The sequence below is a fragment of the Symphalangus syndactylus genome, chromosome 13 (assembly GCF_028878055.3).
Source record: "Symphalangus syndactylus isolate Jambi chromosome 13, NHGRI_mSymSyn1-v2.1_pri, whole genome shotgun sequence".
NCBI classification, from domain to species: domain Eukaryota; kingdom Metazoa; phylum Chordata; class Mammalia; order Primates; family Hylobatidae; genus Symphalangus; species Symphalangus syndactylus.
In genome coordinates this window covers 28,176,251-28,411,800 of record NC_072435.2, presented here as the reverse complement: position 1 = coordinate 28,411,800, position 235,550 = coordinate 28,176,251, and the positions used below count along the sequence as shown (strand labels likewise).

General features: G+C 53.0%; 12 protein-coding genes, 1 long non-coding RNA gene and 1 other non-coding gene across 62 annotated transcripts; 6 read left to right on the top strand and 8 right to left on the bottom strand.

Moving 5' to 3' along the window:
- Positions 1-1,948: 1,948 nt before the first annotated feature.
- On the top strand, positions 1,949-23,183 carry MED25 (mediator complex subunit 25). Of its 4 annotated transcripts, none has more exons than XM_063614946.1 (19): positions 2,132-2,232; positions 2,614-2,971; positions 3,067-3,112; positions 3,591-3,715; positions 10,882-10,980; positions 11,432-11,552; positions 12,231-12,393; positions 12,533-12,663; positions 12,958-13,045; positions 13,141-13,334; positions 13,780-13,908; positions 14,385-14,470; positions 14,550-14,607; positions 14,758-14,865; positions 17,764-17,955; positions 18,334-18,405; positions 18,528-18,746; positions 19,027-19,207; positions 19,644-19,776. In XM_063614946.1, exons 2-19 carry the CDS (start codon positions 2,715-2,717, stop codon positions 19,739-19,741), a joined length of 2,367 nt encoding a protein of 788 aa, XP_063471016.1. In that variant the 5' UTR covers positions 2,132-2,232; positions 2,614-2,714; the 3' UTR covers positions 19,742-19,776. The 4 variants fall into 4 exon arrangements, with proteins under 4 accessions (XP_055092730.1, XP_063471016.1, XP_063471015.1 ...); XM_063614945.1 differs by lacking the exon at positions 19,644-19,776 and adding an exon at positions 21,381-23,183 and having other exon boundaries at positions 2,151-2,232; XM_055236755.2 differs by lacking the exon at positions 19,644-19,776 and adding an exon at positions 21,381-23,183 and having other exon boundaries at positions 1,949-2,971.
- Positions 23,184-34,150: 10,967 nt separating this feature from the next.
- On the top strand, positions 34,151-44,957 carry PTOV1 (PTOV1 extended AT-hook containing adaptor protein). 7 transcript variants are annotated; one of them, XM_055236584.2, is made up of 13 exons: positions 34,151-34,555; positions 37,907-38,044; positions 38,153-38,235; positions 38,338-38,395; positions 38,478-38,585; positions 40,479-40,634; positions 41,196-41,285; positions 41,407-41,480; positions 41,560-41,617; positions 42,047-42,151; positions 43,455-43,652; positions 43,736-43,804; positions 44,081-44,207. In XM_055236584.2, the coding sequence occupies exons 1-12, from the start codon at positions 34,340-34,342 to the stop codon at positions 43,745-43,747; spliced, it is 1,296 nt and encodes a 431-aa protein (XP_055092559.1). In that variant the 5' UTR covers positions 34,151-34,339; the 3' UTR covers positions 43,748-43,804; positions 44,081-44,207. The 7 variants fall into 7 exon arrangements, with proteins under 7 accessions (XP_055092559.1, XP_055092562.1, XP_063471039.1 ...); XM_063614969.1 differs by lacking the exon at positions 44,081-44,207 and adding an exon at positions 44,662-44,957 and having other exon boundaries at positions 34,197-34,555; XM_055236586.2 differs by lacking the exon at positions 34,151-34,555 and adding an exon at positions 34,566-34,958.
- PNKP (polynucleotide kinase 3'-phosphatase) lies at positions 44,679-51,396 on the bottom strand. Of its 15 annotated transcripts, none has more exons than XM_063614951.1 (17): positions 50,771-51,396; positions 50,399-50,678; positions 49,860-49,906; positions 48,600-48,899; positions 47,806-47,885; positions 47,661-47,718; positions 47,376-47,552; positions 47,150-47,221; positions 46,173-46,221; positions 46,021-46,091; positions 45,854-45,946; positions 45,663-45,759; positions 45,522-45,583; positions 45,258-45,367; positions 45,094-45,181; positions 44,924-44,985; positions 44,679-44,840 (listed from the first exon to the last, which is right to left on the bottom strand). In XM_063614951.1, exons 1-17 carry the CDS (start codon positions 50,771-50,773, stop codon positions 44,723-44,725), a joined length of 1,767 nt encoding a protein of 588 aa, XP_063471021.1. In that variant the 5' UTR covers positions 50,774-51,396; the 3' UTR covers positions 44,679-44,722. The 15 variants fall into 15 exon arrangements, with proteins under 15 accessions (XP_063471021.1, XP_055092553.1, XP_055092552.1 ...); XM_055236578.2 differs by having other exon boundaries at positions 47,445-47,552; positions 49,860-49,989; positions 50,515-50,678; XM_055236577.2 differs by having other exon boundaries at positions 47,445-47,552; positions 49,860-49,989; positions 50,515-50,678; positions 51,136-51,361.
- A 1,102-nt stretch (positions 51,397-52,498) lies between these two features.
- Positions 52,499-61,124, bottom strand: AKT1S1 (AKT1 substrate 1). Of its 6 annotated transcripts, none has more exons than XM_055238434.2 (5): positions 60,329-61,124; positions 56,370-56,755; positions 55,269-55,346; positions 55,004-55,173; positions 52,499-53,518 (listed from the first exon to the last, which is right to left on the bottom strand). In XM_055238434.2, the coding sequence occupies exons 1-5, from the start codon at positions 60,379-60,381 to the stop codon at positions 53,375-53,377; spliced, it is 831 nt and encodes a 276-aa protein (XP_055094409.1). In that variant the 5' UTR covers positions 60,382-61,124; the 3' UTR covers positions 52,499-53,374. The 6 variants fall into 6 exon arrangements, with proteins under 6 accessions (XP_055094409.1, XP_055094413.1, XP_063471043.1 ...); XM_055238438.2 differs by having other exon boundaries at positions 60,979-61,082; XM_063614973.1 differs by having other exon boundaries at positions 60,767-60,881.
- Positions 61,125-61,334: 210 nt separating this feature from the next.
- TBC1D17 (TBC1 domain family member 17) lies at positions 61,335-71,948 on the top strand. Of its 3 annotated transcripts, XM_055238414.2 has the most exons (17): positions 61,335-61,477; positions 61,883-61,981; positions 62,234-62,308; positions 63,992-64,115; positions 64,979-65,186; positions 65,750-65,861; positions 65,951-66,109; positions 66,473-66,601; positions 66,682-66,785; positions 67,367-67,461; positions 67,969-68,085; positions 68,175-68,275; positions 68,376-68,475; positions 70,670-70,767; positions 70,924-71,040; positions 71,435-71,521; positions 71,628-71,948. In XM_055238414.2, the coding sequence occupies exons 1-17, from the start codon at positions 61,457-61,459 to the stop codon at positions 71,826-71,828; spliced, it is 1,947 nt and encodes a 648-aa protein (XP_055094389.1). In that variant the 5' UTR covers positions 61,335-61,456; the 3' UTR covers positions 71,829-71,948. The 3 variants fall into 3 exon arrangements, with proteins under 3 accessions (XP_055094389.1, XP_055094391.1, XP_055094390.1); XM_055238416.2 differs by lacking the exon at positions 71,628-71,948 and having other exon boundaries at positions 71,361-71,498; XM_055238415.2 differs by lacking the exon at positions 61,883-61,981 and having other exon boundaries at positions 61,436-61,477.
- Positions 71,949-72,848: 900 nt separating this feature from the next.
- IL4I1 (interleukin 4 induced 1) lies at positions 72,849-113,829 on the bottom strand. Of its 7 annotated transcripts, XM_055238419.2 has the most exons (9): positions 88,172-88,307; positions 84,963-85,145; positions 79,590-79,624; positions 79,257-79,495; positions 78,509-78,621; positions 77,708-77,909; positions 74,602-74,670; positions 74,168-74,304; positions 72,849-73,795 (listed from the first exon to the last, which is right to left on the bottom strand). In XM_055238419.2, exons 2-9 carry the CDS (start codon positions 84,965-84,967, stop codon positions 72,865-72,867), a joined length of 1,731 nt encoding a protein of 576 aa, XP_055094394.1. In that variant the 5' UTR covers positions 84,968-85,145; positions 88,172-88,307; the 3' UTR covers positions 72,849-72,864. The 7 variants fall into 7 exon arrangements, with proteins under 7 accessions (XP_055094394.1, XP_063471034.1, XP_063471030.1 ...); XM_063614964.1 differs by lacking the exons at positions 79,590-79,624; positions 88,172-88,307 and adding an exon at positions 113,729-113,829; XM_063614960.1 differs by lacking the exon at positions 79,590-79,624 and having other exon boundaries at positions 88,172-88,294.
- On the bottom strand, positions 91,094-114,131 carry NUP62 (nucleoporin 62). Of its 3 annotated transcripts, XM_055238423.2 has the most exons (3): positions 113,729-113,859; positions 112,102-112,213; positions 91,094-94,131 (listed from the first exon to the last, which is right to left on the bottom strand). In XM_055238423.2, the coding sequence occupies exon 3, from the start codon at positions 94,052-94,054 to the stop codon at positions 92,489-92,491; it is 1,566 nt and encodes a 521-aa protein (XP_055094398.1). In that variant the 5' UTR covers positions 94,055-94,131; positions 112,102-112,213; positions 113,729-113,859; the 3' UTR covers positions 91,094-92,488. The 3 variants fall into 3 exon arrangements, with proteins under 3 accessions (XP_055094398.1, XP_055094400.1, XP_055094399.1); XM_055238425.2 differs by lacking the exon at positions 112,102-112,213 and having other exon boundaries at positions 113,820-114,131; XM_055238424.2 differs by lacking the exons at positions 112,102-112,213; positions 113,729-113,859 and adding an exon at positions 99,262-99,348.
- Positions 113,660-118,346, top strand: ATF5 (activating transcription factor 5). The gene is made up of 3 exons (XM_055238433.2): positions 113,660-113,803; positions 115,126-115,422; positions 116,856-118,346. The coding sequence occupies exons 2-3, from the start codon at positions 115,245-115,247 to the stop codon at positions 117,518-117,520; spliced, it is 843 nt and encodes a 280-aa protein (XP_055094408.1). The 5' UTR covers positions 113,660-113,803; positions 115,126-115,244; the 3' UTR covers positions 117,521-118,346.
- A 15,964-nt stretch (positions 118,347-134,310) lies between these two features.
- SIGLEC11 (sialic acid binding Ig like lectin 11) lies at positions 134,311-148,284 on the bottom strand. Of its 2 annotated transcripts, XM_055238418.2 has the most exons (10): positions 148,203-148,284; positions 147,748-148,131; positions 147,332-147,616; positions 146,968-147,015; positions 146,560-146,823; positions 146,230-146,277; positions 145,843-146,100; positions 137,610-137,706; positions 137,197-137,278; positions 134,311-135,580 (listed from the first exon to the last, which is right to left on the bottom strand). In XM_055238418.2, exons 1-10 carry the CDS (start codon positions 148,282-148,284, stop codon positions 135,314-135,316), a joined length of 1,815 nt encoding a protein of 604 aa, XP_055094393.1. In that variant the 3' UTR covers positions 134,311-135,313. The 2 variants fall into 2 exon arrangements, 1 of the variants encoding a protein (XP_055094393.1); XR_010115050.1 differs by lacking the exons at positions 134,311-135,580; positions 137,197-137,278 and adding an exon at positions 145,482-145,671 and having other exon boundaries at positions 137,645-137,706; positions 148,203-148,282.
- LOC129461397 (small nucleolar RNA U3) lies at positions 134,661-134,871 on the bottom strand. The gene has a single exon (XR_008650532.1). It is a non-coding gene; the product is annotated as a small nucleolar RNA U3 (small nucleolar RNA).
- A 9,122-nt stretch (positions 148,285-157,406) lies between the features above and the next one.
- On the top strand, positions 157,407-160,879 carry SIGLEC16 (sialic acid binding Ig like lectin 16). The gene is made up of 8 exons (XM_055238428.1): positions 157,407-157,487; positions 157,558-157,941; positions 158,073-158,357; positions 158,872-159,135; positions 159,418-159,465; positions 159,595-159,852; positions 160,353-160,446; positions 160,795-160,879. Exons 1-8 carry the CDS (start codon positions 157,448-157,450, stop codon positions 160,865-160,867), a joined length of 1,446 nt encoding a protein of 481 aa, XP_055094403.1. The 5' UTR covers positions 157,407-157,447; the 3' UTR covers positions 160,868-160,879.
- Positions 160,880-164,226: 3,347 nt separating this feature from the next.
- On the bottom strand, positions 164,227-212,459 carry VRK3 (VRK serine/threonine kinase 3). Of its 8 annotated transcripts, XM_055238430.2 has the most exons (16): positions 212,174-212,310; positions 207,472-207,528; positions 203,154-203,293; positions 196,546-196,695; positions 195,027-195,138; positions 194,839-194,984; positions 188,219-188,283; positions 184,926-184,992; positions 182,603-182,687; positions 182,226-182,331; positions 180,271-180,363; positions 176,703-176,835; positions 175,432-175,552; positions 168,390-168,448; positions 166,830-167,002; positions 164,227-164,542 (listed from the first exon to the last, which is right to left on the bottom strand). In XM_055238430.2, the coding sequence occupies exons 3-15, from the start codon at positions 203,290-203,292 to the stop codon at positions 166,854-166,856; spliced, it is 1,425 nt and encodes a 474-aa protein (XP_055094405.1). In that variant the 5' UTR covers position 203,293; positions 207,472-207,528; positions 212,174-212,310; the 3' UTR covers positions 164,227-164,542; positions 166,830-166,853. The 8 variants fall into 8 exon arrangements, with proteins under 8 accessions (XP_055094405.1, XP_063471037.1, XP_063471036.1 ...); XM_063614967.1 differs by having other exon boundaries at positions 194,839-195,138; positions 212,253-212,459; XM_063614966.1 differs by having other exon boundaries at positions 166,843-167,002; positions 194,839-195,138; positions 212,253-212,459.
- Positions 212,460-212,603: 144 nt separating this feature from the next.
- ZNF473 (zinc finger protein 473) lies at positions 212,604-233,935 on the top strand. 3 transcript variants are annotated; one of them, XM_055238411.2, is made up of 5 exons: positions 212,604-212,995; positions 216,099-216,176; positions 224,332-224,458; positions 226,900-226,989; positions 229,818-233,935. In XM_055238411.2, exons 2-5 carry the CDS (start codon positions 216,168-216,170, stop codon positions 232,205-232,207), a joined length of 2,616 nt encoding a protein of 871 aa, XP_055094386.1. In that variant the 5' UTR covers positions 212,604-212,995; positions 216,099-216,167; the 3' UTR covers positions 232,208-233,935. The 3 variants fall into 3 exon arrangements, with proteins under 3 accessions (XP_055094386.1, XP_055094387.1, XP_055094385.1); XM_055238410.2 differs by having other exon boundaries at positions 212,605-212,995; positions 215,977-216,176; XM_055238412.2 differs by lacking the exon at positions 216,099-216,176.
- LOC134732176 (uncharacterized) lies at positions 221,795-229,786 on the bottom strand. Its single transcript, XR_010115052.1, has 3 exons — positions 227,021-229,786; positions 225,069-225,200; positions 221,795-222,151 (listed from the first exon to the last, which is right to left on the bottom strand). It is a non-coding gene; the product is annotated as an uncharacterized lncRNA (long non-coding RNA).
- Positions 233,936-235,550: the final 1,615 nt, after the last annotated feature.

Genomic DNA, 235,550 nt, shown 5'->3' with positions numbered 1-235,550 from the left:
TACTTTTCAATTGGTGAAGATGATGATGATGATGATGATGGTTATTATTATTTTTTGAGACAGCGTCTCGCTCTGTCGCCCAGGCTGGAGTGCAGTGGCGCGATCTCAGCTCACTGCAAGCTCCGCCTCCCGGGTTCACGCCATTCTCCTGCCTCAGCCTCCGGAGTAGCTGGGACTACAGGCGCCTGCCACCACGCCCCGCTACTTTTTTTTTTTTTTTTTTTTTTTGGATTTTCAGTAGAAACGGGGTTTCACCGCGTTAGCCAGGATGGTCTCTATCTCCTGACCTCGTGATCTGCCCGCCTTGGCCTCCCAAAGTGTTGGGATTGCAGGCGTGAGCCACCGGGCCCGGCCTGTGTTTTTTTTTTTTTTTTTTTTGAGACAGTCTGGCTCTGTCGCCCAGGCTGGAGTGCAGTGGCGTGATCTCGGCTCACTGCAACCTTTGCCCCCCGGGTTCAAGCGATTCTCCTTGCCTCAGCCTCTAGAGTTGCTGGGATTACAGGTGCGCACCACGACGCCCAGTGATACTGACCTCGTGATGCGCCCGCCTCTACTTTCCAAAGTTCTGGAATTACGGGCATGAGCCACCTCGCCCGGCTGAAGACTATGTTTTAAAATATTGGCCCGGCCGGGCGCGGTGGCTCACGCTTGTAATCCCAGCACTTTGGGAGGCCGAGGCGGGCGGATCACAAGGTCAGGAGATCGAGACCACGGTGAAACCCCGTCTCTACTAAAAATACAAAAAAAAACTAGCCGGGCGTGGTGGCGGGCGCCTGTAGTCCCAGCTACTCGGAGAGGCTGAGGCAGGAGAATGGCGTGAACCCGGGAGGCGGAGCTTGCAGTGAGCCGAGATCGCGCCACTGCACTCCAGCCTGGGTGACAGAGCGAGAATCCGTCTCAAAAAAAAAAAAAAAAAAAAAAAAAAAAATATATATATATATATATATATATATATATAGGCCATTCAAAATTTTGTGTGTGTGTTTGTGTGAAACTAGTCAGGTTTATTTATTTATTTATTTATTTATTTATTTATTGAAACGGAGTCTAACTCTGCCGCCCAGGCTGGAATGCAGTGGCACAATCTCAGTTGACTGCAACCTCCGCCTCCCGGGTTCAAGCGAATCTCCTGCCTCAGCCTCCCAAGTAGCTGGGATTACAGATGCCCACCACGACGGCTAATTTTTGTGTTTTTAATAGTTAGGAGTTTCACCATGTTGGCCAGGCTGGTCTTGAACCCCTTACCTCAGGTGATCTGCCTGCCTCGGCCTCCCAAAGTGCTGGGATTACACGCGGGAGCCACGGCGTCCGGCCCCGGTCAGGTTTCTTTCTATTAAAATAAATATAAAGTGGCAGGGCACGATGGCTAACACCTGGGATCGCTTTAGCCCAGGAGTTTGAGACACGCCAGAGCAACATGGTGAGACTCCATCTCTACAAAAAATTTAAAAATTAGTTGGAAGTGGTGGTGCGCGGCTGTGGTCCCAGCTGCTCCACAGACCGAAGAGTGGCTCCAGTGCGAGTAGAGGCTGCCGTGAGCCAAGATTGGGCCACTGCACTTCAACCTGCACAACAGAGAGACCCTGTCTCAAAAAATAAAAATCAAAATTAAAAAGATAATAGTAATGAAGTGTTTCTATTTTTCTATATTGTTATTCATCAGTAAGATTTATTTGCGTAGCACATTTCTGTCAACACTCTAGAAAGATTTTCCCAGTTGGTCGTATATTTTTCAACTTGGTTTATACAATCTTTTGGGAAAAATTAATAAAGACTACGTTTTCTGACTTTGCTGTAGTGCTAAGAAACTCCATGGCAGTCATTAATATTTTTTTCCTTCAGATAGTTTTCGGGTTTCATTTGTTGCACTTACATTTTTAATCCACCTGGAATGTATTTATGTTCTAAGCCAGTTTCTGGCTCCTCTCCCAGAAAACAACGCTCAGGTGTTGCTTAGCAACCCGCAGTTGGTTTGGTGTTCGGCTTCTTTTCAGAGGGAAAACAACTGCCCTCCTTTCCAAGTTGAGGACGACCTTAAAGCGTTGCCTAGTAACCTCGTTTCCGCCGATGTGATTGGATCCTTCTCGCGTCCATCCTCTAGTCCCCACGCCCGAAAGAACAGAACCAGAAACTTAATCTAACGGTTAGAAAACAAGGGCAGCGGGCCCGGCGCGGTGGCTCACGCCTGTAATCTCAGCACTTTGGGAAGCCAAGGCGGGCGAATCACTTGAGGTCAGGAGTTCGAGAACAGCCTGGTCCACATGGTGAAACCATTTTAGCGGGGCGTGGTGGCGGGCACCTGTAATCCCAGCTACTCGGGAGGCTGAGGCAGGAGAATCGCTTGAACCCGGGAAGCGGAGGCTGTAGTGAGCCGAGATCGCGCCACTGCACTCCAGCCTGGGCGACACGGCGAGACTCCCGTTTCGAAAAAACAAACAAACAGGAAAACGAAAACAAGGGCAGCGTACGCGTTGCATAGCAACCAGGTCTCCTGTACTTCCCTTTGAGACAAGAGGCGGACCCGGACGCCCCGCTCAAAGATGGCGGCTGACAGCCGCTTTCAATTTATTTAGCTCTTGACAATCCTGACAATAATTCCGTCTAACCCATCAGGCCCCTAGAAGGGCTAACTATGCCCTTTCTGAGTCTTCCACGCGGTGGAGGCGAAGGAGGATGGAGCTAGAACGAAGCCTCAGCGCGTGCCCCGCACAAACATGGCCGCATTCCCAGCGGCCCTAAATCGCCCGGCGCGGGAGCGCGCGCGGCGCAGGCGCATTTCAGCTCATTCCGCGGTGTCGGCTGCGGCGGCAGTGGCGGTGGCGGGTACCGCACGGGGTATGGTCCCCGGGTCCGAGGGCCCGGCCCGCCCCGGGGGCCCGGTGGCCGACGTGGTGTTTGTGATTGAGGGTACAGCCAACCTGGGACCCTACTTCGAGGGGCTCCGCAAGCACTACCTGCTCCCGGCCATCGAGTGAGTGCTGTTTCCGCGACTCTAAGCCCGCCCTCCCACTTCAGTTTCGCACAGTTTCTTGCCTGACTCCGACCTTTCACTTCCTACCCTCACAGGTATTTTAATGGTGGTCCTCCTGCTGAGACGGACTTCGGGGGAGACGTGAGTCTTGGGACTCCTGGGTCTAAGGGAGGAGGGACTGGGGACCTGGACTCCTGGGTCTGAGCGTGGAGGCGCTGGGGCCTGGACTCCTGGGTCTAAGGGAGGAGGGACTGGGGACCTGGACTCCTGGGTCTGAGCGTGGAGGCGCTGGGGCCTGGACTCCTGTGTCTAAGGGAGGAGGGACTGGGGACCTGGACTCCAGGGTCTGAGCGTGGAGGCGCTGGGGCCTGGACTCCTGGGTCTAAGGGAGGAGGGACTGGGCGTCTGGACTGCTGGGTCCGAGCGTGGAGGTGCTGAGGCCTGGACTCCTGGGTCTGAGGGAGGAGGGGCTGGGGCCGAGATTCCTGGGTCTGAGGAAGGAGGAAGCTGAAGAGTTCCTGGTTCTGGAGGAACAGGAAGCTGGGAGCCCTGATTCCTTCTCTGAGGGAAAAGGGAATTGAGGTCCCAGATTAAAAGTTTTTTTGTCCTCCCCTCCCAGTATGGGGGGACCCAGTACAGCCTCGTGGTGTTCAACACAGTGGACTGCGCTCCCGAGTCCTACGTACAATGTCACGCTCCCACCAGCAGCGCCTATGAGTTTGTCACCTGGCTCGATGGCATTAAGTGAGCTTTCCCCCACTTGGGGTGGGTTGGGGGGCCCTGTGAGGGGCCGTGAATGAGTGATGGCTTGGGTGGTTGGGGTCCCTGTAAGGGGCCTTGCATGAGGGATGGCTTGGGGTGGTTGGGGTCCCTGTGAGGGGCCGTGAATGAGTGATGGCTTGGGTGGTTGGGGTCCCTGTAAGGGGCCGTGCATGAGGGATGGCTTGGGGTGGTTGGGGTTCCCGTGAGGGGCTGTGAATAAGTGATGGCTTGGGGTGGTTGGGGTCCCTGCGAGGGGCTGTGAATGAGTGATGGCTTGGGTTTGAGCTGCAGGAAACATCCCATACATTAAACGATTGAAAGGACTTTGAGAGTGATTGTGTTTTTGTCAGAAGTCACTTTTGTGGTGGCTTCTGTGTGCTCAGCAATGTTGCCATCCAGTTTAGAAGTAGGAAAAACTTCCCATTCAGGGAGGCCTGGCTGAGCTTCAGCAGCCACCTTGTACTCCCTGTGTGATTATCCCCTTTCTGTCCTCTCTTTTTCCATCTACCCCTGTCCTCCTTTTCCAGATGAGTACATTGTAGCCTCAGTGCAGGGGGATGGGTCAGAGCCAGGATAGATCCCTCTGTGGCTTGGGTCAGATTTTTTTTTTTTTTTTTTTTCTGAAACAGAGTCTTGCTGTGTCTCCCAGGCTGGAGTGCAGTGGCACAGTCTTGGCTCACTGCAACCTGTACCTCCCGGGTTCAAGCGATTCTCCTGCCTCAGCCTCCCAAGTAGCTGGGATTACAGGCACATGCCACTATGCCCAGCTAATTTTTTTTTTTTTTTTTGTATTTTTAGTAGAGACAGTTTCACTATGTTGGCCAGGCTGGTCTCAAACTCCTGACCTCATGTGATCTGCCTGCCTCAGCCTCCCAAAGTGCTGGGATTATAGGGATGAACCACTGTTGCGGGATTCAGGATGACAGGAGAGAGCCCTCGGGTTAAAGCAGGAGAATCTTTCATTGAGTGCACTCAGGCCCAAGCCGACTCACGTCCAAAGAGGGCCCAGAACAAAGACAGCACTTGACTTTAATACACAATTCACAAAAGCGGGTGGGCTAGCTTGAAGCAAGCTTACAGTGGCGTGACAGCAGGGATACAGGACAAAAACAGTTAATCAAATTGTTGTAACAGGTTTATAACTCAGGATTGCACATAACCATTGGTATGCAACCCAGATGTCCGTTATCTAGGTTAGCCTAGGCACGGGCTTATCCCATAACCGTCATTATGGTGCCCAGGCAGCTCAGGCTTCTCATGACCTTCGCTGTACTTCTTAGATAAAACAGAATACTTGAAGTCTTGAGTTACAGAGAACAGGAATCTATAAACTCATTCCATAAAACAAAGGAAAATTTGTTTTTTCTTCTCCCTATGCTGAGGGAGTGCTGGGAGAGTCTCCAAGAGCACTTTAGATAATATTATCAAGACTTTTCCTGGGTCTGGGCTGTGCCCGTTGCTGCCTCTCGGACAAGTCAGCCTAATACAGTAAAACTTATTTCTCTTTCTTTTTAATTTTATTTTTCTTTAATTTCCTGCCTCACCACCACGCCTGGCGCTAGATCGGATTTTGATAGTTGATATTGTAGACTCGAGTCAGGCAGACTAGGGTTAAATCCTGGCTGTTCCAGCACAGAACTAACTCTCAGACTGGGAGTCCGTGTCCCGTCTGTGCCTAGTATCTCAACTCTGAAGTGGGGATGTGGATAGTACTTGTATTAGTATTTCATTGTATTACTTATTCTTAGCTGCATAACAGATTACCACCAAACAGTGGCTTCATACCGCAAACATTTATTATCTAACGCAGTTTCTGTGAATCAAGGACACAAGAGTGGCTTGGCTGGATGGTTGGGCTGAGGGTCTCACAAGGCAATAGTCAGGAGGTCGGCAGGATTGCAGCCATCCAGGAGTTGGACTGGTGGTGGGGAATCCGCTCCCAAGGTGGCGAATCTGTGGCTATTGGCCACAAGACCTCTCCACAGGGCTGCTTGACTGTCTAACATGGCAACTGGCATTCCTCAGATTGAGGGTCCCAATAGAGAGAGCAAAGAGGAAGCCCCAGGCTTCTTTTCTTTTTGAGGAAGGGTCTCACTCTGTCACCCAGGCTGGAGTGCAGTGGCTTAGTCACGGCTCACTGCAGCCTCGACCTCCTGGGCTCAAGCTCAAGTGATCCTCCCACCTCAGCTTCCCGAGTAGCTGGAGTAGCAGGGACGGTAGCCAAATGCCAGCACACCTGGCTGATTTCTTAAACACATTCTTGTAGGTCGGGCGTGGTGACTCATGCTTGTAATCCCAGCACTTTGGGAGGCCGGGGCGGGTGGATCACCTGAGGTCAGGAGTTCGAGACCAGCCTGTCCAACGTGGTGAAACCCCGTCTCTACTAAAAATACAAGCAATCGTCCTGCCTTGACCTCCCTAAGTGCTGGAGTGCTGAGATTACAGGCCTTAGCCGGGCATGGTGGCGCATGCCTGTAATCCCAGCTACTTGAGAGGCTGAGGCAGGAGAATTCCTTGAACCTGGGAGGTGGAGGTTGCAGTGAGCCGAGATCACGCCATTGCACTCCAGCCTGGTCAAAAAGAGTGAAACTCTGTCTCAAAAAAAAAAAAAAAAAAAAAAAAAAAATTTTGTAGTGGCCGGGCACGGTGGCTCATGCCTGTAATCCCAGCACTTTGGGAGGCCAAGGCGGGCGGATCACCTGAGGTCAGGAGTTCGAGACCAGCCTGGCCAACATGGTGAAACCCCATCTCTACTGAAAATACAAAAATTGGGCAGGTGTGGTGGCTCACGCCTGTAATCCCACCACTTTGGGAGGCCGAGGCGGGTGGATCATGAGGTCAGGAGATCGAGACCATCCTGGCTAACACGGTGAAACCCCGTCTCTGCTAAAAATACAAAAAATTAACCGGGCGCGGTGGCAGGCACCTGTAGTCCCAGCTACTCGGGAGGCTGAGGCAGGAGAATGGCGTGAACCCAGGCGGAGCTTGCAGTGAGCCAAGATCGCACCACTGCACTCCAGCCTGGGCGACAGAGCAAGACTCCATCTCAAAAAACAAAAAAAACCATACAAAAATTAGCCAGGTGTGGTGGCACGTGCCTGTAATCCTAGCTACTCAGGAGGCTGAGGCAGGAGAATCACTTCAACCCAGGAGTGGAGAGATCGCACCACTGCGTGCCAGCTTGGGTGACTGAGTGAGACCCTGTCTCAAAAAAAAATTGTGTTTTTGGAGAGACAAGGTCCTGCAATGTTGCCCAGGCTGGTTTTGAACTCCTGGTCTCAAGTGATCCTCCACTTCAACGTCCCTAAGTGCTGGGATTAGACGCATGAGCTGCTGCACCCAGAGGCCCCACTAGGCTCTTTGTAATCAAGTCTTGGAAGTTACACGTCATTATTTCTGTTACATTCTTTTTTTTTTTTTTTTTTTTTTTTTGAGACGGAGTCTCGCTCTGTCACCCAGGCTGAAGTGCTGAAGTGCAGTGGCGCGATCTCGGCTCACTGCAAGCTCCGCCTCCCGGGTTAACGCCATTTTCCTGCCTCAGCCTCCTGAGTAGCTGGGACTACGGGTGCCCACCACCATGCCCAGCTAATTTTTTGTATTTTTAGTAGAGACGGGGTTTCACCGTGTTAGCCAGGATGTTCTCGATCTCCCGACTTCGTGATCCACCCGCTTCGGCCTCCCAGAGTGCTGGGATTACAGGCGTGAGCCACCGTGCCCGGCCTACATTCTTTTTTTTAACCTGAGACAGGGTCTTGCTCTGTTGCCCAGGCTGGAGTGCAGTGGTGGGATCATAGCTTGCTGCAGCCTCAACCTCTCGGGCTCAAGTGATCCTCCCACCTCAGCCTCCTGGATACCTAGGACTGCAGGTGGGCACCACCATGCATGGCTGATTTCTTTATTTTAATTCTTGTAGAGATGAGGTCTTGCTGTGTTGCTCAGACTGGTCTTGAACTCCTGGCCTCAGGCGACCCTCCTGCCTTGACCTCCCTAAGTGCTGGAGTGCTGGAATTACAGGCCTGAGCTGTGGTGCCAAGTCTACTGCCATATTGCATTTGGTGTGGAGTATAAGCCTATCCCGTTCAGTGTAGGAGGAGACTACACGGGGTGTAAATAGCAAGAGGCTGGATTGCTGGGTGCTGTATTTGGGGCTGGGTACCACAACCTCATGGGGATGTTTGGAGAATTAAGTTAGTTGATGATTATTTAATACAGTGCCTGGCATGTATTAAGTGCTATGTAAGTGTTTCCTAGGACTTTGTGCCTCACTTTCCTGGTTTGCAAATGGATAATGGTAGTGTGTATCTCCATGTTGTTAGAAGGTCACAGGAGCTAAGTTGTGTGCTGTGTTTCGCTTAGGGCCTAGTCTGCAGTCAAGGTTCATTAAGCAACACCTGTTCGTAGCTGCCGTTACCTCTGTACGCTTCTGCAGCAGGTGTTTGTTGAGTATCTGCTTTGTTCCAGGATGTGTGCGCAAGTGCTGGGTGCACGACATATAGTGAAAAGGTGACACAGAAGCTTCCCCTTTGTGGTAGCTGGAATTCGTAGGTAACACAGAGCAGGGTTTCTCATCCTTGGCCCTAGTGACACTGTGGACACAGTCATTCCTTGTAGTGGGGGCTGTCCTGGGTATTGTAGGATGTTTAACAGCATCCTTGGCCTCTACTCACTAGATGCCGGTAGCCCCCTCCCAAAGGTGTGACAACCAAAAATGTCTCCAGGCGTTATAAAATATCCTCTGGGAAGGGGGCGCAAAATGTATTCCAGTTAAGACCACTGGGAGAGACTGGTAAGACAGTCTTGAGTGATGTTAAATGGAGACTTCTTGAGGCCCAGGTCCAAGTCTGATGCTCCTCAAGTCCCTGGCAGCCAGCACAGGGCCTGGTACACAGGAGGCCTCGGGTAAATTCTGTAGAATGAATGTCCAGAATGCACTTTATACTAACTACCCTGGAAGACACTGCATAGCCTTCCAGACCCAGCTCAGGTGTCTTATACACTGGGAAACCTTTCCGATTCTTGCAGCCAGATGCTTCCTCCTCTGCCTTCATGACCTGTCACAGCCCCACACCTCCGGACTGGGAATGTCCAGGTCCCTGGGTGCTTCTGCCATTTGCTTCCAGCTGGGGCTTGGCTCCCACGGGGTTTCAGGAGACTGGCTGAATAAATGAATTAGTATAGAATACAAAAACAACAAATAAATAGAAAAAATTAGCCAGGCATGGTGGTGCACACCTATAGTCCCAGCTACTCAGGAGGCTGAGGTAGGAGGATCAACTGAGACTGGGAGGCGGAGGTTGCAGTACGCCGAGATCGCGCCACCGCACTCCAGCCTGGGTGAAAGAGCCAGACCCTGTCTCGGGAAAAAAAAAAAAAAAGAGGTGGAAGGAAAATAGACCCAGTTTCTTTCCCATAACATTATGACAACTCAGTTGTTCGTTCATATATTCACTCATTAATTCAGCAAATGTTTGTGGAACAAACTGTCCTGGGCACCAAGGAGTTAGTGTGCATGACACAGGCAAGGTCCTGGCCCTCATGGAGCTAGTTTGCCTGGGTGACAGGCTGTGGGCAGGGAGCCCTCAGTCATGGCTGGATGCTGTTAACATTCACTCGTTTTGACCTCCTGGGGCTCCAGGCACCTGTTAGCCCATGAAAGCGGGCAGCAGAGAGCCTGGGGGAATGATACTGGGTAGAACAAATGGGAGTAAGAGGACTTGGGAACACCAAGTCAGAGCCCACTTGTGTCACCTAGGGGACTTTTTTTTTTTATTTTGTGTCTGCTGTATCAAGGGGTTTATTTGGAATTTAGGTTTATCATAAACTTGATATTTTAGCCATATTTTGCAGCCAGCCATAATGCTTCTTCTGTTCAAGTTTTTCACATTTCTTTGACAAAATGTTTATTACATGTTGCCGTTTGAGCTTGTAGCAGATGACTTGTACTTAGTGTTCAATAAGAGAAACGCAAGTTTTAGCATCTCAAACTGGCTAGTTTATGACACTTTTCCTCATAAGGGTTTTTTCTTTGTTTGTTTTGTTTTGTTTTGTTTTGAGACGGAGTCTCTCTCTCTCTCTCCCAGGCTGGAGTGCAGTGGCGTGATCTCGGCTCACTACAACCTCTGCACCTGAGGTTCAAGTGATTTTCCTGCCTCAGCCTCCCGAGTAGCTGGGATTACACGTACCCACCACCATGTCTGGCTGATTTTTGTATTTTTAGGAGAGATAGGGTTTCACTTTGGACAGGTTGGTCTTGAACTCCTGACCTCAAGTGATCCGCCCACCTCGGCCTCCCAAAGTGCTGGGATTACAGGCATAAGCTATTGCACTCAGTCACTTCCAAAATGTTTTACAGGGTCATGCCTGTAATTCCAGCACTTTGGGAGGCTGAGGCAGGTGGATCACCTGAGGTCGGGAGTTAGAGACCAGCCTGACCAACATGGAGAAACCCTGTCTCTACTAAAAATACAAAATTAGCTGGGCGTGGTGCCGCATGCCTGTAATCCCAGCTACTGGGGAGGCTGAGGCAAGAGAATCACTTGAACCCAGAAGTCGAAGGTAGTGGTGAGCTGAGATTGTGCCATTGCACTCCAGCCTGGGCAACAAGAGCGAAACTCCATCTCAAAAAAAAAAAAAAAATTTTTGGCCGGGCGCGGTGGCTCATGCCTATAATCCCAGCACTTTGGGAGGCCGAGGGAGGAGGATCACGAGGTCAGGAGATCGAGACCATCCTGGCTAACACAGTGAAATCCCGTCTCTACTAAAAATACAAAAAATTTGGCCGGGCGTGGTGGTAGGTACCTGTAGTCCCAGCTCCTTGGGAGGCTGAGGCAGGAGAATGGTGTAAACCTGGGAGGGGGAGCTTGCAGTGAGCTGAGATCGTGCCACTGCACTCCAGCCTGGGCGACAGAGCGAGACTCCGTCTCAAAAAAAGAAAAAAAAAAAACACAGACAACAAATGTCCCCTGTCCTGTCTGGGACTGGCGCTGTGCTAGCACCAGGGATTGGGTAGGGAACTCAGCGGTGTCCCCGTCATCCCAAGGTGCATAGCCCAGGATAGAGTGGGGGACACCATGGGAGCAGGCTCTTCAAGCATAGCCTGGGGATAGGGATGATGGCAACCCTGGGGACTGACCGCTCTGCCCCTGCAGGTTCATGGGCGGGGGTGGTGAGAGCTGCAGCCTCATCGCGGAAGGACTCAGCACAGCCTTGCAGCTGTTTGATGACTTCAAGAAGATGCGTGAGCAGATGTGAGTGCCCCCTCCACCCAGGCCGGGTCAGTCTCTCTGCCTGGCCCGGAACCACTTTGCCTGTCGAGTGGCTCTACCTCCAGCCTCACACTGTAGGGCATGGGCTCTGTGTCCCCAAGCACGCTGAGCCGGGCTCTGTGTCGCCAAGCACGCTGAGCCAGGAGGCTGCAGGTTTGTCCGTGGGGGAGACCTGGGCAGTGGCCGGTCTCAGCATCCCCATCAGGAAGCAGTGCCGACTCTGGGTGTCACTCCTGCCTGCCCTGCCTGCTGGGTGACGTAGAGCACATCCCAGAACCTCTTGGAGCCTCAGTGTTCTCAGCTGTAAAGTAGGGGCGTTGCTTCTGATTCCATATAAGGCGGAATATGTGCGCCTCCGCTTGTGCTGGGTCTGGGTTCCTTCTCAGGGCCCCCCCGTTGCTGCTGACTCCATGTCTTCTCTCATTCCTGGTAGTGGCCAGACGCACCGGGTCTGCCTTCTCATCTGCAACTCACCCCCATACCTGTTGCCTGCTGTTGAGAGCACCACGTACTCTGGATGCACAACTGAGAATCTCGTGCAGCAGATTGGGGAGGTGAGGACTCCTGGGTCTGAGGGAGGAGGGTCTGGGGGCCCGGAGTCTTGGGTCTGAGGCAGGAGGCACTGAGGGCCTGGACTCCTGGGTCTGAGCGGGGAGGCACTGGGGGCCTGGACTCAGTCACAGAATAGTCACAGAATAGTCACAGACTGGTAACCAGCTTTGCTTATTCTCTTTTTTTGAAACAGAGTCTGGCTCTGTTGCCCAGGCTGGAGTGCAGTGGTGTGATCTTGGCCCACTGCAGCCTCTGCCTCCTGGGTTCAAGCAATTCTCGTGTTTCAGCCTCCCGAGTAGCTGGGATTATAGACGCCCGCCACCGCGCCCAGCTAATTTTTGTATCTTTAGTAGAGATGAGGTTTCACCATGTTGGCCAGGCTACTCTCAAACTCCTGGCCTCACGTGATCTGCCTGACTCGGTCTCACAAATCCCACGTCTGGGATTACAGACGTGAGCCTCCACACCTGGCCTGCTTAGCCTTACTGACAAAACTAGAACCCAGAGTCTCCCGGGGCAGGTGATACCCGGTTTCAGGGTCTCCTGCCTCAAAGCCCAATGGGAATTGTGGTTGTAGGGCTGGTGCCACCTAGCCACACAGCAGCTGTGGTAGGTTGGGGGCTGGCCCCTACACCCCTATGGAGGGGGCCCGTCATGACTGCTCGGCCCCTCTCCTACAGCGGGGGATCCACTTCTCCATCGTGTCTCCCCGGAAGCTGCCTGCGCTTCGGCTTCTGTTTGAGAAGGCAGCCCCCTCGGCCTTGCTGGAGCCTCTGCAGGCTCCGACAGATGTGAGCCAGGACCCAAGGCACATGGTGCTGGTTCGGGGGCTCGTGCTGCCTGGTGAGGCCTGGGCACCGTGCACGGGGATGGGGGCTCGGCATGTTTCCCCAGCTCCCTCTGACTTGGATTTTGGATTTCTCTCCTCTCTCTCCATCTTGAATCCCTTCTCTCTGGGGTTGGCCATCCCTCCTGCTCTCAGTTGGGGGTGGCTCAGCCCCAGGCCCCCTCCAGTCAAAGCAGCCAGTCCCCCTGCCTCCCGCCGCACCCTCAGGTGCCACTCTCTCAGCAGCCCCCCAGCAGTCTCTGCCCCCCGTCCCCCCGCAGTACCAGGTATGGATATTTCCAGGAAGGGACATGCTTCTGGGGACTTGCTGGAGCCCTGGCCCCTGGGGAGAAATCTAGTTGCATGTTGGAGCCTGTGGGATGATGGGCGTCCCATGGGACATCGGGAAGGTGGGGCTCCTGGGGCCGTGGGAGCTCATCTGCTGTATGATGGGTGTGTGAGCTCCTAAGCTATCCCAGCTGGTGCCTTGTGGGACCATGGATGGTGTGACCTCGTAGGATACCAGGACTGGGGGGCCATGGTCCTCACCAGTCCCTTACCTTCTTCCCTTCTACTCACAGGTTCCCGGGAACCTGAGTGCAGCTCAGGTGGCCGCACAGAATGCAGTGGAGGCCGCCAAGAACCAGAAGGCTGGGCTGGGCCCTCGCTGTGAGTCCTGGGGCGAGGATGAAGGGCGGGCGGGGGCCAGGCAGGCCTCTCTCCACACACTTGTTCCCCACTTCTTCCCTTGGTCTCTCCCACAGTCTCGCCCATCACCCCTCTCCAACAAACTGCTCCTGGAGTGGGTCCCCCCTTCAGCCAGGCCCCAGCTCCCCAACTACCCCCAGGACCCCCTGGCGCCCCCAAGCCACCACCTGCTTCCCAGCCCAGTCTGGTCTCCACCGTGGCCCCTGGCTCCGGCCTGGCTCCCCCAGCACAGCCCGGGGCACCGTCCATGGTAGGTGCCTGCACGCCTCCTGCCCCTGCTCCTTCCTCCTGCTGTCCACAGCTAGGACAGTTAGAGGATGAGTCATTTGCCTTCCAGGGGGATGTGGGTCTGGTGGTTCTGGGGCCTTGGGGGCTCGTGGTGTGTGTGCTGCAGATGCCTGAGATGAGAGTCTGGGGAAAGAATGGGGAGGCTCATGGCTCCGGGTGGGTCAGGGCTGTTCTGAGAAACCCAAGGAATCCCTGGGTCTGGGAGTCCAAGGCATCGCACAGCTTACGAGTCCTAGAATCCTGCAAGGTCCAAGCATTTGGGGTCCTGGGGCTGGCCAAGTGCTGTTCTGGGGATGGAGGAGCAGAAGAAGGGGCCTTTCCTCCTTCCTGGTTTGCCCTCACAGGATGGCCCCCAGAGGCCCCCGTCCTTCCCCATTCTCATGGCCCTCCTTCCTCCCCTCTGGCAGGCAGGCACTGTGGCCCCAGGAGGGGTGAGCGGCCCCTCCCCAGCCCAGCTGGGAGCCCCAGCCCTCGGTGGGCAGCAGTCAGTCTCCAATAAGCTTCTGGCCTGGAGCGGGGTCCTCGAGTGGCAGGAGGTGAGGGGCCTGAGGGTCCACTGGGCACTTGGGACTCCTGGGGCCGTGGGGCTGGGCATGTAGGACTAATGGGGCCAGATGCATGGGGTTTGCAGTGCTGGGTTTGGGGGCATTCGTTGCGCTGGACCCGTGGGATGCGGGGCCAGGCCAGGAGCCCCATGCAGCAGTGGGACTTGCGGTACAGAGGAGAGTCCCCATGCAAAGAACCCAGAAAAGCCTAGGATTTGGGGCCCAGAGAAGGGCCCAGGCGATGTAGCATCTGGGGCACAGTGGATGGTGGGATTTAGGAGCCGGGCGCGTAGCCGTAACATTTGAGGAATTGAAGGCTTGCTGGTCTGGAGGAGGGGCCTGGGGCTCATGGAACTTAAACTGGGGAACATCCTGAGCTTTGGGGCTATCAGGGTAGGACATGAGGGCTCAAGGGGACCGAGGCTTATGGCCCTTTTTACTGTGACATGCTCTTTTTTCCCCCTCAGAAACCCAAACCTGCCTCAGTAGATGCCAACACCAAGCTGACGCGGTCACTGCCCTGCCAGGTCTACGTGAATCATGGCGAGAACCTGTAGGTGACAGTCGGGGGCGGGGTGCGGGGAGGCTGGGGCCGGCCCCCTCCTCACAACTCTCCTGGCATCGCCCCCCAGGAAGACGGAGCAGTGGCCCCAGAAGCTGATCATGCAGCTCATCCCCCAGCAGCTGCTGGTGAGTGGCGGTGGAGGGCCAGCCCTGCTGCCGGGCAGCCCTCACCCTGCTGTCTCTTCCCTGTTCCCTGCCTCACCCCCACCCCCTGCCTCGTGTCCCCGCCTCACTTGCCCACACCAACATGCCAGCCAACTTCTGTGTCTCCTGCAGACCACCCTGGGCCCTTTGTTCCGGAACTCAAGGATGGTCCAGTTCCATTTCACCAACAAGGACCTGGAGTCTCTCAAAGGCCTCTATCGCATCATGGGCAACGGCTTCGTGAGTCCAGGGCACGGGGGGCCGAGGGGTGTTGACTCTTGTCCTGCTTTCTGCTGACCTTTGACAGGAATCCCAGAGTGCCTGGGCCCACGGAAGCCGTTTTTGATGGTTGGGTGCACTTCATGCCCTTAGGTTCCTCACCTTTCTTCTAGAGCCGTGACTTTTATTGTAATCATCGTATGCACCAGATTGAAGGATATTCCACATTAAAAATGTGAGCTGGAGCCGGGTGCGGTGGCTCACGCTTGTAATCCCAGCACTTTGGAAGGCCGAAGTGGGCAGATCACGAGGTCAGGAGATCGAGACCACGGTGAAACCCCGTCTCTACTAAAAATACAAAAAATTAGCCGGGCGTGGTGGCGGGCACCTGTAGTCCCAGCTACTCAGAGAGGCTGATGCAAGAGAACGGCGTGAACCCGGGAGGCGGAGCTTGCAGTGAGCTGAGATTGCACCGCTGCACTCCAGCCTGGGCGACAGCGTGAGACCCCGTCTCAAAAAAAAAAAAAACCAACAACAACAACAACAACAACAAAATGTGAGCTGGATTTGACAGGATCAGTTAGGAGGAAGCTGTTGATTCTGGCATGGCTTTATGGGATGTGTTTGTTTCCTGTGGCTGTGGTAACACATTACCACAAGCAGAGGGGCTTAAAACAACAGAAACGTGTTCTATCCCAGTTCTGGAGGCCAGAAGCCCAAGGTCAGGGTGTCGGCAGGGCCACGCTGTCTCTAGAGGCTCGAGGGAAGGCCTCTTTGTTGCCTCTTCCGGCCGGTAACCCCAGGCTTCAGGTGGCATCGCTCCAGGGACTTCCTCTATCCCATGGCTGTCTTCCCTCTGTGTGTGTCTCCACATGGCATTCTCTCTGTATCTCTGTGTCCCTGTGCTTATAAGGACATCAGTAATTTTGGATTAGGCCCCATTTTCCTGACCTCATCTTACTACAACTGCAAAGACCCTCTTTCCAGATAGAGTCACCTTCACAGGTGCTGGGGACTGGAATTTCAGCTTAGCTTTCTGGTTTTGTTTTTTGAGACAGAGTTTCACTCTTGTCAGCCAGGCTGGAGTGCAGTGGTGCAGTCTCGGCTCACAGCAACTTCCGTCTCCTGGGTTCAAGCGATTCTCCTGCCTCAGCCTCCCAAGTAGCTGGGATTACAGGCATGTGCCACTATGCCCAGCTAATTTCTGTATTTTTTAGTAGAGACAGGGTTTCACCATGTTGGCCAGGCTGGTCTCGAACTTCTGACCTCAAGTGATCTGCCCGCCTCGGCCTCCCAAAGTGCTAGGATTACCGGTGTGAGCCACCGCACTCAGCCTCAGCATAGCTTTCTGGGAGACACAGTTCACACCTTGTAACTCGGGGAAGGAGCAGATCAGTTACTTCTGTGCACCAGGCACTCCTGCAGGAAAGAGGACCTTTGGGGGGATCACCTCACGGGATCCTCACAGAACCTTGTGAAGAAGGCACTCCTGAGAGTTAGGAGTACTTCTGGCTGCAAATCATGTAGTTTTCCAAACAAATAGATAATTGGGGGCACTCAGAAAAAAATCTCTCTTATGATTCTGTGGGTCACCTAGGCTTAGTGGGCCATCTCGCTTGGGGACTCTCATGGGGTTGCCATCAGATGGCAGCTGAGACTCTGGTCATCTGAAAGCTTGACTGGGCTGGATGTTCAAAACAGCTCCTCACACAGCCCTGGCTGTTGGCTGGGGCTTGGCTAGGACCGGCCATCCCAGTGTCTGCACATGTGCACATGGCCTGTCCATGTGGCCACACTGTGGCAGCTGGGTTCTGAGAGGGCAGGCGTTGTAGGAGCAGGCATTTATATTTTGCACAGGACAGGACATCTAGAGGGGGCCAGCTATTGGGGTTGGTTTCACAGGTCTGTGACATCAGGGACAGGGCCCTGTGGTTCTCTTGGCCTCTCTTTTATAGTCACAAGGTAGCTCTCATGGCTCCAGGCATCCCGTGTGCTTTCATGAAGGAGGGGAAGGGGGCTGTGTGTTTCCCTTTCTTCAAGACAGCAGAAACTTTCTCAGATTCCAGAGCAGGCATTCCTTTCACCTCCTAGTCCGGACCTAGGCCACTGGGCAGCCCCTAGTTGATGGGAGGCTGCCGGGAGCAGGTATCCGTGACTGTCTGGGGCTGGGACATGTTACAGCCCCAGACAGCATTGGGAATGTGGGGGAGGAGGACACTTGGATATGGAATAGGCAGCTAGCAGGGTCTGTCTCAGGCAGGAAACTGAGGCTCAGAGAAGTCAACTCACTTGGCCAGGGTCAGCCTCGCCTCCCTCAGGAGCCCCTGCCCTGAATGCTCCATGTGTTACCCCTCTGATGACCAGTGATGTTTCCTGGGTGCTTCCGTGGGCTGAGCCTCAGGCAGGGCTCTTGCTGTGGATCAGACATCCCATAGTCACAGCGACCCTGTGATGTGGGAGCACTCCCCATGGTGTACACTCAGCATCGGACTGGAGGAGCTCTTGGATACCCGGGGTCCGACACCACCGTTGATCACAGGCCTGTGGGTACCACGCTGTGCATCTAAGCCCCTCTCTCACGGCTGTGACCCTCAGCAGCCCTTTGAGGAGGCAGCCGTGGCATTTTATGCCCAAGGAAACTGGGCCCATGAGGAGCAGGTGGTGGCCGAAGGTTGAAGAGCTGGGCTCCAGCGCCTTCTCTCTGCCTTCCGTCTCAGTGGGCAGCCGGAACCCTAGCTTGCCCTGAGCGCCTCAGTTTCTGTCTCCGGAGCAACCCACAGCACACCTGTTCTCAACCTTCTATAGCAGAAACCTCACCTCCCCTTGCCTGTGGGGCCTCTAGAACCTTCTGGAATGGGGAGGGGTCAGGGCTGCCTCTTTCAGGGCATGAATGGTTCTGAAGAGCTGTTGTCCACCCAGGCGGGCTGCGTGCACTTCCCCCACACGGCACCCTGTGAGGTGCGCGTGCTCATGCTCCTGTACTCGTCCAAGAAGAAGATCTTCATGGGCCTCATCCCCTACGACCAGAGCGGCTTCGTCAACGGCATCCGGCAGGTCATCACCAACCACAAGCAGGTCCAGCAGCAGAAGCTGGAGCAGCAGCAGCGAGGAGTGAGTGTTGGCAGTCCCCAAACCTGCACTCCAACCCCCTCCTGCCTGGGCCCCACAGCTCAGTTGCCCAAGCCCTACATGGCCCCCTGGGGTCTCCAGGACCAAGATGCCCACCCTTCTCCCAATATGTGGCGCCCCCAAGCTAAGTCCCACTCCGATTTTCTTGCAGTCTCTCTCCTTTTTCAGCATCCACATCAAAGCCCTGACACAGCTTCCTCCTGGAGACCTTGGAGTGTACTGCATCCCTCCCAGACCACTCACCCCCAAAGAGAATGTCCCCATCCCCTTACTAGTTTCCCTCAGGGCACAGGTCCTCCCGCTTCAGATTCAGGATGCCACCACCCTCAGTTACTGACCTGCCCCTCTCTCCCCGTGCAGATGGGGGGACAGCAGGCACCTCCAGGGCTGGGGCCCATTCTGGAGGACCAAGCAAGGCCCTCACAGAATCTGGTGAGGACAGGGCTGGCGGGGTCGGGGCTGGGTTGGGGAGGCCCCAGAGGCTTCGCTTTGTGCCTGCAGGAGGGGCGTGAGGCCCTGCCCATCTCCCTCACCCCTGTGTCTCTTCCCACCAGCTCCAGCTCCGCCCACCGCAGCCCCAGCCTCAGGGTACTGTAGGGGCCTCTGGGGCCACGGGGCAGCCCCAGCCCCAAGGTACTGCCCAGCCCCCGCCAGGTGCCCCCCAAGGCCCTCCTGGAGCAGCTTCTGGCCCACCCCCTCCTGGACCCATCCTTCGGCCCCAGAACCCTGGGGCCAACCCCCAGCTGCGAAGCCTCCTCCTCAACCCACCACCGGTGAGATGTGGGGGTGGGGTGGCGAGAGTTCCAGATCCTGGCCCTGGCAGTTCTGGTCCTGTTGTCTGGGAGGAGGGAGGTTGACTGTGGTCAGTGGGTGTGAATGGAGACCCACCCAGGGCTTTAGGCAGAAGGCAGACCGCCTCCTCTCCGTCCATCCCCCACCTTGGAAGAGAAACTTCCCCTCACCACTAGCTGATTCGATCTCTGAGCAGTGTCTGTGTTGGGAGGTGGGGAGTCTCTACCAGGAGCCTCTGAGCCACTCTCTGTGTTCTCCCAGCCGCAGACTGGGGTGCCCCCACCCCAGGCCTCCCTCCACCACCTCCAGCCACCAGGGGCTCCTGCGCTGCTGCCCCCACCGCACCAGGGCCTGGGGCAGCCCCAGCTGGGGCCCCCACTCCTGCATCCACCACCTGCCCAGTCCTGGCCCGCACAACTTCCCCCGCGGGCTCCACTGCCAGGTAAGGGGACCCGGGGAGGGCAGAGGTCTGGACTGAGTGTCCCAGCAGCCCCTGGGCTAGAGCACCGAGACCAAGTGCTCCTGGGAAGTAAAGACATAGGATCCAAGAATGAGGGTTCCCCCATGGCCTTTGCGGAGCTCTGAGGGTTCCGGGAAAGTACAGCCCATGGGTCCAAGGACCTAGTGGGTTAAGAGCGTTTCCCATGATTCTCCTGTGTGTGCTCCTGGGATTGCTGGGAAATGTGGTCTTCAGGCCAGAGAAGTAGTTTTGGAGAAGGGCTCCCAAAGGCTCATGGACAGCATATTTGTAACTAGATGGGGCCAGAAGGTGCTTCTGTTGGGTCCCCCAAGGGCTGCCTAGAAAACTTAGTGCCTCTGGGCCCTCCTGGGCCCAAGGGCCTACTGGGAGATGCAGTCCCTTCCCCACTGCCCCTCAGGTCAGATGCTGCTGAGCGGGGGTCCCCGGGGCCCGGTCCCCCAGCCGGGCCTGCAGCCCAGCGTCATGGAGGACGACATCCTCATGGATCTCATCTGAATCCCCAACACCCAATAAAGTTCCTTTTTAACACACGCCCCGGCTCCCGTCACTGACATCCCTCAGGACTGGGCAGGAGGAAACCCCAGGGGGCATCTCTGTCCTTGTTCTCACTTCAGCAGACATCCCCGGGGCCATGGGTGAATGACGCTGGGGCCTCCGTGGTGAGTCACAGGCAGTCTGATGCAACCTGATTCTTGGGAGATGCAGGGACAGGCAGGCAGCGCTCAGGACTCAAGCTCTCATGGAGGCGGCAGGGGCACCATGGGAGCCTGGAAGAGGCATCTGACCCAGCCCCAGCTCCTCAGAGTCTTGAAAGAGAATCAGCCGTCAGGCTGGGAGGGAAGGAGGTGAGGGGTGATCTGGGTGCAGAGGACAACAGAAACATTGAATACTCAAAGGCAGGAGGAAGCCTGGGACATTGAGAGGAGCAAGTTAATGGATGCTTCTGGAGCATGAGCATGTAGGGAGCTAGAGAGATGGGCAGGTGCAGAGTTTGAGGAGCTCGGATTCCAAACTGAGCAGCCCATGGTTTGTCCTGGGGACATAGGAGAACCAGGAGGCTTTGAGCAGTGGGGCGGGCCTAGGCTGGCTCTGGATGTCAGAAAGACCCCTCTCAGCTGTAGATCGTGATGAGGCCAGACAGGAGGCCAGGAAGGGTTAGGCTGGGTGGTGGGGGTGTTGGGGGCTGGGGTAGAGGTTGGCTCCCAGGGCCAGGCCTACATGATGGTAGGTGGTGGGGCTCCTGGGAGAAGGAGCTGGTAGTAAGTGCAAGTGGTCCAAGGGACGTCCAGGTGACAGGTGCCATGTTGGGAGCTCAGGACGTGTCCTTAGGGGACAGTGTATGTTTGGCAGTTCAAGCCACAGAAGCAGACAAGATCGCACATGGAGAGAGGGCAGTCCCTGGGTCCACGTCAGAGACTGACCTTCCAGGGCTGTGGACGGGGAAGACGGTGGGTCTGTCCCCAGGACAGAATACGCAGCAAGGAACAGGTTTGGGACGTGGCAAGGTGAGGGACCTGAAGGATGTCCTCAGAGACATCCCGAGGGCAGGGGGATCCAGACAGGCTTGGAGCGCAGGGTGGTCTCTCCTGGAGGTGGAGAGGGAGTTGTCTGTTGTCGGACTCTGGACAGTGTTGCTGAGAGCGCGGTCCATGCCTGGACTACCAGCATCCACATCGTTTTGGATGCTGCTTAACATACAGATTCATGGGCCCCACCCCAGGAGAGAGATTGCAATCTGGTGGCCTTTGGGCCATGGTGCAGATGAGTTTTGTTTGGCCTTCCCTGTGTTAGCATATGTGGCATTTTTTTCTTACGAGTTAGTTGTAAAAATCAGGTTAATTCACACACACACACACGCACACACACAAAATCTGCAGTCTTGGCTTCTTTTGACAAGTCAGAAGAATTGGCACCCCTGGGCCCGCCCTTCTGCCTGGCAACAACGGGCTGGAGCTGCCCCTCTCCATGGGGCGTGTGCTCTCCGGTTCGCCACAGTCCCCACCACTCCCTCTTGGCTCCCCCGTGAGGCAGAGAAGAGTCACTGCCTTTTGTCACGGGGTTTGCACTGTGGTTGTTCTGTGGTAGCATTCAGAGGAAAGTGAAATCTTTCTTGTACCCATGTCTCTATCACAAGCGGCAAAACGAAAGAGAGAAGGAGAGGGCCGCGTGTTTCGAGAAAAATGGGAGCGAGCCTATTTCTTTGTGGAAGTGAAGAGCATGCCTATGTGCTTAATATGCAAACAAATCGTGTCTGTGTTGAAAGAATACAACCTGAAACGCCACTATGAATCAAAGCATAGTAAGAGCTACGACCAGTACACAGAACAGACTCGAGACGCCATCCTCAACGAACTGAAAAAGGGACTCAAATGTCAATAGGGTTTGTTTTGAAAAGCGAATTAACAGAAGTGGTGCGGCAGTGGTACGCCGTTCCGGAATCACGTGAGAAGAATGACCTGGGCATTCAGAGCTACAGCAGATGGCGAGTTTATAAAGGAGCAGAGTGATGTGTCCTGCACAGAAACACATGACTGTCGAGACCATTATTTAAGTCTAACGGGCATTCGCGTTGCACAGTGAGTTGGAGATAACTCGGGGGATTTACAAGTCCAGTTGCTTGAAAGAGTCAAATTGATTGTGGCCTTTTCTTTCGCTGCTCATAAACTATTACCACCCAGTTAGCTTTATTTATTTGTGGTGTTAAGAATCTTGATGTGACCGAAGAAGTCTGTGGCATGGTGCCAAGGCAGGCCCAACACTGGGAAAGGACTAATTTTTTTTGTATATTGAGAGAAAAGTTTCACATAGACTGGCCAGAGTTCCGAAGCACAACTACAGACAGCGTCATGACAGGGGACTTGGCAGGACACCTTGATCCAAGGCAACAGCATTTGGCAAGGACACGGAAGTCGGATCGTTGCATCCATCATCAGGAGTTGACTTGTTCTGAGCAACTGAACAGAACACACCACGATGCTCTCAACACTTCTGCTCCTGGACTTCAGTCACGAGTGAGTTGATGGTGACTTTACCTGAGAGATTTCACAGAAGCTGTATGACTTGGTTGTGGAAGAAATCTGAACTGTTCAAGTTAATCAACTTGGTTCATTTTAAATCAGGCAAAAGCCACAGTGGGTTCCCCTGAGAAGGTTAGTCAAAGACTTCTGGTCAAGGTTATGACCGTTCTGAACACTGAATATTTCTCCGCAAGGATGTCCACAAACAGCTACTTGAATGTATGATGGTGTATGCTTGGTCCTGGGGAATCCACCGGCAAGGGAAAAAACCTTTACTCTTTCCTATGCTACAGTCAGCTTTCAGACATGAAAGAGGCGGCCCAGACTGTATTCACCTACATCCTGGGGTTGAAGACCAAATTCCCCCAAAGGCTCTCGGAATCCAGACTCATGAGAAGGAACAGACACTGTCCAGTTTGCCTTTGTTGGTAAATGTTTCTTGTGTGAATGCAGACCATAAATAGTAATTGAACTACGGTGCAATACGGCGCTGGTTCCTAAATACAAGTCTGTGTGAAGATGGTGAGATTCTACAACTATCTCCAGTAGTTGTCCTGAATATCCGTGTTTGAGAGTACCCATGCTTGTGAACAGCTGTTTTCCGTTACGAACCTGAATCAAATTAAACATCGTTTCCAGTTGAAGGATTCAAGGCTGAATTCTAAACTGCCCGTCCCCACCGTGCCACCCGAGGCCTGACACTGACATCTCGGTGTGGAAGGGAAGACGCCAGCCTTTTGGCTTCAACTCAAAGGCGCAAAAAGAATTATGAAAGAGAAAATTTTAATAATTAAATATTTCTATTTTTCAATTTGTATTTTTTCAATTTTGAATTTAAAAATATAAACTCCAGTATCATCCATGTTTGTATTATGTTCCATGCATTCACCATAGTTCAGTAAAGATCCGATTTGATGATATTTCTGGCCGTCGACTTTTCTTATACCTGGCTAGTTCACTCATTTATGTGACCCGCCTGGCCCCTGTAGGCATGTGAGTTTCCGATCCCTGCCCTGGAACTGTTGGATCCAGCGGTAGGAGGGCGGGGGTCTGGGAGTCGTGTGAGCAAGCTCTCTAGGCGATCCTTAGGAATGTGAGTGTGGAGCAGGAGGCACTGGTGACAGCAAAGAAGTGCAAGTGGGTGATTTCCCAGGCAGCCTGTGTAGCAGGGGTTTTTGAAAACTCAGATGGCTTCAGGGACCAGGCAGGTGATGAAAATGTGTGAAGCGGACGGGTGTAAGACAACAGGGAATGATGGGGACTGTGGCGAACTTGGAGAGTGCTTGCCCCGCCTAATGGCATTCAAATTGAAAACAAAAACACTGTGAGGACCAAACAAAATCTGCCTGTGGGTCTAATGAGGCCGCCAGGCCACCATTTTGCGACCTCTGGAAGAAGGAGAAGACTCGAGAACAAGGACAGAACCCTGAGAAAGAGCCACGCGTAAGGGTTGGGCAGGGAGCCAGAAGACAGGAGGAGAACCAGGCAAGTGTGGCGTTCTGGAAGCTGAGTGTTTTTGAGGAGGGAGCAATCGACTCTGTCAGAAGCTACTGAGAGGAGCAGGAAGCAGCCTTCGGTGTTTCCACCAGGGTGGCCACGTGCCCCGGCAAGGGAAACGCAGGTTTGGATCAGAAACAAATCGGTTAAAAGGAAAGGTTTCCAGTCGCTAGTTTGGCCATCTCATGCCAGTGGCGCCCTCTTGACCTTAACACTCAATTAGAGGAACCAGAGGGACTGTCGCCTAATCACACGTGTTTACAGGAGTGAAGCGGGGCTTGCTTATTAATAGTAGCAGACCTGTTAGGGGTGAAAGAAAATGCTCACCCACCAGGTCCAAAGAAGAGTTAGGAGAAAAAGGACACCTTCTCAAAAGGGGTGTTAAGAATATGTTTGTTTCAAGGTACACAAAACACTAACATATTTTCTCACCATCTTGGCGTTTAAAAAAAATTAACTTTTAAAATGTATTGAGTTACACACACTAGAACAGTTTCCTAAAATGAAAGGCCACTGAAATGTGTGGAATGAAAAGGAGGCCCAGGCTGGGCGCGGTGGCTCACGCCTGTAATCCCAGCACTTTGGGAGGCCGAGGCAGGCGGATCACCTGAGGTTGGGAGTTGGAGACTAGCCTGACCAATATGGTGAAACTCCGTCTTTACTAAAAATACAAAATTAGCTGGCCATGGTGGCACATGCCTGTAATCCCAGCTACTCAGGAGGCTGAGGCAGGAGAATCACTTGAACTTGGGAGACAGGTTGCAGTGAGCTGAGATCGCGCCATTATACCCCGGCCTGGGCAATAAGAGCAAAACTCCATCTCAAAAAAAAATAAAATAAATAAAATAAGGAGGCCCAAGGAGTAAAGCCAGATCTAGACACGTGGGACTTACCTCCCCATTTCATAGGTCAGGTGACAATAAGGCCTAAGAACTTCACACGCCCCTTAGAACCAGCCAACACCAACAGAGCAAATCTTTTGGGAAAGTTTTTCTCTGAATACAAGGTTCTCCTAAGGCAAGAAATAGTGAAAACCCTAGAACAGCAGGGTTTAGTCCCAAGATTCTGCGCTGATTACCTCTGTGACCTCGGGCAGGTCCCTGCACATCTCTGAGCCTCACTTTCCCCATATGTCAAATAGTGACTACCCCAGAGGATTCTCATAAGGAATACAAGATCTGGCCCAGCTCAGTCCTGGACACAGGAGAGCTGCTAGTAGCCACTGTTGTCATCTTTTGGCTGAAATGCACTCTAAGAAGGTAAAATGTGGGCAAAACTGCTTCTAGAAATACATGCCAAGCTGGACCTCACGCCTGTGATCCCAGCACTTTGGGAAGCCGAGGTAGGAGAATCGCTTGAGGCTGGGGTTTCAGGACCAGCCTGGCCAACATGGTGAGACCCCATCTCTATTTAAAAAATGCATCCTGGCTGGGCATGGTGGCTCACGCCTGTAATCCCAGCACTTTGCGAGGCTGAGGCGGGCAGATCACTTGAGGGCAGGAGTTTGAGATTAGCCTGGCCAACACGGTGAAAGCCTGTCTCTAGTAAAAATACAAAAATTGTGGTTACGCACACCTGTAATCCCAGCTACTTGGGAGGCTGAGGCATAAGAATCGCTTGAACCCCAGAGGTGGAAGTTGCAGTGAGCCAAGATTGTGCCACCGCACTCTTGTCTGGGTGACAGAGCAAGACTCTGTCTCAAAAAAAAAAAAAAAAAAAAAAATCCTAACTTACAAAAATCACTCGTGTCCAGAAAGGTTATAATTGAGTGAGTGACTTGTTGGAAACATTTTCTTTTTGACCAGTTTGCTTTTGAATCACGCATCATGGCTGGAGGCAAGACTGGGGATTCATGAAAATTCGTGCAAAGGAGCAGGTGGTAGGACGTAATTGGAAAAAAGTGATTGTTGAGGCAAAAATGCTAAAACACCAACATATTAATAGTTGCAAACCTGTTCGGGGTGAAAGAAAATGCGTACCCACCTCCAAAGGATTATGAGAAAAAGGACACTTTCTCAAAAGGGCTGTTAAGAATATATTTGATTCAAGGTACACAAAACACTAACATGTATTTTCTCACCATCTTGGCGTTTAAAAAAAAAATTTAACTTTTAAAATATATTGAGTTACACACACTAGAACAGTTACCTAAAATGAAAGGGCGCTGAAATGTGTGGAATAAAAAGTGGAAGTACCACCAGCCGTGGTGGCTCATGCCTGTAATCCCAGCACTTTGGAAGGCCAAGGCGGGCAGATCACCTGAGGTCAGGAGTTTGAGACCAGCCTAGCCAACATGGTGAAACCCCATCTCTACTAAAAATACAAAAGTTAGCTAGCATGGTGGCATGCGCCTGTGATCCCAGCTACCCAGAAGGCTGAGGCAGGAGAATCACTAGAACCCAGGAGGCAGAGGCTGCAGTGAGCCGAGATCGTGCCACTGCACTCCAGCATGGGAGACAGACCAAGACTGTGTCTCAACAACAACAAAAAAAAGTGGAACTACCCTATCACACCTCATTCTCGCCTCTCCCGCCCAAACACACACCCTGAGCAAACCACTTAACCTCCCTAGAGGCTGATGTACCAGTTCTGCATTTGGGTTTACATGCATGCGGTTGTGGATACATTTATAGTTTAATTTTTTTGTATAAGTGAGTCAATTTCTTTGTTCTTTAGCTTGCCTTTGTTTTTCTTCCCACCAAAGTAATGGCCATCTGCCTGCACGGTATTTATTTATTTATTTATTTATAGACAGAGTCTCACTCCGTTGCCCAGGCTGGAGTGCAGTGGCTTCATTTCAGCTCGCTGCAACCTCTGCCTCCCAGGTTCAAGCGATTCTCCTGCCTCAGCCTCCCAAGTAGCTGGGATTACAGGCAGGAGCCACCATGCCTGGCTAATTTTTTGGGTTTTTTTTTTTTTTTTTTTTTTGAGACGGAGTCTTACTCTGTTGCCCAGGCTGGAGTGCAGTGGTGCAGTCTCGACTCACTGCAACCTCCACTTCCCAGGTTCAAGCGATTCTCCTGCTTCACCCTTCTGAGTAGCTGGGATTACAGGCGCCCACCACCATGCCCAGCTGATTTTTGTACTTTTAGTAGAGACGGGGTTTCCCCATGTTGGCCAGGCTGGTTTCAAACTCCTGACCTCAGGTGATCCGCCCACCTCCGCCTCCTAAAATGCTGGGATTACAGGTGTGAGCCACTGCACCTGGCCTGCCTGCACTGTTAATTACCTGTTCCTCTATGTCCCCACTTCTCATGGTGGCCTCAGGTAGTGCACTAAATGGACGCATCTCAGTTCCACGAGCCGTCCTGCCTGTAAGTTATCTGTTGTGTAATAAACCCCACCATTGAGTGGCTTAAAACAAGAAGCATTTATTGCCTCACCATTGCTGGGGGTCAGGAATCCAGGCTTGGCTGAGCTGCTGGCTCCCGGGCTCTCGGGGTTGCAGTCGAGCTGGTGGCTGGGGCTGTGCCGTCATCGGAAGGGTCCGTGAGGAGGGCCCACTTCCAGCCCACTCACATGCCTGTTGGCAGGATTCAGTTCCTCACAGGTGATGGGGCCGAGAGCCTCAGTTCCTAGCTGTTGGCTGGAGGTCTCCCTTGCTTTCTCGCCATTGCAGGCCTCTTCACAGGGCACCTTGCAGTTGTAATGTGGCATCCAGCTTCTCTAGAAATATGAGAGGGGGTGGGCGCGGTGGCTCATGCCTGTAATCCCAGCACTTTGGGAGGTCAAGGCGGGTGGATCACTCGAGGTCAGGAGTTTGAGACCAGCCTGGCCAACATGGTGAAACCCTGTCTTTACTAAAAATACAAAATATTAGCTGGGCATGGTGGCAGGCATCTATAATCCCAGCTACTCGGAAGGCTGAGGCAGGAGAATTGCTTGAACCCAGGAGGTGGAGGTTGCAGTGAGCCAAGAACACACCATTGCACACCAGTCTGGGCTGCAAGAGTGAAACTCTCAAGAAAAAGAAATGAGAGAGGACGCCCAAGGTGGAAGCTGCAGTCTTTTGTACCCGAATCTTGGAAGTGATATCTTGTCACTCTTTTTTTTTTTTTTGAGACGGGGTCTCGCTCTGTCGCCCAGGCTGGAGTGCAGTGGCGCAATCTCGGCTCACTGCAAGCTCCGCCTCCTGAGTTCACGCCATTCTCCTGCCTCAGCCTCTCCGAGTAGCTGGGACTACAGGCGCCCGCCACCACGCCCGGCTAATTTTTTTGTATTTTTAGTAGAGACGGGGTTTCACCGTGGTCTCGATCTCCTGACCTCGTGATCCGCCCGCCTCGGCCTCCCAAAGTGCTGGGATTACAAGCGTAAGCCACCGCGCCCGGCCTCGTCACTCTTTCTATATTCTGTACAACAAGTTGCTAGGTTCTGCCCACACTCAAGCTGAGAGGACACTGCAGACAGGAGGTGAGGGTCATGGGGGCTATCTTTCAGGGTGCCCACCACACTGTGCCCTGCCAGTTGGGGGCCTGTCCAGTTTTTCTTTTTCTTTTTTTTTTTTTGAGATGGAGTCTCGCTCTATTGCCCAGGCTGGAGTGCACTGGCGCGATCTCAGCTCACTGCAGCTTCCACCTCCCGAGTAGCTGGGATTACAGGCACACACCACCACACCCAGCTAATTTTTGTATTTTTAGTAGAGATGTGATTTTGCCATGTTGGCCAGGTTGGTCTCGAACTCCTGACCTCAAGTGATCCACCCAACTTGGGCTCTTGAAGTGCTAGGATTACAGGCGTGAGCCACCACGCCCGGTCAGTTTTTCACTATTATCAGACATGCTGGAGAGGATGAATGTGTATTTTTTTAACCCACTTGTGCAGGCATTCCTATGGGATGCATTCCCAGCAGCAGAATTTCAAAACTAACTATGCCAACTTTATTTACATGACCCAAAAAATGTTGTATTCATGTTTCGCATATACGAGAAGCCTTCCTATGGTTCACACTTGGAGGGGCTCCAGAAACCAACCAATGCAGTCTCTCTCAGCTCCCTCTAGAGATCAGTTACCAATTGCTTAAGTGTCTTTTCAGAGATATGTACAAGCAGGTACAAGCAAATAGAGAAACTGATTCATTTTCTGGCTTTTCTATCCAGTGGCAGCCTCCTTTATTCTATAATTTTTTTGTTTGTTTTTCAATCTAACAACGTATCTTGAAGTTTGTACCAGGACAAAAAGCCTTCCATTCATTTTATTTTTAAAAATAACCCAGGGCTGGGCACAGTGGCTTCTGCCTGTAATCTCAAACCCAGGACCCTGGGTTTGGGGATAGGGCAAATCTGTGTCTTTTACAATCTGGGAACACTCAGCATGGTCTGTGCTGGAGGGCAGATGGTGGCAGAGAGGCTGAGAAGCACGGCAGTGACAAGGGTAAGACGGTCCCAAGCCCGAGGGGCTCTCCCCTTGTTTATTCCACAAAGTGGAGGCCAACACCTACTGAGATTAAGAACCTGGGCCCTGTCCCTGTCCCCTGTGTCTCCGCAGCCTGTGACCTCAGGCTTTTGCTTCTGGATCCTTGGTTTCTCCATCTGTGGAGTGGGGATTAAAAGATTGTTGAACTCATGGCTTGCTGTGTGAGAATTCAGTGAGTTCAGACATGAAGTTCTTGAGAAATATTAACTATTATTGCCAGGGGTCTCACTCTGTCAACTCTGGAGTGCAGTGGCATGATCTTGGTTCACTGCAGCCTCTGCCTAGAGGGGTCAAGCAGTCTTCCCACCTCAGCTTGTCGAGTAGCTAGGACTACAGACACGCACCACCATGCCCAGCTAATTTTTGTATTTTTTGTAGAGACAGTTTTATTCTGTTGCTCAGGCTGGTCTCAAACTCCTGGCCTCAAGTAATTCTCCTACCTCAGCCTCCAGAGTAGCTGGGACTAGAGACATGTAACACCACGCCTGGCTAGTTTTATAGTTGTAGAGATGGGGTCTTGCTATGTTGCCCAGGCTGGTCTCAAACTCCTGGGCTCAAGCAATGCTCCAACCGCAGCCTCCCAAAGTGTTGAAACTACAGGTGTGAGCCACTGCCTCTGGACACACATAATGACGAGAAAGTTGAAATACCTAGAGTTTGCAGAGCATATATCAGGCAGACTTTAAAAAAAAAATCAGCCATAAACTGTTTTGTAATTGCAAAGAAAGAAAAGAAAAATCCAAGCCAGAGATGATCTTACTCCCATTTCTTAGGATAAAGCATTTTATTATCTTTTTTGTTTGTTTGTTTGTTTGTTTTGAGATGGAGTCTCGCACTGTCACCCAGGCTGGAGTGAAGTGGCACAATCTCAGCTCACTGCAATCTCCGCCTCCTGGTTTCAAGTGATTCTCCTGCCTCAGCTTCCCAAGTAGCTGGGATTACAGGCACCCGCTACCATGCCCAGCTAAATTTTTGTATTTTTAGTACAGACGTGGTTTCACCATGTTGGCCAGGCTGGTCTCGAACTCCTGACCTCGTGATTCACCCGCCTCAGCCTTCCAAAGTGCTGGGATTACAGGCGTGAGCCACCACACCCAGCCTATTAGCATTTTTTGAGACAGAATGTCGTTCTGTCGCCCAGATTGGAGTGCAGCTCACTGCAACCTCCGCTTCCCGGGTTCAAGCGATTCTCCTGCTTGAATTGAAGGATCAACCAGGAGGCTGCATTTGTACTCCTGAGTAGCTGGGATTACAGGCGACCGCCACCACGTCTGGCTAATTTTTGTATTTTTAGTAGAGATGGGGTTTCACCAGGTTGGCCAGGCTGGTCTGACAACAGGTGATCCACCTGCCTCAGCCTGCCAAAGTGCTAGGATTACAGGCATGAGCCACCATGCCCAGCCAGTATAAAACACTTTGTCCATGTTGTCATTGTGTCCTAGCCTATGTCATCCAACCTATGGGTACTGCCAGTTTGTTCTTCTAGGAAACTCAGACTTGGTAGTTGATTGGTTTAACAAATATTGGTTAAACTGGGATTATTTGAAAAAAAAAAAAATTGTGTATATCAGGAAAGGCCGGATTACCCCCAAATTGCAGTGGCTTGAAACAGCAAAGGTGGATTTTCTCACTCGTGCTGTATTGAGTGTCAGCTTGGAGCCCGTGCGGACACATCATGAAGGTTGCCAATCGACATAGTAAAGGCAGAGGGGTCTGGTCTCTCGCTAGCAATTAAGTGATCTGGCTGAATTCACATGTGTCACTTCTGCTCATATCTCATTGGCCAGATGTAATCACATGGCCTCACACCTTATTGGCCAAAATTTTTTTTTTTTTTTTTTTTTTTTTCTTGAGACGGAGTCTTGCTCTGTCGCCCAGGCTGGAGTGCAGTGGCACAATCTCTGCTCACTGCAAGCGCCGCCTTCCGGGTTCACGCCATTCTCCTGCCTCAGCCTCTCCGAGTAGCTGGGACTACAGGCGCCCGCCACCACGCCTGGCTAATTTTTTGTATTTTTAGTAGAGACGGGGTTTCACCGTGGTCTCGATCTCCTGACCTCGTGATCCGCCCGCCTCGGCCTCCCAAAGTGCTGGGATTACAAGCGTGAGCCACCGCGCCCGGCCTACCTTATTGGCCAAAATTAATCACATGGCCCCACTCAAGCTAAATGGGGTCAAATGCTGGCCAAGTGTGGAGCTAGAAATATATGGCAAATAGCACTAATGGCCATCTTAACACTTTAAACATCTTATTGTAACCAAGAACATTGAAACAGACATCTCTTGTACGTAGGACCAAGACGCTTGCTTTCAGTATTGGTCTCCTAGTTAGCACACGACATCACATTCTTGTTTTTGAGACAGGGTCTCACTTCGTCACTTGGACTGAAGTGCAGTGGTGTGAACACGGCTCACTGCAGCCTCAATCTCCTGGGCTCAAGAGATCCTCCCACCTCAGCCTCCTGAGTAGCTGGGACCACAGGTGCATGCCACCGTGCCTAGCAAATTATTGTTGTTTTTGTAGAGGTGGGAGTCTGTGTTGCCCAGGCTGGTCTCGAGCTCCTGGGCTCAAGCAGTCTTTCCACCTCGGCCTCCCAATGTGTTGGGATTACAGGCATGAGCCACTGCGCCCAGTGGAACATCACATTCTTGTATAAGCTCCACCCACAAACCACAGTGAGTCATCTCTTTTTTTTTTTTTTTAAGTGGCATGAGAACCTAAAGACATTTATGAAACAAACTGGGGGCTGAGTCTTCCTAGGTTTTTATAAGCTTTTTCACTAAATAATTTACAGTTGCTTTACTTGTACCTAACTTGGCAGCGTTTTTTGTTTTTTTTTTTTTTAGAGATGGAGTCTTGCTTTGTCGCTCAGGCTGGAGTTGCAGTGGTGAGATCTCAGCTCACTGCAACCTCCGCCCCCTGGGTTTAATCGATTCTCTTGCCTTAGCCTCCGGAGTAGCTGGGACTACAGGCATACACCACCATGCCTGGTTAATTTTTGTATTTTTAGTGGAGACGGTGTTTCACCATTTGGCCAGACTGGTCTTGAACTCCTGACCTGAAATGATCTGCCCACCTTGGCTTCCCAAAGTGCAGAATTACAGGTGTGAGCCACCACGCCTGGCATGTTTTTCTTTTAACAACTCCCTTTTAGTCTTTCCAAAGCAAGCAATCTGGTTTGTATATAACAACTCTCTTGCATTAATTTCATTAGTTTGATAGTAAATTAAACAAGGACTTCTGGCATAAACAGGTTTGGATCAAACAGCTACCTTTCAGGAAGTAAGCAGCTTGAGAGATGGAAGTGGAATTACTTAGTCTAATAGTAGCCTGCTAGCCCTGGCAGCGGGCTTCACGGATTAAAAGGAAAGTGTCTTTCAAGTTGGTGGACCAAGTAAGTGAGATGGTTTCAGAGAGTTTTGTTGCAGTATTACTGATAGAATTTCAGCCTACATTTTCATTTCACCTTCTGACATGAGTTCCCATTTTGCTCACCCTGGAGTACACCCTGGTATACCTCTCTCCATGCTTATACAATTCAGGGCATTCAAACTCATGTGTGTCCTGATGGGTTCTGAGGGATGGGAAGGCATTAACTAGGTAGAGAACAGGAAGGATGAGAGATTTTTGGCGGGGGGCGGCAGCAGGGGCCACAGTACCAAGTTTGGATTTAACCCTAAAGGCACTGGGAAGCCATTGGATGGTTTTGACTAGTGTAGTGACAGAGAAGGCAGCAAGAGTTACCCAGGCAAGAGATCTTGAGTTACCCAGGCAAGAGATCTTGATGGTTTGGACTAACAAGAATGGGGAGAAGTGAGGATTCGGGGAGATTAAAGCAGCTCCTGTTTTTTCTCCTTCCTGCTGCCAGGTTGTCCTCACATGGGTGATTTGACAGGGCATTGGAGGTACCTGTTGATAACTAACTTGCTGTTTGTGTCCAGGGAGCACTGACTCCGTTTGGCCACAATGCAGGCTGGATTTGGGGTTTAAGGCTGGGCTCCAGTCAGCCCTCGGAAGCCCCTGGGCAGGAGGCTTAGTGGGGCAGGGAAACATGGACAGGCCTACAGGTTCTTCTGCCATTTCACTGGCCACTCCTCTGTGTCCTTTGCTGGTTGCTTCTCATTGTCGTGACTGCTAAAGGGATGAGTGTCCCAGTCTCTTTGTGAGCTCATCCAGTCTCCATTCAAACACTGATGACTCCCGAATTTCTCTCTCCAGGCTATGACATCAATATCTATCTACATTGTTTAGTCAACATCCCAAACAGAAGTAGGAACTCCCTCTCTAACCTCCTACAGCTGTGTCTATTTCTTCTCTCTACCTTCACTCGGCTCCGCCCACACTAGCTCCCTTTTATTCCTTCTACTTTCAGGATTTGTCTTTGCTGTTCTGTCCTCTTGGCACACTTTTCCAGCCATCTGGAATGGCAGGTTGCTCACAGGTCGTTTTCTTGACTTCCCTTGCTTGCTAACTTTACCTCCCTATGGTCATATCCCATCGCCCTGTGATGTGCGCTAGTTAGCACAGCCTGTGATTATGTCTCTCCCCAGTGGACCGTGGGGTCTGTGAGGGACGTGGTCTGATTCGGTCGTCGCCGAGCACAGAACTGGACAGGGTACTCATAACAGATTTTTTGCTGTTGTTTTTAAAGAAAAGGTAACATTTGAGTAGTGACTGCGCCAAGCAGTCAAGCACAGCCCCTCGGGCTTGATCTCCATAACCACTCTAGGGTTAGGTATTACCCACGTTTAAGGAACAAAAATCGAGGAAAAAAATCTTATACAACTACTAGTAAGTAGTCATTTCATTTTAGCAGAGCGAATGAGCGAATCCACGGAAGGCCGGGGAGCGACGTGAGTGGCGAGAAGCTTGGAGTCGCCAGGGACGGCGGGCGGAGCCTGGGCGCGGGGACTAATGGGCGGAGCCTCCAGGGACCGCTGGCCCCGCCCAAGCCGCGCGGGGGCCGCTGGGAGTTGGAGTCCCCTGCCCACCTCGCCACGTCACCGCCTGCAAACCTTCAGCTCTCCCCCTCAGGCTCGGGTGTAATCCGTACCCTCAATGGGTTTCCTTTTAGTGGCTTCCCTTGTCCCCAGGCCCATTATTCTGTCCTTCACTCTTCCCTGATGTATTTTGGCGCGGTCTCCCGGCTCTGCGGGCCCAGGGCTCCGGATGAGGTCTCTCGCCGTCCCGACCCCCGCAAGGGGCCAGTTTGGTGTCGCCTTCGTTCTTCTGCCACCCCGTTTGGTAGGGGCTCCCGTTCCCGCCACGCCCCGTGAAGTTGTGGCTCGCCCGTCTTCCCAGGACTCCCCCGCGCCGGAGAGGCCCGCAGGACCGCCGAGCCCACACTTCGCTCGCGCCCAGGCCCCGCTCCCCCGCGCCGCCTTGGTATGCTCCGGCCACGCCCCCTCGGACGTGCTTGGTACGCGCCGGGCTCCCCCGCTCGCCTCAGTGGTTCGGTCGCGGCGACCCCACTCCGGCGGCGCGTCCCCCGAGCTTGGTACGGCTCAGCCCGTCTTCCCCGAAGCCGCGCGCCCGCGCCCGCGCCCCTCAGTCGGTGGAGCCCGCAGCCCCCCTTGTGGCCCGCGGCAGCTCCCCGCCTGCTCGGCCCGCGCCCGCCATGGTCCGTCCGCGCCGTGCCCCGTACCGCTCCGGCGCCGGGGGCCCCCTCGGGGGTCGCGGCCGCCCTCCGCGGCCCCTCGTGGTGCGCGCCGTCCGCTCGCGCTCCTGGCCTGCCAGCCCCCGTGGCCCGCAGCCTCCGCGGATCCGGGCCCGCTCGGCCCCTCCCATGGTGAGCCCCCCGCCCTTTTTCCAGAGCCTTCCACGGCCCCGCCCCCCCAGCCCCTATCCCGGGCTCACGCCTTTGTCCGCGGCCCCCGCCGCTCCGGGGTGTCCCCTGTGGCCCGAAGGGTGGTCCCGCCTGGGGCCGGGTTCCCCCGTGGAGCCCCCGGTGGTTCGCGCCGCGCTCTCCCCTTTGTTGCGCGTTCGGGCCGGGGTGGGGGGGTGAGGGACGGGGGCGGGGCGGGCTCAAATTACTGCTGACTCCGCGGCCCGATTTAAACGCGGGTGGGGGGCGGCGGACAGGCAGCCGGCAGGGCACGCGCGCTTGTTTTTGCCATTGGAAAGTTGCTTGCTCTCCGGGCAGGAAACCTGGAAATGGGGGCGGGGTTGGGGGACAGAGGCGAGGGAGGGGCCCGCGCTTTGTACCAGCGCCCCCAGATGTCGCACCCGTGGGCGTTCTCCCTGGGGCCCGCTCCGTGCCCGTGGAGTGCGCACCTAGAATACGCGCCCGCGCCCAGGTGTGGGATGCTTTGATGGACTGCCGTGAGCCCAGACCTTAAAGGTAAACATTCAGCTTCGCAGGTACTTTGGGCTGCATACCCTTCTCCGGACCCAAAAGACGCACATGGTTTTCAGAAACCGTAAGGTTTACCTGGGGCTGTAAAACCGCACATCGCGACTTTGCACCGTGCACACGCTTGCCCCGATGTGAGATTTCCCCTGGGTTCGCGCTCCGGTCCGCTTCTTAAATACACTGCCTCAGCGGTGTGGATGGCACAGAGCTGTGGCAGCCCTACTGAAACCTTAAACAGGCTTCCTGGGGTCATAAACATGGATACCGAGACTCAGATCACCTCCCACAACTTAAACGTACCCCCATTCACTCCACTGCCTTCGCCCCTTCTTGCAGCATTCGCATCTAGTCGTTCAAAAGTGCTTTCCGGGTCCTCAGACATGCACCCCAAGGCTTTAAACCTCAGTGCAAGTACTAGATGGGCTTCCTTGTGCAATAGAGATGTGAGGCGCGCACAGTTTGGCACACGATTGCCAAGATGTGAGATTTTCTTTAGGTTGCACCTTAACCGTCGTTTTTAAATGAGATCGTCCCATCTTGATGTGCTGTTCTTGCTGTGGAAGGTATCCCTGGGTTTTAGGCAAGCATACCTATGGCTCCAGATCCCGAGTCAACCTGCCCTCCTAGACAAGCAGACATTAAGTATGTCGCTTGGGCTCTTAAGTGCGTTCGCCTGATTTTTACCCATCTTTGTGGCAGTAAATGCATACGCGTCACTGTATATGCGGCCTAGGTACCCCAGTTCCCAGCGACGTAAACAACTTTATGTTGTAAGTGTACCCTCATCTCTAAAGTCGCCTCCAGCTGTGCGTTTTTTTTTTTTTTTTTTTTTTTTTTATTATACTTTAGGGTTTTAGGGTACATGTGCACAATGTGCAGGTTTGTTACATATGTATCCATGTGCCATCCAGCTGTGCGTTTTAACTCATGTCAGATGCTGGTTGTCCGTTATGGTGTCTGAAGCCCCCGGGGCAACATCCACTCTCTATCCAACTCATTCTAACGCCAAGATACTCAGGTTTTCTATCTGATCTTTTGACGACTGCCCAAAAGCCAGAATCACCTGCGTGGGTGGAGAATCACCTGCGTGGGTGGAGAGCAAGTTTGTTCAGGTTTTTCTCTTTTTAAGCACTCACAAAGTAAATTTTTTTGTGTTTGCTAGTATTCTGGAAGGAAAGATCTCTTTGTGCTTCATAGAAAATTTGGAAAATACCTGTTTGTAATAAGACGAAAAGAAATCACCCTTATAATTGAGGCGCCTACTGCGGGGAAACTCTCGTGGGTTTCCTGCTGCCAGGCTGTTTGCGAAGCTTTCGCTTGTTTGCTTTGAGATGTTTTTGGTTTTAAAAAACAGTAAGTGAGGTCAGGCGTGGTGGCCCTCGTCTGTAATCCCAGCACTTTGGGAGGCCAACGCGGGCGGATCACTTGAGGTCAGGAGTTCGAGACCAGCCTGGCCAACATGGTGAAACCCCGTCTCTACTAAAAACAAAAAATAAGCCGGGCATGATGGCGCGGCTTGCAGTGAGCGAGGTTGCAGTGAGCCGAGATCGCGCCACCGCATTCTAGCCTGGGAAACGAGTGAAACTCCGCCTCAAAAAAATAATAGTAATAAAAAAAATAGTGGGGAGAGTGCCTGTAAGTAGCATTTGTGGCGTTGCTTGGCTTTATTGCTAGAACCTTCTCCTGGTGTTCTACATGTTTTGGTCTGTGAGACCCCTCTGGGGGTGGTGTCCCAGCTGTCTTCCAAATGTTTCCCCCTTTTCCTCCCTGTCTTTCTCCTGGATGGTTCAGTCCCCTCTGTGTTTCTTGTCACCTCCTTCCTGCCTCCCTGGGGTCGGACTTATAAGGCCAGAGAGGTGGGCAATGGCCTGAGCCAGAGGGAGGAGTTGAACTTTGGGGTGACAGGGAGCCTTAGGAGAGTTTCAGCCTGGGAAAGACAGGGCAAGCTAGTGTGCGGGACAGACACAGCGCAGGCCGGTTTGTGCCTGCGGAGGCTGCAAGGGAGCCCTGGGCCCAGCCTGGGGCACGGGGAAAGCCCCCTACAGCTGGCTTCTAACTTGGGTCTCAAGAATCGATCAGGCACACAGCTGGGGCGAAGGCTGGAGGTGGGGCTGGCTGAAGGCTTCAGGACTCTGCTGGGCCAGTGTCAAGGTGACAGCAGGCTCTGGGAAGGAAGGGTCCTGAGGGGCGGCAGTGGGAAGGGACATGAGGACCAGCGTGTTGGGGTCCTGAGGGGTGAGCAGAGGGTTCGGACATGGACCCGTGGGCTTCCAGCAGGGGATTTGGGGCTAAATATTGGGATGTCCCTTCTGAGGTGTGTGGGGACTGCCTGTCCTTGCAGGCCCCGGCCTCAGTTTTCCCACCTACCCCCCACTCCACTGCAGGAAGGTGCTCGGGTCTTCGGGGCACTGGGTCCCATCGGTCCCTCCTCACCTGGGCTCACCCTTGGGGGTCTGGCCGTGAGCGAGCACCGGCTCAGCAACAAGCTGCTGGCCTGGAGCGGCGTCCTCGAGTGGCAGGAGGTGAGTCTCTGTGGGGCTGTGGCTGGCCTCCAGGGTCTTGTCTTGTCCCCGTGGGGACAGGCCAGGGCATCTAGGCTGTGCACAGTGACGCCCCTCCTGCCCCCACAGAAGCGCAGACCCTACTCTGACTCCACTGCAAAGCTGAAGCGGACCCTGCCCTGCCAAGCCTACGTGAACCAAGGCGAGAACCTGTGAGTGCCAGGGCGCAGCAGCCAGGGCGGTGGCAGGGGCGGTGGCAGGGGCAGTGGCTGTAGGGATCAGGGCAGCCCTTTCTGACTGGCTCCTTCCCGTAGGGAGACCGACCAGTGGCCACAGAAGCTGATCATGCAGCTGATCCCGCAGCAGCTGCTGGTGAGACCCGCCCCACCCGCCGCACCCACTCTGAGCACCCCCATGCCTGGCTGACCCAGCTCTCTGTCCCCTGTGCCCCCAGACCACCCTGGGCCCCCTGTTCCGGAACTCCCAGTTGGCACAGTTCCACTTCACCAACAGAGACTGCGACTCGCTCAAGGGGCTCTGCCGCATCATGGGCAACGGCTTCGTGAGTGGGGCGGGCTCGGGTGCGCGAGGGGCGGCTCCCTTGTAGCACTGTGGTGACAAGTACAGCTGGAGGCAGCGCTCTGCTCACACGGCCCAGGCGGGGGCCGGGGGTCTCCCCTGGGGTGGAGGACAGCCCTCGTGGCCTTTCGGTCCCCATCTGGAAATGACTGACCCCAGGCACCCTCCATAGAGCACAGGCTGAAGAAACTCAGCCTGAGAGGCCTCCAGTTTCTGCATCTGTGCCCAGCTTCGAGGTGGCCCTGGGGGCGTGAGTGCACAGAGGGACCGGGGCCAGCCCTGTTGGGGCCCAGGAGCCTGTCAGGGACACAGCGTGTGGCAGGGACCTGGTAAATGGGTGTGCTAGGCAGGAAAGCCAGCCAGGAGGGAGTGGCACATTGGGGCTTGGTATTCTGGTCTGTAAAATGGACTAACCTCCCCGAGTGGCCTGAGCTGGCCGTGAGGGAGCGGAGCTGAGGGTGCTGAAGCAGACGCGGTGAGTAGGTCCTCAGGCCTGGCTCCAAGGGGACCCAGGTATCCAGCTGGTGGCTGTGCAGGGACTGAGTGGGGCAGGTGCGGCCACGACCTGGACCTGAGGGGCTGCCAAGGGATCTGAGAGTGGCTTCTGCAGTATTCCTGGGTTGGGCTGGTTGAGGGGTAGAGAGAGGTAGGGAGGACAGGGTTGCTGTGCTTCCTAGGGCCACCGGGAAGCTGGAGGGAGGGAATTTGTGTAAAGCGCTTGAGATGGTGACTTTAGTACCTAGTGAGTGCCCAGTGAACCCAGCTGGCGAGGCTGTTCGGGTGACTGGGATTCTGGCGCAGGGCAGGTCAGAAAGGGGGCTTGGGCTGTGAAAGATGGCAGGTGCTAGAGAGGAGGCAGGGATGGGGTGGGAGCGAGTCGTCTGCCCAGAGGACCTGGCTCTGGGACATTCCCAGTCCCTGTTCCCCTTTGGGACAGTCTGCCTCTACCCCATCCCAGCTGCTGTTCTCAGCGCCCTGGGTTCCGCTAGGGCCTCCCTTCTCCCTCAGGAGACCAGGGGCAGACCAGGGCTTGTGCCTGGCATGAGGTCTCTTAGCTGACCCGTTCCCCCTTCACCCAGCACTGTTTGTTGAGGTGTCCGGGCCCTGAGTACCCAGTCTGTAGGGAAGATGGACATCCATACTCACCCCCCAGCATGGCCCTGGGAGGGTGACTGTGCATGGCTCCAGGGAGGCCAGGGACGGCCCTGAGTGGGTGATCCCTGGGTTGGACACCAAGGTCGAGAAGTTAGGCCGGCAGCATGGAGGGGACAGCACTGTGGGGGGTGGCCTGGTGTGGGGAGGGGACGTGGGGTTCTGGGATGGTCACACCACTTCAGACACCACAGCCAGGCACATCTGTCAGGCTTAGTTCTCCCATGCCCCATCCAAGAGGCACCAGCACTTTATCTGTTGAGCCTTTATGTGGCACCAACTGTGTGCACTATTACCCAGTTTTACAGATAATGGAGGCCCAGAAACAGGAGGTGGCTGGTGTTAGGTCACACAGCTAGGAGGCAGCAGAACGGTGGGGTGCTGCCTGTGCTCTTAACCCCCAGGTCAGGTCACCCCATCAGGCAGTCAGGAGGGCTGGCGGCAGGGAGCAATGTGGGCGGGAGGTGGTGCCTTCTCGGCGTTCTCACCGCAGCCTGGGTGCCAGGCGCCACTCTGACCTCAGCCATGGCAGGGTCGGGGGATGCCGGTTGGCGCTGCACGGGCTCTCAGAGGCCCCTCACCTATGGCCATGACGGCCTTGACTGTGGGGGCCTCTGTCTGCCGATGATCTCCCTTCATCCCCTATAGGTGGGGCGGTCCAGGGTGGTGGGGGCACAGCGGCCCCAGGTAGTGCCCACAGGGTCCTGACCCGCGGCCCCCGCAGGCGGGCTGCATGCTGTTCCCCCACATCTCGCCCTGTGAGGTGCGCGTGCTCATGCTCCTGTACTCGTCCAAGAAGAAGATCTTCATGGGCCTCATCCCCTACGACCAGAGCGGCTTCGTCAGTGCCATCCGGCAGGTCATCACCACCCGCAAGCAGGTGTGCCAGCCAAGCACAGCCCCTCTGGGGACAGAGGGGAATTAGGCCCCTCTGCCCTGGTCGGGCAGCCAGACTTGGTGTGGGCGGAGTGTGATGCGATGGCTGGAGCAAGGAGCTTCAGGGGAGCCCCGAGGAGGCTGGGCGGGTTCCCACCAGGGCTCCATGGAAAAGCGGCCACTGGGTGGCTCTGAAGGGCTGGAGGGTGGGTCTTGGCGCAGCAGCAGGGAAGCCAGTGGAGCGGGGAGCTGGGCAGGGGTTGGGATCATCGTGAGGCTGGAAGGCCCTGCTCAGTGACCACGTGTCCTGGTCATGCCTTGCCAGTTGAGGCAGACTCCGCAGGTCCTGTGCACCAGGTGAGGGCCGGGACCTGTCTCAGGCCAGTTGGGGAGCCATGGGGGGCTGTGAGCAGGTGAGGGGCAGGGCCTGTTCCCCTGGGGCTAGAGAATGGACCCAGCTGGGGCTAATAGGCCAAGGCTCAGAGGGAGGGATGGCAGGCCCCAGGATAGACAGAGGTTTCCCAGGAGCCTGGGCCCCTCTTCCCACCCCCTTCCCTTCCAACAGGCAGTGGGACCTGGTGGTGTCAACTCAGGCCCAGTCCAGATTGTGAACAACAAGTTCCTGGCATGGAGTGGCGTCATGGAGTGGCAGGAGGTGAGCCCTCGGCAGCCCAGGGACCTGGGACCCCCAGATCCTCACGGACTGTGGCTGGGAGGGGATACTGGGGTTGGGGGTCTCTAGCCCTGAGGGCTCGTTTTTGCCTCTCCCCCAAAAGCCCAGGCCTGAGCCCAACAGTCGGTCCAAGAGGTGGCTGCCGTCCCACGTCTATGTGAACCAGGGGGAGATCCTGTGAGTGCTGGGCTGGGGGGTGGAGGCAGTGTCCAGGGGAGCCGGGGCTTCCTGACCCTCATCCCCTCGTGCCCCACAGGAGGACCGAGCAGTGGCCAAGGAAGCTGTACATGCAGCTCATCCCGCAGCAACTGCTGGTGAGGGGCTGCGGCCGGGTGCTCGAGCCTGCACGTAGGAGCTATTCCAGAGGGCGGGGCTGGGGGCAAGAGCACCTCCCCGGGTGGCCTGAGCTGGCTTTGAGGGAGCGGAGCTGAGGGTGCTGAAGCAGGCGCGGTGGGTAGGTCCTCAGGCCTGACTCCAAGGGGTCCCAGGTATCCAGCTGGTGACTGCAGGGACTGGGCGGGGCAGAGGCAGCCATGACCTGCACCTGGGGGGCTGCCAAGGGATCTGAGAGCGGCTTCCGCAGCACTCCAGGGTTGGGCTGGTTGAGCGGTAGAGATGACTTTTCCTGAGGTAGGGAGGACAAGGGAGTCTGTTTGGTCCTGGGCCCAGGGGACTCAGCGGGCTGGGAGCGGGAGGCCATGGTGGGAGAAGCCAGAGCTGGGGGTCCCCTCGCTTCCCCGCAGACCACCCTGGTGCCGCTGTTCCGGAACTCGCGCCTGGTCCAGTTCCACTTCACCAAGGATCTGGAGACACTGAAGAGCCTGTGCCGGATCATGGACAACGGCTTCGTGAGTGGTGCCAGCAGATGCTGAGAAGGGGCCGGCCACGGCAGAGTGAGCCAGGACGGCTCACAGGGGCGGACATGGGAGAGGAACAGAGCACCATGTCCCGGACCAACTGGGGAGAGAGGGCAGCTAGTATGGGCGTGGCTTCTGCTCTGTGCTGTCCCTACGGCACTGGACGGGGCACTGACCCTCCTCTGCCACGTCAGGGCTGACTCAGCACCAACTCCGCGCTCTCCGCTCCCCAGGGACAGGCACCCTTGTCACTCCAGGTTTCCCGGGAGCTTGTGCCACATCCCAAAGGCCCATTGCCAGGCAGGGAGGGCTGTCTGTCCCCAGCAAGGTCCCAGAATATCTGGTGATCATCTTATCTGGGGGACTCCTCTTCTCTCTCTGGGGCTCAGTTTCTCCATCTGTGAGGTGGGGAAGGTTGGACTTCGGTGCTTATGAGCCCTCCTCCTTGATGTCTACCTTCCAGCTGGGCCATACTTGGGTAATATCCCGAAACTACCTTAAAATTACCTTCGACTCAGTCCGAGTAAACTGTCCATGAAGCTGTTCGTGGGTGGGGGGGCCTGGGTGTAGGTGCTTTTACATTAAAGCAATTTCAAGGGTTCCCTCGGGCCGGGCGCGGTGACTCACGCCTGCAATCCCAGCACTTTGGGAGGCCGAGGCGGGCGGATCACCTGAGGTCAGGAGTTTGAGACCAGCCTGGCCAACGTGGTGAAACCCCGTCTCTAAAAATATAAAAATTAGCCAGGCATGATGGCCACCCAGGAGGCTGAGTCACAAGAATGGCTTGGACCTGGGAAGCAGAGGTTGCAGTGAGCTGAGATCATGCCATTGCACTCCAGCCTGGGCGACAAGAGCAAAACTGTCTCAAAAAAAAAAAAAAAAGTTTCCTCAGGAAACCCAGAAAAGCTCCATGTACCTCAGCCCTTGCTTGTGCTGGGCCTGCTGCTGCAGATCCCTCGGGCTCCTGAGTTGAAGCCGTGGCCGGTTGGTTCAGGTGGCTGTGGTGAGGTGGCCCCGGACACAGCCTGGCCTGCCCCGGAGCTCTGAAATGCAGGTTCTTGGGCCCTTCCCGACAGAGCCTGTTGGCCTTTGGCCCACCCATTGCTCTTGGCCACTGTGTCATCCTAATTAGGGGGCCCACCTCTGGGGTGGGTGGGGGGCTGTGAGGACAGAGCAGTTAGGCTGTGCCAGCTCATGGAGCCCACAGCATGGTGCCATGGTTGGAGGGACGCTGGTCCCTGTGGTCTGAGTCCCTGTGGTGCTGTCTGGTGACACCACGCCCTGTGCCTGCCAGGCCGGCTGCGTGCACTTTTCCTACAAAGCATCGTGTGAGATCCGCGTGCTTATGCTCCTGTACTCTTCGGAGAAGAAAATCTTCATCGGCCTCATCCCCCACGACCAGGGCAACTTTGTCAACGGCATCCGGCGTGTCATTGCCAACCAGCAGCAGGTCCTGCAGCGGAACCTGGAGCAGGAGCAGCAGCAACGAGGGGTGAGGTGGCCGGCCCCGAGGGCTGCTCAGCCTCCCTCCGCCCCCCTGCCTGCTCACCACTGGCCTCTGATTCCTCCCCACAGATGGGGGGGTAGTGGCTACCCCGGGCTGGGCCCCTCCAGGAGTGACAGATGAGGCCCCCGCAGAGACTGGTGAGTGGTGACCCTGTCATGTACAGGAGGGACCCCGGGGCATGTGGGGGGTGGGGTTGGGAAAGAAGCAGGGCGACCTTGGCCTTGGGGAGAGCAGAGCAGAGGGAGAGGCAGCAGTCCCGGAGGTCCTAGGCTGTGGGGAAACTGCAGCCTGGCCGCAGGGCTGTGGGAAGGTGGTGTCCAGGCCTGGGTGGGGCCAGGCCTCTGCTCACAGGGATGTGGGGTCAGTGCTTGGGAGCCTGTGGCCAGCAGCCCCCACTGCATCCCTGCCCCCAGGTGACACACTTCTGAGCAGGGGCCCCTGGGGACTTCAACTGCCCAGCAACATGGAGGATGGTGTCCTGAGGCCTCCAAGGACGGTCCCCACCCCTCTACGTTTCCCCAATAAAGCCTTTTAAAAACCTGCCTGCCCCCTCTGCTCACTGCCCCATGCCTGGCAGCCCCCTAGCTGTAAGGTGGCCCAGCAGGCTGGACAGCCCGGGAACTCACTGGGTCTGGCTCTCGGCTGCCCACACTCTCTCTCCCCCACCCAATCTCCAGACCCACAGGCCTTGGGTTCAAGTTCAGTGTCACAGAACTTGAGCTGGATTTTGTCCTCAGGTGTCACACCTGGCCTTGAGCCAGCCCCTCGGTTGGGGCTCCTGGGCTTACCAGCTGGCTCTCGAGGGGCCACAGTGCCTTCCCTGTGTGTTCCCAGGCTAATGTCTAAAGTACCCATGCCAGGTCCCAGCAAAGCTGGAATCCTCTCTGTAGGGCCCCACCTTTTGTTACCTGAAAATGTCCTTAAAGCCTCCAGCCATGTGAGAAACTGTGGCAGGCCTGGAGCCCCTCCCCCATGGGGACCACCCTCCTTCCAGCAAAATGCCGGCCAAGCTCATGGAGAAACAGCATTTATTGTGGAGGGGAGCTGGGCGGGGCTCAGCCCTCGGAGAACTGGCAGTACAGCCGCTCCAGCCTCGGCTCCACGCACAGCCGGAACGGGATCTCCAGGATGGCAGAGAAGCCTTCGGCCAGCGTTGGGGCCTGGAACTGCTTCCTGGCAGTGGTGGGAACAGTGAGGGACAGCCTGGCTCATGTGGCCCAGCCAGTGCCCCTGCCCGTTGCTATCCCCAACAGTACCTGTAGCCATACATGACCATGTCTGACACGGGGACGTGAGAGGAGTCCGTCATCTCTCGAAACTGTGGGGACATCAGAGGGGGCGGCAGGCCCAGGGGTCAGGGGAGGGAGGGGCACCTGGGGGCGAGGAGGGGGGTCGGGGGTGCAGCCTGGGGGCTGAGCGGGCTCACCCGGTTGTTGTGGCGCGCCTGCTCCAGAGTGGCCGTGAAGAGGAAGCAGCGGCAGGGGACGCCCGCGGCTCGGGCGCACTGGACGTACCTGCGGGCGAAGGAGCTGGATGTGCAGGCCCCGCCCACCCCGCCGCAGGCCCCCTATGGTCCCGCGGTCCGGCTACCTGGCGCGGCTCACGGCATCCGGGTTTGTGTTGTCGATGGCGACCCGTTTCCCTTGCTTCAGGGCTGTCTCACACGCGGTCACACAGCGCTGCCAGGAGCCTAGCGTGTCCTGAGGACACGAGAGGTCACAAACGGATCCGGAGACCCGGGGGGAGAGAAAACAGTGGGGACGGGAGTGGGCAGTGATGGAGGGAAGCCGACCCAAACTGGTTGAGAAGTGGAGATGGGAACTATGATTTGGGGCGGCCACAGCCTGGTCATACCCTGTTCACGCGGACGTATCCGGCCGACACGAGGTGCTTCTTGAGAAAGGTGGACTTCCCGGCTGTGAGGGGGGCAGTGTCGGTGGGTGGCCTAGGACCCAGGCGGGGCTCAGGGCGCGGGCACAGGGGCAGGGCACTCACCCCCAGGGAATCCCACTGCAACAACCACCTCCGGGCTAGCGCTCAGGAGGGCCCTGGACTCCGGGAGGCAGACAGGCCCTGAGCAGGAGACAGTCCTCTGCGAGGGGCGGGACACGCGAGTGAGACCCGTCCCCGGCCCCATCTCCGGGAGCCCTCCCATTGCCACCCCCACCCCCACCCCCGGGCCTCACGGGATCAAAGGTAGGGAGCTCGAAGCCGGCTGCTGGCCACTTCAGAAAGAACTCCTCAGGTGAGGCGAAGGGCAGGCCAAGGTTGAGGGCAAACTAGGGGTTGAGGACGGACATCAGACACAGGCCTGGGTCGGGCTCGGGCGCGGGGCAGGGGCCAGGGGCCTCACCAGGCGATCTGCGCAGGAGAAGTCTTTCTTCTTCCGCCCGGGGGCCCAGTTGGCCGGGCGTCCGGCTGCGTCTGGAACACACGGGACACCCCGTTCCTACCAGTTCGGAGGGAGGGGTCCCAGCCCACCCTCAGCAGCCTCCAGGCCCTTACCTCCCACAAAGATGCTGTCTCCGATGGAGATGGGCACGCCCTCGTTCGCCTACGGGAGATGGCAGTGAGAAGGCCTTTCCAAGTGTTCCCCCGCAGCGGTAGCGGGTCCCTGGGGCTGCTTCGCCTGGTCTGTGCCCCGCATCAGGCCTCATCCTCCGACCTTTCATGTCCCCACCATCCAGCCACTTTGCACCATGCTCCTGGACCCCTGGGGGTCTCCCCACGCAGCCCCCTCCCTCCAGGTCTCCCGGCTTAGCCGCCTCCGGTTCCCCACGCGGCCACCGGAGGGCACCCACCCTGCTGTAGCTCCAGCCTCCGGGGTGCCGGCACCTCCCAGATTCCCCCTCTCTCAGGGCAAAAGCGGGGCCCTCCCTCTCCCCTCCCTCACTTAGGGCCAGCCGCATGGGCCTTGCTGTCCCTAATTAGCCCAGACTAGGGACTGCCTCAGGGCCTTTGCACTTGTTGTCACTCCCACAAGGGGGGACTTTGCACTTTCCCCAGGTGTCCACCTGGCTCCCTACTTCCCCTGCCTTAGGCCTTTTCCTCGGATGTCACCTCCTCAGAGGCCATCCCTGCCCATCACGGGTGAAACGATGCCTGCTTTCTCCACCTCCCTCCCTCCTGCTGTTTTACACGCCAGTCTGCCCATCCGCCTAGAGTTACCGCCCTCTCCGTGCGGGCCCTGCGGGAGCAGGCTGTCCTGCTCACTGATACCTTCAGCTCAAGAACGCGCTAAACTTCAGAACAAATGCACACACAAACGAATCAACGAAGGAATGAACAGCTTCCCTACTATGATTTAGAAAGTTTAAAAGCATTGGTTTCGTAAACCAACATCTAAGATGTGACAGCAAAAAACAGAAGGCAGGAGTGAGGGAGGACAGGAGTAAGGAGGCCACGACCGGAGGCCTGGGAGCCCAGGAGTGAGGGGCTGCAGCGAGGAAAAGGCGGGGGGCTGGGCAGGCTGTGAGACCCACCTGTTCCTGCAGATGGTCCCACATGCCCGTCACTGGCTTCCGGTACAAGCCTGCATGCGTGGCCACCAGCACCTGTGGATGGGAGGGGGCCACCAGCTTCAGCTCCCCCTCAAGCACCTACTGGATGCCACCCCAGCCCTCACCCAGCTGAGCAGAGCTGCAGAATTTGTAGCTGATGATGGGTTCCTATCAGCATCACACTGCCAGAGGCCTCCGCCTCACTTACCCGGGAGTCAAGCCCTCGCTCTGGATCTCTGTGTCCCCACATAGCTCCCAGTCTCCCTTCCAGCCATACCTGGAAGGGGACCCCCAGCTTCTCCACCACAGCCTCCACCTTGGCCTTGAACTCCTCAGCTGGCAGCTTCCCACGCCCGATGCTCATCTGGTTGGTGAAGATCACCAGCTGGGGAGCAGAGGGTGTCACCAGGCGCCCTGCTCACCAGGGCCTTGGTCTGACCTGCAGTCGGACCGCCACATGCACGTGCCCATGCAGACAGGCAGCTGCACATACCTTGTAGCCCTCGGCTTCCAGCTCTCTGAGCTTACGTGGAATCTCTGGGTACAAGATCCTAGGGCAGGTAGGAAGCAGCAGGGGTGACCCGGGGCCAGAGGTGGACTCCAGGCCTCACTCACTCCCTTGTTTTGCCTCTTATCACCTCCAGTCACTGGGGCCAGTGGGAAAGACCTTCCCAGAGCGTGTGGTGATGAGGGTCCCGTCCAGATCAAAGCCAGCCACCTGGTGTCACCAAGGAAAGACAAACAGCAGCACTGTGATACCTCTGACCCTCCTCACTCACAGGCTGACTCACACCAACCCTGCCAGGCAGGGTGTTATCACTGCCATCTCACAAATGGGGAAACCGAGTCACAGAGCACCTCCATGTCAAGCATCCGTGATGCCTCTGAGTGCGGCCTGACATCTTAACCTTACTGTCTCCTGTTACTCCTCATGATCCTGGCCCCAGGATTACAGTCTTTAAAATGGGGGTTAATGTCTTACTCAGCCTCCTTCCTCCCCTGGCCTTCACCACCTCGGTGGGCTAATAACCGTGAAAATAAAAGCAGGAGCAAAGCTTTGGGTGCTAACTGCATGTCAGGAACTATGCCACGTGCTTTTTATGGATTCAGCATCGTAAAGATGAGAGACACGAGACTCAGAATGTGGTGGTAACAGCATTTGAACTCAAGTCTCTCTGGACATAAAAAATCCTCATCATAGTAGCTCCTACTGAGACAGCCATGGTCATTGCTCATTACTGGGTGGTCACCGTGGGTAACGCAGGAGCTGACATACATCATTCTCCCCACTACTTACAACGACCCCTGCGTTTATCATTCGGCCCATTTCTCAGAAAAGTAAGTAGAGGCTAAAAAGAAGTAGAGCACGCAACAAACCTGGGATTGGGTCCCAGTCTGTGGCGGCTCCCTCAGCCCTCGGCGTGGCCCTTACCTTGCCCTGGGGTTTCACCCCAGCTGCGGTGAACACTAGCAACTTCTCCAAGTTCTCCCAGCCGGGGTTTGACTTCCGCATACGCTTCTTCCGCGGCTCAGCATCTCTCTTCTCGTCTTGGGACACCGGAGGGGTGCCAGGTGGAGTACCTGGCTGGGATTCTGGTGTGCGGGTCTCCTCCCAGCGCAGGGTCAGTGGGTGGAGGCCATTGACCAAATACAGTGTGTCCCCCACCCCCAGAGAGCCCTCCAACCCCGGCTTCAACTCCTGGGTTCCGGCAGTTGAGGGGTTAACTCCCAGCTGCAGAAAGAGAGGGAAGAGCTGGGACTGGCTCCGCCCCCACCGGGAGCTTCCTCCAATCAAATACCCAGCGGAAAAATCAGCCCTTCTCCATCACTAATCAGACCCTTAGGCCCCACCTCTTCACTTTGGAAGGGTAACAGGTTTTCAGCCTTGTCCGAATCTTTTTTTTTTTTTTTTTTCCTTTTCCTGGAGATAGAGGCTTGTTTTGTCGCCCAGGCTGGAGTGCAGTGGTGCAATCTCGGCTCACTGAAACCTGTGCCTCCCGGGTTCAAACGATTCTCCTGCCTCAGCCACCCGAGTAGCTGGGATTACAGGCACCCGCCACCATGCCCGGCTAATTTTTGTATTTTTAGTAGAGATGGGGTTTCGCCATGTTGGCCAGGCTGGTCACAAACTCCTGATCTCAGGTGATCCGCCCGCCTATCCTCCCAAACTGCTGGGATTATAGGCGTGAGCCACCGCGCCTGGCCGCCTTGTCCAATTTCTAAGGTCTTGGACAGGTACCCACCTCATTGAAACAGGCAACACTTCTTTCTTTACTGGACACACCCCCTTCTCTCCCAGCCACATCTTTCCTTTTCTTTTTTTGAGATAGGTTCTCGCTGTCACCCAGGCTAAAGTACAGTGTGGTGATCACTGCTCATTGCACCCTTGACCTACTGGGCTCAAGGGATCCTCCCGCTTCAGCCTCCCGATTAGCTGGAACTACAAGGACGCGCCACCATCCCCGCTTATTTTTTATAGAGACAGGTTTCACTATGTCGCTCAGGCTGGTCTCGAACTCCTGGGTTCAAGCGATCCGCCCGCTTCGGCCTCTCAAAGTGCTGGGATTACAGGCTTGAGCCACCACGCCCGGCCCCAATCAGATTTTCCTAATGTACCCCTTCACTGATGGCTTGCAATTCCTCCCCAAATCCCATCCCCAGGCCTTGCTGCCCCTTGCAGAGGCACTGATACCTGTTTCACTGCCACTGTCCGGGTCTCGGGATCTGCGACCAGCTCCACTGAGGATTGGAGGGGTGGAGTCAGGATTCGCATCCTTGTGTGGTTGGTTCCCTCATTTCTGGGGAGTGTGGCCTGCTTCAGGCTATAGCATCCAGGGAGTAAGAGGCAGTTTATTTCTACACGGGATTGGCTCCTTGACATGCAGTAGCCAGATGGTGGCACTAGGATTGCCTGACACTGGTCCTTGCAAGGGACAGGGAGGTACTTTTCTCTATAGAATTGGTTTCCTCCTTGACAAAAAATGTGGCTAGATACAGGTCCGGGGCTTGGCCTGTTACCATCCATCCCAACCCTGCGACATTTACTTTTCTCCATAGGATCATTTTTCTCTTGACAAGGGTCGTCGCCTGTTTCTGGATTTCCCGATGGCCTGAGTATCATCCGCGCAGTGAACATCCTCCCGAAATCCGCTCGATCCCCTCTCCCCCAAAGGATCTAGCTAATTCTAAATCAAGCACAAATTTTCTCTTCCCGTACTCCCTAGAAAGCACCTTCCGACTTCGGGGCTGGCTGCACCACTGCAATCCCGCGTAGCAGCCAAGCGTCCCTCTGGATTGTTCCCGCTTTTGCAACAGGCCACACCCCCTCCAGCTCAGGCCCCGCCCACCTTGAGTTCTGGAGCACTTCCGGTCCGTGACCTGGGTCAGGGGTCCCCTGCCCAGGACCAGGGCTTGCCCGTCCGAGGGCAGGAAGATGGGGGGCGCTCCCCCAGGGGGGCTCTCGAGCCACAAGCGGCCCGGGGCCTCCACCTCGCCCATCCTGGGTGCCGGCCTGGGGAGCAGGTAAACGGGCTTCAGTAGCGCACAGCCCCAGTTTGCTGCAGGAAGTCCCGCCTCCGCCCACATCCAAGGAAGTTTCCCCACCATTAACTGCTCCGGAAGTCCCACCCGCTCGCCTTCCGCGGGTCGATCCGTTTCCCAGGCGACGACGCGTGCTCCATCCCTCCGCGAGTTGGAATCCCCACTTCCCAGGGCACAGGCAGAGAGCCTCGCACATGCCTCCGCCCCGCCCCGTACTCACCCGGGACCGCGCGGCTCGGGCTCACGGCCACTTCCGACCAGGGAGGTCCTGCCCGAAGTGCCCCGCCTGCAACCCGGCCGGCTGCGCTCCGTTTCTCGGCGAACGGAAATGACTCGTCCCCTCGTGGGGGGCGGGGCCTGGCCTCCTCCCACAGCAGCCACGCCCCTTCCCCGACTCCCGGCCCCCAGGGTCCCTCGGCAGCCCTGACCTTCATCTCTCTTGCTGCAACGCGAGGCTCAGGCCGGTAGCGGGGACTGGATCCTCCGTTAGCAGATTCGCCTCTTTCCACCTTGACTTCTAATTTTCATCCTAGGGAGGAAGCTTATTTTCCCATCTGATGGTCATTGTCAATCGAGGAAACCTCCGCCCCCGACAGCGCCCCTAAGTCCTTCTTTGGCTTCACCCTCAATGTTCTAGTTTCCTCATCTATAAAAAGGATAATCGTTTCCACTTCGTGGGGTTACCATGACGATTAAAGGAGCTAACACGTGACAAAAGCTTAAAAAAATGTTTGGGTGGTAGTAAGCCCTGTTTAAGTCTTTTTTTTTTTTTTTTTGAGACGGAGTCTCACTCTGTCGCCCAGGCTGGAGTGCAGTGGCGCGATCTCGGCTCACTGCAAGCTCCACCTCCCGGGTTCACGCCATTCTCCTGCCTCAGCCTCCCGAGTAGCTGGGACTACAGGCGCCCGCCACTACGCCCGGGTAATTTTTTGTATTTTTAGTAGAGATGGGGTTTCACCGTGTTAGCCAGGATGGTCTTGATCTCCTGATCTCGTTATCCGTCCACCTCGGCCTCCCAAAGCGCTGGGATCCCTGTTTAAGTCTTATTTAGTGTTAGCATTCTTCCGGTAGTGGTCTGGTGGGATTACGTTTACCTAGTCCTAATTTCGGACGAGGTTCCACCTGCTTTCTAACCTCCAGCCATTTTTTTTTTCCTTTGGAGAAAGGGTCTCACTGTGCTGCCCAGGCTGATCTCGACCTCCTGGTGTCATGTGATCCTCCCGCCTTGGCCTCCCAGCATGTTGGGCTTATAGGCGTGAGGCACCAAGCCCAGTTGCCCCAGTCTTTTTATAATAGAAGACTCCCGGCTGGAGTTCCTGGCTTTGCTGGTGAATATGTGGGCTCTGGCTCCAACACTCACCCACTCAAGATGGGGTTCCATGGTCACATAAGACTGGGATGCTCTCCTCCACCCCATGAACCTCTGTCTTCATATCTATAAAATGGGCACAGAGCCAGGAGCGGTGGCTCACGCCTGTAATCCCAGCACTTTGGGAGGCCGAGGCGGGTGGATCATTTGAGGTCAGGAGTTCGAGACCATCCTGGCCAACATGATGAAACCCTGTTTCTACTGAAAATACGAAAATTACCCGGGCGGCACTGGCGTGTAATCCCAGCTACTCAGGAGGTTGAGGCAGGAGAATCGCTTGAACCTGGGCGAGAGTGGGACCCTGTCTCAAAAAAATAAATAAAATGGGTACAGAAATTCCAACCCCCAATTGTTCACTGATAATCAGACGCTGCCATTCGGTTTCAGAAAATGTTGAATGAACACTCACAACACACTTCACATTTATCAGTCAGAGGTAAAACTCTTTAATCTCAGAGCGCCCTTCCCAACTGCCGATCCCCCAACCCCTCACTCTCTCCCCCACACCAGGGCCGGAGAGTGAGGGCCCCTGCCCCCCACCTTGGGTGGACGAGGGCCCTTTAAGGCACCTGTGGAGGTGGGGGGCGAGGGGCGGGAGCTGGTACCATCCTGGATGCAGGGACGGGCTTCGATTGGCAGGCTGTTGTGGGGACGGATGGAACCAATGAAAGGGGGTGCCAGAGGCAGGGACAGTTTAGGGCCATCCCTGAGGGGATCAGGGAACAAGTTGTCTTGGGCTTGGGCAAAGACGACCCCAGCCCCCGTAGTGTAAAGAACGTAAATTGAAGGCCCCAGGCCAATTCTGGGAAGAGGAGGGCTTGGCCACGCCCCTAGGAAGCTGGAGCCAATTGGGAGGGAGAACTCAGGAAAAGCGGACGGTGACTATGTGGAGACTGGTCAAGCCCTTTACAGGACTCGAGCCAATCAAAAAAAGAGCTGCCCAGTAACTAGGAGATGGAGCCAATGCCGTGCGAGCAAAGCCCTTGTCGCTAGGCAGAAAACAACGGAGTTGACCCATTTAGAGCTTAGAACTCAGCGAGCCAATCCCTTAATAGAAGGAATCTGTCGCTAGGCGGAGAAACAGACCCAATCGGGAAACGGGACAGATCCCGCTCCTCGGCGCGAGAGGTCGTGGGCTGGAAGGACGGCGGGGATTGGCAGAGGCGGGTTAATCCTGGGAACGGGAGACGCAAGGAGGCCGGTCCCGGATCGGCCTCAGATTAGCGGGCCCCGGGAGTGGGGCGGGGGCGTAGTGTGGGACGGGGCGGACGCGGCCCGGGACGCTCTCTCCCTGGGCCTCAATATTTCCGCTTCAGCTTCTGGAAGTCGCTGGTGTTAAGCCGCGGCCGTGGCAGGTCCCCGAAAACCTGGGTGTCCTCCGCCTCTCGCAACACCAGCGCGCGCATGCTCGCCGCGATGCGGTCCAGGTCGGGCGAAGAGGGCTGCGGAGACGGCGACAGGGCGAGGTCAGCGCCGGCAGGGCACTCCCCCTGCACCCACACGCGGTCCAGGGGTGCACCCTAGCTCCAAGCCCACTCCTAACACGTCCCCGCCCTGCCACCTGTGCCCTGCGATGCCCACTGCCAGCAGTGCCCTTCCCCGTCTTGCTCCGCGTAGGAACCCTTCTACCCAGTTCAGACACCTCCTCCACGAAGCCTTCCTGCCCCTCTCCCCCTCCCCTTCTTGGCCTAGGACATTGCTTCCTACACGGTGGAAGTGCTGTTGTCTGCTAGCCATTAAGGCTGCGTGCACCGTCTCATCTCTGAGGATCTGAGCTGGGGTTTCAGTCATGTTCCAATCAGACCTCTGCCGCTGACAAACTGTGAGCAAGAGGTTTTGCTTCCCTAGGCCTCACGTCTCCCCTTCTGAAAAATGGGGCAGATAACAGGGTCTCTGTGAGGGCTGAGATAATCAGCTGTTACTGCTTTATCATGTGGCCACTGCACTACAGAAAAGATCCCTCCCTGTGTCGGCCCCCACCAAGGAGCAGTCCTACCATTCTGCCTGCAGCTCCGGCACTACAGCCCCCGTCACCCTGAGCTGGGCCTGTCCCCTCGCAGGATGGGACCCGGAGACCCAGATCAGGAACTGGACCTGAGCCCAGTGGGAGACCAGCCCCTGGGCACAGCACTCAGGAGGCCACAGCGTTCAATTAACTGTGTTGCCATGAGTCGCAAGCAGAGACAGCAGCAGCAGGTGGACCCTGCCTGCACCGGGCCGTTCCTGGTCTTCAGCGCTCACTGCCTCATTGAGGGAGGATGCACGGAAAAGGTCACCACTGTGACTGCTGGTTTGCACATGAGGACACTGAGGCTTGAGAAGGGGGACTGTGGGGATCCAGGTCTCCTCCCTCAAAACCCACAGCTCCTTCCTGAAACACACCTGGGTTCCAGTCCCAGCTCTGCCTCTCAGGGAAGTCACATGTCCCCTCAGTGCCTCAGTTTCCCCTCTGCTTCAGGGAGGCTCAGTGAAGGGTGAGGAGGACCCACCCAGGCCAGCACAGCCGAGCCCAGGAGCTTCAAACAGGGGTTGCTACAAGGGATGAACAGGGGACCGGGGGTGGGACAAATTCTGCAAAGGGCCAGGAATGTGCAGGGTGGGGATGGGAGGTGATCTGAACCCTCCAAGCCTCAGTTTCTCCACTGGAGGGCATGCCAAAATACCTGTGCCTTGCCCAGAGCAGGTGTTCTATAAACAGAGACGCTCCTGGAAAGGAGAGGCCTTCTCTATAAGGCACTAGGACACATGGTAAGGCTGCAATTGTTAAAACTACAAGGCTGGGGTCCAAGAACTCGTCTCTTGAGGTTGAGGGGAAGATTCAGTTAGCTTATGGGTGGAAAGCAGCATCCATGCTGGAGGGCTTCCTGGAGGAGGCAGCTCAAAGCCCTTCCAGCTGCTCTCCCTACCTCCCCACATTTGCCCCTCACCGGCCCATTCTCCTCATCTGATGACCGCGCCTCTGTCCTCTTCTCCTTGAAGCCCCAGACGGGCACAGACACAGGCAGGGACTTGGCGTACTGCTGTGTGGGTAGGGCTGAGGCTGGGGGCACTGAGCAGGTGAGGGGGCCGGCGGGGGTCTCCTCGCTCAGGCTGCCATCTGAAAGAGGGGGTGGATTTCAGCTTCTGTCCCTGCCTTTGTGCCGGCCGCCTGCCCGCCCCCAGGTAGGGAGGGGAACAGCCTGGGACACTCACCGTCTGTACTCTCGGGGTCCGACTCACAGAAGGGGGGAAGGTCCTGGAGGGTGGCGTCCTCATCCATCACGAAGAGCCCTGTGGATGGTGTGAGTTAGAGGCCCGGGCCAGGCAGCACCTAGCCATGCTCCATGTGCCCTCCTCCTCAGCCACAGCCACTGCCACAGCCACCACCTCCACCTCCCTGAGGCTTCTGAGACCCATTTCCTTCCCCTCAAAAACAACTTCCTCTGGCAGCCTGCCTGGTCATCGGCAAAAACAAACCCAGTTTCTATGGATCTGCCACCTTCTCAGCTGCACACAACAGGCTGCTAACATGAAACCTCTATGATCTGTTCGGGAGAATGTGACTCAAAATACAGCCTGAGAGAAATATGGGATGACTATGACCTCTGTTTCACAAATGGAGACCTGGAGGCCCAGAGAGGTTAAGTCACTTGCCCGAGGTCCCATGGCCACTAAGGGACACCACCAGGATTTGAACTCAGGATGCCTGCCCTTCACCCTATGTGGGTTTTCTACAGCAACGGTGAGGAGGCTGGCCATTGGTAATAACAACAAACAAGGACCTCCTAGTTACTGATCAAATTCCTACTAACTCCGCAAAGCCCTAGTGTTACAGTCCAGCCTCCAGGAAGTGCCCAACCCCCAAATTCCCCCCAAAACAGCTGGTTGCTCCCTCCCTGGCTTCCTCAGACCTTGGCTGCATCCCAAACAACTCTTTACTCCTACTTGGCCTCCCAGGCATTGTGGAAATGACTCTGGTTCTACCCGTGACCTGCTCCAGAGCCTCTCGACCCCCACTGGGACTCCAATTCCTTGGCTAGACCGGGAGCCCCTTGAGAAGAAAGCCCGAGCCTGCTCTGTGTCCCTGTGCCCACCACTCCCAGCACAGAGCTGGCCCCAGGACCAGTAAGGCTCAGAGCAGGGAAGGGACTGGCTTTAGATCACACAGCAAGCCCCGGGCAAGCCTGTCTGGCTCTGGGGTCCTGAGACTGCACTTCTGTAGAAGTACTCTGGGCTAAGCAGGCCCCCCACCACAAAGCCTCCTGCGGGCACCTTGAGCGCTGGGCCGCCCCCGCCCTGCCCCCGCCCTCTCACCTCCATTATCACTGATGCCCAGCTGCTCCCCGGAGGCCTCTGTCTCTGTGGGCTCATCCTCGTCCTCCTCGTTGTCCTCTCTGGCCAGGGTGGGCCGGGGTGGGCTGGGTGTGGGACTGGGTGGCTGTGGTGCTGGTGGGGGCGCAGGAGGCCGAGCAGCAGTGGCAGCCCTGTGGGCCAGTGCGATGTCGTGCAGGCAGCGGCGCGCTGCCTCCGCCAGGGCTCCTCGACCATGGGCAGCATAGGCACAGGGGCCCGGGCGGGGTGGTGGCGGCGGGGCCGCGGTCAGCAGCACCAGCTCCGTGCCAGTCCGGGCCCGGAAGCGCTCAGCGGCCCCCACCACGGCCTCCCACAGCTCCTCGGGGCGCCCCGACGCCATCCGCGCCCTGCGGGCCAGAGCAGGACAGAGGGGGCTGAGGCTTGGCTGCCTACATCATCACCACCCACTCAGGGTGTCTGCCCGTCCCCTGGATGGCACTCACCCCCCTCCACCCACCGTGTCCCAGCGGTGCTGTGTGTCCTCCCCAAACCTGCTACTCCCCAGGATTCTCACCATCCAGCCCTCGCAGGCCCAGACCCTGGCGACGTCCTCTACCCCAGCCCATTCCTCTTGCCCCACGTCACTGTATTCCTTCCCTTTTGGCCCTGCCCTGGCCTCTGTGGGAGCCGCCAGCCACATGTGAGCAGGGAGTACTGGAAAGGCAGGGAGTCCCAGCAGAGAGGCCTCTAACAGTAAAACCTGCACTGGGTTCTGAAGACTGAGTACAATAAAGCAGAACGAGCCAGGCACAGTGGCTCAGGCCTGCAACCCCAGCACTTTGGGAGGCCGAGGCAGGCGAATCACCGAGCCCAGGAGTTCGAAGCCAGCCCGGGCAACATGTTGAGACCCCATCTCTATTTAAAAAAAAAAAAAAGAATAATCTGCTTTTTTTACTCTTTTAACATGGTGTCTAGAAAATTTAGAATTCCACGTGGGGCTTGCATTGAATCTGATGGATGATGCCACCCTGCGCCATCGCCCAGCCGTCCTGTCGAGAGTGTCCTGCACGGCCGGGCGCAGTAGCTCACGCTTGTAATCTTAGCACTTTGGGAGGCCGAGGCGGGCGGATCACGAGGTCAGGAGATTGAGACCACGGTGAAACCCTGTCTCTACTAAAAATACAAAAAAATTAGCCGGGCGTGGTGGCGGGCGCCTGTAGTCCCAGCTACTCGGAGAGGCTGAGGCAGGAGAATGGTGTGAACCCGGGAGGCGGAGCTTGCAGTGAGCCGAGATTGCGCCACTGCACTCCAGCCTGGGCGACAGAGCGAGACTCCGTCTCAAAAAAAAAAAAAAAAAAAAAAAAAAAAGAGAGAGTCCTGCACAAGGCCCAGGGGGTTCCTTCTGTACCCGGAGCTGATGCTACTCCTCGCCATAGTCCTCAGGACAGGCCCTGGAGGCTCTGCGTGTTCTGGCCATCCCCAGCTCCTGGGCCATCCTCCCTCCACGGCCTTCCAGAGCCTCTGAGGCCCGAGGCCTTCAGAAAACGTGGTCCCTGACCTGGATGACTTGTGCTCCATTCCCCACCAACCTTTCACTCATCCTAGGGTGGAAGAAACTTTCCCTCACCCCTAGATCCAGCCAGTCCCCTCCCTGGGGGGGTCCCACACTGTCTGAGTGGCCACCTTCCCAGCACACTTCCTTCCGGAGGGAACTGGCTGGTTCCATGACTGAGGCCTCAGAGAGTCGGGGCTGCACAAAGGCAAGAAATGGTGCTGGCGCTGCTCTCTGTGCCGGGAAATCCATGCGGCTTTTCCTACAAGACTGTTCTGGCAAGTCCTCTGTCGCCCCTGATCCCCCAGCATGCATCAGATGACTTCAGGAGCCCATCCGATGCCCTGGGCTTCCTCCATGAGCACTCATGTCACCTGAGCTTGTGAGAGCTGTACCCTGGCTGCCTCCTGCATCAGACTGTGAATTCTCCCAAGGTCAGGAATTTGTGTTTGCAGGACAGGTCGGCCCTAAGCAGACAATGCAGGGTGCATCTCCTTACCGGGGGAGAAGAGCGAGGACAGGGGGGCTGGGTCCTTGCCCTGACTCTGTCTCAAACCTGCTGTGTGACCTTAGACGGCTCACTGGCCCTCTCTGTGCCTCATTTTGTTCCCCAATAACCAGCGTGGTTGAGCCAGAGCTGCTGGGCTGCGGAAGAGGCTCTTCCGGGAAGCAGTGAGCACACCACCACTGCACGGATTCAGGCACAGCTGTGGTCCAGCCTACCAGGGTGAAGGGAGCAGGGAGTCTGGAGTCTCAATGAAATCTGCAGGCCTTTTAGGACTCACGATTATAGATGTCGGTGTTTGCTGAGCACCTATTCAGTGCTGGGATTCCACACCTGGCATCTCACCTCTTATCTGACTCACTCAGGGAGTTCAAAGCCCCGAGGGAAGGAAGAGGTTTATCCACCACTTCCCAGAAGCCACGCAAGGACCCAAGATGGGATCAACCTTCTCATCCCACCCTTTCACCTACGCTATGAGGCAAGAGCTTTAGTTACAGTTCACCCCATTTTACAGTTGCAAACTCAGGCCCAGGGGCAGTCAGCATCTTGAAGGGTCCCACAACTGGAAGAGGCAGGGCTGGGACCCGGACTCAGAAAGTCTAGATCCGGGGCCTGTTCTAAATCCTGACCGCCATCCTGCCTGCCTTTAGGAGAGCAGATATTCTAATCCAGATGGAAAAGTGAGGCTCAGAGAGCTTAGGACACTGGCAAAAAAGCACACAGCTACACAGGGCACAAGTGAGGCTGAAACTGCTGACTGCCCAGCCCCAAAACCCCACTGAACTGGGCGAGTACCCAGTGTCTCAAACACACCCCTCATGTCCTTCCCAGCTGATGAAGGAGGAAACTGAGGCTCTAAGCAAGAAGTGGCTGGTCCAAAGTCAACTGCCTGGCCGTGCTAGGCCTGGGGCTCTCACTTCCACGGGCCCCCAGCCCCTAATGACACGCGGAGAAGAGGGGGAGCGGAGGTCCCGGAAGAGAACGTCAGGATGAACTCTCCCTGTACTCAATCTTGGAGTAGCCACGGGATTGAAGAGAGTGAAATAGGGTGAGTGGGTTGTGAGGGTTCCCCCAACTCAGGAGACATGAGCAAAAAGGACAGGGCGACTTCCACAGGCCTCTTTGCCCAGGTCCAGGAGCACCCTGTAATGTTACCCAACAGGAGAGTAGCCAAGACCTGGGGGTCCTCCTTACCCTTCAGCTTCTAGAGGAGGTCCTGTTTCCTCCAAGGAGCTGAGAGATGGAGGAAGAACCCGTCCCGATGGACGAGTTTCATTTAAGATCAGGGAGAGATGAGAGGAAAGCGAGACGTGTTCCCCACAGGAGGGGGAGCACGATGTGGCTGTCCTCTTTGGATGCAGGGAGAAGAGAGCTAAGGAGGAGAGGGGTGGAACTACCCCTCCTATAGAAATTTTAGTACCCCACACCCCAAGATGTGAGGAACCCGAGCATGAACGCGGTAGCCATGGGTGGGGTGAGTGCCTGGGGCCACGCTCAGCTGCCCCGAGACCTCCTAACCTCGCCCGGAGTCCAGGGAGGGCCCACTGGTCTAGGAAGGAAACAGGAAATCCCGCCCAGGAGGAGGCCAGGACCGGAAGTCCCGCCTTTGGACGGGTGAGGGGCGCCCCGAGGCCCCCCGAGCCATCCCCCGACCCCGTGGACGTGGTCTATGGCCCAGGTAGAGATCCCAGGCGCTCTGGACACCGCAAGGTGAGGCTGTCTAGGATTTGCCTCAGTTCTGACAGGACGATTCCCACGGGAGACCCCCTTCCAGCGCTCAGGAAAGGGTCGCTGGCGGATCCCTGCCCTTTGATCTGTGCAGGCCATACCCCTCCCGTGAGCCGCTCGCCCTCCCAGTGCCCCGCTGCCTCAGGACGGCCAAATCCTCCCCACACCGCGGTTCACAACGCCGCCTCCACTCACGTGCCCGTAGCCAGCATGGCCGGCCCGGCGCCGTCGCCGCCCTCAAAAGACATGGCGGCGCCTTGCGTCACGTCCGCGCAGTTGCCCCGCCTCCTCTCCGCACACTCCGCCTCCCTTATCGGGGCCGCCCGAGATCAAGATGGCGGCCACAGGGGCTTCATCCGAACCAGTGGACAACGGTGACAACAGCGTGCCCATAAGAAAAATGGCGAAAGAAACGCTTCAGCTTTCCCGCCTAGAGCATTTCCATTTGCCCCCAACAATAATGGCTGTCCTCATATGCTCATGACCACAGTAAACGAAGGCAAGCGACCTGACGTCCCTGACCCACAATAAACTTCTTCGAGAAAAGTAGAGGAAATCGATGCTCGTTAACAACATGGCAGCCAACCGGGCTTAATCAGCCCATAGTGTATATTGGCTCTCCCTCCCTCCAACCTGCTCCTATTCAGCACGATGGCTGGCAAAGATCCAACACGGCAGCATTTCTTGCTTCGGTTTGCCAGGCTTCAAAATGGCGGCTCAGCCCACTTTCTCGCGACGGTGACTCAGAAATTCGTCTGGGGCCGCTTCGTTTCTGGGGGCACTGACGGCTTCATCCCGTTATCCCGAGTCCCTCAGTGCCTCTTGTGGTGTACAGCTCCTCTCACCTCCTCTTCTCTTATCCGTTCGGCTCTTCCAGCTGTCGCGCCCCGCAGAGAGATGGGACAGCCCCGTATTAACATGGCCTTGGCTGACCGGCTTAGGCCATGCCCTCGAGCAAAATGGTACCTTCTTGGCTTCAATTCCAGTGTACAATATGGAGAAGGAAGTGGGCGTTTCGAGGCGTGCTTGCCCCAGGTGGTGCAGCTCTCAGACCCTCCCACTTGTTTACTTCGTGGCGAGAGGGAGAACACTGCGCCTGCGCACTCTCCGTAGCCGGCTCCACCTTCGGCGTCTGCGCCACGTGACTCCAATCCACCCTGTGGAATAACCCCTTTCTGAAAGATGGTTTCACCCGCTCCTTCTCTAGAACGGGTCGGGCCGCTACCACTGTCCGGCCCGGAGGGGAACTATTTTTCTCCGGAAGTGACAACACGCTGACTCGGAAAGGGAGGAGGCGGGGCGGTGGGGCCTTCGGCGGCGACTATGGAAGGAGCCGGCTACAGGGTAAGCACCGAGGACACATTCCCTCGCTTCAGTGTATGCGGAACGCCCCGTCTAGTGATCAGCTCTTCTCTCAGACCTTGCGAGTGCTCTTGAGAATCCGGCATGGCCTTGGCAAACACCGATCTCTTATAAACGCGCCGTCACCCTCCCGTCCACCTCCCCAAGGAAGAACCTCTCATGGCCCCGCCCCCCCCGGGGTCAGGCGACTCTTTGGGCCCTGCCCCCTGTGGAACGCACGCCCGTATCCGAACGCGGGCTGGACCATTCTCCCCCACTTGGTCACGGGGCAATGGCCTTCCCGGCCCCGCCCCCTGAGGGTGGCTCCTCCCTGGGCCCGTCCCTATTGGCTCCCCAGGCCGGTCCCCTCGCTTGGGCCCCAGCCCTCGCTGGTTCCCCCCAACTCAGGTGGTGTTTGAGAAGGGCGGAGTGTACCTGCACACCAGCGCTAAGAAGTATCAGGACCGAGACTCTCTCATCGCTGGTGTCATCCGTGTCGTGGAAAAGGTGCGCTGGGAGAGAGCAGGCTCGGACCCGCTCCGAGCGGGATGCAGGCGTTCTGGGATGCAGGCGGCAAATGTAGGAGTTTGGTCTGGCGGTCAGCAGTGGGACCTGAAGAAGGCTGGGTGTGGGAACTGGAATGAGGGGCGGGACTTTGAAAGGCTGAGGGTAGAAACTGGGAAAGTTTGGAAATTTGCAACGGAAAGTTTTGGGAATGTGGTTTGGGGAGCGCCTCTAACCCCGCCTCCCTCCTACTAGGACAATGACGTCCTCCTGCACTGGGCTCCTGTAGAGGAGGCTGGAGATTCCACCCAAATCCTCTTCTCCAAGAAGGTAGGCTCCACCCGCTTTGCTCTTCTCCACTCGCTTTTTTTCTAGGTCCGTGCTGTTGTAAGTCATTTGAGGGACCTGCGTACAATCCCAGACCTACTCGTGGGGCACGTGTGACCCTATTTGGGCTTAGGTACTCTGCCCCTCGGTTTGCTCCTCTCTGTGAAATGGTCAGAGGATGCCCATTCGAGGAAAAAGAGCAGGGACCATGAGACGCACGGTCGTGGGGACGGCTGGCCCCTCTCTCCCTTTGCTTCTTGGGAGATCCCTGCCAGGGTGCAAGATGTGGATTCGAGTTGCTTGAAGGGAAGTGGCATTTCCTCTGGTGCCAGAGGACAGGGCCTGACAGCCTACTCACCCACTTCGTCACTGCTCCTGGCTTTCCCTTCGTTATATCTCCTGGGACTTCCCATGGCTGGACCTGTCCTGGGCAATTCTGAGACCCAGAGATAAGTCAGATCCCGACCCACCTAAGCCCTGACCCTTACTCAGTTTTTGAGAAACTGATAGATGAGGTCAAAAACGCTAGGAAGTGTTGGAACTTTTTGCACCCAGACAGTCTGATTCCAGATCCCCAACGCTTTCTGGGAGAGCAGACGTTTGAGCTGGGACTCCCAGGATATGAAAGGACAAGAAGACATTTCAGGGACAGCAGAACAACCTTCAAGGCACACGGAGAAGTTGGGTGCCTCTGTAGAGGGGTTCTTTAGTGGGGAATGAGACCTCCATTGGAGCTGTCGAGTTCCACCCAGGGGCAGGAAGTCAGTCGGCACCCACAGAGCTAGTGACCAGACACTGGAAGCCTGAGCTGGCCACCCGCGCTGCCCCAGGGCGGAAGGATGAAGATGAAGATGAGTCTCCACCTTACTCCACAGCCAAACACAGCCAAGGCACCAGGAAGTTGCTTTACGTCACTTGCGCTTTTCAGGTTGGCCTGCATCTGGTTGGTAGAATTTGTCCCGTGTCCCGGATTCCAGCTGCAAAGAAACCTGGGAAATGTAGTGTTTTTTTTTTCTTTTGTTGTTGTTGTTGTTGTTTTTTGACAGTCTCACTGTCTCAAAGAGTGCAAAGTGGTATCTTACAGTGGTTTTGGTTTGTATTTACCTAATGAGTACAACAGTGTCCACTGAGCACTCCGCAGCCTGAGTGCAGAGCCACCTGCCGTGTAGCACGGACCTCCCCATGCACCAGGAGACACGGGGTCAAGTCCTGGCTCGCTCTCTGGTTGCGTTGGGTGACCCTGCGCAAGTGCTGTACCTTCTTTTTTCTTTTTTTTAATGAGACAGAGTTCGCTCTTGTTGCCCAAGCTGGAGTGCAATGGCACCATCTCAGCTCACTGCAACCTCCGCCTCCCAGGTTCAAGCGATTTTCCTTCCTCACCATCCTGAGTAGCTGGGATTACAGGCATGCGCCACCATGCCTGGCTAAGTTTTTTGTATTTTTTTAGTAGAAACGAGGTTTCTCCATATTGGTCAGGCTGGTCTGGAACTCCCGACCTCAGGTGATCCGCCCGCCTCAGCCTCCCAAAGTGCTGGGATTACAGGCGTGAGCCACTGCACCCGGCCTGCTGTACCTTCTTTGTGCCTCAGTTTCCCACTTTATTCAATGGGGCTATCTCCCAGGGTAGCCTCAAGGCTCAGATCTGAATCCATAGCCCCTTACTGTCTGCTCCTTCCCTCTCCTAAGGACTCCAGTGGGGGTGACTCCTGCGCTTCTGAGGAGGAACCAACCTTTGACCCCGGCTATGAACCTGACTGGGCTGTCATCAGCACTGTGCGGCCACAGCCCCGCCACTCAGAGCCCACGAGAGGTAGGCTGAGGTGGCGGCCCTTGGGAAGCATGTGTGGGCCAGGTAGGACACATGTTGCCCTCAGTGGTCACGGTCCCAAGGGCTTTGCTGCCAACAATCAAGAAGGCCACTAGTCACCACCTTCTAGTCCCAGGAGCGTGGAAGTGAATGGGAGTACAGGACTGTCCCAGCCCAGGTCAACATGGCCAGTGTCTCTGAGGTTGCAGCCTTGCGCATCCTACTGGGTTCCCGGATTGGCTGTGGGTGCCCCCACACCAGGCCTGCCCCTGAGGTTCGAGGCTGGTGGGGTGACAGATGCAGCTAGTTAGGGTGATTTGCACCATCCGGGGGTCACACAGCGTGCAGGGGACATCCAGAGAAGGCACCTGACCCCTCTGGGGAATGGAGACCCCTTCTAGGAAGAAGTGATGCTGGAGCTTGGCACTGAGGGACTCTTGGGAGTTTTCTCTTCTGGCAGAGAGAGCAGCCCGTGCAAGCCAGAGGCAGGTGGCCCCGGTGTGTTTAGGGAGCCGCTGGCCTTTCATTGTAGCTCAAGTGTGGGATTTTGAGTGAAGAAAGGTTGGAGGTAAGATAGGCAGGGGTGAAGGATGGACCCGAGGGGCCTCGAGTGCCAGGTTGAGGAATAGGGCCCTTACCCTGCAGGTCGAGGGGTGCCTAGGAAGGTTCTGGAAAGGCACATGTCTGCTGGGCTCCCTTCCCGTCTTACTCATTTGTGCTTCCGAGGAATGTGAGGCCAGGAGCAGAGGGGTGGCTTGTGGCGGGGCCCTCAGGAGATGCCTGTGCCGAAGGAACATCCTGGGTTGAGGCTGATAAGGCCAACTCTGGCCTCACACACTTCCCCCAACACAGCGCCCTCTCCCTAGGTGCAGAGCCCAGCTGCCCCCAGGGCTCCTGGGCCTTCTCAGTGAGTCTGGGGGAGCTCAAGTCCATCCGCCGCTCCAAGCCGGGCCTCAGCTGGGCCTACCTGGTTCTGGTGACCCAGGCTGGAGGTTCCCTGCCCGCACTGCACTTCCACCGCGGGGGCACCCGTGCCCTGCTCCGCGTCCTCAGCCGCTACCTGCTGTTGGCCAGGTGAGCTCTCTCCCAGTGCTGGGCCTTAAACCGGGCCCAGTCCCTCCATGGCTGCAGCGTGACCACTCGGGGCTGTGAAAGAAACATAAGTCACACTGATTTAAAGGAAGGCAGAGTTGACCAGCACATATAACTGAAAAGTCAAAAAGGAGTATTGATTTCAGGCAGGACCCAGGTCCCAAAATGTTAGAAACAGTTATCCTTTTTCCCTCTGAGTTCGTCATTCTCTGGGGCCCCAGTGTCCCTGGCTTAACAACCCGGCTGGATAGAAAGCACCTCTTTCCCCACATACCAACAAGATCCCAGAGCTGCCTCTCATTGGCTCGTCCCTGAGTCAGTCACACTGGACCGGAAGATGAAAGGCCCTCATTGGCCAGCCCCGAGTCATGTGCCCACCCCTGGGATCCAGCTCTGGGCCTCCTTTAACAGCATCCCCTGAAATGAGGGATTCTCCAGGGGTGGTTGGGACGCTGCAGCTGGAAGGGATGTCGGCCAAGCACAGACAGCCTGGGACACTGGGCCCCTACCTGTGCATCACCTGTGCGTCACCTCCCGCCTCCCAGCTCCCCGCAGGACTCCCGCCTCTACCTTGTCTTCCCCCACGACTCCTCTGCCCTCTCCAACTCCTTCCACCACCTGCAGCTCTTTGACCAGGACAGCTCCAATGTGGTGTCTGTGAGTGTCCCGGGCACCAGGCCTGGCGGGTGTGGGCAGGGAGGGACGAGAAGGGGTGGGCCATGACCTCCCTTTGGCCTCGTCCCCAGCGCTTCCTCCAGGATCCCTACTCCACCACCTTCAGCAGCTTCTCCCGAGTGACCAACTTCTTCCGGGGTGCCCTGCAGCCACAGCCCGAGGGAGCCGCCTCCGACCTTCCCCCGCCACCCGACGATGAGCCCGAGCCTGGGTTCGAGGTCATTTCCTGTGTGAGTAGTGAGTGGACCCTCCCTGTTATTTCTGGCCGTGTCTCCTTGGGCGCATGATTTCATTTCCCTGGGCCTCAATTTCCTCCGTGGTAAAACGGGGATGATAATGGGATCCCCTCAGGGGGTGCATGAAGAAAGCGCTCATGGCTCTGCCAGACACTGTGAGCACCTGCTCACTCTTACTGGCGGACCCCCCCTAACTGGGGGGTGACTTGGCTGCTGAGCCCCGGAAGAGGCTGCTGCCCGCCCCTGAATGTTAGTCATCCGTCAAGCTAAGAAGCTCTCTGAACTTGTGGACTGAGGCCGAGTTGGGTCCCCCCACCACCCCGCCGAGCCCCGGGCTCATTTGCCCTTTGCCTGCAGGTGGAGCTGGGGCCTCGGCCAACCGTGGAGCGGGGCCCTCCAGTTACAGAGGAGGAGTGGGCACGCCACGTGGGCCCTGAGGGCCGCCTGCAGCACGTCCCCGAGCTGAAGAACCGGATCTTCTCAGGGGTGAGTGCCAGGACAGGTGGAAGGATGGAGCAGGGCCAGAACAAGGCCCCACTGAGCTGCCTGCCCTCCTGCACCCCCAGGGTCTGAGCCCCAGCCTGCGGCGCGAGGCCTGGAAGTTCCTCCTGGGGTACCTCAGCTGGGAAGGCACAGCTGAGGAGCACAAGGCCCACATACGCAAGAAAACGTGAGTCCTCAGGAGGCCCTGCTCTGCCAGGCATGACACCTGGCACCTCCTAGGGCACCAGTGGGCAAGTTCTGTGGATGCTGGTTGTGAGCCTGCTGTATCTGGGCACCATCTTGCGCCTGTGGAATGCAGCAATAATCAAGCCAGACCCATCCTCACCCCTGTATGGTCTGTCTCTTGACTCCATTGCAGTTTTCATTCCTGTGCCATACTGTTTTAATGATCACAGTTTTGCAGCATGTTTTATAACCTAGGAGGGCCCATCTCTCCTCATTTCTGGTGTAGGTTATGTGCCTGCCAGGCACTGAGGATGCAGCAGTGCTGGACAATTCCCTGTCCCTGGTGCCCTGTCCAGCAGGGGGTAACAAATTTTCACCAAAAGCCCACAAGGCTATGTAGTGAGAGATGCCAGGAAGGTGAAGTGTAAGGGATAGTGGCAACAATGACAAGGTGACCTGCTTGGGTCTGTGTGGTCAGGGAGGGGCTCTGCAGGGCTGACCTGGGAGGTGGCGCCAGGCTGGGAGGTCTCTGGGTGCTGCAGATAGTGGCGGCCTCACGTCTTGTTTCCCTCTGCCACTCAGAGATGAGTATTTCCGCATGAAGCTGCAGTGGAAATCTGTGAGCCCTGAGCAGGAGCGGAGAAACTCACTCCTGCACGGATACCGCAGCCTCATCGGTCGGTGTCAGGGGTGGCACTTTGGGTGGATGGGAGCAGGGAACCACAGGAGGGCCTCAGGCATGAGTGCGAGGGGGAGATAGAGGGAGCCCCCTGCCTCCCCAAGACCAGGGAGAGGGCATCTTCGGGGAAAGCGGCATGGGCTGTTGGGGAATGGCCCTGGGGGAGCAAGGCCAGGGACAGCATGAGAAAGAAAGGGAGCCCGGCTGCCTTGGGGCCCAGTCTCAGTTCTGTTGATGCCTGGAGATCTTGGCAAGTGATTTTGCCTCCCTGGGCCTCAGTTTCCCCTACTGTGGGAGGATACAGCCAGCTGGTGAGTGGGAGGCCCGGTGCCTCACAGCAGGAGCATCAGCGATAGTTTCTAGAACCAGCTCCGCTTCTCCCCCAGAGCAAACCCCGAGGCTGGGGGCTGCCGGCAGGAGGAGTAGTGGGGGCTGGCACTGGTGGCCAGCAGGGATGGGCCCCCCTACCCTTCTCACCTTTGCACCCTGTGTCCGGTCCCTGCAGAGAGGGACGTGAGCCGCACTGACAGGACCAACAAGTTCTACGAGGGTCCCGAGAACCCGGGGCTGGGCCTGCTGAACGACATCCTCCTCACCTACTGCATGTATCACTTCGACCTCGGTGGGTGCCAGGCCTGGGGATGGGCGCAGCCGGGGCTGTCCAGGGGAGCGCTGCAGGCCTGGCTGCAGCCTGACCCCATGTCCCCCCAGGCTACGTCCAGGGCATGAGTGACCTTCTCTCCCCGATCCTCTACGTCATTCAGAACGAGGTGGATGCTTTCTGGTGTTTCTGTGGCTTCATGGAGCTCGTGGTAAGGCTCAGGTCAGGGGTGGGACAACAGGCCTGTCGAGCGATCAGGGGTCCTGGCACCTCAACAGGGTCTCCTCCTCCCCCCTCCTTCCGTCCCACAGCAAGGGAACTTTGAAGAGAGCCAGGAGACCATGAAGCGGCAACTCGGGCGACTGCTGCTGCTCCTGAGGGTGCTGGACCCCCTGCTCTGCGACTTCCTGGGTATGTCTCTCGGGAGGGTGGGCAGGAGACAGTGGGGCCATAGACCTTGCCAGATTCTCTGGTAGCAGCCACAGGTGGCATCCTGGACATTGGGTCCTGATCCAAACAAGAGAAACATCCCCACACAACCTAGAATGTAGAGGCAGAATTGCTGTTTGAAGCAAAACTTCACCAAATGCAGACACGCAGGCACGCTGCCTCACCCCATCCTCATGCTCACCTAGATCCTGTTTGGGCTTTGCCTTTGGCTTAACCTGCAGGGTATTTTTCAGAAATAAGGACCTAGGCATTCATGCCCCTTCTTATCTCCACCTGGCTGTGGTTCACCTTGAACCAGGAATCAGAGACTGGTTCTCTGGGCCCTGGGCCTGGGGGTGCTGCATCCCAGCTTTAACATTTTTATTCTTCGACCAGGCACAGTGGCTCACGCCTGTAATCCCAGCACTTTAGGAGGCCAAGGCGGGCGGATCACTTGAGGCCAGGAGTTCCAGACCTGGCTGGGCAACATAGCAAAACTCTGTTTCTACTAAAAATACAAAAAAATTAGCCAGCCGTGGTGGCACACGCCTGTAATCCCAGCTGTTGGGATTGGCTGAGGCACAAGAATCATTCAAACTGGAGCGGGGGAGGTAGCAGTGAGCAGAGACTGTGCCACTGAACTCCAGCCTGGGCAACAGAGTGAGACCTCGTCTCAAAAAAAAAAAAAAAAAAAAAAGGTCGGGTGTGGTGGCCCACGCCTGTAATCCAGCACCTTGGGAGGGCAAAGTAGGCGGATCACCTGAGGTCAGGAGTTCAAGACCAGCCTGGCCAACATGGTGAAACCCTGTCTCTACTAAAAATACAAAAATTAGCCAGGGGTGGTGGCGGACACCTGTTAATCCTAGCTACTCAGGAGGCTGAGGCAGGAGAATCACTTGAGCCGAGGTTGCACCACTGCATTCCAGCCTGGGCGACAGAGCAAGACTCTGTCTCAAAAAAAAAAACAAAAAAGAAAGTTAAAGTTGCTGTTTGATATCGTTATTTTTCTTGAGTGCAGATGGTGATGATAATAAGTTAAACTTATTCATGAACATTTCCTCGATGCTTTAGGACCCCCAGGGAAGAGAGCTGAGATATTCTGCCCTCACCTTACTGATGAGGAAACTGAGCCATAGAAAAGCGTCACCTCCTAGGGCACAAGGACAGAGGCTGCCTCTGTGTCATTCGAAGTCTTCTGAAGCATCACTTTTCTTAGTGGCACGGCATCGTGTCCACCTGCGAGATGTGGTAGAATTGATTTAACTTGACCTGCTGGAGATTCGGGTCCTTTGCAGTTTTTCACCACGGTGCATAGTCTGGGTAATTTCTTTAGGTTCACTTCCAAGAAGTGGAATTTTGTTGAGGACAGTGCTTGTTTTCACAGCTTTGAAGAGTTTGTCCTTCGTTGTCACTTTCCTAAAAAGTTAGAATGCTCAGACTCTCACTCTCATTTGACTTAACTTGGGCGGGAAAAAAGGTTCAACACCAGCTCAATTTTTTTTTTCTTTTTGAGATGGAGTCTCGCTCTGTTGCCCAGGCTGGAGCGCAGTGGCGCGATCTCGGCTCACTACAACCTCCACCTCCCGGGTTCAAGCGATTCTCCTGCCTCAGTCTCCCAAGGGGCTGAATTACAGGGGTGTGGCACCATGCCCAGCTAATTTTTGTATTTTTAGTAGAGGTGGGATTTCACCACGTTGGCCAGGCTGTATTTTTAGTAAAGATGGGGTTTTACCATTTTGGCCTGGTTGGTCTCGAACTCCTGACCTCAGGTGATCCACCCGCCTCACCCTCCCAAAGTGCTGGGGTTACAGGCGTGCGCCATCGCACCCGGCCCTCAGCTTAAATTTTTGCTAACAGCATATCTAAGAGTGCCAGTTTCCTTAGCCCTCACCAGCAGCGGGCACTGAGGTCCGTTTCCTCGGGCGTGCTGGGCGTCCTGCCTCCCTTCCATGTCCATGCAGATGTGGAAGTATAATAGCACACTTCCTCTGGAGAGTGGGAGGAAGGAGGGGCAGGGCCCACGTTCAGGGCTGCTCCTGCCTCACCTCCGAGGTTCCCAAGCCAGACATAAGTCACTTGCCTAGACTGATGGAGAAGGTCTTCCAGTCAGGATGACTTCTCAAACTCTCAGTCCCAGCGCTGGGCAAGGCTGAGTGGGCTCCATGTCATCCCCCAGATTCCCAGGACTCTGGCTCTCTCTGCTTCTGTTTCCGGTGGCTGCTCATCTGGTTCAAGAGGGAATTCCCCTTCCCGGATGTCCTTCGGCTGTGGGAGGTGGGTCAGCCAGTTTGGGCGAGAGGCCTGAAGGGGTGGGCTCACCTGCCCTGGGAGAGGCTGGGAGGTTGGGCGGAGAGGGGCAGACCCTGGTGGGACCTCAGGCCCAGGCTGGGCTATGATCTCTCCCTCTCTCCCTTTGTCCCGCACCCCCAGGTGCTGTGGACAGGGCTCCCTGGCCCCAATCTGCACCTGCTGGTGGCCTGCGCCATCCTGGACATGGAGCGGGACACCCTCATGCTGTCCGGCTTCGGCTCCAATGAGATCCTCAAGGTGAGGCTCCGGCCCCGCCCCCGCCCTGTCCACCCTGAGCTGGGCGCTGCCCAGGGCCGCAGTACCTCCGGGGAGCAGGTGTTCAGTGTGGGGTTATTGAAGCCTGGTTAGCTGGGAGCGCAGTGAGGGTGGGGCCGCGTAGGTTTCCCTTCTGCCCCATCCCATACCTGCTCCCAGCAAGGTCCTCCGGGCAGGTGGGTGGGGACCTGCCCTCCCCGAGTACGTGCTCAGAATGCTCCCGGAGGCCTGAGAAGCATGACTTCCCCAGCGCACCTCTGAGCCCCCAGAGGGCCAGCCCGTGTGTCTTCATTGTTTCCCAGCACGAGGCACAGAGTGGGCGCTCGGGCGGAGGTGGCTGAGTGCCGGCTGGCGCCTGACCCACCCCCTCCCGCAGCACATCAACGAGCTGACTATGAAGCTGAGCGTGGAGGACGTGCTGACCCGTGCCGAGGCCCTGCACCGCCAGCTAACCGCCTGCCCCGTGAGTCTCCGTCCGCCCCGCAGCGCCCCGCCCGAACCCCGACTGACCCCCGCCCCCATCTCACCTTCACCTTCCGCTTTTCGCTTCTCTCATCCCGCGCCTCCAGGAGCTGCCCCACAACGTGCAGGAGATCCTGGGGCTGGCGCCGCCCGCAGAGCCCCACAGCCCCTCGCCCGCCGCCTCCCCGCTGCCTCTGTCGCCCACCCGGGCCCCGCCCAACCCGCCGCCCTCCACGGACACAGCCCCGCAGCCCGACAGCAGCCTGGAGATCCTGCCCGAGGAGGAGGACGACGGCGCCGACTCCTAACCCCACCAGGCAGCCTCGTTCTGCACAGGCACTTTAGCCCGAGCCAGGCACACCTGCGAGGGGGCGGGTGCGCTCCGCCGCCCTACTGATAAGCTGGCTTCATTAAACTGACACTTCCCATGTGCAGTTGGCTTCTTGGTGGTGGGGGGAAGGCTGCCAAGTGGGCTCTGACCTGGGTGGGGAGGGGATGGTGGCTGGGCAGACCCTGGGGTGAATGATTGGGGTTTGTGGAGGCAGGGCTCCCTGAGTTGCCTGATTTGTTTTTTTTGTTTTATGAGATGGAGTCTTGCTCTGTCGCCCAGGCTGGAGTGCAGTGGCAGATCTCGGCTAACTGCAGCCTCTGCCTCCCGCGTTCAGGCAATTATCCTGCCTCAGCCTCCTGAGTAGCTAGGACTACAGGCATGTGCCACCACACCTGGCTGATTTTTGTAATTTTGGTAGAGATGGGGTTCCATCATGTTGGCCAGGCTGGTCTTGAACTCCCGACCTCAGGTGATCTGCCTGCCTTCGCCTCCCAAAGTGCTGGTATTACAGGCGTGAGCCACCGCGCCCGGCCTGATTTGGGGTTTTTGGAAGGGGATAGGGTGCTCTGGGCTGCGGCTGCGACCTGGTAGCTGGGTGGGAACACTTCCCGGACATAACCAAGGTGAGAGGGCCTGCAGAGATGTACTCTGGGGAGCCTGCCCTCCCAGCTGCTCCTTGTGAGAAAAATCACCTCCTGTTCAGCCACTGTCAGCCGGGCTTTCTGTTACTTACATTAGGGCCCATCTGTGCTTCAGCCTCGTGACAGAGGTGGTCGCTGTGATTGCCATTTCCTGGTGGTGCAGGGCGTCCTTCCGGTTCCCTCTGTGCGCACCCCCCCCCACCCTCCTATGGAGCCCCACTGTCCAGGAAGAAGTGAGGGGCAGATTCTTGGGGGCTCCAGGATGGGCGTGGCACCTGCTAACTGCAGGGCTAGTGGTTCCGATGCAGGCAAACTGGGGAAGTAACTGAGCCACGGGGGAGGCTGGACCACACGGCTTTTTCCGAAAATACTTTAATGCGAGGTCCTCGTGTGGGTCGTGTTTTGGAGAGATAACTGGCCTTGGACTGGTGGGTAGCTGCCCTCTTCCTTTGCCAGGTCATGCGAGGGGCTGCCGGCCACCCCATGCACATGCCCCTGCCCCTCCATGTCGGACGCGTGCCCCTCGGGGCTGGCCGTGTCCGATGCAGGCCCCTTCCGGCTGTTGATCTTGATGGCGGCGCGCAGCGCCGACTTGACCGCCGTCTCCACCCAGCCGTGCGGGTAGGCGGTGTGCTCGCCGGCAAAGTAGATGCGGCCATAAGGGACCGTCCAGTAATCCTTTTCGGTTTGCCAGAGCGCCGGCGGCTGTACCACGAAGCCACCCTGGCTGTGCGGGTCCTCCGCCCAACGCTTGACGACGCCGGTGCCGTCCCAGAGCTGGCGCACGACAGGCCCGTGCAATGCTGCCACGTCGTCGAGCGCCAAGCGCAACGCCTCTTCCCGGCTCAAGCCGGCGAACGCTGCCGCGGCGTCCGACCACGTGTACGAGGCCAGCAGCAGCGCGCCCTCGCGCGGCGGCGGGTAGAAAATCATGCGCGACGGGCGATCGGTGTTCGAGTGGCCGCCTTCAATGTGCTCCTCGCGCCAGAAGGGCCTGCGGAAGCTGAGGAACACCTTGGTGGCCGGCACATAGTGCAGCCTCCGCAGCGCCTCCTGCATGTGGCGGGGCAGCGGCGGCGAGAAGGTGATGCGCTTCACCGCCGGTCCGCTCGCCGTCAGCAGCACCACGTCGGCCTTCAGCACCTTCAGATTCCGCGCCGGGGGAGAGGTCTCGATCTGCACATGCACATCGTGCGGCCCCTGGGTCATCGCCACGACGGGCGCGTTCAACAGCACAAGCCCGGACAGCGAGCTCAGCAGCGCGCGCGGCAGCAGGTCCCAGCCACCCACGATGCGGCTGTACCTGCAGGCGGGGCGGAGCGGGGTGGGGGCGTGACCTGGGCTCTGCGGCCCTGCCCTTCCGCCTGGCCCCACCCACCCCAGCAGCTGGCCCCTATGGGCACCGGCCTGCTCCTCCGTCATCCACCTCTCACGACCCCGCCCGTCCCTGACATCCCGAAGGCCGCAGGAGTAGTGGATTGTGTCACCAGGGACCCCACCACTTCTCCCCTAGGCCGTGTCCTTTATCTGGGAACGCTTAGCCCCGCCGCCATCTATTAGGCCACGCCCTTCACAACAGCTCCGTCCCCAGACCCAGAGGCTCCTCCCACTCCCTGCTACTTTCCCTGAGTGGCCCCCGCCCGCCCCTCCCCTGCCCGCCAACCCCGCCTCTTACTGGAGTCTGTCGCTGAGGCAGCTGTGGGCCCGGAGGGCCTCGGCGAAGCTGAGATAGAAGAAGCCATCCTCGGACATCACGTCTCCCAGAAGCTGCACGGCCGGCCGGCTGAGGTTCCCCTCCCCGAGGAGATATTCCTGCAGGTTGGACACAGGCCGAGGTCAGGGCCCAGGCAGGCTGCACCCCCGAGAGAGTCCCTCCGCAGCCGGGCCTCCTGGTCCCATGACATGTCCTTGGACCGTAGGATCCGGTCCCCGCTCTCTGACAGATGAGGGAAACGGAGGTCCAGAGAGGGGGCGTGTCCAGCCCCCGGGTCAGGCAGGAAGGCGGTGGCAGGACTAGGGTCCCAGGTACCCGCCTTCTGACTCTCTGGGGAAGGCCTCATGGTCACTCTCTTTGCCCTGCGTCTCAGCAGAACCAAGGGCCCCACTTACCAAGAGCGTGTGCCTTTCAAACTTCTTCATCGCCTTTCTGCAGCCCAGTGCCTTGAGGTCTTTGAGGGCCTGTTGTGGAAAAAGCGGACATGTTGCTGAGCCGCCCGGGCAGCCAGGGTGGAGGCCGGGCCTGGAGCCCACACCCCGCTTCTCCTGGTGGTTCTGCCCACGGCTGGCCATTCACCACTCTCAAGCCCCTGGGCTTTTGCCCACACCGTGCTCTCCGCCTTGCTCTCCACGGCAACTCAGATGCCACTACTCCTCCGATCTTCCCAAACTGTTAACGCCACCTCATCCCCCCTCATTCGGCTGGCCCAGCTGGTCACAGCTCATCCCGGTTGGGTGTTATTTTGCCTATTTCTCAGCCAGCCAGCCAGACTGTGAGCTCCATGGAGGCAGGAATGTGGGCAGCTGGAGAGGAGATTGGGAGAGGGTCCCAGGCCGTGCTGTGTCCTCCCTGGGGCTCAGTGATTATTTGTTGCCTGAATCACTGTGGCCACGGACAGAAGCTGGTCCCCTGTGCCATTGGTCAGCGCTGACAGGGCATGATGGCTGAGAAGTTTACCTACCATCTGTCCCCTGCCCACAGCCCTCCTGTGGCTCCCCAGTGCCTGGAGCCACAGAGTTCGTGCCCCTCAGCCTCATGTTCAAGGCCCCTGCTAGCCCCTCAATGTCTTTTTTTTTTTCTTTTTTTTTTTTTTTTGAGATGGAGTGTCACTCTGTTGCCCAGGCTGGAGTGCAGTGGCGCCATCTCAGCTCACTGAAACCTCTGCCTCCCAGGTCAAGTGATTCTCCCACCTCAGCCTCCCAAGTAGCTGGGATTACAGGCGCCCGCCACCACACCTGGCTCATTTTTGCATTTTTAGTAGAGACAGGGTTTCATCATGTTGGCCAGGCTGGTCTCGAACTCCTGACCTCAAGTGATCTGCCCGCCTCAGCCTCCCAAAGTGCTGGGATGAAAGGCGTGAGCCACTGCGTCTGGCCTCAGTCCATGTCTTTTATGGCAGCTCTGGTTCTGTGAACAGTGTACAGTGCCCAGACCACCTGCCCTCAGGGCTCTCCCACCTACACATCCGGCACCTATTTTTTCTCTGCCTGTCTTTGCGTGGCACACGAGTGTGTTCAGTACTTTGTTCAAATCTCACCCCCTCCCAGAAGCCTTGCTGCCCCCGTCTAATTTCAGGCTTCTTCTTGGTCCACCTGGCTTCCCCCTTCTGGCCAGGACCTCAGAGGGAAGGCGGTGCCCCTTCACTCACTCATGCATCTCACATCTCCCAGCCTCCTAAACCAGTCAGTGTCAAGGCATAGAAATGACCTGGACGTGGCCCCCATCCTGGTCTAGAAGGGGAGATGGGCAAGTGGGCTCTGACCAAGTGGGCTCTGACCTGGGTGGGGAGGGGATGTTGGGTGTGGCCAGTTCCTCCCTAAAGGTACCAGGAAAGGCTTCTTGGAGGAGGGGACATTGGAGCTGGTTCTTTATTATTTTTTCTTTTTTTTGAGACAGAGTCTCGCTGTCGCCCAGGCTGGAGTGCAGTGACGCGATCTCGGCTCACTGCAGGCTCCGCCCCCCGGGGTTCACACCATTCTCCTGCCTCAGCCTCCCGAGTAGCAGGGACTACAGGCGCCCACCACCTCTCCCGACTAATTTTTTTTTTGTATTTTTAGTAGAGATGGGGTTTCACTGTGTTAGCCAGGATGGTCTCGATCTCCTGACCTCGTGATCCGCCCGCCTCGGCCTCCCAAAGTGCTGGGATTACAGGCGTGAGCCACCGCGCCCGGCCTCGAGCTGGCTCTTGAGGGCTGAGCAGGAGTTCCTGTGTGGGGAAGGGAAAGGCATTCTGGGCAAGGGAGGGCAATACACAGGTATAGTGAGTGTGAGGAACACAGAGCTGGGGGCATGTGGACCACCATGAGGACAAAAATTCCTTAGAGGAGAAAAGAGCATGAGGCTGGAGGGGTGCAGAAGGGAAGGCCAGTCAGGGCTCAAAGCTGAGCCTGAAAAGATCAGACTTTGTCCTGGAGGCAGTGGGGAGCCACTAGGGGCTGTGAGCAGCATCACTCTGGGTGTGTGGGAAGACGTTTCTGGTACCAGGTTGGGGAGACTGGAGCCTGGGCAGCTCGAGAGGAGGCTGGGGGAGGGTCCAGGGCACAGGAGGAGGCCTGAGCTGGGGTGGGCAGAGGGGAGCAGGGCACAAGCGTCAGGGGGCAGGGGTGGGCACTGATGGTGGGGGAGGTGGGCGAGGAGGAGGTCAGGAGGAGCATGGCTCCTGGGGGTCTGCCCGTGACTGCGGGATGGTGGGGCCATCGTGAGATGGAGGCACGGGGAGGAGGAACAGGTTGAGCCCAGTGGAGCTAGAGGGTCCTGGGGAGGGACACAGATCAGGGTCTCGGGAGGCAGATGTCTCCATCAGCCCATGGATCTATGTTTAAGCCAGAGGTGGAGACTAGGGAGGTTATCCAGGACAGTGTATGGGTGAAAGGGGAAGAGGCCAAAAGCTGATGCAGATTTGGGGTCAGCAGTGTTTATGCGGAAGCTAAAGAAGGGAGTTGGGTCCGGGGACAGTGGCTCATGCCTGTAATCCCAGCACTTTGGGAGGCCGAGGCAGGTAGATCACAAGGTCAGGAGATCAAGATCAGCCTGGCCAAGACAGTGAAACCCCGTCTCTATTAAAAATACAAAAATTAGCTGGGCGTGGCTGTGGCTGCCTGTAATCCCAGCTACTCGGGAGGCTGAGGCAGAGAATTGCTTGAACCTGGGAGGCGGAGGTTGCAGTGAGCTGAAATGGCACCACTGCACTCCAGCCTGGGTGACAGAGTAAGACTCTGTCTCAAAAAAAAAAAAAAAAAAAAGAAGGGAGTTGGGAGATGACCCATATGCGTAGAAGCCCCTGGGCTGGCCCATTCTCATTCTCGGATTTCAGTGAGTAGATCAGTGGTTAGACCTCAGGGCACACATCCCCTTGGTAGAGTTTCCATCTCCATCAACAGGCGCCCCACCCCATGGAGGGGGCCGAAGGGATGACAGAGAGAAGAAAAGCCCGGCCGGGGCGAGCTTAGGAGGAGGACAGAGAAGTCAGGGCAGGAGGAGGATGCAGGCGGTACCCACCTGGTTGAGAGCCATCTGGTAGATGTCTTCGGGCGAGTGGCCCTTTTCCTGGGGGCGCAGGGCATAGCCCAGCTTCTCGGGCACCTTCTCCACCACGTAGTTGCGCAGCTTCACTTCATGCACCAACGTCCACGTGTTCTTGTCGTACTGGGTGAACTGGGTCAGGTTGAGCCCCAGGCCCTGGCAGAGCTTGTGAAGGATCCTGATCAAGGGAGTGGGCGAGTGAGGGCCGGGCTCCAGTGGGGGTGGCCTGGTCCCTAGTGGGACTTGGAGAAGGGGGGTGGGAGGGGAGAGTAGCTGGGGACCAGCATGAGGCTGGGGGTGGGGCTAGATTTAGGGTAATCAATGCTGGGGGATGGGAATGAAATGGGGACAAGGTTGAAGGCCTTAGGGCAGTACCAGGATTAGGATTGGGTTAAGAGTGGGAATAGAGCCCAGATTAGAATTGGGAAGGGGGACAGAGTTTGGGTTGGATGGGGGTTTGAGATGAAGAAGGGGCCTGGAGCTGGAGTGCCTGAGGGTGTGGGGATGGTGGAGCTGCAGGCCTGCAGGGGCCAGCAGAGGAGCTGGCTTTTGTGCCAGGCAGGGCCAGCTGGGGGTCTGGTTGGACCAGGTGGTCCGAGCGTTGCCAGAGGCCCAGGGCTGGCGCTGGAGGCAAGACTGAGACGAGGATTAGGCAAAGGATGGGGTTGGAGGCTGGGTTTGGGAGTCAGAGTTGAAGTTCGGGCCTACTCTGGTGTGGGCATGGAGCTGGGGGGCTGGTTGAGTCTAGGTACACAGGTGGGTGGGTTGCCAGGTCACCTGTGAGAGCTGGGCATGCGCATGGCTCCCAGCTCCCCAATCCAGCCCGTGTTCTGGTCCCGGTAGGTGAAGATGCGGCCCCCGATCCTGTTATCTGCCTCCAGGATGGTGACCTGAGGGAGTCCGTGGGGCGAGGAGGGCACTTCAGCTCCACCCACTGACCATTCCCTGCCCTCTACCACCCCGTGCCAGCCCCCTGCCTTCTTCTATCCCCACAGTGGCACAGATCTAGACTAGGAGAGGGTCCCCTTCTGTATGAGAGGTGGGGGAACAGAACTGAGTGAGCAGTTCCAGAGTGCAGCAGGAAGGCCACCGGCTAGACTGCAAAGGGACTTCCCAGCTCAGGGAGTTGGGAAATGACCCATATGCGTAGAAGCCCCTGGACTGGCCCATTCTCATTCTCAGATTTCAGTGAGTAGGTCAGTGGTTAGACCTCAGGGCACACATCCCCTTGGTAGAGTTTCCATCTCCACCAACAGGCGCCCCACCCCAGGACAGAGGAGCTTTGAGCCAGTGAGACTTCCCTCTGGGATGAAAAACGTGGGACAGGAAAGTCTAGGGCCTCTCAGTGCAGACATGTGACAGCAGGGGGCTTGGGCCTCACCCCCAGACCATGGGGAAAGATAGCCTCTCCCTCCACATCCCCACCCCCACCCCCTCAAGTAGGAATGGGGCCGGGTCCCTCTGCCCAGGGACTCCAGCCTGCAGCACAAGGGACTCCAGGTAGACTGCAAGCAGTGCTTCCCACCTTGTGTCCGGCATTGCTGAGCACCTTGGCAGCCACCAGCCCGGCCACACCAGCGCCAACCACAATCACCCTCTGGGGCTTCAGGGTCCGATTGAGCCCCCAGGTCACCACCTTGAGCAGCTGCTCATAGTCAGGATCCTGCATGCATTTCTCGAAGGGGTCCTGGCTGCGTTCAGCCTTCCAGTCCCGGGAGGCCGCCAGGCTGAGGAGGATGGGGACGAGGACGAGGAGACGCAGGGCTGGGAGGAGGAGGACAGGGTCAACGGGTGGTGGCAGGTTGGGGGAGAGGGGTTCTACTCACTTGTCCCAGAGCCCCCTCCCCTGCTTACTCACCCAACGGGGCCATGACTCTCGGTGGGAGATGGCGTCTGGGGTGGAGAAGAAGCGAGGGCTATTGTGATTGAGGCCTGTGACCACTGTAGCCTGACTCTGTCTCCCATGCGCTGCCCAGCTGCTCGAGCCAGCCCTCCCCCAATCACTGTCCTCCTCTCTGGACCTGTGTCCCCCAACCCCATTCCTTCAGAGTCCCCTGGACCGTCCCCACCTCCCTCCTCACCAGTCTCCACCTCTGCCACAGCTCTCTCGGGTTCCTGTCTCTTTCTCTTCTTTTCCCTCTTTCTTTTCTTTTCTTTTCTTTTTTTTTTAACAGTCTTTCTCTGCCATCCAGGCTGGAGTGCAGTGGTATGATCTTGGCTCACTGCAACCTCCGCCTCCCAGGTTCAAGCAATCCTCCCACTTCATCCTCCCAAGTAACTGGGATTATAGATACCCATAACCAAACCTGGCTAATTTTTGTACTTTTAGTAGAGATGGGGTTTCGCCATGTTGGCCAGGCTGGTCTTGAACTCCTGACCTCAGGTGATCCACCGGCCTCGGCCCCCCAAAGTGCTGGGATTGCAGGCGTGAGCCCTCGCACCCAGCCTCTTTTCCCTCTTTCTCATCTCCCCCGCTCCTGACTGCTTCTCAGTCCCTATTTCTGTGAGTTCTGTCTCTCTGTCCCCCCACCACTGGCCATGTCACTACCTCCAGCTCTTGGTGACAGCAAGACAGCGTGGTCCTCTCCACCGCCCTCCACTGTCTCTGCTGTGGCCCTTTCTCTCCGCTTAAACTGGCAGAGCCCCGCCCACCCCTCCTTTTGGGAAACTGGCCGAGGGAAATGAAACTGGTTTCCTGGAGCTGCTCTGATCAAATGCTCGGAGTCTAGTTGAGGTTGGAGAAAGGGGGTTGGAGGAAGTTAATCAGTCTATTCACTTCCTTTTGCCCCAGATAGTTCTGGGGTGGTTTGGAGGCCAGAAATAGATGCTCAGGTAACCGTGCCAACAACAGGGAATCCCCTTCGGCTTGCCCCCGTCCCTGATCACCGGGCCTCTTGTTTCTATCCTCCCCTGTGCTCTCTCCGCCTCCTTGATTCCCACAGCATGGAGACAGAGGGGCTACGAGTCCCTGGGCCAGGCCCATTTTCCCCTCCAGGTCCCTGTCCGTCAGGTGTCGCCGTGTCCGGCAGGGCCCCCCATGGTTCCACTTCCCTCTCCACTTGCCACCCAGAGCCTCAGTCTCCCCCTCCGTCAAATGGGTGTAGCAGTGGAGCTGGCAGCCTTGGTCCCAGGGTCAGGACGTGGGCTCTGAGCCCGCCCTCCCCTCTGTGGCTCCCGTCTACAGCTGTCAAATGGGGACGTCACAGTGTTTTAGGACCAAGTGAGTCAATCCCGGCAGAGGGAAGCACCCAGGCTTCACCCATCCCTGCTTTGAGAACCACCTCAGTGCTCAGGGCAGGGAGTAGAGCGGGACCTTGAAGCGGGTGGGGGTGGAGAGAAAATAGCAGGGACTTTCCTTGGGGTGGGGGAGAGGGAGCCAGGGGTTCGGTGAGGAGAAAAACCAGAGGGAGGCAGATTCTCTGTTTCAAGGGTCGGGTGGGGGTTGGGGGGCGTTACCAAGAAGGAAGATGGGAAACTCCAGCGGTAAATCAAAGAGCGATGCAGTTTGTGGCCAGGAGGGGCTGGGGGGTGAATGTGAGTAAGAAGGCACATGATGCAGGGGCGGGGAGGCCGTGGCAAAGGGAAATGATCAAAGAGCTGGACAGTGCAGGGACTGAAAGAGCTTGGGTCAGCAAAAATAGTGACGAGGGCCGGGGGTGGCTCACGCCTGTAATCCCAGCACTTTGGGAGGTCGAGGCAGGTGGATCACCTGATGTCAGGAGTTCAAGACCAGCCTAGCCAACATGGCAAAACCTCGTCTCTACTAAAAATATAAAAATTAGCCAGGTGTAGTGGCATACACCTGTAGTCCCAACTACTCAGGAGGCTGGGACAGGAGAATTGCTTGAACCCAGGAGGTGGAGGTTGCAGTGAGCTGAGATCGTGCCACTGCACTCTAGCCTGCGTGACAGAGTAAGACTCCATCTCAAAAAATAATTAAATAAATAAAAAATAGTAACAAGGCCTGGGTGCGGTGGCTCACTGCTGTAATCCTAGCACTTTGGGAGGCCAAGGTGGGAGGATTGCTTGAGCCCAGGGGCTCAAGACCAGCCTGGCCAAGACGGCGAAACCCTTTCTCTAAAAAAGAAAAAAAAGAAAAAAATAGTAACAAAAATGTTCCCATGGCGATCACCTGCCTTGGAGGCCGCCTGGTGCTCAGGGCTTTGCACCCATCGTAACCCTCACAATGCTTGCATTTGAGGCCAGGCACAGTGGCTTACGCCTGTAATCCCAGCACTTTGGGAGGCTGAGGCAGGCGGATCACTTGAGGTCAGGAGTTCAAGACCAGCCTGGCCAAAATGATAAAACCCTGTCTCTACCAAAAATATAAAAAATTAGCCAGGCGTGGTGGTGCACACCTGTAATCCCAGCTACACGGGACACTGAGGCAGGAGAATCGCTTGAACCCGGGAGGCGGAGGTTGCAGGGAGCCGAGATTGCACCGCTCACTCCAGCCTGGGGGACAGAGTGAGACTCCGTCTCAAAAACAAATAAACAAACAAACAAACAAAAAACCAACAACAATGCCTGCATTTGATAGTTGAGGAAACTGAGGCTTGGAGATGGTGAGAGGGTGGGACAGGAGGACCCTGGGGCACAGAGAGGGGAAAAGGCTTGGCCTAGGTCTCAAAGCTTCATTCACAGTGACATGTCAAGTATGAACGCGGCGGGATTGGGGCCTTATTTGCCAGTGCCTCGGCCTGGGTCCCACAGTGGGGAATGGCAGTGCTGGCATTCCTACCAGGTCAGGTGGGCCCCAGGTCCCCGGCCCCTGCCCAGCAGTTTGTTCAATCCTACAGCCGCATAACAGTGGAAACCACCATGGAAAGGGGTGGAGGCCCACACCCAACTGGCTCCCAAGGCACGTCCCAGGAGTTTTTGGGTCCCCAGAGTGGGTGGGGCCCTGCACCAATCCCCTTGTCCTTATCACACAGGGTTGTTGCACAAAGCTCCTCTGGCCCCGGGGCATATCATATGTGCAGCTCACTTTGGTGGACTTCTGGGTTGTTGTTGTTGTTGTTGTTTTTTTTTTTTTTGAGAGATGGGGTCTTGCTCTGTCACTCAAGCTAGAGCACAGTGGCACAATCACGGCTCACTGCAGCCTCAACCTCCTGGGCTCAAGCAATCCTCCCACCTCAGCCTCCCTAGTAGCTGGGACTACAGGAGTGCACCACCACACCTGGCTCTTTTTTTTTTTTTTTTTTTGAGACGGAGTCTCACTCTGTTGCCCAGGCTGGAGTGCAGTGGCGCGATCTCTGCTCACTGCAAGCTCCGCCTCCTGGGTTCACGCCATTCTCCCGCCTCAGCCTCCAGAGTAGCTGGGACTACAGGTGCCTGCCACCACGCCCGGCTAATTTTTGTATTTTTAGTAGAGACCGGATTTCACAGTGTTAGCCAGGATGGTCTCAATCTCCTGACTTTGTGATCCGCCCGCCTCGGCCTCCCAAAGTGCTGGGATTACAGGCGTGAGCCACCACGCCCAGCCACATCTGGCTAATTTCTGTGCTGTTTGTAGAGATGGGATTTTGTTATGCTGCCCAGGCTGGTCTTGAACTCCTGGGCTTAAGCGATCCTCCAGCCTCAGTCTCTCGAGTAGCTGGGACCACAGGTGCACACCACCATGCACAGCTAATTTTTGTACTTTTTCGTAGAGACGGGGCCTCGCTATGTTGCCCAGGTCGGTCTCAAACTCCTGGGCTCAGGTGATCTACCTGCCTTGGCCTCCCAGAGTGCTGGGATTACAAGCATGAGCCACTGTGCCCGGCCCCTTTGAGCTTTTTTGTGCATTTCACATCATCTTCATTCAGCATGTATTACTTTTGTAATTAAAGAAAAAAAACCCAATTAATGTTAGTTTCAAGCAATACATCAGACAGGCCAGGTGCCCCAAGTGAAGAGCAGAGGGCGCAAGTCAGCTTGCTCAGGACTGATGCCTTTCCAGAATGCTCTGTCGCCCAGGCTGGAGTACAGTGGTGCGATCTCAGCTCACTGCAACCTCCGCCTCCTGGGTTCAAGTGATTCTCCTGCCTCAGCCTTCCGAGTAGCTGGGATAACAGGCGCGTGCACCACCACGCCCAGCTAATTTTTGTATTTTTAGTGGAGACGGGGTTTCTCTATGTTGGACAGGCTGGTCTCAAAGTCCTGACCTCAGGTGATCCGCCCACCTGGGGGTCCCAAAGTGCTGGGATTACAAGTGTGAGCCACCATGCCCAGTCTCCAGAATCATTTCTGATAATACTAAGGAGATTGGTGTTCAGGTTAAATTAGGTTTAGGGATGAGGGTGGAATTAGGGAAAAGTGGTTTGGATAGGTGAGTGGGAGACAGGAGGGAGGGGAGGGGCAGGTGGAGGGAGCAGAGGGGAGGAAAGGCCTAGTCAAGTATCTGTTGACTTCAGCTGGTTTGGGGATATTCTGGTTTTTTGATGGAGTTTCTGGAAAACAAGGTTAATCCTCCCAGATAATGGTCTTTGGTGGGGCAAATCCTACCTTATTTTGTTGACTTCTAGAACCACAATGATGGTTTCGATGAGGTTTAGGTCATGTCTATACAGCAGCCAGACACCTGGCCCTGGCCCCACTGGGGGCCTCGTGGCCCATCAGGGCAGCTGATGCTGATGAGGGCTCCACAGATGTGCTGGGGACCGGGCCCCTGCCTTATGTATATACGCATTCTCTTCTCTGAGTCTGTCCAAAGACCCTAAGTGGTCAGTATTAAAACTGACTGGCCGGGCGCGGTGGCTCATGCCTGTAATCACAGCACTTTGGGAGGCTGAGGTGGGCGGGCAGATCATGAGATCAGGAGTTCGAGACCAGCATGGCCAACATGGTGAAACCCCGTCTGTACTAAAAATACAAAAAAATTAGCCGGGTGTGGTGGCGGGCATCCATAATCCTAGCTACTCAGGAGCCTGAGGCAGGAGAATTGCTTGAGCCCGGGAGGCGGAGGTTGCGGTGAGCTGAGACCGTGCCACTGCACTCCAGCCTGGGTGACAGAGCGAGACTCTGTCTCAAAAACAAAACAAAACAAAACAAAACACAAAACTTTCACCAAGGCTTCGGTGGGTGGGAGTCAGGGGGTCCAGTCCCAGATTGGGGAAGGGACTCAGGGATCGGAGGACAGAATTAGTGAGTCCCCCGATCTTTGGCCTGACCCCAGGACAGGGGCCCCCTTCCCATGGAACCCTCCTTCCTGTTTCCAGAACATCCCAGGGCCCCGGGTGGGGGCACTCACTGCATGGCTGCCTCTGGGGAGCTCTCTCAGCACCCATGGCCTTTCTGGTTAGCCCAGGACAGAAGTCATCGTTGGGCGTGTGCAGAATCAAGGTGAATGATGGTGGCTTTGTCCTTGTTAGTGGTGCCCTTGTTAGATCAGAGATGCCAAGTTCCTGATGTTGGGGTGAGAGCAGTTGGGAGGCTGTGAAAGGCAGGTCCCCCTTTCTCAGAAGTGTTTTATTATGGAAACTTTCAAACATCTAACACCAGAGTGAGCAGGGGATGAACCCAGGTGAATTCATGGCTTCACACAGCCCTTGTTTCACTCACATCCTCTCCCTCCCCTCACTGGATTTATTTTAGAGCAAATCCCAGATATCATATTGTCTTCTTATTTTTTTGAGACCGAGTCTCGTTCTGTCACCCAGGCTGGAGTGCAGTGGCACAATCTCAGCTCACTGCAACCTCCACCTCCTGGGTTCAAGCGGTTCTCCTGCCTCAGCCTCCCGAGGAGCTGGGATTACAGGTACAGGCCACCACGCCCAGCTAATTTTTGTATTTTTAGTAGAGACAGGGTTTCACCATGTTGGCTGGGTTGGTCTCGAACTCCTGACCTCGGGTGATCCCTCCTGTCTTGGCCTCCCAAAGTGCTGGGATTACAAGGCTGAGCCACTGCACCTGACTACGTTTTGCTTTTTAAAAACTACATCACTATCATATTTTAAGATGGTAGCCATTTCTTTTTTTTTTTGAGACGGAGTCTCGCTCTTTCACCCAGGCTGGAGTGCAGTGGCGCAATCTCGGCTCACTGCAGGCTCCGCCCCCCGGGGTTCACGCCATTCTCCTGCCTCAGCCTCCCTTGTAGCTGGGACTACAGGCCATTTCTTTTTTTTCCTTTTCTTTTTTTTTTTTGAGATGGAATCTTGCTCAGTCGCCCAGGCTGGAGTGCAGTGGTGCAATCTCGGCTCACTGCAGGCTCCGCCCCCCGGGGTTCACGCCATTCTCCTGCCTCAGCCTCCCTTGTAGCTGGGACTACAGGCCATTTCTTTTTTTTCCTTTTCTTTTTTTTTTTTGAGATGGAATCTTGCTCAGTCGCCCAGGCTGGAGTGCAGTGGTGCAATCTCGGCTCACCGCAAGCTCTGGATGGCAGCCACTTCTTAATATCATTAAATCAATGTTCACGTTTCCTGGAATAGCTCATCATAAAACAACAACAACAACAACAGTTGGTTTAGGCCGGGCATGGTGGCTGACGCCTGTAATCCCAGCCCTTTGGGAGGCTGAGGTGGGCGGATCACCTGAGGTCAGGAGCTCAAGACCAGCCTGGGCAACATGGTGAAACCCCATTTCTACTAAAAATACAAAAATTAGCCGGGTGTGGTAGCAGGCACCTCTGTAATCCCAGCTACTCAGGAGGCTGAGGCAGGAGAATCGCTTGAACCCGGGAGGCGGAGATTGCAGTGAGCTGAGATCACGCCACTGCACGCCAGCCTGGGCAACAGAGCAGGACTCTCTGAAAAAAGAAACAAACAAACAAAACAACAACAACAAAAAAAAAACGGTTGGTTTGTCAAGATGCAAATCAGAGTCCATATTGCATTTGAGTGACATTGTCTTGGTCAGTAAGTGTCACTTTCAGTTCTGTGGATTCAAGGGAACTAGGGTATCTGATGTGACCCCAGGGCACCAGGTTAGTCCCCAACAAGGCAGCGCACCCGGTCTCCTTCTTGCCTCGGGAAACCTTTGGCGTTTGTGAGGGTTCAACCTGATGGTGTCTGGAGGGTAGACGGGACAAGGGCGCCCATGTGGGTCACTGTGTTTGGAGTCACCAGGGCCCTGGTGTGCAGAAGCCAAGGGTGTGGACCTGTGGGACAGGCAGGGGAACAGCTGGGGTCACCGAAACCTGGCTGAGGGGCTGACTGCTGCACAAGAAGCAGACCTCGCTTCCGAGCGTGAGGGCTTTGCTCCCTGGGAGGTTCTGTGGAGAGCCGCTGCCCTGAGTCTGAGGGCAGATTTTTAAAGCACCCTGACATTTTTGGGGTTTACTGAAAACTTGGGAGCAGTGGTGTGCTGAAGCTGAGTCATACCAGGTCATAAGAGCTGATTTACATTTTCAGGAGTTTTGGGTTTTGCTTTTTTTTTTTTTTTTTGAGATGGAGTCTCGCTCTGTCACCCAGGCTGGAGTGCAGTGGCACAATCTTGGCTCACTGCAAGCTCCGCCTCCCAGGTTGACGCCATTCTCCTGCCTCAGCCTCCCGAGTAGCTGGGACTACAGGCGCCCGCCACCACGCCCAGCTAATTTTTTTTTTGTATTTTTAGTAGAGACGGGGTTTCACCGTGTTAGCCAGGATGGTCTCGATCTCCTGACCTCGTGATCCACCTGCCTCGGCCTCCCAAAGTGCTGGGATTACAGACGTGAGCCACCACGCCCAGCCTTCGGGTTTTGCTTTGCAAGCCATTCATTATTAAAAAATAAACTGTAGCCGGGCGCGGTCGCTCACGCCTGTAATCCCAGCACTTTGGGAGGCCGAGGCGGGAGGATCACGAGGTCAGGAGATCGAGACCATCCTGGCTAACACAGTGAAACCCCGTCTCTACTAAAAATACAGAAAAATTAGCTGGGCGTGGTGGTGGGCGCCTGTAGTCCCAGCTACTCGGGAGGCTGAGGCAGGAGAATGGCGTGAACCTGGGAGGCGGAGCTTGCAGTGAGCCGAGATTGCGCCACTGCACTCCAGCCTGGGCTACAGAGCGAGACTCCGTCTCAAAAAAAAAAAAAAAAAATTGTATTGATTAGTTTTTACTAAATAAGAATAAAAAGTCATCATTCCCTCATGGTTTGACTACATATTATACTATTATATGTGCTGGGTTTTTTTTTTTTTTTTTTTGAGACAGAGTCTCACTTTTGTTACCCAGGCTGGAGTGCAGTGGTACGATCTCAGCTCACTGCAACCTCTGCCTCCCAGGTTCATGTGATCCTCCCACCTCAGCCTCCAAGTATCTGAAACTACAGGCAGGAGCCACCACGCCAGGCTAATTTTTGTATTTTTGTAGAGACGAGGTTTCGCCATGTTGCCCAGGCTGGTCTCAAACTCCAGACCCCAAGTAATCTACTCCCCTTGGCCTCCCCGAAATGCCGGGATTACAGGTGTGAGCCACCACACCCAGCCCCAATTTGCCACTCTTATCCCTAAACAGGGAAAAGCAAAGCAGTAAGAGCTGATTCACCTTTAAAAGCCTCTGATTCCAAATTTAGTCACCAAATGTGTTGTCTTCACATTAATTAATGAGGAACTTAAGGAAAGGCCATTTGTCGGGACTGGCAAGGAAGCACATCTGTGTATTTTCTTCCTGGAGAGGGAAACTGAAATTACAACGGAGCCATCACCACGGTGGCGCCCAGTCGGTTGCTGATGCTGCTGCGGTCTTGGGATCCCTCCTAGACTCCCCCAGGAGGCCTGTTGGGACCATTTCCCACATGGCTTTGGGGCACAGAGCCTCCTGATTTAATGGAATCATTTCTGTTATTCAGAGTGGGGTGCTCAAGATCCTTGGGGTATGGGAAGAAAATGTAGAACTTAAATTTTTTTTTTTTTTGAGATGGAGTCTAACTTTGTTGCCCAGGCTGGAGTGCAGTGGCGCCATCTCGGCTCACTGCAACCTCCGCCTCCCACGTTCGTGATTCTCCTGAGTACCTGGGATCACAGGCACCCACCACCACGCCTGGCTGATTTTTGTATTATTTATTTACTTATTTGAGACAGTCGCTCTTTTGCCCAGGCTGGAGTGCAGTGGCTTGATCTCTGCTCACTGCAAGCTCCGCCTCCCGGGTTCATGCCATTCTCCTGCCTTGGTCTCTCGAGTAGCTGGGACTACAGGTGCCCGCCACCACGCCCACTTTTTTTGTATTTTTGGTAGAGACAGGGCTTCACCGTGTTAGCCAGGATGGTCTCGATCTCCTAACCTCGTGATCAGCCCACCTTGGCCTCCCAAAGGGCTGGGATTACAGGCGTGAGCCACCGTGCCCAGCCCGTAATTTTTGTATTTTTAGAAGAGACGGGGTTTCACCATGTTGGCCAGGCTGGTCTCAAACTCCTGACCTCAGGTGATCCACCCGCCTCGGCCTCCCAAAGCTGGAATTTGTTACTTTAAAAATGTAACTATAAGAAAGCAATTAGGCCGGGCGCGGTGGCTCACGCTTGTAATCCCAGCACTTTGGGAGGCCGAGACGGGCGGATCACGAGGTCAGGAGATCGAGACCACGGTGAAACTCCGTCTCTACTAAAAATACAAAAAAAAATTAGCCGGGCGTGGTGGCGGGCGCCTGTAGTCCCAGCTACTCGGAGAGGCTGAGGCAGGAGAATGGCGTGAACCCGGGAGGCGGAGCTTGCAGTGAGCCGAGATCGCGCCACTGCACACCAACCTGGGTGACAGAGCGAGACTCCGTCTCAAAAAAAAAAAAAAAAAAAAAAAAAAAAAAAAAAAAGCAATTAAGCTTTGCTAATGTTTAATATACAAAATAGAAAATAATATGCAAAATAATAGGAAAAATATACATGTACACTTTGGAAATATATGCTCGAATTTTCTCATCATGATTGTGTGGCCCCTGCCAACGACCTCCTTGTGGGCATTTTTTGGTACCTCCAGCACCAGATCAGGATCAGCTCTAAAAATGGATGCTGAACGCACAAATGCAGGTAAAATGCGAACTACTTCCTACCTCCTAAGGGGACTCAAGGCCTCCCTACCGGCAGAGGGGACGATATGAGTCAAGGCCTATGAACTGCAGAAAAAGGTCCCTGCTGTAGGTGACAGCTTTCAGAGAGAAGTAGCTGGGTTGTGGGTTCTTCCTCTGGTTTACCACTCCCACCACACACACCCATGGTTTCTACTGAGACACAACTCTTGTCCTCCAGAGCCCAAGATGGTCCAAGGAAATTTTATTTATTTGAGACAGAGTTTCGCTTTTGTTGCCTAGGCTGGAGTGCAATGGCATGATCTTGGCCCACTGCAACCTCCACCTTCCTGGGTTCAAGCGATTCTCCTGCCACAGCCTCCCGAGTAGCTGGGATTACAGGCGCCTGCCACCTAACTAGCCACCAGCTAATGTTTCTATTTTTAGTAGAAATGGGGTTTCTCCATGTTGGCCAGGCTGGTCTCGAACTCCTGACCTCAGGTGTTCCGCCAGCCTTGGCCTCCCAAAGTGCTGGGATTACAGGTGTGAACCACCGCACCCAGCTGGTCCAAGGAAATAATGACTCATGTTCATGACTTCGGGAGACTTTTGGAACCTGGGCCATGAATCTCCCAAGTGTGGCCCACAGATTGAGATGGAACAGGCTGAAGGAGGCCGAAGGGATATGCTCCCCACAGCCCAGGAGATTTGAGTGCTTAGGACCATTCCAGTCCACAGAGAGGCTGGAGGGCGGAGGAAGAGCACTGGGTCCGTGTCTTTAGCCCCAGGTGACAGGAAGGAATGCTGCCCATGACATCTGCAGCCACTGGAATAGTGCCTTAGGGATGGTGCTAGATGACTTAACATGTATATACTTTTTGAGACAGTCTCACTCTGTCACCCAGGCTGGAGTGCAGTGGCGTGATCATGGCTCACTGCAGCCTCAAAGGCCTGGGCTTAAATGATCCTTCCACCTCAGCCTCCCAGGTAGCTGGGACCACAGGCGCGTACCACCACGCACAACCAACTTTTTTGTACTTTTTGAAGAGACGGGGTTTCACCATGTTGCCCAGGCTGGTCCTGAATCCCTGACCTCAAGTGATCCGTCCATCTTGGCCTCCCAAAATGCTGGGATTACAGGTGTGAGCCACCTCACCCAGCCATATTTGTGTATATTCTATGACATAACGGTCACAAAATACCTGGAGCCCACTCCCTGTGGCGGCTTCACTCGTGTGTTCCTCTTCTACCACTAGCACCACCCCTTCCCAGAGCAAACCACGATTTGCATTTGTCTATTACTCAGTCACATCAAACAAAAGCTGCTTCATCGCATGCCCCTATGTCTACGCAAGCACTACTTCATTTGCTTGCCTGTGCGTTTCACGTGAATGGCACCCCTGCAGTCTCCTGGAACCTGCTCTTTTTACCTCAACTTTCTCCTCTTGACATTTATCCATATTAACAGCAGCTTTTTTGGTTTCACAATACATTTATTTAGAAAAGCAACATACAGTAACAGGTATTTCAGAGAATGCAGCAAAGTATAAAGATGCTTGGGATACAACCGCTGGCTTCTGCCTTCCACACACAGTGGGTTTTACCGTAACTGACCAGAGTCACTCTGGTGCCAGGAAGTTCCGAGCCAAGTCCGTGGCCACCACTGGAAGCTGTGGCTACCTCTGTGGACTGACGTTATGCTGGGCTTCATTGTTCTTTCATTTAACAAATGTGACGGGGACCGGGCTGGGGACACACAGGGGAACAACAGTTGGCCTCTGCCCATGGGAGCTCACAATCTAACAGCGAGATGGGGCACAAACGGCTAGCACAGGGCAGCATAGCAAGTGCCACCCAAGGTACAGGCTCAGGGTGCTACGGGGACATGCAAGAAGGCTGCCTGAGCTTTGGGTAGCTGGGAAGGCTTCCTGGAGGAGGTGAGGCCCAAGGTAGGGGTGAGCCTGGGCCAGGCAAAAGGCAGGCCTCTCGGCTCCCGTCTGTGGTTCCTCAACACCCTGTGTGTGCAGGCCCCTCAGCTGACCTGTCTTCTGTGAAATTCTCCATCCTGCTGTCTGTTCTATTCACACTGTGCTGCTTTGTCTTGGTGGTTAGCTTTCACAAGCACACATCTCATACTCCAAAACTAGGCTGCTATCTCCTGGGAGGTTTTTTTTTGTTTTTTTGTTTTTTGTTTTTTTGAGACGGAGTCTCTGTTGCCTAGGCTGGAGTGCAGTGGTGTGATCTTGGCTCACTGCAACACCTCCTGGGTTCAAGTGATCCTCCTGCCTCAGCCTCCCGAGTAGCTGAGATCACAGGTGCCCACCACACCTGGCTAATTTTTGTATTTTTAGTAGAGATGGGGATTCACCATGTTGGCCAGGCTGGTCTCGAACTCCTGACCTCAAGTGATCCGCCCGCCTTGGCCACCCAAAGTGCTGACATTACAGGGGTGAGCCACTGCGCCCTGCCTTGGAGGTTCTCTTACATTTGGTATTTTTTCATGACACCTATGACTATGCTTTGGAGATAGTGGCTGCCCCCACGACCCTGGCTGGGACCAAGACCATCAGCACTTCTCCATCACCAGGCTGAGCCAGGATGAGGTGGGTGGTCGCAGTAGGTGAAAAGGGGCCAAAGACACTCAAATGAAAGCCACAGAAGCCACACCTATGAGGCTGCTGCCTGGGTAGAGGGCCCAGAATACCTCCCTAAATGGAAAAAGGCAAAGCACATAGCAATCGTCTCAAGGGCAGTCATGTGAAAGACAGAAACAAACAAGTATCTTGCCACAACCCCAAACTAGACAACAGGGCGCATTCCCCTCATGGAACTCCCCGGGGACCTGCGGGCCCCAGAGCTGCTGTCGCTCAGTCGAAGGTGATCCGGAAGCTGCGCTCCTGCTCCTTGCGCCGGCCCTCGCACACCTTGGTCACCTCCTCCACCTTCCTCTGCAGCAGGGCCGAGTTCTGGTCAATCCACTGCAGTGAGTCCATGTGCGCGTTAAGGATCTTGCAGATCTGCTGCAGTGGGTCGCTGGTGTCGGCGGGGGCCCCGGACGTGTTCAGGTGCTCGATGATGTCCTTGAGATCCTGGGCCATGCGCTTGAGCTGTGCATCGATGTTCTCGGCCAGCTTGTAGGTTTTCTCACGCTCCTCGTCCGCGTGCTGCAGGTAGATGGTCCCGCTCTGCTCCTTGACCAACTCCTCCAGTGGGCTCAGCAGGTCTTCCAGCTCCTTCTGCTGGGACAGGATGAAGTCGAGCTCCTGGTCCAGCCTCTTCTGGTCCAGCTTCACCTTCTCCACCTCGCGGTGCAGGCTGGTGATCTTCTCTCCATTCTCGATCAGCGTGCGGTCCCAGGCGTTGACCTGGGTGGCCTGCTGGAGGAAGTGCCGCTCCTGGTCCTCTAGCTCCAGGCTCCATTTGTTGATCAGGCTCTCCAGCTGCGCATAGGTCATGGCGGAGCTGGCAGCCGCCCCTGCAGCTGCACCAGGGCCAGGTGGAGCAGTCACGGCGGCTGCTGTATTGCTGGGGATCCCGGCTGGCGCCAGTGGTTTTAAATTCAAGGCAAAGCCGGTGCTGCTGCTGCTGCTGCTGGTGGTGGTGGTGGTGGCGGTGGCAGTGGTGGATGTTGTTGTGGAGGTGCCGGAAGCTGCTCCAGGTGCCTTTAAGCTGAAGCCCTGTGTCCCGGCAGTGGGGGCTCCCGCTGTGGTCGCAGGGGTACAGAGGGAGAGTCCAGTGGCGGCAGACGAGGTTGGAGCAGTTGCTATTGATGCAAAGAGGGTGGGCCCAGTACTGGTGGTGGTGGCCGTGGGAGCAGCTGGCTGAGTGGCACCTGCTGTGGTGGCTGCTGGCGTGGCCGGAGTGAAGGGCAACACGGCAGGTGCTGTGGGCTGCGCTGAATTCCCTGCTGAGCCAATGTTAAAACCGGAGGGTTGGGCTGTGCTTCCACCAGTGAATGAGAAGCCTCCAGATGTGGTGGCTGGAGCCACAGAGGTGGTGGAGGGGCCAAACACAAAGCCGGTGGGTGCCGTGCCCTGGCTGGAGGTGACGGTGCTCGATATGGCATTAGTGAGGTTGCTGCTGCCCAGCCCAAAGCCGCTGGGGTTTGCCACGGCTGGGGTGGCGGCTGTGTTGCTCAAGTTGAGCTTTGAAGCACCGATCCCCAAAGAAAATCCAGTTCCCCCCGAAGCAAGAGTTGCTGTTCCAAAAGCAAAGCCTGTCGTCTGTGTGGCCGGAGTCTGGGTGGCAAGTGAGAACAGGCCGGTGGAAGGGGTACTTGTGGCTGGTTGGGAGGGAGCCCCAAAATTAAACCCTCCAGTGCCAGAGGTGGAGAAAGAAAACCCTGTAGCAGGTGTGGTTGTTGCCGTCTTTGCAGTGCCAAACGTGAACCCGCCTGTAGGGGCCCCAGTGCCTCCAAAATTAAACCCGCTCATGGCTCCGGACTCTGGTGGCGGCAGCTACTCTGGCTCCCAAAGCAAATCCGTCGATGTCTGCAACCTTGGGAAGATTTCTAAAGCAGAGGAAGTGACATTGTCAGATGGCAGTTTTGGAAAGGCAAGCTCAGTGGCATGACCGGGCACGGTCGGTTTGGAGGGTGGTGGGATGGGATAATGATACCATGCTGTGTAACCTAAACTAGGCTCTGCTGAATCGAGGATCCAGAAGCACAAATGCACGCCCCAGGGGTCAGGCACGAGGAGCCCGGGTGCTAGGGACGTGTGTGGCCATGTTCAGCACAGTGGAAAGCTCCCACTCTGTGGAGGACGAGGCGGGAGAACAGGACCTTGGACCCCCCTTAGCCTGAGGAGGAGATCAGATTTGAGGCACTGCCACAAGCAGGACTAGGACACACAAGAACAGCTGTAGGACCTGCTCCAGTGTGGGACCCAGTGAGGTTCCCTGGCCGACTCTAGCAGGGTGTGAGCGGATCAGCTCTTGCCACCCTGAGGGCCTCTCTGGACCTCAGAGAGAGAGATGGGGCCGGGAATCCAGGCTGGATGGCAGGGTCTGGGCTGCTGAAGGCCCCCCAGGCCCACACCTGCACTCTCTAAGAGCAGGAGAGGACGCTGGAACGCGCCCTCCTAACTCAGGGGAGGTCTGAAACCCATGTGCTCAGAGCACAGATGCCCCTGGCTGCAGTGATTGGCTCAAGGATAAACTAAGACCTGAGCCAGGCAATCAGAGCCTCCCCTGGGGTTTTTGCCAGGCGTGGAAGGCAGTTGCCTCCTTCACCTGCAGGTGTGGTGCAGAAGATTGCACCTGGGCCTCCCTTGGACACCTTCTCAACCATCTGCAGACACTGGGACATCACTGGAGACCATGAGCCCCACCAGAGATGGGTGGGGGTGGGGGAGGGATAAAGAGCACCCCAGAAGCCCCATGGGCCACAGCATTTCCGTTCAGTTCAAACTGACTTGATTTGGTAACATCTAACCGAAAAATCTCCCAGTGGTGCCGTCTATCAGCGGGAAGGTCAAAGGTTACCTGGTGAGGAAAGGGTGAGAGGGACTGCTGAATAGGTGTGGTTTTTTTTTCTTTTGGGAAAGGGTTTTGTTCTGTCATACCAGCTGCAATGCAGTGACATGATCACAACTCACTGCAGCCTCAACCTCCTGGACCCAAGTGATCCTCCCACCTCAGCCTCCCAGAATAGCTAGGACTACAGGTGCATGCCACCATGTGCGGATAATCTTTCTTATTTTTTGTAGAAATGGGATCTCCCTCTGTTGCCCTGGTCTTGAACTCCTGAGCTCAAGCGATTCTCCCTCTTTGTCCTCCCAAAGTGCTGGACTACAGGCGTGAGCCCTAAAGATGATCAGAAGTATCCTTAGAAGACGGCTTTGACTGACTGAAGAACAGAAGAAAGCTTGTGGTGACGAGAGCAGACTGGAGTGATGCGCTTTGGAATCGGAAGATGGCAGAGAGCCAGGAGCCAGGGAAAGCAGAAGCAGCTCTAAAAGCTAGAAATGGAAAGAGGGAGGCCCTGTCTCAAAAAAACAAAAGAATAATCAAAGTCAAGACTGAGAAGCCAAGTGCCAAACCCAGAGAAACACCCACGAGGTCTGTTTCCTCTTCCCTCTCTCCACGCCAGTTTTTAAATTGCTTGGTGTCTGTCCTCAGGAAATCCCCTTCTAGCTTGAGTAAGAGGCAATCTATCTCACTACCCCCACTCCTTCCACTGCACCCTTCTGCTTCCTCACAGGCCCCTAATTTTTGTTTCGTCTGCTCCTCCTTCTCCACACAGCCAAACAAGTCTGGGGAGATGACCCCAGGGCCAGCTGCACGCGCTCTGCCTTGTCTAAGCCAGTGGATCTCAATGGGTGTCCATCACCACTGATTGGGAGCATTCAAAACACACAAGGCTGTCAGTTCCACGAAGCCAGGCTCTCCGGGGCTGGGATGCTGTGGCCCTGGCATTTTCATAAAGCTCTCCTGGGGGATTCTGAGAAAGGTCTCTTCAAGAGGCCACGGCAAGTGCCTGAGCCCCCAGGACTGCTGGGGCCTGGCCCGGCCTACATCCATTCCTCCCGTTGTGGGACAGAACAAAAGTCCTCACTGCTGAGCCACCTCAAGCCGGTGTGTTGTTACTGGCAGCTAAAGGCATCTGAGCAGCTACACCTACACATCTCAGTTCTCAAGAACTCAGCTTAAAAAGCTTTTGCTATTAATAAGTTGTAGCTAAAATTTCCAAGAAGAGCATTTATAAAAAGCTCTTTGCAACTATGAAAAAACTACAAGAAAAACAATCTTCTGTGGGGACTTGCCTGGCTTAACAGTTCACCTTTTTTTTTTTGAGACGAGAGTCTCGCTCTGTTGCCCAGGCTGGAGTGGAATGGCACGATCTCGGCTCACTGCAACCTCTGCTTCCCGGGTTCAAGCGATTCTACTGCCTCAGCTTCCGAGTAGCTGGGATTACAGGCGCATGCCACCATGCCCGGCTAATTTTGTATTTTTACTAGAGACGGGGTTTCTCCATGTTGGCCAGGCTGGTCTTGAACTCCTGACCTCAGGTGATCTGCCTGCCTCAGCCTCCCAAAGTGCTGGGATTACAGGCGTGAGCCACCGTGCCCAGCCAATAGTTCACCATTTATTAAGTGCCGTGCTGGTTTCCAATACTTCAGGTGCCAGGGATCTATTCACAATGGTGAACCCATACCGATCTAGCCCTGATCCATGCAGTGTAGATGTAATAGGGCCAGGTGAGGTGGCTCATGCCTGTAATCCCAGCACTTTGGGAGGCTGAGGTGAGAGGATCGCTTGAGCCCAGGAACTCGAGAACAGCCTGGCCAACATAGCGAGATCCTGTCTCTACAAAAAAAAAAAACCACACACACACAAAAATGAGTTGGCCATGGTGGCAGGCGCCTGTAGTCCCAGATACTGAGATGGGAGGATTACTGGAGCCCAGGGAGGTGGAGGCTGCAGTGAGCTGTGATTGTGCCACTGCACTACAGCCTGGGCAACAGAGTGAGACCCCATCTAAAAAAAAAAAATAGACATAGCATTACTCACCTTTTCCTAAAAGCAAACTTTGCGGCAGATCCATTTTACAAATGAGGAAAGTGAAGCCCAGAGTGGTTAGCTAAGCCATGGCCCCTGCCCTTGAGGCAGCCAGAGTCAAATGTCAGCTCTACAATCAGGGCTCAGGGCAGGGGCAGGGCTGGGTCACATGCTATAGGAACAGGTTCCAGGGAGAAGCTGAGCACTGCAGATGCAGCATCAGCCAGGGAAAGGATGGCGGTGGGGAAAGGTGCCGTCCACGCAGGAGGAAAGGCCTGTGTGAAGACAGGGAGGCTGAAACAGCAGACATGCCTCTGGGTGCTAAGTGATTGGGTGCTTCTGAAGGGAGATGTTTATGTGTGAAGGACTGACTTGCCAAGCCTGGGCTGTTCAAATCTGCACATTCCAAAGAGAGAAAATGGCCCTTGACCAGCTCTGGGAGAATCTCTATGTTCTTGAAATGTCCTGCCAGGTAAGAGCGCCTTTGTTTACCTGGGGCCTCAGGCCCCTCTAGACAGTCCATGTTGATGCTGTGACCTAGAGTGGGGGCTTTGGGTCATATGGTATGAGCACGACCTCTGGAGGGGCTGGAGTCAGCAGACCTCAGTTCAGCCACACGGGCGCGCCACGTCTACAGAACTGCTCCTCCCCACAACCCGGGCCGCCAACACTCCGTGTTACCATACGCTGTTGCTGGGAGAACTGAGCGCTGTCCGCGGGACTCTCTCTCTACCTGGAGAGGACAGCTGGAAGCTCGTGCCTGGTCTCTCTCGGGGCTTTTGCATCTCTCCCCTTTGCTGTTTTCAGTTTGTATCATTTCTCCGTAATAAACCGTGACCGTGACTGTGACTAGAAAGCTTTGCTGAGCTCTGTGAGTCTTAGCTCATCACTGAGCCGGAGGGTGGTCTTGGGGACTGTGGGCCACGTGACAGGTCGGAGAATTTGGCAGAGCTATACATATCATGCTAACGGTTCGGGCGTTATATTGAGCGAGCCGCAGGTGGACTTTATGGGTGTGGGGGAGGAACCGTAGGGGTAGAGGCTGGAGGCCAGGTGGCTTAGAGAAGACTGGGAGAAGGTCCAGGCCAAGAGCCCGAGGCCTGAACTGGGACTCAGAGAGGACAGCATCACAATTTGAGCAAAGTGTTAAATTTGCACTAAAACCACAGGGTCTATTCCCAGTCACCAAAGCCTGAACCAAGACCACAGGGTCTGTCCAGGTTAATAGTGACAGGCCAGGCATGATGGCTCACGCCTGTAATCCCAGCACTTTTGGAGGCCAAGGTGGGAGGATTGCTTAAGCCCAGGAATTTGAGGCAAAAAACAAAAAAAAAAAAGCCACAAATACTAGAACTTGGGAAGTTTCTCACAAATGCAAACTATTACGAGCTCTGATTCCGGAATTACCACATTTGCCAAAGGGGAGAGTTTCCTTACCAAAGAAGCTGATGGTGCTGGTGGCAGTGGGAGGAAGCAGGGAGGAACCCAAACTGAGGGAGTGGTGCATTTCCAGGGAAAGGAGGAGGGTATGCCTGGGCCTGTGCTCAGGGCTGGGTGGCTGTGACCATCTGTAGTTTACCCAGGCAGGACACAGCTCCAGAGAAGCGCTGCCTTGAAGTCACCAAGGGAAGCACTGGCAGAGCCGCCAGTCCCTTCCCTTCCTGCCTGCCCCAACATTTACCCTTGAGTTTCAAACAACACAGGCGCCTTCACAGCCCTGGGGACCCAGAGGAACACCCACTTGGGATTCAGATGCAGAATCATCTGAATTCAGGTGGGTACATCCCACCCCCATCTGTGAGAACCAGGGTTCTTTGCTGTCACCTCAGCCTTCAGTCAGCTCTACTACCTTACCTCCATCTGTGATTCTTGTGCCACTCCAAGTCCCAGTTTCTCTTTTTTTTCTTTTGAGATGGAGTCTCGCTCTGTCGCCCAGGTTGGAGTGCAGTGGTGCGATCTTGGCTCACTACAACCTCTGCCTCCTGGGTTCAAGCAATTCTCCCACCTCAGCCTCCCGAGTAGCTGGGATTACAGGCGCCCACCACCATGCCCAGCACATTTTTGTATTTTTAGTAGAGACAGGGTTTCACCATGTTAGCCAGGCTGGTCTTGAACTCCTGACCTCAGGTGATCCGCCTACCTTGGCCTCCCAAAGTGCTGTGATTACAGGCGTGAGCCACTGTGCCTGGCCCCCAATCCCTTTCCTTAGATGCCTAGGACAGGAGTCTGTGCCTGGGAAAGAATACAGGAGACCTCAACTTTGGACCAAAAGAAAAGGAAGAATTAGGATGTGTGTTATGTGTTGCGGGGGCGGGTAGACAGAAAAACGGCCCCCAAACATGCCCACACTCTGATCCAGGACCCTGTCAACGTGACCTTACATGGCAAAGGGACTTTGCAGATGTGACGACCATGAAGAGGTTACCCTGGCTTATCCACGTGAGCCCCAGGTGACCGACCACAAGGGTCCTTCAGGGAGGCAAGAGAGGAGTCAGAGGGAGATGTGCCTATGGAGGAATGGACTGAGAGACGCTGTGCTGCTGGCTTTGAAGATGAGGGGACCACAAGCCAAGGAACACAGGCGGCTTCGGCCTCTAGAGCTGGAGAAGGACAGAGCCTCTCCCCTAGAGTCTCCCAAAGGAACCACACACCATGCACCCATTTAGACTCCGGACTCCCAGCACTGTGAAAATACATTCCTGTTGCTTTAAACCACTACATTTGTTACGACTTTTACAGCAGCCACTAGAAACTAATGGGGGTATGTTGAGGGACGACAGAGAAAGAACAGAATGAAATCTAGATAGGTGGATGGGAATACACAGAGCAGAGTTGGGGTTGAGAAAAGGGCTGGGGTCAGGGGCAGGTCTGCCCTTGTGCATGGAGACCAAGGCGGCTGGTACAGAAAGGAAAGTGAGGTGTGACTGAAAATCCAGACATCCCCTGGTGCTGGGGCAACCCTGCCAGGGCTGTGGATGTGTGTGGGTGGATTGCCACTGACACCCAGCCATGACAGGCCATCTACGACGGGAGGGAAGGACAAGGTTGCCTTGGAACACAGAGGAAGCTAATGGTGGGGATGGGGTCGCTCCACTGGGCCAGATTTCCGCTTGTTCCCTGCTGTATTCGCAGCACCCGCAGCAGTGCCTGGTACACAGTAGGGACTCAGTAACAACCACTTACTAAGGACCTACTGTGTAACCGGTGCCGTGCCAGGAGCACTGTGCTGCGGCACACAGAGCCCTTCCTGGGTGGGAAACAAGTGCAGACTCCCCAAGGCCGCCCAGCAAACAGCAGCCCCACGATGGGAAACCAGAGCTTTCTGGGGCCAAATCTTGACATTCTGCCTGGGACGGGAAGGTTTCACTGAGGAAAAGATGTTAGAATTAAGTGTTGGCCAAGTGTGGTGGCTCACATCTGTAATCTCAGCACTTTGGGAGGCTGAGGTGGGTGGATTGCCTGAGGTCAGGGGTTCGAGACTAGCCTGGTCAACATGGTGAAACCCCGTCGTCTCTACTAAAAATACAAAAATTAGGCTGGGCGCAGTGGCTCACGCTTGTAATCCCAGCACTTTGGGAGGCTGAGGAGGGCGGATCACGAGGTCAGGAGATCGAGACCATGGTGAAACCCCGTCTCTACTAAAAATACAAAAAAAAAATTAGCCGGACATGGTGGCGGGCACCTGTAGTCCCAGCTACCTGGGAGGCTGAGGCAGGAGAATGGCATGAACCCAGGAGGCGGAGCTTGCAGTGAGCCGAGATCGCGCTACTGCACTCCAGATTGGGCGACAGAGCGAGACTCCGTCTCAAAAAAAACAAAAACAAAAACAGTAACAAAAATTAGCCTGGCATGGCGGTGTGTGCCTGTGACCCCAGATAGAGGTGGGAAGATGGCTTGAGCCCAGGAGTTTGAGGCTGCAGTGAGCTGTGATCACGCCACCATACTCCAGCCTGGGCGACAGAGTGAGACCCCGTCTCAAACAAATAAAAAAGTTCTGGGAGGCACCTGAACAAAGGCCCATGGCATTTGGCTGACAGCCACCTGGTGGCACTGCTGACAACGCAGAGCCCAGAGCCCAGACGCGGGAAGGACGGGGTGCGGAGCTGTCTCCGCGGGACCTCCCCTTTCTCCATGGAATTCATTATTTCAGATTTGGGGGAAGTATGACCGGTGGAACCAGAGAGACCAGAACAGGGGAGAAAAGAGCAGAGAGTGAGGGAGTGGAGAGGAGAGAAACAACGGGAGATCAGAGATGGGCTGGGCCCAGCTCAGGGAAATTTGATTCCCGCTGAGGCTCAGATGCTGTCCTCGGACACTGCCTTCCCTCACTTGCCCTCCCGTGGGGACCTCTGGCCAGGACCATCTCCATGAGTGCTAGTGCTGGGATTCTCCATCTGCCAAGTCTAACTACTCTGCTTCTTAACTGTCTCCTGAATCAGTTCCTCTTTCCTTTGCGTCAAAGAAAATCCACCTAAACCTTGAAGAACAGATCAGCTCCAAGTCTGCCCTTCAAGAACTGAAGTCAACTGACCGACAGCTTCCTAAGCAGACCTTAGCCAAGGCAGATGCTCAAGCGGTCCAGGCCAAATGGCCAGACCAGAATGCCTTGGGAGCATGAGGCCATGGGTGGGCTCCGGTGGGTCAGGGTCAGGGTTATGTTTGGAAAGACTCACCGAGACTCTGTGTGGGAGGAGTGAGGAGACTGTTGCAGTCGCCTGGCAGGAGCTGGCGGTGGCCTGTGCTTCCCTGTCCCACTCTCTTACATAATTACCCTGCCTGGGGTATGGCCAACCCCATTAGTGGAAAACAGCGGGCTGGGCATGGTGGCTCGCGCCTGTAATCCCAGTACTCTGGGAGGCCGAGGTGGGTGGATTACCTGAGGTCAGGAGTTCGAGACCAGCCTGACCAACATGGTGAAACCCCCATCTCTACTAAAAATACAAAAATTAGCCAGGTGTGGTGGCGCATGCCTGTAATCCCAGCTACTCGAGAGGCTGAGGCGGAGGTTGCAGTGAGCTGAGATCGTACTACTGCACTCCAGCCTGGGCGACAGATCGAGACTCTCTCTAAAACAAACAGACAAACAAAACAAACAAAAACCCAAAGCCATGGAGAGGGTCTGCTTTCCTTTTTCTTTTTTTTTTTTTTGAGACAGTCTCACTCTGTCATCCAGTGCAGTGGAATAATCATGGCTCACTGCAGCCTCGACTTTCTGGGCTCAAATGATTCTCCCGCCCTAGCCTCCCGTTAGCTGGGACTACAGGCATACGCTGCCATGCCCAGCTAATTTTCGATTTTTTTGTAGAGATGGGGTCTCACTATGTTGCCCAGGCTGGTCTCCAACTCCTGGGCTGAGGCCATCCTCCCACCTCTGCCTCCCAAAGTGCCAGGATTACAGGCACGAGCCACCACGTCCAGCAAGGGTTGCTTTTCTAAGCCAAATCTGTGACATGGAATTCAGCTCCTCTCTCTCACCCCTATGTTCACCTCCACCAAAAGGCCACCTCTCCTCCACAGAACCAGGTATCCCCAACAGCAGGGAGGGAGGAAGGGACAGGGATACCTGTGGGTTTTCAACTGTCCTCTCTCTCCTCCTTAGGCCACCTGGCATTCTGGTCCCATTTTCCTCCCTGATGCCTTTCAACCTACAGGCGTAACCGACTTGCATTAAGGACCTGTGTGGGGACAAAGGAACAGGGTGTGTATAGCTGTGTGTCTGTCAGCTCCTCGGGGGAGAAGCTGTGATGGATCAAGCTGTCTTCCCCAGGCTGTCACTGGAACTTTTACTGCATGTTCAGATGTTTCAATGCCTAAATGTTCCTGTATGCTCACTACCCAGGAGGTCGCACCACCCTGCCACAACCCAATGACATTGGTGGGCATTTAAAAAAATAAAAACTAGGCTGGGAACAGTGGCTCACACCTGTAATCCCAGCACTTTGGGAGGCGGGGGGCCGATCACCTGAGGTCGGGAGTTTGAGACCAACCAGCCTGACCAACATGGAGAAACCCCATCTCTACTAAAAAAATTACAAAATTAGCCAGGTATGGTGGTGCATGCCTGTAATCCCAGCTACTCGGGAGGCTGAGGTTGCAGTGAGCCGAGATCACACCACTGCACTCCAGCCTGGGCAACAAGAGTGAAACTTGGTCTCAAAAACCAAAAAACAAACAAACTAACTCATTTGGTGAATAGGTAGTATGTTCACATTGTTCTAACTCAAAAGGTACAAAAGGGAATACTGTGGCCTGTCTTCCCTGAGTCCCACAGCCACCCAGCCCTGCTCCCTGGAGACAGGCTGCTATTGCACGTCTTTGCAGAGACTTGCTGTGCATTTAAACAAAAGCGTGGTTTGCACTATCCCCACCTGTACACAAAAGGCAGCCTGCTAGATGTACTGTTCTGTACTGTTCTTTCTTTATCTTAGAAATCGTTTTAAGCAGGCTTATTCTCCTCGCCCGGGTAGATGAGAAAACTGAGGCCCTCAGAGGGGGCCGACTTGCCCAGGGTACCAAAATCCTGCCTCTGCCACTTGCTACACAGGACGGCCTCAAGGCAGTAGCTAAATGATTTGTGGATTCACTGGTTCTCAACGACGGCTAATTAGCAATTACTTTCTCCTTTCCACTCCCCAGGCCCAGAAGCTACCAAAGGAGCTCAGGTCGTGGGACCAACAGCAATTTTCCCCACAGGAAAAACGAATCAGCTAAGACAACCATGGAAAAGTCAGGAAACAGCCAGAGAGAGATTTTAAGGAAGATTCTAGAACCACTGCTCGCTCTTAATATAAAAGAATAGGACTGGAAGAGACTTGAGGAATACTCTGGTGCCAAGGCTTCTTCCTTTTTGGCCAATAACTTTTATTTCTTTCCCTTGTATTGAAAGATTTTTTTCTCCTCTATCTACTGCATTAAAAATTTTTTTTTTCTAAGACAGGGTCTTATTCTGTCTCCCAGGCTGGAGTGCAGTGGTGCAATCACAGCTCACAGCCTCGACCTCCTGGGCTCCAGTGGGCCTCCCATCTCAGCCTCCCTAATAGCTGGGATTACACGCGTGTGCCACCACACCAGCTAATTTTTTTTGAGACGGAGTCTCACTCTGTCACCAGGCTGGAGTGCAGTGGTGTGATCTCAGCTCATCGCAACCTCCGCCTCCTGGGTTCAAGCTATTCTCCTGCCTCAGCCTCCCAAGTAGCTGGGACTACAGGCGCGTGCCACCACACCCAAACTTTTGTATTTTTAGTAGAGACAGGGTTTCACCACGTTGGCCAGGATGGTCTCAATCTCTCGACCTCGAGATCCGCCTACCTCGGTCTCGAAAAGTGCTGGGATTACGGGCATGAGCCACCACGCCCGGCCCAGGAGTTTCTTTTCAGGGTGATGAAAATGTTCTAAAATTGATTGTGGTGATGGCTGCACAACTCTGTGAATGTACTAAAGCCACTAAGTTGGACACTTTGATAAATGGATATGGATTATACAGTATCTCAATAAAGCCACTCAACCAACCAACTGACCAACCAACCAGGGGGTGCTGGGAAGGGGTTGAGAGGCCGCAGTGAGGCTGTAGGGGCGGATAGGCATCAGGCTCAGAGCTGACTTTACCCCGAGGGCAATGGCTTGGGCAGAGTTTCTAAGGGCAGGCCCATGCCTTCCTTGGAGTGGCCGGTAATGCTGGTTGACTACAGGCTGGGGAAGAGCCTAGAGCTGAAATGCTCTGGTCAGCGGTGCAGGCGCAGGACACCAAGGCCTGGAGAGGGACTGAGCCATCAGGGCTGAGGGACTCTGAGAGCAGCGGACAGGCGTGTGTGGCGGGGGAGGAACAGCACACACCTGCGCCCCCTCCGCAGCCCCTCTTCTCGTCAACATCAGCTTCCCTGGGGAGAGGCAGTGATGCTGGTGGGGGAAGGAGGGAAGGGCCCAGGCCGGGCTGTGGTGGAGACGGTTGCTATGGAGGTTTCTCTGGGAACCAGGTGAAGGCAGCCAGAGGATGGGGGCAGGGTAGCTTTCATTTTGAGAACTGGAACCAAACACAGCCCCTTCCTGCCTCGGCGGCCATCTCCACACCCACATTTCATGGTATTTCTCACGCACTGGGCTGTTTCCAGGGCTTCACCTGTTCTCACACACTTAACTTTCCCCCAGCAATGTGATGAGGGGAACTACCATGGCTCCATTTAAAATGAGCAAACTGAAAAGGGGAGAGGACGTCATCACCTGCGCAAAGCCCCACAGCCAGTAAGGGCTGGCCCCGGTGTCTGGCCCCACAGCTGAGCTCCTAACCGCACCGAGCCTCTCCAAAACATGGTCTTTTTTGCTCCCCATTGTCACCACCATCACTGTCCCCTGCCCCATCCAGCCCCTCCCATTCTCCAGAGACTTCCTGGGCCATCTCCATGACCTTCCAGACCAGCCTGGGCTTCACTCTCAAATCGAATTCAGGATGATCCGCCCGCCCCAGCTGCAGATGATGGCCTGAGACGCCTGCAGGGAAGAGAGGGGCGTCCGCTGCTCGCCAACCCCCAACCATTCCTGCTCTGTGGTAGGTCAGGAAGAGGGCAAAGGAGTCTGCATCAAACTGGGCTAAGGCCTGGCGCTCTGATGGCCGCTGACCTCAAAACTCTCCATGGGGGGTACCCCCGTGCCCACTGAGGGGGCACCTAGGGAGCCTAGGGGTCCCGTGAGGCCCTCCCACCGTGGTTCCCTGCCTCTGCCTCTCTCCCCGCAGCTCCGACCATGACCATCCATCCTATGAGTGCTGGCTGGGCTCAAGCCCAGGTACTTTCCTCCGTGCCCAAGCGACCCTGTAGGAACCACGTATCCTGGGCCAGACGAATGCAGGAACTGCCTCCTCTGGACGCAGCGGTGGCTCTCACCTCTCACCTCCCTTCCATCTTGGCAGGATGAGCGCATTTGCTGCGAGAAAGCAGCCCCGACGGCAGGGCCCTGGGGACCCAGGCCAGGCCACTATGACCACGAGGGACCAAGACGACAAGTCCACTCCTGAATCACGCCTCAACACAGACACCGCGATGTTCAAACCACAGAAACGACCAAACACCCCTCCTGGCTCAGCGCTGCTGGCTGTTTATCAACTAACGGCACTAGCTCCCTTTGCTTCTCCGGGCTCGAGGTCAAACAGATCCGAGTCATGGGCTTGCGCCCGACACAGCCCAACTCCTAAAGTTAGCCCAAACGCCCCCTTATCGAGGTGCCCCGCGGGTCCCTGTGGGGGACAGTCTTCTGCCGCAATAAGCAATGTGCTCCTGGTGGCCTCTGGCTGGGGGCATGGGGACTAGGAAGAGAGTAGTAAGACACCAGCCTCACTTCCAGCAGGCATCCTGAACCTCAGAAGGATTCTTTAGGCCTCCTCTGCTCCCCAGAAACACTGTCCTCCCCCTACTTCACATGGGACCGGGCTGTGCCGGAAAGAAGCCCTGCTCCGTCTCACTGCTTGTAAAGTCCAGCACAGAGGGGACCAGCCTCAATCCTCGGAGACTCTTGGAATGAGGGCTCGGCTCCTTTTGCTCTCTGCTATGCACAGAGGATGACAGCTGTAGGGAGGGGAAGTCACAAAGGGCCAGCAGCCTGAGTCCTGTCCACACTGGTGGTTTGCTGGGGTTTTCCAGGTTTTTCTGAATTACTTGCCTACCTTTAAAACTTGGATCTCACAGAAAAAAAAAACAAAACTGGATTTCCAGCTTCTCCTGTGAAACCAGCAGCTTTGCACCACCAGCGCTACCAGTATTGCTGCGGCCCTGGTGCCTTTCAGGGGCCCAGGTGCTTCTGGGAGCCACCCCTCCCTCTGGGCCTGACACAGGGCCCGAGGTGGTCAGCAGTTCACCGGTCCAGGCCTCTTCCCATGTCAACCCCCTGCCCCTCCACACTGCCCTGAGGTGGTTCTATGATTGTGCCCATTTTACTGATGAGGTGACCACAGGTCGGGGGGTACTGCATCTTGTCCCAGGCCACTAAGCGGTGAGTGATGGCATCCTGGGCTCTAGGACACTGGTGTCAGTTGTTATCAGTTTGCTGTGTCCTTTTTTTTGCCTAAGAGCTGTGACTGCTTCTACTGAAGGGACAAGGGCGGGCACAAGGGAGGGAAGGGGCTCTGGAGGACTGCGGGCCACGTGGCAGCCTGAGCTGTCTCCCAGCCCCTGCGTCATCCTCTCCCCAACTGAGCTGGCCTTGGCCTGCCTGCCCTTGTTTGCCAGGACTCCCACCTTCAACCCCGGCACCCCTGGCCTGCGTGACCCAGTTACCCTCCCTGGCTCCTCTCAGGGACCTCAGTATCACATTTGCTGGCCTCTGTGCTGAGCAACTCATTAGAAAATGTATTGATGCCTACGGAAATAGCAGCACAGGGCGGGGGGTTGTGGGGAATGATTCTGGGAATGAGGAGGGCCCTGACTTTGCCCTCGAAGCGTTCGGGGGAGCAGTCACGTAGGCAGACACCTGTGCGAGGTGGATCTGAAAGCAGAAGCAGGCGTGGCGGGAACAGAGGAGAATCACACGCAGACCTGGGCGCCAGCAGGCGCTGGCTTCACTGATGCCATCTCCACAGCGCTCCCACACCAGGCCCCAGAGCGGGAACTACTGCTCACTGGGCACTTCCCGTATGCCAGGCCCCACTCTAGGTACTTCGCACATTTACACATTTAATCCTCAAAACCACTGTCTGCAATGGACCATCTCATCCCCATTTTACGGAGGGGAAACTGAGTCACACAGACAGGATGCCACTTGCTGAGGGTCACAGAAGTGGTGGAGTTGGGGTGTGAACCCAGCAGGCTGGCTCTAGGGCCCATGCTCTGACCCACGCTGCAGAAAGCAGCCAAGGCTCAGGCAGATGAGGGCGCTGCCTGCACTCCAGTCTACAACTGAGTGCTGGGCCCAGGACCAGAACCCAGGTCTGTCTGATGCAAAACTCGGAGCCTTTTCCATCATGCCAGGAGGTCACCTTGATTGGGAAAGCAGTGAGGGGTTGCGACAATAGCAGGGCGATGGCACGGTGCAGGTGCAGGCGGGAATCGATAGCGTCTGGCAGCCGTGAGCAGCAGCAAGCCTGAGGTGAGGGTCGGGGCTTGGAGGCCTCCCAGAGACTACACAATGGGCCTCAGGGCCCTGGAAGCTGTGCAGCATGGTGGAGGCTGAGGTCCCATCTAACTGGCAGTGTGATTTTCACAACTCCCCTTACCTCTCGGGACCTCAGTCTTGTCTCCTGCTAACAAGCCTCTGTGATCTGAGGCCCCTTCTTGACACCGAGCCTCAGATTTCTCAGGGTCCTGCACGGATGGCTGATCTCCCTCCCTCTCCACACCCCCCTACTCTTGCTGTGCTGGGGTTCTCCCTTATCCAAAGCTCTGCTAACCAGGAGCGGTTGCCAGGTGTGCTGGGGTCCCCAGAGAATCCAACTCCCCCTCCCCGTCAAACAGCCAGGGCTGATGCAACCTGCCTGCAAACACCGCCTCACTCCCCAAGCCAGGCCCCTCCGCACCGAAAAAGAGTCCCCAGTAGCCCCACCCTTGCTTCAAGCCCCAGCTCAGGAGTCGAAGGGGAGCTCGAGGCTGGGGGAGGCCAGGACACGAGTCCTGAAGGGGCCACAGGCCTGGGTCGGGAATGTGCACACGAGGGGACTCAGGGTTCGAAGATCTGGGGAGGAGGGTCGCAGGCAACCACTGATGACCCGCTGTGAACTAGAACAGGCTGGGAGGGGCTGGAGAGCTAAGGGTGCCAACTGGCACCCACTCACCCTGAGTCCAGCTGCTAAGTCTGGCTGGGCTGAAGTGGGTGGGACCCAATAGCTAGAGAGAGAAGGCGGCAAAAGGGTGGGGAGGGGAAGCAGAGTCCCTGCCCAGACACCTCTGCAGCCAGCATAAACCGCACATAGCCAGCAATGGAATTCTCCTACTGACCAAGCTATTAAAAATTACCCAGGCCGGGCCAGGCACGGTGGTTCACGCCTGTAATCCCAGCACTTTGGGAGGCCGAGGCGGGTGGATCACCTGAGGTCGGGAGTTTGAGACCAGCCTGACCAACATGGAGAAACCCCATCTCTACTAAAAATACAAAATTAGCCATGTGTGGTGACGCATGCCTGTAATCCTAGCTACTCGGGAGGCTGAGGCAGGAGAATCTCTTGAACCCAGGAGGCAGAGGTTGTGGTGAGCCGAGATGGCGCCATTGCGCTCCAGCCTGGGCAACAAGAGCAAAACTCCATCTCAAAGAACCAAAAAAACTAAAAAACAAACAAAACAAAACAAAAAACCCAGGCCAGGCACAGTGGCTCAGGCTTGTAATCCTAACACTTTGGGAGGGCGAGGCAGGAGGATCGTTTGAGTCCAGGAATCAGGAATTCAAGACCAGCCTGGGCAACATAGTGAGACGCACCCCCATCTCTACTTTAAAAAAGCATCCTACCTGGCCATCCTCTCAATATCCTGCAATCCCAGTCCGAGACAAAACCAAATGGAAGCACATTCCATAAAATACCCAACCAGCATTTTTCCAAACTGTTAAGGTCATGAAGGACAAGGAAAGTCTAAAACCAGTCACAGGCCAGAGGAGGCTGCGGAGCTATGATGCCTAAATATAACGTGGCATCCTGAAGGCATCCGGAAGGAGCAGAAAGGGCATTAGGGAACAACTATCAAAATCAGAATCAAGTGTGGTCAGAATCAAGAATGGCATTTGGTCAACGGTAACATACTGATGTTGCCTTGGTTGTGACAAATGTGGCAAAGTAATGTAAAATGTTTTTTTTTTTTTTGAGACGGAGTCTCGCTCTGTCACCCAGGCTGGAGTGCAGTGGCGCGATCTCGGCTCACTGCAAGCTTCGCCTCCTGGGTTCACGCCATTCTCCTGCCTCAGCCTCTCCGAGTAGCTGGGACTACAGGCGCCCGCCACCACGCCCGGCTAATTTTTTGTATTTTTAGTAGAGACGGGGTTTCACCGTGGTCTCGATCTCCTGACCTCGTGATCCGCCCGCCTCGGCCTCCCAAAGTGCTGGGATTACAAGCGTGAGCCACCGCGCCCGGCCTGTAAAATGTTAATCGGAAAAACTAAGTGAAGAGCATACAGAAATTCTCCGTATTATCTTTGCAACTTTTCTGTTGAGTCAATCTACAATTATTCCAAAATAAAATATTTTGTTTAAAAAATAACCCCCTTGGGTGCGGTGGCTCACGCCTGTAATCCCAGCACTTTAGGAGGCCGAGGCAGGCAGATCACGAGGTCAGGAGTTCGAGACCAGCCTGACCAACATGGTGAAACCCTGTATCTACTAAAAATACAAAAATCAGCCAGGCGTGATGGTGCGTGCCTGTAATCCCAGCTACTCTGGAGCCTGAGGCAGGAGAATGGCTTGAACCCGGGAGGCGGTGGTTGCAGTGAGCTGTGACGGCACCACTGCACTCCAGCCTGGGCAAGAGCGAGACTCCGTCTCAAAAAAAAAAAAAAAAAAAAAAAAAAAAGCTAGATCTTGCTTAAGGCTGGGTGTGGTGGCTCATGCCTGTAAATCCCAGCATTTTGGGAGGCTGAGGTGGGTGGATCACCTGAAGTCAGGAGTTCAAGACCAGCCTGGCCAACATGGCAAAACCCCGTCTCTACTAAAAATACAAAAATTAGCCGGGCGTGGTGGTGGGCACCTGTAATCCCAGCTACTTGGGAGGCTGAGGCAGGAGAATTGCTTGAATCTGGGAAGTGGAGGTTGAGGTGAGCCAAGATCATGTCACTGCACTCCAGCCTGGGCGACAGAGCAAGACTCTGTCTCAAAAAAACCAAACCAAACCAAACCAAACCAAACCAAACCAAACCAAACCAAATCCAACCCAGTCCCCATGTACAATCTAGAAGGTCTTCTTAGGAGAAGATTCTGCCAGCGGGGGGGGCGGGTAGGGCACGTCTGTGTGTCCTTACCACTGGCAGTCTGCCCAACAGTCTACCCTTAATTCCATCTGCTTTTGTTCAAAAATCTATACAGCAATGGAATGAGAACACATCCACCTTAATTACAGCAATAACAATAACCACTTTTATGTAGCACCTACTGTGTCCCAGGCATTAGTCTAACTGCTTGACACGGATTAACTCATTTAATCCTTGTAACAGCCCTAAGAAGTAGGTACTTTTTTTTTTTTTTTTTTTTGAGAGGAGGTCTCACTCTGTCACCCAGACTGGAGTGTGGTGGCACAATCTCGGCTTACTGCAACCTCCGCCCCATCCCAGGGTTCAAGTGATCCTCCTGCCTTAGCCTCATGAGTAGCTGGGACCACAGGCGCAAACCACCACACCCGGCTATTTTTTTGTATTTTTGGTAGAGACAGGGTTTCACCATGTTGCCCAGGCTGGTCTCGAATTCCTGAGCTCAAGCAATCTGCCCACTCAGCCTCCCAGCGTGGTGGGACTACAGGCATGAGCCACCGTGCCTGGTCCAGAGGTAGGTATTCTTAATGCCACTTTGTACCACAGGGGAAACTGAGGCACAGGGAAGGGAAATGGCTAGGGTCACACAGCTAGTAAGAGGGGTGCAGTCAGGTTTTGAACTCATATAATCTGGCTCCAGAGTCTACGCCAGGGATGTATAAAATTTGGCTTCCTGGGGCCACATTGCAAGAATTGTCGTAGGCCACACATAAAATACACTATTGATAGCTGATGAATTAAAAAAAAAAAAAATCGCAAAAAATCCGCATGTTTTGGGAAGGTTTACACATTTTTGTTAGGCTGCATTCAAAGCTGTTCTAGGCCGCATGCGGGCCCACGGGTGGGACAAGCTCAGTCTATGCTCTTAGCTGCTACTCTGTATACTGCCTCAGTGATAACACAGCTCCTATAGGCCCAAGAAAATATAGGGCAAGTGATCAAATACTGGCAGAGTGGACAGTAAGTGCTCTAAGGGAAGGTGGTCAGATCCCAAGAAGGACTTCCTGCCCGCAACAGGTAAGGGAGGAGAAAGAAGCTTGTGTGTAACGCTCAATACCAGGATTCCTCCACCTTCTCTGGACCTTGATTCAGTCTCCTAACTGCCACAGAAGGGATGAAGGTTGAACTCCAGCTGGGATGTCCCGATGTGGATGGGACAAGGTGGGTTTCTGCAACAGAGAAAAGACCGACATCCACCTCGGCTGGTGGAGGGCCCAGTGAGAAGGGGCAAGATGGCTACCCTCTGACTAAAGGGAAACGGAGATCTTCCGTTTTTGGCAGGGCTGGGACATAGTTCCTATCCAGCGGAGGCTGAAGGACGGTTTGAAAGGAAGCCAAGGGCAAGGGATGGAGAAAAGGACGCAGCTGGGGCCTCGATGTCTGAATCCCTGCCAGGGGATGGGGCCTGGGCACCCATCATTTGGAATGGAAGATGAGGATGGCTGGAAACACACTTTAGAGGAATGAGGGAGACAGAAGAATGACAGCAGGTATTGGACAGTCCAACGTCTGCGGCTCTTGCAAGGCGTAAGGAAGAAGTGAGACTGGGCCCCAGAGTTCCTATTAATAAAATATGCTGGGACCGGGCGCGGTGGCTCACGCCTGTAATCCCAGCACTTTGGGAGGCCAAGGCGGGCGGATCACGAGGCCAGGAGATCGAGACCATCCTGGCTAACAAGGTGAAACCCCGTCTCTACTAAAAATACAAAAAATTAGCCGGGCGTGGTGGCGGGCGCCTGTAATCCCAGCTACTCGGGAGGCTGAGGCGGGAGAATGGTGTGAACCCGGGAAGCGGAGTTTGCAGTGAGCCGAGATAGCGCCACTGCACTCCAGGCTGGGCGAAAGAGACGGAGAGACTCCGTCTCAAAAAAAAAAAAAAAAAAAAAAGTTGAACAGGAATGTATGAGTTGAGCTCTGTGCATAAGGCTTGCCGGACATCGTCTTACTTGAGTCTCATAAACCCACCAGGAGAGTTGATTTTTCTTATTTTACGGATAGGGAAATGAAGTAAGAGAACTTAAGTTATTTGCCCGACGCCATCCTAGCAGGTCTGTGTTTGGGAGAGTGCTGTGACTCATGCTGGACTCTAACCCACGAGGGTTTCTCAGAGTCAGCAGTTGGGGGATGAAGAGATGAAAAGTGTGACTGGCAGGAAATTCTGCAAGCAAGGAAAGGGAAAGAGAAATTAACTGGTGCAGGTCTGCGGGAAGCGAATGAGGCTGGATCCTCAAAATCACAGGAGGAAGCAGCCCCAGACCTCAGAGGCAGAAAGAGAAAGAAACCAGAGCTTAGAGTCAGAAGGAGGAGGAAACCAGACCCTGGGGCAACAAGGAGAGGGCTGGATCCCCGGCTCAGAGGGAGGAGGCCGGATCCCCAGCTGAGAGGGAGGAGGGGCCCAGACCCTAGGAGTGGGAAGGAAGGGTTCAGATCCCCTGATCCCCAGGAGGAGGGGACCCGGCTGCCTCCCGGTTGGGGCCGCGCGAGGGCGGGGCGCGGAAGGATCCAGGCGGGCCGTGCTGCGCCACCCGAAATATATCTGTCCCCAGTCCCCGGGGCCGCCTCATTCCCTGTCTTCGGATCACAGTCTCTTCTCACTACAGCGTCGCCGCCTCTGCCTGCAGTAGACCCGGCCATGGCTCTGTAGCCCCGACCCCTTTGTGCCCCCGGCCCGTCTCCGCGCTCACCACGCCTGCGTTCTCCGCTGCCACCTTCTTTCTTCAGCGGAGGCCGCCGCCGCCTCTCCTTGCTGCAGCCATGGAGTGAGTAACCGCTTACCTCTCCTTCTCCAACCGCCTTTCCCGCCCTTTCGCAGCTCGTGGCCCTCTTTAGGGAGCCCTGGGGGGGTGGGGAGCCGCGAGCAGGGAATCACGGTCGCGCAGGCGCAGAAGAGGTACGGTGGGCCGAAGGCGCGCGGCTGCGCATGCGCACCGGGGCCGGGGCCGGGTGGGAGAGTTCTAGACTTGATGTTTGTCAGCACGTGTACAGCTGGGCCTGCGCACTCCAGGGGAAGGTGTGTTTTTTTTTTTTTTCTAAACGATTCTGCGTGCTTGGTTGTTCTTGCGCAGTAGCCCACCAGTGCCCCGTAGTGAATGAGCTGCGGGCCCTGAGTGGCCGCACATGCGCACTGATCCTCAAGAAGGCGGAAGTGTAAAAGCAATTGGACCGCTCGGGCTACGTAGCATGCGCTTTGGCCCTCGGCGCAGAGCCGCGTGTGGACAGGTGGCGTTCGGGTAGCCGTTCTCCGCCTGCCCCCTCTACCATCCTCCACCCTCCCTGCTCCACGTTGCCCTGGCTCACAGCCCAGCTTCCTTCCTTTTAAACCAGGCACCTGCTGAGGCGGGGACTGGCTTAGATTGACAAGGCAGAAGGCGGGGCCTAGAGCCAACCCTCTAAGTGGGTGGGGCTAGAACCACTCGTCACGATGGGTGGGACTTCGGAAGCCCACTGTGAGAAGGGGCGGGGCCAAGCCAACCTTTAGCTGAGGGGTGGGGTTTCGATGTGACAAAGAGGCGGGGCCTCGGGGAATCGGGGAGGGGCGGAGCTAAATAAACAATGGAGGCGGGGCTTGGAGGGGCAGGGGCAAAGCGAGGAGTAGGATTTGAGTGTATAACATTGCTGAAGGGCTGGGGCCTGGGGCAGTTCCCCTGGGAACTGGTTTGGGATGGAAGCTAGGAAGGCAGTGGGGCCAAAAGTAAATATTTTAGAGGAAGGGGCGTGGCTGGAAGATGTCCCTGGGATTGAGTTTTTCCTTGAGGCGAAATATTCTGAGGTGGATGGGAGGGGCCTAAGGTAATTCCCCTGGGAGACCTTTAGGTTTCTGTATTGGGGGAAGGGGTGGGGCATCGGTCCTACCTTAGGACCTAAAGAAATTCCCTTGGGAGTGGGTGGGGCTCAGAGATTTGGGTAAAGAAAGGGCAAATTTAGAATTCGGAGAGGCTGAGGCTTAGTGTTCTAATACGTGGTTGGAAGGGGGAGGGAGGAGCCCCGTGGACGTGCCTGGGTGTGTGGCTTGGCTTCCCCATGATTTTGGCCGGTGGATGAGGCTGTCCTGACCCCACCCACTCTTGTCTCACACGTGTAGGTCTTCCACTTTCGCCTTGGTGCCTGTCTTCGCCCACCTGAGCATCCTCCAGAGCCTCATCCCAGCTGCTGGTGCAGCCTCTCCTGTTGCCATCAGTGCCCAGCACCTGTGCTACAACCATGTCACTCCTGGCGACCCTGGGGCTGGAGCTGGACAGGGCCCTGCTCCCAGCTAGCGGGCTGGGATGGCTCGTAGACTATGGGAAACTCCCCCCGGCCCCTGCCCCCCTGGCTCCCTATGAGGTCCTTGGGGGAGCCCTGGAGGGCGGGCTTCCAGTGGGGGGAGAGCCCCTGGCAGGTAAGGGCAGGTGGAAGGTGGAGCTGGGGAGTGGAGGGCAGGGGAAGATGGGGGAGAAAGAACTCATCCACGTATTCAATAAATACTGAGTGCCTACAATGTGCCAGGCACTGTTTTAGGTGCTGAGGATACGGCTGGGAACAAGAAGAACATGGTCTGTGCCTTCCAGCAGCTCACACTGTGGGGAGTAGACCAGAGATAAATTAAATGACAGTGTATTGGAATAAGTCAGAAACACCTAGCAGCTGAGCTACAAAATGACAAAGGGGACCTAATATAGAATGGGTAGCCAGAAAACCTTCTCCAAGTAGGTAACATGTTGACCAAGGCATAAATGATGGGAAGGAAGCCAGGCATGATGGCCTGTAATCCCAGCACTTTGGGAGGCCTAGGTGGGGAGAATTGCTTTAGTCCAGGAGTTCAGGACCTGGGCAACATAGCAAGACCTCATATCTATAGGAAAAAAAAAATTAGCCAGGCATGGTGGCGCACGCCTGTAGTCACAGCTACTTGGGAGGCTGAGGTGGGAGGATCTCTTGAGCCTGGGAGGTCTAGGCTGCAGTGAGCCAAGATGATGCCACTGCACTGCAGCCTGGGCAACAGAGTGAAACCCTATCCCTTAAAATTAAAAAAAGTAGGGAAGGAATGAGGAAAACACCCAAGGGAAGAGCATTTTAGTTGGAGGGAACTGCATATGCAGAAGCCCTCAGGAGGCAGGAATCATTTCATTCATTACTGTATCCCAAATGCTTGGCACATAGTGGGTTTTCAATAATTAATAAGTAAAGATGAAACAAGGTGTATGTGTGTGTATCTGTGTGTGTAATGTGATCTAGTTTGCCTTTTAAGAACAGAGAATACATAGAGACACCACAGATACAGAGTACTTGGTAAAGGAGATGTTGGAATGGTTAAAAGAAATGCTTGGTTGACTGTTGCTTGAGTCATTGGTTGGTTGGCTGGTTCTTTCTTTTTTAATTTTTTAATTTTTTTTTTTCCCCTGGACCGTCTTATGGGTTAAGACTGATTCTTTCATTGGCTAATTTGTTGGGTTTTGGTTAACTGGTTCATTGGTTGATTAATGGGTTGATTGGTTGGTTGACTGATTTATTTGGTTGGTTGACTGATTCCCTGATTGATTGGTCGACTAGTTCATTGGTTGATTGGTTGGTTGGTTGGTTTGTTAGTTGGTTGGTTCATTGCTTGGTTGACTGGGTGGTTAGATGGTTGATGGTTGGTTGGTTGGTTGGTTGACTGGTTTATTGGTTTATTCACTGGTTTGTTGGTTTATCGACTGGTTTGATGATTCAGTGGTTAGTTGTTTTACTGAATGAATGGGACAGATGCGCCTGAATGAGACGTGAGTGAGTACCCAACTAGGCAGAAGACCAGCAACTCAGGGAATTTTGTGTCCCTCCCCACTTTAATCCCAGGTGATGGCTTCTCTGACTGGATGACTGAGCGAGTTGATTTCACAGCTCTCCTCCCTCTGGAGCCCCCCTTACCCCCAGGCACCCTCCCCCAACCTTCCCCAACCCCACCTGACCTGGAAGCTATGGCCTCCCTCCTCAAGAAGGAGCTGGAACAGATGGAAGACTTCTTCCTAGATGCCCCGCTCCTCCCACCACCCTCCCCGCCGCCACCACCACCACTCCCACCAGCCCCCTCCCTCCCCCTACCCCTCCCCTCCTTTGACCTCCCCCAGCCCCCTGTCTTGGATACTCTGGACTTGCTGGCCATCTACTGCCACAACGAGGCCAGGCAGGGGGAGGTGGGGATGCCGCCTCTGCCCCCGCCACAGCAGCCCCCTCCTCCTTCTCCACCTCAACCTTCTCGCCTGGCCCCCGACCCACATCCTGCCACCACCCGAGGGGACCGCAAGCAAAAGAAGAGAGACCAGAACAAGTCGGCGGCTCTGAGGTACCGCCAGCGGAAGCGGGCAGAGGGTGAGGCCCTGGAGGGCGAGTGCCAGGGGCTGGAGGCACGGAATCGCGAGCTGAGGGAACGGGCAGAGTCTGTGGAGCGCGAGATCCAGTACGTCAAGGACCTGCTCATCGAGGTGTACAAGGCCCGGAGCCAGAGGACCCGTAGCTGCTAGAAGGGCAGGAGTGTGGCTTCTGGGGGCTGGTCCTCAGCTCTGGCCCCATCATCCCCCTGCCTCCACCTTCATTCCAAACCCCTCTCGGCCGGGCGCAGTGGCTTATGCTTGTAATCCCAGCACTTTGGGAGGCCAAGGCAGGAGGATCGTTTGAGGCCAGGAGGTCAATACCAGCCTGGGCAACATAGTAAGACCCTGTCTCTATTAAAAGAAAAAAATCAACCCTTCTTCCCCACAAAACCACCCAACTCCTCTCTACTTTTATCCTTTCATCCTCTCTCTGCTTTTATCACCTCTCTTGCGTATTTCTGGATCTTCTTCCCTCTTCTCTCGTCCAAATCATGAAATGTTTGGCCTTAGTCAATGTCCATGCCGAGGCACTGAGGCCCACAGGGAAGCAGCTGGGAGCTTGGAAACCTGGTCTCTTGAATTTCAAACCTGGTTTCTTGCAGGTGGTTGTCGGGTGGGTGGAGTGGCGACAGGACAGAGTTGAAGGACTATGCAAACGAGGAAGTAAGTCAGGGCGGGCTTTGAGAAGGGTACCCATATCCTACAGGCAAAAAGCAGGCTAGGCGACCTTGGGGACACTACGCTAAGGGAGGGAGCCTAAAGGCAGCCGGGTTTGCAGTGCGGGAAGATGAGCAGGCCAGTGGGAGGGGGGCAGGGCAGGGCTGTAGTTGGTGACTGGGTGTTCATTTTAGCTCTGAGAAAAAAATCAGTGTTTTGTGAATGTGTTGGAGAGGGGCTGTGTCTGGGTGAGGGATGGTGGGGTACTGATTTTTTGGGGAGGTTATGAGCAAAAATAAAACATTTCCTCTGGCCTGTGCATCTTGTCTTTGAGAGAAGCAGCTGGGGAGAGGTGGCCTTGTAACCTCAGCACTTTTGAGAGGCTGAGGTGGGCAGATCACCTGAGGTCAGGAGTTCAAGACCAGCCTGACCAACAAGGTGAAACCCCGTCTCTACTGAAAATACAAAATTAGCCGGGTGCGGTGGCACGCGCCTGTAATCCCGGCAACTTGGGAGGCTGAGGCAGGAGACTCGTTTGAGCCCAGGAGATGGAGGTTGCAGTGAGCTGGGATCGTGCTATTGCACTCCAGCCTGGGAAACAAGATGGAAACTTCGTCTCAAAAAAAAAAAAAAAAAGGCAGGGGCTGGGCGTGGTGGCTCACGCCTGTAATCCCAGCACTTTGGAAGGTCGAGGCGGGCAGATCACGAGGTCAGGAGATCAAGACCATCTTGGCTAACACAGTGAAACCCTGTCTTTACTAAAAATATGAAAAATTAGCTGGGCACCTGTAGTCCCAGCTACTCAGGAGGCTGAGGCAGGAGAATCACTTCAACCTGGGAGGCGGAAGGCGGAGCTTGCAGTGAGCCTAGATTGCGCCACTGCACTCCAGCCTGGGTGACAGAGCAACACTCTGTCTCAAAAAAAAAAAAAAAAGCAGACAATAATAAAGATAACAGGGTGGGTGCAGTGGCTCATGCCTGTAATTCCAGCACTTTGGGAGGCTGTGCCAGGTGAATTGCTTGAGCCCAGGAGGTGGAAACCAGCCTGGGCAACATAATGAGACCTCATCTCTACAAAAAATAATTTAAAAAAAAATGGCTGGGTGCTGTAGCTTACGCCTGTAATCCCAACACTTTGGGAGGCCAAGGTGGGTGGATCACCTGAGGTCAGGAGTTTGAGACCAGCCTGACCAACATGGTGAAATCCCGTTTCTACTAAAAATACAAAATTAGCCGGGCGTGGTGGTGGGCACCTGTAATCCCAGCTACTTGGGAGGCTGAGGCAGGAGAATCCCTTGAACCTGGGAAGTGGAGGTTGCAGTGAGCTGAGATCGCGCCATTGCATTCCAGCCTCAGCAACAAGAGTGCAATTCCATCTCAAAAAAAAAAAAGAATAAAAGAAAAAAAAAATAGTGGGGCAAGGTGGTGTGCACCTGTAGTCCTACATACTTGGGAGGCTGAGGCAGGAGGATCACTTGAGGCCAGAAGTTGGGGACCAGCCTTGGCAACATAGCAAGACTCTGTATCTACAAAAAAAAACTAGGTGGGGCCGGGCGCCTTGACTCAACGTCTGTAATCCCAGCACTTTGGGAGGCCGAGGCAGGCGGATCATTTGAGGTCAGGAGTTCAAGACCAGCCTGGCCAGCATGGTGAAACCCAGTCTCTACTAAATATACAAAAAAAAATTAGCCAGGCATGGTGGCACATGCCTGTAGTCCCAGCTACCTGGGAGGCTGAGGCAGGAGAATGGCTTGAACCCAGGAGGTGGAGGTTGCAGTGAGCCGAGATCGCGCCATTACACTCCAGCCTGGGCAACAAGAGCAAGACTCTGTCTCAAAAGAAAAAAAAAAGAAAAAAAAAAGAAAATTAGCTGGGCGTGGTGGCATGAGCCTGTAGTCTGTAGTCCCAGATACTGAGGAGACTGAGGCGGGAGGATTGCCTGAGCCCAAAGGTTGAGGCTGCAGTGAGCCATGTTCACGCCATTGCACTCCAGCCTGGGTGACAGAGCGAGACCCTGTAAAAAAAAAAAAAAAAAAAAAAAAAAAAAGACTGCGTGCAGTGGCTCATGCCTGTAATCCCAGCACTTTGGGAGGCCGAGGCTGGCGGATCACGAGGTCAAGCGATGGAGACCATCCTGGCCAACATGGTGAAACCCCGTCTCTACTAAAAATACAAAAATTAGCTGGGCATGGTGGCGCACGCCTGTGGTCCCAGCTACTAGGGAGGCTGAGGCAGGAGAATCGCTTGAACCCAGGAGGCAGAGGTTGCATTGAGCTGAGATTGTGCCACTGCACTCCAGCCTGGGCAACAGAGCAAGACTGTCTCAAAAAATAATAATAAAATAAATAAATACATAAATAAAAGAAAAAAGAAAAAAAAAGTTCTCCTGCACCCAGCAGCAAAGCATCTTTCTTTGCAACAGTGCAGAATTGTACCAGAGCCTTGTGTGTGTGGACAACAGCGATGGTGAAGAAATCCCCCCACTTTTCCTGCCCAGGCGTAGTGGCTGACACCTGTAATCCCTACACTTTGGGAGGCCAAAGTGGGAGGATCGTTTGAGCCCAGGAGCTTGAGAACAACCTAGGCAACATAGCAAGACCCTGTCTCTACAAAAAGCTTAAAAAACAGCTAACAAAAAAATCCTCCCGCTTTTTTGCATTCCAGGAGATGGCTTACTGAGAAGAACCAGCCTTCTGTATATGACTTAGATAAGACTTGATGAACCCCTTGTCTAAGACAAGGGCAGACATAGACCGTCCAAATTCCCATTTCTTTGTCTCATACATGATTAGCTGAACTGTTTTGTCCCCAGTGATCAATCGAAACAAAATGCTTGTTTAACCTAACTTACTCTTCTCACTGCCAGGCCTCTGAATTTCAGTCCATCCACAGCCTCAGCCAGAATACAGCCCTTCCTTAAGCACCTCTCCTGAGAATAAAACATTCCCTGGTCGATTGTCCTGTACAATAGCCCTTGCATCTTATTTTCCCACAGCTGGTTCTTTCTAGCCTTGTTTACTCCTCCCCATAAAAGAAAAAGTCCTTGGGTGTGCACATGGCCTGTGCCTGTGGTGCCAGCACTTTGGGAGGCTGAGGAGGATCCCTTGAGTTCTGGAGTTCCAGAGCAGCCTGGGCAACATAGCGAGACCCCATCTCTACAAAAAAATTAAAAATTAGCCATGCATGGTGGCACAGCATTGAGCTGAGATTGCACCACTGCACTCCAGCCTGGCGACAGAGTGAGACTCTGTCTCAAAAAAAAAAACAAAAAAGGAAAAAAACCTGGCTGGGCGCGGTGGCTCACGCTTGTAATCCCAGCACTTTGGGAGGCCGAGGCGGGCGGATCACGAGGTCAGGAGATCGAGACCATCCTGGCTAACATGGTGAAACCCCGTCTCTACTAAAAATACAAAAAAAATTAGCCGGGCGTGGTGGCGGGCGCCTGTAATCCCAGCTACTCGGAGAGGCTGAGGCAGGAGAATGGCGTGAACCCGGGAGGCGGAGCTTGCAGTGAGCCGAGATCGCGCCACTGCACTCCAGCCTGGGCGACAGAGCGAGACTCCGTCTCAAAAAAAAAAAAAAAAAAGGAAAAAAACCTGCCCAATTCTTGTCTCACTTGCAAATCTTTTGCTTCTCTCTATTGCAATGTCCTCACCTTTATAGCAATAGTCCCTTTCCCACCTTAAAAAAGTCCTTTCAGGCTGGGTGCGGTGGCTTACGCCCGTAATCCCAGCACTTTGGGAGGCTGAGATGGGTGGATCACAAGGTCAGGAGATCGAGACCATCCTGGCTAACACGTGAAACCCCATCTCTACTAAAAATACAAAAACTTAGCCAGGCACGGTGGCGGGTGCTTGTAGTCCCAGCTACTCGGGAGGCTGAGGCAGGAGAATGGCGTGAACCCGGGAGGCGGAGCTTGCAGTGAGTCGAGATCGCGCCACAGCACTCCAGCCTGGGCGATAGAGCGAGACTCTGTCTCAAAAAAAAAAATCCTTTCAAATAAAGTCTCCTCAAGGCTGCAGTGAGCCATGATTGCGTCTGGGTGACAGAGCCAGACTGAGTCTCTAAATAATTTAAAGTCTCCTTACCAAGTATGATTTTTTTAATTGAGGTGAAATTCACATTATAGAAAACCATTTTACAGGGAACATTTCACAGAACAGTGGCATTTAGTACATTCGCGGTGTTGTGCAACTACTCCCTCTGTCTCTTTCCTAATCACTTCTATCACTCCAAAAGCAAACCTCATTCCCGTTAAGCAGTTACTTCCCATTTCTGCCTTCCTGATGTGTTTCGTATTTGTATTCATTGAATGCTCGCGATTCCATGAAGTGGGGAAGTGAGTATAACTCTGTTTTTTTTTTTTTTTTTTTTTTTTTTTTTTTTTTTAGATGGAGTCTTACTCTGTTGCCCAGGCTGGAGTGTAGTGGCGTGACCTTGGCTCACTGCAACCTCTGTCTCCTGAGTTCAAGCGATTCTCCAGCCTCAGCCTCCTGAGTAGCTGGGACCACAGGTGCACGCCACCAAGTCCAGATAATTTTTATATTTTTAGTAGAGACGGGTTTTCACCATGTTGGCCAGGCTGGTCTCGACTCCTGATCTCACGTGATCCGCCCGCCTTGGCCTCCCAAACTGCTGGGACTACAGGTGTGACCCACTGCGCCGGGCGCGAAATGATTTCTTACTGCGAGTCATGGTCAGAAAAGTTTGGAAGCCGCTGGTAGGCGCCCCCCCACCCAGCTTGACATACTGATTTTCAGACAATAGCCGGTTTGCAAATCCCATGCTTCCAAAATCAATCATTTCTGGCCTCTGGGCGGAGCTGTATTAGCAGGAATCTGCCGCCAGGTGGTACGCGTACCCCGCCGGGAGTGGGTTTTGCTCCATCCCAGACTCAGACCGTCCAAGCCGGTGATTTCCTTCTGGTCGGTTTATGGGGACTAGAAGCCCTGATTTCGATTTTTTTTTTTTTTGAGACAGAGTCTCGCTCTGTCGCCCAGGCTGGAGTGCAGTGGCGCAATCTCGGCTCACTGCAAGCTCCGCCTCCCGGGTTCACGCTATTCTCCTGCCTCAGCCTCTCCGAGTAGCTGGGACTACGGGCGCCCGCCACTACGCCCGGCTAATTTTTTTGTATTTTTAGTAGAGACGGGGTTTCGCCGTGGTCTCGATCTCCTGACCTCGTGATCCGCCCGCCTCGGCCTCCCAAAGTGCTGGGATTACAAGCGTGAGCCACTGCGCCCGGCCAGAAGCCCTGATTTCGAATACAGTTCACAGAGCAGACCCCTGCAGGGGGTTTTAGGCGGCTAAGAAGGGAAGTGGCTCTCCTAAGACTCTATTTGTCCAGAGAGCTCATTAAATGCCTCCCGCGCCAGAAGAGGTCCCCGCCCCCGGAGCTCGCATCCCAGTGGCGAGGACACACACGAACCCCATTCGCGACCCCGTCAGTGCAGGGAGGCTCCGGCCTGGGGCCGAAAAGCCGACTCTCTCTGGTGCCTGACAGCACGGGGTAGAGCCCCGCCCGGCCACCTGCTGGCTGTGTGACCTTGGGAATAGTGCTTGGCCTCGCTGTGCCTTGGTTCCCTCCACTATAAAATGGCAAGTGATAACAGCAGCCACTTCATAGGGTTCCCGGCATTGCCTAAGTTAATACATGCAAAGCGCTCAGAAGGGATGGGGCATGTTTGTCGAACCCATTGTTAAAAATTCCCATTTTAGGCCGGGCGCGGTCACTCACACCTGTAATCCCAGCACTTCGGGAGGCCAAGGCGGGCGGATCACCTAAGGTCAGGAGTTCGAGACCAGCCTGGCCAACATGGTGAAACCCCGTCTCTACTAAAAATACAAAAATTAGCCAAGCGTGGTGGCATGCGCCTATAATTCCAGCTATTCGGGAGGCTGAGGCAGGAGAATCGCTTGAACCCGGGAGGCGGAGGTTGCAGTGAGATGAGATCACACCACTGCACTCCAGCCTGGGTGACAGAGTGAGACCCTGTCTCAAAAAAAAATTCTTATTTTACAGAAGAGAAAACCAAGGACAAGAACAAGGTAGTGAATCACCAAGCCCACATTTTTTTTTTTTTTTTTCTGCAGGAAGATCTCCAAGTTGAGTCCAGTGGTCTGACTCCCAGCCCAGATGGCCTTGCCTCTGCCTTGTGCTTGCTTGCTTGGGGTGGAAGTGGAGCCAGCTCCCTTGGGATAGCCTCTCAAGCCCCAAGTGAAACCCTCCCTCAGAGGACATCGGCCCCCTGTTGGCATCAGTGCTGGGACTCGAATGAAGCTCTGTTTCTGCCTGGGTCAGGAGAATAGCTAGATTAAATAAATAAGTCACTGTAATGTCACAGGGTGAACCCCCAAATTGGGATTCAGCCTGGGAGGCCACATGAGTTGTTGGCTTCGTGCAGAAAAGAATTCAAGAGTGAGCCAGCAGAGTAAAGTGAAAGCAAGTTTATTAAGAAAGTGAAGGAGGCCGGGCGCGGTGGCTCATGCCTGTAATCCCAGCACTTTGGGAGGCCGAGGTGGGAGGATCACTTGAGTCCAGGATTTCAAGACCATCTTGGGCAACATGGCAAAACCCTGTCTCTACAAACAATACAAAAATTAGCTGGGTGTGGTGGTGTATGCCCGTAATCCCAGCTACTTGGGAGGCTGAAGTAAGAATCACTTGAACCCAGGGGGCGGAGGTTGCAGTGAACCAAGATTGCGCCATTGCACGCTAGCCTGGGTGACAGAGCAAGACTCTAAAAAAAAAAAATAATAAGGCCAGGTGCAGTGGCTCACGCCTCTAATCCCAGCACTTTGGGAGGCTGAGGTGGGCGGATCACGAGGTCAGGAGATCGAGACCATCCTGGCTAACATGGTGAAACTGTGTCCCTACTAAAATTACAAAAAAAAAAAAAAAAAATTAGCCAGGCGTGGTGGCAGGCACCTGTACTCCCAGCTACTCGGGAGGTGGAGGCAGGAGAATGGCGTGAACCTGGGAGGCGGAGCTTGCAGTGAGCCGAGATGGCACCACTGCACTCCAGCCCGGGCGAGAGTGAGACTGTCTCAAAAAAAAAAAAAAAAAAAGAAAAAAAAGAATATAACCTAAAATAAACAAAGGACTGCCATCATGGCCATGGCCAGTACCAACACCTCACCAGGGGCCAAAGCATGTATTTCCCAGAGCCTGAGAGCTGCATGCCTGGGGCTGCTGCCATTGACAGCAGTCCTGCCCCTGCACCAGCAGCAGTGGCATGCACATTTGTACATGCCCCGAGGACAGGGTCTCCTTGCCGACAACTGCCACTACCACTACCACCCAAGCATGCCACATAGCAGCCAAGGGATTGCCCCAGGCTGTTCACCCCTGCACCCATGTGCACCACCACAGGGCCTGAGGACTGGCCCACCCAGTCAGGCACTGCTCCCCACAATGCCCAAGCATGCTGCCTAGGGCCTTGGCATTGCCCTGCCCCATATGCCACCACTGGCATCTATATACTCCTCCTGGGGGTCTGAGGATGGGTCTACCCAGCCTGCTGCCACCACCATCACCACTGGCACACACTGACATGCATCACCCACCTAGCCCATCTCAGCCACTGGTAACACCAGTGTGTGCTGCCTGGGAAGTTAAAGGTTGTCCCACCATTGCCACTGCCATCACTCATGCCATGCATGCAGCCCAGGGACCCAAGGACCCCACTCATCATCTTTGCTAACTGCTGCCCCTGCTGGCACCAAAGTGAGCCACGTGGAGGTTCATGAATTGGCCCATTTGGACCTGTTAACAGCAGTGCTTGTGTATACCCCCAAAGGCCAAAGGATAGGTATGCTCAGCCTGCCTCTGTTACCACTGGAGGCCAAGGATTGACCCACCTGGCATCCCATCCCCAGCAAAGTCTCAATACAGCCTCCACTGACAACCACATCCTAAGCCACTAAGGAAGTCAGACACTACTAATGCTGTTTGTAGCTGAAAAAATCAGAGACTACATGACTGCACGCTAGAATCAAAGCAAAAGAGCGTTACCCAGTGAACACCACAGATACGTCTTCATGAAAAAGTCTTCCATTATGAAAGCCAATCCAAAAAATGGGAAGAAGTGACTGTTAACATCAGACGCACAAAAATCAATGTAGGGACATGAGAGACTTGAAAAAGCAAGAAAATATGAAACCTCCAAAGGAGTGTGATAATTCTCACACAACAAATTCCAATGAAAAAGAAATTTATAAAGTGCCAGTGTGGGCGGCAAGCCATCTAGGTGCCGAGGCAAGAGACTGAGGGCACGAGCTGTTCCAGTGTAATAAAATATATAAAACAACAAGAGTTATACTAGATCTAGATCATAGACATGATTATATATGAATATCATTAATCATTAGTTTGTAGCAATTGCTCTTTATTCCAATATTATAATAATCCTCGCTCTATAATCATAACCTAGGAAAAACCAGGCCATACAGAGATAAGAGCTGAGGGGACATAGTGAGAAGTGACCAGAAGACAAGAGTGCGAGCCTTCTGTTATGCCCGGACAGGGCCACCAGAGGGCTCCTTGGTCTAGCGGTGACGCCAGTGTCTGGGAAGACGCCCGTTGCCAAGCGGACCGTGGTCCAGGGGTAGCCTCAGTGTCAAGGAAAAACACCTGCTACTTAGCGGACCGGGAAAGGGAGTCCCCCTTTCCCTGGGGGAGTTTAGAGAAGACTCTACTCCTCCACCTCTTGTGGAGGGCCTGACATCAGTCAGGCTTTCCCGCAGTTATCCGGAGGCCTAATGGTCTCCCTGTGATGCTGTGCTTCAGCTCCTAGTCCGCTTTCATGTTCCATCCTGTACACCTGGCTCTGCCTTTTAGATAGCAGTAGCAAAATTAGTGAAAGTACTAAAAGTCTCTGATATGCAGAAATAATGGTGTAAGCTGTCTCTCTCTTTCTCCTCTCTCTCTCTGCCTCAGCTGCCAGGCAGGGAAGGGCCCCCTGTCCAGTGGACACGTGACACACGTGACCTTACCTATCACTGGAGATGACTCACACTCTTTACCATGCCCCTTTTGCTTTGTATCCAATAAATAACAGCGCAGCCAGACATTTGGGGCCACTACCGGTCTCCACGTCTTGGTGGTAGTGGTCCCCCGGGCCCAGCTGTCTTTTTTTTTTATCTTTGTCTTGTGTTTTTATTTCTACAATCTCTTGTCTCCGCACATGAGAAAAACCCACTGACCCTGTGGGGCTGGTCACTACAGCCAGAAAAAGGATTCAAAATATTGCTATTAAAGAATTTCAGTGAGGGCTGGGCATGGTGGCTCACGCCTGTAATCCCAGCACTTTGGGAGACCGAGGCGGGCGGATCATCTAAGGTCAGGAGTTCAACACCAGCGTGGCTAACATAGCGAAACCCTGTCTCTACTAAAAATACAAAATTTAGCCAGGCGTGATGGTGGGCGCCTGTAATCCCAGCTACTTAGGAGGCTGAGGCAAGGAGAATCACTTGAACCCAGGAGGTGGAGGTTGCAGTGAGCCGAGATTGTGCCACTGCTCTCCAGCCTGAGTGACAGAGTGAGACTCTGTCTCAAAAAACAAACAAACAGCCCAGGCGCGGTGGCTCGTGCCTGTAATCCCAGCACTTTGGGAGGCTGAGGCGGGCGGATCACGAGGTCAGGAGATCGAGACCATCCTGGTTAACACGGTGAAACCCCGTCTCTACTAAAAATACAAAAAAATCAGCTGGCCGTTCTGGCGGGCACCTGTAGTCCCAGCTACTCGAGAGGCTGAGGCAGGAGAAAGGCATGAACCTGGGAGGCGGAGCTTGCAGTGAGCCTAGATCGTGCCACTGCACTCCAGCCTGGGCGATGGAGAAAGACTCTGTCTCAAAAAACAAAACAAAACAAAAAAACCCCAAAACCAAAATACTTTCAAGTCTCTAGGCATAGAAGAAACATATCTCAACACAATAAAGGCCATATATGACAAACTCACAACAAACATTATACTGAATGGGGAAAAGCTGAAAGCCTTTTCTCAAAGAACTAGAATAAGACAAGGAAGTCTACCTTCTACCACTCCTATTAAACATAGTACCAGAAGCCCTAGCCAGAGCAATCAGACAAGATAATGGAACAAAAGATATCCAGACTGGAAAACAGGAAGTCAAATAGTCCCTATTTGCAGATTGCATGATCTTATACTTAGAAAAACTTCATCAAAAACTTTTAGGTCTGATAAACCAATTGTGGCAGGATACAAAATCAACATACAAAAATCAGTAGCAAATCTATACACCAATGATGAACTGGCTGAAAAAGAAATCAAGAAAGCAATCCCATTTACAATAGCTCCAAAAATAAAAAAAACTTAGGAATAAATTTAACCAAGGAAATGAAAGACTTTGACAAGAAAAACTACAAAACACTGATGAAAGAAGCTGAAGATGCAAACAAATGGAAAGGCATCTTGTGCTCATGGATTGGAAGAATATTGTTAAGATAACATTACTACCCAGCGCAACCTATGGATTGAATGCAATCCCTAGCAAGAAACCAATGACGATTTAGAAAAAGCAATCCTAAAATTTGTATGGAACCAAAAAAGCTTGAATAGCCAGAGCAATCCTGGGCAAAAAGAACAAAGCTGGAGGCACCACACTACTTGACTTCAGAATGGATTATAAAGCTATAATAACCACAAGAGCATAGTGTTGCTATAAAAACAGACACATAGACCAGTGGAACAGAACAGAGAACCCAGAAATAAACCCACATATTTACAGCCAACTGATTTTCAACGAAGGTGCCAAGAACTTACATTGGGAAAGGACACCCTCTTCGATGGATGGTGCTGAGAAAACTGGGTATCCATAGGCAGAAGAATGAAATTAGACCGGCCGGGCGCAGTGGCTCATGCTTGTAATCCCAGCACTTTGGGAGGCCAAGGCGGGCAGATCACGAGGTCAGGAGATTGAGACCACGGTGAAACCCCGTCTCTACTAAAAATACAAAAAATTAGCCGGGTGTGGTGGCGGGCGCCTGTAGTGCCAGCTACTCGGAGAGGCTGAGGCAGGAGAATGGCGTGAACCCGGGAGGCGGAGCTTGCAGTGAGCCGAGATTGCGCCACTGCACTCCAGCCTGGGCGACAGAGCGAGACTCCATCTCAAAAAAAAAAAAAAAAAGAAAAGAAATTAGACCCCCATCTCTCACCATATACAAAAACCAACTCAAAATGGAATAGAAACATAAGCGTGAGACCTGAAAGTATAAAACTACTAAAATGAAACATAGGAAAAATTATCCAAGACATTGGTCTAGGCAAAGATTTTATGGTTAAGAGTTCAAAAGAACAGGCAACAAAAACAAAAATAGACAGATGGGACTATATTAAACCAAAAGCTTCTACGCAGCAAAGGAAACAGCCAATGGAATGAAGAGACAGTATGTTGAAAGGGAGACAATATTTGCAAATTATTCATCTGACCAAGGACTAATATCCAGAATATACAAGGAATGCAAACAACTCAACAGCAAAAGAACAACCACATTAAAAAGCAGGCAAAGGACACGAATAGACATTTCTAAAAATAAGACATAATGGTCAGGCATGGTGGCTCATGCCTGTAATCCCAGCACTTTGGGAGGCCGAGGCAGGCGGATCACCTGAGGTCAGGAGTTCGAGACCAGCCTGGCCAACATGGTGGAATCCTGTCTCTACTAAAAATATATATAAAAAAATTAGCTGGGCATAGTGGTGCATGCCTGTGGTCCTAGCTACCCAGGGGGCCAAGGCAGGAGACTCGCCTGAACCTGGGAGGTGGAGGTTGCAGTGCGCTGAGATCACACCGTTGCACTCCAGCCTGGGTGACAGAATAAGACTCTATCTTAAACAAACAAAAAAAGAAGACATACAAATGGCCAACAGGAATATGAAAAAATATTCTAATCCCTAATCATCGGAGAAATGCAAATAAAAACCACAGTGAGATATCATCTTACCCTGGTTAGAACGGCTATTATAAAAAAGACAAAAAATAACATGCCTGGAAAGATTCCATCCCAGAAAAGGGAACTCTTCTACACTGTTGGTGGAAATGCAAATTATTGTAGCCATTACAAGAAGAGTATGGCAACTTCTTCAAAAACTAAACCTTGAACTACATATGAGTCAGCAATCCCACTACTGGGTATGTATCCAAAAGAAAGGAAGTCAATATATCAAAAGGATACCTGCACCCCCATGTAGATTACACCACTATTCTTAACCGTAAAGATACGGAATCAACCTAAATGTCTATCCATTTATCTATTTCTTTTATAAAAAAAATCCTCTCAGGCTGGGCGCGGTGGCTCACGCCTGTAATCCCAGCACTTTGGGAGGCCAAGGCGGGTGGATCACGAGATCAGGAGATTGAGACCATCCTGGCTAACATGGTGAAACCCCATCTCTACTAAAGATACAAAAAATTAGCCGGGTGTGGTGGCGGGCGCCTGTAGTCCCAGCTACTCGGGAGGCTGAGGCAGGAGAATGGCGTGAACCAGGGAAGTGGAGCTTGCAGTGAGCCTAGTTCGCACCACTGCACTCCAGCCTGGGTGACAGAGCGAGACTCTGTCTCGAAAAAAAAAAAAGTCTTTATCCTCATTGTTTTCACGTTGAGTAGGCTGAGGATGAAGAGGAAGAGGAGAGACTCATTTTGCTGTCTCAGGGGTGGCAGAAGAGGAAGAAAATCTGTGTATAACCCAGTGTAAACTTGTGCTGTTCAAGGGTCAGCTGTACACACACATAGACACACAAAACATGCATAATACAGTTGAATACTACTCAGCCATACGATAAAGAAATCCTGCCATTTGCAACAACAGAAATTAACCCCAAATCAGAGGTAGACAAATACCGTGTGATCTCATGGATGCGTGGAATCCACAGAAGTCAAACTGTCACTGGAGAGTTGTCCAGGTTCTTGGCGTGTTGAACAAAGAATTGAACAAAATGCACAAATCAAGTAACAGAAGAAATTGCAAGGAGGGAAAAACCAACAGAAGAATGGAGTAACAAAAGCAGATTTTTTTTAAGTTCTGGGGTACATGTGCAGGACGTGCAGGTTTGTTTCATAGGTAAACGTGTGCCATGGTGGTTCGCTGCACCTATCAACCCATCACCCAGGTATTAAGCCCAGTATGCATCAGCTGTTTTTCCTAATCCCGTCCCTCCCCTGGCCCCTTGACAGGCTCCAGTGTGTGTTTTTCCCCTCCCTGTGTCCATGTGTTCTCATTGTTCAGCTCCTACTTATAAGTGAGAACATGTGGTGTTTGGTTTTCTGTTCCTGTGTTAGTTTGCTGAGGATAATGGCTTCCGGCTCCATCCATGTCCCTGCAAAGGACATGATCATCCTTTTTTCTGGCTGCATAGTATTCCATGGTGTATATGTACCACATTTTCTTTTTCTTTTTCTTTTTGAGACATTGTCTTACTCTGTTGCCCAGGTTGGAGTGCAGTGTCGTAATCTTGGCCCACTGCAACCTCCGCCTCCTGGGTTCAAGTGATTCTCCTGCCTCAGCCTCCTGAGTAGCTGGGACTACAGGCACTCACCACCACACCTGGCTTTTTTGTATTTTTTAGTAGAGACGGGGTTTCACCATGTTGGCCAGGATAGTCTCCATCTCTTGACTTCGTGATCCACCTGCCTCGGCCTCCCAAAGTTCTGGGATTACAGGCGTGAGCCACTGCACCCGGCCCACCACGTTTTCTTTATCCAGTTTATCATTGATGGGCATTTGGGTTGATTCCAGGTCTTTGCTATTGTGAATAGAAAAGCACAGATTTATTGAAGACAATTCAGAGTGGGAGTGGGATGGAGCCAGCAGCTCAAGAGCCTCCCCAATTAAGGTTTGTAATAAGCTAGAAGGAACCCGCAACACCCCTAGGTGCCCTTCAGAGGCCTCCAATTGGTTAGATGCTATGAAGGATTGGCTCACGACCAATCAGTGGCCATAGTGGAGACCCGGTCCACAGTCAATCAGAGGCTGATGTGGCTTGTTATCACGGGAGTGAAGACATGACCTGTACACCACACCTGCTGCTCTCCTGCCTGTAGGAACTGGCTGCACCTGCTGAACCCCTGTTCCCCTAATCCCCTATTCTCCTGACACAAAACTCATGGAAACCAAGTAGAATTAGAACCATGGTTGCTGGGGGCTAGGAGGAGAGAAAAACAGACAGATGTCGGTCAAAGGGTAGAAACTTGCATTTACAAGATGGGGTCAGCCCGGCATGGTGGCTCACACCTGTAATCTTAGCACTTTTGGAGGCTGAGGCGGGAGGATTGCTTGAGGCCAGGACTTTGAGACCAGCCTGGGCAACATAGTGAGATCTCGTTTCTTTCTTTTCTTTTCTAGACAGAGTTTTGCTTTTGGCATCCAGGCTGGAGTGCAATGGCACGATCTCAGCTCACTGCAGCCTCTGCCTCACGGGTTTAAGTAATTCTCCTGCCTCAGCCTCCGTAGTAGCTGGGATTATAGGCACCCGCCACCACGCCCTGCTAATTTTTGTACTTTTAGTAGTGATGGCATGATTACAACATGAGGCACTGTGCCCTGCCGTGAGATCTCGTTTTCTACAAAATAAATAAATAAATAAATAAATAAATAATTAGCCGGGTGTGATGGCATGTGCCTGTGGTCCTAGCTACTTAGGAGGCTGAAGTGGGAGGATCACTTGAGCCCAGGAGATTGAGGCTGCAGTGAGCTGTGACTGTGCCACTGCACTCCAGCCTGGATAGCAGAGCGAAACCCTGTCTCAACAACCAACCAACCAACAATCAGTTCTGGGAGTCTACTGGACAGCATGGTGACTATAGTTAACAATACTGTATCGCATACTTGAAATTTGTTAACAGAGTGCATCTTAAGAGTTTCTGCCACACACACACAAAGAGAACTGTGGCTGGGCATGGTGGCTCACGCCTGTAATCTCAGCACTTTGAGAGGCCGAAAAGGGCAGATCTTCTGAGGTCAGGAGTTTGAGATTAGCCTGGCCAACATGGTGAAATCCTGACTCTACTAAAAATACAAAAATTAGCCAGGCATGCTGGCACGCGACTGTAAGCCCAGCTACTCGAGAGGCTGAGGCAGGAGAATCGCTTGAAACCCGGGTGGTGGAGGTTGCAGTGAGCTGAGATTGCACCATTGCACTCCAGCCTGGGTGACAGAGAGAGACTTGGTCTCAAAAAACAAAAAGACAAAAAGGAGAGAGATCTATGGAGGTGATGGAACAGGTTAATTGGCAGATTTGTAGTACTCATTTCAGAATGTATACAACCATCAAAACATCATGTTCATGGTAAATATACTCAATTTTTATCTTTCAGTTATGCCTCAAAAATCTGGAAAAAGAAAAAAAAAAACCCTATGGAGTGGAGGAGAAGGAAGCAAGTGGGGCAGAGGGAAAAACGAGCTGAGACACAGACCAACCCCAGCGTCAGCTGAGCCTTCAGGGACTTCTGAGGCTGGAACTGTCCTGCAGAGGCCACCATCAGGGCCAGGATGGTCAGAACTTTATACCTAGTGGGCTCCCCTAAGAAAAGGTGTGACTCAGGCGAGGGCCTCACTGCACACATGCCTCTGTTGGATACTTTATTTATTTATTTTTGAGATAGAGCCTCACTCTAGGTGCCCAGGCTGGTGTGCAGTGGTGCAGTCTCGGCTCACTGCAACCTCTGCCTCTTGGGTTCAAGCGATTCTCCTGCCTCAGCCTCCTGAGTAGCTCAGATTACAGGTGTGCACCACCACGCCCAGCTAATTTTCTTGTATTTTTAGTAGAGATGGGGTTTCACCATGTTGGCCAAGATGGCCTCAATCTCCTGATCTCGTGATCCACCTGCCTTGGCCTCCCAAAGTGCTGGGATTACAGGTGTGAGCTACCATGCCCGGCTTTATTTATTTATTTTTGAGACAGAGCCTCACTCTGTTGCCCAGACTGGGGTACAGTGGTGCAATCTCAGCTCACTGCAACCTCTGCCTCCTGAGTTCAAGTGATTCTTGTGCCTCAGCCTCCTGAGTAGCTGGGTCTACAGGTGTACACAACCACATCTGGCTAATTTTTGTATTTTTCGTAGATATGGGCTTTCACCATGTTGGCCAGGCTGGTCTTGAACTCCTGACCTCATGTGATCTGCCTGCCTTGGCCTCCCAAAGTGCTGGGATTACAGGTGTGAGCCACTGCGCCCAGCCTGGATGCTTTATTTTAATGACTTCCTTTCTGTCCCACTACAGCCCTGTGATTTAGGCTTATTGTGTCCATTTTACTGAGGAGTAAGATGACTTGCTCAAACTCAGGCTTTATTTATTCATTTATTTATTTAGAGACAGAGTCTCACTCTGTTGCCCAGGCTGGAGTGCAGTGGGACGATCTCAGCTCACTGCAACCTCTGCCTCCCAGGTTCAACCAATTCTCTGCCTAGTCTCCCGAGTAGCTGGGATTATAGGCGCCTGCCACCATGCCCAGTTAATTTTTGTATTTTTAGTAGAGACAAGGTTTCACTATCTTGCCCAGGCTGGTCTTGAACTTCTCACTTGTGATCCACCCACCTCAGCCTCCCAAAGTGTTGACATTACAGGCATGAGCCACCACGCCCAGCCTTTTTTTTTTTTTTTTTAAATGTTAAAATGGGAACCACTCGGACTTGGTTCTCTCACTCTCCCTCTTCTGAAGGAAGAGAATGGTCATCAACGGGGAATGGCAGTTGCAGCAAACAACTCCAGGAGCTGGCCTCTCCTTCTGGAGAGCACCCTGTGCCTCCTCTGCCTGGTTTCTGTGCTTTACATGTCCAGAGAAGCTTCTGTAGTAATGAACCATAGACACGATGCCTCAAAGTGTCATCTTCAAACTCGCTCTGAATTGAAAGTATAATCTTCAGCCAGCTGTGGTGGCTCACGTCTGTAATCCCAGCACTTTGGGAGGCAGAGGCAGGCAGATTGCTTGAGTCCAGGAGTCTGAGACCAGCCTGGGAAACACGGCAAAACCCTGTCTCTACTAAAAATATAACAATGAGCCTGGCATGGTGGCTCACAATTGTAGTCCCAGCTACTCAGGAGGCTGAAATGGGAGGATTACTTCAACCTGGCAGGTTGAGGCTACAGTGAGCTGAGATTGCACCATTGGACTCCGGCCTGGAGGACAAAGTGAGACCCTGTCTCAAAAAAAGTATAATCTTCAAACTCAAGCTCTTCATTGGGGATGGGGCTGAAATCTGAGTCGCGTTCTGGCCGTCACACCAGCGTGACTCCCACATACTTGCTGGTGCCCTGTTTCCATGGAGAACTCTTCACTCTGGAACCATCCCTGACGTCTCCCTCTCCAACCGAAGCCCAAAGCCTGGGCCCCTCAGGGGCTGTTCCTTGTGGATCTTGATCTCTGAGTACTCGGTGGTGCTGGGGGCCTCCTGGTCCGCAGGGTCCCAGAGCCTCAGCCCCTGGAAGCTCAGGGAGGCGTAGTGGAGCTCCTGCTCTTCCCCCTCCCCCGGAGTGGGGGTGGCTGCACCTGGGGGCGGGTGGTCTTGGGAGCTGCCTGCCGAGCATTCATGCTGGTGACCCTGAATGCAGGGGAGAAAGGCGGTCAAATTAGGGTCATGGGGGCTAAGCGATAGCAAGGAGGATGCACAAGAGGATCTGGAAGCTGAGCATTTCCTGTTTCACCTACTCATTCCACAGAGGTCGGCTGGGCCCTCATTCATTCACTCATTCATTCATTCACTCATTCAGCAAATATTTGAGAACAATAACATCTGGCTCTTGGTAATTCACTGCCAGGTTCATAAAATCCTCACCACAATCCACTGGGGAGACACTATTGTCCCCATGATCAGATGCAGAAATGGGGGCTGAGTAAATACCCCAAACTCACACATCTAAGCAGTGGTCAGGCCAGGATTCACGTCCAGGTCTCTCTGACTCCAGTGCCTGCTGCCTTATGGAACAGCGCCCCCGTGCCAGCCCCTGGATATTCCTGGGGGAACTAGGGAGACACTATCCCTGACCTCAGGCAGCTTGCAGTGTGGAAGGAGAAGCAGATGTTAAAGCTATAGTCAATCAAGTTACTATCTAATTGCAAATTATGAGTGGATGCCCAGGAAGGAGGAGGTGTGAGAAAGACAGGGATTTGCTCGGACCTAGACTGACGTCAGGGACCTCGGAAGATCTACTCGGACACAGTTGTGAAATTGAGCTAGGAGCCCAGGAAAGAAAGGAAGTAAAGGATTCACCTTGCCCAGAGAAAGGTTCAACCGTTTGTGCCCAGGCACTGGGAAGGAACCTCTAATGTAGGGCCTTGGAATATCCTGCTGGTAGGAGCATCCCTGTTGACCTGGGACCACAAGCCAGGCCACATAGTTTATGCCAGCACCGGGACTTACAGTGGGGCCTACATAGCATCAGTTTGGCTCTGCAGGGGCTGAGGAACTGAGGTCAGTGGCAGGTCCCCTATGCCTGCGTGACCCACTCCCAGTGAACCCTGGACCCAGGCTTGGTGGAGCTTCCGGGATGGGTGGTGCCCTAATGCTCCATGCATCTGTCACACTTCCTTGCTGGGAGAAGTGGGTGCTGTCCCCATGGCTCCACTGGGAAAGGCTGCCAGAAGCTGTGGGTTTGGTATCTCCTGGACCTGCCCCGAGCACCTCTTCCTGTCCATGATTTTCATCTGTATCGGTCACTGTATAAACCATCACCATGACGATCACAGCTCTCAGTGAGTCCTGTGAGTCCTAGGTGTTATCCAACCTCAGGGTGGTCATGGGGACCCCACAACTGTGGCTGGTGTCAGAAGTGACGATGGGGACCCTTAGCTTTGTAGTAGACAATAGTTATCTGGGGAAAGGACTCTCTGGCATCCTGTGTTGAGGAGGAGAGATAGGAGGGAGGGCAAAGGAGTCAGGGGTCCAGGGGGAAATAAGGAGTGAGATGGAGGGTCCACTGGATCTGAGTACAGGCAGAGTATGGACAGGCTTGGGGGCCCTTGGTTCTGGGAGGAGACGTAGGGAGCAGTGGAGAGGGCGCCTCCCAGATCATGGGACTTAGGACTGCATTGATGGGGACCCAGGAGCAAAACCTTATTTGGGGCACAGTGATTCTGCAAGTCACCAAGGGGAGTACCCATGGCCATCCAGGAAAGGGGAACAGCCGGGGCCCCAGCAGACAGAGGCTGGGCTCTCACCTGGGAGATGGGCCCCAGGGCGGAGGGCACGTCCTGCTCAGCTGCTGCCCTCTTGCGAGCTTCCTTCCTGCAGGTCTTCACCCTGAGGGAGGAGGCAGTGCCCTTCAGCCTCCAAGGTGGTCCAGAGCCTGGGGAAACTGCTGCCCACATGGCTTAGCAGAGGCTGGAAGGCTGCGGAGGCCAGTAGGGTGGGGACATATCCACGGGGTGACTTCCACAGTGAGAACTGGGGACCGTCACAGATGGCCCGGATCAGGGCTCTGGAGCAGACCCCTACTCTATCCTCTTACCCAAGGCCCAGTTCTCACACCCACTGCCCCAGCTAGATTCCTGCGGCTGGGACTGTCTGGCATTCTAGAACCCTCACCCTTCCCACACCCTGCATTGCCTGCCCTCCCAGGGATGACGCTTACCTGAAGACGACGAGGCAGGAACAGAAAGCGAGTAGGGCAGTGACGCCAGCTCCCAGGGCAGCCCCCAGGCCAAGTCCTCCTCCATGCTCCAGCTTCCCTGCATGGGAGCAGGGTTTGGGGTGGTGCCCTCCTAGCCCCGAGACCCTCCTGCCCCTTCCTCCCACAGACCTAGAGCTCTCGGATTCTTCATCCCAACTGAGGCAGAAATTTAAAAATAAATATGCATTCATTCACTCCAAGAAAAGTAACGGGCAAGGAAAGGGTTAAAAAAAAGAACAAGTTTTCCTCTGCTTAGCAAGCTCACTTCAAGGACAGTTATAAGATAATACTGTGGCCGGGCGCGGTGGCTCACGCTTGTAATCCCAGCACTTTGGGAGGCTGAGGCGGGCGGATCACAAGGTCAGTAGATCGAGACCACGGTGAAACCCCGTCTCTACTAAAAATACAAAAAAAAAAATTAGCCGGGCGTGGTGGCGGGCGCCTGTAGTCCCAGCTACTCGGAGAGGCTGAGACAGGAGAATGGCGTGAACCCGGGAGGCGGAGCTTGCAGTGAGCCGAGACTGCGCCACTGCACTCCAGCCTGGGTGACAGAGCGAGACTCCGTCTCCAAAAAAAAAAAAAAAAAAAGATAATACTGTTTAAAAAGCCAAGGCCAAAGGAATAGGCTCCAGACACACCCCCTTCCAGAGCAAGGTTGAAGGAAAAAAAGAAAGAAAAACAAATTCCTGGGCCAGGTGCGGTGGCTCATGCCTGTAATCCCAGCACTTTGGGAGGCCGAGGTGGGTGGATCACGAGGTCAGGAGATCGAGACCACGGTGAAACCCCGTCTCTACTAAAAATACAAAAAATTAGCCGGGCGCGGTGGCGGGCGCCTGTAGTCCCAGCTACTCTGGAGGCTGAGACAGGAGAATGGCGTGCACCCGGGAGGCGGAGCTTGCAGTGAGCCAAGATCGCGCCACTGCACTCCAGCCTGGGCGACAGAGCAAGACTCCATCTCAAAAAAAAAAAAAAAAAAAAAAGAAAAACAAATTCCTTTACTGTTACTCCTTTCCCTGACTTCTTAAGCATAACTATGTTTTACAAATGTCTGTATTTAGCCAGTTTTTTTTTTCTTTTGATACAGCTACAAGGCCACCAGCTATGCAAGACCACAAGTTATGCTATACTATAAATTATGTGACCTATCATATAATTAACTGCTCATAAAAACCCCGCTCTGTCTTTGTTTAATGCTCAGCTTTTTAGATGTAAGTCCACTGGGCCGGTGTGCACCTAAAATAAACAATCCTCCCGTTCTCCGTATCGGTCTCCGTATCGGTCTCTCCGGTCCTCAGTTTCCCGCGGCATATTTGGCGACCACAAAGGGACCAGAGACGGTAGGTTTACTGCCTCCATTGCCTCTGGGGGCCGGAGCCCCGGGCCTCAGGAGACCTGTGACCCCAGGTGCTACTGGGAGAACTTCGGCCTGGAGGAGAAATCAGCTATCCCCTGAGCTGGCGCCCCTACCCAGCAGTGCAACAAAACCTGAAAGGAGCTGCAGAACGATTTCAGAAACAGCGCACTTCAGGAACCACAATAAGCTTTTGGGGCCCAAGGCAGGACCTATCCCATAGGGACAGAAGGGGAGCCTGATCACTTTCTGGGGTGTGCCCAATAGTCCGACCCAGACGGGCTGTGGGCGGCGAGAGTGGTTCGTCAATTTGGATGAAACTCACACCCCAACCTACACAGGACGCGAGAATGGCTCGCTAAGTCGATTAGGAAAAGGAAACTGGAGGTAGCGAGAGTGGCTTACCACCCTAATTAGGAACATAGGAACTGGAAGTGGGGAAGTGTGTAACAGTGTGTAAATGAAGAGGCCTAATTAGGCTCATCAGCCACAAAATGGGAAGTCACAATTCTCTTAGTGTGGACTGTGTGCTCTGAGCAAAGTGTGGGGCCGACTAAGACTAGTGCTGATCTGCATATGGCTAATAGGAGCTGATCTGCAAACGGCTAATAGGAGCTGCCCTATGGCTCAGAGTTGTAGCAGGAATAAGCAACTCTCCAAAGCCAAGTAGTGTCTGAAAACTCCCGTAATAGGAGACGGTATAGTTGGCCGAAACTACAGGAAGAGTGAGTGCGCTGCGCCGTAAAGGAAGGAATAGAAGGAAAGTCCATCAAAACTTACTCCATTGAAGTGCATGTTACAAAACTTTAAGAAAGGTTTTGTAGGGGATTATAAAGTTAAGCTAACCCCCCAGAGGTTGAGAACTCTCTTTGAATTAGAATGACTTTCTTTTGATGTTGGATGGCTGACGGAAGAAACTGTAGACTAGGAAACAATTGGCCATGTATTAAAGATGGTGATAGGGGTCTGAGGACAGCCTGAGTATCCCGATCAATTTCCTTATATTGATTCATGGTTAAATACAGCACAGACAAGACCAACCTGGATCCAGCCCTGTTTAGCAGCTTATTGCAAAACACTTGTAGCCCGAGCCAAAAATAAAAGTAAGAGCAGCTTCGCCAACTGACACAAAGTTAAAAGAAAAACCCCAGAAAGAGCAAGAGAAGCCAGTTTTGCAATAGCTGACAGAGGCAACAGAAATTCCTCCTCCATATTTCCCAGCCTACCCCCCTTTACTGAGGCCAACAGCCCTCCAGGAACCAAATTCAGGAGCTAGCATGCCCTGAGTCTGACCCCGAAGGGAAGGACTGGAGCCTCAAAAGGCCAGGGAAGGAAGTCAAAATAGTCAAGCAGGCAGTCTCAGATTTGGGCGTGCTCGAGCTCTGCAAATGCCTGTCAGGGAGATGTGAGGACCCACTTATTATAATAAACAAGGCCAGGTTCGGGGGGGCAACGGACCTTCATCTATCAGCCCTTTTCGACTACTGAGCTACCGATCTACTAAACTGGAAACACCATACTCCCTCCTACACGGAGAAGCCCCAAGCTCTTATAGATCTGATGCAATCCATCTTTCTGACACACAATCCAACCTGGCCAGATTGCAGGCAGCTTCTCCTAACATTATTTAACACTAAAAAGCGCAGGAGAGTAACATAGGCAGCTCTCCGCTGGCTAAAACCCCATGCACCAGCAGACGCAGTGAACGCTCAGGCATACACTCAAGGTCAGTTCTCAGACCAAGATCCCAACTGGGACCCAGAGGATGCAACCCAGCTTCAGCGTTTGCAAAGGTACCAAGAGACACTTCTGCAAGGGATAAAAGCTGGTGGAAAGAAAGCAGTTAATATAATAAAAAATTTCAAAAGTGCTTCAGAGAGCTGACGAGAGCCCAAGTCAGTTTTATAAAAAACTTTGTGAAGCATTCCGGCCTTTCACCCCGTTTGACCCCGAGGCTGCTGAAAATCAGCGCATGGTAAACACAGCATTTGTAGGGCAAGCCCAGGGTGACATCAAGCGGCAGCTGCAGGCATGAATGCCACCCAGCTTATAAAAGTGACCACCAAGATGTACATTAACCATGACCAGGAACAAAACGGGAAAGAGCAAAAGCAACAAGCGAGGCACCAAGCAGCTAGGCACACCAAGGGTTTAGTCCCTCTCCTCAGCCCGGCTCTACCTGGAAAAAGAGAGGGGCAGGGACTGGCCCCGGAAAAAAAACAAAAAACAAAAAAAATAGAAAGGCATAATTCTTACAACTTGCAGCAGGCATCTACTAAGCCTCTGGGCTGATAACGGCCCGGGGTGGACTATGGCTGTGCAGATCCTACCTAGCCCAAAAAAGTAAGTGTGAAAAAGGAAAAAAGAAAAATCAGACAGAAACAGGAAAGACAGATGGCAGTGCATGTGTGCACGGGGGTGGGACCCACGCCGTAGCCCGGTCCCACTGGCCAGCTGTAGGAGCAGGAGAACTCAGGAAGGAAAAAGGAAGCAGAACATAGGCTTAAAAAAAAAAAAGGCCAATCTGTTGGCAGCAGCCCTCATAAAAAGAAAAATTAGCAGGCTGGGCATGGCGGCTCACACATGTAATCCCAGCACTCTGGGAGGCCGAGGTGGGCAGATCACAGGGTCAGGAGATCGAGACCATCGGCTAACACGGTGAAACCGCGTCTCTACTAGAAATACAAAAAATTAGCCGGGCGTGGTGGCGGGCGCCTGTAGTCCCAGCTACTCAGAGAGGCTGAGACAGGAGAATGGCGTGAACCCGGGAGGCGGAGCTTGCAGTGAGCCAAGATCGCGCCACTGCACTCCAGCCTGGGCGACAGAGCGAGACTCCGTCTCAAAAAAAAAGAAAGAACGAAAAATTAGCAATGTGAAAGGAGGTGGACAGAGACGTGGACATGGAAAAGGTCAAGTTAGGCAGGGATTTAAGAGCCGACCAAGGCTATAGAGGGATCAATGTGCAAAATGCAAAAAGAAAGACCACTGGAAGGAAAAACGTCCAGAAGGCAATAAGGGAAATGGCCAAGGCTACGAGACAAAGAAGCCATGGGCCAAGGGCTGCTCCACCTTAGAGGAACCAAATACTGATCTGATCGGGCTGGCAGGAGCTGAAGGATGTGAGGACTAGGACAGACCAGGCTCCTTCTCATTAGGCCTCTCGGAGCCCATGGTCACATTAAAAGTTGAAGGCAGCAAAATTCTGCTGTATCTGGATTCCATGTTTCTCACTGATGGCTAAGCCATTATATAAAGTTACAAAGCGGGGGGGAAAAATCCCCTCCTCGTCTGTAATCCCAGCACTTTGGGAGGCCGAGGCGGGTGGATCACGAGGTCAGGAGATCGAAACATGGTGAAACCCTGTCTCTACTAAAAATACAAAAAATTTGCCGGGTATGGTGGCGGGCGCCTGTAGTCCCAGCTACTGAGGAGGCTGAGGCAGGAGAATTGCTTGAATTTGGGAGGCGGAGGTTGCAGTGAGCTGAGATCGCACCACTGCACTCCAGCCTGGGTGAGTGAGATTCCATCGCAAACAAACAAACAACCCTCCTCTGGAAAACTGAACAGGAAAAGAAGCCAAGCCTTATGAAAACTTGCTTATAAGCCAGGTGCGGTGGTTCATGCCTGTAATCCCAGCACTTTGGGAGGCCGAAGTGGGCGGATCACCTGAGGTCAGGAGTTCGAGACAAGTCTGACCAACCTGGAGAAACCTGTCTCTACTAAAAATACAAAATTAGCTGGGCATGGTGGTGGGCGCCTGTAATCCCTGCTACTTGGGAGGCTGAGGCAGGAGAATCGCTTGAACCCGGGACGTGGAGGTTGCAGTGAGCTGAGATCGTGCCATTGCACTACAGCCTGGGCAACAAGAGCGAAACTCTGTCTCAAAAAAAAAAAAAAAAAAAAAAAACTTGCTTAAAAAAAAAAAACTTGCTTATAAACTTTACCAAAATGCTCATGCCTGTAATCCCAGCACTTTGGGAGGCTGAGGCGGGCAGATCACCTGAGGTTAGGAGTTCAAGACCAGCCTGACCAACATGGAGAAACCCCGTCTCTACTAAAAATACAAAATTAGCTGGGTGTGGTGGCGCATGCCTGTAATCCCACCTACTTGAGAGGCTGAGGCAGGAGAATTGCTGGAACTCGGGAGCAGGAGGTTGCAGTGAGCCGAGATCTTGCCACTGCACTCCAGCCTGGGTGCAAGAGCGAAACTCTGTCTCAAAAAAAAAAAAAGGTGATCTCCGGGAACTAAAGGAATTAACCTTAAAAAAGCAAATGCAGGCTTTAAAAATAGCCGTGCAAAGTGTTCGTAGTTAGGTACATGAAAGAATGCCTATAAGCCTGACATGCCTTTAAACCTAGAAACTTTGTTTAAGTTAAAAAGTAAAACCCAACCTCTCTAGGACCCATGGGGGATGGGCCCCATAATGTAATCTTGTCCACTCCCGCTGCTGTTAAAGTTGCAGGGGTTGGCTGGGCGCAGTGGCTCACACCTGTAATCCCAGCACTTTGGGAGGCCAAGGCGGGCGGAACACAAGGTCAAGAGATCGAGACCATCCTGGCTAACATGGTGAAACCCTGTCTCTAGTAAAAATACAAAAAAATTAGCCGGGCGTGGTGGCGGGCGCCTGTAGTTCCCAGCTACTCGGGAGGCTGAGGCAGGAGAATGGCATGAACCTGGGGGGCAGAGCTTGCAGTGAGCAGAGATCGCGCCACTGCACTCCAGCCTGGGCGACAGAGTGAGACTCCATCTCAAAAAAAAAAAAAAAAAAAGTTGCAGCAGTTGTACCTTGGATCCACCACAGTCAGCTGAAACTAGCAGCTTTAGACAAGTGAACCAGCCAGTGCGACCCAGACCATCTGACCTGGCTGATCTCACAATGAGACTGAGTTGCTGCTGAGGACGATAGCCCTGCTGTGGTCACTCCGGAAGCTGACCAGTCTACGCACGGCTGAAGCTTAAGGAAACAACAAACCCTACTCTAGTCACACACCAAAAGCTGACTAGTCTACGCACGGCCGAAGCTTAAGGATTCATCAAGCAAATAAATGTGGTTAAAAATCTTAGAACTAGTAGTTTTCCTGTACTACTAACTGTTTTATTATTGTTCTGTCATTGTGCTTAACCTCCTTCCCCACGCAAGGACCTTTTCTGTTCTTGTTGGGTATAAATATGCTGTACATTGTTTTGCTGTTGTTACCCCTTTAACCATGCTCAAAGAAGCACCTATAAAAAGGTGTCCCAACTGTACACATACTACCTGGCAAGGGAATAGTATAACTAGAACTTTATTGTATCATGCTTATTTTAATCCCAGCACTTTGGGAGGCCGAGGCAGGCGGATCACGAGGTCAGGAGATCAAGACCATCCTGGCTAACAAGGTGAGATCCCGTCTCTACTAAAAATACAAAAAATTAGCCGGGCATGGTGGCGGGCGCCTGTAGTCCCAGCTACTTGGGAGGCTGAGGCAGGAGAATGGCGTGAACCCGGTAGGTGGAGCTTGCAGTGAGTCGAGATTGCGCCACTGCACACTCTGGCCTGGGCGACAGAGCGAGACTCCGTCTCAAAAAAAAAAAACAGAACAAATAACAAAAAAAACCAGAACTCTTTCTATGCCTAGCAAGCTCTCTTCAAGGACAGGTATAAAATAACACTTTAAAAAGCCAAGGCCAAAGGAATGGGCTCCAGACACACCCCTTCCAGAGCAAGGTTAAAAAAAAAAAAAAAAGACAAATTCTTTTACTCCTTTCCCTGGCTTCTTAAGCATAATTATGTTTTACAAATGTCTGTATTTAACCAGTTGTTGTTTTTCTTTTGACACAGCTACAAGGCCACAAGTTATGCACTACATAATCAACTGCTTTTGTTGTACTTTTTTAAGTCCGCTTATAAAGACCTTGCTTTGTCTGAGGGCAGTGGCTCACGCCTGTAATCCCAGCACTTTGGGAGGTCCAGGTGGGTGGATCACAAGGTCAGGAGTTCAAGACCAGCCTGGCCAATATGGTGAAACCCTGTCTCTACTAAAAATACAAAAACATTAGCTAGACGTGGTGGCACATGCCTATAATCCCAGCTACTTGGGAGGCTGAGGCAGGAGAATTGCTTGAATCCAGGAGGCAGAGCTTGCAGTGAGCCGAGATCGCGCCACTGCACTCCAGCCTGGGTGACAGAGCGAGACTCCCTCTCAAAAAACAAAACAAAACAAAACAAAAAAACAACCCCTTCTTTGTCTTTATTTAATGCTCAGCTTTTGAAATGTAAATCCATTAAGCTGGTACTAAACTTAAATAAACAATCCTCCTGTTCTCCACATTGCTCTCTCTGTTCCTCAGTTTCCCGCAACAACCACCAGCCACAGAGCAGGGACTTTGTCTCCATCCCTTCCCACCACCCCCAGCCCCTCTCCCCACAACCTTGAACCTTCATCTTTCTAGGATCCTGTCTCCTTTCTCCCTGAACCTCAGCCCCCCACAGTCCCCTCACCTGGTAGCAGCTGGAAGATGGAGCCACTCCAGGCCCCGTGGACGTTCCAGGCCTCACAGCTGAGCCTGAGGCCGGAGCTGAGCCCTCCATGGAGGCTCAGGGAGCCGTTGGCCCAGGGCCCAGCTGAGCTGGGGGTGACCTCGAAGGAGTCCTGGCTGCTGTTCCCCTCCAGCAGCTCCTCCCCAAGCCACTAGTGCAGAGAGGGGGCCAGGCTGGCTTGGGAGGAGCAGCTGCAATGCAGACCCTCAGCCTCCCAGGAGCAGGAGGGGCCCAGCAGCTGTGGGGAGGGTCTGAGGGGAGGGAGGACAGGACTCAGCAGGGGCCCCTTCCTGGGACCCAGGTGTCCCCTTTCCCCACTCACAGTGCACGGAGAGGCTGAGAGAGACGTGCTGGGAGCCCAGCGGGTGCCAGGCGTGGCAGGTGAACTCTCCTTTGTGCTCCATTTGAACGCGTGGCAGCTCCAGGACCCCAGGGTCTGAGGGCTGGGAGGGGCCCACGGTCTGTCCCCCCCGGGTCCAGCTCAGCCTGGCTGGGGGGCTGCTGTGGGTGACACAGAACAGGCGCAGGCTTTGGCCCTCCAGGACCGGGAGGGATGTGCCGTTCCCGAGGTTTTCCAGGACTAGGGAAGGAAGAGGCAGAATCGATGTGCAGCTCAGGGCTCAGGGACCCTCCTGCGTGGGGACCCTCCAGACGCCTGGGCCCCCAATTTGGCACCGAGAGGCCCTGGCTCCTCTGTCCCCTTTCCTACCTGTCCTGTTTGCTTGGGAAACCATCACTCTCAGGTTCTCTGGAGGATCTGAAATGGAGACGGGGGACTGGCTCTAGACAGACCAGGGGCTTCCCTCTGGTCAAAGGGAAGCGTCCTGGACACTGAGGTGGGGGAAGTGGGCGAGATAGAAGGGCAGGGCAGAATCACCCACTGAGTCCCAGACACAAACTGCCTGAGGGTCTACACAGGTAAGAAGGTTGGTCCCCAAGGCCTGGGACTCTAGGCCCCCTCAGCTCTGGGACACTGAGCCCAGCCCCTGTATCCCTTTGCCCTCCCAATGGACTCCAGGCCCCTGCTGGGCACACTCACACTGCACAGAGAGGTCCAGGGCTCGCTGCTGGGAGCCAAGCCTGTTCTCTGCTCGGCAGATGTAGCGCCCTGAATCCCCGGCCTTCACCCCGGGCAGCTCCAGCCCCAGGGTTCTGGGGCCCCAGGGGTGGGACAAGGAGAGGACTCTGTCCTGCAGGACCCAGCTCAGCGTGGCAGGGGGCTGGCTGTCAGCAGCACAGAGGAGCCGCAGGAACTGGCCTTTCTGAACTTCCAGATATATGACATTTCCCTGGAGTTCCAGGGCTGAAGACAGGGAGAGAGAGGGTCGGAGTGGAGAGACAGAGTGAGAGAGGGAGGCTGCAAAGAGGACCACATCCCCTCACCCCCCTGAAGCCTTTTCATCCCGAAAGAGGACTGGCCCAGCCCCAGCCTGAAGGCCCTCAGTACCTGACGTGTTGTCACGCGAAATGCTGATAATAAGGTCTCTGGGGGCGTCTGCAACAAGATTGTGAGCTGGCTTCAGGGAGGGACAATTTGTTCCTCACACCTGGAAAAAACTCCCTCAGGGAAAAGAAAGTGGGAACATCCCAGGATAGACAAGTGACAACCAGCGCTGGGGCTCACACATGTGGACAGAGGATCAGAAGCCATTCCCATCCCCCTCCCAGGGCTGAGCGGGCATCCTGGGACCCCACAGCTTCCTCTCCCTGGACGCTCCTGAGCTGGGAGCCGCTCACTGCCCCTCTGGGCTCCTCCACCTCCCCACCCACCGGGTCTGTCTGCCCGCCCCACCCTCCCAGGCCACACTCACAGGCCACGCGGAGTCGGACGGTCCTCTGTGTGCTCACACCCTTTCTGAAGAAGTCCACGTGGCAGGTGAGGTCGGTGTCGTGGTCCTGGGGGCTGGGCGTGAAGCTGAGCACTGAGAAGTGGGAGGTGCTTGGTCTGGTTCTTCTCGGGGAGAGGGCAGCCCCCGTCCAGGAGAAAGAAGGGGCTGGACATTTCTTGAAAGCCCAGTTAAACACGCAGATGACCGTCACCGGCTGCCCCGGCTCCAGGGTCTCAGGGATGTAGACATCAGGCTTCTGAGTCAGGGCTGGGACAGAGACCGGGGTGGGGGGTTCCAGTGCTGCAGGGGTCCCTGAGAGCCCTCTCTGCTCAGCCCATAGCCTGTCCCCAGGGTCCCTCCCCAGTGTGACAGGCAGGGGTTCCCACCCCATTCCATACCTGTTACTTTGAGAAAGAACCCATTGTTCATGAAACTATATCTCACATAGCTTCCTCTCTCCACTCGAAAGAAGTACCGTGCCTCATCCTCCCTCTGCGCGTCTCTGATCACCAAAGAGCAGCTCCCCTTGCCGGGATCCCCAGTGAGCTGGAATCGGTCCCGGGTGCTCATTTCCACCTCTCGACTCTGGTTGTTTGTGGCCACAGGAGCACCCGTCTTTGGGTTGGTCAATCCTTTGAACCAGTAGCCATAAGCAGCAGCAGACTCGTCCCAGCCATCCCGGGGGTAGGAGAGGTTGCAAGGCACGATGACACACAGGCCCTCCTGCACCGTCACCTGCCTCTGCACTTGAAGACTGTAACTGGGATCCTTGTTCAGGGACCCTGGGGAGATGCAGAGGCTGAGCGGCAGCCCCAGCCCCTGCCTGGGACCCCCCAGCCGCCGACCCACTCACCTGCCCCCAGCACGGGCAGCAGCAGCGGCAGCAGCAGCAGCAGCATGTCTGGGCTCTGGGGCTGGGCCTGTCCCGGGACCATCTGGTTTCTGGGCCGGCCTGGATGGGAAGGAAACTCCTCCAGCAGGAAGCCTGGTGGAGGGGCAGTGACCAACCACAGAGGAGGAGCCTCGGGAACCCCAATGTCCTGAAAGCTCCCCTCCCAACTTCTCCTTTCACAGGGGAAGCAGCAGGGCAGAGGGCATGAGGACCAGCCCCAAACCAGGAAGGAGCCACCCTGGCGAGCCTCGGAGGTGGGCAGTGCTAGGAGGGGACTGTCAGGGGACACAGGTGAGTCATGGCTGCAGGTGAGGCGATGGATGCAGTCTCATTCATTCATTCATTCATTCATTCTCCAGGCAAAATCTACTCCATGCAGTGGGGGGAGTCAAAGAAGACATGAACAACCAATCCCTGTCCACAAGATCCTCACCTCCACTTATGTCAACTCAGGGTCCCCGGGCTCCCCAAAGGTACTGAGCTCCCCTGCCTGTCATGGGACCGTCTCTGCAGCTTATACCAGGCTCCCAGCTCCACAGTGAGAAGGGGGCGATAAGACCCCAGTGAGCTCAGGGGGCCTCATGCTTGGGGTTTAGTGCCCTGAGGTTACCCCCTGGACATTCTTAATAATTTATCTTTTGATCTGTGTTTTGTAAATAAGGTCTAATTGGTTCATGGAGCCCCCACTGGGGAACTTGGACCTTGCATCACAGGGTCACCGCTCCATCACCTCTCCACCCTGATGCCCAGACTAGTTTGTGGCTCAACCCAGCCCCAATTACCACCTGGGCATAGAGGGGGGTCTGGGTTGTGCAGACTCAAGGGCAGGGGCCCCAGCACCTCCCGATTCCCCAAGGCTGAGGATTTGGACATTAACTAGCAAATTTAAAACTCCATGAACAAAATGTGGTTTATTCATTTAATGGAGTATTATTCACCCCTAAAAAAGAATTACATTCTGACACCTGCCACAGCATAGATGATCCTGAAAACACTATACTAAGTGAAAGAAACCAGACAATTAATAAAAAAAAAAAAAAAAAAAAAAAAAAAAAAAAAGAAACCAGACAATATCGCGTGATTCTGCTCATCTGATATGACCAGAAGAGGCAAATGTAGAGACAGGAAGTAGATTTGTCATTTTGAGGGCCTGGGGGAAGGGAAGAATGGGAAGTGACTGTTCAATGGGTACATGGTTTCTTTTCTCAGTGATGGAAAAGTTCTGCAACTAGATGGAGCTGATGGTTGCACAAGAATGTGAATGTACTTAGTGCCAATGAAATGTACGCTTTTTTTTTTTTTTTGAGTCTCACTTTGTCACCCAGGCTGAGTGCAGTGGTGCGATCTCGGCTCACTGCAACCTCTACCTCCCAGTTTCAAGCAGTTCTCGTGCCTCAGCCTCCCGAGTAGCAGGGATTACAGGCATGCACCACCATGCCCAGCTAATTGTCCACTTTAAAATGATGAAAGTAGGCGAGACGCAGTAGCTCCTGCCTGTAATCCCAGCACTTTGGGAGGCTGAGGCGAGTGGATCACCTGAGGTCAGGAGTTCGAGACCAGCCTAGCCAACACGACGAAACCCCGTCTCTACTTAAAATACAAAAATTAGCAGGGCATGGTGGCGCTCACTTGTAGTCCCAGCCCCTCAGGAGACTGAGACATGAGAATTGCTTAAATCCGGGAGGCAGAGGTTGCAGTGAGCAGAGATCTGCCACTGCACTCTAGCCTGAGCAAGAGAGTGAGACTCCATCTCAAAAAAAATAAAAAATAAAAAATAAAGTGATTAAAGTAGTAGGTTTGTGTTATGGGTATTTTACTACAATTTATATTATTTTTAATTAGGAAATAATAATAATTGTATATGTTTATGGATACAATTTGATGTTTTGCTAAATGGATTTACAAAAACATAGCCCAACTTTATCCTACATATAAGAAAGTCACTCACTTGGAAAGACATATACACTGAAAACAAAGGGAATGAAAAAAAATATTCCATGCAAACAGAAACCAAAAAAGACAAGCAGGAGTAGTTATACTTACTCCACATAAAACAGACTTAAAAGGCCAGGCGCGGTGGCTCACGTCTGTAATCCCAGCACTTTGGGAAGCCGAGGCGGGTGGATCACGAGGTCAGGAGATCAAGACCATCCTGGCTAACACGGTGAGATCCCGTCTCTACTAAAAATACAAAAAATTAGCTGGGCGTGGTGGCGGGCGCCTGTAGTCCCAGCTACTTGGGAGACTGAGGCAGGAGGATGGCGTGAACGCGGGAGGCGGAACTTGCAGTGAGCCGAGATGGCGCCACTGTACTCCAGCCTGGGCGACAGAGCAAGACTCCGTCTCAAAAAAAAAAAAAAAAAAAAAAAGAGACTTAAAAAAAAACACCAGACTTTAAGTCATTGTATAATGATAAAAGGGTCAATTCAGCAAGAAGATATAACTTGATGTAACTAAATTTATATGCACCTCACACTGGAGCACACGTAAGGGGAGAGACAGACTCCAATACTAGCTGGAGACTTGAACACCACATTGAACACCCTCAGCATTAGACAGATCATCTGGACAGAAAATTAACAAAGAAACTTTGGATTTAAACTGCATTTTAGAGCCAAGGGACCTAAGAGATGTTTGCAGAACATCTTATCCCACAGCTGAAGAACGCAGTCTTCTCTTTGGCACATGAAACATTCTCCAGGATACACCATATGTGAGGCTACGAAAGAAATCTAACATATTTATAGAAATTGAAATCACATTAAACATCTTCTCAGACCACAATGGAAGTGAAACTAGAAATGATTAATAAGAGGAACTTCGGAAGATGTACAAATATATGGAAATTGAACAGCATGCTCCTGAATGACCACTGGGTCAAGGAAGAAATTAAAAAGAACATCAAGACGCTTCTTGAGGCCAGGAGTGGTAGCTCATGCCTGTAATCCCAGCACTTTGGGAGGCCAAGGTGGATCACCTGAGGTCAGGCATTGGAGACTAGCCTGACCAACATGGTGAAACCTGTCTCTACTAAAAATACAAAAAAAAAAAAAAAAAAAAAAAAAAAATTTGCTGGGCATGGTGGCGTGTACCTGTAATCCCAGCTAGTCGGGAGGCTGAGGCAGGAGAATCACTTTAACCTGGGAGGCGGAGGTTGCAGTGAGCTGAGATGGTGCCATTACAATCTAGCCTGGATGACAAGAGCGAGACTGTCTAAAAAAAAAAAAAATTATGGCCGGGCGCGGTGGCTCACGCTTGTAATCCCAGCACTTTGGGAGGCCGAGGCGGGCGGATCACAAGGTCAGGAGATCGAGACCACGGTGAAACCCCGTCTCTACTAAAAATACAAAAAAAAATTAGCCGGGCGTGGTGGCGGGCGCCTGTAGTCCCAGCTACTCGGAGGCTGAGGCAGGAGAATGGCGTGAACCCGGGAGGCGGAGCTTGCAGTGAGCCGAGATTGCGCCACCGCACTCCAGCCTGGGCGACAGAGCGAGACTCCGTCTCAAAAAAAAAAAAAAAAAAAAAAATTATTGAAATGAAGATGGAAATACAACCTACCAAAACCTGTGAGATACAGCAAAAGCTGTGCCAGGAGTGAAGTTTATAACAACAAATGCCTCTTTCAGAAAAAAAAATAGAATAATTCAAATACACAACATAACAATGGACCCCTGGCCGGGCGCGGGGGCTCACGCCTGTAATCCTGGCACTTTGGGAGGCCGAGGCGGGTGGATCACCTGAGGTTAGGGGTTCAAGACCAGCCTGGCCAACATGGTGAAACCCCAACTCTACTAAAAATACAAAAATTAGTTGGGTATGCTGGCGCACCTGTAATCCCAGCTACTCAGGAGGCTGAGGCAGGAGAATCACTTGAACCCGGGAGGTGGAGGTTGCAGTGAGCCGAAACTGTGCCACTGCACTCCAGCCTGGGCAACACAGTGAAACTGCACCTCAGAAAAAAAAAATGGACCCCAAGGAACAAGGAACCAGAAAAGCAAGAATAAACCAAAATTAGTACAAGGAAGGAAATGGCCAGGCATGGTGGCTTGCGGCTGTCATCTCAGCATTTTGAGAGGCCGAGGTTGGAGAATCGCTTGAGACCAGGAATTAGAGACTAGCCTGGGCAACATAGGGAGACCCCAACTCTACAAAAAATAAAAATTACCCAGGCACGGTGGCATGTGCCTGTGGTCCCAGGTACTTGGGAGACTGAGGCAAGAGGAGCACTTGAGCTAGGGAAGTCAAGGCTGCAGCAATCTGTGATCACACCACTGTACTCCACCCTGGGTGACAGACTGAAATCCTGTCAAAAACAAAAACAAAAGCAAAGGCAAACCTCAGCGCATGTCACTAAGAGCTCCCCCAGCCACCTCTGTCAAGGCGGGGGCCTTGGCTCACCACTGGGTACTGCATTTACCCAGTGCTTTAGCCACACTCTTTTCTTTTTCTTTTTTTTCTTCTTTTTTTTTGAGACGGAGTCTCGCTTTGTCTCCCAGGCTGGAGTGCAGTGGTGCGATCTCGGCTCACTGCAAGCTCCGCCTCCCGGGTTCACGCCATTCTCCTGCCTCAGCCTCCCAAGTAGCTGGAACTACAGGCGCCCGCCACCACACCCGGCTAATTTTTTTGTATTTTTAGTAGAGATAGGGTTTCACCATGTTAGCCAGGATGGTCTCGGCCTCCTGACGTCGCGATCCACCCGCCTCAGCCTCCCAAAGTGCTGGAATTACAGGCATGAGCCACCATGCCCGGCCTCTTTTTTTTTTTGAGACGGAGTCTTGCTCTGTCACTCAGGCTGGAGTGCAGTGGCGCGATCACGGATCACTGCAAGCTCCGCCTCCTGGGTTCACGCCATTCTCCTGCCTCAGCCTCCCGAGTAGCTGGGATTACAGGCATCTACCGCCACGCCTGGCTAATTTTTTTGTATTTTTAGTAGAGACGGGGTTTCACTGTGTTAGCCAGGATGGTCTCGATCTCCTGACCTCGTGATCCACCCACCTCAGCCTCCCAAAGTGCTGGGATTACAGGTGTGAGCCACCACACCGGCCAGCCACAACTGTTTTCTACCCAGGGACACGTCCCCTCTAACCTGAAGCCTTAATGATTCAACCCAGTGAATAAAATCCTGGGGAAAAAAATAAATTAATTTAGAAGTGCACACCACAGTGGAACGAGGTAAGCTTCAAAAGACCTCTGCCATTCCAACCCCACAGGAGATGGTGAACTTGATCACCATCTTACTGAGCACATTGCCGCTGCAGCCAGCAACTGAGAAGCCAGCGCACAAAGACTCTCCACAACCAAGGAACTCATACAGAACCTTCATCCCTGAAAGCACCAAGACCTGAATTAAGCTCCAATAAACTATAAACATTAAAATCCGGCCGGATGTGGTGGCTCACGCCTGTAATCCCAGCACTTTGGGAGGTCGAGGTGGGCAGATTACTTGAGGTCAGGAGTCTGAGACCAGCCTGGCCAACATGGTAAAACCCCTTCTCTACTAAAAACACAAAAATTGGCCAGGCCTGGTGGCACACATCTGTAATCCCAGCTACCCGGGAGGCAGAGGTTGCAGTGAGCTGAGATCGTGCCACTGCACTCCAGCCTGGACGAAAGAGCGAGATGCAAGACTCTGTCTCCGCCGGGTGCGGTGGCTCACGCTTGTAATCCCAGCACTTTGGGAGGCCGAGGCGGGCGGATCACGAGGTCAGGAGATCGAGACCACGGTGAAACCCCGTCTCTACTAAAAATACAAAAAAAAGTAGCCGGGCGTGGTGGCGAGCGCCTGTAGTCCCAGCTACTCGGAGAGGCTGAGGCAGGAGAATGGCGTGAACCCGGGAGGCAGAGCTTGCAGTGAGCCGAGATTGCGCCACTGCACTCCAGCCTGGGCGACAGCGAGACTCCGTCTCAAAAAAAAAAAAAAAAAAAAAAAAAAAAGACTCTGTCTCAAAACAAACAAACAAACAAACAAACATTAAAATCACATCCTTGGCCAGGCGCAGTGGCTCATGCCTGTAATCCCAGTACTTTGGGAGGCCAAGGCAGGTGGATCACTTGAGGTAAGGAGTTTGAGACCAGCCTGGCCAACATGGTGAAAAGCCATCTCTATTAAAAATACAAAAATTAGGCCGGGCGCAGTGACTCACGCCTGTAATCCCAACACTTTGGGAGGCTGGGGTGGGAGGATCACGAGGTCAGGAGTTCAAGACCAGCCTGACCAGCATGGTGAAACCCCATCTCTACTAAAAATACAAAAAACAAGCCAGACATGGTGGCGTGCGCCTGTAGTCCCAGCTACTCGGGAGGCTGAGGCAGGAGAATTGCTTGAACCTGGCAGGTGGAGGTTGCAGTGAGCCGAGGTCATGCCACTGCACTCCAGCCTGGGTGACAGAGTGAGACTCTGTCTCAAAAAAAAAAAAAATTCAACTCAATATGGATCAAAGACTTAAATCTAAGTCCTGAAACCAAAAAATTCTAGAAGATAACCTAGGAAAAACTCTTCAGAACATTGGTCTAGGCAGCAGTATGTATACCATTGTCATGGAATATTACTCAGCCATAAAAAAGAATGAAATAATATCTTTTGCAGCAACTTGGACGGAGCTGGAGGCCATTTTTCTAAGTGAAATAACTCAGGAATGAGAAATCAAATGCCATTATGTTCTCACTTTTAAGTGGGAGCTAAGCTATGGATACATAAAGGCATACAGAGATCATGGACTATGATCTCATGGAGGCAGAGAGTAGAATAATAGTTATCAGAGCCCTAGAAGGGTGCATGGCTGGGTAGGTGGGGAATGAAGAGGTCTGTCTAACAAATACACGGTTATATAGAAGGAATAATTCTTATGTTTAGTAGCAGAGTAGGGTGACTACAGTTAACAGTAACATATTGTAGTGGTGGCTCATGCCTGTAATCCCAACAATTTGGGAGGCTGAGACAGGCAGATTGCTTGAGCCTAGGAGTTTGAGACCAGCCTGAGCAACATGGTAAAACCCCATCTCTATCAAAAAAAAAAAGTACAAAAATTAAGTGGTAGTGCACACCTGTAGTCACAGCTGCTTGGAAGGCTGAAGTGGGAGGATTGCTTGAGCTTGGGGAGGTCAAGCTGCAGTAAGCCATGATCGCACCACTGCACTCCAGCCTGGGTGACAGAGAGACCCTGTCTTTTTTTTTCTTTTTTTTTGAGATGGAGTCTCTCTCTGTTCCCAGGCTGGAGTGCAGTGGTGCGATCTCGGCTCACTGCAAGCTCTGCCTCCCAGGTTCACGCCATTCTCCTGTCTCAGCCTCCTGAGTAGGTGGGACTATAGGTGTGTGCCACCACGCTCAGCTAATCTTTTGTGTTTTTAATAGAGACAGGGTTTCACTGTGTTAGCCAGGATGCTGTCGATCTCCTGACCTTGTGATCCGCCCGACTTGGCCTCCCAAAGTGCTGGGATTACAGGCATGAGCCACTGCGCCCGGCCTCAGGGTGACCCTGTTTTAAATAAAAAAAAATAACGTATTGTATTTTTCAAGATAACTAGAAAAGATAATTTGAATTGTTCCCAACAATAGAAATAATACATGTTTGAGGTGACAGATATTCAAATACCCTGACTTGATTATACCATATTCTATGCATGGCACAAAATATCACATATACCCCATAAATATGTACAAATATCACATATTAATAAAAATACTTTTTAAAAATCAACAAGCCACGGCTGGGCGCAGTGGCTCACGCCTGTAATCCCAGGACGTTGGGAGGCCGAGGCAGGTGGATCACCTGAGGTCAGAAGTTCAAGATCAGCCTGGGCAACATGGTGAAACCCCATCTCTACTAAATATACAAAAAATTAGCTGGGCATGGTGGCGGGCACCGGTAATCCCAGTTACTCAGGGGGCTGAGGCAGGAGAATTGCTTGAACCTGAGAGGTGGAGGTTGTAGTGAGGCGAGATTGTGCCATTGTGCTCCAGCCTGGGCAACAAGAGCGAAACGTCATCTAAAAAAAAAAAAAAATCAACAAGGCAGACACAGTGGCTCACGCCTATAATGCCAGCGCTTTGGGAGGCTGAGGCAGGCAGATCACCAGAGGTCAGGAGTTCGAGACCAGCTTGCTTAACACGATGAAACCCCATCTCTACTAAAAATACAAAAAATTAGCCAGGCATGGTGGCGGGTGCCTGTAGTCCCAGCTACTCAGGAGGCTGAGGCAGCAGAATCACTTGACCCTGGGAGGCGGAGGTTGCAGTGAGCCAAGATTGCGCCACTGCCCTCCAGCCTGGGCGACAGAGTGAGACTCTGTCTCAAAAATAAAAATAAAATGGCTGGGTGCAGTGGCTCATGCCTGTAATCCCAGTACTTTGGGAGGCTGAGGTGGGCTACTCGGGCGGCTGAGGCAGGAGAATGGCGTGAACCTGGGAGGCGGAGCTTGCAGTGAGCTGAGATCCCGCCACTGCACTCTAGCCTGGGGGGACAGAGCAAGACTCCATCTCAAAAAAAAAAAATAAAAATAAAAATAAATAAATAAAAATCAACAAAGGAGAAAGGTTCATAGGACAGGATCCAGAAGAGACCATGTGTGGGATTCCAGTTGTCCTTTCCCAGTGAAGTCATACAGAAAACACTTAATGCTTGCAGCAAGGATGAGTGACAACATACACCAAGTATTGCCACCCAGGCAAGCTCACCTGAGCCTCAGTGTTCAGAGTTTTTACTGGGGGTTGGTCACGTAGATGTGGCTGACTGCCTGTGTGGCTGACCTAGTTTTTACCCTCTGTGGAGGTACAGCAATAATACATGGTGCAAAGCCCCCACCATAAATCACTGTGTTCTTGTAGACTCTTCCAGTGTCCCATGGCCCCCTGGAGAATAAAGGAATGAATGAATGAATGAATGAGACTCTGCATCCTTCACCTCACCTGCAGCCATGACTCACCTGTGTCCCCTGACAGTCCCCTCCTAGCACTGCCCACCTCCGAGGCTTGCCAGGGTGGCTCCTTCCTGGTTTGGGGCTGGTCCTCATGCCCTCTGCCCTGCTGCTTCCCCTGTGAAAGGAGAAGTTGGGAGGGGAGCTTTCAGGACATTGCGGTTCCCAAGGCTCCTCCTCTGCGGATGGTCACTGCCCCTCCACCAGGCTTCCTGCTGGAGGAGTTTCCTTCCCAGCCAGGCCGGCCCAGAAACCAGAAGGTCCCAGGACAGGCCCAGCCCCAGAGCCCAGACATGCTGCTGCTGCCGCTGCTGCTGCCCGTGCTGGGGGCGGGTGAGTGGGTCGGTGGCTGGGGGTCCCAGGCAGGGGCTGGGGCTGCCGCTGAGCCTCTGCATCTCCCCAGGGTCCCTGAACAAGGATCCCAGTTACAGTCTTCAAGTGCAGAGACAGATGACGGTGCAGGAGGGCCTGTGTGTCATCGTGCCTTGCAACCTCTCCTACCCCCGGGATGGCTGGGACGAGTCTGTTGCTGCTTATGGCTACTGGTTCAAAGGATTGACCAACCCAAAGACGGGTGCTCCTGTGGCCACAAACAACCAGAGTCGAGAGGTGGAAATGAGCACCCGGGACCGATTCCAGCTCACTGGGGATCCCGGCAAGGGGAGCTGCTCTTTGGTGATCAGAGACATGCAGAGGGAGGATGAGGCACGGTACTTCTTTCGAGTGGAGAGAGGAAGCTATGTGAGATATAGTTTCATGAACAATGGGTTCTTTCTCAAAGTAACAGGTATGGAATGGGGTGGGAACCCCTGCCTGTCACACTGGGGAGGGACCCTGGGGACAGGCTATGGGCTGAGCAGAGAGGGCTCTCAGGGACCCCTGCAGCACTGGAACCCCCCACCCCGGTCTCTGTCCCAGCCCTGACTCAGAAGCCTGATGTCTACATCCCTGAGACCCTGGAGCCGGGGCAGCCGGTGACGGTCATCTGCGTGTTTAACTGGGCTTTCAAGAAATGTCCAGCCCCTTCTTTCTCCTGGACGGGGGCTGCCCTCTCCCCGAGAAGAACCAGACCAAGCACCTCCCACTTCTCGGTGCTCAGCTTCACGCCCAGCCCCCAGGACCGTGACATTGACCTCACCTGCCACATGGACTTCTTCAGAAAGGGTGTGAGCGCACAGAGGACCGTCCGACTCCGCGTGGCCTGTGAGTGTGGCCTGGGAGGGTGGGGCGGGCAGACAGACCTGGTAGGTGGAGAGGGAGAGGAGCCCAGAGGGGCAGTGAGCGGCTCCCAGCTCAGAAGCGTCCAGGGAGAGGAAGCTGTGGGGTCTCAGGATGCCCGCTCAGCCCTGGGAGGGGGATGGGAATGGCTTCTGATCCTCTGTCCACATGTGTGAGCCCCAGCGCTGGTTGTCACTTGTCTATCCTGGGATGTTCCCACTCTCTTTTCCCTGAGGGAGTTTTTTCCAGGTGTGAGGAACAAATTGTCCCTCCCTGAAGCCAGCTCACAATCTTGTTGCAGACGCCCCCAGAGACCTTGTTATCAGCATTTCGCGTGACAACACGTCAGGTACTGAGGGCCTTCGGGCTGGGGCTGGGCCAGTCCTCTTTCGGGATGAAAAGGCTTCAGGGGGGTGAGGGGATGTGGTCCTCTTTGCAGCCTCCCTCTCTCTCTCTCACTCTGTCTCTCCACTCCGACCCTCTCTCTCCCTGTCTTCAGCCCTGGAACTCCAGGGAAATGTCATATATCTGGAAGTTCAGAAAGGCCAGTTCCTGCGGCTCCTCTGTGCTGCTGACAGCCAGCCCCCTGCCACGCTGAGCTGGGTCCTGCAGGACAGAGTCCTCTCCTCGTCCCACCCCTGGGGCCCCAGAACCCTGGGGCTGGAGCTGCCCGGGGTGAAGGCCGGGGATTCAGGGTGCTACATCTGCCGAGCAGAGAACAGGCTTGGCTCCCAGCAGCGAGCCCTGGACCTCTCTGTGCAGTGTGAGTGTGCCCAGCAGGGGCCTGGAGTCCATTGGGAGGGCAAAGGGATACAGGGGCTGGGCTCAGTGTCCCAGAGCTGAGGGGGCCTAGAGTCCCAGGCCTCGGGGACCAACCTTCTTACCTGTGTAGACCCTCAGGCAGTTTGTGTCTGGGACTCAGTGGGTGATTCTGCCCTGCCCTTCTATCCCACCCACTTCCCCCACCTCAGTGTCCAGGACGCTTCCCTTTGACCAGAGGGAAGCCCCTGGTCCATCTAGAGCAGGTCCCCCGTCTCCATTTCAGATCCTCCAGAGAACCTGAGAGTGATGGTTTCCCAAGCAAACAGGACAGGTAGGAAAGGGGACAGAGGAGCCAGGGCCTCTCGGTGCCAAATTGGGGGCCCAGGTGTCTGGAGGGTCCCCACGCAGGAGGGTCCCTGAGCCCTGAGCTGCACATCGATTCTGCCTCTTCCTTCCCTAGTCCTGGAAAACCTCGGGAACGGCACATCCCTCCCGGTCCTGGAGGGCCAAAGCCTGCGCCTGGTCTGTGTCACCCATAGCAGCCCCCCAGCCAGGCTGAGCTGGACCCGGGGGGGACAGACGGTGGGCCCCTCCCAGCCCTCAGACCCTGGGGTCCTGGAACTGCCTCGGGTTGAAGTGGAGCATGAAGGAGAGTTCACCTGCCACGCTTGGCAACCACTGGGCTCCCAGCACGTCTCTCTCAGCCTCTCTGTGCACTGTGAGTGGGGAAAGGGGGACACCTGGGTCCCAGGAAGGGAACCCTGCTGAGTCCTGTCCTCCCTCCCCTCAGACCCTCCCCACAGCTGCTGGGCCCCTGCTGCTCCTGGGAGGCTGAGGGTCTGCATTGCCGCTGCTCCTCCCAAGCCAGCCCGGTGCCATCTCTGTCCTGGTGGCTTGAGGAGGAGCTGCTGGAAGGGAACAGCAGCCAGGACTCCTTCGAGGTCACCCCCAGCTCAGCTGGGCCCTGGGCCAACGGCTCCCTGACCCTCCAAGGGGGGGCTTGGCTCCAACCTCAGGCTCACCTTCAAGGCCCAGAACGTCCATGGGGCCCAGAGCTGTTTCCTGCTGGACAGTCAGGGTGTAGGGTGGGGAGGCCTGGGCTCACCAGGTCCCGCATCCAGGGATGTAGGAAGGGCCTGGAGAACCAAGTTGCAAGAAGAGAGGAAGGATTCGGGACTGAGGTTTAGCAGGTGAATGGGCCTCATCCCACTTTTCCAGGCAAATCAGGGCCCATGACGGGGGTGGTTCTGGTGGCTGTCGGGGAGGTGGCTACGAAGATCCTGCTTCTCTGCCTTTGCCTCATCCTCCTCAGGTGAGCTCTGCCCCAGGGACCAAGGGGAGGGGCGGAGAGGGCAGAGGATACACCGCTCAATCCCAGAATCTCAATCCTGGGGGTACTTGGACAGTTTAAGAGGCCTGCGGCCAGGCAGAGGCTGAGTTGATCGTGATGATTCCACATGGGCCAGTGTTGTCAGTCTCCAACTCTGGACCAATGTCCAGGCTGGGGAGGTTCCTGCTCTTATCAGGGAGGTCCTGGGGGCTAGGCCTGGTCTCTCTGCCTCAGTCCCCTCCAGCCCCTTAGCAGGACACAGGGAGGTGAGTCTGCTGCCCTCTCTACACCGATCTAGCCACACTCACAGGCCCTGGTCTCTTCACCCAGAGTGAGGTCCTGCAGGAGGAAGGCAGCAAGGGCAGCATTGGGCATGGAGGCTGCAGACACTGTGACGGACTAATCTCCAGCTGAGTGTTGTGGGCCTCTTACCCTCCAACATTCTGCTGGACACCTCCCCCTCGATGGCCCCAAGGATTGCTCCACTCAACTTGGCCATAACTGACTCGTCACCTCCCTTTCCAAGCCCACTTCTCCTGTTGAGAGCCCCATCCCTCTGATGACATGGTAGCCCCATCTCTAATGTCAGAACCCGGGTGTGGGTGTCCACCTTGACCTCCCTCCCTCCTCCAGATCCCATAAATCACTAGCACTTGTTCCTCCTCGTAAGTACAGGTCACCTTGGAGCCCTTTTCTCCATCCTGGCCCCAGTCATGCCTGGGCCTCACCTCTTCTCTGGTCACTGAACCCTCCTCACCTCTTGCCTCCATCTCTCCCAACACAGACTCCAGACTGCTTCCAGATACCTCCTCATCCAGTTTCTCCACAGTCTGAGCAGCCATGTTTCCTTTGCAGGCCTTGCATGGTCTGTCCCCTGCTGGACTCTCCTGATCCCTTCTCTCCCTGTGTCACCCAACATCTCCCCAAACCCTCCAGGCCAAGGACTCTGTGGCTCTGACACTTTGCATGTGTAGTTTCTTCTCCTGAAACACCCTTCCCTCCTGCCAAACCATGTCCGGATCCTCCTTCAGGTTCACTTTTTTGTTGTTGTTGTTGAGACACAGTCTCACTTTGTCACCCAGGCTGAAGTGCAGTGGCGTGATCTCGGCTCACTGCAACCTCTGTCTCCCAGGTTCAAACGATTCTCATGTCTCAGCCTCCTAAGTAGCTGGGATTATAGGCGCCCGCCACCACGCCTGGCTAATTTTTGTATTTTTGATAGAGACGGGGTTTCACCATGTCGGCCAGGCTGGTCTTGAACTCCCGACTTCAGGTCATCCACCAGCCTTGGCCTCCCAAAGTGGTGGGGTTACATGCGTGAGCCACTGTGCCCGGCCAGCTGTGTCTTCTTTTTGCAGGATTCACTTATAAAATTCCTTGCAGCTGCAGTCTGCGTTCCACTCACATCCTAATATGGTGTTTGCGGTGGTCACATCCAACTTCTTTCCTCCTCCTTCCATGGAACATGCATTAGGGAAGAACCACAGGCACCACATGCAAGATGAGCCAGTTCCCTGAACGGCCTGCCACGGCGTTAACCGCGCTGCTCTGGGCTCTGCGCGTCTCATCTGCTGAGGCACATTACTGCATCTTTCATGCAGAACTTGCTTTCCATGTGTCACATCCCGCATGTGTGGGGATACATCCTGAGAAATGCATGGTTAGGCGATTCTGTCGTGTGAGCATCCTTGAATATGCTTACACAGTCGTAAATGGTACAGCCTACCACACGCCGAGGCTATACGGTATAGCCCATTGCTCCTAGGCTATACACCTGCACAGCATGTTCCCGTAGTGAAAGCTGTAGGCAATTATAACGCAATTAATAGGTTAGTTAAAAATAAGAGTTTTAGTAAAAATATGGCATAATAGGCCAGGCGTGGTGGCTCATGCCTGTAATCCCAGCACTTTGGGAGGCCAAGGCAGGTGGATCACAAGGTCAGGAGTTTGAGATCAGCCTGGCCAATATGGTGAAACCCAGTCTCTACTAAAAATACAAAAATTAGCCGGGCATGATGGTAGGCACCTGTAGTCCCAGCTACTCGGGAGGCTGAGGCAGAAGAATCGCTTGAACCAGGAGGTGGAGGTTGCAGTGAGCCAAGATCACACCACTGCACTCCAGCCTGGGCGACAGAGCAAGACTGTCTCAAAAACTAAAACAAAAAAAACACCACCACCACCAATGTCTGATTAAATCTAAGCCAGGGTTCCATTTTGGGGCAAGGGGCAGGGTGTGGGTGTGGTGGACAGAGAATGGGCTCCAGCCACCGTCAGCTGCATGTCCTGGTAGCACCTGAGCCATTCCGTCTCCTGTGCTGGGAGATCATCATCGAATCCTGATGACAACGCCCTCCTCTCAGAGCTCGGGGGATGAGCTGCCAAAACCCATGGAGGTTCAAAACCTGGGCTCTGGAGAGAGAAGACACGGCTCAGAGACGTGGGGCCACTGCCCAGGCTTTCCCTGGGCCTGGACCTGGGCTCCTTCCATTGTCTGAGCAGGGTCAGGCTGGGCTGGCTGTGCTGGTTCAAGAGATGAGGGAGGAGGACACAGGGGTTGCCAGGACCCTGAGGCACTGGACTGGGCACTGCCCCAAGGGGCAGAGAATGGAGCCCAGTGTTGATACTGTGATGTTGACCCGTCTGCTCACCTGATTTGGGTGCTGAAGGGCAGCTGACCCCCCAATCTTTTATAGACTTGTGAAAGGAAAATAAACAAAAGTCAAGCTGGGAACAGCTTAGGGCAAACCTGCCTCCCATTCTATTCAAAGCCACGCCTCTGCTCACTGAGATAGATGCATGTCTGATCGCCTCAGTTTGGAAGGGCTAATCAGAAACTCCAAACAATGCACCTGTTCATCACTCACCCATCTGTGACCTGGAAGCCCTCTCCCCACTTCAAGTCTTCCTGCCTTTGCTTCAAGTTGTCCCACCTTTCCAAATGGAACCAAAGTACTTCTTACATACAGTGACTCATGTCTCAAGTCTCCCTAAAATGTATAAAACTAAGCTGTGCCCCAACCACGTTGGCCACGTCATCAGGACCTCCTGAGGCTGTGTCACGGCCTGTGTCCTCAACCTTGGCAAAATAAACTTTCTAAATTAACTGGACCTGTCTCAAATTTTCCGGGTTCACAGACTCATGTGCAACAAGGGGTCTAAGCAGGACAGATTTAGGGGAGGGTTTCCTGTTGTTAGCAGATGTCCCCTTCTGGAAAAGGGCGCAAACACCCGCTTTCAGCCAGGAGATGGTAAGCGGTTCCCTGATCCCACCCGCTTCTCCTGAGCAGGGTTCATCAGTACAGGAGAGTCAGGACATCCGAGAGCACTTCCTTCCTTACCTGGCCTCGGATTCTCCACACTCCAAAGTATGACGCATGATCTGAGCTACTCAAGACAAAATTCAGGGAGGGTTTAGCTTCTCTCTTTCTTTTTTTTTTTTTCCTGAGACAGGGTCTTACTCTGTCACCTAGGCTAGAGTGCAGTGGTGCAATCATGGCTCACTGCAGCCTCGACCTGCTGGGCTCAGGTAATCCTCCTGCTTCAGCCTCCCAAGTAGCTGGGACTACAGGCATCCACCACCACACCTAGCTGATTTTTGTATTTTTTGTAGAGATGAGTTTCACCCTGTTGCCCAGGCTGGTCTCAAACTCGTGAGCTTAAGTGATCCTCCTGTCTTGGCCTCTCAAAGTGCTGGGATTACAGGCATGAGCCACCGCACCTGGGCCCCAAAAGAACTTTTGCAGACACACTGGCTCCTCAAGCTCTGGTAAAACAATTTATTACCAAAGCACAGAGGTGTCAAGGGGAGGAGGGGTCCCCCCTGCAGGCCAGCCCAACCCCATCCAGCCTTGCTAGGACACTGGCTTAAGGGCAGGCCACCGAGATGGGGAACTTCACATTCACTGGAGAGAAACTGGGGCCCTCCAGGAGGCTAATCAAGACTGATGAGTATCCTGAAACCAGTGGCAGGAATGCACATTCCAGGGCTTGTTCTAGAAGCTTATCTGTGATTAAACAGCAGGCCTCGAGTCACATTATTTCATTTTTTTTTTCTGTTGCGCACTGCAAATGGAAAGTTCTGGGAGACAATAAAAATGCTGTTAGTGTCTCATTCATTCAAGGAATACCCTCTGTGTCTTCACTTCATGCCAGGCACCTTCTAGGTTCTGGGGATGTCATCTTCTAGGTACTGGGGGATGTCATCATGACCATACGGGATGAGGAGCCCCTGCTGGGCTTAGGATGAGGAGGAGGGGGGTGGAGACTACACACTAAACACACGCTTCTCTCCAGATAGGAACAAGAGCTGTGTGGAAAACAGGTGACATAATGAGCAAGTGGGTGGGGAGGCAGTGAGGACGCCTCATGGAGGATGGGGAAGGCCTTGGGTCTTGAGAAGCAGCAGGTGCATAAAACCAGGATGAGGGGAGCTTTCCAGACCTTGGGATGGCAGGTGCAAAGGTTCCAGGGTGGAGTCCAGCTTGGCCTGGTCTAGAATTGGAGGGGCAGGGGTGTGGCTGGCGCATCGTGCACGGGGGAAGAAGGGAGCTCGGCCTCGGGCCAAGGCAAGGAGCTGCTGTGCGGCAGAGGCAAGACGACCTTCAAGGTGCTCAAAGATCACCGGGCTCCTTAAATGCCATCTCCTCGTTATGTTCCCAACCAAGGGGCTGAGCGAGTGGCCTCCAGGGAGCGCGTGGGTGTGAGACGGTGGAGACCTTAGGGGGCTGTCAGGTGTCGGGTTCTAAACACCCTTTGCCCTGGGTGACAGGAAGGCACTGAGACAGGGCAGCACCGATGACGGCAAGCCTGGGCTCGCTCCATTGATAAACAAGACGAAGCCTCTGCCCTGTGCCATACCAGAAAAGCAGAGATGACAGAGTCAGACGCGACCCTGCCCTGGAGGAGCTGGCTGCCAGCAGGAGACTGTGACAAGTGACCCCGTGGTTGGTCTCACCCGGGACCGAAGGTTTGGAGGAGGCTGCTGAGGGAGCAAGGGTGTTGGGGAGGACCCCGAGCTGTCTGGCCTGGATAACTGGGTGCATGGAGGAGGAGCTGTGTATCGAGCTGGAGAGGTGGGGCAAAGAGTGAGACTGGCACAGGTCATGACTTTACTCTTGGCACCTCTGGTTGAAGCAGAGAGCCTGCTACTCCACCAGAGAAGAAAGAGCCCCCACCCCTCACCACTGGCCCACTCTGCGCAGGTGCTCCGCGAATCTCTTGACACACACGTGTCAGCTCATGCTTCAGCCTCAGATGTAAGGAAAGGTTGTGGGAATGTAGAAGCACTTGTAATCCAAGTGCCAAGAAGAACGTCACTGCACAGGGAGACAGGCCGCCAAAAGCAGACGCTGTTCAAGATGCCCCGTGACCAGGATCTCACAATCGCGGCGCTGCTGACCATTGGGGCCGGGGAATTCTTTGTTGGGGGGTAGAGGTAGGGACCATGCTGCGTGTCGCAGGATGTCAGGCAGCATCCTGGCCTCCACTGTCCCGCATCCTGACAACCAAGTGTCTCCAGACACTGCCAAATGCCCCCAGGTGGTGCCGAGTTAGACAAAGCACGAAGCTTTGGTTCCAGCCAACCCCGATGAGAGAAATGACTACTCCGGGGAGAGAAAAGGAGCCTGGAGAAGCTCCTCTTCAGCACACATCTCTGCACCCTTGCCAAAATTTACTGTGTAGTCTGTCTTCGACCTTGCAAAAATTCCTGCACATTTACACAAAGTGCTGATGGAAGTAAAGCCATCTAGTCAGCACTGTCAGGTTGATACCTCCATCCACAGACAGCGTGCGCCAGCAGCCGGGCTGTGCACACAGGCAGCACTGTTTGTAAAATAAAAATCTGGGAAACTAAGCAAACGCCCAGCTGCTGGCTGTGAGGAGTGTCCGTCATCCACAGGAAGGGGTAGTGTGCACTATGAACAAGACCCGAAGGCATGGAGCAGCTACCTTTTGGGTATGGGGGTGCCAAGGAGGACAGGCCAAAGGAAAGTAGAGACTACAGGTGGCCGAGTGGAAGGACACAGGGAGGCATGGATGCAAGAAGGGACGGAAGATGGCAAGAGACAGACAACGTCTTGATGCTATTTTTGAGGCCCTGAATCCCGTCGTGCCTGAAGCTCCCCCTTAGAATTTTCTAGCAACAACAGCCAATCAACCCCCCTTTTCTTAAAGCCAAGTTGAGCTGGGTTTCTCTTACTTGCCATTCCTGGAGGTTGGGAAGTTCAAGGACCCTGTGGAAAAACCCAGCATCTCCCTGGGAAGCTGGGCCCTGGTATGAACGTGGAACAGCCTCTGGGAATCGTCTCTTGGAGGCTGGGGCAGGGCTGGGGTGAGGGCAAGGGGTGAGAGGGCTTAAGACTCACAAGCTCTTCCCACCTGGATTCCACCTAGGGCACCACTGGGAGGCCAATGGGGTCATATGGAGACACATGCAGATCCTGCAGCAGAGCTTCTAGGTTGTTCCTCAGCATGGCGTAGGGTGGCTTCTCCTCATACTTGAGGGCCATCACCACCTTCAGGTACTTCTGCAGGGTCTCTGTGGTCAAGACAACCCCCAGTAAGGGAGAGCCTGAGAGGGGTCCCCCAACCCCGATCCTGGGGGTCTGCACCCAAGAGTGGCGGGGTGGGGGACTGAGGAACATGAGGGTCTCAGCAAAAGTGCCCATTTTCTTGTTGCCTGGCATTGCCAGAGGACTTCAATTGTTTTTCAGTTTTGGAAAATGTCATACACAGGCACCAGTAGAAGGGCATGAACACCCAAGTATCCATCACTCAGTTTCAACAAGAATCACCTCACAGCCAATCTAGTTTCATCAAGACCCCTCCCCTGGCCTGCAGTGTTTTAAAGCAAATCCCGGCTAGCAATGCAGTCCACCTGCATATAAATATTTAGGATGTATCTTTAAAGAGGGCGGGCCCTCTCTCACCTCCACCTCCAACCTCTGGTTGACCGGCTTAAAATCCTCGAGGCCCAAGATTCACAGAGGTAGAACTGGAGGGGAGTGTCACTTGGGCAGCTGAGCCATGATCTGAACCCAGGGATTTAAAGTAATTCAAAAATGAGCCTGAGAGAGCCAGAGGGGACAAGCTATCTGTTTCTGTCTGTCCATTTCTGCCTCCAGCTTGAAGAAAAGCATCAAAGCTCTTCAGGAGGGGCACAAAGACAACAGGAACAACAAACACCTCCCACACCCAAACAAGACCGTGCAAATACCCAGCAACAGGGATTGGCTTTACAAGTTATGGTGCGGCCAAACCATGACCATTGTGCAGCTGTCAATAAAAGCTGTGGTGCATCTATAAGGAAGGGCATGAAGGACAGCCCCAGGGTTAAGTGAAAAAAGCAAGAGGTAGAATGAGATGTATGTAGGGTGAGCCTATTTTTTGTTCATAAAAATGGCCAGGCATGGTGGCTCTTGCCTGTAATCCCAGCACTTTGGGAGGCCTAGGTGTGTAGATCAGTTGAAGCCAGGGGTTCGAGACCAGCCTGGGCAACATGATGAAACCCCGTCTCTACTAAAAATACAGAAAACTAGCCAGGTATGGTGACGCACGCCTGCAATCCCAGCTACTTGGGAGGCTGAGGCACGAGAATCGCTTGAACCTGGGAGGCGGAGATTGCAGTGAGCTGAGATCCTACCACTGCACTCCAGCCTGGGTGACAGAGCTAGACCCTGTCTTAAAAAAAAAAAAAAAAATTACTCTGTCTTCAAAAAAAAGTTGTGTGTTTTTGTTTTGCTGTTGTTCAGAGGCACCCGTGAATTTTTTGACAATTTTGTCTTTCTACAATGGGTACATATTACAAATGCAATTTGGAAAACTAAAAAAAATGAAGAGGTGTAAGGAGAAGCCATCCCTAGATGGATCTGAGCCACCAGGTCCCGCCCAGGTCCCCGCCTATTCCTGCTCCCTTCAGGACGTACCTGAGGGCCTGATCCAGTGACCGCAGGGTCCCATGAAGGGCCCCGGCTTATCAACAAACCTGAAGGGACAGAAACACATGTGAAAGGTCTTTTAGGGAAAGGAAAGCAACCTTTTAAAACAATGCCTAAGATATATACACAGCCTAAGATATATATACAGTCCCCTCTGCCATCCAGGGAAGTCATGTTCTCAAAGTTGCTGTGAACACTGAATCAACCAATCCACTACCATTGCTCCCAAGGGAAACAGCACTGGCTTCCTGCAAGCCTCTGGCCACACGATTTTCCCCGATCAATACACCTTGTTTTGGCCAGGCACAGTGGCTCACGCCTGTAATCCCAGCACTTTGGGAGGCAGAGGCGGGTGGATCACGAGGTCAGGAGATCGAGACCATCCTGGCTAACACGGTGAAATCCTGTCCCTACTAAAAATACAAAAAACTAGCTGGGCATGGTGGCGGGCGCCTGTGGTCCCAGCTACTCGGGAAGCTGAGGCAGGAGAATGGTGTGAATCTGGGAGGCGGAGCTTGCAGTGAGCCTAGATCGTGCCACTGCACTCCAGCCTGGGTGACAGAGCAAGATTCCGTCTCAAAAACAAAACAAAACAAAACAATACACTTTGTTTTATGTATGTTTCCGTTGAAAGACATCTTATGTAATAAGTATTGTTGATTCATTAGCATTGAACTCTTTTAATCTGGGATCCTTAAGAAGGAGAGGATCCCTTCGATGATGGGGAAAGATCCAAGATGGAAATAAAGATTTTATTACTTACAGGTCCTGGGGGCACATGGTACACCCAAAGGTGACCTCCCCACCTGCCCCACACACACACAGACATACACACACATGCACACTGGTCAGGGAGCTCGTGGCTGTGAGGGGCCAATGGGCGGTATCCAAACATTTTGAGGGGATTTTAACTGGTGGGTTCAAAGCAAGCAGGCTCGACTTCCAGGAGGTCATGCTGTGCCTGAGAGGGGGTCACTGTGGCATCCGCACAGTTCAGTGGGATGTGGGGGCCAGCAGGGCCGTCAAGTAGGCTGTCTGTGGCTGACCCATAGGGAGGGAGGTGCTCCCCCGGAGGTGGCTGCATAAGGGAGATATCTGGGTCAACCACATGGAGGAAGTGGGAGGAGGTGGAAAACTGGAAACCGTGCTGAGGGTGACCGAGCCTTGTTTCTGGCATGACAAAGTCCAACTTACATTCAAATGAATGCCAAGGCAACCTGAAATGATAAGAATTCCCCACAAACTCATGGCCAACAGCACCGTAGCTCACGCCTGAACAAAGCTGATAAAACACGCGAATTATTAACCATCTCAGGCTTCAGGACATGAGACAGCACTTCAGCATTATGCTAGGTGGCTGTTTGATTTTTTGTGGAGATGGGGTCTCACTATGTTGCCCAGGCTGGTCTGATCCTCCTGTCTCGGCCTCCCAAAGTGCTGAGATTACAGATGTGAGCCACCACGCCTGGCTGAGGCCATTTTAAATGGCATAATCACTGACAAAAAGCATAAAAACAGGAAAAAAAGTAGCATTAACTAAACAGCGAAAAGGACACTGGCGTATATAGTATGGGGGCTGAAATAGGGAGACAGAATGCTGTCTGGCTCCACCCTAGGCTGGGAACATGTGTGTCAGATGATTAAAATTTTTCTCCACACTGTGTCTATTAAGTGGCCATGAAAGAACAGCAAGAACTGATTTGGGATTACAACTACTTCTAGTGAGTAACAGAATTCACACATATAGACTCTGAATAATCAGGACTGTATATGTACATACACACACATATATGTATAACACACACGCGTGCATGCAGTGCACCCCTCTTTGGCTGTTCAGGAAACATCCTGATTCGCCCACTGCCTTTGCTCCATCCTCCAGGCCCAGCCCCTCCACTTCTCTGTCTGGCCCATCGGGCCAGCTCCCACCACCTGCCCAGTCACTGTTCTCTGACCCTGCCTTCGCCATCCCCCAGCCCCACCCTTCTGCTTCTCAACTCTCTCTGCCCCATGTCCTCCTCTGCCCCATGGATCTGGGCCCAGCTCAGCCCTCATCCTTTCTCTCTGGACCTCAACTCCTCCCTGGCCTCCTGTGTATCCCCACGTGGCCCCAGAGGGTCTCTTTACACCTATCCCTGACCCTCCCTGCTCGCAGTCCACCCTCCCTCCTGTGGTTCCCCAGCACACACTGGCCACCTTCTGGCTCCGTCTCCCCACTCCTTCCTCCCATTGTATGCCCCAGCCACACCAAAGGACTCCTAGTCCCACCAGGCCACACATCCATGCACATCTGCCTCTGCACGTATCACTCTTGCTGCCTGGGTGGTCTTCCTCACCCTGAGCTCTGGCAGTTGGCTGTTCTCCCTTTGAGATACAGCTCGAGGGCTTGGCCTCCTAGGAAGTCCTCCCCAGACCCCTCCAGGCAGAGGAACTCCGTCCCTCCTGGGCCTGTGCGTAGGTCTGCGGATGTCCCACGGCGGCCATCGACATACATGTGCAGGAAGGCCCAGTTGTGCCATCAACAGGAAATTATACGCTGCACAGCAATGCCAGTACCACTGCCTGCCATGGGCTCTCCCTGACCAGCTGGGCAGCCCTAACAGCGGGTCCAAAGCTGGCTCTTATTTGTGCTTTGCCCAGCAAGAGGCCTTGAATGCCAGAAAGCCTCAGGGACTTAAACTGCCTCTCCTCCTTCTTTTACTCATTCTGTCGCGAACTATAATGTGCAAAAAATGAGTATCTGTTGAATGAATGGAAAAACGCCATGTATACCAGTAAACCATCCTAGCGCAGGGCACCTTAGGGTGCCAGGAAACGAGCATGTAGCAACATCGCCCCCTTGTGGCCCCCTTGGTTATTGTCTGGGCTAACAGACGATGGGCTGGGGGTGAGGAGGTGTGTCTGGGAGGGACAGTGTCAACATCGCCAGCTACTCTCCAGAGAGCATTTTTGTGTGCCTGGCCCTCTATGGTCGTGGTCGGGAGCTGGGACTGTGGAATTACTGTTATCCATGCTGCTATCATTGATATGAGATGATTACCATGACCTGTCTTACTCACCCTGCACCATGTCGGCGAGTGCAGACCCTCTTTGGGAACCAGTCGCATTCATCAAAAGTCTCTTTAGGTGGGGGGATGTGAAAAGGGCGATATGACCGCTCTCAGGAGTTAGGAAGTGAAGTGGGGAGAAGACTCAACCCAGGGGAGCCTTGGGGACCGGTTTCCCTGACAAGATCGGAGTGCAGAGGCACCATGGGCTGATTCTAACCTGGGTGTCCAGCACAGCCACTGGCCTTAGGAACCTGGCACTGAATGCATGAGTGGAGAGGGTTCAGAGCTGTGCTGTCCTGTCTGCCTAGGAATCTTGCCTCCCCCTTGCCCACCTGGGAGGCTCTTGTGTTCTCTACAGACCAGGTCAGGCATCTCCCAGGTGAGGGTTTCCAGGAGCCGGTGGCAGGGTCCTGTGCCTCCCCTCTGCTCCCACAGCGCCGGGCTACCTCCACCCTCACCTGAAGCTCCTGCTTCCTGTCCGTGTCTCCTCCTAGCCCTGGAATCCCCGACACTGGGGCTGCGTCTGCCCGACCTCTGTGTCCACACTGAAGCCTGGGTGGGATCAGCATACACTCCTTAGTTGTTCTTCATTCCACTACGATTTTTCTTTCCTTTTTTTTTTGAGACAGGGTCTCACTCTGTTGCCCAGGCTGGAGTGCAGTGACACAATCACAGCTCACTGCAGCCTCCACCTCCTTGGACTCAAGTGATCCTTCCACCTCAGCCTCCTGAGTAGCTGGGACTACAGGCACGTGCCACCACACCCGGCTACTTTTTTTGTAGAGATGGGGTCTCACCATGTTGCCCAGGCTGGTCTCAAACTCCTGGGCTCAAGCAATCTGCCCACCTAAGCTTCCAAACTGCTGGGATTACAGGCATGAGCCACCACGCCAGATCTGCTCCTATTTCTTGGGCACCCACAATGTGTGCTCTCTGTTGTATCCAGAGAAGAATGTGTGTGTGTGTCACAGGAAACTGAGGCCCCCCTACTGCCCTCAGTCTCCCGCGTTGGGACTGTTAGGGAGAGAAGTGAACCCTCCCTCATGGAAGCTGCAGTGTTTGGGGTCTCCTTGTGAGAGCAGCTCAGTCTTGTCCTGAACTAACCCATCAGAGTGTGTGAGGGGGGCATTTCACTACCTTCACTCACACAGGGACTCCAGCGGACTGCTCATTCTGTGACTCATCGTTTTCACCTGGTTTCATTTCAAAAGAAACCTTTGTCTCACTACCGTGAGCAGAAAACTCCAGCACCATCTGTTAAAGCTAGAGAGTAAGTGTAAAAATAAGCTCCAAGAAAATGGGGCAATGGACTTGTGGTCTAGTGGGTTCTGAGGCTGGCTTCCCATACAGAGGTTGCCTGCGGAAGTCTGGCGGCTGAAGGCCTGTCTCTCCCTCTTTCTGCAGAGATGTTGGGGCAAATTAGCATCAAACTGTGACATCGTTCCCGCCACTGTTTAAAGCTTCATGGTCCTTCAGGGGGCATTTTACCTGTTACCATCGCTGTGAGACCTGCCCCTGACATTAGACCTACAAGTGTGCTGCAGTCCCACCAGTGGACATCCAGGACCTGGCCTCATGACCCCCATCAGTCTGACCTCTGACACACCGTGTGTTTCACCCTTTAGCTCCTGTCTCCTCCAATAGGATGTGAGCTCCCTGAGGGCAGGGATTTTTGTCTTACTCACTCTTGTATCCCCAGGGCCTAGAACAGAGTCTAGCATATGGCGGGGGTTCAGTATTTGTTGAGTGAAGGTAGGCTGGGTCCAGGCACCACCAGTTCACCTCCACTTGGGAAGCAGCACGTAGGTGACAGGGGCTGTCTCTGGGGTTGAATGGCCTGGGTTTGAGCCCAGGAGCCCCTGCTTAGTAGCTGTGTGGCCTGAGCTGATTACCTAAGCTCTCTGTGCCATAGATCATGAGAGCACGCAGCTCAGAGCAGTTGTGAGGATGCGGGGGAAGCACCAGGGGCAGTGCCTGGCACAGACAAATGTATAATAAATGTTAGCTTTGAACACTCCGTGGAAGGAAGCCAAAATGACGACACACATCCCCTCGTCTGAAGGAGGATGAAATTCTGGGCATGGTGCCACTTATGGCAATTAAACACACACCCAAGAACGTCACAGAGTTTTTAAGGACACAGATGCATCTAAACTAACACATTTAGGAGCATTCAGAAGTAGTGAACTAAGTGTGTAGTTAAAGTTAAAAACATAACATTGAGTGAAAGAAGGCAAGAAACAGCGTGAGGTTTAGAGCATAGTACCATTTATACAAATTAAACACACAGCACCACCATATATAGTTTAAGGACACAGACATATCTATAGAAAATTGATTTAGAAGCAGTGAACTCGGTCCACATGTAGGGATAGGGTTAAAGCTGAAGGGAGCCAGAGACAGATGAGATGCAGAGTGGAACATCACTTACGCAAATCACACACAGCACCACAGCCAGCATGCGATTTTGAGGGTACAAATACATCTAAGTGAACATATCAGAACATACGTTAAATGTGCTTGAGCAGCTGTCCATGGTTGAGAGAAGGAAGTTGGGACACATGAAGGGAGTAAAACGAGAAAGGCTTCATGTGGGGGAAGGACTGGGAAGGACTTCACGGCACACTAAGGACAGGGAAGTATGAGGGACTCAATGCCATTTACTGGAGGGTTCACCCTCTTCTCATTCTATATGCTTTCTCAGATAATCTCATCCTCTCCTGGGGCTTCAGCTGATGGCTCCGGAGATATTCCCGGGGTCTGAGTCTCCCTTTAGACTTCACTCCTGCATTTCAGATGTAGATGGCCAGCTGCCTCCCAGATGACTTGGGCAACAAGTTCGAGACAGAGTCTTGCTCTGTCGCCCAGGCTGGAATGCAGTGGCGTGAGCTTGGCTCACTGCAACCTCCACCTCCTGGGTTCAAGCAATTCTCCTGCCTCAGTTGGGATTACAGGTGCCCGCCACGGCGTCTGGCTAATTTTTGTTATTTTCAGTAGAGACAGGGTTTTACTATGTTGGCCAGGCTGGTCTCGAACTGCTGACCTCGCGATCCACCCGCCTTGGCCTCCCAAAGTGCTGGGATTAAGGCATGAACCACCGCGCCTGGCCTGAGCAACTGATATTCACGTCTGAAGTGCATGCCTAGCACGCCCGCTAGGATCAGCTGCCCACTGGCCTTGGTGCTGAACCCATACCCCCAGCGCTTCCATTTTGTGCCCCGCTGTCCCTGGTGCTGAACCCACATCCCTAGCACTTCCCTTTTGTGTCCCGCTGCCTGCTGTCCTTGGTGCTGAACACACACCTTAGTGCCTCCCTTCTGTGCCCAGCTGCCTGCTGTCCCTAGTGCTGAACCCATACCCCTAGTGCTCCCTCTGCGTCCAGCTGCTCAATGCCCTTAGGGTTCAATCTCACCCCAGAACTTCCCCATATGTTCTGCTGTCCACTGGCTTTGGTGCTGAATGTTTAAACCAGCACTGGTAAGACCTGGTGGTTTACACACAGAGGTGAAGGCACTGATCTGGCGGTGTGGACCTTGGATGGGTGGTGCTACCAGTGATGAGGCAGGGCCTGGGCTTATCCTGCTCAGGTTGCCTGCATGTTTGTGATGAATCAGTCATAGCTTCCCACACACAACGAGCATTTTCTACGAGCCAGGCCCTGTGCTAAGTGCTGTGTGTACCTGACTTGCCTGAACTCTTTGCAGTCCCGTAAGGTGGAAGCTAGTAGGAGACCATCTCATGGAGCAGGACACTGAGGCTCGCAGAGGTTAACACCCCAAAGTGGTGGGGCCAGAGTCCGAGCCCAGGCGGCATGGCTCCGGAACTCCTGCCTCGCCTGCTGTGTGGACACTGCAGCACAAGCCTGTGCGGCTCAGGGGACTTGGGCTCTCTGCTGGATGCCACCTCCACTTCCCTCCTGCTCCCAGTTGGGCTCTGGGCTTCTGCCCACCTGCAGGGGTTCTGCTGACCCCCAGACTCACTTCTGTTTTTGCTTCATGATGTCCTCAGTGTTGGGAAGGCAGTTTGTCCATGGCAGAAACCCGTAGAGCCACTTCAGCATGCAGTAGCCCAGGCTCTGGAGGTCGCTGCGGCGGGAGGGCCCTGGGGAGGGAAGAGTAGAGGTGGCAGCTCGTCTGGATGCTCCACTCACTGGTGGGTCCACCCCCCTTCCTTCCCCTCTCTGACTCAACCACACACTCATGCACTCAGCCTTCCAGCCACATGGGCTGTCTCCTCCGCTTATTCACTTTCATGAGCAGGCAGAAGCTGACTCAATTCTCTCACTCTCACTCAACCATTCTCTCAGCCCCTTTTACCAGGTCACCCTCATCCACTCCTCTTTCATTCATACACTCATTCAATCAAGCCTCAGCACCTGTGTGCCAGGCCCAGCTCACTTCTGAAAACCCAGACCAGGATCTCGTCAGGTCCCAGCCCGTGACAGCCTAGTGGGGAGACAGCTATAGCGTGGGACTACCTGAGTGACAAAGGACACAGAACACACGGGAGCCCAGAAGGATGGGTACCAAACCCAGCCAAAGTGGGGGAGGGCGGGGGAGACTCTGACGGTTTATTTTTCTTATGCTTCCTGAGCATAAGACAACACTTAATTTAGACAACGCTTTGTGTAAGCACTTGACAAGCACTACTTGTTGTCCGTGCTGGCCTTCCACCACCTGATGCTGGAGGCAGGGGTGCCATCCCTGCCCTGGGGGAGCTCAGTCTCAGTCAGGTGGGAGGATGTGGTAGTCATGTGGACGACCACGATATAAAGGGATGTGAGAAAGAGGGGCTCAAGAAATCTGCGCTGGGCCCTCTTCCCAGTCTCTACACTTTCCCTGGATGATCCCATCCTCTCCCAGGGCTTCGGCAGGTAACTTCTGAGATACTGCAGAGCCTCTGCCCAGATTTCCCTCCCACACTCCAGACATGGTGGCCAACCACCTCCTCAACAGCCCCTCCTGGATGACTCCTAGGCAACTCCCATCTTCCAAGTCTACACCAGATCCTGAATTCCAACCTCTGGAACTCAGGCTCCCCAGTGCCCAGCCTCCCACTATCCTTGGTGCTGAACCGCTACCCCACCCACCTCCCCTGCGGTCGGGACACTGTCTGTGGTTCCAATCCCTGTCCTGGTGCCCTTAGTGCCTCTCCTGTCTGGCCACCTGCTGTCTCTGGCTGTGAACTCCTAGAGCTGCCCTTGTATAAGAAGCATGTCTCTGTGGTCCCAAACCCGTCCCTGGCCTCGTACCGCATCCTTTGTGCAGGTCCATGCTAATGAACTCAAGGTCCCCCTCGTGAGGGCTCCTGCTGCCTTCCACATAGGCCACGTGTTTGCCACTTGGGCAATAGCGGAAGGCGAAGCCATAGCCTGCCAAAGTCACCTGTGGACACAGGGAAAAGCCATACAGATTGGAGGTTAGGAGTGCAGAAGTCAGAGATTTCCATCATGGGTGCAAGTGAAAACAAACATTCCACCAAAGATGACATTTTTCACTTACAAAATTAAGCCATGCTGATAGTAAAAATAATGTGAAGTAAAAAGAACCCAAACCAGCATCCATATTTCCTCCCAGCCCCTAAAACCTACTGCCCAGAAATAACCACTAGTAACAGTTTCTTTTTTTTTTTTTTTTTTGAGACGGGGTCTCGCTCTGTCGCCCAGGCTGGAGTGCAGTGGCGCGATCTCGGCTCACTGCAAGCTCCACCTCCCGGGTTCATGCCATTCTCCTGCCTCAGCCTCTCCGAGTAGCTGGGACTACAGGCGCCCGCCACCATGCCCGGCTAATTTTTTTTTGTATTTTTAGTAGAGACGGGGTTTCACCGTGGTCTCGATCTCCTGACCTTGTGATCCGCCCGCCTCGGCCTCCCAAAGTGCTGGGATTACAAGCGTGAGCCACCGCGCCCGGCAGTAACAGTTTCTTATGCATCATTCCAAATTGTTTTTTTTTTCCTTTTTAAATAAGCAGGTAAACATATGTGGATGGGGAGGGGGCTCTGGTTTTCCACAGAGGCCTTACACCAGACCTCCTGTTGGGCACCAGCACTTTACACTTTAATAGTGGTTCTGGGCATTAACTCTCGGGCCAGATGGCCTGGGTTCAAATACCAGCTCAGCCCGCTGGTGGCAGTACAACCTTGGGCAAGCTATACCAGTTCTCTCTGCTATGATTTCTCCATTTGTAAAATGATGATGATAATAGTCCCCACCTCAAAGGGTTCTTATGAGGCTTAACTGAGTTTAAAACAAAAGTTAAATGCTTTCTGCCTGATGCACAAAGTTAACCAAATCTCCTTTCAAAAATATTTACTTATTATGAGATGGAGTTTCACTTTGTCGCCCAGGCTGGAGTGCAGTGGTGTGATCACCGCTCACTGCAGCCTCCTAGGCTCCAGTGATCCTCCCACCTCAGCCTCCCAAGTAGCTGGGACTACAGGCATGCACCACCATGCCCAGATGATTTTTTGTATTTTTTGTAAAGATGGGGTTTTGCCCTGTTGCCCAGGCTGGTCTTGAACCCCTGGGCTCAAGTGATCCTCCTGCCTTGGCCTCCCAAAGCGCTGGGATTACAGGTGTGAGCCACTGTGCCCAGTCCATGTCTTCAATGGCTGCATCTTATTCCACCATATGGATAGTGGACAACTGTTGGTTTTGTCTATTAAGACCTATACACTTCCCCTGCTCCCTGTCTTTCTGTTCACAGTTTGTGGTGTTCATTAAAAAAATAAAAATTTTTTTTAAAGTTTTGAGACAGGGTCTCACTCGGTCATGCAGGTTGGAGTGCAGTGCCATGACTGTGGCTCACTGCACCCTCAATCTCCCGGGCTCAGGTGATCCTTCTACCTCAGCTTCCCGAGTAGCTGGAACCACATGTGTATGCCACTACACCTGGATAGGTTATTATTTTTTATTTTGTAGAGACGAGGTTTCCTATGTTTCCCAGGCTGGTCTCGAACTCCTGGGCTCAAGCGATCCTTCCACTTTGGCCTCCCAAAGTGCTGGAATTACAGGCGTGAGCCGTTGGGTCTGGCCATGATGGTCATTTTTATGTGGCAACTTGACTGGGCCATGGGGTGCCCAGACATTTGGCCAAACCCAATTCTGGGAGTGTCTATGAGGGTGTTCTGGATGAGATGAACACTGGGGTGTGTAGACTGAGTAAGGCAGATTATTCTCCTTAATGTGGGTGGGTCTCATTCAATCAACTCAAGATGTGAACGGAATAAAAAGCTAAGTAACCAGAAGCTCCTCCTCCCTGACTGCTTGAGCTAGAACATTGGTCTTTTCCTGCCTTTGGACTTGAACTGAAACAACCCCTCTTCTTGGGTCTCAGGCCTGCTGGCCTTTGGACTGGAACTGACATCATTGGCTCTCCTAGGTCTCCAGATTGCAAATTGAAGAATCTCAGGACTGCTTACCTTCCATTATCAATAAGCCAATTCCTTATAATAAATCTCTACACACACACACGCACACGCACACACACACACACACACACACACCCTGCCAGTTCTGTTTCTCTGAAGATTCTTAATGCTTAGTTCCAGGATTTTCATCTGGGATTGCCTTTCCTCAGTTCTCAGTCCATGCAGTTCAGGTCTGTTTCTGCCAGGGCTGCTAAGCTTTGGGGATTTAAGCCTAATTTGCTGGTGGCAATTTTGTCACCATGAGGAACAAGTCTGCCTGACAACGAGCAGTGCAGAAGCATGAGGAGTCCAGAGATGGGAGAGCTGGTTTCCCAATGACAGGGCTTGAGCTCCTGGATCCTGCCATGCCCGAGACAGTGCAGTCCTGGATTGCTCCATTCCGTGGACTAATAAATTGCACATACTCCCTTTTGGTTTTTGGCTTAAGGCATGTAAAGTTGGGTTTCTGTCATTTGTAGTTGTAAGAACAATTAGAAGTTACTTTAAAACAGTATTTAATGAGTATCCTGCTTAAGGTGTTTCCCATTTCACTATTACAATCAATGTTGCCAGGAACATCTTGTACACTTATCTTTCAATCCTATGAATATATAAGTAGGACACCTTCCTAAGACAGGAAGTTGTGGATCAAAAAACAGGTGCATTTTGGCCAGGCGTGGTGGCTCAGGCCTGTAATCCCAGCACTTTGGGAGGCAAAGGCGGGCAGATCACCTGAGGTCAGGAGTTCCAGGCCAGCCTGACCAACATGGAGAAACTCCATCTCTACTAAAAATACAAAATTAGCCAAGCGTGGTGGCGCATGCCTGTAATCCCAGCTACTCAGGAGGCTGACACGGGAGAATCGCTTGAACCCAGGAGATGGAGGTTGTGGTGAGCCGAGATCGTGCCATTGCACTCCAGCCTGGGCAACAAGAGTGAAACTCCATCTCGAAACAAAAACAAAAACAAAAAACAGGTGCATTTAAGATTGTGACTGTTACTGCCAAACTGCCTTCCAAAAGGGTTTCCCAATTCATGCTTCCAACGGTATATGAAGAATTCCTACTTCCTTATATCCTTATCAGCAATGAATATTATCATCATTCTTAATTTTGTTCAAAGGGTGAAAATAGCATCTTAAGTTATATCTCTATAGTTACTACGGAGGTTGAATATCTTTTCATATTATTTAGCTAGCCTGTGGACTTCTTTTTTAAGAATTGCTTTTCTCATCCTTTGTCCATTTTCCTACTAAGTTGCTTATCTTTTCTTCTTTATTTGAAGGAGCTCTTTATATATGATGGACAGCAATCTTTTGTCTGTAATAAGCACTGTGAAATAAATAGAGATTTGGAGACAGATGGGAACCTGGGCCCAGATATCTTCCAGAGTGGGCAGGAGCTGGCTCTTACCTGACTCCGGTCCTCTGGATCCACAAAGATATTTTCAGCTGTCACATTTCCATGAACATACTCATTCTCATGGAGGAACTCCAGGGCATCCAGCTGGGGGAAGAAGCAAGCCAGTGTCTGCATGAGCAGTACGACTAACACAGAGAGGCTCTGGTGCAGACCAGGACAAGGAGCCCCACTATTAAGGCCTGGGGTCGTCCGACACTGTGACTGGGGTTAAACCTGACTAAATTCGGGGCAGCATGAAGAGCCCGCTGTGACAGCACATTCAGCATGCCTCTAATCAGGCTCTCAGGGAGCTCACCAGTTGAGCTAAAGCGTGGCTTCCCATCTACTCCTGTATTTCTCTCTTAGCTGATGACAAACTCAGGAGAGGGAAAAGGGGTTAATGTCTCTCTGCAAAAATGACTCAGCACCTGTGGATATCAAAGAGCTCTTCTCACCTGTCCTAGAGAGCAGAAATAAATCTTGTTAAGCAATTTATATCTTGATCTCCAGCTCCAGCTGTCCCTCTGAGCCCCAGACTCTTTTTTTGCTGTGTGTATATATGTATTTTTGAGACAGGGTCTCACTCCTGTTGCCCAGGCTGGAGTGCAGTGGTGCAATCACTGCACACTGTAGCCTTGATTTCCCAAGCTCAGGTGATCCTCCCACCTCAGCCTCACAAGTAGCAGGGACTACAGGTGCGTGCCACCACACCCGGCTAATTTTTTGTATTTTTATTAGAGAGGGCATTTCGCCATGTTGCCCAGGCTGGTCTTGAACTCCTGAGCTCAAGTGATCCACCTGCCTCGTCCTCCCAAAGTGCTGGGATTACCAGCGTGAGCTGCTGTGCCCGGCCAATTCTTCGACTGTGTCTGCTGCCAGAGTGTCAGCTACATTCCGATCATATCCCCAACCCTCTTTGACCCCAGGGCTCAACTGTCCACCAAGTTCTGCTTGTTCTCCTTCTATAGACTCTCCACCCCCAGGGCCTGGGACCCTCCTCAGCCTTGTCCTCTCCCACATGGACCCTCACTCAGATTCTTCTCCCCATTCCAGTCCCTCCCCATATGGCCCCTGAGGGCCTTTCTGTACCCAGAGCTGACCCTGCCCTCCCCTAATCCTAGCACTCTTGTGGCTCTCCAGTGCCCTCAAGACAGATCCCAGCCCCTCAGCCTGCTGTGCGAGGCCCTGTGTGATGTGGTCACCGCTGACCTCTCCAGACCAACTCCATCTCTCCCTACTGCAGTGCCATACTGCAGATACTGAACATAAAGACCTTAAGACTCAGCATGTCGCTCCCTTGGTACGTCCATCCCTCCAGCGATGCAAACTGGGCCCTCTTACTCTCCATCACAGCAGGGGCCGCTTCTATTCAGAGCACTTGTCATAGTTTGTACAACTGTTTGATTTACTATTGGTCCCTCCCACTAGACTGTGCGCTCCAAGACACAGAAACCATGTTTGTGCTGCTCTCTGCTCTACACCCAGCCCCGGGGACGGCATCTGGCACCCAGCAAGTGCCTGATGAATATTTAATGAGGATGAATTAATGAATTAATGAACAAATGCCATATGCTCTCCCTTCCACACAAGACTTGCCCCAGCTGTATCCATGGCCAGACCATTCTCTCCTCATCTATCCTCAGCCTCTTCCACCCAGCACCTTGCTATTTCCACTCATCCTGAGAGTCTTGGCTTAGAAACACAATCCACCAGGAAGCCTAATCTAAGCCTTCAGTTTGAGGCTGGGGCTCCTTCCTCCAATGCTCATGGCCCCCCCAAGGGCCCTCCACAGGACTGACCACCCATCATCCCGGCTCTAACCGCCTGCCATGGCAGTCAGTGAGCCAACCCCCAGTGTGCAGCGGAGGGAGGTGGGGGCCGGATGTGTCAATGACTAAAGAGCCTGCTAAACTAGGATGTGATGCGCCCTCCCCGACGCAGCAGGTGAGCAACTTGTGGGTACGCACCAGCCGGCAGGCCACCTGCAGCACAGACCTCTCTGACAGCACATGCTTTGGGCTGACATCCAGGGCCGACTGAAGGCTCCTCCCCAGGCTGGGTAACACCAAGAACCTGGAAGACACAAGCACCCCAGGAGGTGGGGGACGAATAGGGGAGAGAGGAGTACCGGCCGCCAAGGATGGACTGTTGTGTGGGCTGCAAGGTCCTGGTCCCAGGTGAGATGAAAGGTTCTGACTGGCTGGGCAGCAAACTAGGTCAAAACTATGAGAAGGCAGGAAGCAAAGACCTGGTCCACAGCTTCGGGGTCCCAGCCATGCCTGGAACCACGACAGGAAGAGGAGAAAAGAGGCTGGTGAGGCAAGCAGTGAGCAGAGCAGCTCACCTGTATTTGTCCTGGTGAACACCGAAACCCATGCAGGTAGGGATGGCCAGTAGCGGGGTTGAGTACAGCTTCTTCCACTTGTTGACTGCAGAAAGCAGGGGCTTGAGGTTAGAACCCACCCAGTCCCAAGCCCATGGCAGTAACAGCTAGTTCTCAGAGCAGAAGCACAGAGTGCCCAGACCGCCTCTAAGTCTCCTCGTTGGAGGTGACAACATTGTGGGTGGGTGATGGTAGGAAGGGGCTGGTGGTGGGGCAGGCATGGGTGGCCCATGAATGTCTGTGATCCAGATCTGCAGGTGATGGGGTGACCATGGTGGCTCTGGAGGAAGCATATACAAGTGTGGAGTGCAGAGATGGGATAATGACAGGGTTACTTCCGAATTCACACATAGAGCTAAGATCAACACGTGTCTAACCTAGCCATGACATCACCAGAATGTGCCTCTGCCTGTCTTCCAGATCTCAGTGGGGTGGACCAGAACCAATGGCGAGCTGATGCTAGTTTAACAGCTGGCTGTCCAGGGAAGGCAGTCCTGATGCGCAGCATTTGCTAATTTCTTTTTTCTTTTTTTTTTGAGACGAAGTTTTGCTCTGTCGCCCTGGCTGGAGTACAATGGCACGATCTTGGCTCACTGCCAACTTCCGCCTCCTGGTTTTAAGCGATTCTCCTGCCTCAGCCTCCTGAGTAGCTGGGATTGCAGGAGTCTGCCACCAGGCCCAGCTAATTTATTTTTATTTTTTATTTTTTTTGAGACGGAGTCTTGGTCTGTCACCAAGGCTGGAGTGCAGTAGCGTGATCTCGGCTCCACTGCAACCTCCACCTAACGGGTTCAAGCGATTCTCCTGCCTCAGCCTCCTGAGTAGCTGGGATCACAGGCACATGCCACCACACCCAACTAATTTTTGAATTTTTAGTAGAGATGGAGTTTCATCATGTTGGCCAGGATGGTCTCGATCTCCTGGCCTCATGATCCGCCTGCCTTGGCCTCCCAAAGTGCTGGGATTACAGGTGTTAGCCACCACGGCTGGCCTTTTTTTTTTTTTTTGTATTTTCAGTAGAGATGGGTTTTGCCATGTTGGCCAGGCTGGTCTCAAACTCCTGACCTCAGGTGATCCACCCACCTCCGCCTCCAAAAGTGTGGGAATTACAGGCATGAGCCACTGCGCCCGACTGCATTTGCTAATTTCTGCAGTGTAAATAAATACTCCTGCTATAGCCAACTCCAAGCTACCAACATGACATGACTGGAGGTGGGGTGGGAGGGATGTACAGGGGAGGCCATCAGGCAGCATTCTCACCACACAGAGACAACAGTGCACACAACCTCACTGGCAGAGATCACAGGACATGTAGGAAATAATTAGGAAGTGATGAATTTCTGAAGATTGATTACCTTTGTTTTGAATATAATTTATTTGTAAAATTATATAACTTACTTATTTTATATATTTTTTGAGACTGAGTCTCACTCTATTACCCAGACTGGAGCGCAGTGGCATGATCTCAGCTCACTGCAACCTCCACCTCCCAGGTTCGAGTGATTCTCCTGCCTCAGCCTCCCGCGTAGCTAAGATTACAGGCACACGCCACCATGCCTGGCTAATTTTTGTATTTTTAGTAGAGACGGGGTTTCACCATGTTGGCCAGGCTGCTCTCGAACTCCTGACCTCAGGTGATCCACCCACCTTGGCCTCCCAAAGTGCTAGGATTACAGGCATGAGCCACCACGCCTGGTCTATATAATTTAATTGCTAATACTGGCCGTGTGTTAACAACCAGCTTGCCATCTTCCTGAAAATTTAATTTTCTTTTTTTTTTTTGGAGACAGGGTCTGGCTCTGTTGCCCAGGCTGAAGTGCAATGGCACAATCACAGCTCACTGCAACCTCTGCCTCCCGGACTCAAGCAATCCTTCCAGCTCAGCCTCTTGAGTAGCTGGGATCACAGGCGCATGCCATTACACCCGGCTAATTTTTGTATTTTCAGTAGAGATAAGGTTTTGCCACATTGCCCAGGCTGGTCTCAAACTCCTGGCCTCAAGTGATCTGCCTGCCTCAGCCTCCCAAAGTGCTGGGAGTATAGGCGTCAACCCATGCCCAACCTGAAAATTTAATACTTGGCTTCCAAGAGCTGGTGTGAGCCACCCACAACACACACTGAGGCCTGAGGGGTGACAGGAGTCAGGTTATGGGCACAGATGGCAGCAAACCTGGGCCTTTAATCTAAACCCACCTTTCTCATGCCTGCAGGTAGAATTCAGGTGCTGTGACCAAGTTGGCGCCCCCCTCACTCTCCCCTCCTTGCCCAGTTCCCTGTCAGGTACCTTGCAGAGGCTTGGCGGCCCGCTGGAAGAAGTTCTGCTCATTGAACAAGCGCCCATCCTTGGCATCCTGGTAGGGGACAGGAGGGGCAGAAGGCTGTCACACTGAAGTCTCAGATAAGGGCCCCCAGTCCCCACTGGCAATTTATTACTCCCTCGATGACCAGGTTCCTCATCAAGTACCCACATCAGAGCCAAATTTCTCAGGTACTGCACACAAACACACATCAGAGACTGCGAGCTACCTCCCAGTATCCAGGTTCCTTTCCTTTCTTTTATGATAAGAGCCACAGTGTTCCCTAGAATGTGGCCTTCAGCTTAAAAACTACGTTTCCCAGCATTCTTTGCAGTGAGGAATGACCACATGACCAAGTTCTGGCCAACGACGATGTGAGCAGAAGAAATGTGGGCAACTTCCAGGTAATGACCTCAAAGGGCTGGGACAGACTCTACCTTTCCTCTTCTGTTCCAGCTGGCTGCAATGCAGATGTGATGGTGGAAGCTGAAGCAGCCACTACAGCCCAAGAGATGCAGGTTATGTGTTGAAAATGTTGGTGCAAAAGGAGAGAAGGAAACAGGGCCCCTTGTTTATAAAACCATCATATCAGCTCTGGAAAACTGCCCCTGACTTTAAAATGAAAAAGCAATAAAATATCATCTTGCTTAAGCCACTATTAATATTGGGTATTTGTTAAAATAACACTAAATGGCCAGGTGTGGTGGCTCATGCCTGTAATCCCAGCACTTTGGGAGGCCGAAGCAGGTGGATCACTTGAGGTTAGGAGTTCTAGACTAGCCTCGCCAACATGGTGAAACCCCGCCTCTACTAAAAATACAACAATTAGCCAGGCGTGGTGGTGCGTGCCTGTAATCCCAGCTACTCGGGAGGCTGAGGCAGGAGAATTGCTTGAACCTGGGAGGCGGAGGTTGCAGTGAGCCAAGACTGCACCTACAGCCTGGGTGACAGAGAGCAATTTTGTTGCAAAAAAAAAAAAAAGCACCAAATATTTTAATTAAACACAACTCGTGCAGCTGAGTTTTTAAGAGTATAGAGTCTAACAGATCTAGGTTTAAACCCCAGCTCTGCCATTCATTCATTCATTCATTCATTCATTCTTCCTACAAAGCCTCCATTATATGCTGAGTATTATTCTGGGCACTGGGGATATAGCTGTGAACAAAGCAACCTGCATGCTGGGTGCACCTGAGCAAGTAACTGAGTCTCCATTTCCTCATCTGTTAAATACGAACTTGGAAGCCATCTCATAGGCTTGTTGAAAGAATTCAATGACATAGTAAACACATACACAAATGCACACACAAAACCCCAAAGAAAACCAAAAGGCTGGGTGCAGTGGCTCATGCCTATAATCCCAGCACTTTGGGAGGTGAAGGTGGGAGGATCGCTTGAGCCCAGGAGTTCCAGACCAACCTGGGCAACATAGGAAGACCCCATCTCTACCAGAAAAAAAAAAAAAAAATAGCTGGACGTGGTGGTGCATGCCTGTGGTCCCAGCTACTTGGGAGGCTGAAGTGGAAGGATCACTTGAACCTAGGAGGCCGAGGCTGCAGTGCGTCTTGATTGCACCGCTGCACCCCAGCCTGGGCGACAGAGAGAGACCCTGTCTCAAAACAAACAAAAACCCAAAAGACTTAAATGATATAATGCTTGTGACACTCAGCCCAGGGACTGTCACATAATAGGTTCTCAATAAGCAGGTGCTGCTACTGGTCATTAGTGAGCCTGGATCCTTGCCCCAGCTTCTCTTCTTCTTGTCCTTCCTTTTCCCTTTTTGCGTCCTGGAGTCCTCCCCACGATGGCGAAGCCCATAGTGACTGACACGAGCAATGTGGGCACAGCCATGTAGGCCCTGAGCAATCTCACGTGGGGTATTCATGCCCGTCCCACTCCCCCAAGGGGGTAGCTCCTTCAGGGCAGGAATTGGGTCTGACCCATCTCTGCAGATGTCCCCAGCACTCAGTTCACAGGAGGCTGCAGGAAAGGCTTGGGGAACGAATGAATAAATGGATGAACACCACTGGGCATTCAGCCCTGACCTTTCGAATGCTTCATAACAGAGCTGCCTTCCCAGTGGATGGGGAGGGTGAATGTCTTCTGGTTGGCCCGGTGCCCTTTGCTCCCCTCCCAGCCTGTCACTCTTCCGATGGGACTGCGACATGGCATGGCCCCCGCCAGACTGGGAGCTTCTCCAGGGCTGGGCCTGGGGCCAACTCATCATCACTGAGTTTTGAGCCTCAGGAAATGTTGATGAGGTCAGATGCACGAACAGAGAGCAAGGCTGTATTTCTAGGATGGTGAGCATAATTACAGTAGTAATAACAGGAACAGCTCAGGTTGATGGGGTGCATACTGTGCCAGACACACCTGAACCACGCAGAGGAGCATTCAATGGGACACGGTAGCTGCCCCACTGGGAGGATTCAATGAAGCAGTGCTTGTGAAACACAGCCCCGCTCAGGCAATGCTAGGCTCTCAAAGCAGCTGCTATCCACCACTAGTGAGCCTGGCTCCACAGCCCACGCTCTGACCCACTCTCATGGCCTCCATCTAGTGCGGAGGGAGGGCAACCGACCCAGCTGTCCCCGGTTTTCTGGGGTGTGAGACAATTCTCATAAACAAAAAGAAAATAAGAGTCACCCATAATCCCAGCACCCAGGGATGATGGCGGGGCTATGCACCATGACGATGCCCTTCTGTTAGGCACCTCCTCTGTGTGGAAGGCGTGACTCACCCTCATGGCCACTCTCCCTTTCTCTGTTTGTTTCCTTTTAGCCCCGACCTCGAGTGCACATGTCCTGTCTGCTGAAACTCATGCTCGGCACCCGATGTGTGATTTCACTGAATCCTCAGCACGGGGACCCCATCTGCTGGGCTCTCTGTTTGACCCCACACCCAGCACGGTGATACACAGTAGGTGCTCGATACGAGTACGCTGCGAGGCCAGTGGTAAGGGGCAGATGGGCCACACCCTGTGGGTATTAATGGCTCCATTTCACAGATGAGGAAACTGAGCTCTGAGGGGGATGGGCTTGCCCAGGTCACACAGCAGGGAAGCATCAGAGCCAGACTTGGGTGGATCCAACTGTGGGTTTCCAACACCCTGGGATGATAGAGAACTGGGTGCCTGCCCCGCCCATGGTCTTATTACTCCTTGCAGGTGGGGACCCTGGCCCCCAGCCGAGCTCTCCCAGCTGACAGAGGGGCTCAGAAGTCAAGGATGTGTTTGTGAAAGTCCCTCCTCTCCGAGCTGTCCCCCACCTGCAGGGTCACTTACCAGTTTGAGCGAGAACTTTTGCTTCTGGGGTCCTGAGTCACAGGTGAGGGTGGAGGTAGGTGCAGCTGTCGGGGAATAAACAAGGGAGCGAGGTTATAACCACAGGTAAGGTCAGGGTCATCATCCCCAAACTTCCCAGCAATGAGAAGCGGCTCTGGTGCCCTGGTTCCGACAAGGTCAAGCACACTCTTGGCTCTCATGACCTGCTGCTTCCTAGTTTTAAATAAGCTTCTTCTCCCTCTTTCTCTCTGTCACTATCCAGCCATGCAGGAAGGGCTAATGCAGCAGGCCTGAGATGGCTCTCCTGGCAAGGTCTGGGACCCTGGATTCCCGGAGGGCTCCCAGAATCCCCTAAGTGAGTGGGGCTCACTGAGCCTAAACTGCTTGTGCAATCACTGTGGTTTCTGTGCAACACCTGCTTTCCTCTGGGGAACCTGGGATGCGGATACATGTCAGACAGAGGGGGCCACATGACTGCTCCCCAATAACAGCCCCGGGCACTGAGCCTCTGAGGAGCTTCCTGGTGGACAGTTCCCATGTACTGTCACAGCCTGTGGGTGGGGAATTAGGTGCGTCCTAGGCAGAGTGACTTCATCCAAGGCCACATCCCAGGGTGACCCAGGTCCAATGACTGACTGAGGTGGATATAAAGGCCCAGCCTCTCCTGGCCCAACACAGACCCACGCTGAAGGACCACTTTTGCTCCAGAGCCCTGCAGGGTTGGCTGAGGACATCACTGGGCTGCATCACAGCCCCACCTCCCGCTCCTTACCCCCTCCCTGGGTTCTCATCCCTGGGGCAGCTCCCCATAAGCACCCTGCATGCTTGTCCCCGGACAGAGCCTGCTCCAGGAGCCCTTACTGTTCATTTACAGACCTCACCACGTCTCTGGCCCTGTGCTAAGTGTGGGCTTCACATGCATCGTCCCATCTGACAGATGAGGAGAGAGGCCAAGAAATGCCAGGATGACCAGGGTTCAAATCCCAGCTCCTCCCTCCGCACACTGTGTGACTTTGGGCCTCCATTTGCATGTCTATAAGATGGCAGCAATAAGGCCTACCCCAAGACTGGCTGCAAGGACTCAACAGCCTAGCAGGAGTAAGAGCAGCACCAGTGATGTGTGCAGCAGGAGTCTGCATCCCCCTTCACGCACACTGCTCAGTGAACCCACTCAACCCAGAGCCCAGCACGGAGCCTGGCACATCAGGATTGCTCCGCAGGTGGCAGCCTTAAAATATCCCCATAACACCAGGGCTCCACAGCCGGGGAGTGGCAGAGCTGGCTCAACCTGGGTCTAGCTAATCCCAAAGCCCATGAGTTGAGCTCTTGTTGCCTGCACACCCTGACTCACGCTGGTGTCCCTCCTTCTTCTGCTCTCATCGTTCCCACAATCCCTTCATCATCGAGGCTGGCACTGTCTAAGACACTGAGCTGAGGGATAGGGGGTGACAAAGTTACCCAGAAACCGTCCTTGCCCTCAAGAAGCTGCAGCTGGAGCAGGGTTGGGAGCCAGCTCTACACATTCAAGGCCAAGGGTGCTCTGAGCCCAGGGGAAGAGAGGGAGATGTATGCAGGAGCCGCATCTCGGGGAAAGAAAGATCCTTTCCAGCTGTGGGGAGAGCACTGGGGGAATCATGCTGGAGCGGGCTGTGACATCATGACCAAGCATCTGCCCCTCTCTGGAACCCAGGCATAGTAACAGTGCCTGTCTCTCAGAGGCACCACGAAGTCAATGACAATGTGTACATGCCCGGTACTCAGAGGCAGGCAGGAAAAGCTGGCAATTTGATACAATTTTATAATCTGCTTTGCAGATTATAAAAAGCTTTTCTCTTTCACTTTTCTAACTGGCCCTAGGGCCAACAGCCTGGAAAGCTAGCTGGGCAATTTTCATTGTAGAGGGAGCCAAGGGAGGCCAGAAGGGAAAAGGGGCTTGGCCAAGGGCCCCAGGAGAGACAGGCCACAAGCCCAGGGCTCTAGACTCTGATCTAGGGCAGCAGATCCCAGAAACCTGACACATGGAAAATCTCTACATGTGCCAGATGAAGACCAGGGCGTGGCAGGCAGGCAAGTGAGCGCCTCCCCTTGCCAAAGGTCAGCCAGTCCTGAACTTGGAGCAGGAGCACTGTTCTGGGGCCCATCCTGACCCTAACACCAGGAAGCATGTACACGGTGCTGGCTGTCCTCCCGGCATCACTCTACTCATTTCACTCTCCTGACTGCAGCCCTGTGAGGGCAGTAGCATTACCATCTCCCCTCTGCAGATGAGGAAACTGAGGCACAGGGTCATGCTGTCATTTGAAAGGTCAAGCGACAAGCGGCCAGCAGAGAAAGCCCAGCCCACTGCTGAGCTCCAGGGTGCCCCGTGCCTTCCACCTCTCCAGGCCCTCCTGGGGACCCTGACTGACTTCTCCCCTCCAGCCTCCAAGAAGGAACCAGCAAAGCCAACACCTAAACTTCGTACCCAATGATTTTGGACTTCTGGCCTCCAGAGCTGTAGAATAAGCATGTGCTGTGTTAAACCACTCACTGTGGTAACTTGTTACAGCGGCCACAGGAAACTAACACAAGCCCCACCTTCCATCCATGAAGGCAGAGGCTGCGGAGGGCAGCGTGGGCCTGACCCTGAGCTACAGGCAGCTCTCCCAAGCGCACCACAGTGAGCAGCCACAGGGATTCATGTGACTGATGACGGATGGTGGCTCTCCCATATAGCTCAGGGAGGCCCGGGATATATGACATTATAGTTCAGTACTGGACAGAGAGACAAGAGTTAATAAAGTGCTTAGAGCATAGCGCAGAGAGTGGGATAAAAATGTCCACTGCTCGAATAACCATAACGATTCAGCTTGTTCTTGTTGTTTTACTGTTATTGCTTTAAACTACGGGACATACAACTCCACCATCTCTTCTCAACTGGTGCAAACTGGCAGAAGAAAAGGGCGATTTGCTCTAGGGCGATGCCACCCGATGGTGGTGTGTCCCCAAATGCAAGCTCCGCATCAGCAGGGCCTTCACCAGCCCCGCTCCCCCTGCACTGTGTCTGTGCTGGCACCGCAGCCAGACACATAGTAGGTGCTGCTTAAGGATCCACTGAGCAGCCAGGCGCAGTGCTCACGCCTATAATCCCAGCACTTTGGGAGGCCGAGGCAGGAGGATGGCTTGAGGCCAAGAGTTTGAGACCAGCCTGGCCAACACAGTGAGATCGTCTCTACTTTAAAAAATAAATAAAGGGACTGCTGAAGGAATGGATAGCTCAGGAAGGCTGGGCGCTGGGGTTTGCTATTTTTATCAAACAACCTGAGTCATAAAAGGCATAAAAGGCAAAACCAAAACCCAGAGTAGCTCCTTCCTGTGCTTCCACTGTGGGTTTCTGCGGAGGGCAAGCGTGGTTTCTTCTCTCAGGAGCTCCTGGCCCTGTGTGTTTTCCTTTCCTTCTCCCTCTTCCTTCCCCGCCCTCCTGCCCTCTCCCCACCCTGCTCTCTCACCTCAATCTCTTACTCACTGTTGGTTTTCATCCCTCTCCCTTTCTCCTCCCTCTGTGCTCCTCGGCCCCTCATTCCTTCTCATCATGATTCCTTCTCACTCTTTCTCCCCGCCCTCTCCTTCTCCTTTCTCTCCCTTTCTTGGGAGAAGCAGAGTGCCTGCGTTCAAATCCCAGCTCCACTACTTCCAGGCTGTGTGCCCTTGGGCAAGTAGCTTCCCCTCTCTGTACCCCAGCTGCAGGATGGGGTAATATGGGTGCCTATCTCATGGTGTGGCTGGCAGCATTACGTGAGTAAGACACAGAGAGTTCCCAAAGTATCTGGCATGGGATCCTGCCTGTAATCCCAGCACTTTAGGAGGCTGAGGCGGGAGGATTGCTTGAGCCCAGGAGTTTGGGACCAGCCTGGGCAACACAGCGCGACTGTCTCTATTTAAAAAAATTTAAAAATTAGCCTGGCATGGTGGCACATGCCTGTAGTCCAAGCTACTCGGGAGGCTGAGGGGGGAGAATCACTTGAGCCTGGGAGGTTGAGGCTGCAGTGAGCCGTGATTGCACAACAGCACTCCAGCCTGGGTGATGGAGCAAGACTCCATCTCTTAAAAATAAAAGTGCTGGCACAGGTGAGTGCTCCCTGGGTGTCAGCCACGGCCCTCTTTCCCTTGCCCCTGCTTGGTCTTGGTCACACTTTTTCCCCTCTCCCTCACCTTTCCTGGCCCTGCCTATCTGTTCCTCTGTTATTAACACTGCCTACCTCTGCCTGGGAAGGACCCTGTACAGTTTTCCAAGCGCTTGGCCTCCCTCTCCTATCATCACTTGAGCCAACAGCCCCAGGAGACAGGGGACAAGGCATCATCTCACTTTTCCAGGGGAGGACATCAAGGCACAGAGTGCCTGGGCTGTTTGCTGGGGCTCCTTCAGCGTGTCAGAGCCAAGTCAGGACTCAGATTCGGGGCTGTCTGAAACACCAGCTGTCCTGCCCGCCTGCCCCGACTTCAAGGCAAGGATGGCCAATGGAAGGCTCAAGATTGCCCACATGCTTGTCTGGCCAGCGGGCACTTCCAATTCAAAGATTTCCTATTGAAACCTAGGTTTCAAGCTCTTCCTGGAAAACTTAGAAGATTCTGGAGCCCAGAGCCTAATAATTCACACCTCTGGGATCCATGTTCCTCATGTATAAAATGGGGATAGGGATAGTACTGACACCCTAAGGCTGTGGTGAGAATTTAGCAATCCTCTGTCCATCAAATAACTTGTAAGCAAATATTCATGGCAGCGTTACTCATAACAGCCCAAAGCGGAAAACAACCCAAACGCCCATCAGCTGCTAAGTGGCTAAGCCACATGGGGTGTTCCCATACCGCGGAATATCACGCAGCCGTAAAAGGAGTGCGGCAGTGATGCGCCACGGCACGGATGCACCTTGAGCACACGCTGCTGAGTGAGGGATGCCAGACACAAGAGGCCACACAGCGCAGGACTCCGCTTCTGTGAACACCCAGAAGGGGCAAATCCACGGAGGGAGAAAGGCGGTTAGTGGCTGCCAGTGGATTGGGGGAAGAATGGGAGTGATGGCTCAAAACTACTGGGTTTCTTTTTGGGGTGACAGAAACGTCCTGGAATTAGATAGTGATGATGGTTGCACAACCCTGTGAATATCCTGAAGGCCACTCAGTTGCACCCTTTAAAAGAATGAATTTTCGTGGTGGCTCACGCCTGTAATCCCAGCACTTTGGGAGGCTGAGGTAGGTGGATCACTTGAGGTCAGCAGTTCAAGACCAGCCTGGCCAACATGGTAACACCCTGTCTCTACTAAAAATACAAAAAATAAATAAAAAAAATAAAAAAAATTTAGCCGGGTGTGGTGGCACGTGCTTGTAATCTCAGCTACTTGAGAGACTGAGGCAGGAGAATCACTTGAACCTAGGAGGTGGAGGTTGTAATAAGCCAAGGTCGTGCCACTGCACTCCAGCCTGGGTGACAGCAAGACTCCCTCTCAAAAAAATAAAAAATAAATAATAATAATAATAAAAGAATAACTTTTTTTTGAGATGGAGTCTCACTGAATAACTTTAATGAGTACCTGGGACTACAGGTGCCCGCCACCACGCCCGGCTAATTTTTTGTATTTTTAGTAGAGATGGGGTTTCACCGCGTTAGCCAGGATGGTCTCGTCCTCCTGACCTCGTGATCCGCCTGTCTCCGCCTCCCAAAGTGCTGGGATTATAGGCGTGAGCCACCGCGCCTGGCCAATAAAAGAATAACTTTTATGTGAGTTTTATCTCAATTAAAAAGCTCCAAAAAGAAAAGAAAGGAAAAGAAAAACCCATGTAAAGTGCTTAGAACAGGCCTGGCCTTGCAGAAGCACTCAATATTTATTACAGTTAATACTAATACTACTGCCATAATTATTTTCGTCATTGTAACAGAGTCCGAGCTTTTCAGCCTTGTGCCTCCCTCCTCCCCTTCCATCCCACACCTGGGTGAGTGGATGAGCAAGCCTAGGTGCTCCCTCCTTTGGAGTCTGCATCCACGAGACTCACACCATGCGTGGTGTTGGCCCGTGTGCAGAAACCGAGCCCAGCCCCACCCCCAACCATGATGAAACACCTGGTCTCCTTTCCTCACTCTCAAGGCATCTCAGATCTGTGTGGGAGGCCTGCTTGCTCTCTGCAGAGCCCCCCATTATGTAAGCAATAAACCTCTCACATCCTTTTGGTGTGTGTGTGACATCATCAGTCTCCATGTTTGAACCAAATTTTAGGTAGGGATCCATCCTCTCTCTGCACACTGGCCAGAACAATCAGCCTTAACGTGCAGCCCCTGGGCCTGCACTCCCACATGACAATAGCAGGTGGGGTGAGGAGGGGCACACTTCACACAGGGCACATGCCTTCCAACTGGCTGCAGTCTCCACCACTCCTAACTGCCTTACTCCAGCCTGCTGCACTCATTCCCACTATTGCCCGGCCCTGCAGGTGGGTAGGCGTAGAGTCCTAGGTCTAAGAGAAAGTTGCCTAGCGACAGGTCTGCAGCTAGGGATGTGGTTTCCATTCCCATTTTCAGAAAGGGGTCCCCTCCCACTGTCCTGGTGCTGAGATGACCCAGTCCCTGGCCGCCCATGGACAGAGTGTACCTTCATAGAGAATGCCCTGGTTGTCCCTGGTCTGGAGAGACTTCAGCTTCCACTGTTGCCCACTCTTGTCTGTCAGCACTGTCCCTGTGGGCAAAGCTTCAAGTGAGGTGGTCACTCGGCTCCGCTTCTGTGTCTGAGGGCTCTGCCTGGTCTTCTGAGGGCTCTGCCTGGTCTTCTGAGGGCTCTGCCTGGTCTTCTGAGGGCTGCAGCTGGTCTTCTGAGGGCTGCCCCTAGTCACCTGAGGGCTCTTCCTGGTCTTCTGAGGGCTGCTTTTGGGGGTTGGGGGTCTGCTCCCGGAGCCTGCAGGAGGATGGTAAGAATAAAGCAAAAGCACCATCCAGGAGAGAAAAGTTAGATGGGGAGTGAAACAGCACGCAAAATACTGTTCCTTTATGAATTCGTTCATTCAACAAACATTTCCTGGGAACTTCTATGAGTCAGGCCTTTGTGTGATGACGTTGGGGCACCAGATAGAAGTCGGACCTGCATACTTCCCTCAGGAGTGCCCAGTTTGGTGGGCAAGTCTGCTCTAGACACAGCTAGTCAGATGCGGGTCTCAGACAGGACAGTACAGACAGATATTAGGGCCCAAAAGAGAAAGAGATCCTGCCTGGAGAAGTCAGGGTAGGCTTCCTGGAGGAAGGGATATTAGAGTTGGGTCTTGTTGGATGAGTAGAAGTTTGTCAGGGAAAAAAGGACATTCTAGACATTTTCCCAAAAACATCCTGAAAAAGGACTCAGTCCTGAGATAGAAAAGGGCAAAAAAAATTTGTTAGACTGAAGCCCTGCCCTAGAAGGGCTCCTAGCCTGGCAAGAGAATGTGGCGAGTGTGGTGGGAGACAGACTTGGACACAGGAAAAGACATCGCTTACTCTGTTCCTCCCACCCACCATCCCCTAAACGCAAGTAATGGCAAGAGGCCTCTGGGCCCAGAGGATAACGAGGAGCAAAGGGGACGCCTCACACTGCCACTGTGGCTGTGGCTTCAGATCCAGGGGCTCAGTGAACAGGAGAAGGAACACAGTCCTCAGGCCTCCCGTGTCCTGGACACTGGCTGGGCACAGGGTATATACACAAGTTGTGCTGGGTCCCTACCCACAAAGGGACCCCAGCCCAGAAAGGGAGGCCGAAAGGCACGTGGAGCCTAGAGTGACATGCGCTCCAGTGAAGGCTGCAGCAGGCACGGGGGGCGCCAAAGAGGCTGGAAAGAGGCTCTGGAGGACAATGAGGAGGTCTGGATGTGAGATTGTGGCACTCAAGAGAAGCTTCCTAGAGACCAGACTGGCTGAGCGGCAGTACACAAGGCCAAGAAGGAAGGTGAGAGTGCCCTGGGCTGAGGGAACAGGCTTAGCAAAGACCAAGGTTAATTCCCAAAAGTGTTTTCTGGGCAAAGACTGTGTTGAGGACTAAAGCAGGAACCAGGCCACACAGATGCCAGACTGAAGAGCTTGGTCTGAGGGCGCCGGGAACAGTAGGGGTTGGTGTGCAGGGAGGGGCCGGGGCAGCTCTGGGTGCTGAAAACCCATCTGGGGCCATATAGAGGCAGACTGGAGGGGGAGATGGGAGGCTGGGGAAGGTGCTGGAGTCAGAGTCCAGGCAGGGATGGATGACGTTTGAGCCGGGGCTGTGGCAGTTTTGTCCCAAAGATCATCAGATGACCCAAGTTTGCTCCACTCAGAGTCAGGCCAGATGGACCTTAACTCTTACCTTTGGATCTCTCAGAGGAACTCAGAGTATCTTCAGACTCAGAACTGTCACCATCTGAGAAGAGGGATAATCGGGGAGAGGTGACGGTGCTGGACCATTTCACTTTCTTAGGAGAGGTTTCAAAACTGGAGCTCAGCCCTCTCTTTGAACCTAAAGGCAGACAAAATGCAGACTGGAGTTACAAAGGCCCCTTTGCAGGCACCATTGGACTGGGAGTCCTGAGGTTATACTCAGCTATGCTGTTCTCTTTGGTCCTCAACACTAATTCTTGCTTCTTCTATTATGTAAATATCTAAGCAAACTGTTCCTTTTAGTTGTTCTCTCCTTCTTAGGTCTTTGCCTCTCTTGTATCTTCCAGCACCTTGCCACTCTGTGTCCTTTCCACATAATTTCTTTATATGTACGTATATTTGAGATGGAGTCTCACTCTGTTGCCCAGGCTGGAGTGCAGTGGTGCGATCTTGGCTCACTGCAACCTCTGCCTCCTGGGTTCAAGCAATTCTCCTGCCTCAGCCTCCCAAGTAGCTGGGATTACAGGCATGCACCAACATGCCTGTAATGTTGCTAATTTTTATACTTTTAGCAGAGATGGGGTTTCATCATGTTGGCCAGAATGGTCTTGAACTCCTGACCTCAAGTGATCCGCCAGCCTCAGCCTTCCAAAGTGCTGGGATTACAGGCATGAGCCACCATGCCCGGCCTCTTCCATGTAACTTCTTAAAATCTATCTTCCAGTTAACTAATTCTCCCAGCTATGTCTAGTCTGCTGTTTAAACCACCCACTGAGTTTCTGATTACAATGATTATAATATATACACACACACACACACATATACACACATACAACGATTGTGTGTATATATATATACACATACATATATATACATATATAGACACACACATATACATATATACACATACAATCATTAGAGTTTTTATTTGGTTCCTTCTCTTATTTGCCTGTGCAACTTTAACCTATTCCTTCGTTATCCTTTAATTTGTTATTTCATTTATTTAAACGTATTAAGCATGCTTTGTAAACATTCTCATCTATTAATTCTAAGGTCTGTGGTCTTGGCAGGTCTGATTCTGTAGTTTGTTGTTTTTGCTGACTCTCAGGCTAGCTTATTTCCTGGTGTCTTTGTAAATCAACAGAGACTGGTACTCATGATCCTTGGACGTTGACCTGTGGTAATTCCCTGAGGTTTGTCTTTAAAGGATGTTTTCCAAGAGAAGATTTGTTTATATCAGGCAGGGAGTGGTACCCACATCTCACCACTTTAAGTTAAATGTTCAGCTTGCATTTTGGGGGACCACACAGATCAGTGTGAATTCTGGCCCCAAACTGGTGAGAATGTGAATTCTTGGTTAGGAACTCTCAAAGAAGGCTGGGCGTGGTGGCTCATGCCTGTAATCCCAGCACTTTGGGAGGCCAGGGCGGGTGGATCGCCTGAGGTCAGGAGTTTGAGGCCAGCCTGTCCAACATGGTGAAACCCCGTCTCTACTAAAAATATAAAAATTAGGTGGGTGTGGTGGCAGGTGCCTGTAAACCCAGCTACTTGAGAAGCTGAGGCAGGAGAATTGCTTGAACACGGGAGGTGGAGGTTGCAGTGAGCCAAGATTACACCACTGTACTCTAGCCTGGATGACAGAGCGAGACTATGTCTCAAGAAAAAACAAAAAAACAAAAAAACAAAAACAAACAAACAAAAAAACAAAAACAAAAGGGGAATTCTCAAAGAAGACATTCCTCCTTTATTTGTCTACCACCAAGGCTGACAAATGTCTCCACCAATTTTCTCTGTGGAACAATTACTTTTGCTGTAGTTCACCCACTGAGGAGCCCCAGATTTAAGAGGAGGTTTCCAACTGCAACTCCTGTACTGCTAAGGCCCTAAGCTTTGTCTCCTGCACCCCAATAAAACACAGGCTCAAGGCCATCAGCAAACAGCCTCAGGACAAATAACACCTATGTAACACTTGCTTAGCCCTGTGGTCTCTGTTTTCCTGCTGTTTCTCATCTCCATGGACTCCCTTTACTTTCCTACCACTTAGCTCTATATTTTAAAAGGACATTTTAATGTTTTATTCCACATTATTTGGGCACACTGAACTATAAAGAGTTTTTATTATCATCTGGTCTGCCATATTGCTAAAAACAAATGTCCTTTCTTTTTAGTTGACACTGACTAACTCAGCCAGCATGGTTGGTCCCTGGGCTACTGGAATGGCCTCCTAACTGGTTTCCATGCCTCGAATCCATTTTCCACACCAAGAAGCCACAGAAATCTTTCCAAAATGCAAAGCCTATTGTGTTGCCTACTTGGTAGAAGCTCTTCTGCAGCTCTCCACGTCACCAACAGTTAAAACCAAACTCCTTCTTGTGGCCCTGCCTGTCTTCCCCCAGGCGGAAATGTTCCTTACTCCTCCAGTGTGCCTGGCTCTCCTCACCTCACATCTGCTCCCCATACCATGTCCCAGTGCCTGGAACATATGTGCCAACTCCTACCTTGCTCATTCCTTTTTTTTTTTTTTTTTTTTGGAGATGGAGTTTTGCTCTTGTTGCCCAGGCTGGAGTGCAATGGCGCAATCTCGGCTCACTGCAACCTCTCCCTCCTGGGTTCAAGCAATTCTCCTGCCTCAGCCTCCCGAGTAGCTGGGATTACAGGCATGCGCCACCACGCCTGGCTAATTTTGTATTTTTAGTAGAGACAGGGTTTCTCCATGTTGGTTAGGCTGGTCTCAAACTCCCGACCTCAGGTGATCAGGCTGCCTCAGCCTCACAAAGTGCTGGGAATACAGGCGTGAGCCACTGTGCCCGGCCCATTCTTCTTCATCCCTAGCTCAGCTCAAACTTTACCCACTTAGGGAGGTTTTCCCTGATTCCCCGAAAAACATGTTCCCTTATATGTGTTCCAGGGTCCATTCAGTTCCCCTCTGTTATCGTGCAACCTGCTGATAATCATTTATTCAATGTCTGTTGCCTTACTGAGCTGTAAAAACTCTGAGAGACCAGAAACCAGGGCTGTCTCATTTCTTACTACAATCCTCGGGACAAATACAGCACCTCAGCACATGGTAGGTTACCCATACATATTTGCCATCTGATGACTGAGGGAGTGAATAATGAACTGGGCTCTAGGTTAGCATTAGGAAAGGCAGGGGTTGGGTTAAGAACTGACTCTGGCCTGGCGCGGTGGCTCATGCCTATAATCCCAACACTTTGGGAGGCCAGGAGTTTAAGACCAGCCTGGCCAACATGGGGAAAGCCAGTCTCTAATAAAAATACAAAAATTAGCCAGGTGAGGTGGTGTGCGGCTGTAATACCAGCTACTAGGGAGGCTGAGGCAGGAGAATTGCTTGAACCTGGGAGGCAGAGGTTGCAGTGAGCCGAGACGGCACCACTGCACTCCAGCCTGGGCGACAGAGCGAGACTCCGTCTCAAAAAAGCAAAGACCGGGAGTGGTTGCTCATGCCTATAATCCCAGCACTTTGGGAGGCTGAGGCGGGCGGATCACGAGGTCAGAAGATCGAGACCATCCTGGCTAACATGGTGAAACCCCATCTCTACTAAAAATACAAAAAAAATAGCCGGGCGTGGTGGTGGGCGCCTGTAGTCCCAGCTACTCGGGAGGCTGAGGCAGGAGAATGGAGAGAACCCGGGAGGTGGAGCTTGCAGTGAGCCGAGATGGCGCCACTGCACTCCAACCTGGGCGACAGAGCGAGACTCCGTCTCAAAAACAAAAAACAAACAAAACACTCTGACTCTCAAGTTGGGCCAAGGCAAGCGCTGTTCACATTTGCCTGGAACTGTGGAGATGAAGAAGTCAACTTGAGCCTCAAGGCAGTAGGCATGGGAACAAAAGCCATATGCTAAGGATGGCTCAGTGCAGACAGAGGAGCCTGGGTGCCTTAGGGCATCATGGGGACACCATCCCAATACTCACTGTCCCCATTTTTTTAGTAAGAAAAATATTGCTGTACATACTTACCAGTGAAAGAAAAGAAAAATAAACCTAATCATTTGTTTAAACCCTTGTCATAGCGTTTTCTGTTATCTGCAGCTAAACACACTCCCAAATGATAAAATGAATGTCACTCAACTCCCCGCCATGTAAGCTAACTGCCTTCTGCACAACTGTCCGATGGATAAACCCTCTCTGATTTACCAATATAGTATCTGGGCTTGGGCCTTCCAGTGAGCAAGACCTACTACTGATATTTAATTAATTCATGCAACCAGTCAGTAAGATTTCTCAGCACCCAATACCATGCCAGGCACAGACCCAGGTGCTGTGCAAACAGCAGGTTACAAAACCACAATCAACACAGGTTACAGAAACACAAAAAGTTTCTGTCCTTGTGGAGCTTACAGAAGAAGCAACATAGGCAAAATAATGTATTTAATAGGGTTGAGACAAGTACCAAAAAGAAACACACAGCAAGGAAGGGGGACAGGATCATTGCATAGAGGGAAGATGCAACTTTAATTAGTAGCGGCAGGGAAAGTGTCTCTGAGAAAGTAACAACTGAATAAATACCTGAAGGCATGGCTGGGCGCAGTGGCTCATGACTGTAATCCCAACACTTTGGGGGGCTGAGGCAGGTAGATTACTTGAGGCCAGGAGTTCAAGACCAGCCTGGCCAATGTGGTGAAACCCCATCTCTACTGAAAATATAAAAATCAGCCGGGCGTGGTGGTACATACTTGTAATCCCAACTACTCGGGAGACTGAGGCACAAGAATCACTTGAACTCAGGAGGCGGAGGTTGCAGTGAGCTGAGATTGTGGCCACTGCACTCCAGCCTGGGTGACAGAGTAAGACTCCATTTAAAAAAAAACAAGGCTGGCCGTGGTGGCTCATGTCTGTAATCTCAGCACTTTGGGAGGCCGAGGCGGGTGGATCATTTGAGGTCAGGAATTTGAGACCGGCCGGCCAACATGGTGAAACCCTGTCTCTACTAAAAATACAAAAATTAACTGGGCGTGGTGGCAGGCACCTATAATCCCAGCTACTTGGGAGGCTGAGGCAGGATAATTGCTTGAACCTGGGAGACGGAGGTTGCAGTGAGCCGAGATGTTGCCAAGATCACGCCACTGCACCCCAGCCTGGGCGACAGAGCAAGACTCAGTCTCAAAAACAAAAACAACGAAAAACAAAACCTGAAGGCAGTGAAAGAGTGGGGCATGCAGGCCCATAAGGGAAGAGGCGTCCAGGAGGGAGTGGCAAGCGCACAGGCTGAGGCCCAGTCGTGCTGAGGTGTGGAGGGGCAGCCAGGAGGCCAGCGTGGCTGGAAGAGCAGAGGCAACAGCAGGAGGGTCGGCAGGTGGGGTCTGAGGGGAAATGGGGACCTGGTCCCGTCGCCTCACGTGGGAAAGTATGAGCAGAGGAATGATGGGCTCTGACTGTATTCACAGGATCTCTCTGGCGGCTGCCTGAAGACGACTACAGGGACGAGAGAGGGGAGCAGAGGGCAAGAAGGCTTCTGCACAGGAGAGGTGAGGACCAGGGATGTGGGGGGTGCGGAGAAGGAAGTGGGCTGATACTGCACTGATTGTAAAGAGGGAGCCAACAAGATTTGCTGAAGGGGTGGGTGTGTCACAGGTTGCGAGACAAAGAGAACTCAAGGATGATCCCCAGGGTCCAGCCTGGGAAACTGGATGAATGGAGTGCTATTCACGGCAATGGGGAAGTCTATGGCAGCGCAGGCGGCAGGAACACCAGGAGCTCAGGTGAAGGGTAGTTCAGACTGAGATGTGACCAGGACATCCAACACAGGCTGAGCATCCCAAATCCGGAAATCTGAAACGCAAAATGCTCCAAAATCTGAAACTTTGAGTGCCAACAGGATGCTCAAGGGAAATTTCACTGGACTACTGTGAATTTCAGATTTTTTTTTTTTTTTTGACATCGAGTCTTACTCTGTTGCCCAGGCTGCAGTGCAGTGGCGCAATCTCAGCTCACTGCGACCTCCGCCTCCTGGGTTCAAGCAATTCTCCTGCCTCAGACTCCCAAGTAGGTGGGATTACAGGCATGCGCCACTATGCCCAGCTAATTTTTGTATTTTTAGTAGAGATGGGATTTCAGGATGTTGGCCAGCAGGCTGGTCTTGAACTCCTGACCTCAAGTGCTCTGCCTGCCTCAGCCTCCCAAAGTGCTAGGGTTACAGGCATGAGCCACTGTGCCCAGCCAGATTTCAGATTTTTGAATCAGGATGCTCAACCAGTAAGTATAATGCAAATATTCCAAAATCTGAAAAAATCCAAAATCAGAACACTTCCGGTCCTCATCATTTTGGATAAGGGATACTCAACCTGCAGGTGCCAAGCTGGCAGGCTGCACATATATCTCCTCCAAGCAGGGGAGTCCAGGCTGGCTGGACATAGAAATGAAGGAGTTGTTAACATGGAGACAGTGTTCAAAGCCATGAGGCCAGTAAGAGGCCAAGGGACTGAGGGTAGACAGAGGGGTCCAGTCCTGAGACCTGGGCTTCTCCAGTGTCACCACAGGGTCAGACAGGCTGCAAAGGCATCCTCCCTCCACAGACACACATGTGCATGCACCTCATCCCCACTGCAGAAATAGGCTCAATGCTCTGGTTCTTACCTTGGAAGGATGACACATGTGGATTGACTAAGGTCTGGGACCCTACATGCTCCTCTATAGGCAAAGAATTTCCACAGTAGGGGCAGAATTTGAATGCCGCTTGGATACTTTTGCCACAGTCTGGACAGAAGGAGATCATGCTACAAAACAGAATGAACAAACACGAAGTGAAACGGGCCAGCTGAAGGTCAGTGGAAGTATTGTTGGAGAACTGCTCTTAATCACAGGGTGAGTGGCAGGAGGCACAACCAGGGTCTTCAACTATGTTTGTGATGTTCACTTCTTAAAACATGCAATTGGAATGGGAGTGACAGTCAATGTTCTCCAAATATCGATATGCTCCCCTATACTTCCCAGGTTCCCTTGCAACAAGGTAGAGGCCACATGACTAATTCTGGCCAATGGGGTGTGAGTAGAGTCATCTCATGGCCGAGGCAGTTAGGAGTCAGAATACCTCCTCTGCCTTCCCCTCCACCTGCAGGGATGGCCCTGGAGGCCATGGCTCCCAACTGACATAGCAACAAGATGAAGGAGGGCTGCCTGGTCCACACTGGAACCTCATGATCAACAAATACACTTCTGCTGTATTGAGCCACCAAGGTTTCAGGGTTTATTTGTCATGGCAGCACAGCCTATTCTATCCTGACTGATTTAGTAGAATGATGAGTGTTCACTAAATCACCCTCTATGCTTTGCATCTCTCTGAGCTAATTCCTGATACTTTTTAGAAGTCCAAATTACATACTGAGCCTATAGCAAATGAGGATATAGAAGAGTTTTAAGCCAGTTAAGTGAAGAAGGGAAATTAACAAGGATGAAGTACAATAGGCAGTTTGTATTGCCCTTCATTATGGCAGTGCTATTTGTAATGAGCATCTAACAAAGAGCAGCAATAGGCCGGGCGCAGTGGCTCAAGCCTGTAATCCCAGCACTTTGGGAGGCCATCACAGGCAGATCACCTGAGGTCGGGAGTTTGAGACCAGTCTGTCCAACATGGTGAAACTCTGTCTGTACTAAAAATACAAAAAAAATTAGCCAGGTGTGGTGGTGTGCACCTGTAATCCCAGCTACTCAGGAGGCTGAGGCAGGAAAGTCGCTTGAATCTGGAAGGTGGAGGTTGCAGTGAACCAAGATCATGCCATTGCACTCCAGCCTGGACAACAAGAGTGAAAACTCCGTCTCAACCAAACAAAACAAACAGCAGCAACAAAAAAGGGCCATTTATTTGTTCTTATAGTCTCAGGCTTAGTGTACATTAGCAATTAAAAGTGAAACTATTGGCCGGGTACGGTGGCTCATGCTTGTAATCCCAGCACTTTGGAAGGTCGAGGTGGACGGATCACCTGAGGTCAGGAGTCCAAGACCAGCCTGACCAACAAGGAGAAACCCTGTCTCTACTAAAAATACAAAATTAGCCAGGCGTGGTGGTGTATGCCTGTAATGCTAGCTACTCGGGAGGCTGAGGCAGGAGAATCACTTGAACCCGGGAGGCGGAGGTTGCGGTGAGCCGAGATCTCGCCATCGCACTCCAGCCTGTATAACAAGAGTGAAACTCTGCCTCAAAAAAAAAAAAAAAAAAAGTGAAACTATTGAAATAGAAGTTAATATAAACATGTGCTTGTGATTTAATTTCACCTTGAAAGAGAATATTCATTTTTAAATTATTTTAGAGATAGGGTCTCACTCTGTCACCAGGGAGGAATGCAGTGGCATAATCATGGCTTACTGCAGCCTCAAACTCCTGGGCTCAAGCACTCTTCCCAGGTAGCTGGAACTATAGGTGTGTGCCACCACAATTGACTAATTTTTTAAGTTTTTTTTGTAGAGACGGGGTCTCACTATGTTGCCCAGACTGGTCTGGAACTCCTGGCCTCCAGCAATCCCCCGGCCTCAGCCTCCCAAAGTGCTGGGATTACAGGCATGAGCTACCATCCTGGCTGCAAGAGACCATTCTGATCAAACCCTTTTCTTTTATTCACTGCAAAGGCTGGCTTCTGTTGCAAATGCAAACAGTGGAGTCTTTAAAATCACAGGTTTGGCCCCAAGCTGCCAGATTTCAATCCCAGATCTGCTACATGCTGGACAAGCTACTTAACCTCTCTGTGTCACAGTCCACCCCACTGTAAAATGGGGCTTCTCCCAGCTCCTATCTTATAGAATGGTCGATGAGGTCTAAATGAATACATTTATATGAGGTGCTGAGAACAGGGCCTGGCCCATAGAAAGCCTTTTATGGTAGTGCTTGCTGTGACCATATCATGCCTTGTACCCAAGTTACTATATTCCAGTCATTAATATTTCTATTCTTCCCTTTCTTCTTTGATAGGAAGTTCTGAGCTCCTCAGGCCTGTCTATTTCCTCTAGGTACCGACTTTTGAAATTCTAGAGCTTGTCAACCACAGGCCATCCCATTAGCTGGTGAAAGAAATGTCAGCCACATGAGGAGAGAAGGGGTCCTGGATTCCTCTTCCTTAGGCTGCAGAAGAGCAGAAACACTCCATGGCATAAATCTGCTCTTCTGTTTTTTCAAACAAAGGAATCGTGTAAGACATCTGGACTGCAAAGGCTGAGGGTCAAGTATCTTTTACTCTCTAGAAAGCCAGTCATTTTGACTGGTTGTCTAACTTAGTGATTTGTTGTCCTGCTAATAATATGTAAAAGAACATCTCTCTCTTCTCAAAGGCATAAATACTGGCGAGCATTTTTGTTAAGCTAGAGGTCTCACTGCCTCTTCCCTCTCCGCCAGGCAAACCTGGGTGTTGACACTGGCGCCACAAGACCAAACTGCCTAGATTTACCCAATAAATATATACACCTACTATGTACCCAGGTAAATGAAAAATTAAAAAAAAATTTTTTTTTTTTTTGAGATGGAGTCCCGCTCTGTCACCCAGGCCGGAGTGCAGTCGCGCAAGCTCGGCTCACTGCAACCTCCGCCTCTTGGGTTCAAGCGATTCTCCTGCCTCAGTCTCCTGAATAGCTGGGATTACAGGCGTGAGCCACCATGCCTGGCTAATTAAAAAAATATATATATTTTTAAACTGCATAGAGGCTGATGCTTGGAGAGTTGTATTAGTGAGAAATAATGTGTGATTGTGTTAAACCACTAAGATTTAGAAGTTGCTTGTTACTGAAGCCTAGCCTAGCCAGACTCTATACTTCTTTTTTATTTTTTAGCAACAGGGTCCCACCCTGTCACTCAGGCTGGAGTGCAATGGCATGATCATGGCTCACTGCAGCCTCGAGCTCTTGGGCTCAAGCCATCCTCTCACCTCAGTCTCCCAAGTATTTGGGACTACAGGCATGTGCCACCATGCCTGGCTTATTTATTTATTTTTTTTTTACTTTTTGTAGAGACAGGGTCTTGCTATGTTGCCCCGGTCTCGAACTCCTGAGCTCAAGCAATCTTCTTGCCTTGGCCTCCCAAAGTGCTGGGATTACAGGTGTGGCCACCATGCCCAGTCTAGATTTCTCATGTGAACAAAGGGGTTGTTTAGAAATCTGTGATGGTTTTATTTATTTATTTTGAGACAGAGTTTCACCCTGTCACCCAGGCTGAAGTGCAGTGGCACAATCTTGGCTCACTGCAACCTCTGTCTCCTAGGTTCAAGCGATTTTCTGTCAGTGTCCCGCGTAGCTGGGTATGCACTACAGGTATGCGCTACTACACCCAGCTAATTTTTTTTTTTTTTTTTGAGATGGAGTTTTGCTCTTATTGCCCGTGTAGCTGGGTATGCACTACAGGTATGTGCTACTACACCCAGCTAATTTTTTTTTTTTTTTTTTTTTTTGAGATGGAGTTTTGCTCTTATTGCCCAGGCTGGAGTGCAGTGGTGCGATCTCAGCTCACTGCAACCTCTGCCTCCCAGGTTCAAGCGATTCTCCTACCTCAGCATCCTGAGTAGCTGGGACCACAGGTAGGCGCCACCACACCTAGCTAATTTTTATATTTTTAGTAGAGATACGGTTTCACCATGTTGGCCAGGCTGGTCTCGAACTCCTGACCTCAAGTGATCCATCTGCCTCAGCCTTCCAAAATGCTGGAATTATAGGCATGAGCCTCCACACCTGGCAGAAATCTGTGATGGTTTTACATGGCTTCACGTTAAGTAGAATTTCCCTAGATGCTGGCTGCCCTCCAATAAAGATGCCTCCAGGATGCAGCAAGTGCCTAACCAGGTGAGCCCTGCCATACCCACGACAACGTTCCTTCTGGGAGTAAAGCTGGCCGGCAGCAACCCAGAGGAGACAAGCAGGAGCCAGCTGCTGGTGGGAAAAAGGAAAAAGGCCTTGAGAGGCTGTGCCCAAGGGATAATACCTTTATGAGGTCACGGTCTGGCCCTCGGATTTACTGGGCTGGAAACTCCATCTTGACCTGTAAGTGAACAAAAGTGGAGAGGCTGACTCATGCTTTCACATAGAAATGAAAGATAGTGGCTAATGTTTATTGAGCACTGGCCATGTCACCAGCATGTGCCAAATCCATTCATTCATTCATTCACTCTATAATTATTCACCGAGTTTCCTGTTTATGCCAGCCACAGGGGAAACAGCAGCAAAGGAAACAACACAGCCCCTGCCTTCAGGATGCTCACGTTCTGGTGGGGGAAGAGAAACTAACAAACAAATGAGCAAGGAACTGCTGAACAGGTCACATGGAGAAAGTTCTATGGAGGACAATAAAGTACCACAGAAGAAAACAGGATGCCACAGAGGTTGGTGGGTCACTATTCACACAGGGTGGCCAAGGAAGGCCTCGCCCAGAGGGAGGCATCTGAGCAGAGACCCAGAGGAATCCAGGGAGCGAGCCGTCAATATCTGGGAAGGAGTCCTCCAGGCAGACAGCTTTCTATGCATTATCCTGTTTAGTTTATACAACAGCCCAGGACGCAGGTTCCAGAATTATCACCACTTCATAGGACAGTGTGGCATTTGTATTTTCCAAAGCAGGTCACATGAATATTTCTGGTCCTGGGTGCTCTTTGGAACCTCGTAACCCCTCCTCCCAGGAGTCAGGGTCTCTGTTCCTCCTGCTTTGGATCTGGGCAGAGCTGTGACTGCTCCCACCAAGAGGATCGGCAGCAGTAAGGCCATGAGACTTCCCAGGCTGGGTCATAAAAAACAACTTGCACCTGGCTGGCTCACTCAGGATGCTCACCCATGGAAGCCAGTTTCCACGGCATGAGGCAGCCTAAAGTAGCCCAGGCAGAGAAACCAGATGGAGGGGCTCAGGTGGAGAGGAACTGAGGCCCCTGGCCAACAGCCAGCATCAGCTGCTGGGTGAGTGGGCAAGTCCTCAGACCACTTAAACCCCAGCCTTCAAGTCTTCCTGCTAAGGCACAGGCACTGGGGAGCAGAAACAGGCCACCCTACTGTGCTCACTCTGAATTCCTGGCCCATAGGATCCATGGGCACAAGAAATGGCTGTTCTACACCAGTGAATTATGGGACAATTTGTTCTCTAGACATAGTAACCTGAACAGGGAGTCCCTGCTGCACAGAGAGGTCAAGTCAGTCACTCAAGACGGTTTTCACTTCATGACAGTTCAGTATGTGCAGACCACTGTGCTAAGTTCTCGGCAGGTATTATCTACAGAACCTTCCCAATCACCCTTTTCAAGGTAAGAATGATTTCCCCTTTGGGGAGATGAGAAGCAGAGGCTCAGAGAGAAAGTGACTTGCCCAGGGCCACACAGCTCTTAAGCGGCAAGCCAGACACATGATTTTGTTTAATCTTTCCCTCCACTCTATAAGGTAGGGATGATCAGCCCATCTTTGAAACCTACAAAATGATGCTCAAAGGGTGACAATTCTCCTTCCCCCAGACCTGACTCCACTCACCTAGAAAACAGTGGGGACGCAGCTGAAATCCAGAACCCAAAAGCCCATGTTCTTCACCTGGTGCCGATTTATACAACGAAAATGCAAAACCGGACTGGGTTCTCAGGGCAGCAGGTCAGAACATTCTTGTAGATTTAAATCTGGAAGCTGATGTTGGGTGTGGAACCAGGGCAAGAGAGTCTTTTAACCATGTGCCACCCCCGGTTCTGACACCGTCACCAGCCTGGTCTAGGCCACCATCTCTCCCTTGTGCTACTGCAGCAGCCTCCTAACTAGACTTTCGGCTTCTACGCTTGTCCCTACAATCTATTTTCAACCCATTAGCTAGAGGGATCCATTTAAAATCTAAGTCAGACCCTGTCCCTGTCCCTGCCCTGGCCCACATGGTGGGTCGGACACAGTGGCTCACGTCTGTGATCCCAGCACTTTGGGAGGCTGAGGTGGGCGGATAACGTGAGGTCAAGAGTTCCAGACCAGCCTGGACAACATGGTGAAACCCCGTCTCTACTAAAAAAGTACAAAAAAAAAAAAAAAAAATCAGCCGGGCGTGGTGGTGGGTGCCTGTAATCCCAGCTACTTGGGAGGCTGAGGCACAAGAGTCACTTGAACCTGGGAGGCAGAGGTTGCAATGAGCCAAGATTGCACTGCTACACTCCAGCCTGGGTGACAGAGCGAGACTCAGTCCTATAAATAAATAAATAAAATGTAAGTCAGACCCTGTCCCTCCTCTACTCAAAACTGTATGGTGGATTTCATTTTAGACAGAATAAATGCCAAAATTCCTACCATGGCCCAGGAGCCCCTGTATGATCTGCCACTTCCCTGTTCCCTCTCTGACCTCTCCCACCATCTCCCTTTGCTCATGCTGAGTCAGCCATGCCGGCTTTGGTGCTTTTCCCCAATCGTGACAAGGATGTTTCTTCCCCAAGCCCTTTGCACCTGCTCTCCCATCTGCCTGGAATGCTGTCCCCCCAAGAGTGAACACAGTTCACTTCCTCATCACATTCTTTAGCTCTCTGTTCAAATGTCACCTTCTCAGAGACCTTCTTGGACACAATTTTACTGTGTTTTTTCTTTTCTTTTTTTTGAGATGGAGTTTCGCTCTTTTCACCCAGGCTGGAGTGCAATGGCACAATCTCGGCTTACTGCAACCTCTGCCTCCCGAGTTCAAGTGATTCTCCTGCCTCAGCCTCCCATGTAGCTGGGATTACAGGTGCGTGTCACCACACCTGGCTAATTTTATATTTTTAGTAGAGATGGGGTTTCACCATGTTGGCCAGGCTGCTCTTGAACTCCTGACCTCAGGTGATACCCCTCAGCCTCCCAAAGTCCTGGGAGCCACTGTGCCTGGCCCTGGACACCATTTTACTAATAGCATGTTTTATCCTCCTTACCTTGCTTTATTTTTCTTCACAGTGCTTGTCACTACCTGACATACTCTGACTTATTAGAATGTAAGCTTCATGATGGTGGGGACTTTTCCCTGCCTTGTTTGCCACAGTATGCCCAGAGCCTCAAACAGGCCTGGCACAGAGCAAACGCTGGGTCTACGTTTGCTGAGTGAATAAATCATTGTCTCCTTTGCAAAAGAAAACGTGCCAAGAAGGCGGGTGGGGGGGGGTTCCCCAGCTGTGTCAGCACACATTCATCGCTCACGCAAGTCTAGACATCCAGCCAGAGACTCTAAGCTCAGGGCCGGAATTATCTAGCTGGATGGTCCTTAAAAAAGACCTGCCACTTAGAAGCAGATCAGTACAGGGGTTAAGAGGATAAACTTGGGACATAATCTGCCTGGGTTTGGATCTTGCTTTTGCCATGTATTGCATGATGGTGGGCAAAAAAAAAAATAATTTTTTTCCCTTTGGGACAGAGTTTTGCTATGTCACCCAGGTTGGAGTGCAGTGGCACGATCTCAGCTCACTTGCAACCTCCGCTTCCTGGGTTCAAGCGATTCTCCCTGCCTCAGCCTCCCAAGTAGCTGGGATTACAGGCGCATGCCACCTTGCCCAGCTAATTTTTTTTATTTTTAGTAGAGACGGGGTTTCACCATGTTGGCCAGGCTGGTCTTGAACTCCTGACCCCAGGTGCTCCACCTGCCTCGGTCTCCTAAAGTGCTGGGACTACAGGCCGGAGCCACCGTGCCCAGCCAAATTTTTTGGATTTTAGAACTTATTACATATTACAACACCGGCGAGATCCAGGGGCAACTCTCCATAAGCAAGTATATGATTTGCACAACAAAATCTTAAAAAATTCTAAATAGTCACACATCAGTTCAGAGTGGGTATTGCGAGCAAACAAGTTCAAAGCCAGGTGAGGCTGGCCTACCAAGTAAGTTGCAAAACAGAGAAAAAGACCTTTCAGTTTTTACGACGTTTTGGATTTTAAAGTTATAGATAAGGGATTGCAGACCTGTAAATACTCTTTAACATTTCTTTTTTAATGTCTGGCATCCCCAACCACCCTGAGAATGTGAATTAGCTGGGCAGGATTTTTGTTTTAGACACTGCTATAATAACCTGGGCTTGAACAGTGCCTATTAGACTAGCACCGTTCAAGTCCAGGTTATAGTAGTGTAATATCGGTTGCACGGAGCCTTCCATATAGTAAACGCTCAATAAAAGTGGATGTGCTGAAGTCACCTATGCAATGGCCAGGTCAGGACTTGAAACCCCAAGACTCCAACCCTCAGGCCAGTCTTTACCTTAATTTATTTGACTTATTCAACAAATGTTTACGGAACAGCTGCTATGTGTCAACTACTGTATAGGGCTCCCCCTGGAAAGTTCAGGAAACAGCACAGCAAAAAAGCTAAAAGTCAGACCCCACCCCAGCGCAGGTGGGGCGATTGCCTAGGCGACAGAGCCTCCCTTCCGCCGCACCTCCACAGAAACCACGGGATGACTTAGACGCCAAGTTTCACAGAGGAGGCGCTGTCAAACTTCCCACAAGTTCCGCCCATCTCCGCCTTAGCCATGCCCAACACGGAACCCAAGGTGGCTTGGGAAGCTCAAGAGGAGGCCAGTGAACCCCGCGACCCGGAACCGCTCTCTTTCCGAACCCCGACCGCAGGGGCCTCCGCCTCCCAAAAAGGGTCGTGCTGACGTCACGGACACCCCGGCCGAGCTGCGGCTAGGGGGTCGGGGGACGTCCCCTCGTTCCGCCTCGCTTCCCCTCACCTCTGTACTTGGGGACTGGGGTGGGATTCTCGGCTTCTGCAGCCTGACCCTCGGATCCTCCGCAGTTACCTGGACTCACCGTCTCAGTTGCGCTGCGCGCGCATCCTGAGTCTGAGGCGCCCGCGCAGGCGCCGCTGACTTCCCGACCGCCCCGGGGCTTCGCCTACCTGGGAACTCCGTTTCCCAGATGCCTCCGCGGCAGGCCCGCCCTCTGATTCCAGACGCAATGGGGATTATTCCCTCATTGCTCATCCCCCTCCCCTCCCTTCTAGCCTCTTTGGAACGCCTTCTGGTTCTACTGCGCATGTGTCAGTGTGAAACCAATCGGAATGCACCGTGAGGCATCTCTTCACCAATCAGAGGTCACATTACCACTTCTCCCTCCTCAACTCCGCCCCCTATTTCCGCTTGTTTTCTCAGAAAGCCCGTCTCAACGCGTTTCCATGGCAACCTACCGCTTGATCTTCGGAAAAGGGGACGACTCCTAGTCTTCTAGTAAAGGCAAGAAGCTAATTAGATGATTCTTTAACAAGGTAAAAATCTGGACTACAAACCCTGATGCCGCCTGGTCCTGATTCTGTTTCTACTCTACTCTCAGAGTGCTAAGGCTGAAGAAGCGGGAGGAGATGGGAAGGCGAACGAAGTGGTCCGCACAGCCCTCTGGGAAATAGAGTCCTGGCGCTGGCGCGGAGGATCCTGGGTGCAGCCGCTCAGAGAAGCTTCTCGCGCACAGGAAGTCGCTGCGAGGAGGCGCGTGTACGGGGAGTTGAATCTCCCACTCCCTCGAGGCTGGGGTTGCGTCCGGCCGACTGCAATCCCGAGGTACGGAGACGCTGGGGCTGAGGGACTTGCGGGCTCGGTCCTTCCTGAGAGGTGACGGAATGCAAGTGGGGGCGACTTCGGCAAAGGGTGCGTCGCCTTTGGCGGCGGTTGTCAGGGTGAAGGTGTGAAACGTCTTTCACAGTCTGTTATGAAAACTGCTCAAGGTCTGGGCGATTTTGAAAAACGCTCAAGGTCTTTCAGCCCGATAATTGTTTGGCTTAAGTCACTCTGGGCTGGATGACCTTGGGCTCCACCTCTGGGCCCTCGTTTCTTTCCTCCCAGAGCTGAGAGTATATGCGATGTGGGCAGAATGTGATTTGGTAACTGCAGACAGGGATCTCAAGCTCAGCTGTCTGTGAGGGCCAGAAAGATAACATACAGGAAAGAAGAGAACTGCTCCAGGTGAGGCTGCGGAGCCTTGGGGAGCACGTGCCTCTCTGTCGTCCAGGCTGGAGTACAGTGACACAATAATAGCTCACTGCAGCCTTGAACTCCTGGGCTCAAGCGATCCTCCTACTTCAGCCTCCCAAACGATCCTCCTACCTCAGCCTCCCAAGTAGTTGGGACTACTGGCACGCGCCGCCACAACTTGCTTATTTTTAATTTTTTTTTTTTTTTTTTTAGAAACAAGGTCTTGTTACGTTGCCCAGGCTGGTCTGGAACCCCTTTCACCTTCCCAAAGTGCTGGGGTTATAAGCATCCCCCACTTGCCTAGCACTGGTCGGGGAGTTTTAAATGGTCTCCAGTGAACTAACTTCGTGGGATGTAGACCCAGTGTTGCCAAATCCTAGGATGTTTCAGAAGTTGGAAACATAATTTTTAGGTGAAATTTCCCAATTTTCAAGTTTGAGACTAGTGAGCCATGCTTGAATTTTCTTTCAAAACATGCTGTCTGCCAACAAACGTTATGGGCCAAATATCTGTCAACCGAGTTATACGCATAGGTTGAGGCTTAACCTCTGACATGTAGAAAAACTCATTGTTCAGTAGAATTAGCATTTATTGTAGGTCTACTATATTCCCATATTTGTAGTCTCAAAAATCTGGAAAACTCAGAAGAACAAATATTTTTTTCATAAATTTAGTGTCTGTGCCTTACCTGAACTACTACAGGGTATTTTTTTAAATATAACTTTAAATTATTCTACCTAGAATGAATGATGATACCTTTCTCTAGAAGTGGTAAAGTGTTCAATTATGAAATGCAACCTGATCCACACTGCGCTGGGACTTTGTTTTGTTTTGTTTTTGTTTTCGAGACGGAGTCTCGCTCTGTCGCCCAGGCTGGAGTGCAGTGGCGTGGTCTCGGCTCACTGCAAGCTCCGCCTCCCGGGTTTACACCATTCTCTCACCTCAGCCGCCCGAGTAGCTGGGACTGCAGGCACCCACCACCACGCCTGGCTAATTTTGTTGTTGTATTTTTAGTAGAGACAGGGTTTCACTGTGTTAGCCAGGATGGTCTCGATCTCCTGACCTCGCGATCCACCCGCCTTGGCCTCCCAAAGTGCTGAGATTACAGGCGTGAGCCGCTGCGGCCGGCCCTGCACTGGGATTTTAATGAAATATGCCATATATATGCCATATCACCTTTTTAAAATAAAAGTTGAATTTCAAAGCACATCTGGCCTTGGAGTTTGAAGAATTTGTGGGCCTGTGTCGTTATTAAGTGATCCGTGCTGCTTTGTGATATGAAATGCTTTCAGCACTCCGCAGATATGTGCTACTTGGTCCACGCAATGGATACAAATGGGTAAAAATGTCTGTGGTACAGTTTTGCGTATTACGGGTCATGAAAATAACTAGGTGGGCAGTGACTATGATTTTTTTTTTTTAATGAAGTAGAATAAAAGAGACTAGAATAGAAAACATCCCAGTACATCTTACATTGCAGGGTAAGTATTGCTTCGTGAAGCTTTTGTTTAGTTACACTGTGTGTTTGAGTAGTCATGATGCTTTGTTTCTTTTTTGAGATGGAGTCCCACTGTGTTGCCCAGGCTGGAGTGCAGTGGCACCATCTCAGTTCACTGCAGCCTCCGCCTCCTGGGTTCAAGTGATTCTTTACCTCAGCCTTCCGAGTAGCTGGGATCACAGGCACGCGCCAGCAAGCCCAGCTAATTTTTGTATTCTTAGTACAGACGGGGTTTCAGCATATTGGCCAGGCTGGTCTTGAACTCCTGACCTCAAGTAATCTGCCCACCTCGGCCTCCCAAAGTACTGAGATTACAGGCGTGAGCCACTGTGCCTGGCCTATACTACATATTGGTGTTGTTACTGTGGGTCATGGTTAAAACAAAAGTTGAAATATTTCTGTTGTAGAGATAGCGGCCAGGTGCAGTGGCTCACAACTGTAATCTCAGCACTTTGGGTGGCCCACGAGGGCGGCTTACTTGAGGTCAGGAGTTTGAGAACAACCTGGGCAACAAGTGAGATCCTGTCCCTACAAAAAGTGAAAAAGATTAGCCGGATGTGGTGGCATATGCTTGTAGTCCCAGTTACTTGAGAGGCTGAGGTTGGAGGATTGCTTAAGCCCAGGAGATTACAGCTACAGTGAGCCATGATTGTGCCGTTGTAGTACTCCAGCCTGGCAACAGAGCAAGACCTTGTCTCAAAAAAAAAGTAAGAGTTTCGGAGGCCAATTTACCTGAACCCAAATTCCAGAGATGATAATCAGAAATCCCAGAAGCATTGTTCCATTGGTTCTTTAGACACCTTCGTTCTGTCAACAACTATAGGTGCTTTTACACCTACTGTTAAAGCACCTACTATGTACTAGGCACCATGCTGGTGCTAAGACACAGCAGTGAGCAAGACAGAAGCTCCCACTGTGACCATAGACTTTCATCACCAAATCTCCGAAACGTGTTGACTGACTGTGTTAGGGGCTAACAATGGTGGCGAAGCTGTTCTGTAGGTTATGAAGCACAGTGGAAATGTGGGGCTGGGGTGGCTTCAGTAAATACAGTTGTTGTTGTCCCCTGCAGGGAGACTCACATTGGGACTTGTCCTCCTCCTCCTGGACATTTTGGGGGCTCGTCAGCATGGACAGCGAGTCAGCCATGGGCGGAAGGGAGGCTTTCTCACAGCTCCCTTGTGCTTCCCACAGCCCTGCCAGTCGGGAACACGGAGGGGAAGGAGGAGGAGCTTAAAAGAGGCTACTGAACCCCAGTTGGCCATGGCTGAGGTGAGTTGAAGGTCGCTCTGTCTTAATCGGTCACACCCAAAGGCAGAAAAGTTGGCCTTCTTTTGTGGCCGAGGTGAGTTGAAGGTCACTCTGTGTTGATTGGTCACCCCCATGGCAGGAAAGCTGACCTTCCTTTGTTTTGGCCTCCCTGTCCCATGGTGGCTCCCAGGCGATCTTTGTTAGAGGAAAGCTCGCATGCTGTTCTTTTCTGCTTGTACTCTTCTGGGAACCCCTATTGCTTATAGGATAAATTCCAGGTTTTTCGGCCTTCCTGTGTGTTCTGGGTTCTACCATCTTTGCACCATCTTCTGTCATTTCTCTAGATAACCAATACTCCCTTTGGCCTAGTAGTAAAAGTTGATTCTGTACTTTCCAGCAGCTTCCCTGCCTTTGCTCAGGTTGGGCCCTCTACTGGAATTCCCTGCCCCTTTTCCATCTGGTAATGTCTCACACAGCTTTTAAGACTCGGCTTAGTTCCTCCACCCTTCCCTAGGCAGTCAGCACTTTCCCGCTCTAGCCTTCCATAGCACCCCCTGCTGCCTCCGCTGTAGCACAGATCCTCCTAGATATGGATGTTCCTGCCCATATCTTTCAGCCCCACCAGGCTAGATGCTCCTTGGGGACAGGAACTGATGAGGAGTCATCTCTGGGTCCCCAGGGCCCAGCACAGGCCAGGCACACAGGAAGCCTCATGAGGTGTTAGTTGAATGAATGAATGAATCAATGAATGATGCATGAAACCATCTCTCTATCTGGTAAACATCTGTTCATCCTTAGTGATCCAGCTTGAATGACCTCCCCTCCAGGAAGCTTTCCCTGACCTCAAGGCAATGGCCTCCCTCTCTCCACTGGCCCACACAGCCCCCGATACCTCCCTGTGCCACAGTCCTACCTCCCTCATGTCTCTCCATCAGACCATGAGCTCCATGAGGCCAGGAAACAGGTCTGACACACGTCCATGTCCCCAGTGCCCACAATGTGGTCTAGCACACAGGGTAAATGATTGCCGAATATGTGCTTTGACCTTGTCACTTTCCTGTGGCTCCCCAGTGCCTCAAGGATCGAGTCTGCCCCTGTCTTCCCACCTCCTCCATCACTGTGACCAGGGGCCTTGTCCAGCACAGTCTGGGAGTGTGAGGAAAGGAAGCCCCTCAAAGGTCCTGTTTGATCTGGCTCCTGCTTGGCTGGTACTCTTGACAGAATATAGACAGCAACAGTTTCTGTTATAAGTATCAGAAATTGACTTAGTCAGGAGACTATTAATTATATAACCAAAAGTCCAGAGGTAGGGCTGTCATGATCTGCAAGTGTGATTGGGACTCAGTTTATTGTCCCCATCTTGAACCTCACTTAGTATGGGTTCCATCCTTTGTGAGCTCCTTCCCTTGTCCCAAAACAGCTATCAGGACCATGTGCTGCTTTGCCTCATTCAACAAGTATTTACTCTGGGCCTGCCATTGGTGGGCTTTGTTCTAAGTCTGGACTAGGGAAACGGTTTAGGTGGTTCCTGCCCTCATGAAGCTTACATTATTGCGGGTGACAGTGTATGAGCTTGCTAGGGCTGCTGTAACAAAGTACCACACACTGGGTGGCTGAAAACAACAGAAATTGTTGGTCTCGCAGTCTTGGAGGCCAGAAGTCTGAGATCAGGGTGTTGGCAGGGCTGGATCCTTCTGAGGCTGTGAGCCAGGCCTCTTCCCTGTCTTCTGGCAGATGGTGGCCAGCTTTGGTGTTCCTTGGCCCGGAGAGGCATCACCTCAATCTCTGCCTTCATTTTCACAGGACGTTCTCCCCGTATCTTCACATTGTCTTCCCTCAGCCTGTGTTCGTCTTTGTGTCCCCATTTCTCCTTTTTATAACAACTTCAGTCATGTTGGATTAGGACCTACCCTGATGACCTCATCTCAGCTTGATCACCTCTGTAAAGACCCCATTTCCGAATAAGGGCAAATTCTGAGGTACTGGGGGTTATAACTTCATTGTATCTTTTTGGAGGGTTACAGTTCAACCCATACCACACAGTAAAATGCATTAAGTAAATCACATAGAATGCAGGCAGTATTAAGGATTATGGAGGAAAGGGGTAGGGAGGCCCCGGGTAGATTTGCTGTTTTATACAGAGGGGTGGGAGAAGGCCTTATGGAGAAGAGGCATTTCAGTAGAGACCTGAGGGACACAATCTTGGCTCTAAGATGGGGGCTGGCAGGTGTATTCAGAGAGCTGCAAGGAAGCTGGTGTGGCTGGAGCAGAGTGGATGAGCAGGAAAGGGGGAGAAGGTGAGCCCTGAGTGGTAGCTGGGGCCAGATCTTTAGGGCCCTGGAGATCACTGTATGGTCTCTATCTTTAAATATGGTGAATCCAGAGGTCATTGGAGGGTTTGGAGCAGAGGAGGGACAGGATTTGCTATAAGCGGAAACAGGATCCCCCTGGCTCGTCCACCCAATTCCTGCTTAGCATCACCACTGGGACGACTGTTTCAGGGTCTTACTGCTGCTGTAACAAATAATACAAACTTGGGGGCTTAAAAACAACACAGATTTATTCTTTTACAGTTCTTCAGATCTGAATCCCAAAATGATCTTATGGGGCTCAAACCAAGGTGTCAGCAGGGTGCGTTCCTTCTGGAATCCCTAGGGAAGAATTCAGTCCTTGCCTCTCCCAGTTTCTGGAGGCTGCTTATATTCATCAGCTCCTGGCTGCATCACTCTAATCTCTGCTTCTGTCATGGCATCACCTCGTCTCTCCTGTGATTCCTTGTCTCCCTCTTATTACGATCCTTGTGATGACATTTAGGACCAACCCAGATAATCTAGGATAATCTCCCCTTTTCCAGATTCTTAATCACAGCTGCAAAGTCCCTTTCGCCATGTAAGATAACATTCATGGGTTCTGGGAATTAAGACAGGGACATCTTTGTGTATGGGGTAGGGGCATTATTCGGCCATGACAATCTACAGGATATCTCAAACTTTACATGTCACAAACCAAACTCAGACTCTGCCCTGAAAGCTGCTTCTGCGTCTCAGTAAGTGGCAACTTTGTCCTTCCAGCTGCTCAGGCTAAAAACGTAGAGCCATCCCAGGGTCTTCTGTCTTTCACACCCTCCATGTTATTCGTCAGGAAATCTTGTCAGCACTGTTATCTGAATATCTGGAATCTCAACACTTCTCACCCCCTCCATTTCTGCCACCATTTCTCACCTGGTTATCAAACTGGCCTTTTTCCGTGACTCCCTGCTTCTGCCCTTCCCACCTTCTATCTTTTCCTACGAAGCAGCAAGAGGAGGATGCTGTTTAGTATATGTGTAATTTTTAAAATATTTTTTATTGTAAAATCACAGGTGCAGAAATGCACACACATCAAATGCATGACTTAATGAAGGCGAACGCCACCTAGATCAAGAGTGAGAATTTTTTTTTGCCATCCACCCCAGAAGTCCTTCGTGGACTCTGTCATAGCCCTCTCGCATCCCCAATAAGTAACCTGATTTTTATGATTACCACTTGCTTTATTACCCAAATACACAATCCCTTGTCCCTTCTTTTTTTTTAATGTCTCCTGTGTCTCTTAATCTTTGGGTTCCTCCTCCATCCCTTTCTGTTCTCAACTGTTAGTTAGAGAACAGTTAGTCCTTTGAAGAACTGGCATGGTTCGATCTGTAGAATTCCTCAGTCTATTTTCTCTGGTTCCATCCTTGTGGTGCAGTTCAGTTTATTCCCAGTTGGCAGCTAGGTCCAGAGGCTTGATTAGACTCATGGTTAATCCTTTTACCAAGAATCTCTTGTCCTCCCTGTTTGTGATCCTGGCAGATATTGATGCTTCCTGCCTTATTACCTGTTGATTCATCAGGGCTTGCAAAATGGTGCTGTCATTTCTTTTCATTTATTAGTTGGAATACTTCACAAGACATCCTTCGGCTGGGCATGGTGGCTCACGCCTGTAATCCCAGAACTTTGGAAGGCTGAGGTGGGCAAATTGCTTGAGCTCAGGAGTTCAAGATCAGCCTGGGCAACGTGGTGAAACCCCATCTCTACAAAAAATTTAAAAATTAGCAGGCCGGGCGCGGTGGCTCACGCTTGTAATCCCAGCACTTTGGGAGGCCGAGGCAGGTGGATCATGAGGTCAGGAGATCGAGACCACGGTGAAACCCTGTCTCTACTAAAAATATAAAAAATTAGCTGGGCGTGGTGGCGGGCGCCTGTAGTCCCAGCTACTCGGAGGCTGAGGTGGGAGAATGGCGTGAACCCGGGAGGAGAAGCTTGCAGTGAGCCGAGATTGCGCCACTGCACTCCAGCCTGGGCGACAGAGCAAGACTCCGTCTCAAAAAAAAAAAAAAAAAAAAAAAATTAGCCAGGTGTGGTGGTGTGCACCTGTAGTCCCAGCTACTCAGGAGGCTGAAGTGAGAGTATCACAGGAGCCCAAGAAGGTTGAGGCTACAGTGAGCTGTGATAGTACCACTGCACTCCAGCCTGGGTGACATGAGACCCTGTCTCAAAAAAAAAAAAACATTATCTACTATTTGTCTAGTCGACGGTAGAATTCATATAGGACAGGTAGGGTAAATGCTTGACTCTTCTTTTATTTGCTAGTTTTCACTATAAGGAATTGGTTTCCTTCTGTCATGTCATCCTTCAAAGGTGACCAGTTCTTTTGTACAGGAACTGGCTGCCCCCTTTTTTCCTGTACCTAGCACAGGGGCTGGCTCATAGTAGGTGCTTAGTCATCATTGGACAGATAAGTAGACAACAAGCACCACTTATTCAGCAGCTTCTTAGTGAGTTGGGTCTCTGCTGAGCCCTGTGTAGGCATCAGCTCACTTCATCCTGTAGCAGCCTTATTTTAGAGTAGAGGCAGTGTGAGCATTAGAGAGGTGGACTAACAAGGTCCCACAGTTAATAGATAGTAGAACTAGAATTTGAACTGGGACCTGTCTGACTCTAAAGCTGAGCCTCTAACAGGTCAGCCTCCTGGGGATTGCATAGCAGATTGGAGCTCGTGCCACCTCACCACCTACTCACTGTGTGCTGTGGTTGGAATGTTTGTCCCCTTTGAAACTCTTTTTTTTTTTTTTTGAGAGGGAGACTCTGTTGTCCAGGCTGGAGTGCAGTGGTGTGATCTTGGCTCATGGAACCTCCATCTCCTGGGCTCAAGTGATCCTCCTACTTCAGCCTCCCGAGTAGCTGGGACTACAGGCGTGTGCTACCACGCCCAGCTAATTTTTTTGTGTTTTTGGTAGAGATGGGGGTTTTACCATGTTGCCCAGGCTCATCTCGAACCCCTGAGCTCAAGCAATCTGTCTGCCTCAGCCTCCCAAAGTGCTGGAATTACAGGCGTGAGCCACCATGCCCCACCAATCGAAACTCCTTGAAATTTAATCCCTAATATGTAGCTGTATTAAGAGGTGGGACTTTTTTTTTTTTTTTTTTTTTTTTTTTTTTGAGATGGAGTCTCACTCAGTCGCCCAGGCTGAAGTGCAGTGGCGCGATCTCGGCTCACTGCAAGCTCCGCTTCCCAGGTTCACGCCATTCTCCTGCCTCAGCCTCCTGAGTAGCTGGGACTACAGGCGCCCACCACCACGCCTGGCTAATTTTTTTTTTTTTTTTTTTTCAGATTTTTAGTAGAGGCGGGGTTTCACTGTGTTAGCCAGGATGGTCTCGATCTCCTGACCTCGTGATCTGCCTGCCTCAGCCTCCCAAAGTGCTGGGATTACAGGTGTGAGCCACCACGCCCGGCCAAGGTGGGGACTTTAAGAGATGATTAGGTCATGAAGGCTCTGCCTGTGGGAATGAATTCATTTATTCATGGAATAATGGGTTATCATGAGAGTGGGTCTGTTGTAAAAGCCAGCTTGACATTGCTTCAGTTCCCTCACCATGTTATGCCTTGTGCCATCTTGGGGCTCTGCAGAGTCTCCACCAGCAAGAGGACCCTCACCAGAGGCAGTCTGTTGGCCTTGGACTTCCCAGCCTTGAGAACTATAGGAAACAAATTTCTTTTCTTTATAAATTACCCAGTTATAGCAACAGAAGATGGACTAATATACTGTGTAACTTGGAGAAAGTGACTGTTGGGGCCTTGATTTTGTTTTCTATAAATTGGGGATAATCCTGCCTCAAAGAGGAGTTGGGCAGTTCAGTGACTCACTGCACCTGAAGCATTAAACCATTGCCGGCATGCAGAAAGCTCTTGGCCAAAGAAGGGCTTTTGCAGTCAGATGCCTGGAGGGTTGGGCTGGGCAGTGTAAGCCAGAGTGGAATTGCCCCTTTGTCGAGCTCTTCCTGTGTGCTAAGTACTGTGCAGTCACCTCCCAGCAGTATTTCAGTTGCTTCTTGTAGCAGCCCTGATGAGATGGGACTCGTTGGTCCCATTTCACTAGGGGAGCAGGAAGTGGGGTCACAAGAGACATGCAGCTTACTTGCCAATAGTCACTCATAAAGTGAAGGTAGTAGGGCCATACCTCAAACCCAAACTAAAGAGAGGTGGTTTTCATTCTTAAAATGTGCCTGTGTGCGCACATGCACATGTGTACCTGTGCCCACATTGATGGAGATTTGGAAGAGACATACCAGTCATGGTTTCACCTAGAGATGGGGTGTGTGGGGGCAGGCTTTCACATTTTATTGTTGGTACTTCTCAAGTATTTGAATTTTTATCCTAAATATCCATTAACTGGCCAGGTACAGTGGCTCATGCCGGTAATCCCAACACTTTGGGATGCAGGGGCAGGAGGATCACTTGAGGCCAAGAGTTCAAGACCAGCCTGGGCAACATGGCAAGACTCCTACTCTACCAAAAAAAAAAAAAAATTAGCCGAGTCTGGTGGCACACACCTGTAGTCCTAGCTACTTGGAGGCTGAGGCAGGAGGATTGCTTGAGCCCAGGAGGTGGAGGCTATGATTGTGGCACTGCACTCCAGCCTGGCCAACAGAGTGAGACCCTCTCTATCTCTCTGGCTCGCTCCCTGTCTCTCTCTCTATATATATAATATATATGTGATATATATAATTTATAAATTACCAGATTTATAAATTACCATAACTTACAAACGACAGAAGGAAAGTAATTCCTTATAGTGAAAACTGGCAAATAAAAGGAGAGTCAAGCATTTACCCTACCTGTCCTATATGAACTCTACCGCTGACTAGCCAAATAGTAGAAATTTTTTTTTTTTTTTTTCGAGACAGGGTGTCACTGTTACCCAGGCTGGAGTGCAGTGGTGCGATCATAGCTCACTGTAGCCTCCACCTCTTGGGCTCCTGTGATACTCTCACCTCAGCTTCCTGAGTAGCTGGGACTACAGGTGCATATATAAATTATATAAATATACATAATTATAAAATAAAATTTTATATAATATATACATGCACACACACACACACACACATAAATAATAATAAACACTTATTAACTAGGAAAGTTTTAAAATGAAAGATGGCATCACTAAAAGTTGGACAACCAGATAGGAGCCTTAGGTAATCATGGGGCCTAAAGCGGACTTGGTACCACCTGTGAGTGGGTCTTTCCCCCAGAAGCTATACTGACTCCAGTATAGATTTAGATTTAAATATAGATGTAGATTTAAAAACCTCAGAGCCACATCAGTTACACACAGGGTATGGGCCCCCTGGATTCTCATTGAGACAAGCTAGCTATAAAGACACACCACTGAGAAGTCAGACTAATCTGTATACAGATTTTGAATGTGGTCTAGGTGTTCAGTGATTGAGGAGTTACTGTTCATACTGAAGTATTCACAGGTGAAATCAGATGACCCCTGGGTGATGGGTTCATGGGTGTTACTTATATACATCTCTCTACTTGTATGTATGTTTGAAAATTTACAAAATAAGTCTTGAATGAACACTTAAAAGCAAAAGCGTGAAATAGATTTTTAGGATCAGGCAGACCTGGGTTCGGTCCCACCTGTGTTAACTTCGGTTGACATCCTGTCCTCTGGTCAAGGTCAAGGTCCTTTTCTTTGCCTACAAAATACAGGGGTTTCCAATCTCTTGCGTCTCAAGATTCTTGTGAGGCTGAGGATGGGATGGTTTTTGCCCAAGGCCTGGCAGATTGAGGGCTGGGAGTGCCCTGAGTGAGCTGTTGGGCTCCTCCCTGACCCCAGCCTCTGAGTGACCAATAGTGTGTTGTGTTTCAGGAATTTGTGACCCTCAAGGATGTCGGCATGGACTTCCCCTTGGAAGACTGGGAGCAGCTCGGGCTGGAACAGGGGGACATGTTCTGGGACACAACGTTGGACAATTGCCAGGACCTCTTCCTGCTGGGTGAGTGTTGCCTGTCCCCAGGGGCCTACTCACTGCTCTGCTTGGTGATCACCCATGCTCTCCACCACCCACAGGGTGAAATCCTGGCTCCTGGGCTCCTCAGAATCAGCATGACCTAGCCCAGCAGTTCTCAGCTGGCCAAGGAGACATTAGCAATGTGTGGAGACATTTTTGATTGTTACTCCTTGGGCCAGCAGCGTGCTGCTAGCATCTAGCTGGTAGAACCAAGGGAGGCCTCCACACATCCTACAGTGCACAGGACAGCCCCACAACCAAGGATTGGCCCACGCCAGTGTCAGTAGTGCTAAGCCTGGGAAGCCCTGCTCTGGCCCCTATCTGCCTCCCCAGCCTCGTCTTCACCACTTTCCTACTTGTAGTCAGTCATTCTTCAAGCTGATACTTCAGGGTCTTCCAGTTGCCCTCCCCTCTGCCTAAGCGGCTCTCAGGGCTTACCTTTTTAAAGTTTAACCTGGGACCCTGTTAGAACTCCATACCTCCTCTCCTACTTATCTTGTCTGTCGCTCCTTCACGTTCTAACTACCATTGTATCATCCAGAGCGGGAGCTGTGTGAGGACAGGGCATGTCCCCAGTGTTTGGAACAAACAGTACCTGCTCTAGGGCCCAGCAGACAGCTCTAAATTGATGAATGATTGAGTAGCAGCTCTTAGGACTTGCTTGTTCAATCCTCCAGTCACCCCATGAGGAAGTTGGGTTGTCCCTCTTTTGCCAATTGGTCTGAAACTGAGGTTAAAAGAGTGGCAGTCACCTACCCAGCTGTGTCAGTGTCCCCAGGAGCACCCACAGATTCAGTGATTGACTAGGATTCCCAGGACTCATCCTGTAGTCAGACTCATGGCTATGACTTACTACAGTGAAAAGATTCAGAGCACAGTCAGCAAAGGGAGGAGGTACATGCGGCAAAGTCCAAGGAAGCCAGGCACAAGCTTCCAGAATTCTCTCTCAGGGGAGTCACATGGGACATGCTTAATTCCCCCAGCAATATTGTAGAATGTGATATCGCTTGTGAAATGCTGTCCACCAGGGAAGCTCATCAGAGACTCAGTGCCAGGGTTTTTACTGGGGGCTGGTCATGTGGGCCCCTCTGCCTGGCACATTCCAAAATTCCAGACCCCCAGAAGGAAAGCAGGTGTAAGCCACTGTGTTTGCACAGTTTCGGTCCAGGGAGCATGTCTCTTCAGTTCTGGAGACAACGGGGTACCCCCCTGAAATCCAGCCTTGCCAGCAGGCTTTTCCCAGGAGAGTAGCCAGCCTGCTGTGTCGCCCTCTTCTGCACACCAGTGTCACACAGTGAGAGAGCAGCAGGGCCCAGACTCCAGCTAAGGTCTGTGCAGCTCCAAGGCCACATCACCCCAGCTGCCCATCAGTGTCACCTGATTAACTCATTTTCCCTCTCTGTTGCCTCAGTTCTTTCTTTTTGAAGAACCAGAAAAATAATTTACTCCAAAAGATGAAAGAAGTAAAAGATAACACACTGTGGAAACTATCATTTGATAGAATCTGATCACATTGGGGCAGACTTTCTCCAGACTGGCCAATGTGCTAAGAAGCATCTAATAGGAGGTCCTACCTTAGTGTCTTTTTGAATTTTTAAACTACAGCCCACAGTAAGAAGTGTGTTTACCTCGACTGCCCCTTCACCCATTTGTGTGTATGTATGAGTAGTGTATCCGTGTCCTATTGCTGCTGTTACACATACCACAAACATAGTGACTTCCACCAGCACACTTTTATTATGTTACAGTCCTGGAGGCCAGGAGTTCCAAATGTATGTGGCTGGGCTGGAGGCAAGGTGTTGGCAGGGCCACCATGTTCCTTCTGGAGGCTCCAGCACACAGATAGTCTTTCCTGGCCCGTTGCCAGCTTCTGGAGGTCACCTGTATTGCTTGACTCATGGCTTCTCAGTCTTCAAAGACAGCAGTGGCGTTTTCTCCACTGTGGCCTGTATCCCTCCTGGATGATGACTCTGTTCCCTTCCTTGGGGAAGCTTGTGGAGGGTAGGGTTCAGGGCTGCTTGGGCTCTGGGACCCTGATATCTTCTGTCCCTGGCCCATGGAGGCCTCAGGCAATGTGTGGCCCATTGGTCAGTGAATGAATCATGAATGGCTAAGGAAGTACGTGCCTCTCCACCTGGCAGATCCTGCCCGTTAAAGAGCTGTCACAAGTCCTTTGTGTCCCCAGCCCCAGCTGTCACAGCTTTGATCACCCTGGATTGTGATTGTTTGGCTCCCTCTCCATTTCTGGACTGGGAACCCTACAGGACAGGCATCCCCAGAGTCGCCCAGTGCAGCACCTGGCCCACACACAGGAGCTGTGTGCAGGATAAAGCATAGAAAAGTCAGGAGAGCCAGGAGGTTCTCACTGAGTGTCTGGATGGTCCTCCATGTCCTGGTTGGATGACAATGCTGTTCTCTCCCTGCAGACCCCCCAAGACCCAACCTGACCTCCCACGCAGATGGCGGTGAAGATCTGGAGCCTCTGGCAGGAGGAAGCCCAGAAGCAACAGGCCCTGGTGAGTGGATGGAGAGGGGCCCCTTGTGTACCTTCTGTCTTCCAGACCTCCATCCTGAGGCTGCAGCCAGCTCTCCCACAGGTCTACCCAGACATTACAACGCTCAGCTTCAGGACTTCACTCTGCCTCTCGCTGGCTTCCATCCCCTCGTCCTGGGAGCTGGGGGGATCAGGACATTTTTATAGACCCTCACTCTGGTGTCTCTCTACCTTGCCCTTCAGCACAGGGTTATCCTGGTGCCTCTCCACAGCTCCTCCTCTTTCCTTCCAGACTCAACAAGGGTATGCCCTCCACTCTCTCATTTGGTCTCTCTACTTTCCTGCCTTGTGCTCCCTGAGTGTGTTGACCCTCATTCTACTTCTTTTACCTCCTTTCCTTCAGGCCCATTTTTCCTTCCTATCCCTGGGGCATAGCAGATGGCCACATCAGGGAGTAACTTAAGCCCAGGCCTGAATGCTGCCAAGAGCATCTGCCCTGCCATCTCCCAAGCCGGGGTTCCTCCAGGTGGATCAGGTTAGGTGGTGAGGATTCCTGGGGTATTACATGGTAGAGACGTCCCCAGCATGAGAAGCAGGGCCCTGAACCAGAGACCACAGGAGTCTCAGGCTGTACCCTACCCAGTCAGTCTGCAGCTCCCTTCTTGGCTCACCATGCTCAGGCTCCTGTACATGAGGCCTCTGCAGCCTCTTCAGCACATCAGTGTCCCTCATAGGTGACTAACTCATGCACAGGCTCTCACAACCTCTGCTTTCTGTTTCTGTCACCTCAGCATATTGGCTGTTTCCAAGCATAGGTAGCCATGCCTTTACTAACAAATATACCTCCATATCCTCTAGTAGTGACACTTGAGTTGCATAGTTACTACATAAGCGTCTTTCCCCTTTAACGGCATGCCTCTCTTGGAAGCAGGGCTTAGCTGATTCACCCTGTATTCCCAGCTCCTGACATCATGCTTGGCACATAAGGGGTGCTTATTACATGTCTGTCGGTGCATTTGAGGCAGAGGGAACAACATGAGCACAGGTGTGGTGAGGAGAGTGAGCTGGATATCTGTGGCAGAGATGAGCAGAGGCAAAGGTGACAATTCAGAACAAGATGTGGTTTCAGAAGGCTTTCATTTGCAAGTTTTATTTCCAGGCAGAGAGACTTTAAGCAGTCTCATAGATACTCAGATGGTGAGCCAAGAACTGCAGAAGGGACAGGCTGGAAAAGGTATGATGATGGAGGAGAGGAGAGATGGGGAGACTGGAGGCATACAGCAGAGCAGTGACATTCATGTTTTGTGAAGGATCCCAGAGAGCATAAGTACAGCTTGGTAGTTAAGAATATGGGGGCCAGGCGTGGTGGCTCATACCTGTAATCCCAGCACTTTGGGAGGGTGAGGCAGGCCAGTCACTTGAGGTCAGGAGTTCGAGACCAGCCTGGCCAACATGCTGAAACTCCGTCTCTACTAAAAATACAAAAATCAGCTGGGCGTGGTGGAGGGCACCTGCAGTCCCAGCTACTCAGGAGGCTGAGGCAGGAGAATCACTTGAACCCAGGAGGCAGAGGTTGCATTGAGCTGAGATCACGCAGCACTTCAACCTGCGCAACAGGGCAAGACTCAGTCTCCAAAAAAAAAAAAAAAAACATATATATGGGGTCAGAGGGTTCAAATCCTCACTCTGCTGCTCACTTAGCTGTAAGAAAGCAGAAACGTGCCTACCTTACAGGAGGTTGTCGGGTGTAACAGAGTGCCTGAGGCACTCCTGCCTGTGAGCAAGCATGCCATGAATGGGAATTACTCTGTCCTGTGAATCTTTCCCATGGCCGCCTCTGTGGCAGTGGATGGATGAGCAGTGGAAGGTCCCCATTAAAGAGCTTACCTTCTGGTGAGGGTCAGGGGTCAGACCCTTTCATGACTTGTTATGGTAGAGGATGGTAAGTGCTCAGCTGGTTTTCAGAGAATACAGGGCAGGGGACTTAAAGCAGAATGGGGATGGAGTTGTCAGGGAAGCCTTTCGGAGGAGGGTTATACTCAAGCTGGGTATTAAAAGACTTAGAGGAGTTAGTCCAGGAAGTGCCATCCAGCATGAGGAACCATTAAAGGCACAGGAGAAAGTCTGGTGGATTTAGGGAACCGCAAGAGTTCTGTGAGGTCAGCACAAAGAACACTGGGCTAATACACTCATTTCTCTTCTCCAGGCAGGAAGCCATGGAAGGGTTTAATCACAGTGATATAGTCAGATCCATTTATTACAAAGCCCTTTAGGGCTAGTATGGAAGACTAGAGAGAGAGAGACAGACAAACAGGAGACCAGTGAGCAGCCTGGGGTCAGATGCTGAGTCAGTGATAGGAGAGGAAGGGAGTTGAGACATTTCGATAAAGACCAAATGAAAATAGTGCCAAGTTGAGGGAGAGGTAGGGAGGAGGTTGACTCCTAGGATTCTAGCATGGAGAACAGGATGGATGGTGGAGTGGGGGAGAGCGGGGTGTTGTCTGGGATAGAGGATGCAGGATATGAGGAGGAAGATTGTGGTGACAGTGCAGGATAGAGTGGAGAGTAGAAGCAGGTGAGTCCAGGCGACTTTTTAGGGAACTTGGTCAGTCACTTAGGTGTGAAGGTAATGGTAGAATCTCCCTCCTCATTGAACCCTATGGTTTCCCAACTCCCTTCTTGACCCTCCTGGGAATGGGCTCTGTCTGTTTTCTGTGATGCCAGTTCCACATGGGTCACCCCTTTGGGTCCCTTGATGGATAGGCTGGACTCAAGATCTGTCACCCTTACTTGCTGTTGTCTGTGTTCTCACCCTTAGTGAACAGGAGACATTTGCACTTGCTGTTTCAGATGTGACTGAGACCAAGAACTCTCCTCTGATGGAGGATTTCTTGGAAGAAGGATTCTCCCAGGAGATTATAGAGATGTTATCCAAGGATGGTTTCTGGAACTCCAATTTCGGAGAAGCCTGTGTAGAGGACACCTGGTTAGATAGTTTGCTAGGCGATCCGGAAAGTCTTCTGAGGTCTGATGTTGCCACCAACGGGGAAAGTCCCACGGAATGCAAGAGTCATGAATTAAAGAGAGGCCTCAGTCCCGTCTCCACCGTTTCCACGGGAGAAGATTCTATGGTGCATAGTGTTTCTGAACAGACCCTCACACCAGCTGAGTCTAAGGAATATAGGGGTGAGTTTGGCTCCTACTTGGACCACAGCCAGCAGGATTCTGTTCAGGAAGGGGAGAAACCATATCAATGTAGTGAGTGTGGGAAAAGCTTCAGTGGGAGTTACCATCTTACCCAGCACTGGATCACTCATACCAGAGAGAAACCCACTGTCCGTCAAGAGTGTGAGCAAGGTCTTGACCAGAATGCTTCCCTTTCTGTGTATCCGAAAACTCACATGGGCTACAAATTCTATGTGTGTAACGAATATGGGACAACTTTTAGTCAGAGTACATACCTGTGGCATCAGAAAACTCACACTGGAGAAAAACCGTGTAAGAGTCAAGACAGTGACCACCCACCCAGTCATGACACACAGCCTGGTGAGCATCAGAAAACTCACCCAGATAGTAAGTCCTACAATTGTAACGAATGCGGCAAGGCTTTCACCCGGATCTTCCACCTTACTCGGCACCAGAAGACCCACACTCGGAAACGCTATGAATGTTCCAAGTGCCAGGCGATCTTCAACTTGAGAAAACACCTCATCCAACATCAGAAAACTCACACTGCAAAAACTACCTCTGAGTGTCAGGAGTGTGGGAAGATTTTTAGGCAGAGTTCGCTGCTCATTGAACACCAGGCTCTTCATACTGGAGAGGAGCCTTATAAGTGTAATGAACGTGGGAAATCCTTCAGCCATAACTCTATCCTAAAGATCCATCAGAGGATTCACAGTGGAGAGAAGCCTTACAAATGCAGTGAGTGTGGAAAGGCCTTCCGCCGGCACACTCACCTTAATGAACATCGGCGAATTCATACAGGCTACAGACCCCACAAATGTCAGGAATGCGTCAGGAGTTTCAGCCGGCCCTCACATCTGATGCGACATCAGGCCAGTCACACCTCAGAAAAGCCCTATAGCTGTGCTGAATGCAAGGAGACTTTCAGCGATAGCAATCACCTTGTGCGACACCAGAAAATGCACACTGTCAAAACCCCATATGAATGTCAGGAGTGCGGAGAACGCTTCATTTGCGGCTCAACCCTGAAGTGCCACCAGAGTGTTCACGCCAGAGAAAAACAAGGATTTGTTGTGAGTGGGAAGATCTTGGATCAGAACCCAGAACAGAAAGAGAGGTGCTTTAAGTGTAACAAATGTGAGAAAACCTTTAGCTGCAGCAAATACCTAACTCAGCACGAGAGGATTCACACCAGGGGGGTGAAGCCCTTTGAGTGTGACCAGTGTGGGAAAGCCTTTGGCCAAAGTACTCGGCTCATTCACCATCAAAGAATCCACTCTAGAGTGAGGCTGTATAAATGGGGTGAGCAAGGGAAAGCCATCAGCAGTGCCTCCCTTATCAAACTTCAGTCCTCCCACACAAAGGAGCACCCTTTTAAATGTAACGAATGCGGAAAGACCTTCAGCCAAAGTGCACACCTCTCAAAACATCAGTTAATTCACGCTGGAGAGAATCCCTTTAAATGTAGTAAGTGTGACAGAGTCTTCACCCAGAGAAACTACCTTGTTCAGCATGAGCGAACTCATGCCAGAAAGAAGCCGTTGGTGTGTAACGAATGCGGGAAAACGTTCCGTCAGAGCTCATGCCTTTCTAAGCATCAGAGAATTCACTCAGGTGAGAAGCCCTATGTATGTGACTACTGCGGGAAGGCCTTCGGCCTGAATGCTGAGCTTGTCCGCCACCAGAGAATTCACACTGGAGAAAAGCCTTATGTTTGTCAGGAATGCGGGAAAGCCTTCACCCAGAGCTCATGCCTTTCTGTTCACCGGAGAGTTCACACTGGGGAGAAGCCCTACAGATGTGGTGAATGTGGGAAAGCCTTTGCCCAGAAAGCAAATCTAACACAGCACCAGATAATTCACACGGGGGAGAAGCCTTACTCCTGTAATGTATGTGGCAAAGCTTTTGGCCTCAGTGCCCATCTCAACCAGCACCTGAGAGTTCACATCCAGGAGACACTTTATCAGTGTCAACGTTGCCAGAAAGCCTTTCGTTGCCACTCAAGCCTCACCCGCCATCAGCGTGTACACAACAAGCAGCAATACTGCCTGTAGCCATTGGGTGGCAGCAGAATCCCAGAATATGAGACCGTCACTGATGTCGAAAGTTGGAAACGATCCCATTGCAAGTTTCTCTCCAAATAAACACATCTAAGGATTGATTAGAAAGTTTGTGCGCATGTTTTTCATTATAACAATGAAAACACAAAAATAGAGACGCTGTACAACGTCAGGATTCAGAGGTAGGCTCTGGAGCTGGTCTACCTTGAGTTAAATCCCACCTCTGCCATCTACTACCTAAGTGACCTTGGGAAAGTCAGAAAAATCTCTCAGGGCCTCGGTGTCCTTATCTGTAAAATGGGCATCACCTACCTCAGAGGGCTTTTCTGAGCATTAAATAAATAAATGTGAAGCACTTAGAACTGATGGCCAGCACGTGAGGGCTCACTAAGTGTAAGCCACAAATACACATCAGCTATAGCACAAATATACTTGTGTTACAAGAAAGGAATTAGTAATCTCTGTGTTTACTGTAGTTAATATTCTTATAATATATCGCTTTTAAGTTTTCCTTTTTTAAAGTTTTTCTCCAGCACTTTACTCTTCTTAAGTGCCTGGCCTTTTTTGTCCCTTTATCTCTCTTTCCTGGTTTTTTTCTTAATCCCCAGAAAGCCAAAAAGAACATGTAAACTCCTAACCTCAACTAGCTACAACCTTCCACTCCTAACCTCCCAAGCCTCTCACTCAAAGAGGACTCCCTATATCCCACAAACACATGCTCCCTCTTCCCATGACCTTCCTCCATTTAACAGTGTTGGTTATGCAATAAGACACCCAATTTTTCATGGGAGTTGACACCAAAACACAGCTGGATTCCATCAGGAAAGCTGCATTGATCAAGGTGTTAACCGCATATGAAGCACAACCCATATGGAAGACATGCTTGGGGGTCAAACCTGTGGTGTGTGGAAGTGACCGCTGGGATGTCATCATTCACCATTTATCCAGGATGGCCGCTCACCAGGCAGTTTGCTAGGCTCAGGGGTGGGTAGTATCAATACACTATGCACTACTGCTCTGAAGCTTCTGGAATCAGAAAGAAATGAATGAATCCATTTTCATAGACGATTGCTGTTAGTTGACAAGTGACATCTTAAAAATGCCACATTCCCGCATGTCACAGGAAGTTCTGGGATCACCAAGGATTGTTGGAGAGTCCAGTGAGATGGAACCACACAACCAGTTCCCTCCTGACAGTGTCTTGTCAGCTCTGGGCATTTGTGCCCTACCACTAAGTGGCTCAGTCACACATTTGCTGAAACAGTAGTCTTATGAAAAGCACTGGACACATACTTTGAATACCTTTTATATTTTAGGTGCTGAAAATGTTGAGGGGGTGAGTGCTCTACACCCTTGAGCTTTTCAACTCTTGCACCTGGACTTCTGCTGGTTAAGTTTGTTAAACTTAGTTGAAACTGGGAACCTGTTGGCTAACCATTGGGCCCTTATACTGTTTTTCAAATGGCTGCAACATTTAACTTCTCGCACATGGTTCCCGTCCTCTGGAGCTCTGTCTTGTCTGGGAGATGGGCATGTTGTATACCAAAAGAGTGTACAAAGTGTTGCAGGGCTGGAACACAGTGGGGACTCTGGAAAACTGGCAGCCATTGGGGGTGGGGGACAGTCTGTAAATCAGTCACCTGTGTTGCTGCAGGCCAGGGTAGAAACGCCCTCCATGTGTGCATATTTGTTGGTTCTCTGATTAAAGTTTTGAGTCTAAAAGCATTGGTTCCTTCTCTCAGCCTGCTGCCATGCAGCCTCGCATCAGTCCCTGCCTGCCAGGCCTCACGTCTTTGTGGGGGAGGGCTTCTGGTGGCGATCATTGCCCAGTAAGAAGGAGCAGCTCAGTCTGTTTTCCCACTGTCTGGGTGGGGCATGCGCCACTGAGGAGGGACACAAGTTCAGCTAGTCCTCAGATGCATCGTCAAACAACACTTTTCAGTCTTTGTGTGGGCCTAAGTAACCAAGGAGAGAGCACAGGCAGCCTGCAGTTCACTCTTCACAGACAGGTCAGGCCCCAGGCTTGGGGAGTGTTTCTAATTAGCATCCATTAATACATATAACTTTGCTTAGTACTTTAATTTTTGTCTCCACCTTTTTCCTTTAGTGACAAATGACGAGAGATACTAGTTTCCTGCTCATGGTAGTAATAGAAAGTTTTTTTCTTTTTTTATAAAGTGAGCTGATAGGGCCGAGTGTGGTGGTTCATTCCTGTAATCCCAGCACTTTGGGAGGCCTAGGTGGGAAGATTACTTGAGCCCAGGAGTTCCAGACCAGCCTGAACAACATGATGAAACCCTGTCGCCGGGTGCGGTGGCTCACGCTTGTAATCCCAGCACTTTGGGAGGCCGAGGCGGGCGGATCACGAGGTCAGGAGATCGAGACCACGGTGAAACCCTGTCTCTACTAAAAATACAAAAAAAATTAGCCGGGCGTGGTGGCGGGTGCCTGTAGTCCCAGCTACTCGGGAGGCTGAGGCAGGAGAATGCTGTGAACCCGGGAGGCAGAGCTTGCAGTGAGCCGAGACTGCGCCACTGCACTCCAGCCTGGGCGACAGAGCAAGACTCCATCTCAAAAAAAAAAAAAAAGAAACCCTGTCACTACAGAAGAAATATGCAAATTAGCTGGGTGGTGGCCACTGATCACTTAAAAATGATTAGAATGGCAAATTTTATGTATGTTTTTACCACAATTTAAAAACATTTAAAGTTTAAATAAATTTAGATAAATTTAAAACATTTTAAAGTTTGTGTGGTAGGCTGGGTGTGGTGGCTCATGCCTGTAATCCCAGCACTTTGGGAGGCTGAGGTGGGTGGATTGCTTGAACTCAGGAGTTTGAGACCAGCCTGGGCAGCATGGTGAAACCCTGTGTCTACAAAAAATACAAACAGCCGGGTGTGGTGGCACACGCCTGCAGTCAAGCTACTAGGGAGCCTGCAGTGGGGGAATCGCGAGCCTGAGAGGTTGAGGCTACAGTAGGCTGTGATCACACCACTGCACTCCAGCTTGGGTGACAGAACAAGACCCTGTCTCTGAATAAAGGAAAAAAATGTGATTGGAAAAAGAAATGAGCTACAGGAGCCTAAACCAAGCAAGGCTAAGATGGCAGAACCCAACATCTCGGAGGCTGATGCTAAGACAAGCTCAAACGAGGTCAAGGTATAAAGCAGCAGCAAAGTCTTCTAGGGCCAAGGTCTCCCCCAACATTTCAGAGGTGGGGACCCCTTGTCAGAACTGATAACTCCAGCTAAATTCCAGCTTGACCTCTGGAAGGGCTGGAGACTAAGGTCAGTCAGGGTGATCAGCCCTGTCAACATAACCAACCTTATAACCCTGG

Bases quoted from the DNA above. Each gene is read 5' to 3' on its own strand.
- MED25 (XM_055236755.2), top strand. From the start codon at position 2,715: ATGGCCGCATTCCCAGCGGCCCTAAATCGCCCGGCGCGGGAGCGCGCG. The intron at 13,046-13,140 runs GTGAGTCCTGGG...TCTCTCCCACAG, and splicing joins GGCTGGGCTGGGCCCTCGCT to TCTCGCCCATCACCCCTCTC. The intron at 18,747-19,026 runs GTGAGATGTGGG...GTGTTCTCCCAG, and splicing joins TCCTCCTCAACCCACCACCG to CCGCAGACTGGGGTGCCCCC.
- PTOV1 (XM_063614969.1), top strand. From the start codon at position 34,340: ATGAGGTCTCTCGCCGTCCCGACCCCCGCAAGGGGCCAGTTTGGTGTC. The intron at 38,586-40,478 runs GTGAGTGGGGCG...CGGCCCCCGCAG, and splicing joins GCATCATGGGCAACGGCTTC to GCGGGCTGCATGCTGTTCCC. The intron at 41,481-41,559 runs GTGAGTGCTGGG...CGTGCCCCACAG, and splicing joins GTGAACCAGGGGGAGATCCT to GAGGACCGAGCAGTGGCCAA.
- PNKP (XM_063614947.1), bottom strand. From the start codon at position 50,903: ATGTGCGAGGCTCTCTGCCTGTGCCCTGGGAAGTGGGGATTCCAACTC. The intron at 47,719-47,805 runs GTGATAAGAGGC...TACCTGCCCTAG, and splicing joins ACTGGCCCCAGTGACTGGAG to GATCTTGTACCCAGAGATTC. The intron at 45,368-45,521 runs GTATGACCAGGC...TCGTGTCCTCAG, and splicing joins GATACGTCCGCGTGAACAGG to GACACGCTAGGCTCCTGGCA.
- AKT1S1 (XM_055238434.2), bottom strand. From the start codon at position 60,381: ATGTCTTTTGAGGGCGGCGACGGCGCCGGGCCGGCCATGCTGGCTACG. The intron at 56,756-60,328 runs GTGAGTGGAGGC...TCTGGCCCGCAG, and splicing joins GCCATGCTGGCTACGGGCAC to GGCGCGGATGGCGTCGGGGC. The intron at 55,174-55,268 runs GTGAGTGTCCCA...CCCCTCTTTCAG, and splicing joins GGACCCCGAGAGTACAGACG to ATGGCAGCCTGAGCGAGGAG.
- TBC1D17 (XM_055238414.2), top strand. From the start codon at position 61,457: ATGGAAGGAGCCGGCTACAGG. The intron at 62,309-63,991 runs GTAGGCTCCACC...CCCTCTCCTAAG, and splicing joins AAATCCTCTTCTCCAAGAAG to GACTCCAGTGGGGGTGACTC. The intron at 71,522-71,627 runs GTGAGTCTCCGT...CCGCGCCTCCAG, and splicing joins GCCAGCTAACCGCCTGCCCC to GAGCTGCCCCACAACGTGCA.
- IL4I1 (XM_055238419.2), bottom strand. The intron at 79,496-79,589 runs GTGAGTAAGCAG...TCCTCCTCCCAG, and splicing joins GAGAGTCATGGCCCCGTTGG to CCCTGCGTCTCCTCGTCCTC. The intron at 78,622-79,256 runs GTGGGAAGCACT...GGACTCCCTCAG, and splicing joins TCAGCAATGCCGGACACAAG to GTCACCATCCTGGAGGCAGA.
- NUP62 (XM_055238425.2), bottom strand. From the start codon at position 94,054: ATGAGCGGGTTTAATTTTGGAGGCACTGGGGCCCCTACAGGCGGGTTC.
- ATF5 (XM_055238433.2), top strand. From the start codon at position 115,245: ATGTCACTCCTGGCGACCCTGGGGCTGGAGCTGGACAGGGCCCTGCTC. The intron at 115,423-116,855 runs GTAAGGGCAGGT...CTTTAATCCCAG, and splicing joins GGGGGGAGAGCCCCTGGCAG to GTGATGGCTTCTCTGACTGG.
- SIGLEC11 (XM_055238418.2), bottom strand. From the start codon at position 148,284: ATGGTCCCGGGACAGGCCCAGCCCCAGAGCCCAGACATGCTGCTGCTG. The intron at 146,824-146,967 runs GTACTGAGGGCC...CCCTGTCTTCAG, and splicing joins TTCGCGTGACAACACGTCAG to CCCTGGAACTCCAGGGAAAT. The intron at 146,101-146,229 runs GTAGGAAAGGGG...TTCCTTCCCTAG, and splicing joins TTCCCAAGCAAACAGGACAG to TCCTGGAAAACCTCGGGAAC.
- SIGLEC16 (XM_055238428.1), top strand. From the start codon at position 157,448: ATGCTGCTGCTGCCGCTGCTGCTGCCCGTGCTGGGGGCGG. The intron at 159,466-159,594 runs GTAGGAAAGGGG...TTCCTTCCCTAG, and splicing joins TTCCCAAGCAAACAGGACAG to TCCTGGAAAACCTCGGGAAC. The intron at 160,447-160,794 runs GTGAGCTCTGCC...CTCTTCACCCAG, and splicing joins CTTTGCCTCATCCTCCTCAG to AGTGAGGTCCTGCAGGAGGA.
- VRK3 (XM_063614967.1), bottom strand. From the start codon at position 203,292: ATGATCTCCTTCTGTCCAGACTGTGGCAAAAGTATCCAAGCGGCATTC. The intron at 196,696-203,153 runs GTAAGAACCAGA...GTCTGCCTTTAG, and splicing joins ACATGTGTCATCCTTCCAAG to GTTCAAAGAGAGGGCTGAGC. The intron at 184,993-188,218 runs GTAAGTGACCCT...GTCCCCTACCAG, and splicing joins AAAAGTTCTCGCTCAAACTG to GATGCCAAGGATGGGCGCTT.
- ZNF473 (XM_055238411.2), top strand. The intron at 224,459-226,899 runs GTGAGTGTTGCC...CTCTCCCTGCAG, and splicing joins CCAGGACCTCTTCCTGCTGG to ACCCCCCAAGACCCAACCTG. The intron at 226,990-229,817 runs GTGAGTGGATGG...TTGCTGTTTCAG, and splicing joins CCCAGAAGCAACAGGCCCTG to ATGTGACTGAGACCAAGAAC.